Source organism: Aotus nancymaae, unplaced genomic scaffold (assembly GCF_030222135.1).
Source record: "Aotus nancymaae isolate 86718 unplaced genomic scaffold, 86718_ANA_hifiasm-v0.15.2.pri h1tg000089l, whole genome shotgun sequence".
Classification (NCBI taxonomy): domain Eukaryota; kingdom Metazoa; phylum Chordata; class Mammalia; order Primates; family Aotidae; genus Aotus; species Aotus nancymaae.
This window is the reverse complement of record NW_026988504.1, coordinates 21,897,559-22,127,632: the sequence shown is the minus strand read 5'-3', so window position 1 is coordinate 22,127,632 and position 230,074 is coordinate 21,897,559. Positions and strand designations below refer to the sequence as shown.

Genomic DNA, 230,074 nt, shown 5'->3' with positions numbered 1-230,074 from the left:
GCAGTGCTGGGAGCCCCTCCCCCGGCTGGAGGCTGGGTCTGAGCCAGGAGCCCGCGCTGGTTATTCCTGTCTTCCCCTGCAGTGTAGGGGCCTGGCGATGTTCACAGAGTGGGGGCCGGGAGGAAGGACTAGGGGAGGATCCATCGGGCTCTGGAAGTCCTGCTCGGTCAGGGAAAAGATAAAAAGGAGGAGGTAGGGGCAGGGAAACAAAAAAATGAAAAGCTAGAAGAAATTGAGAAAGAAATAGCAGCACCAAGCGGGGGCCTGGGGAGAACTGGCAGCTAGAAGCTCTGGGATCATAGCCCCGTTCCCAAACAGGTAGGGTTCCCAAGGCCACCTTGGATCAGGTGCCGAGAGAGGAGGACCCAGGGCCACATTTAGCTTAGATTCCTTGTCCCCATCCTACTCTGGCATCTGGTCCCCCCAGGACACAGGGTAACATCCAACTCCGGTCTCTCCCGCGGCAGAAGGTCAGCCTCTTCCTATTCAGTGTGCAGGGGGAAAAATCGAGAATCATTCTCAAACCGATCAGTCATGAACTGAAGTCTAGCTGTGCCCTTGTCTTCCTTGCTCTCGGCCGAATAACACTATTTTTAACTTTCTCCATTGCTTCTGCCTCTCAGCTCCTCCGTGCCCATGTTTAACCCTTTCTCAGTTCCCAGTCTATCCAGGTCTGATGTGTGCTTCAGCTGACCCTCCAGACAGGAAAAGGGTGGCTTCTGGCAGGTGAACGGCAGGAAGGCAGAGAGGGCACAGGTGAGGCTCAGCCTTTGTGAATTTCAAAGGTCAGTGCTGGCCGAGCATGGTTGCTCATGCCTCTAATCCCAACACTTTGGGACGCCAAGGCAGGTGGATCACTTGAGGTCAGGAGTTTGAGACCAGCCTGGCCAACATGGTGAAACCCTGTCTCTACTAAAGATAAAAAAAATTAGCTGGGTATAGTGGCACTCACATGTAGTCACAATTACTTGGGAGGCTGAAGCAGAGAATCACTTGAGCTCCAGAGGCAGAGGTTACAGTGAGCTAAGGTCACACCACTGCACTCCAGCCGGGGTGATAGAGCAAGACTCTGTCTCAAGAAAAATTTAAAAGAGGTCATTGCAGAGTCACGGGAAGGCTTTCAGCCTTGCTCACACCAAACCCTGGAGCCCTAAGTGTTACCTGCATGGGTAGGCAAGGGGATGCCAGGGAGGCACTGAGCCCTCTGCTCCCTGTCTTGCCTGCCTAGGGATGCCAGCTTGCCTTCCCTCAACTGGCCAGGAGGAAATAAATCTCCACAGGTTGGAGTGGAGAATCAGATCTTGCCCAAATGGAACATCTGAAAAGACTGACTTTGGCCTGGGTGCAGTGGCTCATGCCTTTAATCCCTGCACTTTGGGAGGCAGAGGCGGGTAGATCATGAGGTCAGGAGATTGCGACCATCCTGGCCAATATGGTGAAACCCAGTCTGTATTAAAAATACAAAAATCAGCTGGGCATGGTGGCTCGTGCCTGTAGTCCCAGCTACTCGGGAGGCTGAGGCAGGAGGATCACTTGAACCCAGCAGGGGGAGGTTGCGGTGAGCCGTGTTACTGTACTCCAGCCTGGGCAACAGAGTGAGACTCCATCTCAAAAAAAAAAAAGACTGACTTTGGTTTCAGAACTGGTTACTGGCAACGCTGGTGGAGTGATTCCTAAATAACATGGAGTGGAACAAGAAATTTGAAATTTTCAGTGAAGGCCACCTATTGCAAGGAATTCCCAGGAACCCTTATTTTTCAAAAGTAGAAATTCCTTTGGCCAGGCATGGTGGCTCACACCTATATTTTAGCACTTTAGGAGGCTGAGTGGGGAGGATCACTTCAGCCCAGAAGTTCAAGACCTGCCTGAGCAATATACTGAGACCTTGTCCCTACAAAAAAAACTTTTTAAAAATTAGCCAGCTCGGGCCGGGCGTGGTGGCTCATACCTGTAATCCCAGCACTTTGGGAGGCTGAGGTGGGCAGATCATGAGGTCAGGAGTTCAAGACCAGCCTGGCCAACTTGGTGAAACCCCATCTCTACTAAAGATACAAAAAAATTAGCCAGGCATGGTAGTGTGAGGCCGCAATCCCAGCCACTTGGGAGGCTGAGGCAGAAGAATCGCTCAAATCCGGGAGGCGGAGGTTGCAGTGAGCTGAGATGGTGCCATTGCACTCCAGCCTGGGTGACAGGGCAAGACTCCGTGTCAAAAAAAAAAAAAATTAGCCAGCTGGGTGAGGTGTCTCGTGCCTGTAATCCCAGCACTTTGGGAGGCTGAGGCGGGCAGATCACGAGGTCAGGAGTTGAAGACCAGCCTGGCCAACATGGTGAAACCCTGTCTCTACTAAAAATACAAAAATTAGCTGGACGTGATGATGCTCGCCTGTGGTCCCAGCTACTTGGGAGGCTGAGGCAGGAGAGTCACTGGACTCCGGGAGACAAAGCTTGGAGTGAGCCAAGACCATGCCACTGCACTCCAGCCTGAGTGACAGAGCAAGACCCCATCTCAAAAAAAAAAAAAAAAAATTAGCAGCTACTCGGGAGGCTAAGACGGCAAGACTCTGTCTCAAAAAAAAAAAGAGAATCCTTTGATAAAATCACCATCCCAGGTTGCCTCTGAATCATCCCCCCTCACCCCTCACTTTTTTTTTCTTTTTTGAGTCTGTCACCCAGTCTAGAGTGTAGTGACGCCAGCACAGCTCACTGCAGCATCGAATACTGGGGCTCAATCTTCCCACATCAGCCTCCCGAGTAACTGGGATCACAGGTGCTGGCCATCATGCCTGGCTAATTTTTTTTTTTTTTTTTGAGACTGAGTCTTGCTCTGTCACCCTAGTGGAGTGGCAGCATCTTGGCTTACTGCAGCCTCCACCTCCAAGGTTCCAGCCATCCTCCCACCTCAGCCTCCAAGTAGCTGGGATTATACCACCATGTCCGGCTAATTCCTGGCTATTTTTTGGGGGGTCTGGGTACAGTAGCTCACGCCTGTAATCCCAGCACTTTGGGAGACTGAGGCTGGTGGACCATCTAATGTCAGGAGTTTGAGACCATCCTGACCAACAGGGTGAAACCCTATCTCTACTAAAAATACAAAAATTAGCCGTGCGTGGTGGTGTGCATCCAAAGCTACTCCAAAGGCTGAAGCAGGAGGTTGGCTTGAACCTGGGAGGGGGAGGTTGCAGTGAGCCAAGACCATGCCACTGCACTCCAGCCTGGGCAACAGAGCAAGACTCCATGTCAAATAAATAAATCTAATACAGCCAAAATAGTCTCATACCAACATATAATCAACATAAAATAATTATTGAGATGGTACATCGTTTTTTTTTCTGTGTACAAAGTCTTCGAAATCAAGGATGCATTTTGCCCTTTTTTTTTTTTTTTTTTGAAATGGAGTTTCGCTCTTGTTACCCAGGCTGGAGTGCAATGGCGCGATCTCAGCTCACCGCAACCTCCGCCTCCTGGGTTCAGGCAATTCTCCTGCCTCAGCCTCCTGAGTAGCTGGGATTACAGGCACGTGCCACCACGCTCAGCTAATTTTTTGTATTTTTAGTAGAGACAGGGTTTCACCGTGTTGACCAGGATGGTCTCGATCTCTTGACCTCGTGATCCACCCCCCTCGGCCTCCCAAAGTGCTGGGATTACAGGCTTGAGCCACCGCACCCGGCCGCGTTTTGCCCTTAAAGCACATCTTGGTTTGCCCAGTTTCACACTCAGCAGCTACATGTGGCTATTACTGATGCTGTTAAGTAGCAATATTTAAACCCAGGAAGCTTTGAAAGAAGGCAAGGACAGAAGAGGAAACAGACAACTATGCGTGAAAGACAGGTCAGGAGCAGCAGACACTGCCTCCTTAAAGGTCAGGGGGAACCTGTGTCTACAGTCCTTTCTAGAAGGCAAGAGACCAGTCAAGCTGATGTTGGCAGAATCAAGGAATTTTAACTTAAAGTGAGAGACCTAGATTTCTGCTGCCCCGAAAGGGGCTCTGGCCCCCAGGAACTTACTGTAGGCAAAAACAAGATTTCTGTCAATCTTTCCAGAAGATCAGCAGGAGAGAGAAGCAGCCCCAGCCCAAGGCTTGGTGCCGAGGAAGATTCCTGAAGACTTCCAGCTGCGCCCAGAAACCCAGCACCTGCGGCCTGGGCTCTTCAAGCCTTTGGTGTTGAAAGTAAAGATGGGAAGTAAACGCTGGTCAGTGGATCGTGTCCTCTAAGAGGCCAAAGCTGTTACAACCTGGAGACCATCCCTTGAGACAGCACCTGAACCGTGCCCTGACAGTCTCGCCATGCGCAAGAGTCCCTGAGGGCCTGTTTACCACCGAGCCCTCGGCAGAGCCCCCTGTGGTTCATTAAGCCGTGAAGCCCGGGTTTCTGACCCAGTCACAGGCCACATTCCAGATCAGCTTTTGGAACTAAGTGCCACTTGGCTCCCAAGAATGCTGACAGAACACCCCAATGTGGCCGGGCGCAGTGGCTCATGCCTGTAATTCCAGCACTTTGGGAGGCTGAGGCAGGTGGATCACCTGGGGTCAGGGGTTCGAGACCAGCCTGGCCAACATGGTGAAACTAAAAATACAAGAATTAGCTGAGCGTGGTGGCAGGTGCCTGTAATTCTAGCTACTTGAGAGGCTGAGGGAGGGGAATTGCTTAAACCTGGGAGGGAGAGGTTGCAGTGAGCCAAGATCATGCCACTGCACTCCAGCCTGGGCAACAGAGGGAGACTCTATCTCAAAAAAAAAGTACAGAACACCCCAATGCAAGGGGCCTAGGGGCCTTCAGAGCATGGAGAGTGGCAAGGGGCCCCCGACAAGTCATTGGCTTTGCACAAGGTTATCCACGTGGTCCATCTGACTACAGATGGAGACCGAGCCTGGGCCACCGCGGATGCGGGGACTAGGACAGTTATCACTTACCCTGGCTCCATGTGGTCCCAGGGGTAGCCCACCCTGAGGTCCCCACCTGCTGTTCTCAGTCCTCCAGGCCCGGCTGCCTCCTTAGGCCATGCTGGCGTTGGGCCCTGAAGGGTTGATTGCTGCTCCCTTCACCCCCACAGACCCCTCTGTTCAGCCCTGGCCCTCTGCCACCTGAACCCCTGCCCACTTGGCAGCCTTGGGCTTCCTGACAAGTGTCTGACTGGCTGCCAATCTCCACTCTCCCCAAGAGCCGTCTGCTTCTCTCTGGCAGCCGCGGTGCCCACTTGGGTTTAAAAATAAACTTGCTATCTGCCTTTCCCCCAGCCGAATCCCAGGCACTTCCATGTGGTGCTGGATCCCAGCCGCCTCCATCTGAAAGCACCGTGTCACCTCCTCTCAGCGGCCACTGTGAGGAACTCATTCTGCGACTCCCCTGCAGGGACTTGGCTGCAGAAAACTCCATTTTATCGTAGAGCACCTGTCACTTCTCCCATCTGAGGGTCATTTGTGGAGGATTTAAGTGCAGGAGCAGAGTGGAGGTGGAGGGTTGCTCTAAGGAGTGTGGGGGTCCCAGGATGGCTCAGACAGGGGCCCCATAAAACCAGCATCTCCAGCCTCAGCGGGGCACCGGGCGGCCTTCACACCTGCGGTGCCTGGGGTTCCCTGCCCTTTTCCCCGCCAATTAATTTGCCCTCCTCTGCTCTCTTCAGAACTCACCCTGTCCCACCCCGTCTCTCCCAGATGGCCTCTCCCCTCATGCCCCCAGGAGAAAGGCCAGTTCCAGGCTCCGGTGTGCTTCTCCCCAGAGCCCCAGGCCCTTTCCCAAGGGAAGGGGCCCTCCCACTTCACTTGGAGCCCCAGCCCCTCCTACACGTCAGGCCATGGTTCTGCCATTTACCAATCCTCTCCCACAGGCCTCCTGCTCCTTCCCATAACCCAGGACTTTTCTTTTTCTTTCTTTCTTTCTTTTTTATTTTTTATTTTTGAGACAGAGTCTCACTCTATTGCCCAGGCTGGAGTGCAGTGGCACGATCTTGGCTCACTGCAACCTCCGCCCCCTGGGTTCAAGCGATTCTCCTGCCTCAGCCTCCTGAGTAGCTGGGATTACAGGCACCTGCCATCATGCCTGGCTAATTTTTGTATTTTTAGTAGAGATGGGGTTTCACCATATTAGCCAGACTGGTCTCAAACTGCTGACCTTGTGATCCACCCGCCTCAGCCTCCCAAAGTGCTGGGATTACAGGTGTGAGCCACCCGTGCCAGCTAGCCCAGGCCTTTTCATCCTTAAACACAAATCACAACCACCCCCACCCCTAGCCCCAGCCCCAGCGCCTTCGCAGCCCCAGCCCCAGCCCCAGCCCCAGCCCCAGCCCCAGCCCCAGCCCCAGCACCTTCGCAGCCCCAGCCCCAGCCCCACCCCCAGCCCCAGCGCCTTCGCAGCCCCAGCCCCACCCCCAGCCCCAGCCCCAGCCCCACCCCCAGCCCCAGCGCCTTCGCAGCCCCAGCCCCAGCCCCAGCCCCAGCCCCAGCCCCAGCCCCTTCGCAGCCCCAGCCCCACCCCCAGCCCCAGCGCCTTCGCAGCTTGCTGCCTGTGGCCTTGCCACTCTCACTGCCACAGTTCCCACTGCCATCCAGTCCTTGGAGCAAACAATGGGGGCTGCCAACTCCAAACCGGCCTCCTGCTCATCCCACCACCTGCTCCTGTCTTACAGGCTGAGCATCACAGACCCTCCTCCCGGCGTGGCTGTGGCCAGAGCTCTGGCTCACCTGTCCCTTCCCTGCTGGCCTCTCTAGCCCGTTTCAGTCCATCTTCCCTTCTAGGCTCCTGCCTTGGGAATTTCTCTGTCCCTATTCCTTGAAAGCTGTCACCCTCAGACCTTGCCCCGCATTTATGACTTCCTCCCATTTTATTTATTTTTGAGACAGAGTCTTTGTCTGTCACCCAGGCTGGAGTGTATTGGCATACTCTCATCTCACTGCAGCCTTTGCCCTCCAGCCTCGAGGGATTCTCCCACCTCATGCCCACTGAGTAGTTGAGACCACAGGCGTGTGCCACCAACACCTGGCTAATTTTTGTATTTTTTGTAGAGATGGGGTTTTGCCATGTTGCCCAGGCTGGTCTTGAACTCCTAGACTAAAGCCATTCAGCCTCCCAGAGTGCTGGATTACAGGTGTGAGTCACCACTCCCAGCCTCCAGCCTACTTTATATGACTAACTCCTACTCATTCGTTAGGTCACAATTTATCCAGATAGCCAACCTGGGTGAGGCGCCTGTGCCCGTGCTCCTGGAGCACTTCCTGGTCGGCTCCCCGCGTCGAAGCACGCAGCACCCTGAACCCTGACAGCCTGTCTACTCCCGTCGGCAGCCGGTGTCGGCCTGTTACAGAGTCATGGTCCCTGCGTGGAATCTGGTGACTGCAACATTGGCAGTGCTTAATAAATGTTTGTGGAGTGAGCTACTCCGTGCTACACAAGAATAGAACAAATGGGCAAATGTAAAATGGGACCTGAAAATCCAGACTGGCTCACAATTGTTTTTACTTTTTTCTTTTTTTTTTTGAGACTGAGTCTTGCTCTGTCGCCAGGCACCAGGCTGGAGTGCAGTGGCACGATCTCAGCTCACTGCAACCTCCGCCTCCCAGGTTCAAGCAATTCTCCTGCCTCAGCCTCCTGAGTAGCTGGGACTACAGGTGCACGCCACCACGCCCAGCTAATTTTTATATTTTTAGTAGAGACGGGGTTTCACCATGTTGGCCAGGATGGTCTCGATTTCTTGACCTCGTGATCCGCCCGCCTCAGCCTCCCAAAGTGCTGGGATTACAGGTGTGAGCCACTGCGCCCTGCTGTTTTTACTTTTATTGGTTCTTTTGTTTTTATTTTCATTTATTTTTTTTGAGATGGGGTCTTGCTCTGTTGGCCAGGCTGGAGTGCAGTGGTGCCATCATGGCTCACTGCAGCCTCAACCTCCCAGGCTCAAGTGATCCTTCTACCTCAACTTGCTGCGTAGCTAGGACTTACAGGCGTGTGACACCATACCCGATTAATTTTAGTGATTTTTAAAATCTATTTTATTTATTTATTTGAGACAGAGTTGTGCTCATCACCCAGGCTGGAGTGCAATGGTGTGATCTCGGCTCACTGCAACCTCCGCCTCCCGGGTTCAAGCAACTCTTCTGCCTCAGTCTCCCTAGTAGCTGGGATTACAGGCATAAGCCACCACCCCCAGCTTATTTTATTTTATTTTTATTCCTTTTTTTGAGACAAGAGTCTTGCACTGTCGCCCAGGCTGGAGTGCAGTGGTGCAATCTTGGCTCACTGCAACCTCCACCTCCTGGGTTCAAGCGATTCTCCTGCCTCAGCCTCCCAAGTAGCTGGGATTACAGGCACCTGCCACCACGCCTGGCTAATTTTTGTATTTTTAGTAGAGACAGGGTTTCACCATGTTGGCCAGGCTGGTCTCAAACTCCTGACCTCGTGATTCACCTGCCTTGGCCTCCCAAAGTGTTGGGATTACAGGCGTGAGCCACTTCGCCTGGCCTATTTTTTTTTTTTTTTTTTTTTTTTTTGAGACGGAGTCTAGACGGAGTCTTGCTCTGTTGCCCCCAGGCTGGAGTGCAGTGGGATAATCTTGGTTCACTGCAACCTCCATCTCTCAGGTTTAAGCGATTCTCCTGCCTCAGCCTCCTGAATAGCTGGGATTACAGGTGTGTGCCACCATACCCGCCTAATTTTTATATTTTTAGTAGAGATGGGGTTTCTGGAGCTCCTAATCTTAGGTGATCCGCCTGCCTCAGCCTCCCAAAGTGTTGGGGTTACAGGCATGAACCACCATGCCCAGCCCCAGTTAATTTTAATTTGCTCAGGCTGGTCTTGAACGCCTGGCTTAAGCAATCCTCCCTCCTCACCCTTGCAAAATGCTGGGATTACAGGTATGAGCCACTGCATTCGGCTGACAACATTCTGTCTAACTAGAGTTTAATGTGAAATGTCAATGATCGTTGGGATGTGGAGGCTAAACAGTTTCATTTGAGACATACCTCATGGCACGTGCACACTGTAGAAATGTCTTTTCCATCGCACAATAGAAATGAAAGAATAACTGATCTGTTGCTGCAAAGAAAGAATTGGGATTCTATTCCCAATCCCTCCTCCCGCCCCCTCAACTGTCTTCCCTCCTAGCCTTCCTAGAGTCATCAGTGGAAACCATTCTTCTGCACCAGGAAGCTTCAGAAGTCCCAGCCCCTGGGTGTCAGGTGTTTACTATGGACCAGGTCCCACACAGCATCACAGGCGACCCACACCATCGCCGACCATGGCAGGTCCCCACGCCGCAGATCATGACCCTGGCCTTAGAGGACACACCCGCTCGAGCTCACCCTTTACACTGCCTGTTACTTTTGTGTAAAGGTCCTATTTTTTGCAACTCTGTAAAGGCACCGAGCGAGTCTCATTTTACCTCTCCACATCTTCCCGGAGCCTTCACATAGGACCACCTGACACATCCTTGTTGGCGAGGACACGGATGTGGCCCAGAGCAGAAACGAGCAGAAGCAACAGAACTCAGAGGTAGAAGAGGCCTGCTGCCCCCACACACGAGCCAACCGCTCCCTTGCAGGGACTTGTACATGCTCTTCCCTTTCTTATTTTATAAGTGTCAAAGATTTTATCATGTTTACTAACTGAAATACTTGCCCAGCAACTACAGGCACAGGGAAAGGATGAAAATGTAAATTTAAAAAATCCTGGCTGGTCATGGTGGCTCACGCCTGTAATCCCAGCACTTTGGGAGGCTGAGGCAGGTGAATCACCTGAGGTCAGGAGTTCAAGACCAGCCTGGCCAACATGGCGAAACTCCATCTCTACTGAAAATACAAAAAAAAATTAGCTGGGTGTGGTGGCGTGTGCCTGTATTCCCAGCTACTCCAAAGAATGAGGCAGGAGAATTGCTTGAACCCTGGAGGTGGAGATTGCAGTGAGCTGAGTACTGTGCCATTGCACTCCAGCCCTGGTGACAAGAGTGAAACACCATCTAAAAAAACAATCCCAATAATCAGTGTTGTTGAAAAGGGGATGGAGAGTAAAATTCTGTTTCTTCAGACAGCATTGCATAATCTGGAGATGAGAATGACGTAAGAAAGAATTCTACAACTTAAGGGCTTTATGCAAATCCTTACCATAAAGGGAAACACAGCCCCCCCTCAAAAGTAACGGATTCTTTCTCAGAAAACTCAAATGGTGTCCAAGTTTGGCCTCCCTGCAATTTCTACGCACAGGGCCCGCTCCCTAGGCCAGTCCTTTAAGTATGTAAAGATGCTGTTTCCCCAGTGCACGTCTTCTCTTTCTCAGGCTAAGAATCCTTTCAGGTTCCCTAACTGCTCCTCGCAGTTCCGCTGCTCTGCCCTCCCCATCCCTGCCCTGCCCTCCCCATCCCTACCCAACCCTGCCCTGCCCTCTGGACAGGCTCCAACCCACTCACTTCCTCCTAAAGTACCTTGCACAGAAACAAAGAGCCCCTTACCCTCCTCGATGAGGGTATCTTATTTCTTTAAAAGGACAAAGCTAATAACTGTGCTCTGATTAGACCACATTAAGAATGTGTATTTGGTAACCAGCCTGGCCAACATGGCAAAACCCTATCTCTATTAAAAATACAGAAATTAGCCCAGCGTGGTGGCAGGTGCCTGTAATCTCAGCTACTCGGGAGGCTGAGGCAGGAGAATCACTTGAACCTGGGAGGTGGTGGTTGCAGCTAGCCAAGATTGAGTCATTGCACTCCAGCCTGGGAGACAGAGCCGGACTCTGCCTCAAAAAAAAAAAAAAAAAAAAGAATGTGTATTTGGGCTGGGTGCAGTGCTTCAGACCTGTAATCCCAACGCTTTGGAGGCCAAGGTGGGAAGATTGCTTGAGCAAAGTTCGAGATGAGTATGGGTCACGTAGCAAAACCCCATCTCTACGTAAAATATAAAAAATTAGCTGGCTGTGGTGGTTTGCACCTGTGGTCCCAGCTACTTGGGATGCTGAAGTGGGAGGATCACTTGAGCCCAGGAGGTCGAGCCTGCAGTGAGCTGAGATTGTGTCACTGCACTCCAGCCTGGGCAACAGAGCAAGACCCTGATTTGAGCTAATCTGATAGTTATTTGGGCTAAATTTAACATGGCTTTTAGTTTTTCTGAAACTAAAAACTGTATCAGTCCTTGTTCAGAGAATTTACTATATGAGGACACTTGAAATTATTATCCTCATTTACAGATGAATAAGTGCATGTATGCATTTATATTTTGTTTTTATTTTTTAGACACAGGATCCCACTCTGTTGCCCAGGCTGGAGTGCATTGGCATGATCATAGCTCATTGCAGCCTAGACTTCCTGGGCTCAAGCACTCCTCCCACCTCAGTCTCCCGAGTAGCTGGAACTGCAGGTGCCCACCAGTAAACCCAGCTGAATTTTTTTTTTTTTTTTTTTTGAGACTGTCTTGCTTTATCACCCAGGCTGGAGTGCAGTGGTGCAATCTTGGCTCACTGCAACCTCTGCCTCCCGGGTTCAAGCGATTCTCCTGCCTCAGCCTCCCAAGTAGCTGGGATGACAGGTGCGCACCACCATGCCCAGTTAATTGTTGTATTTTTAGTAGAGATGGCATTTCGCCATGTTGGTCAGGCTGGTCTTGAATTCCTGAACTCAGGTGATTCACCACCTTTGGCCTCTCACGATGCTGGGATTATAGACATGAGCCAATGTGCCCAGCCTAAATTTTTATTTTATTTTTATTTTTTGTGGAAACAGGGGTATAGCTCTGTTGCCCAGGCTAGTCTTGAACTCCTGGACTTAATCTATCCTCCTGCTTCAGCCTCCCAACATATTGGGATTACAGGCATTAGCCACCGTGCCTGGCCACACGTATGCTTTTAAAAAGACAATGCTAATAATGCCAAAATATTTTTTTGTGGGATGGGGCAATTATTGATCTTTTGTTTTCTCTATTTTCTGAATTGTCTATTTTTAAAATAAAGAGCTTGTTGCTATAACAGGATGTTTTAGACTGGATTAAAAATAAATAAATAAAGTACTTGTAATATCTTCATAACTATAAAACAGTAAGTCATTAAAACTGACAATAACCCCCCAAAAGGAGGCAATGGTATTTATAGTAAAAAAAAAAATGCTGGGCACAGTGGCTCGTGCCTGTAATCCCAGCAGTTTGGGAGGCCGAGGTGGGCAGATCACGAGGTCAAGAGATCGAGACCATCCTGGCCAACACAGTGAAACCCCGTCTCTACTAAACTACAAAAATTAGCTGGGTGTGGTGGCATACGCCTGTAGTCCCAGCTACTCGGGAGGTTGAGGCAGGAGAATTGCTTGAAGCTGGGAGGCGGAGGTTACAGTGAGCCAAGATTGTGCCACTGCACTCCAGCCTTGTGCCTGGCAAAAGATTGAGATTCTGTCTCAAAAAAAAAAAAAAAGTCAGCTGGGTTCAGTGGCTCACACTTGTAATGTCAACACATTGGGGGCCGAGTGAGGTGGTTGACGCCTGTAATCCCAGCACTTTGAGAGGCTGAGGCAGGTGGATCACCTGCGGTCGGGAGTTTGAGACCAGCCTAACCGATATGGAGAAACCCTGTCTCTACTAAAAATACAAAATTAGCTGGGTGTGGTGGCACATGCCTGTAATCCCATACTCAGGAGGCTGAGGCAGGAGGATCGCTTGAATCTGGGAGGCGGAGGTTGCAGTGAGCCGAGATTGGGCCATTGCACTCCAGCCTGCGCAACAAGAGCAAAATTCTGTCTCAAAAAACACACACACACACACATTGGGAGGCTGAGGTAAGAGAATCACTTGAACCCAGGAGTTCAAGACCAGCCTGGGCAACATAGTAAGACCCCTGAATCCACAATTTTTTTTTTTTTTTTTTTTTTGAGACAAAGTCTCGTTCTGTTGCCCAGGCTGAAGTGCAGTGATGCAATCTCAGCTCACTACAACCTCTGCCTCCCAGGTTCAAGTGATTCTTCTGCCTCAGCCTCCCAAGTAGCTGAGATTACAGGTATTCGACACTGCATCCAGCTACTTTTTTATATTTTTGGTAGAGTTGGAGTTTTACCATGTTGGCCAAGCTGGTCTTGCACTCCCAACTTCAGGTGATACACCTGCCTCAGCTTCCCAAAGTCCTAAGATTACAGGTGTGAGCCACTGTGCCAAGCCAGGTGTTTTTCGAGACAAAGTCTTGCTCTGTTGCCAGGCTAGAGTACAGTGGCACAATCTTGGCTCACTGCAACCTCTGTCTCCCAGGTTCAAGCGATTCTCCTGCCTCAGCCTCCCAAGTAGCTGGGACTACAGGCACATGCCACCATGTCCAACTTATTTTTGTATTTTTAGTAGAGATGGGGTTTCACCATGTTGGCCAGGATGGTCTCGATCTCCTGACTTTGTGATCTGCCTGCCTCAGCCTCCCAAAGTGCTGGGATTACAGGCATGAGTCACCTCGCCCAGCCCAAGCCATGTTTTTAAAATTTTTAAATTGTGGTTAAAAAAACACATAGTAGAAAACTTACCCTCTCAATGTTTAAGAGTACAGTTTAGGCTGGGCAAGGTGGCTCGGCCTGTCATCCTAGCACTTTGGGAGGCCAAGGCGGGTGGATCACCTGAGATCAGGAGTTCGAGGCCAGCCTGGCCAACATGGTGAAACCCCAACTCTACTAAAAATACAAAAATTAGCTGGGAATTGTGGCAGGTGCCTCTTATCCCAGCTACTTGGGAGGCTAAGGACTGAAGAATCGCTTGAACCCGGGAGGTGGAGGTTGCAGTGAGCCAAGATCGCGCCACTGCACTCCAGCCTGGGTGAAAGAGCGAGACTCTGTCTCAAAAACAAACAAAAATAGTGCAATTCAGTGGCGTAACTATATGCAATGGTTGTGTAGCAGATCCCTAGAAATTTTTAATCTTACAAAACTAAAACTCCACACCCATCGAAAGCTGCCTATTCCTCACGCCCTCCAGTCCCTGGCAACCACCACTCTGCATTGTATGATTTTGACTGTCCTTAAGCAGAGTCACACAGTATCTGTCTTTTTGTGGCTGGCTTAATCCACTCGGCATAATGTCCTCAAGTCTCATTCATGTTGTAGCAGATGTCAGGATTTCCTTCTTTCAAGGCTGAATAACTTTCTATTGTACGGATGGACCACATTTTCTTTTCTTTTTTGTTTGAGATGGAATCTTGCTCTGACGCCTAGGCTGGAGTAAAGTGGGGACGTCTTGGCTCACTGCAACTTCTGCCTCCCAGGTTCAAGTGATTCTTGTGCCTCGGTCTCCTGAGTAGCCGGGATTACAGGCGCCTGCCACCACGCCGGGCTAATTTTTGAATTTTTTTTCAAGAGGGGGATTTGCCATGTTACCCAGGCTGGTCTCGGAGTCCTGGAATCAAGTGCTCTTCCTGCCTTGGGCGTCCCAAAGTGCTGGGATTACAGGAGTGTGCCACCATGCCCAGTGTTTTAAAAAAATCTTTTATACTGGCTGGGCGCACTGGCTCATGCCTATAATCCCAACACTTTGGGAGGCTAAGGTGGGTGGATCATGAGATTAGGAGTTCAAGACCAGCCTGGCCAAGATGGTGAAACCCCATCTTTACTAAAAATATAAAAATTAGCCAGGAATGGTGGCAGGTGCCTGTAATCCCAGCTACTCGGGAGGCTGAGGCAGGAGAATCGCTTGAACCCAGGAGGCAGAGGCTGCGATGAGTCGAGATCAGGCCACTGTACTCCAGCCCGGGCAATAGTGCAAGACTCCATCTCAAAAAAAAAAAAAAAATCTTTTATACTGTATGTATTTTATCTTTTACTGCAGCTTTTGTTTAGATACGTCTGATGTACAAATACCACTGTGTTACTGTTGTCTACAGCATTCAGTATAGAAATGCGCTGTATGGGTCTGTAGTCTAGGCGCAATCGGTTATACCACAGAGCCTACGTGTGTAGCAGGCTGTGCTGTCTCGGTTTATGTGAGTTCGCTCTGTGATATTTGCACAATGACAGAATCGCCTGATGTGAAGTGTTGCATGATTATAACAGTCCCCACCCTATACCATGTCTCTTCTAGGCCAAAGCCCCCTCCACAGAGCAGACCCCTAGCACTCCATAGCATGAGCACTAGCTGGTCTCTGATCCGACTGGCCCAGACCCTGTGATCCTTGTTGAGGCTTCCGGTCTTGATCGCTTCCCGGTTGTTTGAATGTGAAGTCAACAGTCCATGGACAATTTGCACTTAGTGTTTCTAGGGCTTTTGCAGTTAAAAGTGTCTTCAGGTTCCCCAATCTTCCTGCAAACCCCCTGCAGTCAGGGGACGAGGCTGTCCCTTCTCCCAGCAGCAGCTGGGTACAGGATCTAACATCAGCCTCTGCCTGCTGGGCAGAAGCCACAGCTGCAACACGCTTTCGGAAAAATGGGCCAGGCCAAAGGAGCTCCCTGTCAGTGTTTTTCAGTGTTCCCAGCACAAAGATAAAATTACACTTCCACAGGAGTACACAAACTAAAAATAAAATTTAGAGAAAGCTATCTAGTTCTGTATCATTTTCCCCACGGTCAGGTCCCATTCGGGTCACTGGACATGCACGGAAATCGCTTGTGAACAGCTGCTTGGTTCTGCCTTGCCTGGAATTTAAGGCTGTCAGCATCCCCGGCCCTCTGTGATGGCCCCAGGAGAGCCAGGCAGACAAGGATACTTGTGGCAGTTTGGCTGAGGGTAAAGACCAAGTCGTCAGTTCTTTCCTCCAGGCACAAGCAGGGGGCTTCCTTAGGTTTTTCTCTCACAAGCCCCTAATCTAGCTTAGAGTAGGCATAGCGTGTCAAGGGCAGGGCAAGGAAATGCTGTGCCATTTCCTCAGGATCGAGGGGGCGGGAGGAAAAGTCAATTGACAAAGAATCCTTGTCACCGTGTCATGTCAGCAGCCCTTTTCCTGGTGCTTCCCAATCCTGAGTCGCTTCCTGTTTCTAAGTTCCTCCAAGATGTCATTAACTGTAGGGAGGAGAAATTTCTAAGTAATGACACCAACTCTCGGTTACATACAAGGTGAGACGGTTCTTTTCATATAGGTCTAGTCAGTCATGATCCAGAAGTTCTAAATCCGTATTTCTTTTTTTTTCTTTTTGAGACGGAGTTTTGCTCTTGTTGCCCAGGCTAGAATGCCATGGCACAATCTTGGCTCACTGCAACCTCCGCCTCCCAGGTTCAAGCGATTCTCCTGCCTCAGCCTCCTGAGTAGCTGGGATTACAGGCATGCGCCACCATGCCCGGCTAATTTTGTAGTTTTAGTAGAGACAGAGTTTCTCCATGTTAGTCAGGCCCGACCTCAGGTGATCTTCCTGCCTCAGCCTCCCAAAGTGCTAGGATTATAGGCGTAAGCCACTGCGCCCAGTTGCTAAATCCATATTTCATGATGAAACAGGAAAAGTTCCCTTGTCCCCCTTGCAGGGTGTGTGATGGGGGAGTTGCTTGCTTCTTAGTGCCCCACTGCTTAAATCTCAGACTTCTAGGGAAGCGTACAGATGGGCAGGCTGTAAGAATCTGACCCCAAGGCAGTGTCTAGGGGTGGATGTTTACAGCTGAAGCCCCAGTGGGTGTATGTTACAGAGTGTGCTTTTAGTTTTGCTCTTTTAGTTGAGCCATCTATAGGCGGCTTGTGTTAGTCAGCTCAATGAGACCTCTGACTTACTGTAAGGACAGAGGGCTTTCTGTATCCTGAGGTTCTTGCCTTAGTGTACTGGAAGAATCAGATCACATGTGGGCTTGGAGAATGAGTGCAAGGTTTTATTAAGTAGAAGTAGCTCTCAGGCTGGGCATGGTGGCTCACGCCTGTAATCCAAGCACTTTGGAGGCCAAGGCGGGCGGATCACCTGAGGTCGGGAGTTCAAGACCAGCCTGACCAACATGGTGAAACCCCGTCTTAAAAAAAAAAAAAAAAAAGTAGCTCTCAGCAGATGGGGGAGCCAGAAGGGAGATGGTCGTCCTCTGGAGTTGGCCACTTGGCAGCCCAGGCTCTCCTCTGACTGTCCCGGCCACATGGTTCTGTTTCTGCAGGTCCATGGCCTGCCAGCGTGCTGGTGTCTGTCAGTTCCTCTCAACATCCAGCCGCCTGTCTGTCTACTAGGGTCTAGGGGATGAGTGGTGGGTGAGTTATAGGCACAGGATGGAGGTGTGGCATTTGAGCAGGAAATGCCTGTCCTCACCTAGTTCTGTGGGGGTGGAGCCCCAGCCAGGGACCATGCCCTCCTCTATCCAGCACTTCCTTTCCCCACTTCCATATAATTTAAAGGGACCACCTCTTCCCTTCCCAGCACTTCCGTATCAGTGATATTTTGAAACATATGCTTAACATCTAGTCAGGGATGGCACACTTTTCCAGCAACCCTGCCCCAACCTCAAAATCACTGATAGATTATTTGGCTGAACCCAGAGGAGTCTCTGGATCCTCTATGTAGGCCTCCCCTCCAGGCAGCCAGCAGTCATTCTGAGCCGACTGATGAGATGAAACTCACATGCTATGTCAGGTCTAAACCTTCCTGAACGGAGGAAATAATTCAAAACAATTCTCTTTCCCATTTTTTAGCTACTTCAATTTTTTTTTTTCTTAAGATGAGTGGTTTTCAAACTATAATGTACTTAAGAATTACCAGATACTTTGGGGGTAATTAAACTATTCTGCATCTTTCTGGTGTGGTTACTTAACTGTATGCATTCCAGTTTCACTCCATGTAAATTATACCTTAATAAAAGATTTTTTAAAAATGAATCACCCAGAGAATTTGTTAGTTCTGATTATGTAGGTCTGCCATGGAGCTAAGGAACCTCCAGGCTGGCGTGCAGTGGTGCAACCTCGGCTCACTGTAGCCACCACCCCAGCAGTCAAGTGATCTTCCTGCCTCAGCCTCCCAAGGGGCTCAGACTGCAGGTGAGTACTACCATGCCTGGCTAATTTTTTTATTTTTTTGTAGAGACAGGGTCTCACTATGTTGCCCAGGCTAGGAACCTATATTTTAATAGAATTCCTGTTACTTCTAACAAGTAGTCCAATGGTTACCTTTTGAAAAAGTGTAATAGACACAAGGTCCACCCAGCAAAGATGCCCCTAAGCCCTTGTGAGCTCCCGCTAACAGCTGCTTCTGGACCCTCTGCTTGCAAGAACAAAAGATACTGGATTATACAGGCCTGGATTCTGTTTCCAACTTTGCCTCCACTTCCATATTCTTCATGCCTCTGTGTAACCTGCTTCCAATGGGAGATATCTAAAGGAAACAAACCCTTAAAGTATCGTATAAGCTCTTAAAACCTTAAAAATAGTTTTCAAACTCTATGTAGCAAAGAAAACAGATTTGATGCCAATATTTCTTTCAGGTATTAGGCTCTGTTCTCATGGCAAATCTGCCAAAGAATCCACTTTCAAAACTAACAGATCCAGAGTGATTTAACTGCTCCAATAGCTTTCAAATAGCTCACAAGTTCATTACCAAATATGGTTGGCTGACCAGTTTACAATCTGTGCTGCTGAGGGTGAGCTGTTCGTGTCTGAGGGAACAAGAGGGCATTGCTGTGATACACGCTCTCTTCTCAGGAGGTGGATTAGGCTTTCCAACAATACTGCTGAGTCCGCCACAGCAAAGCGTCCTTTGCAGAAGGCACTCCAGGAAAGGCCTCCAGAACTGGAAGAAGTCAAGGGTGCATTCCCAACTTTTGAGCTTAGATTCTACCGCCTCCCACCAGGCTACCCATATTCCCAGATCGTGACACTACAAATATGCTGACCCATTTAGCCACAGTAGTCCCAGAAGTGCTTCAAATCAGCTATGAAAAAGGACATCTTTTAAGCCCAAACATCTAGTTGGAAATTTCTCTGCTCAAGTATTCCCACCAAGATCAACTTACAGGTGAATGTGTCAGGAAGAGATTTTTGTATTAGGTTTTCTGTGTATATCACTAAACTCTTGGGAATTATACAAAGAATAGGGTAAAATCCTCGATATGACATTTCCTGGCAGCCGATTTTCAGCTGGTTTCGAATTTTGAGAAAGGAAGCACAGACCACAAATGAATCTTCTAAACTGTATTTGGAACTGACAAAGTCTTCCTAGAGACAAGGCCCTGAGCACACAGAGTCTGTCTCCACCATGAAAGTTTTACATAAACTGTACAGAACAAAATCAGCAATGAGTGATCTTTGGCACTAGAACAGGTGATTCCTTTGCTGTTCATGCAATATCCAAACTGCACACCACATGACATTAGATTGCTGGTTAACAGTTGAATTTTACATTTAAATTATCTTAAAGGCTGAGAGTCCTAGCTTAAGTTTTCGATATCAATATGCTACCCATGTCATAACACTTAGTGCCTGAGGTAGAGATTTCTGTAAGAGATTTTTAAAAACACAATTGAGAGTATAATACAGAAAAATATTTTCAATCTTGGAAGCATACAGCCTGGTTCAACAAGCCAACTCTGAAATGCAGAACTAGTACTTTTTCAGTCTCACTCTGTCGCCCAGGCTGGAGTGCAGTGGTGCAATCTCAGCTCACTGCAACCTCTGCCTTCTGGGTTCAAGAGATTCTCATCTCATGCCTCAGCCTCCCAAGTAGTTGGAATTACAGGCGTGTGCCACCACGCCCAGCTAATTTTTATATGTTTAGTGGAGACAGTTTTGCCACATTGGCCAGGCCTCTTGAACTCCTGACCTCATGTGATACACCTGCCTCAGGCTCCCAATATGCTGGGATTATAGGCATGAGCCACCACGCCCAGCCAGAACTATTACTTTTCTGCACTGGGGAACTTTTCTTTTTTCTTGGAGACAGAGTCTTACTCTGTCGCCCAGGCTGGAGTGCAGTGCTGCGATCTCAGCTCACAGCAACCTTTGCCTTCTAAGTTCAAGTAATTCTCATGCCTCAACATCCCAAGTAACTGGGATTACAGGTGTGCACCACCACGCCCAGCTAATTTTTGTATTTTTAGTAGAGACAGGGTTTCACCATGTTGGCCAGGCTTGTCTCAAACTCCTGGCCTCAAGTGATCAACCCACCTCAGCCTCTTAAAGTGCTAGGGGGATTACAGGCGTGAGCCACCATGCCCAGCTGAGAACTTTTTTATTTGGACTCCGGGATTTTAGAATACCATGGTTTAAAAAAAAAGTACAATTATTAATGTTGATTAAAAATGCAGGAACCAAACCCACTTAATGTGATTATTAAAAACAGGCTGGGTATAGTGGCTTAAGCCTGTAATCCCAGCACTTTAGGAGCCTATGACAGGAGGATTGCTTGGGCCCAGGAGTCTGAGACAAGTCTAGGCAACATAGTGAAATCCCTGTCTCTACAAAAAATACACAACTTAGCCAGGTGTGGTGGTGAGCACTTGTAGCCAAGCTATTTGGGAGGCTGAAGTGGGAGGCCTGCTTGAACCCAAGTCCAGGCTGTAGTGAGCTGAGATTGTGCCACTGTACTCCAGCCTGGGCAACATACCCTGTCTCAAAACAAACCAAACCCCCAAAAACGAAATCAAACATCAACAGAACTGCATAGGGACAACAGCAAATAAAAATCTTTTTTTTTTGAGACGGAGTTTCGCTCTTGTTGCCCAGGCTTGAGTGCAATGGTGCAATCTCGGCTCACTGCAACCTCTGCCTCCTGGGTTAAAGCGATTCTCCTGCCTTAGCCTCCCGAGTAGCTGGGGTTACAGGCATGTGCCACCATGCCCAGCTAATTTTGAATTTTTAGTAGGGATGGGGTTTCTCCATGTTGGCCAGGCTTATCTCAAAACTCATGACGTCAGGTGATCCACCTGCCTCGGTCTCCAAAAGTGCTGGGAGATTACAGGCTTGAGCCACTGTGTTATTTTCTTACCTATATTATTACTTTTTAAAAATAAAATTTTTAAATATTAAAAAAAATTTTTTTAATAAAAATCTTTAAACTCTTCATGATGTGGCCGGAATGAGTGCAAGTATGCAATTCAATGATCCCAACATTTGATGGTGACTGTCAATTATTACATATTTATTATATATAGGCAAGTTTAAATTTTGTTTCCAAACTGCATGCAGGGACTTTATTTTCAAGTAGAGAGACTGTTTAGGAGATTGCATAATTTTATAATCTAAAATCTGAAACATCCCAATCAAAATAATGAGCAACTGTATATCTATAATTGACTTCAGGTATTTTCTTCACAGCCAGGAAAGATTTTTTTTCCTTTTTTTTTTTTTTGGAGACAGAAGTCTCACTCTATCACCTGGGCTGGAGTGCAGTGGCACAATCTTGGCTTACTGCAACCTCCACCTCCTGGGTTCAAGTGATTCTTCTGCCTCAGCCTCCTTAAGTAGCTGGGATTATGGGCACCCGCCACCACACCTGGTTAATTTTTGTATTTTCAGTAGCGAGGGGGTTTCACCATGTTGGTCAGGCTTGTCTCGAACTCCTAACCTTGTGATCCACCCACCTCAGCATCCCAAAGTTCTGGGATTACAGGCATGAGCCACTGTGCCCAGCCAAAACCTTTGGTTTTTAAAAAGGTATTTCTTGAAGTATCTTATTAAACATTTAATTTGAAGGAAACCGTGCATGTCTAACATACTTGCCTTTTACAGAAAGCTGGCCGGCCAAAACTATCATCAACTACAGATGTTATTTTTAGAAGTGGGCTGTCTCTTAAATGAAACAGAAAGCATAAAGCATGGACTTGTAGAAGCTGAATGAGTAGGCCGGGCGTGGTGGCTCACGCCTGTAATCCAAGCACTTTGGAGGCCAAGGCGGGTGGATCATCTGAGGTCAGGAGATCAAGACCAGCCTGACCAACATGGTGAAACCCCATCTTTAAAAAAAAAAAAAAAAAAAGTTTAATGAGTAAATCATGGGTGTGACTGATAACATGTAAATCCATTCTTGGTATAAACTGTTTAAGAGTGTTTCAGACTATCACTGATGTCTATGATAAAGAGCACCGAAGTATGCACTATCATCACAGTCCAACTTTTAAGCTCCAAGTTTAAACAAGTGACCAATAATAATGGTTGGTCCTTGAACACCTTTCTTTCTAACCACTTCCTAACACTTCTGGGAAGCATGTGGCTCCTGAAACTTGGAAAAGTAAAGCAATCTGCCTAATTTCATGTAATGAATGAGTTAATAAAGTTCCTAGTACTGATTTTTTCCCCCTTTAAAAATACAGATGTCCTTCCCAAAAAAACACATGTGGAAGTCCTAAACTGTGAGAATCATTCTGGATGGTAAAGTTCTTTTTTTCCTTTTTGAGACAGAGTCTCACTCTGTAGCCCAGGCTGGAGTGCAGTGGCATGATCCTGGCTCACTGCAACCTCCACTTCCCGGGTCCTGGTTCAAGCAGTTCTCCTGCCTTAGCCTCCCGAGTAGCTGGGATTACAGGCACACGCCACCATGCCCAGCTAATTTTTGTATTTTTAGTAGAGACAGGGTTTCACCATGTTGGCGAGGCTGGTCTTGAACTCCTGACCTCATGATCCACCTGCCTCAGCTTCCCAAAGTGCTGGGATTACAGGTGTGAGCCACTGCGGTTGGCCACAAAGTTCATTTTTATCAAGAATAAATTCTACAGACATTAGTCAAGGAAAATCCCCCCAGGAAAACTGACTTCAAATGATGTAACATACTTGTGGCTTTAAAGGAACAAATATAGAAACAGGCAAAACTAAATCATAAGCAAAACCAAAGCCACAAAATGAACATTAACATTTCTTTAGGGGAAAATGTTATCTAATTTTCCCCTCAAATTTGAATTAAACAAACAAACAAAAAAAAAAGCAAAAGCCTATTTCTTTTACAAATCTCTTCTGAATAACAGGTTTTAAGAGCAAAGGACACACCACATCTGTATAAACTCAAGTGTGTTAAGAAACATAAGCATGTTGATTGTATCCTGATTCTAGCAGGTGAGAACTAAGCACTTGACTTCTGATTGGAGGAGAAGCAAGTGTCATGATGGAGCATGTCTTACATGACAATTCAAAACAATATGATTCTGACCGAGGGAAACCAAGTGTTGGCCAGGCTTTTTATACAAAACCCACCCGCATGTTCTAGAACAATATCCTTACAGATTCAATGCAGATCCCACTAATGGGTTAGCCAGACATCAATAGGGTCATTTTCTTTTTCTTTTGAGACAGTCTCACTCTGTCTTCCAGGCTGGAGTGCAACGGCACAATCTTGGCTCACTGCACCCTCTGTCTCCTGGGTTCAAGTGATTCTCCTGCCTCAGCCTCCCGAGTAGCTGAGATTATAGGCATTCACCTACCATGCCCAGCTAATTTTTGTGTTTTTAGTAAAGATGGGGTTTCACCATGTTGACCAGGCTGGTCTTGAACTCCTGGCCTCAGGTAATCCACCCACCTAGGCCTCCCACAGTGCTGAGATTACAGGCGTGAGCCACTGCGCCCGGCCCATTTTCTTAATTTAAGTCCATAATATGTCATTAGGGGAAAATGACTTTGACAAACTCACATGCTTCAAAGGCAGTAAGACATGTACTAAGAAGACAGAGCTGGAAAATTCTTGACATAATTACACAGCAAGAGAATAAAAATAGATTTTAAGTGTGCATGTGGGGAGGTGACAGAATATCTTATGTGTACTTTAAGAAGTTGACGAGTTATCCAGACACAAAAGATAACATTCTCATCAGAATAAGCCAAGATGAAACACCAGGGGCACTCTTCATAGAAACTAAGTGGATGCTTCTGGCGCCAAATGTCTTTGGCCTGGTTCTTCCAGGCCTTTCTGCTTGACTTCTTCCCTCTGTATCATTCTCAAATCCCCAACCTTTCCACTGGCAAAGCCACTCTCTTCTCCCTCAGGCTCTGAATAGATAACGTGAATGTATGCAGACTTTTTGTCCTTCAATTAAAAAACCCGCTTGAGGCTCCAGTGACTTAAGAATTAACCGGTAGTTCTTTATCTTAGTTAGGCTTGTGTTCAAAATTTTGCCTGTTTTCTTGGAATTATACAAATTTCCTTATTAAATGTTTGATTTGAAGGAAACTGTGCATGTCTATTAATTATCCATGATAAATATCCATGTGTATTACTTTCTGAAATTTCTCCTTCAGTCTCACCTGAGTTTAATTTTTGCTTAAGATGTTTAGAGTTCCTGAGGCGCTTCTTCTCTAGGCTAAAATTTGAATTTTTTAATTTTAAAGCAAATAAAAGTAAACGAATGGCTAAAAGATAAGGTTAAATTTTGTAGGCTGGGCATAGCGGCTCACGCCTGTAATACTAACACTTTGGAAGGCTGAGGCAGGAGGATCACTTGAACCCGAAAGTTTGAGACCAGCCTGGGCAACATAGTGAGACCTCATCTCTACAAAAATTTTTTTTAAGAAAAGAATTAGCCGAGTATGGTAGCACATGTTTGTAGTCCCAGCTAATCGGGAGGCTGAGGTGGAATGATCGCTTGAGCCTGGGAGACAGAGGCTGCAGTGAGCTGAGATCATGCTGCTGCATTCCAGCCTGGGTGACAGAGGGAGACCTTGTCTCAAAAAAAATTTCCTTAAGTTTCTTTTTTTGGTGGGGGAAGGAATGCAATGGAGAAACAAAGAAAAACACTGCACAAAGGGTGTTGTTCTACGATTCATCTAAACAATGGAGAACTGGCATTTTACAATTAAGATATAAAAACTATTAATACTTTTAGAATTTCCAAGTCAGAGGTGGCTTACAATAGCTTTCATTTGAAAAGAGTGAGACCCCCAAATAAAATGCTCCCTGGTGGAACAAAGGCCCCTTTAAACCTTTACCAAGCTTTTTGTTAGAAGCTCACAAAATTTAAGACAATGCAAACATGAAAAGAAAGCAAAGTTATCCAACATAAGGTTGAAAATGGCAATAAAAGACTAGTGGGTGAACATTAATGCTTGTCAGTGACAAACACATTATGCCTACAAGGAATAAACAGTGCACTTCTCTTTGGGTCTATTTACAGACAGAACCTCATAACCTTTCAGGCGTAAACCTCCACTGGCTGAAGATGTTTAATCACAAAAGTTCTATGGTAAATTATAAAAAATGAGGAATTTGGATTTAGGCCTTCTGCCATTTCCAATACAAGTAGCTTTGAGTATTCTTGGTCGACAAGGGAATTTTTGCATTTCTAATGTTAACAAAGAAAATATCCACCACTGGCTTCTTAACCAGAGGGAGGCAGGCAGGTTGCTAGATAGAGGCTTAAGGCAAATCCAACAGGTTCACAACTAAGCATCCTATTAGGGCCCATTTTCCAGGCATGGTTTCCTTTCTGAGAGACAGCTCCACATCATCTCTAGCCAGGTTTTCCACATTGCTACCAAACTGGGGACACGTTTCTGTATCAGGCTTTTGAAAGAACTTTTAAGTTATATACACACACCATCAAAGCATATACTGGTGATGCTTGATATTTAAAGGAATCCTACAGTGAATCATTTATTTCCTTGGAAAATAAGAATAGAGCTGGGTGCGGTGGCTCACGCCTGTAATCCCAGCACTTTGGGAGGCCGAGGCGGGTGGATCACGAGGTCAAGAGATCAAGACCATCCTGGTCAGCATGGTGAAACCCCGTCTCTACTAAAAATACAAAAAATTAGCTGGGCATGGTGGCACGTGCCCGTAGTCCCAGCTACTCAGGAGGCTGAGGCAGGAGAATTGCCTGAACCCAGGAGGCAGAGGTTGCGGTGAGCCGAGATCACGCCATTGCACTCCAGCCTGGGTAACAAGAGCGAAACTCCGTCTCAAAAACAAAAAAAAGGAAAGTAAGAATAGGTTTTCAAAAATTGGCCACAACTCTGATCACATGAATGAGATTCAAAAATTTCTCATGTAAAAGAAAGATGTCAACCTCCTTTCTACTGTGAACTTACTTTCTAAGACTAAAAACTGCTATCTCCTCTTCAGTCTCTTTATACATCTGAAATCTTTTCCTGCAATGAGAGGCACTTTTATTAGGTGTAGCATCTATTAAAAACTCTATAGCCAGGGTAGAATTTGCTGAACAAAGCAATAACACTAGCCTAATAGGCATTACTTATGAGGACATTTTCCCCTTTAATATAAAAGTATAACTACACCAGTTCAATGTACAAATACAAAAAAAGTTTTCATACTGAAAAAAAGTACCATAATACTGTACATACAAAAACTGTTCAACAAGGATGATTTAAATATGTCTGTTTCTCTCCAGATCTGGAAGACACGAATGTAAAGTTCTGCAACTGTATTATTGCTGAGAACATGTGCCCGGGAACACTGTGTTTCCCTTTCTCCCCCTCAGCTCAGCCCCGCCTTTGGAGTCCCCTGAGCTTGGATCATGAGCCAACAGCATCCCTGAAGATAACCAGAGCCAAATGTTTACTCAATGGAAGTCATTATTCATTGAGCTGCTGCTTACCATAAACTATGAAAAGCACAGGTTTTAAGCCCGCCAGGATTAAATCCAGACGGAGGTCTTCCCATCCCCTGATTTGCTACTGGCAGTGCTTTTGTTGGACCCAGCTTTGGACCCCACTTTGGCCTTCTTCTCCCGGGGACCGTGAGGGTTGTTTTGGTGACTGTAAGCCTGAATTGCCAGGTCCAAGCGTTCCTGAGCCATCCTGATCTCCCGCTGCAGAGCCTCCAGGTCAGCTGGGAGGTTCTCCTCATGGCTGCCATACTGCTGTTCCTGGGCTGTGTTGGCCTTGTTTTGCTTGTAGGCGATCTTAGCATTGGACAGTTCAGTGTACTGGATTTGATCTGGTTTGACAGCAATGTTATAGCCAGGGGGAGCAGATGGTGTATTCCAAGTGAAAGGATAATTATAAGCACCCGGATCCTCAAGTTCCCTCCTTTTACTGTTTAGTGAGTCTCGAATGGTCCCAAACCCTAAGTGAAGCATCTCCCAAATGTTAAGCAAGAGGCAAAGGCCTGTAACACCATACATTATCAGAAGGAAGATGGTCTTTTCAGTGGGTCTAGAAATAAAGCAGTCTATCTTATGAGGGCAAGGAAGTCTGCTGCACACATAAAACGGGTGGACTTGGAAGCCATACAGAAAATACTGCCCTATCAGAAAACCCACCTCAAACACGGTCCTTGCCAGCAACTGTAGCACATAGATTTTCATGAGCCCATCTTCCCGAATCCGTCGTCGGCCATCATGCTTGGGTTTGGGTTGGCTCTGCTCTTTATTTTCCTTATCACTTTCTAACTCCATCTCTGGATACATCATAGGATCCTCTTCGTTGTCCTCCTCCGTTTCTTCCAGAGCCCGGTGTTGTTTCCAACGCATGGCATAGGGCTTGCTCCGAGCTGCCTTCTTGTCTGCTTCACCGTGCTCCATTTTGGCAATCTTGTGAATAGCGTAGCCCAGATACATCACAGAGGGAGTTGCCACCAGGATGATCTGGAACACCCAGAAGCGTACATGGGAGAGGGGTGCAAATGCATCATAGCAGACATTCTCACAGCCCGGCTGTTCTGTGTTGCACACAAATTTGCTTTGTTCATCGTAATAGATGGATTCTCCTCCTACAGCTGTAAGGACAATCCGGAAGACAATCAGAACAGTGAGCCAGATCTTCCCCACAAATGTGGAATGGTTGTGAATCTCCTCTAGCAGGCGAGTCAGGAAGCTCCAACTCATGGTGATTGAATTGGTATGCCCTGATAAAAGTGGAAAAATACCAAAAGAAAATCAACAAATATTAAATCTTAAGTTAATTATTCATTTACGTATCTCTAGGAACTACTACTTTGAATACTTGAAATCTAACTTTAAGGTTCATAGTGGAACAAATGTTAGAATAAACAGCATCTCCATCAGGTGCGATGGCTCACACCTGTAATCCCAGGACTTTGGGAGGCCAAGGTGGGTGGATTACTTGAAGTCAGGAGTTCAAGACCAGCCTAGTGAACATGGTGAAACTCCGTCTCTACAAAAACACAAAAATTAGCCAGGTACGGTGGTGTGTGCCTGTAATCCCAGCTGCTCAGGAGGCTGAGGCAGGAGAATTGCTTAAACAGAGAAAGACTTTGTCTCAAAAAAAAAAAAATAAACAGCATCTCACTCTCTACTACATTTAGACAGGTCAGTTCACCTCAGTCAACACCTGTTGGCCCTACAAGGTCCTAAAATGTATGGATTGCTGTCATGTCTTCTCGGGTTTAAAAGGTGAACTTGTTGCTACTATTTATTGAGATGTATTTCTCAGACCTTATTATTTTTTTTTTGAGACAGTTTCCCTCTTTTGCCCAGGCTGTAGTGCAGTGGCGTGATCTTGGCTCACTGCAACCTCTGCCTCCTGGGCTCAAGTGATTCTTGTGCCTCAGCCTCCCAAGTAGCTGACATTACAGGCATGTGCCACCATTTTTAATTTTTTTAGTAGAGATGGAGTTTCACCATGTTGGCCAGGCTGGTCTCGAACTCCTGACCTCAGGTGATCCTCACACCTTGGCCTCCCAAAGTGCTGGGATTACAGGCGTGAGCCACCACTCCCCGCCAGACCCAGGTTCTTTACACATACTATTATTTCATGAGACCTTCAGAATTTTGTGAGATAGAGATTTAAAAAAAAACGGCTGGGTATGGTGGCTCATGCCTGTAATCCTAGCACTTTGGGAGGCCAAGGTGGGTGGATCACAGGGTTAGGAGTTCAAGACCAGCCTAGCCAAGATGGTAAAACCCCGTCTCTACTAAAAATATAAAAATTAGTCAGGCATGGTGGCGGGCGCCTGTAATCCCAGTTATTCGGGAGGCTGAGGCAGAGACTTGCTTAAGCCCAGGAGGCGGAGGTTGCAGTGAGCTGAGATGGTGCCAATGCACTCCAGCCTGGGCAATAGAGCGAGATTCTGTCTAAAAACAAACAAACAAAGAAACAAAAAAACCCACAGGGTAGTTATTTGGCAAAGACCACCACTGAGAAGAAAAACAGGGACACCTACGCTGGACTCCACTGTGAAGGGGTGACTTACTAGGACACTTAAATTTTTGACCAAGTGCTAAAAGGGATTAAGGAGATAATACAGCTACAAACTGCTGGCAATCATTAAGAAATAAAACAAAAGACAGAAGGGAACTAGGAAGACATTCCCTAGCTAGGCTGCACAGCATAGTAGATTCTGGGTTTACTTAGAAGCCCACAGTGAATGGTCTTGCAACAAGTATTATACCTCTTTACTATAAAACAGAATCTACAAAATATACTTCTGTATCTTATTTATAGTAGACATTAAAAAATGATTGCTAGCCGGGCGCGGTGGCTCACTCCTGTAATCGCAGCACCGTGGGAGGCCAAGGCAGGTGGATCATCTGAGGTTGGGAGTTCGAGACCAACCTGACTAACATGGAGAAAGCCTGTCTCTACTAAAAATACAAAAAATTAGCCAGACATGGTGGCGCATGCCTGTAATTCCAGCTACTTGGGAGGCTGAGGCAGGAGAATCTCTTGAATCCCAGAGGTGGAAGTTGCAGTGAGCCGAGATCGTGCCACTGCACTCCAGCCTGTGCAACAAGAGACTCCATCTCAAAAAAAAAAAAGATTGCTAAACTGCACTTTGAGGACATTAAATCCAATCAACAGCAAATCCACTTAAAACAGCACTTTAAAGGATAGTTTGATTCTGAGATTCCCAGATCTACAGCCGGGATCCAGGTAAAAATCACCTAAATTGTATGTAAAATCCCCAACACAGCCCCAACTTTCCAAAGTAGACTGAACTTTTAACTTGTCCTCCCTCCTCCCTCTCTCAGTTTACTACGGAAGGTTACAGATGATTCGTCAGTACCACCAAAGTTTAATATACTTTACCTGTTGTCCAGAATTTCTGTTACCCAAAATTTTCTTAGAGAAATGATGTTTTCCTTGCAATTTTTCCAGATCCCCTCTGGAAAGGAAAAAGAAAAGAGCAGGTCATAAGCTTCCTTCCACAGAAATCAATGAATCACTAAAATGCCATTTTCAGAAAGTAAGTTTTCTATGTACCATAAAAATCAATGAAAATTAAATGGAAACAGGCTTGAGTTTGAATACCAGTTTTCTCCTCCCCATACAGGTGGTAGAAGAAACTATGTAACCATGACCCAAAGATTCTTAAGTCACCAGTCTAAGAAAATACAACAGGAAGATGAGTCATTAGTAAAAATATGAAGCAGATGAACTCTGGCACTTACAGGAAAAAGCCAAAGTAGGAGAATCTCAGCAAATTGAAACCAACTGGGTCACTAAAGGCCTTGCAAGAACCTTCACCCTGTCTGCTCTATTCCCTGAAGCAGCCAATACACCTCTCAGGGGGATCTGAGCAGCTAACTAGGAGCAAGCTGTTTAGCTGAAACACCCAACAGCTGGCTCTCAGTCACAGGAACACCCGTCTCCATAGGAGGTGATTTACAGATACAACTGCTCACAAAAAGTCACAGAAAGAAAACACCTGCATCTGTACTGGATTAAACAGCAAAACAGAAAAATTTTCAAGATGAATTACTACTCATTATCAAGTTCTGGCAACTCTGCATAGCTATGACCAAATGTCATCCATAAGGCACCAACATTTAGCAAATAAAACAATTCCTGAATGTTGTGTGTTTACAGTAACTTAATAAAAAAGGTGCTTTGTTTTGTTTAAAGATACAGAAAAAAAAAACTGAACAATTTCCAAAGGACCAATGGGGAAAAAAAAAGTGCAGGCATCTACAAAACATGTAGGCTTCGTGAAGCCACATAAAGATTTACACATAAGCCTGGCAATATAGTGAGATCTTATCTTTCCAAATTTAAAAAAATTAGCCAGGTGTGGTAGCAGTGGTAGCCACTATAGTCCAACCTGGTAGAGAGCAACATCTGTACACACACACACACACACACACACACACACACACACACACAGCCTGGGAGTTGGGAGGTTGCAGTGAGCTGAGATCACGCCAATGTACTTCAGCCTTGGTGACAGAGTGAGACTCTGTCTCGAAAAAAAAAAAGAATCCAGCTGGGCATGGTGGCTCACACCTGTAATCTCAGCACTTTGGGAGGCCAAGGCAGGAGGATAACTTGAACCTGGGAGCTTGAGGCTGCAGTGAGCTATGATCATACCACTGCATTCCAGCCTGGGCAAGAGAGGGAGACCCTGTCTCTAACATAATAGGATTTCAAGTGCTGCTTCCTTATCTAGCCCTGTTTTCCAACTGAGCTCACCATACTACTACTTTTCTCATTGAATACACAAGTATAAAATCTCAAAACAAGAAGTAAATAATATAAAATCTTTGTTTTGTTTTTTTTTGAGACAGAAACTCACGCTGTCGCCCAGGCTGGAGTGTAGTGATGTGATCTCGGCTCTGTCTCCCTGGTTCAAGTGATTCTCTTGTCTCAGCCTCCCAAGTAGCTGGGATTACAGGCACCTGCCACCACACCCGGCTAATTTTTGTAGTTTTCATAGAGACAGGGTTTCACCATGTTGGCCAGGCTGATCACGAACTCCTGACCTCAAGTGATCTGCCTGCCTTGGCCTCCCAAAGTGCTGGGATTACAGGCATGAGCCACTGTGCCCAACCAATAATATAAAATATTTAAATGGTGATATAAGCCAGGTTTCCAACACAGAACTCCATGATTCTCATTCATAAATTCTCAGCAGGTTCAGATTTTCCCCAAAGCCTGAAATTTCTATCTGTTCCAATAAGCCAAAATTATGAAAATACAATTAGTTAGAAAACTCATCTGCTATATCTCTATCCACAAAGATAAATGTGTATATTTTAAATAATTATTGTTATGCAAGAATTCCTCCACAGTTGAGCTTTTCAATATAGTAACATTTTCTTGGTGGGAAGAACTGGTGATAAATCCTTCAGAGCTTATATAAGTTCTAAAGCAGCCATTTTAACACATCCACTAGTAAGTATTGTATACTGGTTAAGCTGAAGACGTAAAAAATGCTGAACCATTACAGCCTGGTTTTCCATGAACATTCATAAGGGCCACAGAGTATGGATACCCTATACTCACACTCTGAAGTCTTTGGAATGAGTACTGCTACAGTCTACGCTCTCGACCACAAAATGTTGGGGAGATCCACAACAACCAGGGGTTTTCTTCACAAAACTCCCTGGAGATCTGCAGAGGAACTCCCTCCAACCCCAGGTCTTCTGCACTGATCAGTGCATGTGTAGGGAGGAGGGGGAATCTGGATACCTGATCCTCTCTATACTGGATGTACATCAATTAATTCATTTTCTTTTTTTTTTTTTTTTTTTTTTTTTTTTGAGACAGGGTCTCTCGCTCTGTTGCCCACACTGGAGTACAGTGGTGCAGACACGGCTCACTGCAGCCTTGACCTCCTGTGCTCAAGTGATTCTTCCACCTTGGCCCCCTGCAGTAGCCAGGACTACAGGTGTACACCACCATGTCCGGCTAATTTTTGTAGAGATGAGGTTTCGCCATGTTGCCCAGGCTGGTCTTAAACCTCAGAGCTCAATTAATCTGTCCGCCTCCGCCTCCCAAAGTGTTGGGATAACAGGTGTGAGCCACTATACTCAGCCAATATAATTCCTTTTTTTTTTTTTGAGACAAGGTCTTGCTTTGTTATCCAGATTGGAGTGCAGTGGCATGATCTCGGCTCACTGTAGGCTCAACCTCCCCAGGTTCAGGTGATCCTCTGACCTCAGCCTCCCGAACAGCTGAGACTACAGTTGCATGCCACCATGCTTGGCTAACTTTTGTATTTTTTGTAGAGGGGAGGTTTTGCCAGGTTGCCCAGGCTGGTCCTGAACGCCTAGGCTCAAGTGATCTGCCTGGCTCAGCCTCCCAAACTACTAGGATTACGAGCATGAGCCACTGTGCCCAGCCTTTTTCTCTTAATATAATACTGTGGAAAAAAAAATAAACCCAGCTGGGCACAGTGGCTCATGTCTGTAATCCCAGAATTTTGGGAGGCCAAGGTGGGCAGATCACGAGGTCAGGAAATTGAGACCATCCTGGCCTACATGGTGAAACCCTGTCTCTACTAAAAATACAAAAAAAAAAAAAAAAAAAAAAAATTGCCGGGTGTAGTGGCACACACCTGTACTCCCAGCTACTCAGGAGGCTGAGGCAAAGGCTGCAGTGAACCGAGACCCCACCACTTCACTCCAGCCTGGCGACAGAGCAAGACTCTATCTCAAAAACAAAAAAGAATACCAAAAAAAAGGCCAGGTATGGTGGCTCACACCTGTAAGCTCAGTACTTTGGGAGGCCAAGGCAGGCAGATCACGAGTTCAGGAGTTCAAGCCTAGTCTGGCCAACATGGTGAAACCCTGTCTCTAGTAAAAATACAAAAATTAGCTGGACATGGGGGCGTGTGCCTGTAATCCCAGCTACTCTGCCAAGGTAGGTAGATCACGAGGTGAGGAGTTCAAGACCAGCCTGGCCAACATGGTGAAACCCCGTCTCTACTAAAAACACAAAAATTAGTTGTAGTTGGGCATGGTGGTGCATGCCTGTAATCCCACCTACTGAGGAGAATTGCTTGAACTGGGACCTGGGAGGCAAAGGCTGCAGTGAGCCGAGATTGCACCACTGCACTCCAAACTGGGCTACAGAGTGAGACTCCATCTCAAAAACCAACCAACCAACCAACCAACCAACCAACCACTGGGCGCGGTGGCTCACACTTATAATCCCAGCACTTTGGGAGGCCAAGGCAGGTGCATCACAAGGTCAAGAGATCGAGACCATCCTGGCCAACATAGTGAAACCCTGTCTCCACTAAAATACAAAAATTAGCTGGGCATGGTGGCACATGCCTGTAGTCCCATCTACTCAGGAGGCTGAGGCAGGAGAATTGCTTGAACCCAGGAGGCAGAGGTTGCAGTGAGCCGAAATCACACCACTGCACTCCAGCCTGGCGCCTGGCGACAAAGTGAGACTCTATCTCCAAAAAAAAAAACAACCAAAAAACACACAAAACATCCTGTAATATTAAACCCATTTATGCCTAGTGTTCCATTATTGGAACACTAAGCATGTGGGAGTTATTTATATCCTACTGCTCGAGATCATCACTAAGGTCTAATTTTTTCAAATTCAAAAAATTGCAACCTCAGGCATAAATGGGTTAAAAGAAACATACAAAAAACCCACAATCATAGCTACTTTTCCATATTTCCTTCTAGTCATTGCCTAAATGAGTACTCTTTCCAAGTGTAAAATAACACTAATTTACAAAGGGATCTAGCAGTAAAAATGAACTTCTCTTATACTTGTTTGCTATTTGTATTTCTTTTTGCATAAATGTGTTTACCAACTTAACTCCAACATCTCACAAAATGGGTGATGAGCAATTTTCTTTCTAAAATAACCATGGGCTTCCTAAAATGAAAGGCAGTATCACCATTGTTTTACCTATCAAGTCAGTAAGTTTTTCTTTGATACTCTTCCCGTTCTTCTCCTTCCAAGTTACTTTTTTTTTTTTCTTTTTGAGACAGAGTCTCTGTCACCCAGGATGGAGTGCAGTGCCGAGATGTCGGCTCACTGCAGCCTCCACCTCCTGAGTTCAAGCAATTCTCCTGCCTCAGTCTCCCGCAAACCACCATGGCCAGCTAATTTTTGTATTTTTAGGAGAGACAAGGTTTCACCATGTTGGCCAGGCTGGTCTCCAACTCCTGATCTCAGGGGATCTGCCCACCTTGGCTTCCCAAAGTGCTAAGATTACAGGCATGAGCCACTATGCCTGGCCACAAGTTATGCATTCTTACTCTCAGCGAAATGTCAAATAATTCTTGGGTGATGAGTGTGGTCTGGGAAACATTTTGAAAACATTAGTCTCATTTCTGTAATGGTCACTCATTCTCTAGGCAAGCCCACTCCCAGTAGCTATGCATTAGCAAAGCACTAAGGATTGGCTTACAATGCTACAGAGTACAATACTCCACCAGAGAAATTAAGATCATTTCAAGAAGTAGAATGAGTAGAAGGCAGGTTCTGGAATTAACATTTCTAAGCAGAATATGTCACTGCCAATTGTGGTCTCACTGTGGAGAAAAGTGTGTTCTTGCTCCAGTTTCCTTTCTCCTGAACCATTATTTATATCTATTTTTTCTTGAATGGCATCTTAAAATTTTTTCTAAAAGAATACTTCAGGCTGGCGTGGTGGCTCATGCTTGTAATCCCAACACTTTGGGAGGTCAAGGTGAGGGAATTACGAGGTCAGGGGTTCGAGATCAGTCTGGCCAACAAAGTGAAACCCCGTCTCTACTAAAAATACAAAAATTAGCCAGGCGTGGTGGCAGGCGCCTGTAGTCCCAGCTACCCAGGAGGCTGAGGCAGGAGACTCGTTTGAACCCAAGAGGCGGAGGTTGCAGTGAGCTGAGATTGCACCACTGCACTCCAGCCTAGGCGACAGAACAAGACTCCGTCTCAAAAAAAAAAAAAAAAAAAAAGGGAGGCCAGGCATGGTGGCTCACATCTGTAATCCCAGCACTTTGGAAGGCTGAGGCGGGCAGATCACCAGGTCAAGAGATTGAGACCATCCTGGCCAACATGGTGAAACCCTGTCCCTAATAAAAATACAAAAATTAGCTGGGCATGGTGGCACGCCCCTGTAGTCCCACCTACTTGGGAGGCTGAGGCAGAAGAATCACTTGAACCTGGGAGGCGAAGGTTGCAATGAGCTGAGATCATGCCATTGCACTCCAGCCTGGTGACAGAGACTCTGTCTCAAACAAACAAACAACAATAACAACAACAACAAAAACTCCAATTCATAGAGGCTCATAATTCAAAAAGATTCATTCACTCACACACAAAAAAAAACCCAGGATATCTGCAGAGGGGCCCCTCAGTCTTCAACACTGATCAGTGCACGTGTGAGGAAATCGGTCTATACAAGAGACCTGAATAGGTGCCTAAAATTCAGGACATAGGGCTGGGCACAGTGGCTCACGCCTGTAATCTCAGCACTTTAGGAGGCCGAGGCAGGTGGATCACCTGAGATCAGGAGTTCAAGACCAGCCTGGCCAATATGGCGAAATCCTGTCTCTACTAAAAACACAAAAATTAGCCAGGCATGATGGTCTGTGCCTGTAATCCCAGCTTTTTGCAAGGCTGAGGCAGGAGAATCGCTTGAACCTGGGGTGGAGGTTGCAGTGAGCTGAGATCGCCCTACTTCACTCCATCCTGGGAGAAAGAGAGACTCCATCTCAAAAAAAAAAAAAAAAAAAATTCAGGACATAGTTTTCTCTGACTTCCTTGCTTCTACAAACGGGCTCAGCTATAGCGTAAGGGCTAAGAGTGTGCGATTCAGCTGCGAACGACTCTCATGAATAAAAAATCATTTCTATACTCCATCTACAAATAGAAAATGACATGGAAGCACATGTCAAGTGGTAGAGATGGGTGGAGGCCAAATATCTCAAAGTCTTTTGCTAATTAGGAAAGCCCCAATTTATTATTATATTATTTTGAGACTGGATCTCACTGTCACCCAGGCTGGAGTGCAATGTCGTGATCTTAGCTCACTGCAACCTCCACCTCTTGGGTTCAAGTGATTCTCATGCCTCAGCCTCCTGAGTAGCTGGGATCCAACTGATTTACTGTTTCATTCATTCATTCAAGATAGAGTTTTCCTCTTGTTGCCCAGGCTGGAATGTAATGGTGTGATCTTGGCTCACCAGAACCTCAGCCCCCTGGGCTCAAGCGACACTTCTGTCTCAGCCTCCCAAGTAGCTGGGATCACAGGCATGTGAAACCACACCCGGCTCATTTTTCTGTATTTCTAGTAGAGACGGGGTTTCTCCATGTTGGTCAGGCTGGTCTTGAACTCCCGACCTCAGGTGATCCGCCTGTCTCAGCCTCCCAAAGTGCTGGGATTACAGGCATGAGCCACTGCGCCCAGCCAATTTATATGTACTTTTACACTTACTGTCTTTTTGAATATATCCTAAATGCCTCAAGTTGAGTTTATAAATTATAGGAGGTGGTATTATCAGGCCACGGGCAAGTGGTAAATCTGCATGGGTTTTGCTTTGTACTGTCATTTGTATGTTTCTAAGATGATAGGATACATTCCCCCTCATATATCCAACCCCTTTGAGGGCTATTTCCATCCTTTTCCCTATTTGTCTACAGAAGGTACTCTTGATATAGTACAGGCATTGATTATGTGCCATTTAATATAAATACATGTTTATTTTATTGTCTTTCTTCACATTTTATCTTTTTGGTTTTTTTGTTTGTTTTGAGATGGAGTCTTGCTCTGTCGCCCAGGCTAGAGTGCAGTGGTCCAATCTCAGCTCACTGCAACCTGCACCTCCTGGGTTCAAGCGTTTCTCCTGCCCTAGCCTCCTGAGTAGCTGAGATTACAGGCACCCATCACCACACCCAGCTAATTTTTATATTTTTAGTAGAGACAGGGTTTCACCATGTTGGCCAGACTGGTCTCAACTGCTCTCAAACTCCTGACCTCGGGATCTGCTGCCTTGGCCTCCCAAAGTGTTGGGATTACAGGTGAGTCACCTTGCCCAGGCGAATTCATAGGATTTTTGAAGATCAAATGTAATGTACATTATTTGAATTATTTCAGCAGGTAGATTTTAATATTAAACCTGTAAGGCCAGTTGCCTCGCCGGGAGCTTGGACGCACACACCCTCTCTCACCCCATCTTTTTTTCCGAAAGCTCGGACAAGCCCGGACAAGCTCGGGCAAGCTCGGACATGCTCGGGCATATTCCCTTCTCCCTTCTCGCACAGCCTGGTCTTCAAACAAAGGCTTGTAACCATGCCCAACAGTAGTCCTGCTTTGCCCACACCCTGCTCTCCCAAACCAATCGAGCTATTTCACTCCCTATAAAAACCCATGTCTGAGAGGACTCCGTGCGACTTCTCCGGCCCCTCCTGTTGGACCGCAGAACCTCACCCGGGAACCTGAATAAACCCTTTGCATTGGATTTTCTTGTGCTGGCCTCAGTTTCTTCCTTTTAAACTCGGCAAGAACAAACCTTACAAAACCCATTTTAAAGACGAAGAAATTAGGTCTAAAACTTTATAATTTGCCTAAAATCATCTACTAACTAGTGCAGCACTGAAGTCAGTCAGTCCTGCACTAGAGTTTGGGCTCTTGATCACTCACTAGTAAAGAATTACATTGCTAGGTGTGGTGGCTCACTCCTGTAATCCCAGCACTTTGGGAAGCCAAGGCAGGCAGATCACGAGGTGAGGAGTTCAAGACCAGCCTGGCTAACATGGTGAAAACCCATCTCTACTAAAAATACAAAAATCAGCCAGACATGGTGGCACACGCCTGTAATCCCAGCTACTGGTGGGGGCTGAGGCAAAAAAAACTGCTTGAACCCAGGAGGTAGAGGTTGCAGTAAGCCAAGATCACACCAGTGCACTCCAGTCTGGGCAACAGAGCAAGATTCTATCTCAAAAAAAAAAAACTCTTGGTAGCTTGCATCTGGCCTGTAATCCTAGCACTTTGGGAGGCTGAGCTGGGCGGATCACTTTAGCTCAGGAGTTCAAGACCAGTCTGGGCAACATGATGAGACCCCATCTCTATTTAAAAGAAGAGGCTGGTTGCAGTGCCTCACACCTGTAATCCCAGCACTTTGGGTGGCTGAGGTGGGTGGATCATGAGGTCAAAGGATGGAGACCATCCTGGCTAACATGATGAAACCCCATCTCTACTAAACATACAAAAATTAGCTGGGCATGGTAGCCTGTAATCCCAACTACTCGGGAGGCTGAGGCAGGAGAATCGCTTGAACTCGGGAGGCAGAAGTTCCAGTGAGCTGAGATCACGCCACTGCACTCCAGCCTACCACAGAACGAGACTCTGTCTCAAAAAAAATCCAGAAGTGGAACTGCTCCATCATATGGTAATTTTATTTTTAATTGGTTGAGGAACGTTATCCTGTTTTCCACAGTGGCTAACCCATTTTACATTTCCACCAATACTGCACAAAGGTTACAACTTCTCTCCACCCTTGATAACATTAGTTATTTTCTTTTGGTTTGAGAGTAGTATCCTAATGGATGTTATGTGGTACCTTACTGTAGTTTTAACTTCCATTTCTCTAATAATTAGTGATGTTAAGCATCTTTTCATGTGCTTACTGGCCATTTGTTGTCTATGAAAAAAAAAAACTCTATTCAAATTTTGGCCTATTTTTTGAAGATTGTTTTGGCTACTGCAGGTCCCCTACAATTCCACATGAATTTTAAGATAGGTTTTTCTATTTCTGCAAAAAATGTCACTGGGGGCTGGGCATGGTGGCTCACACCTGTAACCCCAGCACTTTGGGAGGCCAAGCGGGGTGGATCACAAGGTCAGGAGATCAAGACTATCCTGGTTAACACGGTGAAATCCCGTCTTTACTAAAAATACAAAAAATTGTCAGGTACAGTGGCTCAGGCCTGTAATCCCAGCACTTTGGGAGGCCAAGGCAGGCAGATTACCTGAAGTTGGGAGTTTTGAGACCAGTCTGGCAAGCATGGTGAAACCCCATCTCTACTAAAAACACAAAAATTAACTGGGCATGGTGGCAGGCACCTGTAATCCCAGCTACTCAGGAAGCTGAAGCAGGAGAATTGCTTGAACCCGGGAGGCGGAGGTTGAAGTAAGCTGAGATCACGCCACTGCACTCCACCTTGGGTGACAGAGTAAGACTCCATCTCAGAAAAAAAAAAAAAAAAAAAATTAGCTGGGCATGGTGGCATGAGCCTGTAGTCTCAGCTAGTCAGGAGGCTGAGGCAGGAGACTCGCTTGAACCCAGAAGGCAGAGTTTGCAGTGAGCCAAGATCACACCACTGCACTCCAGCCTTGGCGACAGAGCAAGACTCTGGCTCAAAAAAAGAAAAAAAAAATAGTCACAGGGATTTTCAGAGGGATTGCACTGAAACTGTAGATCACTTTGGGTAGTATTAACATCTTAATAGTACTGTCTAATCCATTATCACGGGATGTTATTTCCATTTATTCCTGTTATCTTTAATTTCCTTCAGCAATATTTTATAGTTTTCACAACACAAATCTTTTACTTCCTTGGTTAATTCCAAAGTATTTCATTCTTTTTGATGCTATCATAATAGAATTGTTTCTGTAATTTCCTTGTAAGGCTACTGTTAGTATGTAGAACTACAACTAATATTTGTGTGTTGACTTTGTATCCTGCTACTTTGCTGAATTTTTTTTTTTTTTTTTTTGAGATGGAGTCTCACTCTGTTACCTAGGGTGGAGTGCAGTGGTGTGATCTTGGCTCACTGCAACCTCTGCCTCCAGGATTCAACCGATTCTCCTGCCTCAGTCTCCTGAGTAGCTGAGACTACAGGCGCATGCCACCATGCCCAGCTAAATTTTGTGTTTTGTTTTTTTTTGTTTTTTTTTTTGAGACAGAGTTTCACTCGTTACCCAGGCTGTAGTGCAAAGGCGCGATCTCGGCTCACCGCAACCTCCGCCTCCTGGGTTCAAGCAATTCTCCTGCCTCAGCCTCCCAAATAGCTGGGACTACAGGCACATGCCACCATGCCCAGCTAATTTTTGTATTTTTAGTAGAGCTAGGGTTTTACTATGTTGGCCAGGATGGTCTTGATCTCTTGACCTCATTATCTGCCCACTTCGACCCCCTAAAGTGCTGGGATTACAGTGTGAGCCACCACACCCAACTGCTGAATTATTTTTTTATGCTAACAGGTTCGTTTGGTGGAATCATTAAGGTTTTCTATATAAGATCATATCATCTATGAACAAAGACAATTTTACTTAGTCCTTTCAAATTTGGATGCTTTTCATTTCTTTTTCTTGCCTAACTGCTCTAGTTAGAACCACCAGGACTATGTCGAGAAGATGTGGAGAAAGCAAGCATCCTTGTCTTGCTCCTCATCTTACAGGAAAAACTTTTGTTTTTTTACCACTGAGTATGATCTCTGCTCTTGGTTTTTAATATATGGCTTTTATTATATTGAGGCAGTTACCTTCTATTCCTAGTTTCTTGAGTGTTTTATCATGAAAGCGTGTTGTTTTGTCAAATGGTTCTTCTGCATTAGTTGAGATAACAATGTCATTTGTTTCCCCTTCATCTTGTTAATGTGTTATGTTACATTAATTTAGTATGTTGAACCATCCTTGCATTCCAGAAATAAATTTCACTTGGTCATAATGTATACTCTCTTTAATATGCTGCTGAATTTGGTTTGCTGTATTTTGGGAATTTTTACATCCATGTTCATAAAAGCTACTGGTCTGTCATTTTCTTTCCTTGTAATGTCTTTGTCCTTCCTTGGTATCAGGGTAACACCGGCCTCACTGAATGAGTTAAGAAGTTCAGTTTTGTTTTGTTTTGTTTTGTTTTTGCAAAGCTTGATGATTGGTATTAGTTATTTTGTTTACTTATTTATTGAGACAGAGTCTCACTCTGTTGCCTGGGCTGGAGTGCAGTGGCACAATCTCAGCTCACTGCAACCTCCACCTCCCAGGTTCAAGTGATTCTCTTGCCTCAGCCTCCTGAGCAGCTGGGATTACAGGTGCACGTCACCATGCCTGGCTAATTTTTGTATTTTTAGTAGAGATGGGGTTTCACCATGTTGGTCAGGCTGGTCTCGAACTCCTGACCATGTGCTCTACCCACCCCAGCCTCCCAAAGCTCTGGGATTACAGGCGTGAGCCACTGCGCCCAGCCAGGTATTAGTTATTTTAAATGTCTGGCAGAAAATCACATCAATGTGATGACATACAATTGCTGATAGTACACTCACTCTCTCTTTTTTTTTTAGGCAGAGTCTCACTCCGTTACCCAGGCTAGAGTGCAGTGGTGCAACCTCAGCTCACTGCAACCTCTGCCTCCCAGGTTTAAGAAAGTCTCCCAAGTAGCTGGGACTACAGGTTCACGCCACCACACGCAGCTCTTTTTTTGTATTTTTAGTAGAGATGAGGTTTCACCATGTTGGGCAGGTTGGTCTCAAACTCCTGACCTCAGGTGATTTGCCAGCCTAGGCCTTCCAAAGTGCTTGGGGATTGTAGGTGTGAGCCACTGTGACTGGCCAATAGTACTCTTTTATAATCCTTTTTATTTCTGTAGAATTGGTAGTAATGACCCCACTATATTTCTAATTTTAGTAATTTGAGTGTTTTTCCTTAGTCCATCTAGGTTAAGGTTTGATAATTTTGTCGATCTTTACAAAGAACCAATTTTGGATCTTATTAATTTTCTTTATCTTTCTTTGTGAGACAGGCTTCTTGTTATGTTGCTGGTCTGCTGGTCTCAAACTCCTGGACTCAAGCAATTCTCTCACCTCAGCCTCCTGAGAAGATGGGACTATAGGCACACACTACCACACATGGCAATTTCTTTCTTTCTTTCTTTTTTTTTTTGAGGCAGGGTCTCACTCTGCCACCCATGGGCTGAAGTGCAATGCAGTGGTGCAATCATGGCTCATTGCAGTCTTGACCTCCTGAGCTCAAGCAAGTCTCTTATGTAGCTGGGACCACAAGCATGCACCACCACAGCTGGCTATTTTTTTTAGCCATTGCGATAATCTTTATCTTTTGGTTGGAGAGTTTACTCCATTACATCTAAAGGAATTATTCATAAAGGAAGAGTAACTTCTGTCATTTTGCTATTTGTTTTCTATATGCCTTATAACTTTTGTGGTCTCTCACTTCCTACGTTACTGTCTTGTCAAATTTGGGGGAGGATGGGGCCATGAAATGGTTCTGAATGCCTGTTAACCTTTTTATTTTTGTTGAGACAGGGTCTCACTGTGTTAGCCAGAGTACACTGGTGTAAGCACAACTTACTGCAGCTTTGACCTTCCGGTCTGGGCCTCCTGAATAACAGGAACATGTATCACTAGACCTGGCTAATTTAAAAAAAATTTTTTTTGTAGGGACAGGGTCTCACTATGTTGCCCAGGCTGGTCTGGAACTCCAGAGCTCAAATGATCTGCCTCAGCCTACCAAAGTGCTGGGATTACAGGTTTGACCATGGCACACTTGGCTCCTGTCAACTTTTTATTTTTTAATTTTTTAAAAGATAAGGGCTCACTGTCTCTCAGGATGGAGTGCAGTGTTCTAATCTAGGCCCACTGCAACCTCTGCATCCAGAACTCAAGCCATCCTCCCACCTCAGTCCCCCAAGTCTCTGGGTCCTGTCAACTTTTAATGCTCACAAAATTATAAAAATCAGAAAATTTAAAAAATTAAAATAAGTAGTGCTGTTTTACACGTTTCACAAATGAAACAAGTAGACTGGGCACAGTGGCTCATGCCTGTAATCCTAGCACTTTGGGAGGCCAAGGTGGGCAGATCACTTGAGGCAAGGAGTTTGAGACCGGCCTGGCTAACACGGTGGAACCCTGACTCTACAAAAAGTACAAAATTAGCCAGGCATGGTGGTGCATGCCTGTAATCCCAGCTACTCCAGAGGCTGGGGCAAGAGAATTGCTTGAACCCAGGAGGTAGAGGTTGCAGTGAGCTGGGATGGTGCCACTGCACTCTAGCCTAGGCAACGAAGTGAGACACTATCTCAAGACAAAACAAAACAAAAGCAACAACTAAATGCAAATGAATTAGAGCAAAGTTTTAATCTCCTAATAATAAAAAAAAAACCTCACAAGTAGTCCATATTTTAAAATCTTAATTTCTTTCCTAAACAAAAAACAAAATCCAGATGAACTAAATAAAATTAACATTCTACAAAAGTGACTCTTCTTTTTTTTTTTTTTTTTAAGACGGAGTCTCGTCTGTCACCCAGGCTGAAGTGCAGTGGTGCATTCTTGGCTCACTGCAACCTCCGCCTCCCAGGTTCAACTGATTCTCCTGTCTCAACCTCTGGAATAGCTGGGATTACAGGTGTGCACCACCATGCCTGACTAAGTTTTGTATTTTTACAACAGGGTTTCACCATGTTGGCCAGGATGGTCTTGAACTCCTGACCTCAGGTGGTCTACTGGCCTCAGCCTCCCAAAACACTGAGATCACAGGCATGAGTCACCATGCCTGGTGAAAAGTTATTCTTAACCTTGAATTTTGTGAAACTAAGCAAGCAATGGCCTAGGAAGCAAGAGATTCTAATCCCAGAATGGAATCCACGCACTTCAGGAATAAGTTTTTACCATATCCTAATTTCTGAAATAACTGAACAATATCAAGTGAGATGATTTCTAAAATTGCTTCCATTAACATTTGATGAAAACTATCTCAGAGTAAAATTCACCAAACTGACAAATTATGTGGAATTCAAAACTCTAGGGACAGGAAAAAAGCAAAGTAATAGCAGTGAAATTAAACAATATAACAAGATGTCAAAATTTGCATTTCCCAAACAATCATTTCAGAGAATTTGTGATTGGATTAAACTAAAAATTTCAACATTGACTCACTATAATTCCAAAGTTGGTATTAACTACCTAGGCATCCCAGATCATGAGCTGAGCAATCCACTAAGAATCATGCTAATGACTCATATCCCTGAATGAGATTGCTTTATGTGCAGAGACAAGGAATCAATTAAAGGGTTTAAAATGAAGTGTTGTTTAACTGGAACGTTTTAAGTGGAACTTAATTCCACATGAGTGATAATAGATGTTTAATAACTAGCTAGTGACAATTTCTAAGCAAAAGCATTATGGCAGCTAAGAAGCAAATAGTAATCTATGTGTTACAAACATGAAAACAACTTGTTTTCAAAAGAGCTCTTGGCTATGAACAATATTTGAAAAACCTAAAATATAATTTGTGCTGAATCAAATTATAAAGCCTCATGGAAAGTAGTTTGAGATCTTGGCTGTATCAACCAATGAGGAAACAAAAGGCACCACTGTGGGTTGAAGTGCCAATTTTCACTGGCAAAAAGCCATTCTATTTGAATGTAAGAACCTTCGGGAACCAGCTGGAGAAGTATGGGAAACCTGAGATAGGGATAATACATTCATTCACAACACATCCTAAGTGGAACTGTCTTCATGCAAAAAGTACAATATTGGAACATTTGTCCAAAACAGCCTAAGATTAGGTCAAACCAACTGTTGTGAACAATGCTCAGTCTAGAAAAATGAACATGCCTAAGACAAAATAAAAATAAATGTATGATTTTCCAATATGACTACGTTTACAATACAAAATTTCTTTTAAAAAAAAAAACCCATAATCTCTGATGGTAAGTGTCATCTGGTACAACTTTTCTAGAAGGCATCTTGGCAATAGTTATCAAGAACTTTAAAGTGCTTATATCCTTTGATCAATAATTCCACATTTAGTAATCTACCCTAAACAAATGGAGAGCATTTATTATAAAAAAAAGTATATAACTTATGGTATAACCTCCATAATGGAATACTGGACAACCATTATGGGGGGAATAAGGAGTAACTGCTAATGGGTATCATTGATGGAATAAAAATATTCTAAAATTAGGCCAGGTGCGGTGGCTCACCTGAGGTTAGGAGTTTGGGACCAGCCTGGCCAACATTGTGAAACCCCATCTCTACTAAAAATATAAAAAAATTAGCTGGGCGTGGTGGCGGGCACTTGTAATCCCAGCTACCTGAGAGGCTGAGGCAGGAGAATCGCTTAAACCTGGGAGGTGGAGGTTGCAGTGAGGTTGCACTCCAGCCTGGGCAACAAGAGCAAAACACTGTCCCCCAAAAAAAAGTCTAGCCTCAGTAAATTGTGTGATAGAGCCACTTAATAAAACAGAGTACACTCAACAAAGTCTAGATATGGGGTCAAGATCAAGAGTTCACTTTGGACAAAGCAATTCAAATTGTCTCCTCTGAAATCTCTGTAGAGATGTTGAACAAGCAGCCAAGATAAAAAAAGAGGTCTGGCTACAGATAAAAATGTGGCAGTATTCAAAATATATATGGTAACTGAAGCCACAGAATGGATAATTTCGGGAAGGAAAATTTTGAATTCAAATAAACACCTACTCTGGATGGGCAATTAAGAATTCCAGGTCCTAGTCGGGCGCGGTGGCTCACGCCTGTAATCCCAGCACTTTGGGAGGCCAAGGCGGGTGGATCACAAGGTCAAGAGATCGAGACTATCCTGGTCAACATGGTGAAACCCCGTCTCTACTAAAAATATAAAAAAATTAGCTGGGCACGGTGGTGCGTGCCTGTAATCTCAGCTACTCAGGAGGCTGAGGCAGGAGAATTGCCTGAACTCAGGAGGCGGAGGTTGCGGTGAGCCGAGATCGCGCCATTGCACTCCAGCCTGGGTAACAAGAGCGAAACTCCGTCTCCAAAAAAAAAGAATTCCAGGTCCAAGAATGACTCAAGGGGAATTCCTAAAAATAGAGTCCAGCTCCAATTTACTCTGAACATTCCCAAAAGGAATGTTATAACTCATTAGTTAAGTAATAATAAATTCAGCCAAAACTGATAAATACTACAAAGATGTGGATGAAAATAATCTCTATAACTATTTGGGAGTTGAATATAGTTTAGAGATTAGAGGATAAGAACAGGGGTGTGTGAAGTTTACCCCATTTATATAGAGGAAAAACATCAAAACTTACTCTGAAACCCTATGTATTCCTTTCCTCTTTTTAAAAAAAGTTCTTATTTTGTAGAGACAAAGTCTCATCATGTTGCTCAGGTTGGTCTTGAACTCCTGGGATCAAACAATCCTCCTGCCTCGACCTTCCAAAGTGCTGTGATTACTGTTGTGAGGCACCATGCCTGGACTTTCTTTTTTTTTTAAAGACGGGGTTTCACCATGTTGGTCAGGATGGTCTCAAACTCCTGACCTCGTGATCCGCCTGCCTCAGCCTCCCAAAGTGCTGGGATTACAAGTGTGAGCCACCGCACCGGGCCTCTTCTCTTTTTTCAAATAGAGACTGCCCCACTCTGTCAACCAGGCTGGAGTACAGTGGTGTGATCACAACTTACTGTAGCTGCCAACTCCCGTGCTCAAAAGATCCTCCTGCCTCATCCTCCCGAGCAGCTGAAACCACAGGTGTGCGCCACCACATCCAGCTAATTTTTAAATTAGTTTTTGCAGAGACGGCCCTCACTATGTTGCCCAGGCTGGTCTCAAACTCCTGGGCTCAAGCTAACCTCCAGCCTCAGTCTCCAAAAGTACTGGGATTACATGTGTGCCACTGCACTCCAGACTGGGTGACAGAGGGAGACTCAAAAAAAAAAAAATTAGTGCAGTAGTGAGAAGGAGGAAAGAAAGAGTCCAACTATTATTTTATTTTTTTTTGAGATGGAGTCGCACTCTGTTGCTCTTCTTTGCCCAGGCTGAAGTGCAATAGTGTGGTCTGAGCTCAGTGCAACCTGTGCCTCTTGGGTTGAAGAGATTCTCCTGCCTCAGTCTCCCAAGTAGCTGGGATTACAGGCACCAGCCACCACGCCCAGCTAATTTTTGTATTTTTTTTTAGTAGAGACGGGGTTTCACCATGTTGGCCAGACTGCTCTTGAACTCCTGACCTTGTGATCTGCCCACCTTGGCCTCCCAACCAACTATTTTTTTTAAAACCAAGTGCTTACATGTCTTGAAAAAAACAAAAGTTGGGAGCCAGGTGCCTTGGCCTGTAATCCCAGTATTTGAGAGGCCAAGAGGACTGCTTGAAGTTCAAGATCAGCCTGGGCAACAAAGCAAGACCCTGTTTCTACAAAAAAAAATTTTTTTAATTAACTGGGTGTAGTGGCAGCATGGGCCTGTGGTCCCAGCTGCTAGAAATGCTGAGATGGAAGGATCGTTTGAGAGCACCACTGTACTTCAGCCTGGGCTACAAAATAAGACCCTGTCTCAATTAAAAAAAAAAAAAAAAAAAAAGGCCAGGTGCAATGGCTCACGCCTGTAATCCCAGCACCTTGGGAGGACAAGGCAGGCAAATCATCTGAGGTTGGGAGTTTGAGACCAGCCTGACCAACATGGAGAAACCCTGTCCCTACTAAAAATACAAAATTAGCCAGGTGAGGTAGTGCATGCCTGTAATCCCAGCTACTCAGGAGGCGGAGGCAGGAGAATCAGTTGAACCCAAGGGGCGGAGTTTGCCACTGGTGAGCTGAGATGGTGCCATTGCACTTCAGCCTGGGCAACAAGAGTGAAACTGTCTCAGGAAAAAAAAAAAAAAAAAAAAAGGCTGGGCACAGTGGCTCACGCCTATAATCCCAGCACTTTTGTGAGGCTGAGATGAGAGGATCACCTGAGGTCAGGAGTTCGAGACCAGTCTAGCCAACATGGTGAAACCCCTTCTCTACTAAAAATACAAAAAGTAGCCAGGTGTGGTGGTGCATGCCTGTAATTCCAGCTTCTCAGGAGGCTGAGGCAGGAGAATGGCTTGAACCCAGGAGGCGGAGGTTGCACTGAGCCAAGATCGAGCCACTGCACTCCAGCCTGGGTGACAGAGTAAGATTCCATCTAAAAAAAAAAAAAAAAAAAAAAAAAGTTGAATGACTTAATGGGCACCAGAATGCTTTTGTCCAAATAGTGCTGGTGTTACAAGCAATATAGCCTCAAAAACAATGCTTCAACTGAGAGCTGGAGAAGAATTCATTTCCCAGAATACTTCATTTTTTTTTTTCTTTAGATGGAGTCTCACTGCAACCTCCATATCCCAGCTTCAAGCCATTCTCCTGCCTCAGCCTCCTGAGTAGCTGGGATTACAGGCATGTGCCACCATGCCTAGCTAAATTTTTGTATTTTTAGTAGAGACAGGATTTTACCATGTTGGCCAGGCTGGTCTTAAACTCCTGACCTCAGGTGATTCGCCTGCCTCCGCCTCCCAAAGTACTGGGATTACAGGCTTGAGCCACCACTTCTGGCCCCATTTCTATAGAAGTAAAATGCTATCTGGAATGAGATCATCTCACCCTTGTTTTAGGGAAACCCTTTGGGCAACACATTCCACAGGTCTGAAAGACTAACTTTTATTGCCAAGGAGTGCTGTCAGCCAACTACAGTACTTGCAAAATTTAAGTATGTATGACTGTATGCCAGCCAGTATTGACTAACAGGTCATTCATTCTTTTGAGATGTAGAAAACAGCAATGCTCAGACTTAAGAGAATAAGATTTTTAAAAATACATTTTAATAGGTCCTTATTTCAACACAAGCTGAACTGATCAGCTGTAGTAGGATGTTTGAAAAACAACTGTTGCCACTCAGTTGATATTAATAGCTCAGAACTGTGTTTTGTTTTTTGTCTTTTTAGATGGTGTCTCACTCTGTCTCCCAGGCTGGAGTGCAATGGAGAGATCTCGGCTCACTGCAACCTCTGCCTCCCAGGTTCAAGTGATTCTCCTGCCTCGGCCTCCTGAGTAGCTGGGATTACAAACATGTGCCACCACGCCCAGCTAATTTTCGTATTTTTAGTAGAGATGGGGTTTCACCATGTTGGAAACTTGAACTCCTGAGCTCATGATCCGCCCACCTCAGCCTCCTAAAGTGCTGGGACTACAGGCGTAAGCCACCGAGCTCAGCCTGGGAACTGCTTTCTATGTGTTTTTTTTTTTTTTTTCAGGTTAATGATATCAGCCAAAATCTACGTTCTCCTATCTATTCTCAAAGAAATGGTTTTACAGAAAGAATAACCCAGCTGAGCGCAGGTTTACGCCTGTAATCCCAGCACTCTGGGAGGCAGAGGTGGGCGGATCACCTAAAGTCAAGAGTTTGAGACCAGCCTGACCAACATGGTGAAACCCCACCTCTATTAAAAATACAAAATTAGCCGGGCATGGTGGTACACGCCTGTGATCCCAGCTACTCAGGAGGCTGAGGCACGAGAATTGCTTGAACCCAGGAGGCAGAGGTTGCAGTGAGCCAAGACGGCGCCACTGCACTCCAGCCTGGGCAACAAGAGCTAAACTCCATCTCAAAATAATAATAACCCTACTTTTACTTTTCTTTGCCTAAATTTTTATCAAATATTTTGAACAGGAGCCACATGTGTTTCTATGCTAGAAGAAAAGCATAGAAATAAGTAATCATACCCCCTAGTCAAATTTAATTATCCTGATTGGTAAGAAGGGAGGGAGGGAGAGAGGGAGGGAGGGAAAATAAATTAGCTGGATGTGGTGGCACCTGTCTACAGTCCCAGCTACTCGAGAGGCTGAGGCAGGAGGACTGCTTGAGCCCAAGAGTTTCAGACTGCAGTGAACTATGACAGCCTGGGCAACAGAGCGAGGTCTAGTCTCTAAAAAAAAAAAAGAAAGAAAGAAAGAAAGAAAAAAGAGCCACCACTGGGCGTGGTGGCTCACGCCTGTAATCCTAGCACTTTGGAAGGCCGAGGTGGGTGGATCACCTGAGGTCAGGAGTTCAAAACCAGCCTGGCCATCATGGTGAAACCCCATCTTTAAAAAGAAGAGAGAAAAAAGAACACACCTCACCAATTCCGAAATGAGAACAAACTGCAAATAAAGCAACAGTTCTTTGGAAGTCATCACTTTGCACTGAATTAAGCATGAAAGAAACACTATGCATTTCTTAAGATGATGATGCTCTGGATTTAAGTTATATATCCTATATTCTAAGATCCTAGTTACTGAATTGATAGGTAAGCCTGGACCTGGGGGGAAGGGGACTAATCAGAAAACAACCCTGCATTCCTTCCCTTTGGCTGACTTATGCAAATACAAGAATAAAATTTAACTGATAAAGGATAACAGCACTTATAAGTAAGACTGTTATGTTGGAGATATGTTAACTTAAGTCCTTTGGATTAAAGGCTAAAACGCAATTTTACCTTCATGAATTGATTAGAGAGAAAATTACTGGGTCCTCTGGTCTTCTTTAAGAGAACTGTGGTGGCTACCTGGTACAAAACAATTCTTTTTTTTTTTTTTTTTTTGGAGTTTATGACAAGTTTAATAAAGATAAATTTCAAAGATGAACACAAGATATTGGGAATTTACAAAGACATTAAAATAGAGGGTTCAAGGGAGCTTTAAACAGGTTGTTGCTTTTTTTTTTTTTATCAATAACTGACAAATTTGAACATTTTTACTGAAAGATGCTAAAACATTTTGAGACACTGGGAAGGGTCTCGAGCAGATAGCAATGTTGTATCACGTGCTTCCATTCTGACTCACAGAGGGGTGGCTTAGAGCTTCTTGAGTGCTAGGGGCTGGAGATTGCTGAGCTACATAGATCTGTAGCCCAGGGCAGGTGCCTCCTCACCTCTGCTTCTTTTGATGGACGATGGACTTCCAGTGTTCATGTGGGCAGGGTCAGGGGCATGGTTGACTGGCCAATCAGTCATGAAGTTCAGTTGGGTAATTGGAAGTGTGTCTGTGCTGGAGCAGTTGATGTAGAGTCCAGTTAGCTTGTTTTCAGGAGCAGGGATGTAGAGAGCCACTCCTGGTCATTTGAGGCCATCCTTTCAGGAATCTGTGCTTTCATAGATTGAAGATTGAAGATTGGAGACTGCCATGGAGCCCTGCACAAGTGGAATCTGTAGTTTCAGTTACTCAGTAAGTTGAGGTGGGAAGATTGCTGGAGGTCGCGAGTTTAAGACTGCAGTGAGCTATAATCATGCCACTACATTCCGGCCCTGGGTGACAGAGTGAGGCCTTCCCAGACTTGGTGCATTTCTTATTCCAGTTCTTTACCAAAACAGACATGACTTGTTCCTATGTGTCCTCTTTGTTTAAGGAGCAGAGGCCACTGCTCTCCAGGGACTGGTGGTAGCCCTGGATATCAACCTTGTGATCCACCAGAAGGGGATCCTGGACAGGCAGGAAGCGCTGGACTCTGGGCAAGGATTCTAGAGGTAAGGGCGGCGGAGCACTTCACCAGTTGCAGAGGGCCCGGTGCTCGGGATCCCTCTTCTCCTTCCGCTCCTTCTTCCGCTCCATGTGGTTGGCGTAGATGGAGAGCAGGATCCCGAAGGTGCACACGGCTACCAGGCCACCCGCTCCTACTGCAACACCGACACTATCAGCAGGAAGGGCGCCACCGCCTCCTTCCGCCTCCACCTCAGCCTCTGCCTGTCGAGGCCGACCCAGAAGCGCCCCATTGGCGCGGTCGCTTGCTCTCGTCGCTTGCTTCCGCGCCGAAAAGCGCGCGGCCCAACCGCCCGGAAAGGAGTCCAAAACAATTCTTAAGTCACACAACCTCAAAATAAATTAAAAGTGCTGACCCGTGAAAAGGATGTTTGAAATGCTTTGGGGAAATGCACAACAGTTTAAGTAGTAAATAATATTAAGCCATTATAAATCAGGACAAATATTAACAGACCTTCCATATAACTTCTATGTATCTCTTCAACTTCAAAACGCCCTTTGCCTACAGCACTCTAGGCACACGACCTGGGGAAAACTAAGATCTGTTTTGTCGGAGCTTTTTACCTTCTACCCAGAAGAGCTAGTGTTTCTTTAATTCTGCCATTACACAGTAAAGACATCCAAAGCAAGTGCAATAATACAACTCTATGCTACGTTTAAAAAAAAAAAAATCAGTAAACTTAACTCACAACTCACAATATTTTTAGTCAGGAGCTCTGGAAGTAAGGGTATTTTTGTTTTTTCCATATCCTCTGAGATTGAAATGTGTTCACACTCTTACTCTGAATACCTAAACCCTCTCTAGGAAGAGAGAGATTTTATTCCAAATTACATTAACGCATTTTTCTACAGATATTAACGTACTGGAGATATGCTGTTTCCTGCTCATCAGGAAATTAAAATCCCTTTCGTTTACATAGTTTTTTATACCGCTTTCATCTATATTCACTTGAACGTGTACACGACACAAACATATAACAAATTTAGACTTATCAGGCATACAAGATGACCCTCAGCCAGAACTTACTCAAACTTAACTTACTCGATTCCACATCATCTTGATGCTAACAAAATTAGGCAGGAGCACAATGAAATCGGTACCACTGCCAGTTCTCAATGAACAACAAGGAAACCAAACTCGCCCATTTCGCAAAGGAAAAGTACTCACAATCATATAATCGCAAAAAAAGAAAAAACAAATCTAAACCATACATTCACCCAAATCTTTTCAACTCAGAGCTCCAAACGCAGCCGCCAACCACACAACTGCCCACAATCACAATCACAGCGGTAGCGCCTACTCTTAATTTTGAAGCTAGAGACTTAAGAAAAACACACACACACACACACAAACAGTTCTCCAAAGTTTGACAAAGTGGGGGAAAAGTCATTTTAAGTAAACACAACGATTTAATCAAGAGACGACGAGCCCAGTCCTTCTGCCCCGCTTTCCCGCTTCCAGCCCTCGAACGAACCCTCCTCCAACCCCCGGGAGGCAGGAGTTCTGGCGGGGAGATGCGCAAAGCCTCAGACCAGCCCGCACGCCGCCAGAGACTCAGGGGCCGAGGTCGGGGAGACAAAGAGCAGCCCGCGAAGCGGCCGGGCGGCGACGGGCGGCCCAGCTCCGCCCTGCGCCCCTAACCGCCCGGGTAGTGGTCCGCGCCGCCTCTGCCCGGGCTCCCCGACCGTCCCCAGACACCGCCGCGGCCCGGCTCCGCCCTGCGCCCCTAACCGCCCGGGTAGTGGTCCGCGCTGCCTCTGCCCGGGCTCCCCGACCGTCCCCAGCCACCCCCGAGCTGTTTCCCTCTCGATTTGGGAGCCGCGCGCCCGGGGACAAAGAGGGAGGGTGCGCCGGGGGCAGCAGCAGGACGCGGGCCGGCGACGCCCCTCCAGACTCGGCGGGAACCCCTTGGCGGCGCCCCCCTGCTCCTCCGCGCTCCGGCCGCGCTCCTCCCCGGACCCCCGGGGGTTCTCCTCGACCCCTCTCCAGGCTCCCCACGAGTTCTCCCGCCTCCCCCTGGGACCCCGCCCCTGGCCCGCTTCTCCTCAGCCGGCCCTGCGGCCGCCCCTCACCCGGCGGCGGGTTCCCCCGGAGCCGCCTCCTCCGCCGGGCCTCGGCCCGTCCCGCCGGCCGCCGCCTCATGTGCTCTGCGTCGCCATCGCCTTCGCCTTCACCCTCGCCTCTCCTCCACCTCCTCCGCCACTGCCGCCTTCGCCTCAGTCTCCAGCCGAGGCAGAAGCCGCTCCCGCCGCCGCCGCCGCCGCCTCCTCCCGCTCCCGCCGCCGGGACCCGCGGGAAGGCGCCTGCGCACTGCGCGCTGCGGTGGGGGCAGGGGCGTCCCACCGCGGCCGGGGAGCAGGGGGCGCGCGGCACGTGGCGCTCGGGTGGGAGGGGGCGCCCCGGAACGCGCGGGAAGCAGCGCTAGCGCCAACTTTCCGCGGACGAGTTCGCACGCGCTCCCAGATAGTCCTGGACGTGGCGGAGGCGCGGCGCGTGTGGGAGTCACCCGCGTGGAGTCTGGAACCCGGGTGGGCTCAGACTTCGCTCTGGGCAGTTCATTCCTCCAGGCTGATTCTCGGGCGGGAGTCCCCCGCCAGCCGCGCCTCAGTTAGAGCGGGCCGCTAACGGTGTCGTGGGCTCTCGTCTTACCTGGGTGTCTTGGGTTGGTTCAATGGGCCCAGAGTTGTCTTCTGCGCGCTCCGCCGAGGCCTTGGTCCAGTGTAGCACGGGATGCTGATGTCTCCTCGTAGGTTCTGCTCTGCGGTTCCTCGAGGATTTCGCGGGCGCTGGGTGGATAAGCCACCCTAGCGTCTTTGAGTCAGGCCTCTTAGAAGCGCTCTAGATACTTTTGAGGTCCTGAACTTCTCAGATTAGCTAGACCCTAATTGGCTATTTCCTCTTAACTCTTTGCATCCCAGCAGGATCCCATTCAGAGAACTTGGGAAAATTTTTCATGGATAGGAACCCCCAGTTTTAAAATGTCCAGTAGGAAATCGAAAATTCTCCAAATGCTTTAAGTAGAGTGGGACCTTGGGTAGTAAGGGAAGGCTTAGTAAAGAGACGGGCGAACTCTAGAATTATCTCAAACGAGCATCAGAATGTGGAAGGATAGTCTTTAATTTAGCCCTTTTGACCAGAGGGGAAATTAAGCGCTAACAAGTGAGGTTACCTGCTGCAGGTCAAACTCCCCCACCCAAAGCCAAACCTTAAGAGGTAGCCCCAGAGTGGAAAACTTGAACGCTAGGCATCTGATGCACTGACCAGTTTTGTTTGGTCAGTATGGTGTTTTCCAAAAATATGGATTAATTGCCAAAATATTAAAATCCAGATTTCTGGCCTCCCTAAAGAGTCAAAACGTACGTACTTTGAGCTTCTCTTTTCACATGGCAGCTCCTCCAGAGTCACCTTGTCCGGGTAGGCAATGTCCCCACTCAGCTGCTTAAATCATTTCATGACCTGCTTGGCCTCAGAGCATCTAAGTACTTCTCCCAGTGATTGCTGCAGTCTGTCCCCACCCCTTATCACATTGCCTCTCTTCAGATGTATTTAAAATGCCTCTCTAGGGATGTATTTAAAATGACAAGCGTGGAGTGGGCACGGTTGTTCACGCCTGTAATTCCAGCACTTTGGGAGGACTAGACAGGCGGATTGCTTGAGCCCAGAGGTTCCAGACCAGACTGGGCAATACGGCGAAACCCCCATCTCTACAAAAAGTACAAAAAGCCGGGTGTGGTAACGCGCACCTATGATCCTAGCTACTGGGAGCATGAGGTGGGAGGATCGCTTGACCCCAGGAGGTCAAGGCTGCAGTAAGCTGAGATCGCACCACTGCACTCCAGCCTGAGTGACAGTGAGACCCTGTATCAAAAAAATAAAATGTGAAAAAAATAAAATGACAAGTGTGAAAACTCTGAAAATACATGGAAATAAGAACATGTAACTAAACACAGGAAACATCATTGTACCTGTTGACTAAAATATGAAAACCCTCAGCCTGCAACTGCAAACTGGTACAAATCACTTTGTTCTTGTTTTTTCATACGGAGTTTCTGTTGCCCAGGTGTGAGTGCAGTGGCATGATCTTGGCTTACTGCAACCTCCGCCTCCCAGGTTCAAACGATTCTCCTACCTCAGCCTCCAGAGTAGCTGGAGTTACAGGTGTGAGCCACCGCGCCTGACTAATTTTTGTATTTTTAGTATAAATGGGGTTTCACCATATTGGCCAGGCTGGTCTCTAACTCCTGACCTCAAGTGTTTATCTGCCCACCTTGGCCTCCCAAAGCGCTGGGATTACAGGCGTGAGCTACCGTGCCCAACTGACTTTGGAAAACTCTCTGGCAGTATCTACTGTTGGGGTTCAGAAAATGATATCCCAAGGCGTGGTGGCTATAGTCCCAGCTGCTCAGGAGACTGCAGTGAGCTATGATTACGCCACTACACTCCAGCCTGGAAGACAGAGCGAGACCCCATCTCTTTAAAAAAGAAAAAAAGAAAACAATATTCCAAAGTATGGAGCTTTGGCATACTGAGTGCTTTGAACTAAAGGAGATTGGAAGGCCTCAGAAGCAGTCTTTCTCTGACCTTCTCCTGCCCTCCTGTCTCCCGCCCCTTTCTCCCCTGAAGCAAGTCATAGAAATAAAAATTTCTCTTCCCCAAGGCAGGTCATAGAAACCAGAACCCCTCTCCCCCAAAGCAAGCCATAAAACCAGAAAGGTCACTCTTCCCCTCTCTCTTCCCCCTTAAAGACCCTCATTCTGGAGGAACTAGGAAGGAATACCCTGGAGGAAGGAATGTTACACTGGGAGGCCAAGAAGAATCTGAACAGACAAGCCTTGTTGGGTTCCCTGGTCAGTCTGTTACATTAGATCATTCCCCTTTTGTCTGGTCACATTTCTACATGGCTTGTCAATTCTGCATTGAACCTAAGCATAAAAACAGACAATTGTCCTTGGGTCTTGAGGTTTATTTTTTATTTATTTTATTTATTTATTTTTTTTGAGGCAGGATCTCTCTCCATAGCCCAGGCTGGAGTGCAGTGGCGTGATCTCGGCTTACTGCAACCTCCGCCTCCCAGGTTCAAGTGATTCTTGTGCCTCAGCCTCCCAAGCAGCTGGGACTACAGGCTTGCACCACCACACCTGGATAATTTCTTGTATTTCTTGTATTTTTAGTAGGGACAGGGTTTCCCCCTGCTGGCCAGGCTGGTCTTAAACTCCTGACCTCAGGTGATCTGCCTTGCCTCCGCCTCCCAAAGTGTTGAGATTACAGGCGTGAGCCACCGAGATTGGCCCTTTGAGGTCTTCATTTCATTTCTTTTCTTTTCTTTTTCTTTTTTTTTTTTTGAGACAGAGTCTCACTGTGACACCCAGGCTGGAGTGCAGTGGTGCCATCTCGGCTCACTGTAACCTCCACCTCCTGGATTCAAGCAATTCTCCTGCCTCAGCCTCCCAAGTAGCTGGGACTACAAGCGCCCACACCATACCCGGCTAATTTTTTTGTATTTTTAGCAGAGATGGGGTTTCACTATTTCACTATGTTGGCCAGGCTGGTCTGGAACTCCTGACCTTGTGATTCATCTGTCTCGGCCTCACAAAGTGCTGGGATTACAGGTATGAGCCACTGAGCCCAGCCCTTTGAGGTCTTCAGTTCTGAAGGCTCTTGTGTTACATAAAACTTTGGTTAAATAACTTGGTTATGCCCTTCTCTTGTTAATCTGGCTTTTGTTATAGGAGTGTCAGCTGTGACCCTTATGATGGATGAGGAAAGGTATCACACCTTTCCACCACTACACTACTAAAGCTGAATACGCTGACTTTAGAATTCCATGGAAATTCCATAATGTGTACAAATGTTCACCAAAATACTTGTACTAGAGTATTCAAAGCAGCACTATTTACAATAGGCCAAAAAACTAGAAACTACCCAAAATGCCTGTCAACCATAGAATGGCTAAATTGTGTTATGTTTACATAATAGTACATTACGCAGCAATGAAAATGAACAATCTACATTTACATACAAGATGGATCTCACAAAAGTTTCCATTTACAAAAAGTCCAAAATCAGGCAAAACTGGCCAGGTGCAGTGGCTCACACCTGTTATCCCAGCACTTAGGAAAGCCAAAGTGGGCGGATCATTGAGCTCAGGAGTTCAGGACCAGCCTTGGCAACATGACAAGACCTTATCTCTACAAAAAATACAAAAATTAGCCAGGTATGGTGGTGCATACTTGTAGTCTCAGCTACTCCAGAGGCTGAGGTGATGAGGTGGGAGGATCACTTGACTCGGGGAAGTTGAGGCTGCAGTGAGCTGTGATCGTACCACTGCATTCCAACCTGGGTGACAGGGCAAGACCCTGTCTAAAAACAAACAAAAAAAACAAACAGGCGGCTCACGCCTGTAAATCCCAGCAATTTGGGAAGCCAAGGTGGGCAGATCACCTGAGTTGGGAGTTCCAGATCATCCTGACCAACACGGAGAAAAAACCCTGTCTCTACTAAAAATACAACATTAGCTGGGCATGGTGGCTACTATAATCCCAGCTACTCAGGAGGCTGAGGCAGGAGAATTGCTTGAACCTGGGAGGCAGAGTTTGTGGTGAGCCAAGATCACTCCATTGCACTCCAGCCAGGGCAACAAGAGCAAAACTCCGTTTCAAAAAAAAAGAAACAGAAAAAGAAAAAATGAACAAAAAACAGGCAAAACTAAGCCATGCTGTTAGAAGTAAGGATAGTTGGCCAGGGGCGGTGATGCCTGTAATCCTAGCACTTTTGGAGGCTGAGGCGGGCAGATCAGCTGAGGTCAGGAGTTCGAGACCAGCCTGGCTAACATGGTTAAACCCTGTTTCTACTAAAAAGACAAAAAATTAGCCAGGCATGGTGGTGCGAGCCTGTAATCCCAGCTAGTCGGGAGGTTGAGGCAGAAGAATAGCTTGAACCCGGGAGGGGAAGTTTGCAGTGAACTGAGATCATGCCATTGTACTCCACCTTGGGCAACAAGAGCAAAACTTAAAAAAAAAAAGAGAAAGAAAGAAGTAAGGATAGTGGGCTGGGCGAGGTGGCTCACACCTGTAATCACAACACTTTGGGAGCTGAGGCAGGTGGATTACCTGAGGTCAGGAGTTCGTGACCAGCGTGATCAATATGGTAAAACCCATTTCTACTAAAAATACAAAAATTAGCTGGGTGTGGTGGCGGGCACCTGTAGTCCCAGCTACTTGGGAGGCTGAGACAGGAGAACTGCTTGAACCCAGGAGCTGGAAGTTGCAGTGAGCCAAGATTGTGCCACTGCACTCCAGCCTGGGTGACAGAGCAAGACTCCATCTCAAAAAAAAAAAAAGAAAGAAAGAAAAAAAGAAGGATAGTAGTTACCTGGCAGGCAGGATAGTTTACTGGAGGGGAGTATGAGGGGGCTTTTGAGGGGCTGCCCCTACTCTGTTGAAACTGCATTTGCAAAAATCATGACAGTGAGAAAAATCTGACACCGTCTGCGCACAGTGGCTCACACCTATAATTCCAAACATTTTGAGAGGCTGAGGCGAGTGGATTACCTGAGGTCAGGAGTTGGAGACCAGCCTGGCCAACGTGGTAAAACCCTGTCTCTACTAAAAACACAAAAAAAAGTAGCTGGAAGTGGTTGCACATGCCTGTAGTCCCAGCTACTTGGGAGGCTGAGGCACGAGAATCACTTGAACCCAGGAGGTGGAGGTTGCAGTGAGCAAATTTCTTGCCAGTGCACTCTAGCCTGGGCAACAGAGACCATCTCAAAAAGCAAAACAAAACAACAACAAAAAGAAAACTCTGACACAGGAAAATTACAACAGTGAAAGAGATCTGATTTCATCGACTCCATCTTATTTTTAACCTTCAAGCTGCCCTATTCATTCCTGGGAATAGGCTGAGTTCTCCATGGGAGGAATTTACTTTATAGTTTAATTTGGGAACAAAGATGATAACAGTCCCTTCCCAAAATAAATCCCCTCTTTGCCTGGGGACCAGATTGTCTTTCTAAAACTAGCAAATCAGCCACAAGATTAGAAATTATGGGCCAGGCGAGGTGGCTCACGCCTGTAATCTCAGCACTTTGGGAGGCTGAGGCCGGTGGATCACTGGAGGTCAGGAGTTCAAGACTAGCCTGACCAACATGATGAAACCCCGTCTCCACTAAAAAGTACAAACTTAGCTGGGCATGGTGTCGGGTGACTGTAATTCCAGCTACTTGGGAGACTGGGGCAGGAGAATCACTTAAACCTGGGAGGCAGAGGTTGCAGTGAGTCAAGATCATGCCATTGCACTCCAGCCTGGGCAACAGAACAATACTCCATCTCAAAAAAAAAGAAATTATGGCTCAGGAGTCATACAGCCAGAGACCATAAGATTCCTAACCTCGGGGGCCAGGCGCGGTGGCTCACGCCTGTAATCCCAGCACTTTGGGAGGCCGAGGCGGGTGGATCATGAGGTCAAGAGATCAAGACCATCCTGGTCAACATAGTGAAACCCCGTCTCTACTAAAAATACAAAAAATTAGCTGGGCATGATGGCACGTGCCTGTAATCCCAGCTACTCAGGAGGCTGAGGCAGGAGAATTGCCTGAACCCAGGAGGTGGAGGTTGCGGTGAGCCAAGATCACGCCATTGCACTCCAGCCTGGGTAACAAGAGTGAAACTCTGTCTCAAAAAAAAAAAAAAAAAAAATTCCTAACCTCCCCAATTGCTCCTATTGATGACATTACTATTATAAAACCCGAGATTGGCCAGCACAGTGGCTCACACCTATAATCCCAACACTTTGAGAGGCCAGGGTTAATGGATCACATGGGCCCAGGAATTCGAGACAAGCTTGGGCAATATGGTGAAACCCTGTTTTTACAAAAAAAAAACACCACAAAAATTAGCCAGGTGTCATGGTGTAAATCTGCAGTCTCAGCTACTTGGGAGGCTGAGCAGGGAGAATCTCCTAAGTCCAGGGAGGTTGAGGCTGCAGTGAGCCGTGATAGCATCACTGTACTCCAGCCTGGGTGGCAGAGTGACAGCCTGTCTCAAAAAAGAAAAAAAATCCCGAGATTGATATATTTTTTCAGATCCTGCATTCTGAGGCACCAGCTGGTGCCACCCAGATCAGTAAACTGGCTTAACTAGTTCTGGATCCTGCCCAGGAATGGAAGACAGCAAGAAGACAGATTTGACCCACTACGATTTAATCCCCAACCCAACCATCAGCATTCGCCACTCCCTAGCCCCCTGCCCACCAAGTTATCCATAAAAAACCCTAGTCTCTGAATTTTTGCGGGGACTGATTTGAGTAATAAACTCCAGTCTCTTGTGTAGCCACCTCTACATTCATCAAACTCTTTCTCTACTGGGAAAACCTGCTGTTTGCAGTGTCTCAGCTTTTCTGGGTAATGGCCAAATGAACTCTTCTTGAGCTGGGTGCTGGATACACAGGTGTGTTCAGTTAGTACACTGAGCTGCATACTTTCTTTTTTTGTTTGTTTCTTTGTTTTCCTTCTTTTTTGAGAAGGAGTCTCACTCTATCGCCCAGGCTGAAGTGCAGTGTCACAACCTCGGCTCACTGCAACCTCTACCTCCTGGGTTCAAGCAATTCTCCTGCCTCGGCTTCCTGAGTAGCTGGGGACTATAGGTGCACACCATCACACCCAGCTAATTTTTGTATTTTTAGTAGAGATCGGTTTTTACCATGTTGGCCTGGCTGGTCTCAAACTCCTGACCTCAGGTGATCCACCCTACTCAGCCTCCCAAAGTCATGGATTACAGGTGTGAGTTACTGTGCTTGGCCTGTTTGTTTTCTTGAGGCAGAGTCTCACTCTGTCACCCAGGCTGGAGTGCAGTGGCACCATCTCGGATTACTGCAACCTCCACTTCCTGGGTTCAAGTTATTCTCCTGTCTTAGCCTCCCATGTGCACCACCATGCCCGGTCAATTTTTGTATTTTTAGTAGAGACAGGGTTTCACCACGTTGGCCAGAAGTGATCTCTCCCCTGCCCCACCACTGCCATCCTCGCTCCCAAAGTGCTTGGATGACATGCATAAGCCACCACGCCTGGCTGAGCTGCATACTTAGTGGACTTTTCTATGGCATTTTAAGACCAATGAAAACCTTTAAGGCCTGGTGCAGTAACTCATGCATGTAATCCCAGCACTTTGGGAGGGCCAAGGCAGGCGAATCACATGAGCTTAGGAGTTCCAGACCAGCCTGGCCAACATGGCAAAAACCTGTCTCTCCTAAAAATACTTCAAAAATTAGCCAGGCATGGTGGCACATGCCTGTACTCCCAGCTACTCGGGAGGCTGAGGCAGGAGAATGGCTTGAACCTGGGAGACATAGGTTGCAGTGAGCTGAGATCATACCACTGCACTCTAGCCTGGGCAACAGAGTGAGACTCTGTCTCAAAAAAAAAAAAAACCAAAAACCTGACCAGGCACAGTGGCTCATGCCTGTAATCCCAGCACTTTGGGAGGCCGAGGCAGGCGGATCACAAGATCAAGAGATCGAGACCATCCTGGCCAACACGGTGAAACTGCGTCTCTACTGAAAATACAAAAATTAGCCGGGCACGGTGGCATACACCTGTAGTCCCAGCTACTCGGGAGGCTGAGGTGGAAGAATCGCTTGGACCTGGGAGGCGGAGGTTGCAGTGAGCTTAGGTTGTACCACTGCGCTCCAGCCTGGCAACAGAGCAAGACTCCATCTCAAAAAAAAAACAACCCTTTGATTATATATGTATAAAACATTTGATTATATATGTATATAATCATAAGTATATAAATGTACTTTTATATGTGCAAATGTTCATTAGGTATTATTTTCCTATAAATTAATGAATGAATCTGGAAGGGAAAACTCCCCATCTTTTATCACTGCCTATTCTGCCTATTCCTTTTTTTTCTTTTTCTTTCTTTTTTTTTTTTTTTTAGAGACGGGGTTTCACCATGTTGGCCAGGCTGGTCTCAAACTTCTGACCTCAAGCAATCCACCCGCCTCAGTCTCCTAAAGTGCTGGGATTACAGGTGTGAGCCACCTTGCCCAGCCTTTCTTTTTCTTTTTGTCTTCTTTGAGACACGGTCTCACTCTGTCACCCAGGCTGGAGTGCACTGGTGTGATCATGGCTCACCGCAGCCTCGACCTCCCAGGCTCAAGCAATCCTGTCACCTCAGCCTTCTGAGTAGCTGGGACTACAAGCATGTACCAGCATGCCCAGCTAATTTTTTCGATTTTTAATAGAGATGAGGTCTCCCTATGTTGCCCAGGCTGGTCTCCAGCTCCTGAGCTCAATCCATCCTCCTGCCTCTCCCTCCCAAAATGCATTGCCTATTCTTTCTTTCTGGAGATTGGGGACAATACATTTACTGTCTAATTTGTTACCTTATTACCAAGCCTGCAGCCCTGTCTTCTCCTGGTAGAGCAACCTTTTAAAGTTGGTAAAAATAAGACCTAAGGAAGCTGAGTTGTTTTAGCTGTAGACAGTTGTTTTAGTTTTTGGTTTTTTTTTTTTTTAGAGACAGGGTCTTTCTCTGTCGCCCAAGCTGGAGTGCAGTAGTGCCATCATAGTTCACAGAAGCCTCTAACTCCTGGCCTCAAGCAATCCTTCCATCTTGGCTTCCTGAGTAGCTGGGATTAGAGGCATGAGTCACCATGCCTGGATACCTGTAGATAGTTTTTTGTTTTTGTTTTTGTTTTTGAGGTGGAGTCTCACACTGTTGCCCAGACTGGAGTGCAGTGGCGCAATCTTGGCTCACTATAAACTCCATCTCCCAGGTTCAAGTGATTCTCCTGCTTCAACCTCCTAAGCAGCGAGGACTATAGGTGTATGCCACCACACCCAGCTAATTTTCGTATTTTTAGTAAAGACAGGGTTTCACCATGTTGGCCAGGCTGGTTTCGAACTCCTGACTTTACGTGATCCACCTGCCTCGACCTCCCAAAGTGCTGGGATTCCAGGCATGACCCATGGTGCCCAGCCACCTGTAGATACTTTAAAAAACAAAAATAGGCTGGGCATGGTGGCTCATGCTTATAATTTCAGCACTTTGGGAGGCCAAGTGGGAGGATTGCTTAAACCCAGGAGTCTGAGACCAGCCTGGGTAATAGTGAGACCCTGTCTCTACAAAAAATGTAAAAATGAACATGCGTGGTGGTCTGCACCTGTAGTCCCAGCTACTTGGAAGGATCGCTTGAGCCCAGGAAGTTGAGGCTGCACTCTAGTCCAGGCAACACAGCAAGGCTCTGTCTCAAAATAAAACCACCCCAAAAAAAAAACAAAAACAAAAAACAAAACAAACAATAAACCCCAAAACCCCAAAACAAAAAATATAACCCAAGGCTCTTGTCTTCTAGACAAGACTTTTTTTTTTTACATGGAGTCTCACTCTGTCACCCAGGCCAGGCTGGAGTGCAATGGCGTGGTCTCGGCTCACGGCAGCCTCCGCCTCAGCCTCCCCGTAGCTGGGCCTACAGGCGCATGCCACCACATCTGAAGAATTTTTGTATTTTTAGTAGAGATGGGATTTCACTGTTGGCCAGGCTGTTCTTGAACTCCTGACCTCATAATTTGCCTGCCTTGGCCTCCCAAAGCTGTGAGATTACAGGCGTGAGCCACTGTACCCGGCCTAGTCAAGACTTCTTTCTCTCCTCTATCACCTTGCCAGCTAGTGATTTCCTTTATTCCCATTATGGTGGGGAAACTGAGGTCAGAATTCCACGCTAGAGACTCTTGGGCCCAGGCATTCGCCAGGATATGGAGCAAACCAGAGTGTCTGCTACAATGTGAGCTCCCCGAGGGTGGGGCACTGTGTCCCAGCTCCTAGAACAGAGCCCAGCAAATAGTAGGTACTTAGGAAGCATATGCTGAGTGAATAAGTGAATGAAGGCTCACCATTCCTACAACAAGAAAGACTGGCTACTGGAGGAAGGGGAAAAAAGTCTCCTAAGTTTCAAACAGGGAAATGGGTCTCATTTCCAGTCTTTGGCAGGGAGTGGAACAGCCGGGTGCTGTGAGAACCACATCACTTTTAATTCACATGGGGCTCAGGCAGGAAAGGATCAAAACCCAATTTGAGAACTTGAGAGTCATCCTGGGGCTCTGTGGTCTGGGAATAGTAGGGTCAATCTGAAGGCTGCATTGTGTCACTATTTCCATTACACACTTTCCAGGGTCCCCACTTGGCCAGTAAACTCAGAGCAGATTCTTCTGTCTTGAAAGATGGAAACAGAGGCCCAGAGAGGTAAGTTTTGAGAATGCTGCCTGTTGGGAACAGGGAGTCTGGGCGCAGTGGCTCATGCCTGTAATCCCAGCACTTTGGGAGGCCCAGGTGGGTGGCCCACAAGGTCAAGAAATCAAGACCATTCTGGCCAACATGGTGAAACCCCGTCTCTACTAAAAATACAAAAATTAGCTGGACATGGTGACGCGCACCTATAATCCCAGCTACTCAGGAGGCTAAGGTGGGAGAATTGCTTGAACTCAGGAGGTGGAGTTGTAGTGAGCCGAGATCACGCCACTGCAATCCAGCCTGGGCGACAGAGCGAGACTCTGTCTCAAAAAAAAAAGAAAAATGTGAAGTCTTCTCAGCAAGATAAGTGGACACCAAAGGCACTTTCTGGCTTCAGGCCTATGGCCCTTGGGGCTGTCCTTGGACAAATGCTAGGATGTCCTTGGCAATGTCTGTTTTTAAAAGGGTGGGGCGATGGGGGGATGTTACAGCCTGCTTCCACCAGGAAGCAGCCTCAGCCTAGCCGTATTATCTGCAAACTTTCACTGCCTGTTCCTGTTACTCCACTCCTTACACCTCAAGTCCCCCAGACACAACTACATAGCCTGATGTGTTCTCCCCTTTGATTCTCCCGGCCCTTCAACCCCATTTCTTCCCTTTCCAACCCCAACTGCAAGCATCCTCTGTCCCTAGTCTAGTTCATTCTCCATCATGCCCTCACTCACAGCTCCCATTAGCTCAAGGCAAAAGCTGCATGTCCCTCCCCTCCCAGTCACTTGCTCCCTTGGGCTATAAATAGCACAGCTGTGCCTTAGATCGTGTTGAGAGCTTCAAGACTTAGTCCCCCTTCCCCCCATCCCTTCCCGTTTAACACAACAGGGAGAACAAGCCTGAAGTTTCCAATTAGGGTGGGCAAGCCCAGGAAGGAGGGGGTCTGGGGGAAGGGAATGAGAAAAGCTGTGCTGAATTCGGAACCACATAGAATATGGTAACTTTGCCATCTGTTGTCAGGGACTATCCACTTTCCCCTCAGCCTGCTACCCATTCCCTGCCACTTGCTCGTGGAGGAAGAGAAGCAGCAGTGCACGGGGAATTCTAACAGTAATTCTCTTTTAACCCTTATGATCATCCTCTGGGCAGGTGCTACCTTGCTTTTACCGATGAAGCCATAGACTCTAAGAGACTGAGTGGCAGAACCCAATATTTAGAGTGGTTGATTTGTGGGCGAATTGATCCCACGTCTGGCTTTGGCCTACACTAAGTCTGTCTGCATCATTGATTTAGATCAGAATGTAAATCAGAATTTCTATTGATGTGACCTGATTTGGAAGAAAAAGAGGTCTACTAAACAAATTACTAATGTAGCAATGCATAAATGGAAAACATTAAAGACTCGGCATGTTCACAAAAATGATGCCATCATAATTTTATCTTATCTGTTTACTAAAGCAGGACTCTACAAAAATCTGTTCCTTCAAGTTTTTTTTAGTTACTGTATGTTCTCAGAAGTTTTTGAAATACAAAGCAATTTTGCTTCTTCTATTTCAAGACTTCTCCACTTTACATTCTCTCAAGTTAGTCCTGAGTAGTGAGTTAGAAATCTGGCCTTTTTTCTGTCCCTTACTATTGGGCAAAACGCTTAATGGAGCCCCAGTTTTTTGTCTGTGAAGTGGAGATAATAATAGCAGCTACCTCATTGCTATTGTGAGGATTAATCTACACAAAAGAGGCCAGGCATGGCAGCTCAGGAGGATAATCCCAGCACTTTGGGAGGCCAAGGTGGGTGGATCACTTTGAGGGCAGGAGTTTGACACCAGCCTAGCCAATAGGGTGAAACCCCAACTCTATTAAAAATACAAATATTAGTTAGGTGTGGTGGCACGCACCTGTAATCCCAGCTACTCGGGAGGCTGAGGCTAGAGGATGCCTTAAGCCCAGGAGTTCAAGGCTGCAGTGAGCTATGATTACCATTGCACTCCAGCCTGGGTGACAGTGAGATTCTGTCTCAAAATAAAATAAAAACAAAGCAATTAACACACAGCTTGGCCCATAGAAGGTGCTCAGTAATCACAGCAATTATTTCTCAGCTCTTGGCTGAGACGCTGTGGGAACATCACCATCATTTCAATAGGGAGAAGCTGAACCTCACTATCCATGGTTTGGCTCCTGTTCTTCAAAGGACTTCAAAGGGAATATAGTGTCCATCTCCTGAGAATTCAGGCCACTGCTGGAACCTGGAGAGGCAGCACAGGAGGGTGTATGTGAAAGACTGGGAGGAGAGTTCCCATGGACGCTGGGGACATGTGAAGGCCCTGGGGAGTTGCTGTGACCCTGGGTCTCTGCCTAGAGCAGTGAATGCTGGGGGGAGAAAAGGACATCAACTGCTGAACAAATTTCCAGTGCTGCAAAGCCCCTTTAGGATAAACACACAGGGCTGAGTAATCTAGGGAAGGAACAAAGGCCTGGGATGGAGTGGGATCTCCCTAGCACACCCTATCTTTTTCCATTTACTTAGCAAGTACTTTTTCTTCTCCTAAACAAGGATGCCAGGATTGACTAGCATTCCTAAGCTTCAGTATCCATCTGGAAAGAATTTCCGTTTAACCAGCCCCCTGGAGGTTAGCATTGCAGTTAGGAGTGCAAACACTGGAGCCAACCTGCCCTGGGTTCAGATGACAAAACTGCCATATACCAGCTGTGTATCCTCGGATAAGTCATTCAGCCTCTCTGAAGCTCCATTCCTTTGTGAACAAACTGCTACTTACCATATAGCATAGCTGAGAGTTTTGAAATATACTGAGTATAGGGCCGGGTGCAGTGGCTCACGCCTGTATTCCCAGCACTTTAGGAGGCCAAGGTGGGCATTTTACCTGAGGTCAGGAGTTCGAGACCAGCCTGGCCAACATGGCAAAAGCCCATCTCTACTGAAAATATCAAAATTAGCTGGGCGTGGTGGCAGGTACCTATAATCCCAGCTACTCGGGAGGCTGAGGCAGGAGAATCACCTGAACCCAGGAGGCAGAGGTTGCAGTGATCTGAGATCACGCCACTGCACTCCAGCCTGGGCAACAAGAGTGAAACTCGATCTCAAAAAAAGAAAAAAAAAATACACTGAGTACAGAAGAGCCCTAATCCCAGTTACTGTCATCCCTGTAACCTGAGTGAGCATCACCCCATAGGTAGTATAGAATTCTAGAAGCTGGGCCCCATAGCTCCCACCTGTAATCCCAGCACTTTGGGAGGCCAGTTCTGAGACCAGCCAGGGCAACATGGTAAAACTGTCTCTACCAAAAACACAAAAATGAGCCAAGCGTGGTAGTGGTGTGCACCTGTGGTCCCAGCTACTTAGGAGGCTGGGATGGGAGGGTTTCTTGGGCCTCTAGTTTAGTTTGAGGCTGCAGTAAGCTAAGAACATATAGCCTGGGCAACAGAGGGAGATCCTGTCTTGAGAAAAAAACAAAACACGGCCGGGTGCAGTTTCTCACACCTCTAATCCCAGTACTTTGGGAGGCCAAGGCAGGTGGATCACAAGGTCAAGAGATAGAGACCATTCTGGCCAATATGGTGAAACCTCGTCTCTACTAAAAATACAAAAATTAGCTGGGCGTGGTGGTACGTGCCTGTAGTCCCAGCTATTTGGGAGGCTAAGCCAGGAGAATCACGTGAACCCAGGAGGTGGAGGTTGCAGTGAGCCGAGATCATGTCACTGCACTCCAGCCTGGCGAAAGAGCTTCCCTCTCAAAACAAAAAACAAACAAAAAAACCCAAACCTGCAGGGTGTGGTGGCTCACGCTTGTAATCCCAGCACTTTGCAAGGCTAAGGTGGGTGGATCATGAGGTCAGGATTTTGAGACCAGCCTGACCAACATGGTGAAACCCTGTCTCTACTAAAAATACAAAAAATTAGCTGGGCATGGTGGCACGTGCCTGTAATCCCAGCTACTTGGGAGGCTGAGGCAGGAGAATCACCTGAACCTGGGAGGTGGAGGTTGCAGTGAGCCAAGGTTGTGCCACTGCACTCCAGCCTGGGCAACAGATCAAGACTCGGTCTCAGGGAAAAAAAAAACCAAAACACAACTCAAAACCAAAAGGCAGTCCAGAGAGCATGCCTCTCCCAGCTAGGGCATTTTATTTATATTCCACATTGTTCCTAAGAGAATCCGAGGCAGTGTTGCTTGGGGTACCAGGCTTTCTGCTCATCCTTGTTCCTACATCTCCATTTCCGTTCTCCACATCAAGCCTGTCTGATCCAGCCACTTAATTCCATGGGAACTAGAAAACAATCTAGTCAGGGGCTCCTCTCCATCTGGTCTTTCCTTACTTTCCAGCGCCTGGAGCTCTGGCCTGGGACTCAGCGGATGGGGGGTTAAGACCGATGCCCTGTCCTTTCCCCTCCCCTCTCCATCCCTGACTTCAAAGTCTTCATAAAGCCCAAGTCATTGCTTCCCTGACCCCATTGTGGCAGCTCCATCAACCGCTTTTGGTCAGTTCAAAACAGCAGACGCAGAGCCCTGGACTGGCCACTCGCTCTCCACATTCTAGCCATCTCCTAGGGTAAGCACCAGCATGCCAAGAACCTGGGGGGGCCATGAGTCCTTGCTCCTCCAGGAGAGGAGTTCTATCATCTAACTAGGATAGAAGCTGACTCAGGGCAGGCAGTGGCTCATGCCTGTAATGCCAACACTTTGGGAGGCTGAGGTGGGCAAATCGCCTGAGCCCAGGAGTTCAAGATTGGCTGGGTGACGTGGCAAAACTGTCTCTACAAAAAATACAAAAATTAGCTGGGTGTGGTGGCATGCACCTGTAGTCCCAGCTACTTGAGGGGCTGAGATGGAAGGATTGCTTGAGTCTGGAGGGTCAAGGTTGTGGTGATTGGCACTGCGCTCCAGCCTGAGTGACAAAGTGAGATGCTGCCTCAAAAAAAAAAAAAAAGAAAGAAAAGAAAAGAAAAGAAAAAGGCATCCTATTGGTAGAACCCCTGGTCTGAGGACCAGGACTCAGACTCTGATCACAGAAGACATTTACAGGGGTCAGCCAGTAGAGTGACAGGGTTTCCAGCCCAGAGATGAAGGTAGCCAGTTGGTAATTTTGAAGAACCTGCCTGGAGAGATGGACCTGGAAAAACAGGAGCAGCTCAGGAACCATGTCTTTGGTACTCATATGCAAAATATATGCTAAATGACATGCAAATCGATGTGTAACATTACAATCTCTGGCAATTTGGTAACCAGTGCTGTAACACTGTCTGGTCTAGGATGGTTCTGGCTCCCTGGGGCCAGATCCTGCTCTGGAACTCCCTCAGGACCAACTATTACAGACCTAAGGCCAGCGGGGCCCCGACACTCAAGAACTGTTTCTCCACCCTGATCCGTGGATTTTTCCAGCTGTTTTTCTTGGCCCAAGGATCACACCCACAGGGATGCAGATGGGGGAAGGGGAAGCTGAGAAAACAGTGAAGTTAGAATGAGCTGGGCAAGAGGCAGATGGTAGGAAACGGAGATGGAGAAATGGCACTAGTGGCCCAGCCACCTGAGATGGGATACCTGGAGAGCTTTTCAAGGAGAGGCTGTGTTGGGCATGGTGAGAGGGGTCTTAGTGGGTAACCCTCCTTTCCTCTCCAGACTGAGGAATCAGAGTTCTGATTGTGGAGTGCCTCTCTCTAGAACTGAGCTGCAGCCTAGGTGTCCCAGCTGCTTACATCCAGGTCCAGGATTATGTCTGCTAACAGACGCTGGTGGGTGTCACCTGAGGATGAAGACAGTGTGTGTAAGAAGCTCCTGAGGAAAACTCGGGAATCTCCCCTGGTGCCTATAGGTAAGTGAAGAAAGGAATGGGGTGCAAGTAGGGGGCCTTCTCTGAGCAATCATGTCTTCTGGTACCTTCCAAGAATAAAGCAGAGGTCAGAGAACCCAAGTGGTCCTACTCACAGAACAAGGGAACTAACAGCAAAGATGCCAAGGGGTAAACCCTTACAACGAAATGAGGACATGTGGATGGGCGGAGGTGGCGGCCAACCGAGTACATGGGTTATGAGGAAGCTGAGCACCAACACCCAAATAGGGTCAGAGGAGCACTTTGGTGTCCCCCAGGGCTTCCTTCCTGATGGCCCTGGTAAAGTAGGAAAACAGCTGTACCAGGAGGTGGCAGCCAGCAGTGTGGCTGGAGAAGGTCCCAAAGCAAAGCAAATTGGTGGGGAGGGGGTGTGTCGTGGTGATCAGCTATTTGTATATGGGCGAGGGGCATCACTAGAGGGAGGCAGCCACTTGGAAAATGCCATTGAAGGGCAAAACTCAATATTCTAATGATCTCCCTAGGCCTCCTGCATCCCCCGCCCCCACCAGATGCTGCATAAAAACAGCTGTTTATCCAGGTGTCCAGCCTGCCTGGTGAGGTGTCTCTCATTAGGGGAGTGCTGTGCATTGTGGCCGTGGCCCAGGGGCCGTGTTCTCTGCCCACAGGCTTAGGAGGCTGCTTGGTGGTAGCAGCATACAGGATTTACCGGCTGAGGGCTCGTGGTTCCACCAAGATGTCCATACACCTGATTCACACCCGAGTGGCAGCGCAGGCCTGTGTAGTGGGTGCAATCATGCTAGGTAAGTAGCTTCGTGGGGTCGCAGGAGAATGAGATGAAACCAATTAGGCAGAGTCTGTATATCTGTAAGTCCCAACAGTTAAAAGGACCATGACTTGGCTGGGTATGGTGGCTCATGCCTGTGATCCCGGCACTTTGGGAGGCCGAGGTGGGTGGATCACAAGGTCAGGATATCAAGACCATCCTGGAGGACCTGGTGAAACCCCATCTCTACTATAAATACAAAAATTAGCCAGGCGTGGTGGTGTGTGCCTGTAGTCCCAGCTACTCAGGAGGCTGAGGCAGGAGAATTGCTTGAACCTGGGAGGCAGAGGCTGCAGTGAGCCGAGATTGTGCCACTGCACTCCAGCCTAGGCAACAAAGTGAGACTCCATCTCAAAAAAGAAAAGAAAAAAAGGGACCTAAGTCCCTGTTCCCTATTCTGGGCTCCACATCACATCCTTGGCAAAGCCGCTGTTCCGAGCCATCTACCCTGTTTAGGCTCCTGTCCAGGCCAGTGGGGATGGTGTACAGTGTCTCATGACAGTTTGCCCTAGGATGACAAAAATCATGCAACAGAACACGTTGAATTTCTCTTCCTCTTGAGATTAAAAAGCAGCCACTTGCTGTGACAGTGGACAAATCCTTCTCACTGAGCCTCAGTTTCCTGATGTATAACAATAACCATCCCTGGCCTGCCTACCTCACAGGTTGCTATAAGGTTTCTCAGATACACAATACATGTGAAATTGCTTTGTAAACTGTCAGATGGGTGGTTTCCCCAGGCTGTGTGGTCAGATGCTTGGACCAGGTGTTGGGACCTGAGGCTGAGCAGGAAGCTGGACTCTGAAGGGAGCAGCTAGAGGTGAACCCCTGGGACACCTGAGAGACAGAGGACGGGTGAAGGGTTCAATGCCAAGGGGCATGACTTCTTTTCCCTCACACAGGGACTGTGTACACAATGTATAGCGATTATGTCAAAAGGATGGCACAGGATGCTGGAGAGAAGTAGGACTCCTACAGGAGCCGAGGCAGTCCGACTTCCCTAAATCAATCCCTGGTATGTTCCTAATAAAGCAGTTTTGAGGAAAATCAGACTCTTTTTCATTGCGGGAGAACAGAGTAAGGGGCTGGTAGTGGCTGGGGAGAGGACTTGGAGCAAATGGCTGGAAATCAAAGTGCTCTGGCCCCATACCCCAGGGCCCCATACCCCAGGGCAAGGGAGATTCTTGGGGGGCGGGGCAGCAATTTCCTGAGGTGGTGGGGTAGACCTCTGATCCCAGGAACCCAACAACTCCCAAGCCATCTTAGGTCCCACCCTGAAGCAGCACGGACTGGGAGCAAGGGGGCAATAACAGGGCCTTGATGCTCATGGGAACACTGAATTAAAAGGCAGGCTGCTTCCCTGGGGACTCAGGCAGGAAGGAGGCTGCAGCTGGAAGCAGAAGCAGTGAAGCCTCTTGGGAGATGACATATATTCAGAATGTAAGCACCAGGACCAGACGGGGCAGGGGAGACGGGGATGAAAGGAGAAGAGCAAGACAGAGGTCAAAATGTTCTGTTCACTTGCAAACCATGGCGAAGGTCAAACTTGGAGAAAATAAAATTCCATGTAAATACCAAAGATAGGGCCCCTTGGGATTCCATCCCCCCTTCTCTTTCTGTGAGCCCAAGCAAGCTCCTCTCTTTCCTTAGAAATGGAGCCTGGCAGAGGGCACAGAAGGAAGCAGGAGGCCAAATGCTCCTCTCTCACTGGCACTCTGGGTTAGAGGTTGGTGAGTTGTTCAAGATGCCAACAGCAGCTTCCAGATACTCTCTAACAACACGAAGGCCATGTCATACCAGGTCTCAGCTTCAAGTGCAGGAGTTGCAACCCACTGTAGGGAGCAGGAGCTGCCAGGAGTCCATGCACTCACATGGGGTAATTGAGCACAACATCCTGTTTGGCGAGTTCCAGCAACATAGGATCATCGAAGAATTTGCTTATGCTCACATCTTCACTGAGGCCCTGCAGAACATGGAAAAATACAAGAAAGCCCGAGGTGGTGGCAGACTGAGTGGGGAGGCCACCCAAGACCTACGCTCAGTGAGGCTAGTGGTAGCAGGAATGTAGGTGGTGGTGTTTCAGGAGCCCTGCTTTCAGGGTACTATGGGAGGATAAGGCTCTCCTTTCACAGCAAGACTGGGGCCCAGGTCTAGTTGCCTCAAGAGTATACAGATCATATGTCTACATTGGAAAAGGGTCCTTTAGGAAAAGGGGCCAAAAGACAGAGATAGAGATCCTACTTCTGAGAGTCCTGGGGGGTTGAGGGATGGCAACAGGCCCAAGGAAGACATACCTTTCTACGACGAGTTTTGATCATGAATTCCCGGGCCAGGTGAGGAGCTGGCTGTGGCTCCAAAGGGCGAATGACAATGCTCTTGTCCAGAGGATCACCAGGGACAATCTAAAAGGCAAAGGAATTTCAGATGGCCCAGGCAGACTCCCCAGAAGATTTGGGGCCAGAAGCAGGATTCTTATTTATTAAACAAAAAAAAATTTTTTTTTTTTTGAGACCGAGTTTCGCTCTTGTTGCCCAGGCTGGAGTTCAATGGCATGATCTTGGCTCACTGCAACCTCTGCCTCCTGGGTTCAAGCGATTCTCCTGCCTCAGCCTCCTGAGTAGCTGGGATTACAGGCATGCACCACCACGCCCGGCTAATTTTGTATTTTTAGCAGAGACAGAGTTTCTCTGTGTTAGTCTGGTCTCAAACTCCTGACCTCTGGTGATCCACTCGCCTCAGCCTCCCAAAGTGCTGGGATTACAGGTGTGAGCCAACGCACTCAGCCTATTTTATTTTAAAATTTATTATTTCTTTTTTTTTTTTGAGACGGACTCTTGCTCTGTCACCCAGGCTGGAGTGCAGTGGCGCGATCTTGGCTCACTGCAACCTCTGCCTCCCTGCAACCTCTGCCTCCTGGGTTCAAGTGATTCTCCTGCCTCAGCCTCCTGAGTAGCTGGGATTACAGGTGCCCACCACTGTGCCCAGTTAATTTTTTTTTTTTTTTTTTTTTTAGTAGAGACAGGGTTTTACCATGGTGGCCAGGCTAGTCTCGAACACCTGACCTCATGATCTGCCTGCCTTGGCCTCCCACAGTACTGGGATTACAGGTGTGAGCCACCATGCTGGTCCTCTATTTTTTTTTTTTTAAACTGAGAGACACAGATTCAAGTTGCCCTGAATATATGCTCCCCATAAGAGGACTCTTCTCTAGGATGCTGTACATCTCACTTAGGGCTTGGAGTGGGATCAGGACAGAAGGGGATGAGGCTTGCAGAGGTGCGAGGCCAAGCCAGCCAGCCAGCCTGCATTGTTTTCTCACCTGCCAATGGTGGAAGACAGACAGAGAAAAGGCTTGTCCCTGGGTGTGAGTCCGGAGATCGGTCTCAAAGCCAAAAGAGTCGATGGCTGGGATAAAAGCTTTGATGGTGTACAGAGGGGAGCCTGGGATGGGTGCATCCTGAGTCACGTGCCCCCTGAGACAAAAAAATAAAGGCCGAGTCTCTAGTTATACAAAGACCAAAAGACAAGAAGCAATCTGCCATTGGCTGTTCCCAAACGCATCCCAGTCCAGAGCTACCATCAAAGAAAGAGTAACCAAGAATGTTCTACAGAGCAGAAAAGGCTCAGGGCTCTCAGTATAATTCCCTGTGGTCTTGAGTTGTTTTTTATTTTTATTTTGGAGAAGGAGTTTTGCTCTTGTTGCCCAGGCTGGAGTGCAATGGCATGATCTTGGTTCACCACAACCTCTGCCTCCCAGGTTCAAGCGATTCTCCTGCCTCAGCCTCCCAAGTAGCTGGGATTACAGGCATGTGCCACCACACCCAGCTAATTTTGTATTTTTAGTAGAGATGGGGTTTCTCCATGTTGGTCAGGCTGGTCTTGAACTCCTGACCTCAGGTGATCCACCCGCCTCAGGTTCCTAAAGTGCTGGAATTAAAGGCGTGAGAGACTGCGCCTAGCCTAATTCCCTGTGGAAGTCAAAGTGGCAGCAACCTCTGGAGAGGACAGGAGTGGGATAGTGATGGGACACAGGCCCAAAAACATTCCCGTCACTGACTTGCCTCAGCACTTCCTCCAAGAGCTCTCTGAGGAGGGGACCCCAAAAGAAACATCAAATTTTAATCTGAAGAAAAGCTGGGGCTTGCCTCACCCTTTCCATACTTCCTTCTGGAAAATCAGCTCTCAGGGTTTCCAGAGTGAAGAGGGAAGGGGAGGCCAACCCCTCCTCCCTGCAGGAGCCAAGGTGCCACTTGGTCTGCTCTTGCTCTCAGCATTCTCCCTAATATACCTGCGGCTGCTCACCTGCGCCTGGCCAGGACAGTATAAACTGCAGAGACGCAATCTGCAGGCGCCTGGACCTCTACAAAGTAGTAAGGCTCCATCAGACGAGGAGTGGCCTGCAGCAGAGTGAGAAGAAAGGGCCCTCAGCTTGGGGAAGGCTGGCGGCCTGCAGTCCCAGTTGCTCCTCCTCTTAGTGCCCTGTCCAGTGAAGCAGATGGTCCCCTGTAGCCTCATTCTCTTACCATGAGGAAGGCAGAGTAGACAACTCTCCTGGCTGTGGGGATGATCTGGCCCCCGCCGCGGTGCAGGGGCTCCTGGGCAACCACTGCATCCAGAATCTTAAACTTGACGTTCCGAATCACTGTAAAGGAGGTGGGGGCAGCTGACTGGAGAGAGGTTCTGGGCCCGCCATGGGGCCATGGCGGAGTAGCAGTCTCCTGTAACACTGCAGTTGTCTTGCAGTCATGAAAGACATGGTACAGAAACCACATTGGAGGTAGGAGCTCTAACTGAATAAGCAAGGCCCATGGCAAAGAGGTCAGAAGTTAAGCAAATGCTCTTAGGGTTTGCTTCAGGCCATGCTCAAACATAGAGCTTTCCTAGAAGTTTATTTCCTTTTTCTGCAGATATTTACATTTTTGTGGATGTAGAATAAATCCCTGTACATTTGGTCCCATAAAGCCCAATCAGGGTCTATAAAACACTCCAATCTCATCATCCCCTTGATATTTCTCCTCAAATATGCCCAGGGCCAAACGCTTCTCAGAAATGAGGAGCAAATAACAGTTTAGAAATGACTTAAATTCCCAGACTATACCACACGGATGTACCAGGATAAGAAGGGAGAAGAAAAGAAGTTGGCCCAAGACATGGGACAGTCCTGTGTACCCCAAGCTGCTTCTCCTGCCCAGTCCTAAAGATGGTGAGCCCATCCTACTCATAAGACTGGCTGTAAGGACCCTTGAGGACTGGGGTCGGGGAGTGCTGGCGGACTTACACTCATCACAGAGGGGGCCCTCCCTGGTTCCCCATTGGAAACCTTGAACGATGCTGTCCTTCACTGAACCAAGAAGAGCCTTGTCAACCTACAGAGAAACATGAGGCCTCCTTAGCAGTCATCCTGACAACAGCTGAAGTATTTAGAGGAAGGAGAAGATAGATACGCCTGTAAGAGGATATTGTCCTTCACAAGAGGACACAAAATACTTTTTGGAAGTAAACACTTAGTAGTTTCTTCCACTCCAGAGGTAAGAGACCGCCACCCGGTTCCCATCAGTTCTGCTGTACCTCAGAGGGCAGAGTATCATCCACCAGAATGTTGGGGCCAGTGGCATCAGGGCCAAAAGCCCAGATGGAACGGGCAGCCAGCAGATCCCAATCATACTTGGTCTGGAAGAACTCTCCCAGCTTCTTCCTGGGGAAAGGAGGAGACAATGGAGCTGTTGGCCAGCTCTGTGATTGCTGGTCCTGGATCCACAAACCTTCCCTTCCTAGGAGACAGTCACCTCATTCTACTCACTATGCCCAGGACAAGAGCAAAGGCAAAGATATAAATGCTTCCTAGAAAGATGTGTGCTCTTAGAGACCCAGCAGGTAAGCTGTGGCATCCCTGCTTCCTTTTGACCCTGGTGTCAGAGCCCTGTTCTCACCTGTTCCATGTAATCTGGACCACCTCATTCTCTATGTCCTCTGCCAGGCCCTTCTCAAGAGGCTCAGCAATCATGGTGATCTTGTTCCTAGTCAGAATGGAAATGGGTGGTGAGGCGGGCTAACAGAACAGCAGAAGAGGCATTCCTAAAAAAAAGGGTTACAAGATGGACAGCTGAGGAAGTGACATCAGTGAAAGACATGGGTTTCAAGCATGGTGGCTCAGATCTGTAATCCCAGCACTTTGAGAGGTCAAGGCAGGAGAATCACTTAAACCTAGGAATTTGAGGCTGCAGTGAGCCATGGCTCTCACCAATGCATTCCAGCCTGGGTGACACAGCAAGATACTGCCTCTTAAAAACAAACAAACAAACAAATACTGACAGCCTGGGCAACAAAGCAACATACCCCAGCTCTAAAAAAAAATCAGTCAGGTGTGGTTGGCACAGCTGTAGTCCTAGCTACTCGGGAGGCTAAGGTGGGAGATCGCTTGAGCTGGGGAGATTGGCTGCAGTGAGCCATGATAGCACTACTGTAATCCAGCCTGGATGACAGAGTGAGTGAGACCCTATCTCAAGGAAAAAAACAAAAAAGCCACAGGATCGGGGCAAGGGAGAGCAAAAAGGGCAAAGCGCTTATCTTCTTTCTTTCATTTGAATCTCCTGGTCTTTAAAAAAAAGTTTAGGCTGGGCACAGTGGCTTATGCCTGTAATCCCAGCACTTTGGGAGGATGAGGTGGGCGGACTGCCTGAGGTCAGGGGTTCGAGATCAGCATGGGCAACATGTGAAACCCTGTCTCTACTAAAAATACAAAAACTTAGCCAGGTGTGCTGGTGTGCACCTGTAATCCCAGCTACTCGGGAGGTCAAGACATGAGAACCATTTGAATCTGGGAGGCAGAGGCTGCAGTGAGCCGAGATCATGCCACTGCACTCCAGTCTGGGCAAAAGAGTAAGACTCTGTCTCAAAAAAAAAAAAAAAAAAAAAAAAGAAAGAAAGAAAGAAGAAGTAAGGTTTAAGATGGGCATGGTGGCTCACACCTATAATCCCAACACTTTGGGAGGCCAAAGTGGGAGGAATGCTTGAGCCCAAGAGTCTACGACCAGTTTGGGCAAAAACAAAACAAAACAAACAAAAACAGGTGGCGTGGCATGTACCCATGGTCCTAGCTGCTTGGGAGGATTGCTTAAGCCCCAGCAAGTCGAGGCTGCACTCTGGCCTGTGTCAAAAAAACCAAAAACCAAAAAAAGAGCAAGGTTTGGAGTAAAGTTTCAAGATGGTCATTTTACAGAAGCTAAGTGGCACTTAGGAAACTCCTCTTGGGAATATCCAAGGCAAATAATCCCAGGGCACTGTGTTCAAAGGCAGAAGGGTGAGAGGGCTGGAGTGTAACTCGAGTATTCTAAGCACCCCTCATTCCGAGCTGTAGAGGTCTCTCTGTGCATAGTGCTCACGGTGTGGGGTGGAGGTGGCAGATAAAGGAGAGACAGTATCCTGGAGGCTGCAGTCCCGGGGACACTGTGCTCCCTGCTTACTTCTTATTAGGTGTTTCAGCAAAGCACTTGAGGGAGGATGTTTCCACCACCGTCTCACAAAACGTGACAACTGGGTCAGCCACCTGGGAAATAGAAAATAAATTACTGAATCGAGGTCTAATTTTGTTGGAAGGACAACCTTTTACCTAAGGGAATTCAGAAGCTCCCTTGACACTACCTCTGTGAAAACCCCAACTGCCTTAATCAGCACAAGTGACAAGTACAACAGCAGGTTAGAAGAGCTGTCCATAACACCACCAAAAAGCCTGAGAAAACTTTCTGTAGTAAAGAAATTAGACTGCTGAGACAAGAGCAAGTCGGGTATCACATTAGGGCCTTAATTCTAGTCTTCTAAGGTAGCTCTCAACATCCATTCAGCCACCCACCACCATTCACTGAACAACGCCCATGGGTCTGACAGAGCTGGTGCTAGAGACCCACTGGTGTGCACCCGTGCCATTCTCAACATTCTCAACCCACAACGTCTGAGTGCACAGCTCTGCCCTGAAACCTCCACATGGTCTGCTGCCTGGGAAGCCTAGGGTTCTCTACGACACCAATCCTTCCTGGGAACATCAGTAGAAGAGTCTAAGGGTATTGAGGGTACTTGTCCCCAACACCACAGGTTCTTGGAGAAAGTACATCTCAACTAGGACACAGAGGCCAAGCAACACATGGTTTGAGGGGCTACATCAAGGCTTGATAAAGAATCCAAGAGAGCCAGTCCCCACTCTCTCCTTGAAACCACCCACTCTGAGACCTAATCACCACCCATGGGTTAATCGTGCAATTATTTCCCTAGCAATGGACCAAGAATAACTTTGGCTTGGGAGCCTTTTCTTTTTTATTTATTTTTATTTATTTTTATTTTTCTACCCAGATTCTTTTTTTGAGACAGAGTCTCACCATGTCTGGTGTGCAATAGTCCGATCACAGCTCACTGCAACCTCCGCCTTCCATGTTCAGATAATTCTCCTGTCTCAGCCTCCTGACTAGCTGGGATTACAGGTGACTGCCACCATGACTGGCTAATTTTTGTGTTTTTAGTAGAGACGGGGTTTCACCATGTTGTTCAGGCTGGTCTTGAACTCCTGACCTCAAGCAATCCAACTGCCTTGGTCTCCCAAAGTGCTGGGATTACAGGCGTTGGCCACCGTGCTCGGCCTATTTTATTACTTTTCAATGTATTTATTTATTTATTTTCTCTCTTTTTTTCTAATACCTAAAAAGAAAATACACATGGGAATGTATTTATTTTTTGAGACAGGGTCTTGCTCTGTCACCCATGATCATAGCTCATTGCAGCCTCGAACTACTGGGCTCAAGCAATCCTCTTGCCTCAGCCTCTGGAGTAGCTGGGACTATAGGTGCAAGCCACCACGCCTAATTTTTATTTTTTTAGTTTTTTAAGACAGGGTATGACTCCATTTCAAAAAGGAGAGCAATGACACAATCATTGCTCACTGCAGCCATGATCTCCTAGGCTCAGGCTGGAGAGCAATGGCACAATCACAGTTCATTGCAGTCTCAACCTTTTAGGCTCAGGTGATCCTACCACTTAAGCCCCCGTAGCTGCACTACAGCTATGTGTCACTGCACTGGGCCAGTCTGTGGAGACGAGGTTTCACTATGGTACCCAGACTGGTCTCAAATTGGGCTCAAGTGATTCTCCCACCTCACCCTCCCAAAGTGCTGGGATTACAGGCATGGGCCACCATGCCTGGCCTGGCTAATTTTTTTATTTTAATTTTTGTAGAGACAGGGTCTCACTTTGTTGCTCAGGTTGCTCTTGAATTCCTGGCTTCAAGCAATCCTCCCACCTTGGCCTCCCCAAGTGCTGGGAGTGAGCCACCAAGCATGGCTGAGCCTTGATTTTAAACATATGACACAGCAGAAGGGAGCAAACCAGTTCTCAAAAACCTTCCCATATAAGAAGTAACAGATCATGGTTTTCACAAACACATGTACACTCTCTTCCCTTGGAGCTTCCTGGGAATTCAAGGATTTGGTCACTTGTGAAAGTCTAGATTGTAAACCCAGCTCCTGGCCAGACACTGCTCTACCTTGATGTCTATCTCCGAGTACATCTTCCGCAGATCATGCATCACACAGTCTAGGTAGAGCTCCCCGGTGCCCAGGATCACATGCTCGCCAGACTCCTCCACCTGCAACACAATAGTCCTGGCAGTCACAGCCTGGATTCTCTTATGCCAGCAACAGCACATGCAAACAAAATCAAGGCCAGAGCCCACAAGAAGGTGCTTATCAGAAACAGCTACTACTTAGCATCTGTTCCAGCCTCTTCAAGAAGGTTCAGTGAGGAGTATCTGCCCATGAGCGGGTCCTCAAGACACCAGACCGCTCAGCACAGTGCTACTAGGTGTGAAGTTAATGATTTAATTCCCATTTTAATGATTTAGGTCAAACTCTACCCTACATCCATGGACATAAGCTAACTCTTTAGTCCTCCTGGCCAGCTACCTGGAAAGGTCACTGGCAGGCTCATAGTGCACAAGGATCAGAGTAATAGCTCACTTTTCCTTCTCTTGAGAATCAATTCAAAGTACATTCATTAAATATATTTTTTTCTAGCTAAAGACATATGGGGAACACAAAACACACACACACACACACGACTTGTCCTGCTTTCAAATGCACACACACACACACACACACGAACACACACATATGGGGCTTGTCCTGCCTTCACATGATAGCTGCAGGCTATATCACTATATCACCCCCTCCACCACACACCACACACATACACAGGTCTTGTCCTGCCTTCATGACAGCCACAGGTTATCTCTCACACACACACACGCGTGCACGCACGTGCGCGCGCGCACACACACACACATATCTTGTCCTGCCTTCACATGACAGCCACAGGCTACACCACACACACACACACACACACACACACACGCACACGCACATGGGGCTTGTCCTGCCTTCACATGACAGCCACAGGCTATACCACCCCCACTACACACACACGCACACACACGGGTCTTGTCCTGCCTTCATGACAGCCGCAGGTTATATCTCACTCACACACACACACACACACACACACACACACACACGGGGCTTGTCTTGCCTTCACATGACAGCCACAGGCTACACCACACACACACACACACACACACACCCACACACCCACACACCCACACACACGTCTTGTCCTGCCTTCATATGACTGCCACAGGCTACACCATACACACACACACACACACACTCACACACACACGTCTTGTCCTGCCTTCACATGACAGCCACAGGCTGAGATTGCTCCTGACATAGGTTGCCGGAAGCAGCAGGTCACAGGCACGAAGCGGCGTGTTGCTCCGCCCACTCAGCTGGGGATAGCGGGGCTCAGCAGTTGTTGCAGACCATGGGCATACCTTGGTGGTGAGGGATGGATAGCTCTTGTTGACCTTGCGCAGGCCATCAAGCATCTTGGGCAGCTCTGAGGGGTTGACTGGCTCCACAGCAATCTTGATAACAGATGTGGTATTGAACTTCAAGGGCCGGAAAATCTGAGCCTGAGATCCAAAGCACAAAGGATTGAGGGCAACTGGCATGAGCAGGCACAGAAAGTGCAGAGGTATGAGAGGAGCAGAGGACTTGCTTAGGATCAGACTATGTATTCCCCAACCAGGAGCCTGGGGCTGCATGGGGGTAACCTGAAGGACCATTTCTTCCCAGGTATTCTGGCAGAACAAAGGGAGGAGGAAAAGAATAAAAGGCACCTGTCCTAATTCCTAGCACCTGAGCCGAGTACAGGGAGACTCCAGCAGGGTCACATCAAGAAAGCTAAGCCTAGAACCCGGACATGGCAATGACTCTGAATCAGTCCCCTGTTTGTTGCTCATGTGTGTCCATGGGACCATCTAGCGTAAGCCAACCCAGTTGGTCTCTTCAGAAACTCTACCTCCTCATTGCCTCGGGGTTCAGTTATGGTTGCTGTCTTCACAATTGGTTGATCCACACCTTCAATCAGAACCCAGTTGCCAGCAGGAACACGGTTCACCTCAATGTGGTACCTGTGGTCCAATAAGCAGCAGTGAAACTTAGGCGGAGCATGCATTCCTTTTTTTTTTTTTTGAGACAGGACCTCACTTTGTTACCAGCCTGGAGTGCAGTTGCACAATCTTGGCTCACTGCAGCCTCGAACTTCTAAAGTTCCAGTGATCCTTCTGCCTCAGCCCTCCAAGTAGCTGGCACTACAGGCACAGGCTACAATGCCCAACTAATTTTTGTATTTATTGTAAAGACAGGGTTTTGCCATGTTATCTAGGCTGGTCTTGAACTCCTTAGCTCAAGCAATCCTCCTGCCTCAGCCTCCCAAAGTGCTAGGATTACAGGTGTGAGCCACCGCACCTGACCTATTCTACAAAAATTTACTGAGTACTTGCTACATGCCAAGAACAGGGGTAAGCAAAACAGATACACTCTAGCAGGGGAGAGATACAATAAACTATCATTATCCACACATGCATGTGGTTACAAACTGATGAGTGTCATGAAAAAAAAGGACAAGGTATTTATGTGAGGACCAAACAGGAAAATCTTACTCCAACTGGAGGCTCATGGTAAAAAGCTGCTGCCCAAGGTGTCGACTGTAAGGGGCTAGCAAAAGCATCACAGAAGACTGGGAGCGGTGGCTCACGCCTGTAATCCCAGCACTTTGGGAGGCTGAGGCAGGCAGATCACCTGAGATCAGGAGTTCGAGACCAGCCTGGCCAATATGGTGAAACCCCATCTCTATCAAAAATATAAAAAATTAGCTGGACGTGGTGGTGCATGCCTATAATCCCAGCTACCTGGGAAGCTGAGGCAGGAGGATCTCTTGAACCCGGGAAGCAGAGGTTGCAGTGAGCTGAGATCATGCCACTGCACTCCAGCCTGGGCAACAGAGTGAGATTCTGTATTAAAAAAAAAAGAAAGAAAGAAAGAAAGAAAAAAAAAAGCATCACAGAAAACTTCCACTTTCCCAGCTCTTCAATATGCTGCCTTTTGGCATTTAGGGTGGATTTGGCAAAAGGGGCCATCATAGAGGCAGAGTAGCCACCTTAGGGAACACGAATGCCTGGGTCTAACTTGTCAACTGGGAAACCAAACTCATAAACTGACAAGGAGCCCAAAGGCCCAAGCTGAGTTTGACTCTGCAGACTGGGATGCCACAAGGGATCCAGTGAAGTCTTCTCTCTTGGTCAAAGAGTAGACAGTGGAGGTAGGGAAACATTTCTTTTGGGAAGCAACACAAATATTATGACTTAAGCAACACAGGAGAGGAAATGAAAAGAGGAGGATTAAGATGAGTAACAATGGAAATCATGCTACAAAAGTTCATACAAGCATCGGGCTTTCAAAAGGGCTTTAAGGCCAGGTGTGGTGGCTCATGCCTATAATCCCAACACTTTGAGAGGCCAAGGTGGGAGGATCGCTTGAGCCCAGGAGTTTGAGACCAGCCAGGGCAATATAGTGAGACTCTGTCTCTACAAAAAAATTTAAAATTAGCCAGACGTGGTGGTGTGTACTTGTAGTTCCAGCTACTTGGGAGGCTGAAGTAGAAGGATTACTTGAACCCAGGAGGCGGAGGTTACAGTGAGCTGAGATTGTACCACTGTACCACTGCACTCTGGCCTAGGAAATAGAGTGAGACCCTGTCTCAAAACAAACAAGGTTTAAAAAAAGAGTTCACCCAAGCCACCCAAAGTGCAAAGGCAAAGCTTCTGGCACTATTCCAGCAGTAGCTGTCTTTGGCCCCAGCAAATCTTGGGTAGGAAGAACTAGAAGTCAATAGACCTACGGAGGGAGGGCCACTTTACCGCCTCTTGCACAGAGCCTTGCAACTACTTCCAAGGAGGATCACCCCTTCCAGCTCCTTGGGGGCAATCCCTGGATAGACACAAAGGCATATCCCTGGGGCTCTGGTTGGCGGTACCTGGCCACAGAGATCCAAAGGCGGCCCACGGTGCATATCTGGGAGTCTTCCTCATCCTCCAGGGTGTAGTTCTCCCCGAGGACCTTCACAGGCTGCCCAGCATGAATGGTGCCACTCAGCACCCGGCCAAAGGCGTGAAACTGAACTCCATCATCTGTGCTGTACATCTTAGTAGTGTGGCACATCAGGGGGCCCTGGAAGAGAAAACAGAGTGCAGCTTCAACCACATCTACCTTCTGGGGAAGTACCACTCCCTGCCATTTCCCTTGACAGCAAGTACATGAGCTCTATGAGAAACAGAGAAAGATGAGGCAATCTCATCTTCAAACTATGTTCTATCCCATCTCTCTAACGAGGGTGAATAGGACACATGGCAGAGCAAAAATATTCTCTTCCTTTTTTTGGGAGGATAAAGGCCTTGAGGAAGAGACACAGATTTAGGATGGCAGACTGGCACTGTTAACAAGACTACTCACTAGCCCAAATTTTCTCTTAAGATGTAACTCAATTCTCTACTGCCTGCGTATTCGTGATGAGAAACTAGACGGCCTAAGAAATGGCTGGGAAGGATGTTTTTAAAAGCCAGGACTGACAAGATTAGCTACCATTTGTTGAATCTTCAGTATCTGCCAGGCAACATGCTGAATACAACCGTAACACTTCCTTAATCTTATTTAATTCTCATAACAATCACTCATATTTTATTATGCTCATGTTACAGACCAAGGGCTTGAGGCTCAGAAAATGTGAGTAACGTTCTCAAGGTCATAGCATTAGCAGCGGCAACATCAGGCTTTGTATTCAGGCCTGACTGTGCTCATGGGGATGGGGAGGCAAGAGTGGGAAAGAGGGCATTACTCCTGTGACCAGAAATCAGTATCCCCACAAAGGAAGGGAACACAAATCAGAGAACCGGGGAGCCACGTGGCCTTACATCAGGGTCACAGTCACTCATGGCCTCGCCGAGGTCGGAGTCCACACCGCCCGTGTAGGTGTGCTCGATCTTGGGCTTGGCGCCCACCTTTGGAGAAGGGATATGCTGCACACACATGTCCACAAAGCCTGTGGATGGAGACGAGAAAGCCATTACTACATCTCTCCCAGGGAGCCGCGAGTGGGAGTTACTGAACCATTCACAATGGTCAGAAAGCTAAAAGTGCGGGTACTGATTGTTAGCTCTAAAAGCTCTGGCACTATGATTCCAGGAGTGAAGTAATAGCCTGATTCCTGGGAGTGTGCTGGAGTCACTCTGATGCCGAAAAACAGCAAGAAGCAGTTATCAGTGGTACATGGTTCTTTGGAACTCAGCTGACAAAAAGTTTAAAGTACATGAATCTATGAACTTTTATTGGCTATATGCATTTACATGGAACTAAATAAGCATCCCATCTAACAGTTACTTAAAACAATTCCCAATCTGACTCCCATTGAGAAACACTGCATGCATTTCTATTCAATAAATTACCCTGTTTTCTGAACGCATTAATAAACCACACAAGAAGGAACCCCTATGAGCACATTAGGATAGGCATGTCTGCCTTCAATTAGTATCTAGTGTGTCAGATTGATGGGAAGACCAGAATAAGCTATTAAAACTATGCACCTTGGGGGTCCAGACACCTAATTCCCACCAGGCTTAGACAGAGACAGTTGAGAAGACCCCTAGCCATCACCCTTTCTACTTCCCTGATTTTACAGATTATAAATCAGAGTCATGAAGAATTAGATGGTTGGCCCAGGATCATCTCGTGGAATGGCCAGGGCAGGATCGAGACTCAGGTGGTTTTTCAACCAGTCCAGTGCTCTTTCTGCTGTATTACCTGCCTTCTCTGTTACTAACCCAAGTCTCCCAAGTCCTAGCCTAGTGCTTTTTGCACTATTTCATACCACCTAAGCGTCCACCTTCCCGATCTCCCCCTGGAAAATAACGCAGAACCACAGAGGTTGCCTCCCCATCTCATTTCCTTGAGCACTCATCCTGGCAGGAAAATGTAATTCTTTTTAGGTCCCAAGACGGAATGTGTACCACCATCCACTAAGGAAAGCAGCTAGGAAAGAACGACAGTGTTCTGCATCCCAATCTGTGGTTTGTTGAAAAGATCCTCAGATTGTGGATCACAAGGTGAGGAATTCAAGACCAGCCTAGCCAAGAAGGTAAACCCCGTCTCCACTAAAAATACAAAAATTAGCCTGCTATGGTGGCTGGTGCCTGTAATCCCAGCTACTGAGGAGGCTGAGGCAGGGAATTCCTTGAAGCCAGTAGGCGGAGGTTGTAGTGAGCTGAGATCGCACCACTGCACTCCAGCCAGGAAGACAGAGCAAGACTCTGTCTCAAAACAAAACAAAACCAAAGAAAAAAGAAAAGAAAAAGAAAAGATCCTCATATCTCTGACCACCACTACAGGGTAAGAAAAAGTTGCTGTGATACCTGTGGCAGGGCACAAGGATGACAGAGTTAAGGGGCCACGAGCACATGATTACCTGTGAACTCGCCAAAGAACTTTTTGCAGACCAGCCTGAGCAGGGGGCGGATGTTCAGCTTCAGCTCCTCCTTCGTCAGGTGGATGCCAAGCTCGTCCAGGGTTCGCGGGAGGCTGGTGTCCACATCACCTACAACCTGTGAGGATACAAAACACCATGTCAGCTGTAGCGAGAGCCTGAGTGTGGTGTTAGAAGGAGACAAAGGAAGGCCAAAGGAATATCTGAAAAACTACTGCACAAGGCTCTCTTCTATGGAGAGAAAGCTCTTGGCAAGGAAAAAAGTTTGGTTTCAGCGGCATCTCTGCTACCTACCCTTGAAACCATAGGCAAAGCCAATTTGGTTACATCCCCATCCCAGCGAATAAACCAAGCACTCAGACTGACTACATCAAGTGCTGCCCCCTGGTGTCTGAAAAGCAGCATCTCATCCCATTCAGGAACTCCCTCACCTATTAAATAGAAGTCTATCTGAGATTTTGCAGATTTAGAGGATCACTGTGCACTGGAAGGAACCAAAAAAGGTCCTCTGGCTGTGGATCCTGTCAGGGCGGGGCCAAGCTAAATCATTCTCAGCAGACTCAAGGTCTCTACTGAGGCTGGCTCTATAAATTTTTTTTATTAATCCATTCCAGTCTGACACGTGATACTACGTATTTTTCAGCACAAATAAATTTTAACTTCCATTTTATCTAGTTGCTAGGTTTTGCTGTTTTGTCCACTGGAATGGCCACACACATTTTGTGTATGTGTGTGTCCACTGTGCTTATTAAACACCTGCATATTTTATTACTGTCTTGGGAGAAAGGTCTGTATGAAAATTCCTGTAATTTTTACCCTTTTAGTCCTATCTTTTAGGTAATACAAATTCATATAAATGTCATGTTATGTTCTTCTTTTTTGAGACAGGGTCTCACTCTGTCATCCAGGCTGGAGTGCAGTGGTGTGATCATGACTCACTGCAACCTCCGCCTCCCAGGCTGAAGTGATTCTCCTGCCTTAGCCCCTCAAGTAGCTGGGACTACGGGCACACACCACCACATCGGCTAACTCTATTTTGTGTGGAGATACAGGGTTTAGCCATGTTGTCCAGGCTGGTCTTGAACTCCTGATCTCAAGTGATTTGCCCACCAGGATCTCCCAAAGTGCTGGGATTGCAGGTGTGAGTGAGCCACCACATCTGGCCACGTTAAATTCTTTGCTTCACAGTATTCTGCATGCTTAACTAAATCCTTACCATTTCCTGACAAATTATTTCAATCTGACAAACACCACATATTGTACAAACACAAGAACACAGTTTTGTTTTGTTTTTTTCTGAGAAAGGGTCTCGCTCTGTCACTCAGGCTGGAATGCAGTGGTGTGACCATGGATCACAGCAGCTTTGACCTCCAGGGTTCAAGCGATCCTCTGGCCTCAGCCTCCTGAGTAGCTGGGACCACAGGTGCACAACACCACTCCCAACTGATTTTTTTTTTTAAATTTTAGACGGAATCTTGCTGGTTCACCCAGGCTGGAGTGCCGTGGCACGATCTCAGCTCACTGTAGCCTCTGCCTCCCGAGTAGCTGGGATTACAGGCATGAGCCACCACGCCTGGCTAATTTTTCTATTTTCAGTAGAGATCGGGTCTCACCACATTGGCCAGATTGGTCTTCAACTCCTGACCTCAGGTGATCCACCTGCCTCAGACTCCCAAAGTGCTGGGACTACAGGCATGAGCCACTGAGCCTGGACTGATGTTTATTGTTAGTAGAGAAAAGGTCTCACTATGTTGCTCAGGCTGGTCTTGAGCTCCTGGGCTCAAGTGATCCTCCAGCCTCAGCCTCCCAAAATGTCTGGATTACAGGCCTGAGCCGCTGTGCCCAGTTCAAACATGCTTTTAGTGGCTGCAAAGTACTTCATTTTATGGGATGTACCATCATTCATTTAATCAGATTAATGAGCATAATTAACTGACAAACATTTAACTTATTTCCAGTTTTTTTCTTTTCCTGCTCTTACAAACAATGCTATAAAATGGGGTGGTGGGCTCCTGCCTGTAATCCCAGCACTTTGGGAGGCAGAGGCAGGAGGATAACTTGAGGCCAGAAGTTTGAGACCAGCTTAGGTATCATGGTGAGACCTATCTCTACAAAAAATTTTTAAAAAGTTAGCCAGGTATGGTAGCTTACACCTGCTGTCCTGGCTTCTCAGGAGGCTGGGGTGGGAGGATTGCTCAAACCTAGGAGTCTGAAGTGGCAGTGAGCTATGATTGTGCTATTGCACTCCAGCCTGGATGACAGAGCAGGACTCTCTCTCTAAAAGACAAAAACAAACAACAACCAAAAATGCTGTAAAAAACACTTTGATTGATATAAATAACGAGGACTTTCACAATTATAACTGAGAGTTAAATTCCCATAACTGAGGGCTGGGCGTGGTGGCTCATGCCTGCAATCCCAGCACTTTGGGAGGCAGAGGTGGGCGGATCACCTGAGGTCGGGAGTTCAAGACCAGTCTAGCCAACATGGTGAAACCCCATCTCTACTAAAAACACAAGAATTAGCTGGGTGTGGTGGCAGGTGCCTGTAATCCCAGCTACTTGGCAGGCTGAGGCAGGAGAATTGCTTGAACCCAGGAGACAGAGGTTGCAGTGGGCCGAGATCGAGTCAATGCACTCCAGCCTAGGGGAGAAGAGGAAGACTTTGTCTCAAAACAAAACAAAACAAAACAAAACCCGTAACTGAAATGATTAGTTCTAAGTGTCACATTGTTCTCAACAGTCAAGATCTGTTCACAAACCTGCCCTAGGAGAAAGCTTTTCTTTTCTTTTTTGAGATAGAGTCTCACTCTGTTGCCAGGCTGGAGCGTGGAGTGCAGTGGCATGATCTTGGCTCACTGCAACCTCCACCTCCCTGGTTCAAGAGATTCTCCTGCCTCAGCCTCCCAAATAGCTGGGACTACAGGCACGCACAACCACGCCCTGCTAAGTTTTGTATTTTTAGTAGAGATGGGGTTTCACAATGTTGGCCAGGATGGTCTCAATCTCTTGACCTCATGAGGTGCCCGCCTCGGCCTCCCAAAGTGCTGGGATTACAGGCATGAGTCACTGTGCCTGGCCTAGGAGAAGTCTTTTCTTTTATACCTCCTCCCTTTGATTTTTTTCCCTTTTTTTGGAGATGCGGGTCTCACCCTGTTGCCCAGGCTGGAGTGCAGTGGTGCAATCTCAGCTCACTGCAACCTCCACCTCCCGGGTTCAAGCAATTCTCTTCCCTCAGCCTCCTGAGTAGCTGGGACTACAGGCACCCGCCACCACGCCCAGCTAATTTTCTGTATTTCAGTGGAGATGAGGTTTCACCATGTTGCCCAGGCTGGTCTCAAACTCCTGAGCTCAGGCAATCTGCCCACCTCGGCCTCCCAAAATGCTAGGATTACAAGCATGAGCCACTGTGCCCAGCCCCTTTCCTTTTATTTTAATAGCACTTGGAGTACCGTAGTGTTCTGGATCCAGAAGATTACTTCTTGAACAATTGATAGCCAATAGCCACCCTTTATACTTAACGTAAAACTGGGCAGGTTTAGGGACAGAGTGAAGTGTGAGTTCACCAGCTCTTCCACACTGTGCTTAGAAGAGCAGATGTGAACCTAGTGTGGCCTGACACACTCACCTGGGCGAGGATCTTATAAAGGGGCTCCAAGATAAACTCCACGAAACTTCTCTGGGAGCTGCTAGTTGGGGCCTTTTTGGTGAACTTTCGCCTAAAAGGAAAAATAAGAGTTCTGAATGACCCGGCGAAGGAAAGGCACTATCACTGATCCCAAGAGGCACTGTCTAAGTGCTGAATCTGAACAGGAGCCCAGGGGAGGAATGTGTGTGTGACTGTAAAGTTTCCAAAGACAGATTCCTGGAAGGATACATGGTATGACTCTCCTGCATGCCTGAGCTGAGCTGTAAAGATTTCAGGAAAAACAGCCTCTCACCAGATCAGAGTTTAGGAAGCCAACCCATTTAGGGGAGGAAAGACGGCAGCTTACGTTTAAGAAAAAAGTAGGCATTTAATCTTTGTACTCTTTCTCTATCTGTTCTCACTTACTGGGAAAATGGATCACCCCTCTGGAAAGTCACATCCCATACTCTACTTACGTCTTAGGGTTGAAGTAGATGTCACCCCAGAGCCTTTTAGCAAATTCTTGATAATTAATGTCACCTATGGGAGAAGTCACACAATTATAATCTACCTAGCAGTGTTGTTCAAAATTCTGTTTCAGGTACCACAAATGGTTCATAGCTGAGAACTTCCAGCACCTTCCTTTCCAGGGTCCAGGCATTTCCTTCTAACCAGACAAGAAAACAGGGACACTGAAGCACAAAGGACAGAGTGGCCCAAAGTTGACAAGACTATGCTGGAGCCAAAATGAGAACCCAAGCCTCTCCATCTCCACCAAGCACTAGGACTGAACTATGGACAAGAGCATGCATTACACATTTTCCTTTAATGGAACAGGGTCACCTGTCTGCATGGCATCCCCTATTTGCATCTAAACCCTGTCCCTTCTAGAAGCGGAACTTAATGGTTCTTTCACCCTTTCCTGATCTAGACAAGTTCTACTCTGCTGTCAGTGTGGGCCACCTTCCAACTGCAGTGTCACCCCAAGGCTCTGGCTAGCCCTAGGCCTCAGGTAAGCAATTTCTCAGCCCTCTCGAGAGAAAATACCAAAGCCAACTTTTGCCTCATCTTTTACCAGTTAATATTTTTAGTCTGACTATAACTGCTAATCCTGGTCAGACTGTACCAAACAATTATGGCTTTTTAAAGTCAAGACCTTGGGTGATACTCAATTAGATAACTGATATCACCACCTACCTCCTGGATATTTCTACCCAGATGTCAGACTGTCCCCTCACCTTGTATGGCACAAAGGGAATGCCATCAGCTTTTTCCTAAAGCTACATTCCCCTTCAGACTTGTTGTCTCCATCAGTAAGGTTACCACCAGAATTTCATCTAAACTCAAAATCTTTTTCTTCCCTGCTCCATTAATTACCAAATTCTCCCCTTTTTTCCCACATTGTTAGTTACTGAAACTTTCCTTCCTCTGAACCACTGAATGTTTGTGCCCTCTGTTACTGCACTTACCATGTAGTATAATCACTGAACTTTTTGAGACAGGGTCTCGCTCTGTCATCCACGCTGGAGTGCAGTGGCATGACCTTGGCTCTCTGCAGCCTCGACCTCCCTGGCTCACGCAATCCTCCCACCTCTGTCTCCCGAGGAGCTGGAACTACAGGTATACGCCACCACGGTGAGCTAATTTTTAAAATTTTTTAGAGACAAGGTCTCACAATGTTGCCTAAGCTGATTTTGACCTCCTGGCCTCAAGTGATCCTCCTACCTTGGCCTCCCAAAGTGCTGGGATTAGAGGAATGAGCCACTGTACCTGGCCTAAACTTGACTCTTCTCCTTGGTGAAACATTCCACTGTTACCTGAACAGGCCATGACTAACACCACCTGCCTCCATGCCTCTTTTTCCAACCCTGGAAGTCTGGAAATCTTGGCTTTCTACTCTCTATTTGTCCAAGCCCCATCTCCTTCCCACAGCTCTGCCTGACTCCAAGCCACTGAGGCTGACCCTTACCCCATCCTTAAATTCCTTCAGTTCTATCTGCCTATAGCAGATACTTGGCACTCAGCTCACACTACCACCTCACGTTGCCATTCATCACTCTGTGGGATTCTGTCCGCCCATCGGATAAAGTTTCTAGAAGTCAGAAGTTGTTCATCATGCCTTCTTGTATAATATTCCTAGCAGGAGCACATGGTATCAGTTTTGGCAGTAAGGTGTAAATGGACTCTAGTTCCAACTCTATCGATAAGTTCTATGACCATGGACAGAGCTTCCCCCCATGTAAAATGAAGAGGAAGGACTCCATGATCTCCTCCATATTCCCTTCAGTGCTGACTTTCCAGAAGTCTACACATGGCTTTTCATGATAATGCTGCTGTAGCCCAGCCCACAGCTAGCTCCAGCATAAACTAACAGTGAGTTCAGAGGACGAGCAACAATCTCGCCCAAGGCTGAGGACCATTTTTGATCAGAAATGAAATCAGCTCTGCATTATAATTACAAAAGGGTCTTGGATTTTGCTTCACATGTTCACACAATGGACATTTAGAAACACATACACTTCTACTGGAACCTTGTTCGGTTTAATTTCATTTATTGTTCATCTACCCATTTTTTAAAAAGAGCCATCTGGGAACAACTGATATACACATCTAATAACAAGAAAATGGCCAATGGTCCAATGCTGTGTGAAAAACACAGATTATATATATAATATATATACATATTGTTGACCCTTGAACAACATGGGTTTGAATGTCTCAGGTCCAATTATACATAGATTTTTTCTCCTGCCTCTGCCACCTGAGACAGCAAGACCAATGCCTCCTCTTCCTCAGCCTGCTCAACATGAAGATGATGAAGATGAAGACCTTTATAAAGATCCATTCTACTTAATGAACAGTAAACATATTTTTTCTTCCTTATGCTTTTCTTGGTAATGTTTTCTCCAGCTTACTTTATTATAAGAATACAGTATATATAATACATAAACAAAATATGTGTTAATCAACTGTGTATGTTATTGGTTAAGCCTTCAGGTTAACAGTAGGCTACTAGAAGTTAAGATTTTGGGACTGGGTGGCTCATTCCTGTAATCCCAGAATTTGGGAGGCCAAGGTGGGCAGATCACTTGAGGTCAGGAGTTTAAGACCAGCCTGCCAACATGGTAAAACCCCATCTCTACTAAAAACACAAAAAAATAGCTGCGCGTAGTGGTGCACGCCTGTAATCCCAGCTACTCGGAAGTCTGAGGCAGAAGAGTGGCTTGAATCCACGACGTGGAAGTTGCAGTGAGCTGAAATTGTGTCACTGTACTCCAGCCTGGGCAAAACAGACCTTGTCTCAAAAAAAATAAAAAATAAAAAATAAAAAAACAGGCCAGGAGTGGTGGCTCACGCCTGTAATCCCAGCACTTTGGGAGGCCGAGGTGGGCAGATCACGAGTCAGGAGTTCAAGACCAGCCTGACCAACATGGTAAAACACCGTCTCTACTAAATGTACAAAAATTAGCCAGGCGTAGTGGCACGCACCTATAATCCCAGCTACTTAGGAGGCTGAGGCAGGAGAATCGCTTGAACCCAGGAGGCAGAGGTTACAGTGAGTTGAGATTGCACCACTGTGCTCCAGGCTGAGTGACAGAGAAAGACTTCATCTCAAAAACAAACAAACGACCCAAGAAATGAAGATTTGAGGAACACAAAAGTTCTATGTAAATTGTTGACATTGAGAAGAGGTCAACACCCCAACTCTCACACTGTTCAAGGATCAACTGTATGTATATAATATGATTTATTTATGTAAAATAATAAACAAAAACAGAACTATAACAAAATGTTAACAGTGATTATGGTAATGAAATTATGAATGAATTTTGGTTTCCTGACAAGATTTTGCTGAACTTCCACAATAGTCATGTATTAAATTTATACATATTATTTTAAAGAACTAAATTTTTCTTTTCTTGCTTTTTGAGACAGGGTCTTGTCCTGTTCCCTGGGCTGCAGTGCAATGGTTCGATCATGGCTCACTGCAGCCTCAATCCCCTGGGCTCAAGCCATCCTCCCGAATTGGGACTAGAGGCCAGTGGCACCATGCTCAACTAATTTTTTGTATTTTTTTGTACAGATGGGGTTTCGCCGTGTTGCCCAGGCTGGTCTCAAACTACTGGGCTCAACTGATCTGTCTGCCTCAGCTTCCCAAAGTGCTGTGATTACAGGTGTGAGCCACTGCACCTGGTCAAAAAAGACTGAATTTTAATCCTCCATTTTTTTCACAAGAGCAAAGGGCTCCATGCTGAGAGTGTGGCAGGACAACTGACTGGCGAAAACAGAAATGCTGATGCTCCACTGCCTGCCGGTCATGAGACCTCTCACAGAACCTGTCTGCTTGACTCTAAAAACAGGGGTAACAGTGACTTCCCCTAAGGAACTGTAACATTGAACACAGAAAAGACTCTCAGTGCATGATTCCTATTGGAATCTGAGGTCACTGGGGAGGTGCAAAGATGCACAGCCAGGGAGTCTCTCACAGCGGGGAATGTGGTCTCAGGGATCTGGTGTTGAGGCTCCAGAAACCCATGATATTATGCAGCTGGGCATGGCAGCAGAGGCCTGTACATGCTGGCTGCAGGGCCACCGTGAGTTCTCAATTAGACCTATCAAATTGATGTGCACCTCTATACGGCTGACTAGAAGCACTAACAGTGAGGGAGATGCCACCTGTGAGGAGGAGGTCTGAAAGTGCCTGTGGGCATGGATTATTCCTGTTTTACAAAACCTGTCTCACTCTAGGAGAGACTTTTATTCCTAAAATGAGCTCCCTCTTCTCCCATTTCCTCCTATTCACTTTTATTTTTCTATTGTTTAGAAACACTTAACCTGAAAAAAGGGTCTCAAGGCCAGGAAGACTCCCCCAAATGTGATAATAACAGGTGATAAAACGTTCCCTCAGCAGGGTGCTCTGATATGAAGCCAATTCCTGAGCCATTCAGCATGAAAGGCACACAGGACTCAGGGGAAGCTGGTGAGACAGACTGCCAGCCAGTGCTTACCAAAGGTGTCGGCGTAGATCTTGGCAAAGGAACCCAGTGTGAAGCAGATGCTGTACTGGGAGCTGGAGAAGCAGACGTTACCCAGGAGTGGGGAAAGGATCAGGTTCTCATCAGTGGAATACATGCTGAAACAGAGACAGTGGTGAGTGTAGTGCCAGGCTGCAGCAGCCCTGGACACACTGCCAAGGGGAAAGGCAGGGACTCAATAGCATAGCCGCTTCCAGCCCTCGGAAGGGACTTGCGCAAGACACTCAGTTTTGCCAACAGCCTGATCCAAGAAAGTGACATGATGGAGTTGTTCCCTAATTCCCAGTAACAAGCTGATTTCCCAGAGCTGGGAACATTCTGCACAATCTTGGAAAAGTTAACTGCAGCAGACAGACAAGGGGAAACCTGGAGGAGAGAGACAAAATCCTCAGAACACAGGAAATGAATCTAATGTGATAAGACAGAAATGCAGAAGTACATTTGAGAAAAACCTCAACTTCACAAATACAAGCAGACATAAACATCATTTAAAAAAGAGAAAAGAAAAGAAAAGAAGAAAAGCAACTCTGCTCTCTACTCTCACTGCCATACTCTTGTGTTTGGCTTTATTTTACAGTGTTAAAACTTTCAATCTTAAAAGCCATGCAGAAACCACAAGCATCCGAGTTCACTAACATTTATAAGAAAACCAGTTGTACAAGGGGATCAAATCCACAACCCTAGCCTTACTGGCACATTATCTTATGGAATTTTCCAATATAGAAATAAAAGTATGGCTTATAAAGAACAACCCTCTACCCCATTCTACTCTACCTCCAAGTTATACTCCCCAGAGACACTGCTTTCAACACTTTTTTTTTTTTTTTTTGAGACAAAGTCTCACTCTGTCACCCAGGCTGGAGTGGAGTGCAGTGGCACAATCTCGGCTCATTGCAACCTCCGCCTCCTGGGTTCAAGCAATTCTCGTGCCTCAGCCTCCTGAGTAGCTGGGATTACAGTTGTGCGCCACCACGCCTGGCTAATTTTTTTGTACTTTTAGTAGAGACAGGGTTTCACCATGTTGGTCAGCCTGGTCCCAAACTCCTGTCTTCGTGATCTGCCCACCTCAGCCTCCCAAAGTACTGGGATTATAGGCGTGAGCTACTGCGCCTGGCCTTCAACACTTTTAAAGCTGCTTTTAGAGTATTTACCTCCAGATTTCCAAGTAATATGTTTACATTGCTTTTTCTTGCCTAGAGGTTCTTTTGTTTTTGAGACAGGGTCTCGCCTTGTTGCCCAGGCTGGAGCACAGTGGCACGATCACAACTCACTGTACCCTCAATCTCTCAAGTTCACGAGATCCTTCCTCCTCAGCCTCCCAAGTAGCTGGGACTGCAGGCATGAACCACCAAGCCTGGCTAATCTTTGTAGAGATGAGATACAAAAGCCATGTTGCCCAGGCTGGTCTTGAACTCCTGGGCTCAAGCAATCTCCTGCTTTCGCCTCCCAAAGTGCTAGGATTATAGGTATAACCACTGTGCCTGGCCTCTGGTTTAGAGGTTTGAAACTCAACTTCCTATTTTAGTAAATCAGATTAAATTTAGCCCTATCCCACCTCCTATCTTTTTTTTTAACTACCTTTTTTTTTTTTTTAAAGAGACAGGATCTCACTCTGTCACCCACATCGGAGTGCAACAGCACAATCATAGCTCACTATAACCCTGAACTCCTTGGCTCAAGTGATCCTCTTGCCTCTACTTCCTGAGTATCTAGGACTTCAAACACATGCCACCATGCAAAGCAAATTAAAAAAATTTTTTTAGACACAGAGTCTAGCTATGTTGCCCAGGCTGGTCTTGAACTCCTAGCCTTAAGTAATCCTCCCTCCTCCACCTCTCAAAGTGTTGAAATTACAGGCATAAGCTATCACACCTGGTCTTTTTGTTAAAAGACATTTGTCATTTCATCCTTTGGACTCATGATGTCACGTTGGGCTCTAGTCATTCTAGCCCTTACAGAGATGGGGTGAAGATATTCCTTTTGAAAAGTAGTGCTATGCACTGGGAAGGCTCCTGAAGGTTACTGTCTCTAGCCACACAGGTACCATCCCCAATCCTCAAATGGAGAGGCATTCTTTCAGTAGGATGGCCTCCTCACAGGCCCATGTGAGAGGTCACAGAAAGTCATCCAGCGCACTCTTCAGCCTGCAGTAAGACCGTCTCTAAGATATATCTAATCTCTGTTTCAAAGGCCCTTTGATATTATAAAGTATCATAACCAGTGGCTCACACCTGTAATCCCAGCACTCTGGGAGGCCAAGGCAGGTGGATCACAAAGTCAAGAGATCGAGACTATCCTAGCCAACATGGTGAAACCCCGTCTTTCTAAAAATACAAAAATTAGCTGGGTGTAGTGGTGCGCACCTGTAGTCCCAGCTACTCAGGAGGCTGAGATAGGAGAATTGCTTGAAACTGGGAGGCAGAGGCTGCAGTGAGCCGAGATCAGGCCACTGCACTCTAGCCTGGGCGACAGAGCAAGACTCTATCTCAAAAAAAAAGTGTCATAACCATCTCATATGTATTAATGCAAACCCTAAATCTTGTTGAGAAGCAGGTATATGGTATATCCACAGAAACAAAGCAAACAGTCCCTTAATTTATTTAGACTGTGTTAATTATAAGATAATAGCAGCTAACATTATTCAGCACATCAGCTGCTATATGGCAAGCACTGTGCTAAGTGTGATCCATCAAATATCTAATTTCTTATAACATCATTTATAAGTTATTATGTTAATTTATACTGTAAATGCCTAATAATATTTGCCATTATTGCTATTAGGCAGATCTTATTCCTTTTTTACTGAAGCAGAAACTGAAGTACTTTGCCCAACTTTACACGGTTAGTACATGCTAAAGATGAGGCTGATTCTAGAGCCCAGGCTGGGTGCAGTAGCTCACATCTGTAATGCTAGCGCTTTGGAAGGCCAAGGTGGAAGAACTGCTTGAGGCCAGGAGTTCAAGACCAGTCTGGGCAACACAAGACTCCATCTCTACAAAAAAAAAATTTTTTTTAATAAAAAATAAAAATAAAACAATTAGCCAGGTATGGTGGCGCATGCCTGTGGTCCCAGCTACTCAGGAGAATGATGTGGTTGCTTTAGCCCAAAGTTCAAGGCTGCAGTGAGCTGTGACTGTGACACTGCAATCTAACTTGGGCAACAGAGATCCTATCTCTAGAAAGAGAAGAAATTCAATAGAGCCCAAGTACTGATCGTTATAGTAAACTGAAGGTGTGTTAAGCAGCACAGGTAGCTAAGGCACAGAGGTAACAGTGGAGCCAACCCCTGCAGAGATACAGAATGTGCCTCTAGTCTTGCCCAACAAACTCATCAACACATGCCAAGAAATAAATCAGAGTTGTTCTCAGAGGTATTCACGGTTAAAACCCAGAGTCTCTGAGGACAGCAAATCCACTCCTAGGGGTCTTCTACCTTATTAATCCATTGACCTCATCTACAATGTGGCGCAACTTGTAATACGCATCAGTTGGAGGCAGCTTCAGCTCCAGGATCAGCCGGTCAATCTTGTTGATGCACACAGTGACCGCCAGCCTCTCCTGTACCGCATGCTTGATCAGCCGCTCTGTGTTCAGCATCACCTGAGAAACACAAGGCTCAGAAGGTGGTAAGGAGAACAAGGAGGGCAGAAAGTTCAAAGCAGAACCAAAGAAGGCTCTATTTCAAACCATGAAGCCTGGGAAAAAAAAAAAGACCTGGAGAAATATCACTGGGTGGAAGCAGATAGCATCCCATCTGAAGACAGACACAGGAACTTTAAGAGGGCACCTTGCAGGATTGAGAAATGAATAAATCCATGAATGATGATGTTGGGAGCCAGGTTTCCTTCTTAGAGAAGGAACTAAGAAGGCTGGGAAAAGCCTGTGGTGCTGAAATGGAATTGGGGGTATTAGGATTAATGCATGATTTTTAATATATGTGTGCAGAAATAGTTATAGATGTGTACGAATGTATATAACCTAGCTGTGCTCAGTGAGGGCCTAGAAGCAATGGACCCCAGTAGCAATCAGCACACCCAAACCTTTGTTTCTAAATACTAGTCCCCACTATAAGCCAGAGCTGCTAGGCTGGGTGCAGTGGCTCACACCTGTAATCCCAGCATTTTGGGAGGCCAAGGCAGGAGGACTGCTTGAAGCCAGAAGATCGAGACCATCCTGGGCTACAGAGTGAGAACCCGTCTCTCTAAAAAATATTTTAAAATAAGCCAAGCATGGTGGCACGTACCTATGGTCCAGTTATTTGGGAGGCTGAAGTGGCAGAATCACTTGAGCCCAGTAGCTGAAGGCTGCTGTGAGGTATAATTGCACCATTGCACTCCTGCCTGGGCCAGAGAGGAAGACCCCATAGCTTTGAAGGAAAAAAAAAGCCAGAGCTCCTTGAAGAAATGGCTGATTCCAGGATTGGGTCAGGGAAGATATGTCTAGAATACTTTTTTGTGCTTGAAAGTAAGGAAGTATTCAAAAAACGATGAGACATCAAAAGGATGATGGAGCCAGCCAAAAGGAGCTCTCACTGGCCAAATCTAAGATGACAGCACTAGAGCACCAAAATGTGTAAGGAGAGCAACAGATTATAACTCACAGAATAAAATACAAACCCAAACATCCATACTGATAAGCAAATGGGGGAGAAGCAAAAGCACTTCTTCACAACAGAATTCCAAGAACGAGCCAGGCGCAGTGGCTCACGCCTGTAATCCCAGCACTTTGGGAGCCCAAGGCCGGTGGATTGCTTGAGGTCAGGAGTTCAAGACCAGCCTGACCAACATGGTGAAATCCAAAAATATAAAACAACATAAAAATGAGCTGGGAGTGGTGGTGGGTGCCTGTAGTCCCAGCTGCCCGGGAGGCTGAGGCAGGAGAATCACTTGAATCCAGGAGGCAGAAGTTGCAGTGAGCCAAGATTTGCCACTGCACTCCAGCCTGAGCAACAGAGCGAGACTCCATCTCAAAAAAATACAAAATAAAACAACAACAACAAAAAACAATGGCCTGGTGTAGTGGTTCACACCTATAACAGAAGCACTTTGGGAGGCAGAGGTGGGAGGACCATCTGAGGTCAGGAGTTCGAGACCAGCCTGGCCAACATGGAGAAACCCAATCTCTACCAAAAATACAAAAATTAGCTGGGCATGGTGGTGTGTACCTGTAATCCCAGCTATTTGGGAGGCTGAGACAAAAGAATCACTTAAACCCAGAAGGCAGAGGTTGCAGTGAAACTAGACTGCACCACTTCACTCCAGCCTGGGCAACAGAGCAAGACTCTATCTCAAAAACAAAACAAAACAGAATGAATAAGAAGAGTCAGAAGACTAATCATTTGCAACTATTGTAGGTATAAGCCAAGAATCATCAATGGATGACAAAACTGATAAAGTTTGATAAGAAGCAGAATAAGGGCCGGGTGTGGTGGCTCACGCCTGTAATCCAAGCAATTTGGAGGCCAAGGCGGGTGGATCACCTGAGGTTGGGAGTTCAAGACTAGCCTAACCAACATGGTGAAACCCCATCTTTAAAAAAAAAAAAAAAAAAAAAAGCAGAATAACCAGATTCTAATAACCAGAGCCTAATCACGAGGAAATATTAGACAAACCCAACTTGAGAGACATTCTACAAAGTGCCCTGTACTTTTCAAAAGTGTCAATGTCATAAAAGACCAAGGGAGGCTAAAGAACAGCTTCAATTCAGAGAGACTTGAAAATCATGAAAACTAAATGCTATGTATCACTCTGGATTGGGGGAAAAAAATTCTATAATGGAAATTGCTGGTATGGTTAGTAAAATTGAATAAAGTCTGTAGAAAAAGACCTACACAAGAGGATTATGTCAATGTCAAATTTTCCAGTTTTGGTAACTGTACTGTGGTTATGTAGGTGAATGTCCTCATTCTTAGAAAATACATTCTGAAATATTCAAATGGTTCAAGGGGAAAATATACACACCTGTGTGTGTGTGTGTGCATGTGCGCACACGCATGTGTGTTTCTGAACATGTACAGAGAGAGAATTACAAAGTAAATGAGGGTGGGTTCTTTGTACAGTTCTTGCAAGCTTTCACTGTGATATTATTCCAAAATGAAGTCAGTTAAAAAAAGACAATTCTGGCTCCCTCTGCTGGCTGTCTCACCAAAGACAACACGAATGAGCTTGGCCAAAGTGTTCAATCTCTCAATTCAGGAATACAGAAGACACCCTGGTCTTGTAACTCCAATCTCTTGGAAAAACTCAACTAATATTAAAAATCCACTTACAAGAACATACTCTCCTCCCTTTCTTTTATTTACATTTGTAATTTTATCTTTTGTGTTTTCTGAATAACGAGTTTTCATTTTGAGCTTCACTGAGCAGGAAGCAAGGGGACCCACATTGATAATTTTTTTTCTTCTTTTTTTGAGAGAGTGTCTCACTCTGTCACCCAGGTTGGAGTGTAGTGGCGCAATCTTAGCTCACTGCAACCTCAAACTCCCAGGTTTAAGTGATTGTCCTGCTTCAGCCTAATGAGTAGCTGGGCTTACAGGCATGGGTCACCACACCCGGCTAATTTTTGTATTTTTGTATTTTGCCATGTTGGCCAGACTGGTCTCAAACTCCTGACCTCAGGTGATCCACCCACCTCGGCCTCCCAAAGTGCTGGGATTACCGAGCCTGGTGAGAATTAATTTTGAACTTCATTTGCTGCTTTAATTTTAGAGCAAATTTGAGCCTTAATCCCATAGAGTTTCAAGTTCTCTGGCTCCCAGGTCACTCAGCGCTCTGGGTATCATGCGGGGGCAAACATAACAGGGTGGATGAGATTCTGAGAGCTAAGTCAGACTCACCCCCTCCGCGGCATCAATGAAAAGGACCACTCCATCTGAGATACGCAAGCCAGCTGTGACCTCATCAGAGAAATTCACATGTCCTGAAAAGCAAATTCTAAGTCAGTTATGACTTGGTGCAAAACAAAACACAATTAACAGGTAGGGTGAACTGAGGGGCACTGCAAAGCCCGAGAACCCCCAAATATCCCCTTTCTCTCCACGCCATAACCGCCTACAGTGTAAAAATTTCCCCCATTAGAGTCATATCCTTGCATTAAGCTTTTCTACGGGAGGCTCCCTACATAAAAAGAAGGAAGTGCCTTCCCCAGGAGAGCATGAGTCCACACTCACACACCAGCTTAGCCTAATCAGTAGTAAGCAGAATTCAGAGGGACTCAAGACAATCTGGAGGCAGGAGAAAGGGCAAAGGAGGGCCTGCCTGGAGCACAGTGTACAGTTCAAGGAAGGCAGTTCCTGGCGAGGTGCTATGGGAGCAGGGTCTGAGAGGTATCAGGGTACTGGGCATCTGATGGTACCAAGAAGGCATATCAGCCAAAACCTAAAACCTTCCAGTTTTTAAAAACTCTGCCCCAGCTGGTCCTTTCCAAAAGAGGAAGAGTCAGCCAAGGTGTGCTGCTCTCCAGGTCATCTGTACATTCACCAGTCTCCTTCAAAACACTGAGAGCACTCAAGGCCAGGGACTGGATCTGGCTCACCTTTAGCTCCCCAGCAGCTAGCATGGGGCCTGACAGGCTGAAATGAGTAAGATTCTCTAAAATGGTTAAATATTCTAAAGAGTAAAGACATGAATAGGAGGCCTGGAGTATGATGTCTGCTAAACTAACAAGTCAGAAACAAAGGAGAGTCAAAACTGAAAATGGTTTCAATGAAGGTGAGGGAATGTAAAAACAAAGATTCACTGCTCTGTTCTGCTCGGGAAAGTGAGAGGACACACACAAAACCAGGACAAGGTCCTAATAATTAAAAGCCAAAGGATGTCCTACCTGGGGTGTCCATGATATTGAAGAGATAAGATTTTCCTTTGGTGTCTGGCAAGACCACTGTCACAGGAGTGCTTTTGATGCCAACACCTCTCTGAAAGGAATAAAGAGTGGTCAAGACCTCTTCCTATGCAAGAGGGGTTTATTTCATTCTTGGGGCTCTCCAGTTGCTAGTAAATTACACTGATGCCTCTTATTGTAGGGGGTATGATTTTTCTCTAGGTCTCTAACCAGCATGACCTTGAAGATGAAATATCTTGGTATTAGATAGCATTTTTGGGGGGCTTGTTTCAAATATGAAAAGATGAAAATGAATTACTGCAAACAAAGTGCTATTAAGCCTTATCAGAGACTCCAGGGTCCTAGAATCTCATCCTCTTTACACATTAGAAACAAAAACAAGCTGAGCACCTTGATTGAAAGTAAAAAGGTACAATCTGGGGTATTTTAGCTTTTTTTTTTTAAAGGAATATAAAAGCTATAATAAACATTTTTTAAAACTCCAGTCAAACAAATACATAAATACATTATAAAACAGTAACACTAACAATTTTAAAACAATAACAGCTAACATTCACTGATTGCTGATCTATCTTAACTAATTCCAACTGCCTTTAGTCAGTCATACTTATTTATACTTAAAACTTCCATTAGGAAAAAGGGACAGAAATAAGAGGCGGGGAAAGAGAAGGGGTCAGAGAGGAGAAAGATTTGATGGAAAGACAAAAAGAAAAGCACAAAGATACAGGAATCCATTTTCAAAGAGAAGCTACTCCTAGAAAGAGGTCATCATATGGATGAAGTCATCCTGCAGATTTTTCAAGGATGATGTCATTTAAAAAAATCACACTGAGCTTCTGCATAACTATAGCACAAATGCAGGCATCATCTCTTAGCATTTGCCTGGTATTAGGCCAACTCTAATCTAGTCAAGAACAGGAGGGTCCCCCCACCCAACCTGTAGCTTGCCTACCCAGTTCTCTTTCAAATTATAACCCTGGAGTGACTGGAGGAAGGAGGAGACGGGGTGTGAGAAGTGGAAAGAGAGGAGTAGGGTAAGAACTAAAATGCTATCATAAAGGCTCCCCTACAATCCCTACAAAACTATTACTGGGTAGATCTGGTGGAGGCAACAATCGGACTCCCCAAGGCATGCTTACCTCTTGCTCTGTGAAGAGGATGTCAGTATAGCACAGCTGAAAAAAATTAACTGTTGTTACCACCTGAATTCAGACTCCTCTCCTACAAATGAACCATCAAGCACTTTCCTTTATCACCTCCCAGCTCAAGGGTTTCTTTGAGATTAGAGAGAGAGCAGAGTGTCCCCACAGCAATTCCAGACAATGAGACCAGTGCCCGCCCAGCTGGAAATCCTCCTGGGTGTATGGAGGCTTTGTTTTTTTTTTGAGACAGAGTTTTGCTCTTGTTGCCCAGGCTGGAGTGCAATGGTGCGACTTCGGCTCATTGCAACCTCCACCTCTGGGTTCAAGTGATTCTCCTGCCTCAGCCTCCCAAGTAGCTGGGATTATAGGCATGCACCACCATGCCCAGCTAATTTTGTATATTTAGTAAACATGGGGTTTCATCATGTTGGTCAGGCTGCTCTCGAACTCCTGACCTCAAGTGATCCACCCGTGTTGGCCTCCCAAAGTGCTGGGATTAAAGGCGTGAACCATTGTGCCTGGCCAGGGTTTTTTTTTTTGGTTGCGGTTTCTGTCTTTTTTTTTTTTTTTTTTTCCTTCAGATGGAGTCTTCTCTGTTGCCCAGGCTGGAGTGCAATGGTGTGATCTTGGCTCACTGCAACCTCTGCCTCCCAGGTTCAAGCGATTGTCCTGCCTCAGCCCGAGTAGCTGGAACTACAGGTGTGCACCACCGTGCCCAGCTACATTTTGCATTTTTAACAGAGATGATCTTTTGCTGTATTGGACAGGCTGATCTGAAACTCCTGACTTCAAGTGATCCTCCCACCCTGGCCTCCCAAAGTGCTGGGATTGCAGGCATGAGCCACCACACCCAGCCTGTTTTTGTCTTTTTGAGTTGGGGGAGGTCACTGAAGACCAGGTATAGCTAAGAGCTGATTTATATCAAATGCACGGAATTCTTAGTGTGGTAAAGGGAGACACATCAACCTTCATGCTAGAGTGTTAAAACAACCAATATGGCAGGGATTGAACATTTATTGCACTGAGACTTGCAGCCACAGTTGGCCTCATTCACAGGCATTTAAATTTACCATGAAAACCAGGTACAACTGTATCATATTTATAGAGCCGGCTATTAATACTATGACAGGAAAGAATAGACTATAAAAGTCAGGATATATCATAACAGAGGAGGGATCCCAAGTGCAAAATGGATCATCCAAAAATACTGCAGCTTAATGTTCTCTATGCTCCTGAGAAAGTTGAAACTGAAATTATTTTCTTACAGCCTATTAATAGAGATTACAATTATAAAGCTGCACTTTGGAGGCGTCATTATTTATAGCAAACAGGAAGGGTGAAGGAAGGAGAAGGAGAGAGACATCTCTAGCTGTTCTGAATGGTTCATCCTAAACCCTCAACAGAAGTTCTACTTACATCTTGGTCATAGCGCTTTCTGATTTCCGGGTGAGTCTGCTCAATTAAACAATCTACAAAACATGTCTAAAAGGAAAGAGACAGTTAAGACCTGCCAACCACAGAGGAAAATTTACTGTGCCCTTCCCCCAGCTCCTAATACATCACATAATTTAGGGACAAGGAGAAGAAAGGAGAGCAAGGAGGATTATGGGACAGCAAAGAATTAACACTGAAGCCACAGGATTATTGTCAAATAAAAGATGAAATCTTTCTTAGACAGGCATCTCCCAGGAAATGAAAACTTATAAAATCAGAGTAAGGTTCAATTTCCCATCTTCTGTCCAGATATAGACACAAGGCTCAGGCATGCAAGTGGCTTAGGAACAGCCTCCACTTGCTGCTTGGGAAAAGCCAGAATTTCACAGCATGGTTTCATAACAGGCATGCAGTGCTCCTAGTCAAGAGTTGAGCCTTGTGACCTGGAACCTCAACCACTGTGATTCTGAGAGCTCAAAAAATGAGGAGGCACAAAAGAGAAATCCTGTTCCAAGTAGCTGAAAGTTCTCTCGTACCTTGCCGTGGTGGAGATGTCCACAAAGGGTCACATTTCTGATGAGCTCTGAGTTATCCATCAGATCTGCCAAGAAACTGAAAGGACAAAGGAAAAGAGAAAAGAGACTTTGGCAAAAGTTTCCAAATGAGGAGTGGTGTAAAGGTGTTTCAGGTATTTTTGGCCACGAACAACTTTCAGACCAACTGGAGAGCACTCAGGCAGATAGATGTGAATGTCTATACTTATACAGCTCTGGCTTTAGGAATGCAAGAAACTTATTCATGAGGTAACACAATCTGTGAATGGACTATCATGGGAATTTTTTTTTTTTCTCGCTCTGTCACCCAGCCTGGAGTGCAATGGCATAATCTCAGCTCACTGCAACCTCCACCTCACGGGTTCAAGCGATTCTCCTGCCTCAGCCTCCCAAGTAGCTGGAACTACAGGCATGTACTACCACACTCACCTAATTTTTTTTTAGTAGAGACGGGATTTCACCATGTTGGTCAGGCTGGTCTTGAACTCCTGACCTCAAATGATCCGCCCACCTCTGCCTCCCAAAGTGCTAAGATTATAGGCGTGAGCCACCACGCCCAGCCCACAGGAATTTCAATAGTAATATAAGACTGAAAACAAAAGAAGAGGCTGGGCATATAATCCCAGCACTTTGGGAGGCCAAGACAGGCGGATCACAGGTCAAGAGATCAACATATCCTGGCCAACATGGTGAAACCCGGTCTTTACTAAAAATACAAAAATTAGCTGGGCATGGTGGTGCGTGCCCGTAGTCCCAGCTACTTGGGAGGCTGAACCAGGAGAACTGCTTGAACTCAGGAGGTGGAGATTGCATGCAGTGAGCCAAGGCTGCGTGACTGCACTCCAGCCTGGCAACAGAGCAAGACTCTGTCTAAAAAACAAATAAATAAATAATTTTAAAAAATTAAAAATGTCTGCATGATGGGAGATAATCTATTTCAGAAGGGACTCTAATGTTTTGAAAATACAAGAGGTCAGTAGGTTTTTTGTTTTTAGACAGGGTCTCACTCTCATTGCCCAGGCTGGAGTGCATTGGCACAAGCATGGCTTATCGCAGCCTCAACTTCCCCGGGCTCAGAAGATTCTCCTACCTCAGCCTCCTAAGCAGCTGGGGCTACAGGTGCATGCCACCAAGACCAGATAATTTTTTGTATTTTTAGTAGAGACAGGGTTTCACCATGTTACCTAGGCTGGTTTTGAACTCGTGGGCTCAAGTGATCTGCCTGCCTTGGCTTCCCAAATGGCTGGGATTACAGGCATGAGCCACTGTGCCCAGCTCCAGTATGTTTTAAACGCAAACAAAAAAAGAAGTTTCTTTTTTTTTTTTGAGACAGAGTCTCACTCTGTTGCCAGGCGCCAGACTGGAGTGCAGTGGCACAATCTTCTAGGCTCACTGCAACTTCCGCCTCCTGGGTTCAAGCAATTCTCCTGCCTCAGCCTCCCGAGTAGCTGGGACTACAGGCGCGCGCCACCACGCCCAGCTAGTTTTTGTGTTTTTAGTAGAGACGGTGTTTGACCATGTTGACCAGGATGGTCTCGATCTCTTGACCTCGTGATCTGCCCGCCTCGGCCTCCCAAAGTGCTGGGATTACAGGCTTGAGCCACCATGCCCGGCAAAAAAAAGTTTATCAGGCTGGATGTAGTGGCTCATGCCTGTAATCCCAGCACTTTGGGAGGTCAAGGTGGGTGGGTCACCTGAGGTCAGGAGTCTGAGACCAGCCTGGTCAACATGGCGAAACCCCATCTCTACTAAAAATACAAAAAATTATCTGGGCATGGTGGCAGGCACCTGCAATCTCAGCTCCTGGAGGGGCTGAGGCAAGATAATCATTTGAACCTGGGAGGTGAAGGTTACAGTGAGCTGAGATCAAGCCTGAGCAACAAGAAATGGAAACTCCACCTCAAAAAAAAAAGCTTTGTTATCTAATAAGTCATAAGCATTTCAATATATGAGGACCTTACAAGTATATTTTGCTAGTGAAAATGTTTTCCATAATAGTTTAGAGTATAAAGAGCCTAAATGGCTGGGCGTAGTGGCTTACACCTGCAATCCCAGCACTTTGGGGACCAAAGTGGAAGAACTGCTTGAGGCCAGAAGTTCAAGACCAGCTTGGGCAACCTAGCAAGACTCCATTGCTACAACAAATTTAAAAATTAGCCAGGCACAGTGGCACACACTGGTAATCCCAGCTACTCAAAAGGCTGAGGTGGGAGAACCGCCTAAGCCCAAGGCTGCAGAGACTAGACTGCACCACTGCACACCAGCCTGGGTGACAGAGTAAGATTCTGTTTCTTAAAAAAAAAAAAAAGAAGCCAGGCGCAGCAACTCATGCCTGTAATCTCCGCACTTTGGGAGGCTGAGGCGGGCGGATCACCTGAGGTCAGGAGTTCGAGACCAGCCTGGCTAACATGATATAACCCCATCTCTACTAGGAATATAAGCCAGGAGAGGTGGCATGTGCCTGTAATCCTAGCTATTGGGGAGGCTGAGGCAGGAGAATCATCTGAACCTGGGAAGTGCAGGTTGTAGTGAGTCAAGATCACACTACTGCACTCCAGCCTGGGCAACAGAATGAGACTCTGTCTCAACAACAACAACAACAACAACAAAAGAGAGACAGAGAGAGACAGAGAGCACCTAAATGATCCTACACATATATCCACCTGCTTCTGCTCTCCTTTTCAAAATAAAGAGTGGAGGGCTGGGCACAGTCGACTCACGCCTGTAATCTCAGCACTTTGGGAAGCTAAGGCAGGAGAATCATTTGAGCCCAGAAGTTTGAGACCAGCCTGGGCAACACAGTGAAGCCCTATAAAAAACATAAAAATTAGCCAGGCGTGGCGGTGTGTTCCTGTAGTCCCAGCTACTTAGGAGCCTGCGGCTGACACATCTATTGAGCCTAAGAAGTCAAGGCTGCAATGAGCCGTGATCGTGCCACTGCACTCCAGCCTGGGCAACAAAATGAGACATTGTCTTAACAACAAAAATGAAATAAAGAGCTAATACGTTCCTAAAATATTCATCAGTCTTACTGAGTCAAAACAGGCTGTTTTGACTCTGGTGGACCCAACTATTGACTCTGGTGGACCCAACAGTGTTAACTACAATACCCAGGTCTGTCCTAAAGGCTGGTTTTCAATATCAAACTAAAGATCTGGAAGAAGAGGAAACAGCTAACATCTGGATGAGCACCAAGAGAAAAGACTAAGCCCAAATATCCCAGCAGCCACATTAGCAGAAGAAGAATTTGAAATACATGGAGATACGTGCTGCCATAATTTACTGGCGATTCCAGCCACAAACCACCTCCTATCTCTATAAAAACATGAACCCAGTCGGCCAGGTGTGGTGGCTCACGCCTGTAATCCCAGCACTTTGGGAGGCCAAGGTGGGCAGACGAGGACGAGGTCAAGCCCTCCAAGGAGGACGAGGTCAAGCGATCGAGACCATCCTGGCCAACATGGTGAAACCTGTCTCTACTAAAAAATATAAAAATTAGCTGGGCATGGTGGTGTGTGCCTGTAGTCCCAGCTACTCGGGAGGCTGAGGCAGGAGAATTGCTTGAACCCAGGAGGTGGAGGTTGCAGTGAGCTGAGATCGTGCCACTGCACTCCAGCCTGGCGCCTGGCAACAGAACAAGACTCTGTCTCAAAAAACAAAACAAAACAAAACAAAGCGTGACCCCACAGCATTCCTGCAGAGAAGGTGAGCAACCTTATAACTTACTCCATCTCATACACCGTAACTGGTAATGTCTGCTCCATCAGAGTGAATTTCTTGGTTTTTACTGGCTTAATAATGGGTTCTAGAGGAAAAAAAAAAAGGTAGTAATGAGTAGGTAGGCATAAAACATAAAAATACAAAGCATTATTCCATTAGACTGACCTTTCAGAATGTATGACGTATGACATCCATTTATTTTACTCTCAAGGATCACTCATATGTTGAGAAAGTTTTGGAAATGGTGTTTGGCATGAAACAGTGAAGGGCTTTGAATTGTGGAAAGAGGAGTCTGGACTTCATTTTGAGGGAGAGCGGGAAGAAGGGAGAGGGAATGGATGTAGGCTGAGGTCAATGTCAGTTCCAGAAGATCAATAAAAACTTTTTTTTTTTCTGAGACAGGGTTTTGCTCTGTTACCCAGGCTGAAGTGTTACACGTGGCACGATCAAGCGATCCTCCTGCCTTAGTCTCCTGAGTTGCTGAGAAGCATCCACAACTATGCCCGGCTAATTTTTGTAATTTTTATAGAGATGGCGTTTTGCCATGTTGCCCAGGTTGGTCTTGAACTGCTGGGCTCAAGCGATCCTCCTGCTCCAACCTCCCAAAGTGTTGGGATTACAGGCGTGAGCCACCACTTCCAGCCTATGAAAACTATTAAGAAACGGACAATAGGGCTGGTTGCAGTGGCTCCCTGTAAGATTTCGTCTCAAAAAAAGAAAAAGAAATGGACAATACACATTATGAGAACTGGTTAAAAGGGTTGGGGTTATTCGGATGGAAAAACATATCAGGCCACAGGGTAAATAAACTAAATGACAGTCTTCATGCACCTAAACTGACAGCAGATAAGAAATAACTCTTATTTGCTTAGTAACTAGTTAAGAGCTTTACTGAATATTAAAAGAGGATTAACTGACTCTTAATCCAGAAATAGTTCCTGAAGGTAGTAAAGAAAAACTGATCAATTCATTTGCTGACAGCTATGAAATGAAGTTTCCAGGTTTCAATTTCACCTCCTCACAGCCCAGCTCCTCCTGGCGTACCTGTGAGAGGCTGAGTGTCTTCCTCTTGAACTATGGTCTCCACCTCAGGGCCATATACCTCCTCGGCTGTTGGGTAGTACTTCTTGTCCTCATGCAGCACCACCTCCATCCCAGGGTGGTCATCGTCATGATCCCCTATGTCATCATCGTCATCATCATCATCCATCTGAAAGCAAGAGGGAGAAGAATTGAAGAGGCACATGCTTTTCCTGTTTGATGTCTGACCACCTTCTATGAGTAAGAGCAGTGACTATACATGCTGGACAGCTTCTTATTTTGCGTTCTATGCCAATGGGGCAGGTTCCCCTCCTATGAGACCCTTCACAAAGAGAAGACTCTAAGCCAAGGCCAGCTGTTTGGGAAGACAGGGCCGGTGGATCACTTGAGGTCAGGAGTTCGAGACCAGCCTGGCCAACATGGTGAAACTCCGTCTCTATTAAAAATACAAAAACTAGCCAGGCATGGTGGCGGATGCCTATAATCCCAGCTACTAGGGAGGCGGAGGCAGAAGAATTGCCTCAGAAGAGCATTCTAGTTGGCCCCTTTCTGAATGTGGGCCACTAGTCACAAGTAGGTTGAGACGAGAAAACAAATCACAACACAGCCTTTTAGGGGGAAGAAAAGTAACTTTCTCCAAGGGCAGAAACCAGAAGCCAGAGGTAAAAACTGGGGATAAGCCTATACCTTTAAATTTTTCACTGATATCCACAGAATTATTTTTGGAAAATAACTTTGTGATATATAATAACAGGTGCTAGTAAGGATGTGGAGAAACTGAAACCTTACACAATGCTGATGGGGAAAAGGTGCAGCTGCTTCGGAAAATAGTTTGGTAGTTCCTCGAGATGTTCAACACAGAGTTACATATGACCCGGCAAGTCCACTCCTAAGTATATACCCAAGACAAATGAAAACTTAACGGCCACACAAAAACTTAGAAATCAATGTTCATAGTGGCATTATTTATAATAGCCAAAAAGTGGGAAGAACCCAATGTCAATCCACTGATGACTGGATAAATGACATGTGGTACGTCCATACCACAGATTATTGGCAACAAAAACAAACAAAAAATATATACTTGCTATAGGTATAACATGCTGCAATATAGATGAGTCTTGAAAACATGATGCTGAGTAAAGATGCCAGACTGAAAAAGCTGCATATTATATGATTCCATTTATATGAAAGTATCCAGAATAGGAAATCTACATAGACAGAAATCAGACTGCCCAGGGCTGGCAGGGTAGGTGTGGGTGGGAGGGAAATGGTTAAGGAGTGTGGAGTTTTTTTCTGAGGTAATGAAAATGTTCTAAAATTCACCGTGATGACAGTTGCATGACTGTGAATACCTGAAAAGCCAATAAATTTTACACTTTACAATTAAATAACTTCAAATCTACCTCCTTACAAATTAATCCATGGTCACATGTAACATTAATGAAGATGTTCTCACTTCTGCTAAAAAGTCTTCCAAATAATCTAAGGTGGCTACCAGGTCACCCTTTATGCCCTAAAACATCCTGGTTTATTCATTCATTCAGTAAACACTTACTGAGCACTTAATATGTGCCAAGCACTGTTCTAGGTGTTAGTAATAAAACAATGAAGGAAAAGGAGGTGCTTTTGGAGAGAAAAATCTGCAGAGAGAATAAGCTCTACTGGTACCTGAGGAAGAGCATTCTAATCGGCTAAGTAAAGAGCGAATGAAAAGGCCCAGAGCCAAGAGCATGTGGCAACTTTGAGGTTTAGCAAGGAAGTCGATATGGTGAAAATGGAGTGAAGGATGGGGAACAGCAAGCTGCCATCACATGGGAGGCAAGTATGCAGGATCTTCTGGAGTGCTCTAAGAAATTGGACTCTACTTTTACTCTAGAGCAAAAGTCGGGGGATAGGTGCCATTAGCATCCAGTGGGTAGAGGCCATGGATGCTGCTAAACATCCTACAACACACGGAATCCTCACAGAAAGAATTATCTGGCCCCAGTGTCAATGGTGCTGAGATGTAGAAACTCTGCACCAGAGGTTTGGAGCAGAGAAGTGATATGATCAGACTTCTGTTTTAAAAGAACCACTCTGGCTCCAATGCTGAGAATACACCAGAAGCAAGGAGATTAGTTAGGAGGCTACTGCAGTAATCCAGGAAAGAAGTAACAGAGGTGGTGGCTTGGACTAGACAGAGTAGGAACTGGGAAGGTGGTGAGGAGAGGCTGAATTCTGGATACATTACAAAGGCAGAGTCAAAAATGTTTTCTAATGAATTGGAAGGAGGTATGAGAAAAAAGAGAACCAGCAAGGTTTTTGATCTAAGCACTGGAAAACGGCATTGCCTTTATTGAGATGAGGAAGAAAGACTGTAAGAGCAGGTTGGAGGAGCGGGGCGGGGAAAGCTCAGTCCTTACGTGTGAGATATGCCAGGCTTGAGATTCCCTGTGAGACATCAAGTAGAGATGCCATGTAGGAAGTTGGACATACAAACATGACATTCAAGAGGAAAGTCCAGCTTGGAGATACAAATCTGCGTCGTAGTGAGTAAGTTATTTGATAGGCTAGATGAGATTACCATGGGAGTGAGTGTAGACAGAAGAGGTTTGAGGAATGGAGCCCTGGGCCTGCTGACATTTGGAGGTCAGGGAGATGATGAGGAAGCAGCAGCAAAGGCTAAGAAGGGATGGTCAGTGAGGAGGAAAACCAGGCATTCTCTGAAAGCCAAAGGAAGAGAGTATTTTAGAGGAGGGAATGATCAGCTGCGTCAGACAATGCTGGCAGGTCATGCAGGATGAGGGCTGGGAACTGACTCTGGAATTTAGCAAGGCAGAGGTCACTGTGACCTTGACAAGAGCAGTCTGTGGAATGGGAGAGGCAAAAGGATGGAAGTGGGTTTGAAGGAAAATGGGAATAGAGGATCTGGAGACAGCAAATATGAACAACTAATTTGAGATGTGCTACATTGGAAAGCAGGGAAAATCTGGAGGTAAATAAACGGGAATATGGAGGTCAAGACAGAGTTTTAGGATAAAATGACAACATTTTGGCTGGGCACCGTGGCTCACGCCTGTAATCCCAGCACTTTGGGAGGCTGAGGTAGGTGGATCGCCTGAGGTCAGGAGTTTGAGACCAGCCTGGCCAACATGTCGAAACCCCACCTCTACTAAAAATACAAAAAATTAGCTGGGCGTGGTGGTGGGCGCTGGTAATCCCAGCTACTCAGGAGGCTGAGGCAGGAGAATCACTTGAACTTGGGAGGTGGAGGTTGTGGTGAGCCAAGATCCCGCCATTGCACTCTAGCCTGGGCAACAAGAGCGAGACTCCATTGCAAAAAAAAAAAAGAAATGAAAACATTCATCTGTGTATGCTGACAGGGATGATCCAGTAGACAGGGAAAACTGGTGGTGGCACAGGAGAGGGGGGAGAATTGCCAGACAAAGGTCTTCAGTGGTGAGAAAGGTCTTCAGTGGTGAGAAGGGATGGGATTAGTTTGTAGCAGACAGAAACATGAACAAATCATTCATAAGAACAGAAGGGAAGGCATCATATATGAGTACAGATGTAGGCAGGTGGGTAGAGGGACTGGTGGGTGCTTGTTTTCCTTCACACAAATTCCAGCATGCCAACCTCTTTCTTAAGAACACAAAACCCTCCAATGGTGAGACTGGCTACCTCCTACCATCTTACACTCTACTTCTACTAAAGTGGCCTAAGATTATATTAGCTCTTTTGGCAGCCACATATATCCTACTGGTGGTGGCTCCAAAATAGCTATCAAGTCAGTTTTCTTCTGCCCTGTACTGCTGAATAGATTATGAATCTAACTGCAGGATTTTATATAATGATATCTGACTGCCTGCAATTATCTCTACCTGAGTCTACAGTAGCTCAATTCAACAAGTCTAAAATAAAATTAAACAAATATTCTTTTATCATTGCCTTTTTAAAAAAAAATTTTGGGGCTGGGCGTGGTGGCTTACGTCTGTAATCCCAGCACTTTGGGAGGCCAAGGCAGGCGGATCACAAGGTCAGAAGATCAAGACCATCCTGGCCAACATGGTGAAACTTGTCTCTAATAAAAATACAAAAAATTACCTGGGCATGGTGGTACAAACCTGTAGTCCCAGCTACTCGCGAGGCTGAGGCAGGAGAATTGCTTGGACCCAGGAGGCGGAGACTGCAGTGAGTTGAGATCTCACTACTGCACTATAGCCTGGGTAACAGTGCGAGACTGTTAATCTTTTTTTTTTTTTTTTGAGATGGAGTATTACTCTTGTTGCCCAAATTGGAGTATACTGGCACGATCTCGGCTCACTGCAACCTTCGCCTCCCAGGTTTCAAGAGATTCTCCTGTCTTAGCCTCCCGAATAGCTGGGACTACAGGCACGTGCCACCATGCCCAGCTAATTTTTGTATTTTTAGTAGAGATGGGGTTTCATCATGTTTACCAGGCTGGTCTCGAACTCTTGACCTCAGGTCATCCCCTAACCTCAGCTTCCCAAAGTGCTGGGATTATAGGCGTGAAGCCACTGTGTTTATTTAGCCTATCGTTCTTTCTTTATTTATTTCTTTTTGAGATGCAGTCTTGCTCTGTCACCCAGGCTGGAGTGTAGTGGCTCCATCTTGGCTCACTGCAACCTCTGCCTCCTGGGTTCAAGCGGTTCTCCTGCCTCAGTCTCCCGAATAGCTGGGACTATAGGAGCACGCACCACGCCGGGCTAATTTTTGTATTTTTAGTACAGACGGGGTTTCATCATGTTGGCCAGGCTGGTCTCAAACTCGTGACCTTGTGATCCACCCACACTGGCCTCCCAAAGTGCTGGGATTACAGGCATGAGCCACCCCGCCCAGCCTGTCATTCTTTATTTTAAGAAGTTTTTTGTTATTAGCTTTATAAAGACATAATTCACATTCCATACAATCTATCCATTTTAAGTGCATAATTCAATAGTTTTTAGTATATTTGCAGGACTGTGCAACCATCACCACAATTAATTTTAGATCATTTTCATCATCCTAAAAAGAAACTCTGTAACTTGCCAATTCCACCTGCCCTCACCCCGCACCCCCCCCCCAGCAAAAAATCCTGCCTCAGCCTCCTGAGTAGCTGGGATTACAGGCACGCACCACCACACCCAGCTAATTTTTGTATTTTTAGTACAGACAGGGTTTAACCATGTTGGCCAGGCTCGTCTCGAACTCCTCAACTCAAGTGATCTGCCCACCTTGGCCTTCCAAAGTGCTGAGATTACAGGTGTGAGCCACAACGCCTGGTCTATTATTGGGTTTTTAGTCCAGAATTCAGGTTTGTTGGGATCACTTTGAATTTAGATTCTGTTATCCAATATATTAGCTTTATGTCATGTGCAAATCAGATAAACCTCTGTTCTCTATCTTCACCCAAATCACTGATAAAAAGGTTGAATGACGGGGCACAGTGGTTCACACCTGTAATATCAGCATTTTGGGAGGCTAAGGTGGGATTTGGGAGGCTAAGGATTGCTTGAGCCCAGGAGTTCAAGATCAGCCTGGGCAACACAGTGAAACCCTGTCTCTATTTAAATAAAATTTTTTTAAGTTGAAAAGGACAAGACCGGCTGGGCGCGGTGGCTCACGCCTGTAATCCTAGCACTTTGGGAGGCCGAGGCGGGTGGATTACGAGGTCAAGAGATCGAGACCATTCTGGTCAACATGGTGAAACCCCGTCTCTGCTAAAAATACAAAAAATTATCTGGGCATGGTGGCGCGTGCCTGTAATCCCAGCTACTCAGGAGGCTGAGGCAGGAGAATTGCCTGAACCCAGGAGGCAGAGGTTGCGGTGAGCCGAGATCGCGCCATTGCACTCCAGCCTGGGTAACAAGAGCGAAACTCCGTCTCAAAAAAAAAGAAAAGGACAAGACCAAACACAGATGCCTAGGACACATCACAAGAGCTCTGCTGGTGACCTATTAATAAAAAATCTTTGCGTCCCACTGTTCAATCAACTGTGACCTCCCCTAATTGTATTACGATCCAGCCCATGTTCTTTTCACTAGGGCATCATGAGTTATAGAGGTTAACTAGGGAAGGAGAGTGAATGGAACAAAACCTTTCTATCAACACAGTTTGAATGAGAATGTATTTGTGAAATATTCATATTAAAAAAAAAAAACACCATAAAACCATTTTGTTGTTGTTGTTGTTGTTGTTGTTTGAGATGAAGCCTTGCTCTGTCACCAGGCTGGAGTACAGTGGCACAATCTCGGTTCACTGCAACCTCTGCCTCCTGGGTTCAAGTGATTCTCCTGCCTCAGCCTTCCGAGTAGTTGGGATTACAGGCACACGCCACCATGCCTGGCTCAGTTTTTGTATTTCAGTAGAGACAGGATTTCACCACATTGGCCAGGATGGTCTTGATCTCCTGACCTAGTGATCCGCCCACCTCAGCCTCCTAAAGTGCTGGGATTACAGGCGTGAGCCACCGTGCTTGGCCAAAACATTTTTTTTTTTTGAGGAGCTTCACTGTGTCTCCCAGGGTAGAGTGCAGTGGTGTGATGTCAGCTCACTGCAACCTCCACCTCCTGGGTTGAAGCAATGCTCCTGCCTTAGCCTCCTGAGTAGCTGGGATTACTGGCACGGGCGACTATGCCCAGCTAACTTTTGTATTTTAGTAGAGACAGGGTTTCACCATGTTGGCCAGACTGGTCTCAAACTCCTGACCTCAGGTGATCTACCTGCCTCAGCCTCCCAAAGTGCTGGGATTACAGGCATGAGCCACCATGCCAGGCCATAAAACTTTATTTTTAAAAAGAAAATTAAAAAGCTAGTTTATGGGCCGGGCGCGGTGGCTCAAGCCTGTAATCCCAGCACTTTGGGAGGCCGAGGCGGGTGGATCACGAGGTCAAGAGATCGAGACCATCTGGTCAACATGGTGAAACCCCGTCTCTACTAATACAAAAAATTAGCTGGGCACGGTGGCGCGTGTCTGTAATCCCAGCTACTCAGGAGGCTGAGTCAGGAGAATTGCCTGAACCCAGGAGGCGGAGGTTGCGGTGAGCCGAGATCGCGCCATTGCACTCCAGCCTGGGTATCAAGAGCGAAACTCCGTCTCAAAAAAAAAAAAAAAAAGCTAGTTTATAAGACATCAATAAAAAACTTTAAATGTCTTGTCCACATCAAGATACATCATGTCCACAGCATGCCCCGACCTGTGTTGCAACCTAGTAATCCTATCAAGAGAAAATCATTTTTATAAAACTCATGCTAGCTTCCAAGTATTCAACAGTCATCTGCTTTGTTGTTGTTGTTGTTGTTTGTTTTTTGAGATGGAATCTCACTCTGTCACTCAGGCTGGAGTGCAGTGGCTCGATCTCAGCTCACTGCAACCTCCGCCTCCTGGATTCAAGTGATCCTCCTGTCTCAGCCTCCCAAGTAGCAAGAATACAGGTGTGTGCCACCATGCCTGGCTAATTTTTGTATTTTTAGTAGAGATGGGGTTTCACCATGTTGGCCAGGCTGGTCTCGAACTCCTGATCTCAAGTGATCCCTCTGCCTCAGCCTCCCAAAGTGCTGGGATTACAGGTGTGAGCCACCGCACCTGGCCCCTTTCTATTGTTTTTATGCATCTCTGAAAACCTGAGCTTGTGGGGGAGCTCCTAGTGCATGTAGCTGGAAGAGCTGAATATCTTTTCCAAGTGGGAATTATTCATGACTGTTAAAAGACACTTCAGGGAAATGGAAGAACTACTACCAGATGAGCTAGAGCTCAGATTACAAAACCATCTCATCAATGAAACTACATATTCTCTTTTGGAACCTTAGTAGCTAAGCTTTGCTGGGGCAGTATAGGACCCCACCTAATCATGTTACTAAAGGGGCAATACCAAGAGACGCACACGGGGTATTACAGGAACATAGAGGATTCAGAATTTCACTGCTTTTTTTTTAAAAAATTGGGGGTTGGGCATAGAGGGCAGTGGCTCACGCCGTAATCCCACCACTTTGGGAGGCCGAGGCAGGTGGATCACTTTAAGTCAGGAGTTCAAGACTCTCCAGGAGTTAGAGAACATAGTGAAGCCCTGTCTCTACTAAAAGTACAAAAAACATTAGCCAGGCATGGTGGCACACGCCTATAATCCCAGGTACTCGGGAGGCTGAGGCATGAGAATCGCCTGGACCCAGGAGGCGGGGGCTGCAGTGAGCCGAGATGGTGCCACCGTGCTCCTGCCTGGGAAACAGGGTGAGACTCTGAAAGAAAGGAGGAAAAAAAAAAAAAAAAAAAAAAAAGAGGGGGTTGGGCATGGTGGCTCCTGCCTGTAATCCTAGCACTTTGGGAGGCCAAGGCAAGTGGACTGCTTGAGCTCAGGAGTTCAAGATCAGCCTGGGCAACATTTTGTCTCTACAAAAAAAATAAAAAAAATTAGGTGGTGTGTGCCTGTAGTCTAAGCTACTTGGGAGGTTGAGGTGGGAGGATCACTTAAGCCCAGGTGGTGGGAGGGTGTAGTGAGCTGAGACTGCTACACTACACTCCAGCCTGGCAACAGAGACCTTGTTTTAAATAAACAAATAAATAGTGAGTGAGATGAAAAGAGCAATATATTTGTTTTACCTCATCAAGATCTTTGGTCTCTCTACCCAATTCATCATCATCTTCATCAGAATCAAGCTCTGGTCCAATATAATTCCCAAACTCATCATATAAGTCAGTATCCATGATTCTAAAATTCAAGGAGAGAAGAGTTAGATTCTGGCAAGGTAATCAAGACATCCATGTGATGGCCCCACCAGTCTAGTCTTATGGTTGGCCGCACCCCTTTCGCACACCTCCTTCCAGTGACGTCAACCTACTGAATGTTCCTCCCAAAGCCCAGTACTTCAGTCCTTTCCTCAAGTCTCTGCCCTACTTGTCTCTACTTATGTAGTCTTCCCTCTACTTTTTTTTTCTTTTTCCGTTTTTTAGGTTTAAGGAGCGGAGAGTTTAATAGGCAAGAAGGAAAGGAGAAAACAGAAGGAAGAAGTTCCCCCGTACAGAGACAGAGGGAGGGTGGGCTCCAAAGCTGAAAGGGGAGGTCCCCTTTCCTCCACTTTTTTAATACTAAATTTAATTTTAAAATAACTGATGATCAAAAAGTGGCAAGAATAGTACAAATACCTTACATTTTCCTAAATTATTTAAGAGCTGCTGACACAATGTCTCATCACCTCCTAATACTTCAGTGTAAGAGTGGATAAACTTCGGCCTGTGGCCGAATCTGGCCCTCCACCTGTTTTTGCATGGCCCTCAAGCTAAGAATCAAAGAAAATCAAAGAAAAATATTTCAAAGAAAAAATCTCTCAAAGAAAAAAACAAAGAAAAAGTTTCATGATACATGAAAATTAATTATAAAGAATTCCAATGTCAGTGTCTATTAAAAAAGTTGCATTGGGAGGCCAGACACAGCGGCTGACACCTGTAATCCCAGCACTTTGGGAGGCCGAGGTGGGCGGATCACCTGAGGAGTTGGAGACCAGCCTGGCCAACATGGTGACACCCTGTCTCTACTAAAAATACAAAAATTAGCTGGGTATGGTGGCTCATGCCTGTAATCCCAGCTACTCTGGAAGCTGATGTAGAACCCCTTGAACCCGGGAGGCGGAGGCTGCAGTGAGCCGAGATTGTGCTGCTGCACTCCAGCCTGGGAAACGGAAAGAGACTCCATCTCAAAAAAAAAAAAAATTTCATTGGAAAACAGCCATGCATATTTATTTACATCATCTACAGTTGCCTTCACACTGTAACAGCAGAGTTGAGTAGTTGGGACTGAAACCATATGGCTCACAAAGCCTAAAATATCCAGTTCTTAATAGAAAAAGTTTGCCAACCTCTCCCTCAACATGTGTGATTGCTACAAACAAGAATATTCTCCTACATAACCACAAGACAACCATCCAAATCAGAAAATTAATATTCACACGTTACTACCGCCTAATTTACAGATCCCATTCAAGTTTTACAAATTGTTCCAATACCTTACATGCCCAAGAATCCAATCCAGGATCATCAGGTTTGCATTTGGTTGTCATGTGGTTTTTTTTTTTTTTTTTTTTGAGATGGAGTTTTGTTCTTGTTGCCCAGGCTGGAGCGCAATGGCGTGATCTCGGCTCACTGCAACCTCTGCCTCCCAGTTCAAGTGATTCTCCAGCCTCAGCCTCTGGATTAGCTAGGATTACAGGCATGCACCACCACATCCAGCTAATTTTTGTATTATTAGTAGAAATAGGGTTTTACCATGTTAGCCAGTCTGGTCTCGAACTCCTAACCTCAGGTGATCCACTTGCCTTGGCCTCCCAAAGTGCTGGGATTACAGGCATGAGCCACCGCACCCTGCCCATGTCTTTAGTCTCTTTCAATCTCCAACAGTTCTTCAGTCTTTCCTTCAAGGACTGTCATGACTTGACATCCTTAAGGATGTCCCTTGATTTGGGGTTGTCTGATGTTACCTTATGATGATGTTCAGGTTACGTGTTTTGGATAGGAATATAATACAAGTGATGCTGTGTTCATCTCAGTGCATTTCCTATCAGGTGATACATGATTTCAATTTGCCCCATTAGTGGTAATGGTAACTTTGATCACTTCATTAAGGTAAAGTTTGCCAAGTGCCACATTGTAAAGTTACTCATTTTCCCTTTGTAATGAAGAAGTGTTTTGTGGGTTTTCTCAACCTGAAGTATTGAAATTCTATTCAAAGAAACAGTTCAAATGCCACCTCCTTCAAGCTTTCCTAGTTCTTCAATTTCTCATTCCCCTATCCTACTAGAGCCTTTTCCACTTTTATCAGTATTTAATTTTGTCTTAAATAGTAGTTAACTGTACTAATTACCATCACCAACTATAGTTTACAAGCAATAAATAACAGACTAGAGCTTAGGGATCTGGAGTCAGAAGACTTAGATTCAAATTCTAACTTTGTCACTAACAACTATGTGACTTCAGATAAGTTACTGCATCTCTCCGAACATGATCCCTCAACTGGAAAATAGAATGAACAATCCTCACTGCATAAATGGTTGAGAATTAAATAAATCACACTGTGTAAAGAATATGGCAGAGTCCCAGGCTCAACAAACGTTAGCTAGCATCATTTTTTGCCAATCTTGAACATGAGAACCCTGTGTTCCATGTACCCACTTCTTCCCTTCACTTCTGATACTAAATTTAATTTTAAAATAATACCAAAAGGTGGCAAAAACAGTACAAATAACTTTCTTTTTCCCAAATTATTTGACAGTAAGCTGCTGACACAATGCCTTTTCACTTCCTAATACTTTAGTGCAAGAGTTGGCAAACTCTGACCTGTGGTCAAATCTGGCCCCTCCACCTGTTTTTGCAGCTAAGAATGCATTTTACATTTTTATTTTTTTGAGACAGAGTCCCACTCTGTTGCCCAGGCTGGAGTGCAGTGGCACGATCTCAGCTCACTGCAACCTCCACTTCCCAGGTTCAAGCAATTCTCCTGCCTCAGCCTCCCAAGTAGTTGGGATTACAAGTGTGTGCCACCACACCTGGCTAATTTTTGTTTTTAGTAGAGATGGGGTTTCACTATGTTGGCCAGGCTGGTCTCAAACTCCTGACCTCAGGTGATCCATCTGCCTTGGCCTCTCAAAGTGCTTGGATTACAGGCGTGAGCCACCGCACCTGGCTGCATTTTACATTTTTAAATAGTTGAGCAAAAAGTACCAATGTTAACACAGACATGGCCAAGACGGCACCTTGTGTAAGTAGGAACTGGATAAATGTTAACTGAATGGGATGTTTAATTTTAAGATGCTGGGCCGGGCTCGGTGGCTCACGACTGTAATCCCAGCACTTTGGGAGGCTGAGGTGGGCAGATCACCTGAAGTCAGGAGTTTGAGACCAGCCTGGCCAACATGGAGAGATCCCACATTTAAATTAAAAAAAAAAAAAAAAAAAAAATTTAAGATGCTGATATTTCTTGCATTAGACTGATACCTCCATCTCCCTCGATGCCACCTGCTGGGTGCTCAATGTGATAGAGAATTAAAGCTCCAAGGACCAGTAATTAAATGTAAATTATTATGGAAACTTGCACCTGTATAGTGATTCTTTTTACTTCCAAAAAGCTATTGTTGCATATTTATGCTTATCTCATTCTCCCAAGACCCCAATCAAGTGACTGAAGAAATTATTTATTGATTGATTGATTGAGACAGAGTTTCCCACTCGTTGCCCAGGCTGGAGTACAACGGCACGATCTCGGTTTATTGCAACCTCTGCCTTCTGGGTTCAAGCGATTCTCCTGCCTCAGCTTCCAGAGTAGCTGCGACTACAGGCGTGTACCACTCACTACACCAGACTAATTTTTTTTGTATTTTTAGTAGAGAGGGGGTTTCACCGTTTTGGTCAGGCTGGTCTCGAACTCCTAACCTCAGGTTATCTGCCTGCATCGGCCTCCCAAAGTGCTGGGATTACAGGCGTGAGCCACCGTGCCTGACCGATTGAAGACATTTTTGTAGAAAGCTGTTCATGGAACAAGCCAAGCTCATTTCTGCCTCAGGGCCGTTGCACTGGCCATTCTCTTTGTCCAAAACACTCTTCCCTTTGATATTTCCACCTTGTTCCTTTATTTCAATCAAGTCTCCAATAACATGTTACCTTCTCTGTCACTCTAAGTCCCTCATACATACTCTTCAACCCTCCACTTTCACTGTTTTATTATATTCATAAGTTATACATTTATCACTAGCTGACACATATCTAGTTATTTGTTTACTGTTCGTTTTCCCAACTACAATTTAAGTAAGAACTTTGTTTTGCTCACTTAGAACAGTGCCTAGCATAGAACAAGCCCTCAATAAGCATTTGTTGAACGAATGAATGATTCTAACAAAGTACAAAAAATGCAGCTGATTTGCCCAGTTACACAAAACTAGCGACTCATGGAAACAAACCTCACTGCGGCTTCCCGCTACGATACAGGCGCTCAAAGGGAACGTAGGAGGCAATCTGGCATAGAAGGGCTGAAGGCGGCACAAATGGAAGGAGGAGTGAGCGAGGGGACTGGACAGTTAGAGCACCGCTCCTTCCTAGGGATGCGATTTTACGGACGGAGGCTATAGAGGCAGCCCCGGAATTGAGGTGTGTGGGGCTGTGCCCGCTTCGGAAGCCTAGGGGAGGCACGCGGAGGAGAGGGTCTTCCATTCTTTTTCCCGCTCCAGACCTCAATTTACCCATCCGTAAAGCGAAAGGGGCAGAGAGCATATAAGGCCTCTTCCAGATCTGACGCTCTTTAATTTCCTATCCCACCCGGAGCAACCCTTCCGTGCCGCAGACCTGCTTCAACTTACCTCCCGCCTGCTCAGCTAAGAGTTCCTAAGCCGCCGCCGAAGACGCGCTTCCGTCCCACGCCAAGGAAACGTCTGCGCCCGCCGCCAGGAAGGACCCCGGAGACGCCGCGGTCGCCTTTCTGCCCGGGAGGACAACCCTCTGCCTGAGGACCAGTTTCGAGGTATGCCCGCCGCGCAGACAGGAACCGGCACGGCGGAGCAGCGGGTCCCCAAGACGAGTAGCCTAAGACGTGGGCTGCTCTAAAGAGGGTGAGACCTGAGGACACACGAATTTGATCAGGCGCCTCGGGACCACCCGGAAAGGGGGGCCTTCAGGCAGATCACGTGGTTAGGCTGTTAGAGCAGTTGCTGGGCAACCACAGCTGCGAGGCGTGGTCTGTGCTGGGCTGCCCTCCTGTTCTGGCTTATCAGAGGATCCCCAAAGAAAGCAAGGGGACCAAGGCCGGGGTTGTTGGGGTGAAGGTCCGGGAGGCTGAGTAAGGGGGCGCAAGGGTTAGTTTTACTTATTAAATGTCTGGGGAGGGCTGAGAACTGGACACCTGAGTTCGGTTACTGACCAGCCCAGCCCCTTCTTGGCGTTCAGATTCCCCACTTTGGGGTAGGGTGGGTATGGGATTAGTTGAGGACTTCCTGCTTCCTTGCGCTAGGGCTGTTCGTGATGACTCTGCCACAAAATCTAGCTCAACTCACCAGGAATCTGCAGTTCAGAGAGGTCCCACAAGTAAATGCCAGAGCCCTGACTAGAAGCCACTTAGAGAATCTCTCTGCAGGCCGGGCGCGGTGGCTCACGCCTGTAATTCCAGCACTTTGGGAGGCCAAAGCGCGCAGATCACTTGAGGTCAGGAGTTCGAGACCAGCCTGGGCAACATGGTGAAACCCCGTCTCTACTAAAAATACAAAAATTGGCTGGGCGTGGTGGCGCATGCCTGTAGTCCCAGCTAGTCGGGAGGCTGAAGCACGAAAATTGCTTGAACCCGGGAGGCAGAGGTTGCAGTGAGCCGAGATCGTGCCACTGCACTTTATCCTAGGCAACACAGCGACCCTGGGCTGGACAGAGGGATTTGGGGATTGGGTCACTGAGCTCCTTCCTCTGCCCCTTCTACTTGATTTCCTGCTCAGTTATTGCATTTGGTTTGGGTGAAAGTCTCCTTCCCCATTAAAGAGATTTAATGAGAATGAAACGTTATCTTCAGCTCCAGAGTAACTAACAAGAGTTCTGCTTTTGTGTGAGGTCCCCTGTCTAAACGACTTGCTGCAGAACAAGCCTATGTGGAAGAGTGACGAACTGAATCCTGAGATCCAAATGCCTCCTCGGCTGAAGCACCAAAATTAAAAGTATTTTTAGAGGCAGAGAGCAAAATCAAGACAGAGCTCCAAATTCAAAGTCAGGACTCTATTCTGTTTTAAGGGGCAAGTCTTGTGTAAGTCCTCACTGTGAAATTCAGCTTGTCTTTGTAAAGTAGAAAACCAGAGTTTTGTAGCACCTCCCAATATGACTGACATGATGTCCAGAGTGCTTTGAGGTCATTTTGTGTTCTGGTGAATAATCCAGAGACACCCTCTTTCCCCTGATATTGACCCTCCACTGACGTGCATTCCCTTTGCCTTCCCAGGCACAGGCCATGGAAAGGAATGACACCATCAACTTCAAGGCTCTGGAGAAAGAGCTGCAGGCTGCACTCACTGCCGATGAGAAGTACAAACGGGAGAATGCTGCCAAGTTACGGGCAGTGGAACAGAGGGTGGCTTCCTATAAGGAGTTCAGGTTGGCTCCCCGCCATTTTTCTCAGGCCCTCCCGTTATAGTGGACTGTAGTAGTTAACTCTGAAATCAAACCATTCTGTTTGATCAGTCCTACTTCAGTCCTGGCCCCACCCTCTACTGTTTGATCTTATGTAATTTCCTTAACCTCTCTGAACCTCAATTATTTATCTGTAAAACAGTAAGTGTTATTATAGTTAAATGAGTTCTTGCACATAAGACTGAGCAAGTGTCTGACACGTGTGAAGTGCCTGAGAGCAGTCAGCTATCACTGCTGTTGTTACTGTTATTATCATTATGGTCATACTGGTCTGTCAACAAGTTCATCCTATACCATGCAAAGTCTAGCTGCCTTATGCCCACAGACACATCATTAAGTCCATTACCTAATTTCTGTCCTTTGCCCCCAGGGGTATTGTCCTTGCATCACATCTGAAGCCACTGGAGCAGAAGGATAAGATGGGAGGAAGGAGAACTGTGCCCTGGAACTGTCACACTATTCAGGGAAGGACTTTCCAGGATGTGGCCACTGAAATCTCCCTGGTAGGTGAGGCCCTGCCTCTTTACTCCAGCAGGATTCTCTGCCCTAAAGCTTCAATCCTGTTTGTTTATTTTTTTGAGACGGAGTCTCGCCGTCTCCAGGCTGGAGTGCAGTGGTGCGATTGTGGCTCACTGCAACCTCCACCTCCCGGGTTCAAGCGATTCTCCTGCCTCAGCCTCCTGAGTAGCTGGGACTACAGGGGTGCACTACCACGCCCAGCTAATTTTTGTATTTTTAGTAGAGGTGGGGTTTTACCATGTTGGCCAGGATGGTCTCGATCTCTTTACCTCGTGATTCACCTGCCTCGGCCTCCCAAAGTGCTGGGATTACAGGCATGAGCCACCGCGTCCAGCCCCTGTTTTTTGTTTGTTTGTTTGTTTTTTAACCACACATACCTCTTCTTTATTTATCATGTTAAACCAACAGAGACAGGTTTCTGCCTCCAATCCCTGAAAGAAAAACAAACAGCAGATAGTGAAGCTGAGTTGAACTGAACAGAATGAGTCAGAAAGGTGGGCTAAGGAAGGGGACCTTCCCTTAGTTCTTTGACTTTCACTCTCAGATCACATTTGGGTTGCTCTGCCTCTGAGTTGCATGGTGTCTAGTGTAATGATCCTGTGCAGTGTTGAGAGAGAGATCCCGACATTCAGATCCTTCACACTTGAGTTGCTTTCTCTCTTCCTGAGATTACCAATCAACCCATCCATATGGCTTACAGTAAACCCTGACTTACTCTTGAAGGCTAGAGCTATGTCTCCATTCATGAGTAGGAAATTCCAGTATAAATGAGAATCTCAACTCAGGACGTGGATTCCTTGCCCCCCCGAACCCCGTCTCATCCCCAGTTCCCTCAGCTGAAAATGAGTCCCCCAAGGACCAAAATCTTCCCAGTGCAGAGAGAGAAACTGAACTAAGATGGAGACCTACAGGCTCCCCTCAGTCTCACTGTTGCAGAGCAGCTGGAAGAGCTCCTGACTCCCTTTCCTTCCCTTGTGATGCAGGAGAAAACCCCCCTCCAGCCCGAGACCTCTGCTGACTTCTACCGTGATTGGCGACGACACTTGCGGAGTGGGCCAGAGCGCTACCAGGCTCTGCTGCAGCTCGGGGGTCCAAAGCTGGGCTGCCTCTTCCAGACAGATGTGGGGTTTGGGCTTCTCGGGGAGCTGCTGGTGGCACTGGCTGATCATGTGGGGCCAGCTGACCGGGCAGCAGTGCTGGGGATCCTACGCAGCCTGGCAACCACCGGGCGCTTCACCCTGAACCTGAGCCTGCTGAGCCACGTGGAGAGAGAGAGATGCAAGGGCTTGTTTCAGAAGCTGCAAACCATGGGCACCCCCAGACCCATGAAGGAGGGGCTCAGCTGGGAGGAGCAGGGTCTGGAGGAGCAGTCTGGTAGGCTCCAGGAGGAGGAGAGGCTCCTGCAGGAACTGCTGGGGCTGTACCAGGTTGACTGATGTGACCAGGTACCCTCAGAGGTCCCGGTGGTCACGGGAGGCAGTTTTTTGGTTGTTGTCTCGGGGTTCTGCAGGACCGTAATAAGAAACCCACACTTAGTTCCTGTCTCAACTTGGAATTTTCAGAGCAAAAACAGGAATCAAGTTTCCCACTTCTCTAGCCCCTCACTGTCTCGATATTTTGAACTGTGTGTATCCATGGGACAATCAAGAGTTCAGGAAGTTGAAAGCAATTTTGTTTCCCATCCATAGAGTCTGCCAAGCCCCTAGCCTACTGGCCCTGAGAGATGAATGTGTACCCAACCAAATGCTGGCTGTACCTGTTACAGCCTCCACTCAGAAAAAGAAAAAAGCAAAATCTTTATGGTAAACAAACACTGATCACCACAGCTCTTAACAAGAATGTTTATAGCCCCAAACCAATAAATGAACATTTAATCAACAAATGATCAAATGCTACCTCATTTGAGGTGTTGAATTTTCCCCTAAAGGCTCAGTTCTTGTGCAGGTTGAGCCTGGGAAGGCCCTAAGCCATCAGCTCAGGTCCAGTCAGCCTCTCCGATGGCCAGATATGCAGGAGGGTGGGTTTCCTTCATCCTCCAGTTTGATGAAAGGGAAGACTTTTCCACCAGGCCCACAGGGCAGGGCCTGGAGCACAGAGGCAGAGATTTCCCTGCCGTGCACTTAGGCCTGCCTTTCTCATTCCGGTTTCCTTTGACCCATTCTTGGGTGAGTGCCAGTGTTCTAGAAAGCGGAGTGAAGGCCAAGTTCTAGAATGCCCCCCCCATTCCGATCTGGAATGTTAGAAGGGCATATTATATATCCACTGGGCATAAATTGCCTTGTACTTGGCTGCTTCCTCTGCAGATTGTTGCTTCTTTTCCTGGCTGCATAATCCTTTCCTCATCCAGAGGCCTCGGCTCAGCAGTGCTTTCTAGGAGCCCCATGAGCCTTTAATGCATTGGTTTTGCCCTGCACCTCTGACCCCTCCCTCCTTCAGGCATGCACCTGGCCCTCACCACTGTGCTCCTGTGGGCATGGGGGAGTCTCCAGGCCTTTGAAATTGTGGAGAAGGAAAACATTTTTCAGAAGACCCCCTGCCCCGCTTTCCTGATGTTTGAAAATGCAGCCTACCTGGCCGATATGAGCTTTGAGCTTCCCTGCCACTGCAAGCCTGAGGAGGTGCTGGCTGTAGTCTGGTTCTATCAAAAGCACCTAGGTAGCAGCCACACCAAAGTGCTGACGGACTTCGATGGGCGGGTGCTGACGGAGGCGGCCCAGGTGCATGTGGGCAGCGACATGCTGACCCGCTTCAGCATCCGCATGTTCAGTCTATTGGTTTTCAGGGCCCAGCCTGAGGACTCAGGCCTGTACTTCTGTGGCACCCGCAAGGGGGACTACTTTTACGCCTACGATGTGGACATCCAGAGCAGCGAGGGAATGGTGGCCACCTTCCAGGACGAGGGCCAGGAGCCCTTCGCAGACAAGTACTATGGGCGCCTCCATGTCTTCACCACCTTCTGGGAGTGGACCCCCTGTGACCGCTGCAGAGTGCGTGGGGAGCAGTGGCGCATCGGCCTCTGCTACCTGCAGAGCCCAGACCTCTCCCCACGCTACCTCAAGGCGGTGCCCGACGTGGTGTCCTGTGGCTCAAGGGCTGTGCCGAGGAAGCTGCAGACCAAGGCCAGGGACCACACGCCTGAGCTGCTGGTTCGGAGCTGCATAGTCCCCTGTGAGAAGACGAAGACCATCTCGGGGGGCGTCCTGGCCATCGTTAACTATGTGTCCAAGGTGGGCAGCCGGCCCTGGGTGCCCCAGGTGCCCATTCAGTTCCACCAGCAGAGACTGGGCCACGGGCTCATCATCTCCTGTCCCGGGGCCCGGCCAGAGCATGCGGTGGCCTGGGACAAAGACCGCCAGCACCTCTACCGCACACAGTACCTGAAGGGCGTCAACAGGTCCATGAGGGTGTTCATTGACCACGGCAACCAGCTCCACATCCGCTTCACCCAGCTGGGTGACCGGGGCATCTACTATTGCTGGAGGCAGGGTGTGCGGGTTGCTGGCTTCCGGCTGGGCGTGACATCTCGTGGGCGCTACCCAGCCTCGTTCTCGGATCCCGAGACTCGCTCGGCCGTGGAACTCACCCTGATAGGCTACTTGCTCATCACAGCAGTCTTTGTCACCGTTCACCTCTGTCATTGCTGCTGTTACTTATTTAGCTGTTGTCCCAACTTCTCCCCCTAGGATTTCTCTTTCCCCAGTTCTGAAGACCCGTTGTCCTTGAATGAGTTTGTTAAATGATACCAGATGTCTCTGGTGGGTACCCCAGGCTGGGACTTGTAATAGGGACATGTGGACAAATCTGTTAGTTACAGCCTGCTCCCCATTTTCATGGGCAGGTCTGGGGCCTGAGCTGAGAAGTGGAGGGGCCTGAGGCTGATGGGAGATTGGGGACTGAGGTCAGGATGGAAGTAGCCAGGGTGTGCGTGTTTTCTGACTTCACACTTAGGTCAGAGAAAGAAGGAGTGAACTCATATTTGTCCAGTGGTAAACACTGATCAGTGCTGAATCGTCTTTGAGCTGTTTTACTTTCTTGCTTCTGAGGATTGTGCTGGTTGAGTTGCTGGTAGCAGGGAGAGGAAGGAAGAAAAGAGTGGAGGGAGCTAGTGTAAGTCCTCTTTGGCTGGGTGTGGGGTTTGGTGAGGGTGTGTGCTCCAGACATGATCACTAATAAGAAGTGAGTTGGACTTGTCGAAGGCTAAGTCTCGGCCCCAGTCCCGCCCCCTCATGAACAGATCGGAGTCCACTCCGGGGAAGGGCGCAGCATTTGTTTTTATTTTTCCTCAGTGACTAAAGGCAGCAGCAGTGCCCTGAAGATTAGCAGCAGCAGCAGGTGGCAGGAAGGAGTAGAGGGAAAGGACATCAAGTCTTGGGGAGAGAGAAAGACCCTTCTTCGGCCTTAGAGGGGAGAGGAGAACCCTGAAGTGGGCCCTCTCAGTTCCATTTCTGGGCACAGATCCCACCAGTCTGCCCACCAGTCTGCCCCGTTAAAGCAGAGTGGGTGCACTGGGGTGGGGACGTGTCAGTCCTGAGCACCTGGCCTCCAGGCTGCAGGAATATGAGCCAGTATCTTCACTTTGCTTGTGCCTCAGTTTTACAAATTGTAAAATAGGGCGCTATCTGAAATACTGGATACATTTTGCATGGGAGTAAGAAGGGACCACAAGAGGCCATTGGCTTAGGGAAAAGCAGCCGGTCACTCTGGGGTGGAGACGGTCAGGCGTGTGGCAGTGGCTTACTGGGGTAAAGAAGCAGCAGTCCCAGGGGCTCAGAGGCTGGGGCGGCCTGGGATGACACAGCAAGGAAGAGGCCTTTAGAACTGGGACAAAGTCATGCCCTGCCCCCATGGATACATCCCCTTTCTCTCCTGTTTCAGCATCTTCAAGAGGATGAGTCACTTTCTTAATTCCCACAACTCAGAGGCCAAGTGCAACTGGTCACCCACAACCCCCACTTGGATGTCTAGCGCCCACCTAATTGCCTCCTCCACCATCTCTACCAGCGTCCCCTCCAGTCTGCACGGGGCAGTCCTCCTGGGCTTGACCTCTCTGTACCCACACCTGGGGGCCAGGCAGCCCCCCTCTATCCCTCCCAGCACCCCATCCCTCTCCACATACACTACAGATCCCCCAAGTGCTGAGAATCAAGCTCCCACCTGCACACAGTGTGCCCACAGATGGGGTCCCTGGATGGCAGCTCAGGGGGACTGAGACACTTGAGTCATGGTTCAGGAGGTTCCTCTGGGATCTGGGCAGGTGCCTGCCCCAGGTGGCAGGACGTCCCCACCCATCTTAGACTGATCAGGGTCAGTCTAGAAGAATAACCCTCTGAGCTGGGCATGGTGGCTTGAGGCTGTAATCCCAGCTACACAGGAGGCTGAGGTGGGAAGATTGCTTGAGCCCAGGAGTTCAAGGTCAGCCTGGGCAGCATAGGGAGACCCCGCCTCAAAAACAACAAAAAACAAAACAAGCCTCTGGCCAGGGCCACCTTGTCTGTGGGGACTTCCCTTTCCTGTCTGAGTCTCAGTTTTCCTCCAGCAGTCTGAGGAAACTCAAAGGCACAGTTCCCAGATACCCAGAGAGAACCTCCAACTCTGGCAACAGTTGCCATAACAACAGGGATCAGGGATGTGGAGGGCTATGTATTTGGTCCCCCTGCCCTCCTCCCCTTCTCTCCTTCCTCCTCATTCTAACCCAAGCTGCTGGCTATGCCCTTCCAGACTGCCCCTTGAGGGTGAGTGCCTTGTTAGTTGGAGTTGCTGGGTGCTGGGTGGGTGCTGTCTGGCAGGTCTAATGCAGACGGAGCCTAGGGCAGCTAGCTGGCCTAGAGACAAGGAGGGAGGGGAGTGGCTGGGGCGGCGGGAGCTCAGGTCTGGGGAAAGGCGCCAGCAGCAGGAGGAGCAACTATCCTGCTCCTGCTTGAGCCCCTCATGTGATGGGGCAGAGGCCACCAGCTGGGTCCCACCTCACATCACATCCTTGTGCTCCTGCTTGGACTCCTTAATGACCTGCAGGGGCAGGGAACATGCACAGTGTGACAATTAGAAGTGTACACAGACCCCAGGTCCACCAATGCAAGGCTGTGTAACCTTGGGCAAGTCCCCACGCTTCCCAGGTCTTTCTTTTCTTGACAGTAACCACAACTGCCTCGCACAGTGGTCAGAGAGGGTGGAGAGATAACGCTGGGAAAGCATTTAGCGTCGTGCCTGGTGCGGGGCAAGCTGCTGGAGTAAGATGAGCTTCCGCTGTAGCTGGAGTGGTGTGGGGGATACACTAAATCCCCTCTTCCCATCCCCTGGTAGTTTCCTTTTACTAAGCTGGAAATTGAAAGCCCTCCCCATCCCCGACTGTCTCTGCTAGAGTTGGGAGTGAAAGCTACTAACTTTAACTCTCTTTCTGTCCCTGGCAAGCCAGGCCCCTGAGTGTGAGGGTGAGAAAAAGATAGTGTTTGAGTTAGGAACCCATTTAGTGGCTTTGGTACCAAGGCTTCTCTTAGAACAGCCTATGGAGGGGCTAGGGAAATGGAAATCCAGGTTCCTCGCTGTCCTCCAGAATTCACTGGGGAGCTCCTGGGAGTTACTGTGCCAGCCCCAGGCTCTCATCCACAGCCTGGCCTTGAGAATCCTGGGGGCCAGGCAGCGCCTGATGGCCCAGATCCCTCCTTACCTCTCCATCCCGCATCTCCACAGTCTTCACCACGATGTTCCTCTTGAGGTGGCCTTCTGACACAGACTTGGTGTCCAGGCTGGTTTCTGCAGGTGTGAGGAGAAGAGGCCTCCCATGGACTCTCGGGGTGTGAGTCATCCTCTCCCACCCCTGGCTTCCCCATCGCACCCCCAGATCATAATATGAGAACCTATGCAACCAGGCAGAGAGAGCCTAGGCTCTTCCAGACGGGCTGGAGAGCCCCCAAATCCCAATGGTGCTGCTGCCCAAGTCCTGGCTACTCTGTCTTCTGGTCTGGCTTCATTTCAGCCCCTTTGCAAGCCCTGGCCTGGCACCTGGCTTTCTGACAACCCAGCAGGGCATCGAGGAAGGACATGCAGGCTTTGAAATCAGGAGACCAGGTGGGGCACGGTGGCTCGCTCACACCTGTAATCCCAGCACTTTCGGAGGCCGAGGCAGGTGGATCACCTGAGGTCAGGAGTTCAAGACCAGCCTGACCAATATGGTGAAACGCTGTCTCTACTAAAAATACAAAAATGGCCGGGCACAGTGGCTCACGCCTATAATCCCAGCACTTTGGGAGGCCGAGGCAGGTGGATCACGAGGTCAAGAGATAGAGACCATACTGGTCGACATGGTGAAACCCCGTCTCTACTAAAAAAAAAATACAAAAAAAAAATTAGCTGGGCGTGGTGGCGCGTGCCTGTAGTCCCAGCTACTTGGGAAGCTGAGGCAGGAGAATTGCTTGAACCCAGGATGCGGAGGTTGTGGTGAGCCGAGATCGTGCCATTGCACTCCAGCCTGGGTAACAAGAGTGAAAACCCGTCTCAAAAAAAAAAAAAGAAATACAAAAATTAGCCGGACATGGTGACAGGCACCTGTAGTCCCAGCTACTCAGGAGGCTGAGACAGGAGAATCACTTGAACCTGGGAGGTGGAGGTTGCAGTGAGCTGAGATTGCACCACTGCACTCCAACCTAGGTGACAGAAGGATGCTCTGCCTCAAAAAAAAAAAAAAAAAAAGACAGCTGGGTGCAGTGGCTCACGCCTATAATCCCAGCACTTTGGGAGACCAAGGCAGGTAGATTACCTGAGGTTAGGAGTGTTTTGAGACCAGCCTGGCCAACTTGGTGAAATCCCATCTCTACTAAAAATACAAAAAATTAGCCAGGCATGGTGGCAGTGCCTGTAATCCCAGTTACTTGGGAGGCTGAGGCAGGAGAATTGCCTGAAACCGGCAGGCGGAGGTTGCAGTGAGCCGAGATCATGCCAGCCTGGGCAACAAGAGCGAGACTCCGTCGAAAGAAAGAAAGAAGGAAAAGAGAGAAAGAAAGAGAGAAAGGAGGAAAGAAATCAAGAGACCAGAGCTAAAGAAGTCCCAACTTAGCCATGCAACTCTGGGCAAGTTAATTGATCTCTCCCAGCCTCAGTTTCCTCATCTGTAAAATGAGGACGATGGGGGGCACATGTTAGCGCTTAATCCATGTAGGTCCCTTTCCCATCCCCTTTCTCCTTTCCTACTTCTCTCTGCCACTTATCTGTACCCTAGTGACCTGCGACTATCTAGGATTTGGCGGTATTACCTCTACTAGTCAGCCTGGTTAAGCTTTCTGATGCTGAATTAAGCCCTAGGACATGCATATCTAGTGGTCCTAAATATTCTAGCCCAGAAGAGGAATTTTGTTCCTTAGCCAGGAATCATTTAAGGGCCATATGCAAGTAAAAAGTAATTTAGCTTCACCCCCTAGAGAAAAATATAACATGTCATATTCACTAATATTTAACATTAAGAGCAGGGAACATAAAACTTTATTCACTGCAAGAGCAGCGGTCCTGAGGGCAGAATCCTCTGGACTGAGCCAGCACTGAGCTGAGCAATGGAGCCTCAGGGGTGAAAGAATAAAGCAGAGAGCCTGGCCTCTAGGCTCAGCGAGACCCAAGGGGCCCTCCCAGTGACGGGAAGAGGTGAGACAGAAGCTGCTCCTTGCTCAGAGGCCCCGGAGTAGCTCAGCTACGCACCCAAGGACCCACTACCTTTACCACTAACCAGCTCTGCCGCTTTAATCTACAATTATCCTGGGCTGGGCACTGCGGTTCCTGGGAAAATGACGCAGTCCCCGCCCTTTAGGGGAAGCCTGGGAGGAGGGAGCCCAGGAAGACTGGGAGAATGGGATGGGTGAGGCTCACTCCCTGTCAAGCTGGGCAAAGCGCTGTGTCTGAGAGGCAGGCAGCTAACCGCGAGCTGGCGGTGCTCCATTTACAATCTGGTGAGCCTGTATTGGTATAACTCGTATTGTGAGGCTTTTGAGATGTCTTGTGACCTTGTGATTTTCCCCGTCTTTGGTGCTTTTGCCCCCTGTAGTGACAAGCAGTTAAAAAAACAAAAACAAAAAACACTCAGAAGGGCAGTGCTTGCTCAGGGATCTGCACACAGGGCAGACGTTGAGATCTCACCCAGTTCGGCTGTGGAACGGGGTGCAGGGAGGGGAAGAGGGACCCAGGGCCCAGCAGGACAGGGGCGGCTGCCAGCCCCGCCTGGAAGTGCCCTGGGATGGTAGGCTCTGGCAAGAGCGCTGCAGTGGGTCATGAAGGGCCCCAGGGAGAACCTGGATCCCTTTGCCCTGGTCCTCCATCCCAGGCTGAAGTAACCTACAGGCCCTGGAGGAGGGGGCAGGACTCCAGTGCCCTTACCATGAGACCCTGCTCTACTGACCTCGGATCTGCAGGTTGGAGAAGGTCTGCACAGGAATGGTGATGCTGAAAGAAAGCAGAGGGAAAGGGATGCCCAGGCTGGCCGGGACAACCCTAGGCTGGGTCCTGGTCCAGGGCCATCATGACAACTTCAACGCCCTTTTCCTTGCCAGGGAAGTCTGACTCTATCTCCTAGCTTTTCCCAGCAGCCAACATGCTGTCTGGAGCTCCAAAAGTCTGCAAGGGGCTTGAGTGTTATCTGTGAGGGTTTCATGTTCATCTGAAGGAATATGGAAGAGGGAGGGAGAGTGGTGAAGAAAGTTCCAAGGAGGCAGAAGAGACGGGTGAGATGAGGAGTCCAGTCTTTGCTGGGAGGGTGGGGAGTGAGCCCTTTAGTTTGGAGGGTGACCTTGGCCTCGAGGCCTAATTAATACTGGTTGAATCCATCCATCCATTCATTCATCAGACATCTAGTGACTGGCTACTGTGTGTGAGGCAGGCGCTGAGCTGGGCATTGAGGTGGGAAGGGAGCTGGACACAAGGCTGAAAAAGCCTCAGGCCCTGAAGGGGGCGAGGTGGGCTCTACGGAGAGGCGGCAAGGAGACTTCCCCAGGGCTGTGATGGGGCTCACCGGTTCTCCTCGCCCTCCAGCAGCTTCCTGTAGGTGGCGATCTCGATGTCCAGGGCCAGCTTGACGTTGAGCAGGTCCTGGTACTCCTGCAAGTGGCGGGCCATCTCGTCCTTGAGGCTCTGCCCCTCTTCCTCCAGCCGCGCCAGCGCCTCCTGGTAACTGGCCGCCTCCCGCGTGTGGCGCTCCTCCTGCTCGCGCATCTGCCTCTCCAGGGACTCGTTCTGTGGGATGGAGCCGGCGGGTCCCGCGGGACCCCGACTTGACTCGGTGAGGCTTCGAGGCCCCGCCCCCGGCCCCAGGCTCCGCCTCTAGCCCGGGGGTGACGTTCGAGCCTCGTCCTCGCCCCAGGTCCGCGTCCCTGGCCCTTCTACCCTAGCATCTCCTGGGGTGGCCGTCCCCTCTCCCCCACCCCCGTCCTGTCCTGGCCGCGCTCACTGTGCCGCGCAGAGACTCCAGGTCGCAGGTCAAGGACTGCAACTGGCGCCGGTAGTCGTTAGCCTCGTGCTTGGCCTGGCGGAGCAGCTCCGCGTTGCGGGCAGCAGCGTCTGTCAGGTCTGCAAACTAGATGGGGATAGGAGCCACAGGCTGAGGGCGGCAGGCGGACACATACAGCGGAGCTGTGTGGGCCCATGGGCAGGCACGGGCTCTGGGAAATCAGGGAGGTGACCAGGACCCCAGTCAACCCCAGGACGTTGGCCCTGGCTGGGACTGTTCCCAGCAACTGTGACCCATGGACGCGGGCAGGGTAGTGGCTGCCGGACCTCAGCACCTAGCACAACACCTGGTCAGCAAACGCATGAACAGTGCCACAGAATCCAGAACCTTCCACACTGACAGCTGCATCTGCGGGACTGAATGTCTGTCATCTGCTACAGTGGACAGTGGGTTCCAGCAAGCGGAGCCCTGGGTTTTTGGTTTTTTTTCTTTAAATGGAGTGTCTCTCTTGTCGCCCAGGCTGGAGTGCAGTGGGGCTATCTCAGCTCACTGTAACCTCTGCCTCCCAGGTTCAAGCAATTCTCCTACCTCAGTCTCCCAAGTAGCTGGGATTACACATGCCTGTCACCATGCCAGACCAAATTTGTATTTTTAGTAGAGATGGGGTTTCGCCATGTTGGCCAGGCTGGTCGTGAACTCCTGACCTCAGGTGATCTGCCTGCCACGGGCTCCCAAAGTGTTAGGATTACAGGCGTGAGCCACCGCGCCCGGCCTCACCCTGGGCTCTAATAGCCCTTTCTCCCTGACCTGCAGGGAGATCCTCCCAGCTCCATCGGACCTTCACCCTGCTCAGATGCCTGTGGCCTCTGCTTCTCACTCTCCTCAGCTAGGTGCCCTGGTTGTGCCAGCATCTTGGGGCCTTGCCTTCTGTGCTTTTCTGCCTCCAGGCTCTGTCCACCACCAGGAATGGTCCTCTTTTCTTCTCTTCCTGGCCACAGCCTGCCTGTCCTGCCTAGCCCAAATGCCACATTGCATAGAAGCTCCGAGCTGTGGTGTTCTCTACAGCCTCTGTGTTAGGGTGCAAGTCAACATCACAACTTCCAGTTCAGACACCTCTCTGTGTCCTGGGAGGTGCCTGGCATGCAGTAGAGGTTCAATCACCCAAAACAGACTGGCAGAGGCATGGAATGCAGGCTCCCAAGTGAGGTGGGCTAGAGTTGGAAATCCAACTGTACTACTTAGGAGCTGTGTGGCTTTGAGCAAATTAGTTAACCTCTCTGGACTTCAGTTTTCTCATCTGTCAAAGAACTGCACATACTTCATAGTGAGGTAATCCATGAAAAGCACAGGACTTGGCATGGAACAATATCAGCTACTAATAATATAACAGCAATAGTGGCGGTAATAGTAATGGGTACTTTTGGAAGCCATAGTGCCTGTGTGACCCTGGGCAAGCCATCTCACTTTTCTGGTGAAGGTCAGTCACCCAGAGAGAATATTCTTCCAGCTTCCTCCACCCTGCTTCTCCCACTCTCTCATATGGATCAAGGAGAGCTGCCTGGAGGAGGCAGGCTGGCCCACACAGCCTACCTTGGAGCGGTACCACTCCTCGGCTTCATGCATGTTGCTGGACGCCATTGCCTCGTACTGCGTGCGGATCTCTTTCAGGGCTGCGGTAAGGTCTGGCTTGGCCACGTCCAACTCCACGTGGACCTGCTGTCGGGCCAGCTGCTCCTGGAGTTCCCGAACCTCCTGGCCGGGGTGAGAGAAGGGGAACCAGGGCTCAGGGTACAGGCCACAGCTGGGGCTCCCCACAGCATCGTGTCCTCTTCTGCCTGCCCCTCAGCCAGGGGTTAGAACGCTCTCTTGTCCTTTCTGTTTCCCTTAGTGCCTTTCTCTCTCTCATGTTCTGTCTCTACCTGCCAGTCTCTGTTTCTCTCCTCTCTCTGAGTGTCTCTCTCACTCTCAGCCTCTGTCTCTGCCTCTCCCTCTCTCAGTTGCAATCTCTGTGTTGAGCTTTCCTCCCTCTGCCCTGGCCTCACCTCCTCATGGATCTTCCTCAAGAACCGGATCTCCTCCTCCAGCGACTCAATCTTTCTCTCCAGATCCAGACGGGCCAGGGTGGCTTCATCTGCTTCCTGGAGTGGCGGGAGGGGTGAGGAGCAGAGGGCCACTTGGGCCCCAGACTCTTCCTCCCCATGCCTCAGCCTTGCCTTACCCCTCCTTCTGGGGCAGTGGGGAGCAGCACATTGCTCTGGAGGGCTGAGCTTGGGCGCTGTGTTTGGGTGAGTTGCCATCAACCCCTTTCCTCCCTCCCCTGCCCCTCCCTCCACCTCCCTGACCTGTCTATAGGCAGCCAGGTTGTTCTCCGCTTCCAGCCTCAGGTTGGTTTCATCCTGGAGCCTGGAGTGGGGGAACACATTCCTGGGTCCAGGCTCTTCTGAGGACACTCTGGAGGCAGCTGTCATAGAGACCACCCGCACCCAGGACCAGCAGAGCAGCAGGAGGAGTAAGGGTTGGGGGGCCTTAGACAGAGGCCTCGTCTGGAGGATGAGCAGATGCGCTCTTTTGCCTTAACTCATTACTAAGGTGCCTTATCAGGGTTGGTGCACCTGTTACTGCTCACAGAGGCGCATCCACTGACATATACTCACTGCTACACACACACACACACACACACACACACACACACACACCGCCCCTCCTGCCCTTGAAGGCACACAGGCATGCCCTGCCAGCTCAGTGAAGCACCATGCCCCTGGGGATTCCTTTGATCCCAGGTAACCACCTTTTGAAATGAATTTTATTATGAGCTTTGCTTCATAGCTGTGCAAGTCAGAGTGACTTGAACGGGGGGTCACAAGCTGGTGGCAGGCTGTCACCTGTGCTCTATGCCCAGGCCTGCCTGCCCTTTCCCCCACTTCCTTTACCCCAGAATCTAATATCCCTCATGGACGCCAACCTTCTCCACTTCCAACTCCTTTATACAGACCCAGGCTCAGAATAGGCGAGCTCGCTGCCCACGGTCACAAGGCCCAGCCATGAGTGAAAACGCAAGGACCCAGCTGCTGGGGGCCCGGCTGCTCCTGCACTGCTTTCCCCAGTGAGGAGGTGCTGAGGGGACCCTGGCTCCCTGGCAGAAGGTGTTTGGGAATCAGATCCCCAGGGCCCTGGGCCTCTTTCTGGTCCCTCCCATCATGCTGTGGGGGCAAGGATAATGCCCCATCAAGAGGTAGGGAGACCCAGGGAGCAGGGAGGCTCAGCCCCTGCCTGAGACTTCTCGGGGACTCCCTCTTGGGGGTTCAGCCCCCTCTGCTCACAAGGCCCTCTTTCCCCATCCCCTTCTCACTTCTGCCTCACAGTGCCCAGGTCCTGTGCCAGATTGTCCCTCTCGACCTCCAGCCGGGCGCTGTTGGCGGTGAGTTGATCGAGCCGCAGCCGCAGCTCTCGCAGCTCAGCCTGGTAGACGTCGGCCAGCTTGGTGGGCTCCTTGGCCCGCAGCTGGTTCAGCTCAGCAGCCAGCGCCTTGTTTTGCTGTTCCAGGAAGCGAACCTTCTCGATGTAGCTGGCAAAGCGGTCATTGAGCTCCATCATCTCTGCCCGCTCACTGGCCCGGGTCTCCTTGAAGCCAGCATTGAGTGCCCCGGCCAGGGAGAAGTCCACTCGAGTCGGGAGTGGAGGGGGCATTCGAGCCAGGGAGAGGCGGGTGCCAGGGCCCAGACGACGGGAAGCCAGGCCCCCCACCATCATCTCCCCCTGGGAGACGTAGGAGCGGCGAGCAGAGGAGGTGATGCGTCTTCTCTCCATCCTGCCCTGGCTCTGCTCGCTCCAGGGACGTGAGGGCTTTATGAAGGAGTGGGCTGGGCTGGCAATGCCCGCTGTGCCTAGCAACGCCCCCGGCATAGCCTGAGGGGGTGGGGTTGGGCCGCAGCCCAGCTATGGGGAGAGCTCCTCTCACCCCATTGAGGTCACTGTGCCCAGAGGCAGGGCTTCCTGGGCATGCCAACTCCTACATGAGGCAGGTGGTGCCTGGAGCCAGACCATGGGTCCGGGGCCCTGACCACTGAGGCAAGAGGACCCTCTCTCTAGGAAGGTGGGTCAAGAAGGGTTGGCTGGACCACAATGAATACTTACAATTATTATGCATCAATTAAAAAGGAAGGGAAGGGCAGGGTGGGGTGGGTCATACTTGTAATCCCAGCACTTTGGGAAGCTGAGGTGGGAGGATTACTTGAGCCCAGTAGGTTGAGGCTGCAGTGAGCTGTGTTTGCACCACTCCAGCCTGGGCAACAGAGAGAGACCCTGTCTCAAAAAAAAAAAAAAAAAAAAGGAAGGGCTGTACCAGATGACCTCTGACCTGCCTTCCAGCTTTTTGATTTCATAACCCAGGCTGTCTGTCACTCAGTTGTAAGTGCCTGCAAGGTACTGGGAATTTGGTGAAGAACAAACCTGTTCCATATCCTCAAGGGGCGCCTATATCATAGTTTCCGACTAGGCCGCATTCCCAGCAGACCCCTGGACTCCTCCCCTCGAACACAGATGTCCCACATTCCTGCTCTCTGCCCATTCATTCCCTGGAGTTCTGGGGCTGGGGGCTGGGATTGGACACCAGCCCTTTGTCTGAGGTCAGTCAGTCATGGTCTCTGTATGACAGTGGAGGTCCTGATAGGGCAAGAAGGGGCCGGTGCTCTCTGGCCCAGTCCCTGGGCTGCACTTCAGCCCCTGGGTCTGTCCCTCCGGGTCACCCCTTCCTTGCCTGGCCTCCCTGCATCCCCCTCCCAGAGCCTGAGCCTTGACAGCTCCACAAAGCAGTAACATATGAGCTGGCTGTGCCGTCTCGAATCTTTGCTTCTTTGCTTCTGTTTCCCCAGCCACTCCTCCATCTCCCATTGGAGATTTATCTCCTCGAGTTCCCACACATCAGGCTGTGGAGATGGGAAGGACCTCTGGGGATGGATGGGTTTGGGAACGCAGGAGCCACTGGGTCCAACTGGGATCCTGAGACCTGGGCCCTGTTGTCCCTGGAGACTTCAGGTCCATCTTTGCTTTCCACTCTGGTCCCACAGGGTCAGAACCCTGCCCAGGCTCCTCACCCGTTTGTGTCCTTGGACTTCTGGGAAGCAGACAGCCCTCCTCTCCCCCCCTGCCACCCACTGTCCATGCCTGGACCTCCTCTGGTCCCCTTTCCCGGGCACTTGCTGAATAGAGCCTTGTTCTCTACCGCCGGTGGCGCCACACAGCAAGGGCAGCCCCTAGGGGGCTGTGCTGCCTTTATCCCAAGATGCCAGGCTGTCAGGCCGGGGTGCAATGTAAGCCCCCTGCTCAATGGGCTTCTCGGAAAGCATCTGAGGGGGGCTGGGGTGCGGCGGGAAGCAGGCAGTGTGCCCACCCCTGACCATTGTGTCTGTGCCAAGGTGAGTCATTCAGTGGGCACGAAGAGGAGGCCCTGGGGGGCGGCCAACCCAGCGCTGCCAGGTCTCCTGCCTGCAGACAAGGCCTGGCTGTCCGCCTCTTCCCCAGCTCACAGAGCCAGCTCAGGCCCCCGCGCCTCTGTCAGAGCAACGTCCCCTACTCCGCATCAGGATATGTTCTTTTTTGTTGTTGTTGTTCTTTTGAGACAGGATCTCACTGTCGCCCAGGCTGGAGTGCAGTGGCGAAACCACGACTCACTGTAGCCTCAACCTCCAGGGCTCAATGGATCCTCCCGCCTCAGCATCCCAAGTAGCTGGGACTGCAGGCATGCATCACCGCACCTGGCTAATTTTTAAACTTTTTTGTAGAGATAGGGTCTTGCCATGTTGCTCAGGCTGGTCTAGAATTTCTGGGCTCAAGTGATCTTCCCACATCAGTCTCACAAATTACTGGGATTACAGGTGTGTACCACTGCGTCCAGCCCACGGTATGCTCTTTGTTTGCCCATGTGATGGACAGACGGCTTGCTGAGATCTCCCTCTGTGAGTCCCAGTACAGAGAGGGAGGTGACAGCCCCTTAGGCTCTAGTCACATCTGACCCTGGGCCTAAGCACTGACACAGGGAGGGGAATCTTGAAGATCGGGCGGGCGCCCAATGACCTTTGATCCTGCTATGAACTGGGGACCTGGGGAAGGACAAGAGGCTTTAAAGGAAGAGCAAGGCTGGGCACGGTGGCTCACGACTGTAATCCAAGCACTTTGGGCGGCCGAGGTGGGCGGATTGCTGGAGTCCAGGAGTTTGAGACCAGCCTAGGTAATGTGGTGAAAACTCATCTGTACAAAAAAAAATAAAGAAGTCAGCCAGGTGCGGTGGTGCACTCCTGTTGTCCCAGCTGTTCGGGAGGCTGAGGTGGGAGGATCACCTGAGCCCAGGAAGTGGAGACTGCAGTGAGCCAAGATCACATCACTGCACCCCCGGCCTGGGCGACAGAGTGAGGCTCTGTCTCAATAAACAAACAAACAAATAAACAAACAAAATAGAAAAAGAAGAGCAAGACTGGGGATGAGCTCCTACCTCAACTCTCATCTCTGTGGCTGGGAGTGGCCCGCCTTCCCAGGCTGCCTAGTGAGTCACAGTGTGCAGCCTTCCCTTTTGGTTCAAGGGAAGTCTTGTTAAAATGAGTGCAAAGCTGTCCTGGAGAGAAAAGATGTGACGAGCAGGAGGTGCTCACGAATTGTCCCTGTGTATGTGAGACACGAGCTTGTTTCAGCATCAGCAGTTGGAGTCCCCTAGCCTTCGCTGTCAGCCACCTCCGTGGGCCCCTGTCACAGGCCCAGGTGCATCTTCCACACTCTCTCAACCCTCAGAACCGTCCTCACACTGAGCCCTTAACTATCTTGTTTTTGTTTTTTGAGACAGGGTCTTGGCCTGTTGCCCAGGCCAGAGTGCAGTGGTGGCATCACAGCTCACTGCAGCCTTGACTTCTCTGGCCCAAGCGATCACCCACCTCAGCCTTCCGAGTAGCTGGGACCACAGGCATGTACCGCTGTGGCCAGCTCATTTTTGTATTTTAGTCAAGACGAAGTTTCACCATGTTGCCCGGGTTGGTCTCGAACTCCTGGGCTCAAGCAGCCCTCCCACCTCTTCCTCTTGAAGTGCTATGATTACAGGCATGACCTGTACAACTGGTACACATCAATCACGCCTGACCAACCCTTAACTATCTAAAGGTGCCTGCACAGAGAACCAAGGAGAAGACAGATTTGGTCACGGTGGTTTTCTAAACTTTCATTGTCTCTTTTTATTAAATATTCATTGTAGAAAAGTCAGAAACTGTAGATAAGCAACACACAAAAAATGTGATTAGCCCTCATTTTGCCACCTGGAGATAAACACTATCAGATTTTTTCCACACAGATAAACTCATTTTTTTGAAAATGGGCTCATGCTATACAAATTAATTTGTAATTTGCTTTTCTCACCCAACAATATGTTGTGAACATCTTTCTATATCAATAAAGACTTGTCTGCATCATCATTTAACAGCTGCATGATTTTCCACTATATGCATTTATGTACTAAGTCTTAGTGCTGGACAGTATGACAGTATGTTCTCTCTCTCTCTTTCTCTCTCTCTTTTTTCTTTTTTAATGGAGTCTTGCTCCGTTGCCAGGCTGGAGTGCAGTGGTGCCATCTCTGCTCACTGCAACCTCCACCTCCTGGATTCAAGAGATTCTCCTGTCTCAGCTTCCCGAGTAGCTGGGACTACAGGTGTGTGCCACCACGCCCGGCTAATTTTTGTATTTTTATTAGAGATGGGGTTTCACCATGTTGGCCGGAATAGTCTCCATCTCTTGACCTAGTGATCCACCCACCTCAGCCTCCCAAAGTGCTGGGATTACAGGCATGAGCCACCGTGCCCAGCCCTCTCTCTCTTTTTTTTAGAGACATGGTCTCACTCTGCCACCCAGGGCCAGAGTGTACTGGCACCATCATAGCTCACTGCAGCCTCAGACTCGAGCTCAAGCAGTCCTCTTGCCTCAGACACCCAAGTAGCTGGGACTACAGGCACATGCACTGCACCCAAATTTTTTTTTTTAAAGAGACCAAGTCTTGTTATGTTGCCCAGGCTGATCTTGAACTCCTGGCCTCAAGTGATCCTCCAGCCTCAGCCTTCCAAAGTGCTAGGATTACAGGTGTGAGCCGCTGTGCCTGTCCTTTCTCTGTTCTAAACCACACTCTGATTTGCATCTGCCCCAGGCAAACACAGAAAACAGAAAAGGGTAAGCCCTCAGCCCTTCCAGCCTCCACCCAAACCCCATCCTCCTGGACTGGCTCAGGCTCCATTCTCTGGGGTGCCTCCTCTCCTGCTTCCCCAAATGGAAGGCCCCAACATCTAAAACCTCAAGCCAAACCCTAGATTGACTTCTAGATTGCATAGCAGAATAGTACCAGCTGTGGAGAGAGATGCCTGGGTGCCCTTTCAAGGAGCCTACAGCCAAGCTGTGCCTGCTTCAAGCTGAGGTGGGGAAAAGACGACCTCCTCATGCCCCTCCCTCACATCAGAATCTGCTAGATGAGCTTCTGCCTACAGGGTAAAGCCCAGATGCCTCCTGGGACAGACCAACCCCACATGTGGCCTCAACCCACACACAAGGTGCCTGGTGTTTGCCAAATAGGCCAGCCTCTAATTCAAGAGGCAGTTTTGCCTCGTGACTGCTGCCCACTGGCTCTAATTGGGCCCCTGGCCCTGGTCCAGTGCCTGCCACAGCATGGTGGTCAGCAAGCTGGGCGAATAGAACAGTCTCTCTGGCTGAGCCTTGCTGACCAGCAAGTTTGTTCATCCGTGGCCGGTCCCAGAGGAAGGGAACTGAGCCTGGTGGCCACTAGATGGCGGTGCTCAGCTGGCCACAGCCACAACAGTTTAAAGGGATTCCAAGCCGGTCCTGTAGGGGTTTTCTAAAACCCAAATTTGTTTCACCCAGAGGCATCACCCCCTTTATTCTCTAGACTTGACTGTGACTGGGAGAGCACTGTTCTTAAAGAGAGAGAGCAAAGCCTTGGCCATTCAGTAGCTGTGCAGTCTTCAATGGCTTTGAGAACCTTCCCTGAGTCTCCATTTCCACGTCTGTAAAATAGGGATTCAACCATGCCTGCTCCCCAGGTAGTTGTAAGAATGAAATCGGTGAAAGCTGGACACAGCAGGTGCTTGATAAATTGCAGCTTCTGTTACGTAACACCTACCAGGGGCTTCACCTATTGACATGTTAGTGGATCTGGATGTGGTTGGTGGAGGGGCGGGAGCTGGGTCCTCTGAAGGGGCCCCTATGTCCTATTAACTTCATTGGGAGTATGTGGACACCCCTCCCCCAAGGGCAGTTACTTGGCAGTGTGGATGGGACAGAGGGCAGCAGCTGGTGAAGCATAGGTGAGAGCCAGCACTGTCTGCCTCCAGACCACAAGCTGTTGGTGGCTTCATCTCCCAGGGGACACAGGCAAGTTATCTCCTCCAGGCCTGGAGACTCAGAGTAGAGACTGCTTTCCACCTGCTTTCTTGCCTCCCTGGCTCCCCCAGTGGGTGCTGTTTTCTCCATCCTCACCCCTCCCTATCCCTAGACTTGAGCCCCACAAACCCGTCCAGTTTGAAAAGCTCTTGGCCAGGTGCGGTGGCTCACACCTGTAATCCCAGGATTTTGGGAGGCTGAGGAGGGCGGATCACTTGAGTTTGAGAGTTTGAGACTAGCCTGGCTAACATGGTGAAAACCCGTTTCTACTAAAAATACAAAAAAGCAGCCAGGCATGGCAGTGCGTGCCTGTAATTCCAGCTACTCGGGAGGCTGAGGCAGGAGAATCACTTGAACCCGGGAGGCAGAGGTTGCAGTGAGCCGAGATAGTGCCATTGCACTCCAGCCTGGGCAACAAGAGCTAAATTCCATCTCAAAAAAAAAACAAAAACAAAAAAACCTGTGTGTCACCCCCTCTCAGGTGTGGGTCTCATCTGCATCTGAGCCTGAAGCTTTACAAGGAGAAGGGCCATGCCTTTCCCCCAACAGATGGGGACTGCTAGGACCTATGTCTTCCCAGCAAACTGGAGTCTCTCCAAGGAGAGTATTTCTTCCAACTCCAGGCTAAAGCATCCACAGGACAGGAGTCTCCTCTTCCCTTGGATGGTAGGCTCCCCAGTGCTAGAACCCAGTTCATTGTCAGAAGGGAGCTCCTTGAGGGCTGTCTCCTGTTCCTTGGAGAGGGGGCTGCCTCAGGGTAGGGCCCATTCCTTCCCCCCATCCTCAGCCTGTACCCAGCCAGGCTCTGCTGTCTAGAACTGATTCCTGTGGCTGCAGAATGGTTCCTGGCTGAACCCTGGGCCCCTTCCCTTTGCTTTTCGCTGGCTTTATCAGCATCAGTTCACTCACCTTCACAGACCCCAGGCTGCTGCGCTGGGGTTAATAAGCTCTGGCGTTCTCCCTTGCTTCTCCCCACCCCAACCAGGACCTGCTGCAGCCTGCCCCCTACCTTCCAGCCTCTAACCCTGGGAGCAGCTTTTTAATTGCTTTCCCTGATCTGCTCTGCTCCCTGCTCCCCTCTGTCACCCTGATTGGCTGCCTCTGGAGGGTGAAAGGCAGGGAGCAGATGTGGCCCTGGTGGGAGGAGAGGGCTGGCGGGTGGCCTGTTATTTCCAACCCAGCAGTCTTCCAAATGGACAGGATGAGCCGGAGAATGTGAGCTTGGGAAGTAGGGCTGCATGTGAGCTTGGGAAGCCCTCGGGATGAGCTGGAAAACACAGCTGCCATCTCTGGCCCCTGGGGTGATTCCCCTGCCCCACATTCTTTATCTCAAGCCCTCCTGAATCCTTCTTCACAAAAGAACCATGGAGGAAAGGAATATGACCATGAACCAAATTCTGGCTGGGAGCCGGGATCCCCCAGACATGACCAAGAGCCAAGGGGTCATTCCTGGGGGAATCTGGGGCTCTGGGAGGCAGGACTCCTGAGTTAGTAGCCACCAAGGAGGCTCCCCAGGTGGTGAGAAAATCTCCTTTGTGGGCCAAGCTGATGGCCTTGTGTAAGGGGAACCCAGAGAGAAAACCCAATCCCTTCTCCTTGGCAGATACCAACACCGACGGAGATTTTGGCTTAGACCCAGGTGATAGGGACAGGTGCCATCCTGATTCCCTGCGTGGAGGGACCATATCTTGTTCTGTTTCAGCCTTTGGCACTGAGCCTGGTTCTCTGAACTGAGCGGGATTTATACCCCAGGCTGGGGGCCCAGGCACGAGCTATGGGGACTGAATCAAGCAAGGAGGTGGGCGTAGAAGGCCTGGGGCACAAGGATTTCTCAACTCATAGAGGTGGAGTGAGAGGCTCTGCCAGGCCTTCAGGGTTGAAGAGGCAGGCTGAGGCAGGGAGTGGGGGCGTGAGACCAGGCTGGGCCCTCAGTGGATGGGGAGCCATCGATCGCCGCATCTCATGGATGACTCTCTTTATATAAGAACAATCCAATCTGAGTCTCATCGCCACCCACAGAGGTCAGCTGAGAGCTGGCTGTCAGCTCGCTGCCCCCTGGAGCCCCTGCCAGCTCCCCACGAAGCTCAAAGCTCAGACCGGCCAGGCTGCCTCCCGGCGTGGAGACGCCAAACCAAGAGCAAGCACTCTCAGCCCGACCTCCTGTGATTGAGGGCAGGAGCCTCATGTGCTTGACTCCATCGGCACAGAGTCTTTGTGCATTTAATGGGTCACCTGGGAGCACATTTTGCACCACAGAACCACAAATGTTTGCGGAGTGAATGACCGGCTGTAGAACATGCTTATGAAGAGTGACCTCTTCCACTTGAGCCACCCTTGGCCCAGGCAAAATTCCGCCTCGTGCAACGGGCCCTGTTGGGTGAAGGCTGCCCTCCTGGCCCTCGTTATCAGCTGCCTTGCCCTGTGCCTGCTACCTCTGCACTTGCAGGGGTGATGGTGATGATCAAATAAGATAATATATGTGAAGACCCCAGGAAATGGGGGATGTTATTCAATTTGAATCCAACCAACACTCAGAGAGGCCTCCTGAGGTCGAGGCACCATGCCAGGCCGCTGGGGGCTAGGATTATGTGAATCTGTGACTGCTTCTTCGGAAATCATGGTACACAATAGGGGAAAATCTCATTAAGAGTAATTGGAAAGGAGGGAACCTGAAGCACATGAAATGTCTGTCCTCTTTACTTCCAGAGGGAAGTGAACAGACATGGTTCACTTCCAGAGGGAAGCAGCTTGGTGTGATGCAGAGCAGCAGACCTCAGATCCAGAACACTTGTCTAACCCTGGACAAGTTTTGTGACCCTTTGGGAGCCTGTCATCATCTCCCTTATGAGGTGGTGCAGCTCAGTGAAGGGCCTGGCAGCCAGTGGGTGCTCGATGCTCCTGGCTGTGTTCTCTCCTCTGCTCCAAAAAGGGCTCAGGGGCCGGGCCCGGTGGCTCATGCCTGTACTCCCAGCACTTTGGGAGGCTGAGGCGGGTGGATCACTTGAGGTCAGGAGTTCGAGACCAGCCTGGCCAACATGGTGAAACCCTCGTCGCTACTAAAAATACAAAAATTAGCTGGGTGTGGTGGCCTGCACCTGTAATCCCAGCTACTCAGGAGGCTGAGGCAGAATTGCTTGAACCTGGGAAGCAGAGCTTGCAGTGAGCCAAGATCGTGCTATTGCACTACAGCCTGGGTATCGCAGTGAGACTTCATCTCAAAACCAAACCAAACAAAAACCAAAAGGGCTCAGAGCTGAGGGGCTGACCCGGTAGAGGAGGCTGCTCCCCGCGAACAGCCAGTACTCACTTGAAATTAGCAGCATTATTTACATGCTACTCACAATGCGCTAAATACCTTTAACATGTTTGTTTTCAGAATCAGGTTAAACACAGACTCCTGTAATTTTGTTTACACTATTAATTCATTCAGCCAACCATGTCTTCATGGGGAGAGTGGAGGGAAACTTATGTGGCACTGTCAGACAATCCAAGGGAGTGGAGATGGAAGCCACCGACCAGGTGGAGGGGTGGCGGCAGAGCCGCCTACACCGGACTCAGCCTCTGGGGGCTTAGCTTGGAGCCTCACCTAAGACCTGGGGAACACTAGCACCCCACCCCCAAGGCTGCAGAAGCTGGAACAGACCTCCAGGTGCAATTACTCCCAAACCTTGGAGAAGAGGAAGCCCTTCAGGGCAGATTGGGCTGTGGAGTGAAGAGCGGGGCTCAGGCCTAGGCCCAGCCCTCGGCTCCAGGAGAAAGCAGAGTGGGAACTGCTTTCTCTACACACTCAGAAGTTTCCTGAGGTTTTAAGAGTAGGGAAGTGAGAAAGGAAAGGTGCTGCTATCCTATCTAGGTGCACAGAGAGACACACACACCAAGGATGGAGACAGTTTATTGTTATACCAAAAATATATGTGTGTGTGTGTATATATATATATATGCAGAAATAAAGGATCAGAAGGCCATAAACCTGAGTATCATTAGCATTTATATCTAGGTGCAGCATTAAGGCTAAATTCCCCTTTCTTTACACTTTATTTTACACTGAATGTATATCCTATTTACAATAGAGGGAAACAATAAAGCTGTCTTCATTTGGAAATCAAGGCACCATTATCATCCACATCTTCACCAGGATTGTAGTTGGAGACTCAGGGGAGTAGGAATGAAGATGTCCCTCTCTCAGAAACCAGGAAGCGCCAAGCTGCGACTCCCCACTCCCCAACTCATCCTTATTCCTCCTCCACTGCCCGTGGCCATCAGTGTGGGGTCTGTGTTAGAGACAGGTGGGGAAGAGAGCCCAAAAGCCATCTGCCTGCATGGAGGCATCATAAAGAAGGGGGAGGCTGGGTGCGTTGGCTCACACCTGTAATCCCAGCACTTTGGGAGGCCAAGGCAGAAGGATCACGAGGTCAGGAGATCCAGACCATCCTTGCTAACACAATGAAAATCTATTTCTACTAAAAATACAAAAAAAAAAAAAAAAATAGCCAGATGTGGTGGCACACACCTTTAATCCCAACTACTCAGGAGGCTGAGGCAGGAGAATTGCTTGAACCTGGTAGGTGGAGGTTACAGTGAGCTGAGATCATGCCACTGCACTCATGCCTGGGCGACAGAGTGAGACTCCATCTCAAAAAATTAAATTAAATTAAATTTTAAAATGAGGGGGGAACATGGCAGCACCTTTAAAACAGCAACACGGGCTGGGCACGGTGGCTCACAACTGTAATCTCAGCACTTTGGGCAGATCACCTGAGGTCAGGAGTTCAAGACCAGCCTGGCCAACATGGTGAAACTGCTGTTTCTACTAAAAATTTGAAAATTAGCTGGGTGTGGTGGCAGGCACCTGTAATCCCAGCTACTTGGGAGGCTGAGGCAGGAGAATTACTTGAACCCAGGAGACGGAGGTTGCAGTGAGCCGAGATTGCACCACTATACGCTAGCCTAGGCGACAGAGTGAAACACAATCTCAAAACAAAAACAAAAACCCAAAAAAACAGCAACATGTTAACACTCACAAATGAATATGTACATGGCAAGAAGCTGAGTATAACAGGGGATTAACAGGGGGTGAGTAGCAGGATGGGTGGCTGGGGAGGGATGGTAATACAGCGAAGGTGCGTTGGCACTAATTGCTCCCAGGTAAGGAAAGCAGGTCTGGGCTCCTAGTGCAGGTGGTTCCAGGTCCAAGAGGGGTGTCCAGCATAGTGGGGCTGGGGGTGGTCAGGACACCTTGGTGACACCGTTCCCCGCTGACAACACTCTCCCCACCCTGACGAGGTCCTTTCCACTCCTCTGGTTGCTAGGGCACCGGGGACTCAAGGGCAGCTCTGCAGGCTGGTGGGATGGGTAGTGGGGAGTGCAGGGAGGAAGGAAAGTGAGGCTCTGTCCCACTGTCCGCCAGCCTACCTTCCACCTCTCAGCAGCAGCGTCCCTGAGATGCTTGGCAATAACCAGGCCCTCCTTTCTTCTGGGTCCCAGCCCACCCTGTCTCCTCCTGCTTCCTGTCTTCATTGGCCTCCATGGCCCAGGCTATCCCTGTCCTCAGTGTCAGTCACTTGGGAGTGCAAGAGGTCCAGCTGGCCTCTTCAAGGTGCTGCTGGGGAGGCGGGCGATGCGGCTATGGCTGTGGCTGCGGCCACGGGAGACGGAGGAACTGAGGAAAGAAAGGAAGGAAGGTGGAAGGTTATAGCCGTCTCTGGTCTATGGGTGTGCATTGAGTTGGGGGTGTAAGTACTTGACACTAAGCCCTGAGATCAAAGGATGCTGGGCACCAGTGGGAGCTTCCAGGACAGGATCTGAGGGCGGAAGAGGCAGTCCGTGGGGCTGGGACCATGGGAGGGAAGTAGTGGGGAGGGTGGAGAGTCCCTTCACTGGATGAATGGTGTGCACTGCCTCCCTCATGGTTCAATGGATCAATGGGTGCTGAGTGCCTCCCTCATGAATCAGCTCTGGAGTGATCCTGGGATAGCAAGGGCCAAGGAAACCTCAGTTGGAGAACTAGATGCTGGCCCTGCTCACAGGACCTCAGATGCTTGCTCCGGGGATCCAGAGACAGAGACACTGGGGGCCCAGAGTCAACCCAGGTGTCCACTGCCCTGGTGAGAGCTCCTTCCCCTCAACAGCCGACACCTCCCAAACCTCACCTCACAACACGCCTCTTCTTGCAGGCAGAGGTCCCAGGGAGGGAAGATGTTGGTTTGGGGCCCTTCGTGGTGAACAGGAGCATGGGTCCCCTGGGGAGGAAGGAAGGGGAAGGAGGCTGATCAGTTGGGAACCAGAAGCGGGGCCAGCCGCTTCCTCCCTCCAGCCCCCAGCTCAGGTGTGGGGGAGGGTGGTTGGACAAGATGACCTCTGAGGTTTCTTCTACAAAGAGGTGGATTCTTCTCCCTGCCTCACTCGGCCTGGCTGACAGTTGAGTGACAGGCCTGCTCTGGGAGGACATCCAGATGTCAGTTTCTGGTGCACCCAGGGAACTGGAGTTCAAACAATTTCACCCTTCCACCTGCCCGGCTCCGCGGTTGTTACTGAGAGCTGCTTCTCGGGCTATGCAAGGGGAGGGAGGCGCAGGCAGGCAGCCTGCCGGCCTCTGCCCCACAGGCGCAGATGAGTCTGCCACTGGTTCTTGGCCTTGGACTGTCCCAAGCTGGCTGCCGTTCCCCTACCCTGCCATGTGTGTGGGAAGGGGAAGTGAGAGCTTCATCTTCTCACTAGAAAATACTGAACTAAGTTTTCTGAGGACCCTCTTTCCTTTTCTGAGGACCCTCTTTCCTGTTCCAGATGCTGAGTCGGAGGCCAAAATCTGTAGTAGAAGTGGCAGAAAGAGGTATTTCCCAGTGGAACACAGAATGCAGCCCAGGTCAAAGAGCCCAAGTAAAGAGAGGAACAGTAGGGGCGGGCTCCCCTCTTTCATTCTTGTTCCTTGCTGACTCTTTCCAAGTTGGGGTCCCGTTAGCTACTCATGAGCATGCCACAAACCAGCACAGAGCAGGTGGCTTTGCAGCATGGATAGACCACGCAGGAGCCCCAAGAGAAGTCATGCCTCCTGGCAACTGTACGTCCTGCTCTCCTGGGCCTGGGGAGCAAAGTGGATCACAACCGAAGGGGAACAGAGGAACCGTCCCAGCTCCAAGAGTCAGGCTGCCCTCCATACTTCTTGGCAGCACCAGGAAGTCCGTTGCTGACCACTGACCCCTGACAGGAGGGATGGAAATGAGTCTGGGAGACCCACCTGGGGATGAAGGGCTGGTCTAGCCTGTTCAGCTCCTGGGGGACTCTGTCCCAGCCGATGCACTCATGGAAACTGGGCTTTGAGGGAGGCTCCTCAGAGAGATCGAAGGTGGCATTGAGGTCTCGAGTGGGTAGGGCCAGAGGGGTGGAACAGTTCTGCATGGCCGAAGGACCCAGGGGCACCCGGCTTTTGATGACTGTGGCTGGGCAGAAGCGAGGGGAAGGGCAGGGGGAGGAGGCCCTTTCTCCTTTGGGGGTGCTGGGCCCCAGTGAAGGCTGGGCATCAGGCAGAGACCCTCTCCTCAGGCAGGGCAGAAAGGACTGGCGCTGGCGCTTGGTGCCCCGCTTTAGGGCCGTGGGACTGTCTGGTTCCAAGGGGCGTGGTCTCCTCCTCTTCTTCTCCATGGGCCATCGGGATCCCTGGGCTGGGGAGCAGTTAGGTCCAGGTGGAATCCCCAACGTGTGTAGGGGGCCACTCAGCTGCCTCGCCATGGTCCGGGTCACAGGGCCAGTATATCCCAAAGGCTCTGGGCAAAGAGGAGGAGGGTGCTGAGGGAAGATCAGGGACTGCACAGAAGGACGGAGAATTTGTAGAACTTGGGGAGCCAGACACTGGAGACATGAAGGAGCCCACAACCCCTCAGGTTCTCCTGGCGCCTCTCTGTGGGCACAAGTCTAGATCCCAGGGGCCAGCCTCCTACGGCAGCAAAACACAGCAACTGAGGCCCCTGGATACCCCTTGGCCCCAGTGGGGCCTTGGAGATAGCACCCATAGGCAGGGCAGAGCAGGGTGGGACTCACTTGACTCTGAACACAGCTCTTGAGCCAGAGGTGACCCCCCGGCCAGGCCGGAAGTCCTAGAGGCCTCTGCCCCAGGCTCAATGTTTTCTTCTTGCACCAGCTGCTGTAGGGTCTCAAACTCTGTGATCATGTCGGGGGTCAGGAGGTCGGCTGCTTGGAGCAGGGAGTATTGCCGCTGGGCCAGGCACAGCATCTTTAGGGCCAACCTGGAACAGAAGGAAGGGGATTCCTACCCCTACACAGACCCAGCCCGACCAGGAGCCTCTATGCCATGCACCTGTCCCCATCACTCCAACTGTGGTTGAGGAGCCTGAACTGGTCCTGACTCGCCTCAGAAGGGCTGGCCAGACTCAACACTCTCCCAGCCACGGCTCCAGCTCTGCTATACCTTTGCTGAAGGCCAAGGCCAGCCAGGATGGCCACAGGTAATGGTGGGAGGTGTCTCCCACTAAACACACCCCATGACAAAGACAGTGATCTGAGAAGTAGGGAGAGGCCGCTAGGTGGCCTTGGACTCGGAAGGTCTGAGTCTCCTCTTGGCTCTGCCACTTACTAAGGCTGTGATCATGAATTCAACTATCCTAAGGGCAGTGCAAGTGGGCAGTTAAGAACCTGGCTCAAGTCAGACTGACAGCTTCCCACTCACATCCTGGCTCCAACATCTCCCAGCTGTGTGATCTTGTATGCACTGGTTAACCTCAGTTTCCACAACCCTTAGAATGGGGATAACAAATGCACCCACCTCATAGAGTTATCTGAAAGACTGAATGAGTTATTTTACATACAAAATGTTTACGGAATACCAGGCATGTAATAAGCATTGTAAGTCTAGCTAACTATTGTTTCCTGTAAATCGGAAGTAATACCTTCTTGCTGGTTAGGATAAGAGGAGATTACGTAAGATAGGCTGTGTTCATTGTGGTTCTAAGAAGGCCCTCAAAAACAATTCAGTCTATGCTTTCTATTTAATGATTGGGATCCTGAAAAAGTCTGTGTGAATCAAGGCATATTTCACTGGCACTGGGGGGCTATTTAAAGGAAATTATGAGGGTAATGCAATTATTGGTATTGTAAATTTAGATTCTAATAAAGCACATTCTCTTTCTGTAAGGCACACCTATGATAAAAGAATAAACACAATTATCTCAGTGGGAATTATCCGTGGAAAATGATTTATCCTCAGGTAGTTCTTTCTACCAGCCTGGACATCTCTGAACCCCCTCCACTGCCCTCAGTCAGGGTGTGCTCAGGGAACACAAAATCATTTTATAAAGCAGCCTTGGATATAAATTAAAATGGACACAGCAGAAACTCATTCCATATCTGCACGAGCCACACATCACAGGGAAGATTAAACAATTGTGAAGAGTGTGCGTTTGGGGGAAATGCTCAGGCCTGGATGTCAGACCCGGGCTCTGGCCCCACCCCTCTGGCCCCGTCCCTCTTGCTATGTAAGCCTGGGCAAAGGCCTCCGGGCCCCATGGGACAAATGGGGAGCTGCTCTACATCAGGAACTTTCCAATTAGGTTTCAAAAACCCATCATAACTCTGTTTTGTCTGTTCTACGCATTAGACTTCAGCATAAGATTTCATTTGAAGAAAGAATTTTGTAGCTAAAAACAATAAAAAAAAATCTGAAAAAACTACTGAACCGGAAAATCTAAGATCTACTCAGTGCCCTAGTGGTCTAACATACTAAATTCTAAAATCAAAGGGAAATAAATTATTTTCAACTATCTGGTAGTTAGGACGTTTCCAAACACGGAGATTTGTCACATTTTATTAGTACTTCATCCCCAAGAAGTAGGGAGACTGGGGGCTACGATCCCCAAGTCAAGGCCAAGGTTGAAGCAATTTGTTGGAGACCACAAAGCCAGAGCAGAAATAAGGACCCTGGTATCCTCTCTCCTCATATCAGGGGACCGCTAGCAGAGGGACCCTGGATCATGGGTAGGAGCTCATGGTTGTTCCCTGGGAGATCAGGGGGATGTCCCACCAGCACATCCTCGCCTCTCCAGGGCCCCAGGCAGGCCCTGATAGCAGGAGACAGATAATGAGCTGCCGATTATTCAGACTGCAGCATTTTTGCTGAGTCGGGAACAGATACTCCCCAACAAGAAATAAAATTAAACAGGCCCTTCTGTCCGGAAGCTTTAAATACACTGCCTAGCGTGAAGCCTGTTGGGGCGGGAAGAGCAGGATGGCAGTAGCAGAGCTAAGTGGCAGGGGATTTAGGAACTGGGGGCCAAGGAGAAAAATATTAGCAGCATCTTTCTATGAAGCATAAAGAATGGTCCAAAATCCATTTTTCTTTCGCTTTGAGTCGTGATTTGTATTTACTTCTGAGAAAAAATAGCCACAGTCAATCCGTTGATGAAGACACACGATAAACATTGGCTCAGGAAGGCTGTCCCTGCCCCAGCCTGACGTTCAGCTTCCCTTGGCGGCCCCCTTCTCACTGTGGACAGGCAGCCTGGCCTCAGACTGGAAAGCAAAACACTACCCAGCCACCCTGCCCTGACCTGGGGCCCGCTGGCTGCCTGGATGGACTCTGGCGTTTTGCTTCCCTCTCCTGCTGGGCGGCCAGCTATGTAGAGGAGTAAGCAGAGGTGATGATGAGTTAATTGAGTAGGTGATAATAACGTCAAGGAGGTGAAACCAGGTAAAGGACAGTGCTGATGAAGAGACAGAGCTTTTGTGATGTGCTTAACACCAATTCCCACCCCCAGGGAGGCTGAACCCATCGCTTCCCACCTGGATTCCAGAGTACAGCAAGAAGATACCTACTGCTTAGAACGGTCCTTGTCCAGTTCCTGTGCTGAGAGGTGGCCCATGACTGGCTTGGGCTGCAGGGTCAGGCCAGAGGACTCTGGCAGTGCATGTGTGGGGTTCTGCTCTGGCATCTGGGTTGGAACCTAAAGAGGAAGGAGAAGGCACAGGTAGAGGGGCCAGGATGGCCTCCCCACCTTTCTAAACAGCTTCTAAAATCCTTCCCTCCTCCAAGAGTGGAAATGACAGCTCCTAGAATGACCAGGTCCTGGTCACTTCCAAACACACAAGGATCCCATAGACTATTTCTCTTTCCTGCACAGGATCTGAAAGCCTCCTAATGACTAAGATGCAAGACATCCACGTAGAGAGGCGGGACTGAAGGGACTCTGAGTCTGGGAGAGGCATTTCTTCCAATATCCCACCAGCTCCAAGCCCTGCCGATACCCAGGCCTCACACCCACAAGCCCTACCTCCTCAGCTGGGCCCCCATCCTGGTCCTTTGGGCACTGCTCCTGGTCTGAAGAGGTCCCTTCCATGGCCCTCTCCACCTGGGCCTCTGTCCCCAGACTCTCCTCTTGAAGGGCTCTAGGCCTTGCAGGGAGCTCTGGCGTGCAGGGCTGGCTGGGAGGGTGGGGTGGCAAGGGGGAGCTGGGAAGGCTAAGCGAGAAACGAGGGATTGAGAGGCAGGATGTGGGGCAGGTGAGAGAGCAGGTGGGATCTCTGTGGCACTCAGGTCATATAGAGTCCATAAGGGACAGACGCTTAGGTGACAAATGGGCAGTAGCTGAGGGTAGGAAAAGTCAGGATTTTCTGGTTTGAGAGACAATGACACACACCCCTAAGTTCACCTTCTCTCGAACAGTAGGTCCCACTCATAGGGGCTGGGGTGCCATTTACTCATCTGACACAGAGGATTCTAGGTGACAATCAGTTGCTGGGCAGGCACTGGGTACAAACCCTTAGCCCTAGGGACTGGAGCAGAAGCAAGGAGCCCTAGCCCTCCAGAAACTGGAGAAGGGGGACTGGCTCCCTGTCCTGGCTGAGCTGCAGGGTGGGGAAGGAATGGGTAGTAGAACTCACTGTTGTGGTGGTGGTTCCGACTCGGGGGCTCCTGGGAGGTCCTGTGGGGGCCAGCCTCCCCCTTCATATACTTTGAGCTTCTTCCTTAGAGCGGCTACCTAGAACAGAAGCAGCCCAGCCCCTGAAAGACCCAGCTAAGCACAGGAGGGGAGGGGCAGACAGAGCCCAGGCTGCACCCTCAAGCTCCTGCCTCTGGCTCTCTGCCTCCCCAGCCAGCCCCGAAGGCGGGCACCTCACCTCGACCTGGAGCTGTTGGCAGATGGTAGCATACTGGCTGATGTGACAGTCCAGGCTGGTCACGTTGCTCTTCAGCTGAGATGGGGCACAGGAGAGAGATTTATTTGTTCATTCAAAGCAGCTTTTATCAGCCACCTCCAACGGACAGGCACTGCACTAGGTCTCACCCACGTCCCCATGACCCACCCTCGCAAGTAGAAAGACACGGCAGAGAAGGTCAGTATTGTGCCTGAGACCACAGCAAGGGGCAGAAGACCCCTGACTCCATGACTAAGACCGTCTTGCCACAGTTAGTGTGTTCTTGCAGTGGTCCTAGGAGAGCCAGGGCTCACTGTGGGGGAGGGCCAGAGGGAGGGGTCAAGCAGATGTGGCAGAAGCACATATTGGTGTTTATGTTTTGCTGAAAATATGCTCCTGCTGCTAAAAACAAGTCTGAACTAGATCACTGGCTAATGAGAGGCCACCCTCCTGCCGTCGCCCTTGGTTTTGGAGACCATATTGCCTCTCTCAGCTGATGGCTTCCCACTCAGGGATGGGGACTGTGTCACTTCTGTCACAAAGACTCTGAAGACAGAGAAACTTCTGTTCTTTTTGAGACAGAGTCTAGTTCTGTCACCCAGACTGGAGTGCAGTGGCGGTATCTCAGATCTCAGCTCATTGCAACCTCCAACTCCTGGGTTCAAGTGATTCTTCTGCCTCAGCCTCTGGAATAGCTGGGATTATAGGCACCCACCATCATGCCCGGCTAATTTTTGTATTTTTAGTAGAGGGAGGGTTTCACCATGTTGCCCAGCCGGGTCACGAACTCCTGACCTAGGAGATCCGCCCTCTTTAGCCTCCCAAAGTACTGGGATTAAGGCGTGAGCTACCACGCCTGGCCCAGAACTTTCTTTCTGCCTTGGGGACACTTGGCCCAGGGATCTGTGCGAGCTGCCTGGGTCCCACCCCTTCCCGCTCCAGGGCTGAAGCTGCCCCACACCCGAGCCGGCCCTGCCTGGCACGCACCGAGAGCCTGATCTCCTTGGCCCGGTCGGCATACTTGAGGGTGTTGTACGTGTCCTCGTAGGCCAGGCTGGAGGGGCTGATGGCAGCGATCATCACTGTGCGGCAGTTGCCCCCAAGGGAGTCTTTGAGCAGGCGGGTTAGTTTGCTGTCCCTGTAGGGCACATGGGTCTTGCGGCCCTGGGGATCGGTGAGGGGTGTGGGGTCAGGCGGCTGATGGCACTGACCCAGGATGGGGCCCTGTGGCCTTTGGCCCTGGGTTCAGGAGCTTGGTTGCTATCCTGGGGAAAACACTGGTCTGCGTTGCTTTACCTTTGCGTCGGCCAGGGCGTTGAGGACATTGATGAGCGCCAGCAGAGAGCGGTTGATGTTGGCGCCCTCCCGCAGCCGCTCCCCCTTCGCATGGGTGCTGGATGCCCGCTCTGAGCCAGCCAGGTCAATCAGGCTCATCTTGGCCACCTGGACGGCCTGGGTTAGTCCTGGAACCCGGTCCTGCTGCTTCACGAAGATCTGAAGGCAGATGGCAGGGGTAAGGGGGAGCTGGGCATCAGGAGCCCTGGCTTCAGGCTCTGACCCGTGGCTCCTCACCTGGAAGATGGCATGGGAGCGGGAGGAAGTTGCGTTGGCATCGGTGGGGTGCTGCGTGCGGTTACAGTTCCCCCTGGTCAGCATCTCCAGCAGCTGCTCGGCTGAGGCTGGCTACAGAGGAGAGGCCCAGGAACGGGGCTATGGGTTCTCCGACCAGGACCTTTCCCCTAACAGGAAGGGCTGTTCTTCAGAACCTACGTCACCCACTTGCTACCACCACCACTGCCCCCACCACCACAGGACCCCGGGCATCCCCAAACGGTTTTGTGAGGGAACCCCAAGGACCCATGGGGCCAATCATCCTACCCCAGCCCAATCCCACACCTGGTGGAAAGAAAGTCCTTGCACCACCACCCCCTTGTCGGGGTCCTCGCGGATGGCAAGGGGCCCCTTGGGCTCCAGGAGGTCGTGGATCTGCTCATTGTACACCTGGGAAAGGAAGCAAGGAAGAGGCCTGAGGGGGAGCGGCCCATCAGGAAACCTCTCCCTAGCAGCTGGACTGGGGCTGAGGCCGGGGCGTGTCTGAGACACCCATAGGAATGGCGCTTCCCAGGACTGCGTTACATGACCACAGCAGGGTGAGCAGGCGGGTGTCTCTAGTGCAACATCTCACTGAGCTGTATCTATTCCCTTGAGGGGCCCCAGCTCTCCATTTCCTGCCACTCTGTCCCACACCAGCTCACTCCTCCCCACGGGCTCACTTCCCCGCAGGTAGTTGTGAGAACAAGGCCTAGGGCAAGTGCAGCTGACCTCCTGGTAGCTGATGAGCACCTCGAAGTGCTTCTCCTGCTGGCAGGCCTCCAGGCGCCTGTACAGTTCCACAGTGGTCAGGTACATGATGCCGGGGTCCTCCTCCCTTCCAAGCATGGTGTGTGTCTTCCCAGCCCCGGTGGCCCCGTAGGCAAACACTGCAGAGGACAGAGTTGGGAGAAGGACTCCAGTGCTTGGCCACCCAGCTCAGCCCTTCCCTCCTCCCTCAGGCGCCGTTCCTTTGCCTCCTGTGTTCCCTGCTCCGCTGCTCCCATTAATCCAACCTTCCATGTTCCTGCTGCAGGGTTGGCATTCTCTGTGTGTTTGTTCTGCTCCCAGCTAGGCCAGTGGATTTGGGAGGACCGGATCTCTGCTATGAGTGCGGGCTATGCCTTCCTTCTGCAGGCAAGGCTGCTTTCGGTGTTGAAGGCCCATTGTCATCTCCCTCTCACCACTTACCCTGGTTTATCCCCAGACACTGTGGGTGTGATCTGAGTGGTGTCTTCTCCCCTCCAGGGACCATCCTGTCTGATTTACTGTTGCAGCCCTGGGCCTAGTAGAGTGCCTCCCACATATAATGATTGAATGAATGAATGGGGGGCCCACAGAGCATGATGGGACATCGTACAAAACTCCTCAGTAAATCGTGCTCAGCTGGGGGGAGGTGGGCACATGCCAGAAGACACATGAAACCCTTCCCTTAGGAGGAGGCAGGGAGGCCAGGCTGCTGCCAGGCAGGGCTGAGGTTCTCACCTGAGCAGTTGTAGCCTTGGAGGAAGCTGTCCAGGATGCTGTGTGTGGTGTGCTGGAACACGTCCTGTTGGCTGGCCGCCTCACCAAAGACCCGGTCAAAGACAAACGTCAGGTGTTTGCTCTTCTTCTTGGGGCCATCATGGGTGCTGCCCCATTTCAGGCCAGGGAACCCTCTGTCGGGCTCCTCAGGGTTAAACACCAGCACCCGTTCATCCACCACCTGCACCACCGGCCACCGCTGACTGTCCAGCTCCCGAGGGGTGGGGGGCCGCACCCGCACCACCACCTGCAGTGTACTGTCCTCCACTGCCATCACCGTGACAACACCTGGGCAAGACACGGAGGAGCTGAGGACCAATCCCACCCCAGGCCTGACCAAGTGCCCCCCCAGCACTCCAAGGCCCCCTCCACCCACTCCCAATGGTTGGTTTCTGTTTTATCCCTCAAGAGTAAAAATATTTGTGCCATGACCAATTATATCTCTTTCTCATTTGAAAAACTAACTTTGTCATACTCAAACAACTATATTTTTAGAGGTCTCTTACTGGGCTTTCTAGTATGTTCCATGAATCCATTTGTTTATTCTTTTTTTTCTTACCATTCAAAGCCTGCAAGTGTCTTTGTCTATTCTTGGGCCAGTGCCACACTGTTTCCATGATATTACTTTACAGTATGCTTTCCAGAGAGTAAGGCAACAACTTCTTCATTACACTTTCTTTTCTATAGCTTTCTTGGCTATTTTCAGGTATTTATTATGCTACTTTACCCAGAACCCCCTCTTCCCACAAAAATCCTATTGGGACTCCAGTTTGAATTGCATTACATTTGCATATTTATTATACTGAGCCTATTATTTTATTTTTTATTTTACATAAGCTTTTAGCAGCCAAGTGTATTAAACCCTTTCAGGCAAGATTGTGACTACTGCCTTTCTTTTTGTTTAGATATTTTTTATGTCCCTCAATAAGATTTTATAGTTTTCTATCTCTTCAGTTATTTCTGTTAATTGTCCTTTTAATATAATTCTCAGGTATTTTATGTACTTAATTGCTCTTGTGGATGGAACACTTTTCCCCATTTACATTTCCAGCTGATAATTGCTAGTATGGAGTAACACAACCAATTTTATATATTCGCCCCGTATCTACCACCCCCAGCGCTCGCTTCGGCAGCACATATACTAAAATTGGAACGATACAGAGAAGATTAGCATGGCCCCTGTGCAAGGAGGATATGCAAATTCGTGAAGCGTTCCATTATATAATTAAAGATTTTAAATTTAAAATAATAAAAAAAATCTACCACCCCCAAACTCTCTTATTAATTTCATTTATTTTTATTAGAACTTACTGGGTTTTCTAAGTATGCAATTATGTATTAGAAGAGGAAAAGTCTTTTACCTTTTATTCTTCATACTCATACCAAATATTTCATTTATCTATTGCAGTCTAGAACTTTTTTTTTTTTTCCAAGACAGAGTTTCGCTCTTGTTATCCAGGCTAGAGTGCAATGGTGTGATCTCGGCTCACTGCAACCTCTGTCTCTTGGGTTCAAGTAATTCTCCTGCCTCAGCCTCCCGAGTAGCTGGGATTACAGGCATCTGCCACCATGACCGGCTAATTTTTTGTATTTTTAGTAGAGATGGGGTTTCACCATGTTGGTCAGGCTGGTCTTGAACTCCCAATCAGGTGATCCACCCACCTCAGCCTCCCAAAGTGCTGGGATTATAGGCATGAGCCACCATGCCTGGCCTGCAGTCTAGAACTTCTAAAACAATGTTGAATAATAATGATGATAATGTGCATTCCTGTTTTGTTTCTGATTCTAAAGGAAATGGCTTTAGTGCTTCACTATTTAGACATTAGTTTTATATAAGTAGTCTTTATCATATTAGCAATTTCTTCTATTCTTGTTTTACTTGGGGTTATTATTGGGAAAGTCTAGAATTTTATCAACGCTCTTTCAGCAACTCCTAATATATTTATGCCCTTTTTTTCTCCCTTATTTTGTTGCCATGGTAATTTATTTAATATTATTCCTGGTATCAAACCAACCATGCATTCCCGGAAAAAAAATCCTACCCTGGCCATGATGAAGTTTTCAATACTTAAATGGTCAGACATGTCAATCTTTTCTTTTATAGCTTTTACATCATACTTAAGAAGATACTTCTTCTCCTAGGTAATAAACACTCTTATTTCTGTCTAATACTTTTTATTTCTTACATTTAGGTCATCATGGAGATGGAATTTTTGTGTGTGTGAACTGGGTGAGGAGGTTTAATATCTTTTCTTTCTAATTGGTAAGCAATTATCCTCATGGTCATTTATTGAATACTACATTCTTCCTTCCCCAATTTGAAATGCCAAATGTAACATAACTAAAGTCTCACAGAAACAAGAATTTGTGCCTGGCATGGTGGCTCAAGCCTGTAATCCCAGCACTTTGGAAGGCTGAGGTGGGCAGGTCACCTGAGGTCAGGGGTTTGAGACCAGCCTGGCCAACATGGTGAAACCCCAACTCTATTAAAAATACAAAAATTAGCCAGGCATGGTGGTGGGCGCCTGTAATCCCAGCTACTCAGGAGGCTGAGGCAGAAGAATCACTTGAACTTGGGAGGTGGAGGTTACAGAGAGCCAAGATGGCACCATTGTACTCCAGCCTGGGTGACAGAGAGTCTGTCTGGGAAAAAAAAAAAAAGGAACATGAATTCGTTTCTGGACTCTCCCTTCTGTTTCATTATGTCCATTCCTTTTCCAGTACCTCACTGTTATAATTACTGTGGTTTTATCATATATCACCCCATTGCTCTTTTTCTTGGCTATTTTTAGGCACCCTATCTTACATATGATTTTAGAATCAGCTTATGAAGTTCTATGAAAAATCCTCCTAAGATTTTAATTTGGATTATTTTGAATTTATAGATCAATATGAGGAAAGCTGGCATCTTTACAATATCACGTTCCCACCTAGGAACTGATACCTCTTTCCATTTATTCACACTTTTACAGTCTTTAGTAAAATTTTACAATTTTCTCACATGGCTATTATACATTTCTTGATAAGTTTATTACTAGTTATTACATGATCTTTGCTATATTGTGAATAGGCTCCTTTTTTATTTTTATTTTTTTGAGACTGAATCTTGCTGTTGACCAGGCTGGAGTGCAGTGGCGCAATCTTGGCTCACTACAACCTCCGCCTCCCAGGGTCTCTTGCCTCAGCCTCCTTAGAAGCTAGCATTACAGGCAAGCGCCACCATACCCAGCTAATTTTTGCATTTTTAGTAGAGACAGGGTCTCGAACTCCTGACCTCAAGCAATCCACCCGCCTTGGCCTCCCAAAGTGCTGGGATTACAGGCGTGAGCCATTGCGCACACCTGTTCCTTTTAAAATTACATTTTCAAACTCCTTTTTTCCAGAATATAGGAAAGCTGCTGATTTCTGCATGCAGATCTTGTATTTGGCTACATTGCTGAACTCCCTTATTGGTTCTAATAGATTGTCATCGATTCTCTTAAGTCTTTCAATTAAATGATAATATCATTTGCAAATAATGACAGTTACTTTCTATTTTTAGCTCCTCTATATTTAGTTCCCCACCTCCACTGCCCATTAGGAAGGTAGGAGTGGGTGTTGAATTTTATCAAATGCTTTTTGGCACTTGCTGAAATGATCACACATAGTTCTCCTTTAATCTATTAATGTAGAGGGTGACACGACAGATTTCCTAATGTTGACCTGGTAATAATTCCAAACACATATTTACTCATTCTCTCTTATATCTGCCCCAGACCTCTCTCCCTGGTTTTTCATTTCTCTTTTGAAACAGTGTACCAAGGGCAGGGACAGAATTTTTGGAAGGCAGAAGACATGCTGGAAAAGTTCAGCCCAACTCTAGGGACATATTGACAGGGGTGAGGATCAGGGGCTGTTCCTGGGCATTATGAATAGATGGATGCCTTCCAGGTAAAGACAAGATTCCACTTATGGGTCACAAAGACCAAGGTCATTCAGCAAAGAAAAGCGGGGTTTCTACCTGACACTCTAGTGAATAACTAAGGTTTTCCTTGGGGAATGAGACAGAATTGAACTGATTTGAAACTCCTATCCCCTCATCCCTAAACTTCTTCCCCATACAAAACAAGAAAAAAGATCAACCAACCATAATCCTTTTACATGTATGTAATTCTATTCCTGTCCCAGCAATCAGATTGCCATAGTAAGCATATTAGCTAAGTGCTCACTATGTCAGAAACTGTTCAAAGCGCCTTACACATATCATCTCCTTTTATCCCCATTGCGATCTCACAAGATGGATACTATTATTATACTCATTTTTCAGTGAAGAAATTGAGACAGAGAGGGTTAAGCAATTTGCCCAAGGTCTCAATGCTAGTGAGTGATGGAGCCCCATTCCAAACCAGGCAGTCTGACTACACAGCCGGCTATACTGCCTTATAGTGATATTACATATTATGCTACAATGATCGCATTGTTGTAATAGTCCCTTATGTTTATATAATTATAATCCCTTTTATGGAATCTGCATTCTGTATTCTGAAAACACTTTCAAATACATGGACTGTACCTAATTTTCTTTTTTCTTTTTTTGAGATGGAATCTTGCTCTGTCACTGAGGCTGGAGTGCAGTGGTGTGACCTCGGCTCACTGCAACCTCCTCTTCCCGGGTTCAAGCAATTCTCCTGCCTTAGCCTCCCCAGTAGCTGGGATTACAGGCACTCACCTACCATGGCTGGCTAATTTTTGTACTTTTAGTAGACCACATTGGCCAGGCTGGTTGTGAACTCCTGACCTCAGGTGATCCACCTGCCTTGGCCTCCCAAAGTGCTGGGATTACAGGGGTGAGCAACTGCACCCGGTTGTACCTAATTTTCAACAGAGAAGGTTCCTGTCTCCTACTCTTGCAGGCCCACCCCCAGGAATCCCCACTTTGGGACCTGGGGAAGTGAAGGCAGAGGGTGCTTGGGTCCACATTTCCCAGCAGTCCCAGCTCCCCATGGGGAGTGCTTTAGCTGAGGAGGAGCCACGGAGCAGTCTAACATTCTAAGCAGGAAATTAAAAAGGGTACTGGCAAAGGAGTGAGCGTAACCTTTACAGTTCTTTCCTCCTGCCTCCTGAGGGCCAGTGTGGCTGAGACTGTTTGCCTAATGAGATATTTTCCTTCTTCCTGAGATGGTGCTGGGGGCATGGGGCACAAGTGTGGGTGACATTTGGCACAGCTGCTGCTAGGATGCCTGGGTCCTGGTCCCTGTTCAGCATCTAACTGAAGAGGAGGTCTTTCCACAAGCCACACCAGGTCGATGTCGCATCAGCTTCCCCCTTTGAGATCCAGAGAAAACAGCTACCGATCTGCTCCCGCCCCAAGGGACGGGGAGATTAATGAGAGAACGTGTGTCAAGTTTGCTTTGATCCTTGGTTGGAAAGAGCATTTCAGCCCAAAGTACAAGGGAGATGATTCTTTAATAAGATCTTCAGGATTCTCAGCCAGCCACAGTCACGTCCTGTTTCTAACCCAGGGCAGCTCATTAAAACCCAGAGGCTAGTGCTCTGCCAGGCTGGGGCTGGGAAGCCAAGACTGTTGTTTAGGGGATGGCCTGCTCTGCCCACCTAGTTGAGACAGGCCCAGTGAGCCCAAGCTCCTCAGAAACCCCTGGAGAAGAATTTCAGAGGACCTTGAGGAACTCTCCCTGCAGACACCGGGAGCTGAAGAAGGTAGTGGAGGTAAGGGTGTCGGGGAAGAAGCCCAGCCCCTGGATGTCCTAGTTTTACAAGTGATGCTGTAGCCCCCTTCATCTCTCCTTCACAACCCTCATACACTTGTTTTTTTGTCCTTAAGCTCCAAGAGCAAGACCTTCTGACATAGTCTGTGTACCCCAGGTGCCTGGGCACCCAGCCCAGCATGCAGCAGATGCTGAATTTGTCCTATGAATAAATAAGGGCCAGAGAAGAGCAGAGTCTGGATCCAAAAGTCTAAAAATAATTATTATTACAGCTAACATTTACTCAGTGCTTACTATGTATTAGACACTATGCTAAGTGCTTTACAAATGGTGTTTAACTTTCACAACAATTGTTATATCCCTGCACTACAAAAGGAACAGGAAGCACAGGAACTTGTATCCCAAATGTGAAATAGAAAGGCCAGAACTTGACCTTCTGTCACTGGGAGCACTACTCTATCCTTAGGCCACTCTGCCCTGCAGCTGGGCTTGGGCAGCTCCCATCTCCCCCTCACCTTGGTACCTACAAAAGAGCACCCCAGGTCCACTGGTTCTTCCTACATGTGGTCATGCAGAAGAAGAAATTCAGTTCTTTTGTTTTTTAAATAGACAATCATAAGGCTGTAATTGATGATAGTGATGTCAGTTTTTTCCTAATCTTATTTTTATTTATGTTTCTTGTCTTACATTTCCGGTTAGGCCCTCCAGCACAATATTGAATAAAATCAGTAATAGTGAGTTTCCTCGTCTCTTTGCTGATTTTATAAAGGATGCTTCTACTATTTCACACATTATTGGTTTAAGAAAATGTATCTCCATTTCTAGTTTACCTACATATATTTTGAAATCATGAATGGATATTGAATTTTATTGAATTCTATTTCTTTTCTTTTTTTTTTTTAGATAGGGTCTCGAATTATTGCCCAGGCTGGAGTGGGGTGGCATGATCACCACTCACAGCAGCCTCGAACTCCTGGGCTCGAGTCATCCTTCCACTTCAGCACGTCACCCACCTCCCCAGTAGCTGGGATCACAGGTGTACCACCATGCCTTGCTATTTTTTTTTTGAGACTGGAGTGCAGTGATATGATATCGTCTCACTGCAACCTCTGCCTTCTGGGTTCAAGCAATTCTCCTGCCTCAGCCTCCTGTGTAGCTGAGATTACAGGTATGTGCCACCACAGCCAGCATTTTGTATTTTTAATAGAGACAGGTTTCACCATGGTGGCCAGGCTGGTCTTGAACTCCTGACCTTGTGATCTGCCCGTCTTGGCCTCCCAAAGTTCTGGGATTACAGGTGTGAGCCACTGCACCTGGCCCTAATTCTTAAATTTTTTATAGAAATGATGTCTCACTATGCTACTCAGGCAGATCTCTATCTAACCTCTGGGCTCACGCAATCCTCCCACCTCAGCCTCCCAAAGTGCTGAGATTATAAGTGTGAACCACCACATCCACTCCTATTGAATTTTCTGTGCCTAATGGGATATGTTTGCTCTTTAAATCTGTAAATGTGTAAATTGTATTAATAGATTTTCCAGTGTTAAACCATTCTTGCATTCTTGGGATAAATTCAATTTGGTCATAATCTACTTATTAAATACATAACTGATTTCTGATTGCTAATATTTTATTAAGATGTTTACAATTACATTAATAAAACAGATTGACTTGTAACTTTTTTTTTCTTTCTTCCTTTTTTTTCTGAGATGGAGTTTCTCTCTTGTTGCCCAGGCTGGAGTGCAATGGCACGGTCTCAGCTCACTGCAACCTCCGCCTCCTGGGTTCAAGCAATTCGGCCTGTCTCCTGAGTAGCTGGTATTACAGGTGCCTGCCACCACACCTGGCTATTTTTTGTATTTTTAGTAGAGACAGGGTTTCACCACGTTGATCAGGCTGGTCTCAAACTTCTGACCTCAGGTGATCTACCTGCCTCGGCCTCCCAAAGTGCTGGGATTACAAGCATGAGCCACCGTGCCTGCCCTGGCTTGTAATTTTCTTTGTGTCATTTTTGATATCAGAAAATAAACTGAACATATCTTCTCTTTTTTATAGGGAGAGTTTGTATAAGATTAGAATCATCTTTTTCAATTGTCTGTAAGTTTCTGGTGGAATTTGGTATAGGTTTTTCATGCCTGTGAAGATACATTTTAAACTAATTCAATTTCCTCTGTGGAAAATTGAATTCCTCAATGGAATAGTCCTAAATCTAGTCAAAATTTCCATAACTTCTTAAGTCAGTTTTGGCAAGTTGTTTTTTACTAGAAAATTTTCCAAAAGCATTGTCAAAAAGAATGTTCCATTGCTGTTTCTCTCTTTTAATCTCTGTAACTTAAGTATGTCCCTATTTTTGCTCCTAAGATCTTTTTTGTGTGTTTTATTTCTTTATTTCTCTATCAGTATTGCCAGATGTTTGGTTTTTTTAAATTAGTCTTTTATAAGATACAGCTTTTGACTAAAATAATCATCTCTATTATATGATAGAACTCTATTCCATTGATTCTGCTTTTAACTTATTTATTTATTGAGCAAGTGTCACTCTGATGCCTAGGCTGGAGTGCAGTGGCGCAATCATGGCTCACTGCAGCCTCAACCTCCTAAGGCTCAAAGGATCCTCCCACCTCGGCCTCCTGAGTAGCTGGGATCACAGGCACACACCACCACACCCCTCTAATTTTAAATTTTTTTGTAGAGATGGGGTTTCACCATGTTGTCCAGACTAGTCTTGAACTCCTGGGCTCAAGCTGTCCACTAGCCTTGGTCTCCTAACATGCTAGTATTATAGATGTGAGCCTCCATGCCCAATCTTATCTTCTTTTATAGTCTACATATGTTCTCTGCTGTTCTATCTTATTAAAGTTTGATATTTGCCTCATTAACTTTCAGCTTCTTAAACAAAATGTTCTGATATAAGCATTTAAGACTATAAATTGCCCTCTAAGTATTCCTTTAACTGCATCTCAGAAGTTTTATAAATAGTATTTTTTAAATTGTTCCATGCTAATTATCTTTTAATTACAATTATGATTTCCTATTTGACTGACTTAAGTGTATTTTTACAAAATTTCAGGCCCAGCGTGGTGGCTCACACCTGTAATCCCAGCACTTTGGGAGGCCGAGGTGGGTGGATCACCTGACATTAGGAGTGTGAGACCAGCCTCGCCAACATGGTGAAACACTGTCTGTACTAAAAATACAAAAAATGAGCCAGGCATGGTGGCAGGTGCCTGTAATCCTGGTTACTCCAGAGGCTGAGGCAGGAGAATCACTTGAACCTGGAAGGCAGAGGTTGCAGTGAGCTGAGGAGCAAAACTCTGTCTCAAACCAAAAAAAATCCTAACATGGGCTGAACACAGTGGTTCATGCCTGTAATCTCAGCACTGTCGGAGGCTGAGGTGGGAGGATCGCTTGAGGTCAGGAGTTAAAGACCAGCCTGGGCAACATAGGGAGAACTTGTCTCTAATACCAAAAAAAAAAATGGTAAACATGGTATTTATAACTTAATTGCTTTTGTAAAAGAATATGTTTTATACAATACTCTGATATTGTTTAGATTTGTTTTGTGGCCAAGTAGAAAAGCAATTTATAAATGTCTAAAAATATGCTACATGTATACTTTTTTTTAACTTCTACTTTTTTTTTTTCGACAGTATATATGTATACTTTTTAAAAAAGGTATAATTGGGGCCAGCCGTGATGGCTCATGCCTGTAATCCCAGCACTGTGGGAGGCCAAGGTGGGGGATCACGAGGTCAAGAGCCCATCATGGCCAACATGGTGAAACCCCATCTCTACTATAAAAAAAATACAAAAATTAGCTGGGCGTGGTGGTGGGTACCTGTAGACCCAGCTACTCGGGAGGATAAGGCTGGAGAATGGCTTGAACCCAGGAGGTGGAGGTGGCAGTGAGCCAAGATCACGCCACTGCACTCCAGTCCGGCGACAGAGCAAGACTCCATCTCAAAAAAAACAAAAAGTATAATTGGATTAAATAATATAAAGACCAACACCTTAAAATAACTGAAATAGGCAGAGGATGACTGGATACCTTTGTCCTTGTTGAAGCATGAGATACAGTGATTGGGGAAGAAATAGAATAGGGAGAAGATTGGAGAAAGCAATATAACATTGAGCTGTTCTCCTCTAAAATAGGCTTAACTTCTCTGAGCCTGTTTTCCAACCTGTAAATTGTAAATAATACTAGTGTCTACCCCATATATTTGTGAAGATTAAATGAGTTCATTCAAACATGATAAGTGCTCAATAAATATTAGCATTACTGTTAGAATTATATGACACATGGCATTTTCCCATAATGCTGGAGGAACCAATGTGTTCAATAAAATCCCCTAAGTTTGTTGCACAGACCAGGCTTAATCTTTTCCATGTCACTTCAGTTCCCTAAAAGGTCAAAGCTAAGGGGAGATGCATCCTAGGAGCAGTAACAGAGGCCTGGTCTTCTGTCATACAAACGTTCTTTCACTTGTTCCTTCGTTCAATCAAATATTCAGCCAGGCGCGGTGGCTCACGCCTGTAATCCCAGCACTTTGGGAGGCAGAGGCGGACGGAGGATCTGAGATCGGGAGTTCCGGACCATCCTGGCCAACCCTGTCTCTACTAAAAATACAAAAATTAGCCGCGTGTGGTGGCGGGTGCCTGTAATCCCAGCTACTCAGGAGGCTGAGGTAGGAGAATTGCTTGAACTCAGGAGGCGGCCGTTGCAGTGAACCAAGATTGTGCCACTGCACTCCAGCCTGGAAGACAGAGCGAGACTCCATCTCAAAAAAAAATTTACTGCGTGCCCCAGTAACTAAGTCACAGCCACCGGTATGTGAAGCTCTACAATCGGTTCGGTAAAGATGGGTAGAGAGGGGCTTAGCTACTCCACACTGACATGCAAGGGGTCCCAGGTCTTTAGTTCTGGTGCGCAGAAGAACCCCATTCTTCCTCACATGCGAGCAGGAGGACCTTTCACGGGGCCGATGTACAGAGGGCCAGGCCCCAGTGGCAGATGTGCGGGCAGATGTACGGGCCCAGTCTAGGTTCAGTATAGATGAGCAGAGGGGTCCCGACCACCCGTACGGGTGTGTAAGGAAGCGCCCAGCTCCCTGCCCTGTTTAAAGGGGTCCACGCAGAGCCTGCCGGGGCGGCAGCAGAGCTCGGTAGCTCGGTCTCCGAGCCGCACCTTCACGTCCAGCACAAGAGGCCTGGCTCAGGTCCCCATCCGGAGCCGTTGGGTCCGCGCGTCGGAGACTAAGAGCAGGCGCCGCGAAGTCGGCTCCGCTGTGGGCCAGGGCTTACCCTTCGTCGGTTCTCCGCCGGTGGCGTCGCTGCTCGCTCGCAGGTCCCACAGCCACAACACAGACAGGAGCACCCACCCAACGACAGCGCGCCCCACACCCTTCCCTCCCCGCGCCAACCTCCACCCGGCGCCTAGCGTTCAAATTAGCAGGGCCGGCCAGGCCGTGCTTCCCATTGGTCAGCGTCCGGATCCCTGATTGGCTGTTTCCTAAGTAACAAACTATGGCGGGAGCTGCTCATAGTGCGCTTGCGCACTTCATCTTCCGGTCGGCTGGAGGTTCCCAGGCGGTGTCTCCAGGGCTGGATACACAAGAGTGACGGGCAGAGCCAGCCCAGGGTTGGGATACGTGGGGCCACAGCCAGTCTCTGTGGTCCCGGGGCTGGGCTTAACACCAGTTGCAGCAACCAGACATCCAACAGGTGTTTAAACCTGCTTTTTCTGTAGGCCAAATTCACATCCGTTTGTCAGGAGGGGATTGTCAACCGCTGTCCAGCGTCTCTTTCTTCTTCGGGACTATCCCAAGAATGAACGTCAAGAACAGCCTTGATGTGGCAAAGCCAGCAGACGCCAAGAATGGCAAGTCCAATCGCTTGGCTTTGACAGTGTCAAAGGCATGATGACTGATGACTGTGTGTGAGGGTCGGCAGCGGTGGGGGCACTGCCTCCATCGTCCACGGCTGCCTGCTGCTTGCATCCTGGTGGGCCCACCTCATGCTGATCTCCAACACCGGAGGTTGTGGGAGTCGAAGAGTTTGCAGTTGTGGCTCAGTCACTAACTAGTGCTGAGACTGCGAGGCACTTCAGGTCTCTGTCAGTTTTCTCATCTATAAAATGGGGCCCATATCCTGCCCTTCCTATTCACCTAGGAGAGCGTGGGTATGAAGGCCCTCCAACGTCCCCAGCATATTTAGGGGATAGCTTTTACACATTTGATTAGAACCAAATAGGCGAAGACTGCAAAGAGCCAGGTGCTCATTACTTTCAGTAAACCTTCAGTACATCTGTCCCCACACTGGGACCGTGAGCAGGTTTGAGGCATGTAATACAAGGGGGAGGCAAAACTCCCTCATCAGACTTGCCATCAGGCTGATAGTCACTATTCAACACCTGGATGACTTGGCCCAAACTCATTCACCTCCTTGGACCCCAACTGACCCCTATACAATAGAATAGCATCGCTGGTTTGGTGAGATTAAAACCAGAAAATTATGCAGAGGTGCTGTCATTGTAAAGCTACAAGAAATTTGGAGTAATCTTACCATCTCCATTACCCATGATAAGTAAAAACAAAAAGTAAAGGAGGACTCACAGCATAAGGGTCTCCTGTCTTAATGAGATGTGTATTTTAACAGGTTTTGGGTCCCCAGGAGTCATCAGAGGAGCCTCTTGTGTCCTATAAGCCAGGGCTTGTCCTGGTCCTCTTCTGGTTCAGATAATTAGCTGGAGGTTAGGTGAGCCAGGATAAGGCAAGGGGCAGAGTCCGGCCCTGTTGCAGGCAGTGGACAGGGGGCACTTACTTGCTGGATAATCCTGGATAACTCACCAAGTCTATCAGAGCCTCAGTTTCTGAAGTTATAAAATAGGGAACAAAAGAATACTTAGCTTGTTACAGAGATTAGGAAAAAAATGTAGGTAAAGCACCTTGCTGACATTCAATAAAATGGTAATGGGTGTTCTCATATTCATTTATTCAATAACTACTTGCTAATATGAGACAGTGGGCTCAGAGAATAGGGTGGACAGTGATCAACACCCTCCCCCTACCCTTGTGGAGCTTCCAGCGTATGGGAGAAATTAGACAATTAAGTATGAACAATAATGTGAGATGCAGACTATAATGAGAACATGCAGGGGGAAGTGAGACTGGGGAGTGGCATGCTAGCTGAGGGCTGAAGGGACATTGGGAGCTTGTCTTGCAGGGGAGTTTCTCCTTGGATCTCAGAAGACAATCCCACAGGTCAGAGGGTCAACCTTGCTGAACAGTGCTGAGAGGTCATGGTAGGGTCTGGGCAGGCCCACCTTAATGAACACAAATGGGAAATATCTGGGGCACAGTTTCCTCATCTATAAAATCAGCACAGATGCTGGTAAGGGGAGATTGGTTTGGAATTGGCCCAACAAGAATTTCAAGGCCTAGAACCCTAACTTGAGCACTGGGTGCAGAATTTTTTTCTTGTGTGGAGGCAGAAAGTGATTCTAGGCTGATGTGATTGGAGTTGTGAAAATCAACAGGCTCTGTGTTCTTATGAGGTGTGTGAACATCTCACTATCTGATTTCTGAGACCACCGACCCCAGGTGCTCAAAAGGAAGCAGAGGGAATGTACATTCTCCCACCTGTACTCTTATCACTGCATAGCCTTTGCACCGAGGTGTGGCATTAGCTACTTTGTGACTTTTTGTTTCGTTTTGTTTTGAAATGGAGTCTTGCTCTTTTGCCCAGGCTAGAGTGCGATGGCACAATTTTGGCTCACTGCAACCTCCACCTCCTGGGTTCAAGTGATTCTCCTGCCTCAGCCTCCCAAGTAGCTGAGACTACACGTGCAAACCACCACATCCAGCTAATTTTTGTATTTTTAGTAGAGGCGAGGTTTCACCATATTGGCCAGGGTGGTATTGAACTCCTCATCTCAGGTGATCCACCTGCCTCAGCCTCCCAAAATGCTGGGATTATAGGTGTGAACCACCATGCCCAGCCTACTTTGGATATAGATCAATTTTAAAAGGTTTTTGAATCAAGCATCCACTTGGTTTAACAACAAGAGGTCATGGGTGGCCTTTTTTTTTTTTTTTTTTTTTTTAAGACAAGGTCTCACTCTGTTACCCAGGCTGGAGTGTAGTGGCGTGATCTCAGCTCACTGAAATCTCCACCTCCTGGACTCAAAGTGATTCTCCCACTTGAGCCTCCCAAGTAGCTGGGACCATAGGTGCACACCGCCATGCCTGGCTAATTTTTTTTTTTCCCGGAGATGAGGGTTTTGCCGTGTTGCCCAGGCTGGTCTTGAACTCCTAAGTGTAAGCCATCCACCCACCTCTGCTTCCGAAAGTGCTGGGATTACAGACATGAGCCACTATGCCTGGCCTAGGGTGGCCTTGACAGGAGCAGCTTCAGAGGAGTGGCAACAGCCAGATGACAGTGGGATATGAGGAAGTTGTAACAACTTTTAAGGTAATTTGGTTGTCAAAGGAAGCAAAGAAATGAAGTAGCAGCTGTAGGGGGGTAGATGGTTAAGAGAGGATTTTTAAGGATAGGAGAGTTTTAAATGATGATGGGAAGGAGCCAATATAGAATGAGCAGCTGGGCTGAGTGTGGTGGTTCATGCCTATAATTCTAGCACTTTGGGAGGCCAAGGTCGGAGGCTTGCTTGAGGCCAGGAGACAGAGACCAGCCTGGGCAATATAGTGAGACCCCATCACTAAGGAAAAACAAATATTGTATGTTATGCCTTGGTTGAGGAAGAAAAAATTTTTTTAAAAGAAAAATTAGCCTGGTGTGGTGACATATGCCCTGCAGTCCCAGCTACGTGGGAGGCTGAGGCAGGAGGATCACTTGAGCCCAGGAATTGGAGGCTTCAGTAAGCTATAATCATGCCACTGCACTCCAGCCTGGGCAACAGAGCAAGACCCTGTCTCATATATATATATATAGGGCCAGGCACGGTGGCTCACACCTGTAATCCCAGCACTTTGGGATGCCGAGGTGGGTGGATCATGAGGTCAGGAAATCGAGACCATCCTGGCTAACATGGTGAAACCCCGTCTCTACTAAAATACAAAAAATTAGCCAGATGTGATGGTGGGTGCCTGTAATCCCAGCTACTTGGGAGGCTGAGGCAGGAGAATCACTTGAACCCGGGAGGCGGAAGTTGCAGTGAACCAAGATTGCGCCACTGCACTCCAGCCTGGCAACAGAGTGAGACTCTGTCTCAAAACAAACAAACAAACAAACAAAACTGGGACAGTCCTGGACAAACAAGGACAGGTTGGTCGCCCTGGCAGGAGGGCATAGGATGCAGACAGAGCATCTTCCATGAAAGCAAGAAAGGAGAAGAGGAGGGGCACAGGTGCAGGGAAGTTTGTGATTTTATGGCGGAAAGTTGATGGAGTGAGGCTCCCTCTTGTGACTTCTGGCTCCTCTGTGGGGTAGTACACGTGATCACCCATTGGGTAGTTACCTTTACAATCTATCTCCTGCCCTTGCTGCTGGGGCTGCAGATCTATCTGCAGGTACTCAATAGATATTGGCTGAAGGAATCAGTGACTGAATGAGACTGGGGTAGATCTCACAGGTTGAGTCCTCTATAGAGAGACCCTGGAACAGAGATCAGTATGCAGGAAGTTTATTATTGAGTGCTCTTGGAATTAACACCTGTGTTTTGTTTTGTGGCAGGGTCTCGCTCTGTTGCCCAGGCTGGAGTGCAGTGGTGATTGCTCACTGTAGCCTTGAACCCCAGGGTCAAGTTCAACTTATCCTCCGACCTCAGTCTCCTGAATAGCTGGGAGCACAGGCACACACTATCATGCCTTGCTAGTTTTTTTTTTTTTTTTTTTAAGAGATAGAGGCTCACTATGTCACCGAGGCTGGTCTCAAACTCCTGGGTTCAAGCAATCCTCCCACCTTGGCCTCCCAAAGTGTTGAGATTACAGGCATAGAAGAGAAGGAAACAGGGTTAGGCAGAGGGAGAAGTCGAACTGAGAACTTTGAATCGGAAAAGGTGCTTCAGAGTTACCCTGTGTAGGGGATGGAGGGCAGGCAGGTAAAACCCCATGCTGGTCAGTTAAGGGAAGCAGGCTTCTCTGAGAAGGGTGCAGGACATTGAGGAAGGCAGTTCACATCAGCAGGGGAAATCCTGAAAGGGGGCTGCTAGCTGACAGCCAGCTGCTGGCAGCAATCTCTGGAGCTGGGGGACTAGATCCTTCAGTCCTGAAGGAGACCTGGGAAGTGCACTGCAGCATCCATCCAGCAGAGAAAGGTGAAAGTTTAAGGAGAGTGAGAGATGGTGAAACAACTGCTATTATGGTAGAATGGCCATTATGTGGCAGGCACAGTGTTACCATCCTGAGTGAGACAGCCCTGCTTGGAATATGCTCTCAGTCCAGCCTTGGAGGCTTTGGAACCTTTGGAGAGAGACCTGCTGGGGGAGTCCAGGAAGGCTTCATGAAAGAGCAGGCAATGGGCCTGGGCTTTAAGAATGAGCAAGCGTGGCCAGGTGCAGTGGCTCACACCTGTAATCCCAACATATTTGGAGGCCGAGGTGGGCAGATCACCTGAGGTTGGGAGTTTGAAACCAGCCTGACCAACATGGAGAAACCTCTACTAAAAATACAAAATTAGCCAGGTGTGGTGGCACAAGCCTGTAATCCCAGCTACTCGGAAGGCTGAGGCAGGAGAATCACTTGAACCTGGGAGGCGGAGGTTGCGGTGAGCCGAGATTGTGCCATTGCACTCCAGCCTGGGCAGGAAGAGCAGCGAAACTCTGTCTAAAAAAAAAGAATGAGCAGGTGTTCTGTAGGCATCAGAGTAGCCAAGGGCCTAGCACTCTGGTCAGGCAGGGAGAGGTCTGTAACTATTCTAGCCCAGGCAGTTTTCCTAGTCCAGGCCAATGCTTAAACACTCAGGGAGCAAGGCCTGAGATGGATAAGAAACCATCTAGAGTGAGGCGCGGTGGCTCACGCCTGTAATCCCAGCACTTTGGGAGACAGAGGCAGGGGAATCTCTTAAGCCTGGAGTTCAAAACCGGCCTGAGCAACATGGTGAAACCTCATTTCTACAAAAAACACAAAAACAACAAATCTTTTCTTTTTCTGTTTTTTGAAGAGCCCTCAAGGCCTGGGAAGGAGCCCTCAAATTTTCCTTTCATCATCTGGGAAAAGGCAGGAGCCCCATCCCCTGAAGAAGTTGTTTTCTGGGTGGTTTCTTTCTTTCTTTACTATTTTTATTTTTTTAAATGGAGTATAGCTGTCACCCAGGTTGGGGTGCAGTGGCACTATCATAGCTCACTGCAGCCTCAAACTCCTGGATTTAAGTGATCCTCCCACTCAGACTCCTGAGGAGCTGAGACTACAGGCTTGCGCTACCATGCCTGGCTAATTTAAACAATTTTTTTTTGTAGAGACAAGGTCTTTCTTTGCTACCCAGGCTAGTCTCAAATTCCTGGCTTCAAGTGATCCTCCCGCCTTAGCCTCATGAAGTGCTGGGATTACAGGCGTGAGCCACCATACTTAGCTTTCTTTCTTTTTAAAATCCCACATACAACCATTCCCAATCTGGGTGGTTTCTTTTTTCTTTTCTTTCTTTTTTTTTTTTGAGACACAGTCTCCCTCTGTTCCCCAGGCTGGAGTGCAGTGGTATGATCTCCACTCACTGCAACCTCTGCCTCCTAGGTTTAAGCAATTCTTCTGCCTCAGCCTCCCGAGTAGCTGGGATTACAGGTGTGCAGCACTACGCCTGGTTAATTTTGTATTTTTAGTAGAGATGGGATTTCACCATGTTGGCCAGGCTGGTCACAAACTCTTGAGCTCAGGTGATCCACCCACCTCAGCCTCCCAAAGTGCTGGGATTACAGGTGTGAGTCACAATGCCCAGCCTTTTTTTTCTTTCCTTTTCTTTTTATGTGTTTTAAAGATAAGATCTCACTCTGGCTAGGTGTGGTGACTCACACCTGTAATTCCAGCACTTTGGTAGGCCGAGGCAGGTGGATCACCTAAGGTCAGGAGTTCAAGATCAGACTGGCCAACATGATAAAACCCCATCTCTCCTAAAAACAAAAAAATTAGCTGGGCATGGTGGTGGGCACCTGTAATCCTAGCTACTTGGGAGGCTGAAATGGGAGAATCACTTGAACCCAGGAGGCAGAGGTTGTAGTGAGCCAAGATTACACCATTGCACTCCAGCCTGGGTGACAAGAACAAAACTCTGTTTTTTTTTTTGTTTGTTTGTTTTTTTTAAAGATCTCACTCTGTTGCCCAGGCTGGAGCATAGTGCTGCAATCATGGCTCACTACATCTCAACCTCCCAGGCTCAAGTGATCCTCCCACCTCAGCCTCCTGAGTAGCTGGGACTACAGGTGTGCACCACCACACCTGGCTAATTTATTGTTTTTGTATTTTTTATAGAAATGGAGTTTCACCATCTTTCCCAGGCTGGTTTTGAACTCCTGGGCTCCAGAGATCCACCCGCCTCGGCCTCCCAAAGTGCTGGGATTACAGAGCCACTGTGCCTCACTCTAGATGGTTTCTTATTCATCTCTGGATCCTTAGCCGAGCTAGAGCCTTACCCATAGGAGATGTTCAGTAACATGTGTTGAAACGAGATGAGCTGAGATAGGAACAGATGGGTGGGCCAGGGCCTCAGGGCTCTCCCTGTACTCTCACCCCAAATTGGAGGCCACAGAGCAGAAGAGTGAGCAGATCCACACTGGAGAGAAGAGGACTCAGAGCTCTCCATTCTCAGTACTTAGCTCCATCTCCTGGGTACCCCAATCCAAACCTCCCCTAGTGCCCTACACTCACTTTGGGATGAGATTCAGGGTAGGAGAACAACCTAGGTGTCTTCTATGATCATCATCTCCGTCCCAGCACTGAAGTGCAGTCAAAAGAACTTTAAATCCTGGGGCTCAGGAAACTTAGGTTGTACTAATAAAATGCAGTTGCATTGTGCTTGGTTACTTCCAAAACAGGTTCTCATCTGCTGCCCCATAGTAGTCCTTCAAGTAGAAAATTTAATTATCCAGCCCCATTTTGTAGAAGGGGAAACTGAGGCTCACAGAGATTAAAGTGTCTTTTCCTGAAACACTGAGCATGATCAGGGCTTGAACCCAATTCTTTTTTTTTTTTTTTTTGAGGTGGAGTCTCGCTCTGTTGTCCAGTCTGGAGGGCAGTGGTACGATCTTGGCTCACTGTAACCTCCGCCTCCCAGGTTCAAGTGATTCTCCTGCCTCAGCCTCCCGAGTAGCTGGAATTATAGGCATGCACCACCATGTCTGGCTAATTTTTGTCTTTTTAGTAGAGACGGGAGTTTCACCATGTTGGCCAGGCTGGTCTCAAACTCCTGACCTCAAGTGATCCACCCACCTTGGCCTCCCAAAGTTCTGGGATTACAGATGTGAGCCACTGTGCCCGGCTGAACCCAGTTCTTCTGTCTTCACTTCCTGTGTGTCCACTGGGTCCTGCTATCTCCTTTTCTAGCTCTGCCCTGAGCCAACCCAGTCAACTTTGGCTTCCTCTCTGGGTCTTAGTGTTTCTAGCTGCGTAATGAGAGTGGCCATTCTGTGGTGTTGATTCGCAATTTTGGCAGATGGCACAAATGAATGGAGAGCATGGGGTAGGTAGCCCTCTGGCTCCTTTGTCCCCCAGTCCCAGCTGCCCCCTCTCAGTATCCCTTCCAACCCCTTCCAGTTCTAAACGTGTAGACTTTTCACTTCCACTTTATTATCACCTCATTTGTAGGATTCTAAGATTTATTATCTGGAAGGGAGTGAGGAACTCACACCTCCAGTTCCGCTTTTCAAATATACCATCATCACGTGTGAAAATAACCTTATTAACAGCATCTAACCTTCTACAGTTTTGTCTGGGGGGCACCCACATAAATAATTGCAGAAGGAACCAGGGCATGGGCAACAACACAGCTAGCTGGGGTGGTGTGGCCTCTGGACCCCTGGAACTTTCTCCTAGCCCTTAGGGGTCCTGGAGCTGCTGTCAGGGTCAGCAGAACTCAGACGAGGCCTAGAGCAGCTTTCAGCAATTGACTGCCTTCTCTGGGTCTCCGCCTCCTGCCTCCTCCTCTGGTGCTCAGAGCTTCTCCAGAAAACAGCTCCTGGGTCTCCCCAGCTCCCCTGTCTCCTGGATGCTTGTCCACGATTGATTCTCTGGGCAGCTCCCCCTCTAAGCAGTAAATGAAATATTGGTTACCAAGAGTGAGGCGGGAGGCAATTAACCCTTAGACCTCACCGTGGCAGATGTGTCCGTAGCAAGCTGAAGTGGAGAGCCGGGCACACCTGCCTGGCCTTCCTGCAAAGTCATCCAATTAGGGCAGCCCCCAGCAGTGGGTCTGCTGCCCCCTCTGGTCCCATAACCCCAGAAACCAGGGCAGCACCAGCTCCTAGGGCTGGTAGCTGCCTGGGCACAGGATGACCTGCCATTTCTCGTGTGGGAGAACTCCAGGGGCACCTCCGTCCTCACACTCCTCCTGGCAGGGATATTATTCATTAATTAATCACACATCTTCCTAAAGGGGAGGCAGCCGGGGGCGGTTTGTTGCTTCTCCTCCAAAGTGGACACGCCATTCTGACTGTCCAGCTCCTTCCCACCACCCACACAGCCCTGCTTCCTGGAATGTTCCTGTGCCAGAAAAAACCCTGACTGAAGAAGAGGGAGACACATGCCCTGCTTTCAGGGAACCCCACTAGAAAAGACAGACACAGCCTCTGCTCTCAGAGAGCCTACAGTTAGATAAGAAGACAGTCTCTCCTTCAGGCAACCCCAGTCTGGGGGTGGAGACTGCCCTTTCTCAGAAAGTTCTAGTTTAATAGAAGAAGAGGGGGCCGGGCGCGGTGGCTCACGCCTGTAATCCCAGCAGTTTGGGAGGCCATGGTGGGCAGATCAAAAGGGCAGGAGATCGAGACCATCCTGGCCAACATGGTGAATCCCCGACTCTACTAAAAATACAAAAATTAGCTGGGTGCGGTGGTGTGTGCCTGTAGTCCCAGCTACTTGGGAGGCTGAGGCAGGAGAATCACTTGAACCCAGGAGGCGGAGGTTGCAGTGAGCTGAGATCTTGCCACTGCACTCAAGCCTGGCAACAGAGTAAGACTCTGTCTCAAAAAAACAAAAAAGAAAGAAAGAAAAGAAAAAGCAAAAGCACAGTGTCTACCCCTCAGAACCGCACGTGGAAGCCAATCTTTGCATCTAGAAATCCCCAAATCCCTGGTCTTGATGGAGATACACACCCCAGGCTCAAGGAGCTGACAATTTGAAGAGAAAACACAATCTTTGTCTTTGAGGCCCTCTAGTCTGATGCAGGAGATATTCGCCTTACCTTTAGGACACTTCCCAAATTGATGGTGGAGACACAGTCCTTGCCCTCAGGTGTCCCAAGTCTGAGGAAAAAAGACAGACTTTGCCCTTGAGGAGCCCCAGTTTGATGGGAAGCATTTCCCTAGAAGGTTCCCCTGCAGCTGGGATGTGGGCTGAGTGACAAGCAGCTGGCAAGCTGGCACTGCAGGACACTTCTGGTGCCCTTCAAAGGTCAAAAAAGTCCTTGGCTTCAGTCCAGCCCCAGCTGTGCCACCACCTTACTGCATGACCGTGGGCAAGTCACGAATCTTCTTCAGACTATGGTTTCCTCACCTACAAAATGGAGATGTTAGCCCCATCTCTCAAAATAACATGAGGATTGTCAAGTCGCCAGAAAGGAAAGAAAGCAGGCTGGCCAGCCAGCAGGCCGGCACGCACTACAGAAAAGATTAACATGCCTTTTCTTGTAACAGAGGTCATGGATCAGTCTGGTGGCCTCTGGGAAGGGTGGGGAGCCCTTCAGGTGTGGTGGCTGGGTAATTCCAGGCCCGAATGGTCATTAGAGAACCCGGGGCTGTGGGCAGCACTGGGGGGCCAAAGGAGTGCCTTCTAATCTAATCACTCTCCCTACTGAGACTCTCATTCCAGCCAGACCTGCTAGGGATTTTATTGGGTTTGTGGGGACCCGCAGATTTTAATCTCCAGACCCCACAGGGAAGGAACAAGCATTAAGCTAATTTTATTCAATGGCCACAGCTGGCAGTAGGGGAAGTAGGGAAAAGAAGGGAGGATAAAGAAAGTCATTCAAGTCTGCCAGCCATGACAAGGGTCTATACATGAGGCCTGGCTGGGAGGGAGGCCACTCCTCCTTCCTGTCTCTCCAGCTGAGCTAGACTGGGGAGGGGAGGCCAGATGGGACCTTTCCTCAATGTAGAGCCTTGGGATTCTCCAAGAGGCTCAGCCCATGGCTGCTGCCCAGGGCAGATGCTTGTAAATCCATCAGGCCCCTGCAGGGCTGGGGTGGGAGTGGAAGGCCTGGGCTCAGGCTGCCCCGGTGCCATCCTTAGATCTGCTTTCGAGATCCTAACACTATGAAATATGGCATACCCGGTAAGAGTATGGTCTTTGGTTTAAAACTGGCATTTAGCTGTTTTTAGCTCTGTGATCTTGGCAAGCTGCTTAGCCTCTCTGAGCCTCAGTTTCCCCACCTAAAATGGATAAAATAACAGCATAATTTTAAAGGGCATGAGATCATTTCCTATAGATCTACTGCCCACCCCCGCACACATTATCCACGAGATAATATTTATAAAGTTCCTACATAGAACCTGACATATAGTGGGCACTCTCTCAATATTAGCTGTTGTTATCTAGAAATGCCCTGTGTGACATCGCCCCCAGTTACAGGAAGTGAGGATGGCAGTGGTGGGGTAAGGGGACTTGGTTATGTCTTGGATTTTCTTTCTCTCTCTCCTTCCTTCCTTCCTCTCTTCTTCCTTCCTTCCTTTCTCTCTTTTCTTTCTTCCTTCCTTCCTCTTTCTTTCTCTCTTTCTTTCTCTTTCATTCTTCTTTCTTTCTTTCTCTTTCTTTCTTTCTCCTTGCTTGCTGGCTGGAGTCTTGTTCTGTCACCCAGGCTGGAGTGCAATGGTGAGATCTTGGCTCATTGCAACCTCCACCTCCTGGGTTCCAAGGATTCTCCTGCCTCAGCCTCCCAAGTAGCTGGGATTACAGGTATCTGCCACCATGCCCAGCTAATTTTTGTATTTTTAGTACAGACAGGGTTTCACCATGTTGGCTAAGCTGTTTTCAAACTCCTAACCTCGAGTGATCCTCCTGCCTCAGCCTCTCAAAGTGCTGGAATTACAAGTGTGAGCCACTGTGCCTGGTCATGTCTTGGATTTTCGAGTGCAATCACAGAACTTAGAAACTGTGTAAGCAAGATATTTAATCTCCCTGCAAAAATAAAATCTATGTCCAACCTCTCAGGGCTGTTTGGAAAACTTGAGATAACATACTTGAAAGCCTTTTGCAAGTTAAAGTTATATATAAATAATAAAAGCTATGTTTATTGAGCACATAAAAATGTACCTCTAATCCTCAGTCAAGTGAGGTAGGTCTCCTTACCTATGTTTATTGATGAGAAAACTGAGGCACAGAGGTCAAGTGCATAGACCAAGATCAACCAGCCTTTAGTCCAAAGCATGTTCCTTTCTATGGCTGTCACTAATCCCAACTTGAGTTGAGAGAAGTGACTTGCCCAGGATCATACACCGTGGCCCAGGGCAGGACCCAGGTCTCCTAGTTTAAAGATCACCTGTGCTTGTGGAATGCCGATGCCACTTTCAGCAAGGCAAAAATGGTACTTGTCCACCATGGAAGATGATGAAGTAACTGGGCTGCTTCCCCTCCCAGCTGCCCAGACCCACTTGGGCTGTGGTGGGCATCGAGCCCTTTGGCAACGTCCTCCTGGAGCAACTCTGGCTCTGGCACCTGGTTTCCCCTAGAAACTTCCACCAGACCCCTTCCTAATCTGGAAGAGGGCACGGTCCTCGGCCCCTCCTGTAGCCCACCCCAGGGCACAGAGTGAAACCCCCGCGGGGTGGAAATGTTTTTATTATAGCTTTGGTCAGACGGGGCACAGCCGGGCGGGGGCTCTGAGGGTGCTGGGAAGCTATCCAGCCCCCAACTCCCCCCTCCCCCAGGCGCGCCACCCCGGAGGGGGCCGAGGGCAGCTCATCTCAGAGCGCAGGAAGCAACCCGCCGCCGCGAACTCTCCCCAGGCAGGGGCAGGCTGGCAGGCGGGGTGGGCAGTAAACAGTCCTATTGTACAAATATACAGTGAGGGCCGGGCGGGTGCGGTCAACCCCGGCTCCCGGAAACCGGGACCAGGACCGGGTGCTTTATGTGCTGGGCCCGGCTCTGCAGCGAGCCGGCGGGAGGGCCTAGCTGTGGCCCAGGCGGTGGTGAGCGCGGGCCAGGGGCGTCATAGCCGGGGAGGGCCAGGCTGCGAGCGGGTGGGGGGGCGCGGGGGCAGGTCACCGCCTGCCCCACCCGGAGGGGACCCCAGGGGGTGAGGGACGTGGGTGGAGGGAGACGTGGGGGGCTCAGTCGGAGTAGATGATGAAGCCGGAGAACGTGCTGTATTTGTTGCTGTTGCCGCCGTGTGCTTTGCCTCCGTCGAGCTTGATAAAGACCTCGTCGCCGGCGTCCAGGTGCAGAATCACGCTGTTGCTAGCATAGTCGTAGTTCTGGTCCGCGTCCTGGGCAATAGCACTGGCCCGCACCTGCCGGTGGGGGACACAGGAGGGAGGGCGAGAGGGGAAGGAGGACGAGAAGGGAGGGAGGTGAGGTAGTCCCGTGGGGAGGATCAGTGGACCCTGAAACCTGGCCTCCAGCCTCACCTCATCCCATCTGGCCCCCTTCCAATCATACATAGCTTGTCTCAGGAGAGGAGCAGAGGGGAGCCCTGGATTTCTAGGGCAGGTCTGATCTGGGCCTGAATGGGAGTCAAGGCAGAGTCTTCCTCCTTAACTCCTGTGGGGCTTTCCATCCCGCCGGCAAGAACCTCAATACCTCCAGGAAGCCTGGAAGCCCTTCCTTGAAAAGAGGAATTCTCTGGACCTCCAGGGGATGGAGGGCCTTCCCTTCTCTCATCATTCCTTTCTCTCTGTTTTCATAATGATGCCACTGCTTCAGCCACACCCACTGGATCTTATGTCAGTGGATGGACACAAGGGTACACCTTGGCCCCACAGGTGAGGTGGCTGGACCAATGCCAGGCTGCCAGTCAGCAACCACCCTGGAACTAGGGCCAGGTCTTTGGTCTGAGGTGTGTCTTAGAGTCTCTCATGCTGTAGCAGTGCCAGACGGAAAAGCATGGCCAGATGGAAGGCCTCCCAGCGTTTAGAAGGGGCCTGGGTGCCAGCCTCCGTGGAGCTGTAGCTAGATACTGTCACTACCTACCCAAAGAGGACTTGTAGCCCCTCCTGCCTCACCCCAGGGTGGTAGAAAGGAAGTGGGTGGGAAGAAGGGAATCCAGGCCTTAACTTCTCTCTGGGATTCTCAGTCTGATGTGACATCCTTGCTGGTCCCTGCCTTGATGGGAGATGGGGAGGGACAGGCAGGATAATGAGTCAAGGGAGCACCAGTATTTGGGCTTGGAGCCTGCTGTCACTTTTGGGGGCTCTGACTGTAATCATAAGAGATTGTGTGGTGGCTCACGCCTGTAATCCCAGCACTTTGGGAGGGTGGATCATTTGAGGTCAGGAGTTCGAGACCAGCCTGGCCAACTTGTACTAAAAATACAAAAATTAGCCAGGTGTAGTGGCACACACCTGTAATCCCAGCTACTTGGGAGGCTGAGGCAGGAGAATCACTTGAACCCAGGAGACAGAGGCTGCAGCGAGCCAAGACTGCACCACTGCACTCCAGCCTGGGAGACAGACTCAGTCTCAAAAAAAAAAAAAAAAGAGAGAGAGAGAGAGATTGTATGGTGGTGAACAAATGATCTACAGACATTCTTCTAACAGCTATGGAAACACAAGGCCTGAGTGTGAAGATGGGGCCTCTCCAGGGTATCCTGGGTAGAGACCTGGAAGAGAATGGCCCTCTCCAGGACCGTGGGTTGTGGTAAGGGGAGGCTGCACTGAGTGGGGTCCTCTCAGCCAGGTTTCTCCATGGCCCCTCTCTATCCTGTCCCTTCTCTGAAGGCAGCTTACCATCCCACCCCCCAGGGCTGAAGTCTGGGTAGAACCAAGCCACATTAGGGGAGGAGCCCATCCTCTCTCCTGGGCTGGAGGCAACACTGCAGGTCAGCTGTGCCAGAGCTGCTGACTCAGCCACGATGCTGTGATGAAGAGGACTGGACATATTTGCATGTGGGCCTCTGTTTAAAACCCATCTCCAGCCCCTTCTCTTCCCTCAACCTCTTCTTCCCCAGCTTGAGAAGAAACTTTGTGTGTGCTTAGCTGGGAACACTGGTCTAGTTAAAGGTTGGGGGGGATAAGTGAGGGGGGAGGTGCTGTCTGCAAAAGAGCTCAGTTTCTCTGTCTAGAAAATGGATGAGAAGATGTTGCCTCACCACTGCCACCTCTGTAAAAGTCTTTTGATGATGTAGAAAAAAAAATTTTGCTCTTGATGGGGCTTTGAGCTATTAGGGAAGAGCTGAAAGCAAGCAGCCAACTTCTGTATTGTTCCCTGAGCCCTAATCCTGGTAGTATTTATTATTACACATGCATTTCATTATCTTTGCTAATAAATTACTACTAATAACAATTATTTTTATTGCCCAGATTAATTTAGCCTTAACTCATTAAAACAGTGTGCTCCTTAATAGCCAAATCCACTGGAACAGAGTCATCTGTCATCAGGAATCTCCTGGTGATGTGACTGCATCAGAACTGTTATGCTTATGTTTATTATTTATTCATCACCATGATTGTTGCCGTAATTATCCTAATTATCCATGGAGGCAGAGAGAATTTATGCCCTTCCATCCTCAGACGGTAGGGGATCCAGGAATGGAACCCAGGGGTCCCAATTCTCTGCCTGACTGGAGATAGTTGAGGCCTGCAGCTCCTCCTGGGGTCCAAGGGGAAGTGTGGGGAATTGAGGTTGCCAAGGAAGCAGGAAAGCAGGTCTGGGCCTTGTCACGAGGGAGCGCTATAGAATGAGTTCCTTAATGGCTGCCAAGAGAGGAAACTGAGGCAATGGTCTGACCAAGGGAACTGGGTGAGGGGGTATCCAGGAAACATGTCCCTGCCCTCAGATCAATGCTGGGGTCTTAGGTGTGCAGATGTGGCTCCCACAGGGAAGCCAGCCTGGCCCATGGGGGACACTTTTACAGTGGCACATTTACAGTGCACATTACTTTTACAGAGCACATTTACAGTGCTCCCACTGTGCCAGGCACTCGGCTCTGTGTTGTGAAAGGCATTAGGGGGCCAGAGAGGATAGCCAGGGGGCCATCTGCCACCACCAGGGGTTTTTCTTTTTTGAGATAGAGTCTCGCTCTGTTGCTCAGGATAGAGTACAGTGGCACGATCTTGGCTTACTGCAACCTCCGCTTCCCAGAGGTTTACCTCAGCCTCCTGAATAGCTGAAATTATAGGCACCCACCATCACATCTGGCTTTTTTTTTTTTTTTTTGTATTTTTAGTAGAGACAGGGTTTCACCATATTGGACAGGCTGGTCTCGAACTCCTGACCTCCAGTGATCTGCCTGCCTTGGCCTCCCAAAGTGCTGGGATTATAGGCGTGAGGCACCGTGTCTCCTTAGGTCTTTATACCACCACCTTCAATTTACATACGCCAACTCTTCTCGCTGCAGTCAGACTCTGTTGTCAAACCCCTTGCACATTGGGGATACTCACACCCTCCTCCCTTGGATAAGCAGCACCCTGACCACAAGCCCTGGCACCTCCTCATAAAGCCCCCTGCCCAGTTTATTAATTTTGTGTCCTCTAACCCACCTGAACTGTGGATCTTGCAGGCAGTTGCAGGCAACTCACCACACCCAGGGCTCCACCGCCAACCCAGAACCCTTTCCCAGGCTCCTTGTATCCTAATAGCCAGGGCTTGGTGCCATCAGGGGTGTTGACTCAAGGCTACCCCTAAGGACAGGGGTCAGTGGACCTCAGATAAGGACCGAGGGAGCCTCAGTGCCAGGCTTGAAGATGGTGATCTCCATCCTGAACTTGCCTGGAGTAGAGGCAGAGCCCAGATTCTGCTCTGCCTCCCCAGAGAAATTCTGGAAGCCTCTCTGCAGGCAGGAAGCCAGGAAGGAAAAGCGCAGTGCTCAGGGTGGCCCCCGGTTCTGAAGTCATGGGAAGTACAAGCTTCTCTCTTCTGTTCCCATCCATTGGCTGGTCTTGCCATTTTTTTCTCTGCTTATTTAAATGTCCTTATCCACCTCTCAGCCACCTTTTCCCTATACTTGACATTTTATTTTCTCCCTAGCGGTATCTCCTCACCTTGGGGACCAAGGTTCACCATCTTCTCCCCCATATCAGGTTGGTCTGCGGCAGGGTAGGCCCTACTGATGCACTCCCTCCCAGCCAACACATTTGGGGACCGAAGTCATCAGTTGGGCTCCCAGCCCACCTTTAACACAGTATTCGTTGGGGTGTGTGGTTGTATGTTGCAACTGTTCCCCCTGCACAGGCCATGAGGTCTTGGACAGCAAGTGGATTGAACTACAAAGCCTCAAACCTGGCTCGTAGTAGAGGCTCAAACTAACAAGTGGGATGGCTAGTGAGATCAAATGAGTCTCTTGGGTAATTTGGAAGAAGTCATAAAGGACATGGGAGAGGGGGCTATAGGCCCCACTATTTCTCCTGGTTTTCTTTCCTTTTTTTTTTTTTTGAGACAGAGTCTCACTCTGTTGCCCAGGCTGGAGTGCAGTGCTGAGATCTCAGCTCATGGCAACCTCCACCTCCTGGGTTCAAGTGATTCTCTTGCCTCAGCCTCCCGAATAGCTGAGATTACAGGCATGCGCCATCACACCCGACTAATTTTTGTATTTTTAGTAGAGTCGGGGTTTTACCATGTTGGCCAGGCTGGTCTCGAACACCTGACCTCAGTTATCTGCCCATTTTGGCCTCCCAAAGTACTGGGATTACAAACGTGAGCCATTGCACCTGGCCTCTCCTGGTTTTCTTTAGAGGGGGCTGGTCTGAGTAACTATTAAAGTGCTGAGCCTTTGAAACCCGTAGTTAAAGCCACCTCCTTTTTTCCTACTAGCCTGTGGTCCCATCTCCAGTGAGCACCCCTTCATCAGATTCTGTCAACATCCTGCCCCTGCTGGAGGGAAAAGGACCTTTTGAGATGGTTTTACCTCCCAGCGACTGAAGCAAGTTCCCCACTTTAAGCACACAGCATCTCTGGGGCCTCCTTTTGCCTCATCTCTGGGGACCTGCTGGGACCTCCTGAGGTGGTGCAGGATCTAGGGCCAACCTGTAGCCCAGTGACTGCCTCCCTATCCAGGCAAGTCCCCAACCCCCTGAAACCTCAGCTCTGTGTCAGCCCAAACTTCTTTGGGGAAGGAAGACATTCCATTGATGAAGGTGACATTGCTGCATCCCTTATTGGTGATTAATAGGGGGAATCATGGGACTGTCTGCAGAATAAGCCTTTGCTGGATACTGAGGCCTCCCATTTGATCAGGAACCAAGGACAAAGAGGAAAGACATGGGGATGCCTGATAGACACAAGTGGGAGAGAGAGACATACAAGGAATAGGGGAGTGGGGTTAGACCCAGGGAGGAAAGGCCAGAAACCCAGGGAGAGATGGACAAGAAACAGAAAAATAGAAGAAAGAGGCAGGGGAGAGGCAGAAACCAGAGGAAAGGTGTTGGGGGGTCGGGGGGCAGCCAGGCAGAGGAAAGAGAAGAAGGGCTGCCTTATAAGCACCTGGCAGGCTTTCTGCTCACTTTCCCTGCTTGTCCCTGCCCCCAAGACTTGCAGACACACAGGCTGGCAGAGTCTCAGGGCAGTGCTGCCTTGGGAAGGGTTCCAACAAGGTCTTGCGTCTCAATCGTGGGAGATCCCTTCTCAACTTCCACTGGCTCAGCTTTAGTTCTGACCAGGGGTCCCCTTCTTCCAAGAGAATGCTCAGCCTGACCACATCTCCAGGCACCAGGCCACTACTGGGAAGGGAGGTGTATCAAGAGAGCTGCCTAAAGTTGTCACCCCGGGGCAGGGCTGGGTGGAGGTTAGTCCTGGGGTTGGCCATTCCAAGGAGAGCACATGCAAGTCCTGGTACCAGAGTCCCTGTACTAAAGTCCCCGGCACACTCTGTGCTTTCCAGCTCCAGCGTCTGGGATGGGGACAGGGAATGGAGAGGATCTCATGGACTCCAGAGTCAGGAGGGGCTGAAACTGGGAGACCAAGAGGAGGGTGAGTTTCCATCTCTTCCCTCGGCCTCAGAGGGAAAAACTCCCCCGCGCCCCAAAGGCTGCCTTCTTGTTCTGGGTAGCTCTGCCACAGAGGGAAAGAGCTCCCCAACTCCCGGATTTTGCCAAGGATGTCAGATCCCCCCAGTGGTTCCTTCTCGAGGGCAAGGGACAGGGGACGCACTACAGCCAAGGCTCTAAGCACCGGGCTCCCTTTGCCTTTGTGCCCTAGACATTTCCTGCAGCCGGCCTCCTTCGCGTGCACGCAAGGCCACGCGCCTAGGCTCCCGCGGGCGCGGGCGCGGATGCTGCTTCTCCCTATTCCATGCGCCGGAGCCCATCCTTGCCCTCCTCCCCTTATCGCCAGTTGGTGTCGGCCTGAATCTACTTCCCAAGGGGCAAGCTCCCAAGGGCAAGTCGGTGCACCTGGGAGCCCTGAGCTCTGACTAGTTGGGTTTATTTCCTGAATTTCTAGCAACGTTCCAGAAGGTGCCCAGCAGCGTCTGTCTTGGAGCGGGGACCCAGGAACTGAGGATCGGAGGTGTCCGCTGGCTCCGATCATTCCTACATGTGACGCCTAAGCCGGACGCTGTTGGGTGGGGTCTCCACCTGCATCCGCCTGGCGCCCCCGCCAACTCCGATCAGGTACCTATTTGCCCCGGGCTCCCTGGGTGCCCTGCCCCCAGGCCAGCCCCATGCCCCGCCTGGCCCACCTGGCCGTTCTTGCAGAGGTCCGCCCACATACTGGTGCCGTCGCCGCCGCGCATGAGGACATGGTAGGTGAAAAAGTAGGTGCCGGGAATGTTGCACGTAAACTTGCCGCTGGCCGCGTCGTAGTTGTTGCCTAGGTTGGTGACCACGTCGTCAAACTTGAGCACCTCGTAACCCTCGTGGGGGTTCTTGAGGCCGGCGTAGAAGGCCACGCGCGGCACCGTGGTGTAGGTGGCTGTGCTGATGGCGCCGCTGCCCCCTGCTCCCGGCAGCCCCGGAGGGCCCGGCTTGCCTGGCTCACCCTTCTCCCCCGGTGGCCCCACAGGGCCAGGAGGACCTGGGTCCCCGGGAGGCCCCGGAGGGCCGGGCTTGCCGGTGCGGCCCGGCTTCCCCTGGGGGCCCTGCACCAGCGTGGAAGGCGGGGGCGCGCCGCTCTGCTCGCTCAGGGCGTCGCCGCCGTCGGGCCGCGCGCCGGCGCCGGGGCCCCGCGCGGGGTAGGGGTCGCACACCATGCGGCAGGTGCCCAGCATCTCATAGTGGCCGTCCGGGCCGCCCGAGCTCACCAGCACCGGGATGAGCACCACCAGCACCAGCAGCATCACCACGCCCGCAGCGGCCGCTAGCAGCGTCTTCCGGCCCGCGCGGAGCCTGGGGAGCGCCGGGCCGCCCGGCCGCGCCGTCGGGGCAATGGTGCCGGCGGGCAGGGGGCGCGGGCTACGCGCCCGCGCTCAAGGGCGGTCCCGCGGGGCTGCAGGCATGGGGCCGGGCCCGGGGCGCCGCGCTGCGCTGACTGCGCTGCGGAGCCCAGCCGCCGGCTCCGGCCTCGCGCCTCCCTCCTGCTGCGCTGCTGGACTGAGCGCCGCGGCCGCCGCCTCCTGCCTCCCGCCTCCCGCCTCCCGCCTGGCTCCTCCCGCCTCCTCGCGCGCGGGCCACCGCCCCCTCGGCCGGGCCCCGCCCCGACCGCTCCGCGAGGCTCCGGGCGCACGAGGGGTGGGGCTGCGGGCGGGGCCGGCTCCTAATTGGGCCGCGGGCTCCTCGAGGTGGGCGGGGCATAAGGGGGCGGGGCCGCGGGGACACCCGCGGGAGCTGGGAGAGGAAAGGGGAGACTGAGGACGCGGAGACAGAGACTTGGAAATGGGGTTGGGGCTGAAGTCCGAGAGACCCGAGAGGCGTTCCGAGGGAAGGGGAGAGTGGGGACCAAAGAGCGAACGAGAGAGAGGGCCACGGGGAGAGCTAGAGAGCGCCGAGGGGGATCGGGAGAGGAGAGGCCTCGAGGGTCGGTCACTAGGAAAACTGTGAGGGACGGGGGTCGCCACAGGCCAAGACTCGCAGGGGGCGGAAGCGAAAGGGTAGCTCCCGGGTCTGCAGGGCACAAAGAGAGCGATTGAGGGGAGGACGGAGCGGGGAGCGGGAAGGTAGGATGAGAAAGGGGGTTATGACGGGAAGAGGATACGGAGGGGACCCTTTGGCACTCAGGCCTCGCAGACCACCCGTCTGGGTGATCGGGGATCGGATGAATGCCTGTCCAGGGGCCCAGCGGAGCCCGAGTCCTGAGGGCAGCCTCTTCCTTTCTGGCTCTGGCTGTTCTGGGTCCCGCCTTCCCCGGGAAGTGGTAGGAGCTTCAACCGCCTCCTCGCCTCTGCCCCTTCCTCACCGAACTGTCGCCAGGCTGCTTTTTCCTAGGCCCTTTTCTTCCATCTCCCTCTGTTCAATTCCTTTATCTCTCTGCCTCTAGACCAGGGAGAAAAAGGGGATCCTAAAAAAGTGGGCACCCCATGTTATTTCTCCATGCTGACAGATGCAAATACGTCCCTGGGAGGTGACCCCCTTTTCCAGCCTCCAGGAGGAGGGATGGATCTCATCCAGCCCCTCCGATCCTCCCTCACCCCTTGGCCTCCTCTGCCGTCCCCTAACTCTTCTCCCCGTCAGGCTGTGGAGGCTCTCCTCTTCCTCAAGTGCAGCAAAGTGTTTAGGTTGCATAAACCGAAACATGTCTGCTTCCATCAAAATATTTGTCACATTATCTGAGGCCCAGCTCAGACCGCACCACTGCTCCTCCACCCTCCTTTATCCGGCCCACCGGGGAGGATTCTGCCATTCGGAGGCGCCTGGCCCGCTGCTAAAGAATGACACCCCATCTTCTCCTCTCCTGAGAGGCCCCTCTCAGCTCACACTCTTCCTGTTGATCCGTCACCATGGGCAAAATGATTCCCTGGCCTTCCCTAGCCAAGGTTGAGGTCGCTAACCTCATCCAGGCTGGGAGGAGAGGGGGACACGGGGACATCCAGTGGGGGGGCTGTGAGAGAGAATCCTCCAAGCACTGATGGCCGAGGCCAGGTTAGAGTGACCCCACCACCACCAAGGAGGGAGCTAAAAAAATTCAGTAAGTAGCATTTATTTAGGGTTTACTCTGCGAGGCCCCCTTGATCTTCACATCAATCCAAAGATATAAAGTCCAACATTATTTTAATTTTACAGATGGAGAACTGAGGCTCTGGGACGTTAAGGGATTTGCTCAAAGTCACACAACTATTAAGTGCGAGAGCCGGGATTCAAACTCGTAGCCTGGCTCTAGGCTCTTCCAACCTCAGCACGATGTCTCTAGGTACCGTTTACTGCCCAAAGCGCAGTGGTAGGGGGCTCGGGGCAGCCAGACCTCCCTAGACTCGGGAAGAGTAGTCTTCAGCGCTCGGCTGTCAGGCAGTCCGGTCTCCCGGTTCCCCACGGCGGTCTCCTCGGTGTGCCCCACAGAGAGCGACAGGGCTGGTGACCCGAGGGCCGCGCGCGTGCGGTCGTCGGCCTAGTATTTGCACGGACACTCTTCTCCCTAGTAGGCTCGCACGCGCCCCGCCCCCTCCGCTACGCCGCTGAGGCTCGCCCGCCACCCGCAGCCCTGCAGAGCCCTCCCGGGACACCGCGGCTGGCCGCCCGGGGCCGAGGAAGGGGCGGGAGCGCCCACCCATCCCCGCGCCGGCCGGGGGCATCCGAGAGGCGCGCTCGCAGCCGCACGGCGCCCCGCCTCCCGCTCTGAAAGAGCGCCTGTTCCCCTGGCGCGGTGTGGCGTCTCCGTCAGCCCAGCCGGATTCTCCCCGCTTCGCTGGAGTGGAAAATAACGGCTTCAAACTTTGCAGAGGAGCTGGTGCCAGCACTTTAATTAACAGCCATCTTGGCCTGTGAGCCGGGGCCACCGGCTCGGCGCCTCCCCTGGGCTCGCCAAGCCCCGCCCCGGCTCCGCCCAGGCCCCCCGAAAGAGGCACCCCCTACCTGCCACCCGCCCCTCCACCCCCATCCTCTGCTCTCAGCGCCCTTCTTTCCTGGAGATGAGGGCTTGGCTGATGGGGAGCGAGTGCTGCCCTGAGGGACATCTCCCAGCCTAACCCTGAAGACAGTCACACCTCCCATCCGCCATGCTGCCCCCACATTCTTTAAAGCCGGACTGTTGAAGATTCTGAAATTAAAGACCTGGCTGCGGGCCAGGCGCGGTGACTCATGCCTGTAATCCCAGCACTTTGGGAGGCTGAGGCCCGAGGATCGCTTGAGCTCAGGAGTTCGGAAGGACCCTGGACAACTTAGGCTCTACACAAAATTAGCCGGGCGTGGTGGCGTGTACCTGTAGTCCCAGCTACACAAGAGGCTGAGGCGGGAGGATCGCTTGAGCCCGGGAGGTCAAGGCTGCAATAAGCCGAGATCACGCCACTGCACTCCAACCAGGTGACAGAGCAAGACCCTGTCTCATGCCTGTAATCCCAGCACTTTGGGAGGCCGAGGCGGGTGGATTGCTTGAGGTCAAGAGTTCGAGACCAGCCTGGCCAACATGGTGAAACCCTGTCTCTATAAAAAACAAAAAACAACTAAAAAGGCTTGTGTGACAATCCCACCCGGTGATTTTAGGTAAATCGCCTACCCAGCAACGCCTGGTGTCCTCTGGAATAAAAGGGTGGTTGTGAGGATTAAATGAGATATTATGCTGTAAAGTCCTGGGCTCAGTATCTGACCCTTATTATGCACCTCGTAAATGGTGGCTAATATGACTATTTCACCTCAAGGTCAAGAAGGCCCTCTCATCATCCCAGGCCTCCGTGGTCCTGCCACCTTCCTATCGATTGCTGTGCTTGGCACTAGGAGAGGGGGACAATGGATCTAGGCTCCCAGGTTCAGAGATGGAACTGGATGAGTGAGGAAAGAACCCTGAAGTTCCGGCTCCCAGGCCTCTTCTTCAACCACCTGCTAAGAACAGGGACTCAGGTTTTCTGAATTTTTCTTTTTTCTTTTTGAGACAGAGTTTCACTCTTGTCACCCAGGCTGGAGTGCAATGGTGCAATCTCTGCTCACTGTGACCTCTGCCTCCCAGGTTTGAGCGATTGTCCTGCCTCAGCCTCCCAACTAGCTATTACAGGCACGTGCTATCACGTCCCACTAATTTTTGTATTTTGGGTACAGACAGGGTTTCACCATGTTGGCCAAGCTGGTCTCAAACTCCTGACCTCAGGTGATCCTCCCACCTCGGCCTCCCAAAGTGCTGGGATTACAGGCGTGAGCCACCATGGGACTCACCGGGGGACTCAGGTTTTCAGAAGTGGAAAGGGAGGGAGGGTTTCCAGGTAAAGAGGGCAGGCAGCACTCTCTGTAGCTGTGATGCTGCCAGCTGGGGGCTGAAGGTCAGGCTTTGCTTCCCCTTCTGTGAGTGTGAGGGTCACTCCCACAGCCCCCATTTGAAATGACCCTACTGTAGGAACTCCTGCAGTAAGAGGGGTCGCTCTGACAGCAGCAGTCATTCCAGCCATTGAGGTAGATTGTGCAGGGTGCAGGGAAGGGCATAAGTAAGGCTCTTTACCCAGGTGTGGCTGATGCTGACTTTAGGAACTGGGTGACTGTTTTGTGGCATTTTGGGGTTCTTTGAATGAATGTGAGTGGGTGTGAATGTGTAAGAGGCTGTTGGTGTTGCTGTGTGTCTGGGTTTAAGAATGAAGAAGGGGGGTGCCATGCCCTGACTCATCAGCTGCCGGATCTGCATTGACTTGTTTTTACATTTACTGAAAATGCCTAGCTAGGCCCTGCCTGGGTGAAAACACCTAGCGAGGCGGTGATGGTGTGTCCCAAGATGAAAAGGACTGGCAGGCTGAGCGGTGCCCCTGAGGAATTCACTGTATGGTGGGGGACATGTGCAGAAAGAAATGATACATTGTCACAATAATTACTGTAACTAACAGTTTTTGGGCACTTACTAAGTGCAAGATCCTGTTCTTAAGCACTTTTGTGGATTATCTAATTTACAGTTAACCTATTATCATGGATTTAAACTATTACACGGCTATGTCATGTAATAGTATTAACCTCCTAAGGTAGGTACTATCATCTTCCCCATTTTATGGCTGAGGAATCTAAGGCTTCCTCAGGGTAGAGGGTTTGTAGGAGGTGTTATGAAGTCCAAATGAAGCATAGATATAGAATGCCTTGTCCAGATTGGACACAGTGGCTCACTCCTATAATCCTAGCACTTTGGGAGGCCAAAAGGTGGGAGGATGGCTTGAGTCCAGGAGTTTGAGACCAGCCTGGGCAACATAGTGAGACCCCCATCTCTACAAAAAATAAAAAATTAGTCGGGCCTGTAGTCCCAGCAACTTGGGAGGCTGAGGTGGGAGGATCGCTTGAGCTCGGGAGTTTGAGGCTGCAGTGAGCCATGTTTGGTGCCACCACACTTCAGCCTAGGCAACAGAGCGAGACCCTGTCTCAAAAATAAAAAATAAAAATAATGCCCTGCTGGGCATGGTGCCTCACACCTGTAATCCCAGCACTTTGGGAGGCCGAGGCAGGTAGACCACTTGAGGCCAGGAGTTCAAGACCAGCCTGGCCAACATGGCAAAACCCTGACTGACTAAAAATACAAAAATTAGCCAAGCGGGGTGGCATGCACCCGTAGTCCCAGCTACTCTGGAGGCTGAGGCAGGAGAATCACTTGAACCAAGGAGGTGGAGGTTGCAATGAGCTGAGATCACGCATGCAACTGTACTCTGGGTGATAGAGAAAAGCTCCATCTCAATAATAATAATAATAATAATAATAATCATGCCTTGCCCAGAGGAGTCCAAGAAGACTTTACAGAGGAGGTGTCATTTTTTCCATTTATCCATCCATTCGTCCATTCTCCATCCGTTCTGTAAACCATATTAGCTGACTGCCCACCACATCTCTTGTTATCAGAGGACACAAAGATGAGCAAGAAAGGCTTCTGTTCGGCTGGTAAAGGTTGGGGGAAAAAGAGAAAAGGCTTCTGACCTCATGTAGCTTACAGTGTATTGCCGAAACCTGGACAATTAAGCAATTGCTATCTAGCCTGACAAGCTCATTTACTGAGAATGTGTGGAGTATTTTGGGAACACTTGGCAGTGTCATCTAAATTCATCTGGGAGCAGGAAATAATGGGAAACTTTCTAGAGGAGGTGACATTTAAGGTAAGCCCTGAAAGGAACCATCAAGGTGAAGAATATGGCCACTGGAGATGGAGGAGGGAGAGAAGGAAAAGAATTCTGGGTAGAGGGAACAGCATGTGCTAAGGACCAAGCTTGCAGAGCCTCGTGGGCTGTGACAAGGAGTTTATAATTTGTCCTAAGGGCAATTAGAAATTACTGGAGGGGCCAGACATGGTGGTTCACACCTGTAATCACCAGTGCTTTGGGAGGCCAAGGAGGGCGGATCACCTGAGGTCAGGAGTTTGAGACTAGCCTGGCCAACATGGTGAAACCGTCTCTACCAAAAATACAAAAATTAGCTGGGTGTGGTGGCGTGTGCCTGCAATCCCAGCTACTTGGGAGGCTGAGGCAAGAGAATCGCTTGAACCCAGGAGGTGGAGGTTGTATTGAACCGAGATCGCACCACTGCACTCCAGCCTGGGGTGATAGAGCGAGACTCTGTCTCAAAAAAAAAAAAGAAAGAAAGAAAAGAAAAGAAAATTACTGGAGGGTGTTAAGTGATGAGTAATATAATCAGGTTTTTCAGATTAGAATGATCACTCTGGCTACTGTGAGGAGGAAGGATTAAAGTAGAGTAAGAGTGCTGGTAGGGAGACTTAGTACCAGGCAGCTGCAGTGGTTCAGGTGAGAGCTGATGGTGGCCTGACTTGGGAAGGTAGGAGGTGGAATTGGCTGACTTACTGACAGATTGGATGGGGATGGGGTTGGGGATGGGGTAGGGGCAGGAGACTTCCAGGCTTCTGGAAGGATCTTGCGATGTTTATTGAATGAAGGATGGATGGGTGCTGTTGCTGTTGCCTGGGTACTGATATGTGCCAGGTGCTTTACATACTCTCTTTCACTTACCCCTCACCAGAAGTCTAAGGAATAAGCGTAATCTCCACATGGCAGATAAGGATGCTGAGGCTGAGAGGGTTTCAGTGACTTGCCCAAGATCAAACACCTGGTAAGAGGGAGAGCAGAATTAGAACTGAGGTCAGTTTGACCGCAGGTGGGGGCTCTTCACACCTCCACTCTACCCAGCCCAGCAGGCACACACCTGGTGGGGAAGACAAGAAAAGGGACTTTAGGGTCAAGGCCCAGGAGTATAAAAGGCACATTTTTGTTTTCTAGTTGAAGTCACCCTGCTACAGCCCTGGCATGGGCAGGATGAGGAGCTGGGCACTAGGAGGCAGAGACTAGCTCTCAAGGCCCAGTGAGGCTACCAGTTTGCCATGTGTGTTCAGGGATGTCTCATCACGCTCAATTTCTTTCTCTGGGCTGGGTAATTTTCTGGAGCAGCTCTGAGAGGCTGTGTTTCTTACATAAGACAGCTCACCACTGGCATTCATTAATTTTTTTTTTTTTAGACAGAGTCTCGCTCTGTTGCCCAGGCTGGAGTGCCGTGGCACAAGCTCAGCTCACTGCAACCTCCGCCTCTTGGGTTCAAGTGATTCTCCTGTCTCAGTCTCCTGAAAAGCTGGGACTACAGAAGCCGGCCACCACACCCGGCTAATTTTTGGTATTTTAGTAGAGACGGGGTTTCACCATGTTGGCCAGGATGGTCTCAATCTCCCACCTCGACCTCCCAAAGTGCTGGGATTACAGGCGTGAGCCACCGCGCCCGGCCCATTAAAATATTTCAAACCCCAACATGACTTTTGAATTCAGACATTTCCCGATGCTTCTTGTGAAAACCCTCCATCATTTCAGCATCCTTTTGGAGAGGGGGCCTTTGGTCAGAAAGCATGGGAGAATGGAAGTTGAGTTGCATTTGGGGTGGGGGTCAGGTTATACCTCAATGGGGTGAACTAGGCTGGGTCTCAGAACTCCTGAGTCTGGACCAAGTCTCAGAAGTTGACGAGGGGACCTTGTTCAGGGGCCTCTCTTCCCAGCCCCATCTCCTGAGGAGGACAGAGTGGGGTTCAGGTGGCAGAGCCCAAGTACCCAGGTCACAGACAGGTTTTCTTATGCCTCTCTCACCAGAGAAATCTGAACTTTATGTCTGGGGGTTTTGAGGACCTGCCCGGTCCTAGGGGTCCTCCCTACCCATTCTGATCGGCGGCTCCCTGCTGCCCATTCCAAATTCAGTTCCAGGGACACAGCTCTGAAAAGGTCCCATGGGAGGGAGGCAGAGACCTAACGGGAGGGGCCATCTCCCCTCAGCCTAGCCTGAGGTTCCCAGCTGCATGTATAAGTGATGAGGCTCAGCAGCTCCAACAGGAACCAATATAATGGCAGGTGTGCCGGGTCAGCTGGAGAGACAGATAGCAGGACGCAGGAGTGACAGGCGGTGCAATTATGCTAAGCCTCCTGCAAAGGAGGCAGAGAAAGCCCCTCCCGGCCAGCATGACCCTCAGCCTCCTTGCCCCCTCCCACAGGCCTGGACTCTTCCACACCCACCAGCCCCCAGCCCCGCTCCAAGGTAAGGTGCAGGGAGGCAGAGGATCCAGGGCTAGTTGGGAGCAGCTGGTCTTCCTGATTTCTGAGTCTGAGGAGCGGGGGCAGCAGGGAAGAAAGCTTCCTACTCCCCAGAAAGCTTCCTCTTTGGAAGTCCTGTCCCTTCTAGGAAAAATGTCCCTTCTTCCCACCTCAGGAGATCATAGGACTTAAGGTCTAGAGAGGTCTTAGAGACACCTCCCTTGACAGACAGGGAAACTGAGGCCCTGAGAGGGGAAATAGCTTGCCTAAGGTGATAGAGGCAACTGAGGCAGAGCCAGATGGAAATCCCAAGGACTCTTTCCAGGATGGGTGAGAGACCCCAGGGTGAGAGGAGGAGGGCTGATTGCTGGCCTCTGTGCTTGGGGCGGGATCCCCACAGAGCCTCTGAGAGTGGGCATGGAGGGTGAGGCTCAGGGGGTCTAACAGCTGGGTGTGTGGTTGGAACTATGGCTGCAGCAGTACCCTTGCAGAGCCCCAATCAGCCAGGGTTGGGGGTGACCCAGCCCTCTTCCATGTTCAGAGAGGGATCTTTGAATACCTCATTTCCATACATTTGGGGACAGGGTCAGAGAGGGGGGTCTCTGGTGCAACAGAGCCAGAAGAGCTGAGCAGTTGGTGCTTAGTAAATGTTCATTAAATCAAACTCCTGCACAGGGCCAGCTTCATAGATGTGCCCCCTGCTGGTGGCAAGGGCCCCACATACAAAAGGGGCCTGAACTTGGTTTAATGCTCCGCCCTCACCGCCTTGAGATTCTTAATGCTTTCTGAACAACGGACTCCACATTTTCAGTTCCCTCAAGTTATGTAGCTGGTCCTGCCCCTGAAACAGAGATGTGGTTTGTTCTTTAGAGGGGCTCCCCTGCCCCATCCCTGCCCCAACCTCATCCCAAGGTGCCCCAAGCAGAGGGGACACAGCTAGGAGAAGCTGATGTTTGATGAGCTTCTTGGAGGTCCCCCCAGTCAGGGCTGACCAAGCATGTGTGGGGGCAGGAGAACTTGGCTGCTCTGTCCTGGCAGCCTTGCTCCCATGCACAGGCCTGCAGCTTGCCTGTCTGTCCATCTGTGTACCCCCATCCCTGACCCTGGCCAGGGGCGTGGATGGAGGGCTGCTGGGCCACAGGGCTCCTGGTCCCAGGGGGAATTCCCTGTCATTTGGAGAGACTTGGCCCCTCTGCTCACTCCTACCCTGCCCCCACTAGGACGGGAGGGGTTGGTGGAGGTGGTGGGGTGGGAGGCTTAATTAGCAACCCGAGCCAGGCAGTAGGCAGGGGGGGGGGCACGCAAATTGGGCTGACTTTTCCCGCTATAGATCTGCTCTCCGGGAGAGGCACTAGCCGGCTGGCTTAGGCTCTGGCTTGGCTATTTTAGGAATATTCTTAACCCTTCCCATGCCACTGCCATCATCAGACTTCTCTTCCAGAGCACAGAACATCAGGCTGTCCCCTCTCCCTGTTCCCTCCTCCCGAGTCCCTGCTCTTCCTCCCTGGCAGCTGAGACGGTCAGAGTTTTCTCAGTGGTGGGGCCAGTTGACTTGTGCCAAGGAAAACGCCCAGCCCCTGAGCCCCCTTCTTTGTCCCACCCGGCGCCTTCTCCCTCTCCACCTCATCATAGCTCTGGACTCAAAAGTGGCAGACTGAGCGTGGCCTCAACTCTTCTCATTTTATAAAATTGGAAGGGTTAGACTCCCCCACCCGAGGGAAAACAGCTGACCTGGATCCCGAGAGTAAGATAGGAAGCACAGTCCCGGCTTCCAGCCTCTGGCAGAGCAGCAGCCCCTGTCTGCCTGACTTTGATGCCCCATTAGGGGTGAGTTTCCAGGGGGTGTCCCACACAGCAGCCAGAGCCCCTTTGTCATGGGGTTCCCTTTGCCTGATTTCTCTCCCACTCTAGGTCCTTCCCACGGTCTCTCTCACTTCTTGGGAAAATCTAGACCAGGATATAGGCACCACCTGGGCAAGGCAAAGGGGTGTCCCACTGGGTACCAGGAGGGCTCAACATTAATAACTGAAATTCCAGCCAAGGCAGGGAAAGAGATCTCGGCTCTCACCATCAGGAGTTTCTGCATCCAGGCTGGGCTTGCCTGAGCTGGGAGGCCCAGGACATCTGGGCGTTGTGGTGCCATCCCTCAGGCACATGCCTTCTAGGACTAGAAGTTGGAGTTTGCCACCAAGTGCTATTGGGAAAGCTCAATTTGGAAATCCAGGCATATGGCTGATGATGCCACATAAATGCCCAAGGGCCTGTGGTGTGCCTGGCACCTTCCTGGGCACTGGGGATAGAGGACCAATAATCAAGAATCATTCTCTGCCTGAGAAAGGAAGCTCTCTGGGGCTGGTTCTCCAGGTGTCTGACCACCAGCCTGGGCCAAGCGTTGACGGGTTGGGGCGAGTGAGTCCTCCCCACAGGTCCCATCTCACTCTCCCTCTTCCAGATTCTCACAACCAGCCCAGCTCCAGAAGTGTCAGGGCTGGCTGGGGGTGGGGGTGAGGCCAGAAATAAATGTGTTAGTTCCCATCAGGGGCTACAGAGGGGGCTCTTGTGATGGGGGTCATTGAGCTGCAGGTTCTCCAGCTTCTAATCTAGAAAAAGCCTGATGGATTGATCATGGGTCCAGGGAAAGATTTTGAGTTCAAAGAGGTAACACCCTCCAGGGACTCCAGGAAAATTTTCTGTGTCATGTTAAAAGTAAGAAGAGGCCGGGTGCGGTGGCTCACGCCTGTAATCCTAGCACTTTGGGAGGCCGAGGTGGGTGGATCACCTGAGGTCAGGAGCTCAAACCAGCCTGGCCATCATGGTGAAACCCCATCTTAAAAAAAAAAAAAAAGTAAGAAGAGGCCAGGCGTGGTGGCTCATCCCTGTAATCCCAGTGCTTTGGGAGGTAGAGGCAGGAGGATTGCTTGAAGCCAGGAGTTTGAGATCACAGCCTGGGCAACATGGCAAGACCTTGTCTCAACAAAACAAAACAAAATGAGAAGATCCCTCTCTTTGCCCCTCATTGAAGACATGATTAGAAGGCAGGAGGTTGGCCGTCCGTGGTGGTGGGGCAGGTTTCGGACATTATCTCGGAAGGTATTTCTGGCTCTACGTTTCCTGATGAAGACATACTCAGGCACCCAGGCCAACCTTTGGCAAAACTAGGAGCAGAACTCAGGAATCCTGGATGCCTGCCTCTCCAGTCTCCAGTGCGGGCCCAGCTCTCCTCCCCACCGCCCCCCCCACCCCGCCGTGCTCCTCGCTTGCGAGCTCCCTCCCCGCCAGTTTCCAGTCTGGGAGCCCCAGCTGGCGGAGGATGTCTTGCTCCTCAGCAGCTGGGATTTGTAAATATTTATAGGAACATGGAACAGATCAGTGGCTGACAGGCCCAGGGAGCAGGCAGGGCCCTGCCCGGAGCTCAGCAGCTTCACTCCTGCTTCCACCACCCTGGCCTGATTTGAGGGAGCCCAGGATGACAAAGAGTGGGTGATCAAGCAGGGTATGGGGCCCGCAGCCACTATATCCAGGAACACGAGCTTGGAGGATGCGTGTGTCCATCTGCCCTGGACTCCGCTTCCACACTCCGTCACTCACATCCTTCCACCCTCGCCACAGCTCACCTGTGTGCTCACATGACCAAGGCCACACTGACCCCCACCCCCACTCTTTCAACACTTCACTGTCACACTCACACATGTACACACACGCTCTCCAACTCCCACGTCCAGTTGATGCTCACTCTCATAGGCTCACACCTTTGCACACATACACCAGCTCATGCTCACAGACCCACTGGGGGCCAAGATCCCAGCCACTCCGCATACATCTTAACACACATCCTGAGAGGGCAAGTCCTGTTTCCTGTCTGAGGTAGGGTATGAGCATGTGTATGTGTGTGTGTGTGTGTGTATGTGTGTGTGTGTTGGTGTACTTGTAGGGAGCAGGAGGGAATAGGTCCTGAAGTCAGGGAGTGAGGAAGAGGGAGGAGAGAGGGAGAGAGGCACGGACCAAGGGCCATTCAGAGCTGATAGAAGCCTGGAATGGAAGCAAGGCAGAGACAAGGGCAAGGCAAAGAAATAGAGACAGACAAGGGACGAGCCAGAGGGGGTGGGGGTGGGGATCGAGGCCCCTCCACCCAGATGAGAAGCTGTCACATTGCTGCTCTAGTGGCCATGAGACCAGCACCACCCCCAGCTGGAGCCTTTCCCCTCTGGATCTTGTCACTGTGGCTTTGCTCTGCTGCTTGGGCAGCCGGGAGTGGTGACAAGCAGGAAAGACAGTGCCCAGGGCAGCTGGCCATGCCACTCCAGCCTGGCTGCCAGCTCACCCATCACCGCCCATCTCATCACCCACAGGGGCCCAGATGAAACTAGGGATCTGCCTGGCTGCTCTTGCCTCCCAGTGTCGCAGTAGAGAGCAGGGGAGCCATTGCCCCCCTCCCGAAAAGGCGAGCAGTGTTAACCAGATCTTGCCCAGGTCCCTGGACCTTGATGTTGGGCTTGGGGAGAATGGGCCAACTCTCTGCTCCCAGGCATCCAGGACCTGCTAGACAGGGACAGGAACTGGTGAATGAGACAGGGGCTTGAGGAGGGAGTTGGGGAAAGAAGCCACTATGAGGAGCCCAGCGTGTTTTGGGCATAAACTTTTATTTCATCTGCTTTACCATGCACCAGAATAATGACCTCACATCCCATGCCCCTGGGTGCTGTGTTAAATAATCATCCTTCTCGCCTTGGGTCAGTCTCAGGGTATTCGTTTTGGGGCATCAATCAGCCAGTTTGTGCTCTGCAATCTGAGAACAACCATTTCTATAAAATCAGTAAGGCAAAGAAAGAATCATAATACAAAGCAGGGAAAATTGCCTCGACTGCTGTTTTCCTGTTTTTTTAGTCAGCAGTGCAGCTTTCCGTCCAGGTTTTGACATCCTGATTGATTCATGCTTTCACAGGTTCATTCATGTATTTACTCAACAACCATTGCTCATCCGAGTGCCAGGTTCTGAGCTGTGTCCTGGGAGCCGGTAAAAAAGCCAGGCAAGGTTCTTGTGTACATAGTGTTTAGAGTTGATCAAAACCAAATGAATGCACAACAAAATGTGATTCCCCCAAGCGGCCAGAGAGCAGCGTCAGAGTGCCCAGCCTGGGGATCCAGACATGGGGCTCTTCCAGTGGAACACTTGGAAATCACCCAGAAGCCTTCTCATGTTCCAGGATCAACATCTTCCCATCCCTCCCCTGCCTCTGCAGGTTCGTTTTCCCTAAAAATCAGGCCATCTGGTAATGGGGGAAGTATGAATGTGAAACTGAATCTCAGCTTGGACACTCGCTGGCTGGTGACCTTAGGCAAATTGCTTCATCTCTCTGAGTCACAATTTACTTTTCTGTGAAATGCAGTAAATAATACCCATCACCAGGGTACCATTGGCTTTGTAAGTATATATATCACCAAAGAAGGTGCCTGGTACACAGTAGGGCCTCGACCAGTGCTGGCACCTTTCCCTACCCCTTTGCCAGTGATATATGCTGTGTTTCTCCTCACAGGCAGGAAGAGGAAGCTTAGGGAGTGTGGAGGGTGCAGGAGGACCCAGCATTCCATGCGCCATTAATCTATGTTTTATGCAGGCTTCCCTGCTCTATGGAAAGCCTCTTATTTGAGGGGTAGAGGGTTAAGCTGGCTTTGCCACCTGAACCACCTGAACACTGCAGAGAAACAGCTCCTTTCTTTACTCTGTATCTTCTTTCTCTGGCATTCAAGTTTGTAAAAGCGTATTGTGAGTCTGGTGGTTATGGAATGGTGGTGGTAATGGTGGTGGTGATGGAAGTGGTGGTGGTGATAATGATGATATTGGTGGTGGTGATGGAGGAGGTGGTGGTGGCAATGATGGTATCGGTAGTGTTGATGGTGGTGATGGAGGTGGTGGTAATAATGATGGTGATGGTGATGGAGGTGATGGTGGGGGTGGTGATGGTGGGGTTAGTGATGGTGGTGGTGATAATGATATTGGTAGTACTGATGGAGGTGATGGTGGTGGTAGAGATGGTGGAGGTGGTGATGGTGGTGGTAGTGATAGTGGTGGTGATGGAGGTGCTGGTGATGAAGGTGGTGGTAATGGAGGTGGTGGTGGTAATGAGTGTACTGGTGGTGGTGATGGAAGTGATGGAAGTAATGGTGGTAGAGATGGTGAAGGTGGTAATGGTGGAGGTGGTAATGGTGGTGATGGAGGTGGTGGTGGTGGTAGTGATGGAGGTGATGGTAGTAGAGATGGTGGTGGTGATGGAGTGGTGTTGGTAATGATGGCATTGGTGGTGATGATGGAGGTGATGGTGGAGGTAGAGATCATGGAGGTGGTAATTGTGGTGGTGGTGGTGGTGCTGGTGATGGAGGTGGTAGTGCTGGTGATAATGATGGTAGCCATGGAGGTGATAGTAGTGGTAGAGATGGTGGAGGTGGTGATGGTGCTGGGAGTTCATTTCAAAATCCCATGCTCAGATTTTGAGAGCTAGAAGAGGGCTCCGTTTCAGTGAATCCCTGAGGGCCAGCTATGCGCCAGGGCCATGATGCTCACCTCCTTTTCACAGCAATGCCCTGAGGTTACTACTTCCTTTTGCAGATAAGGACACTGAGACCAAATATCAAATGGCCTGGTCAGAGGCAAGGAGAGTTTTTCTTTTTTTATTTTTTTTGAGAGGGAATCTTACTCTGTCACCCAGGCTAGAGTGCAGTGGTGCGATCTCAGCTCAGCTCATTGCAACCTCTGCCTCCTGAGTTCAAGTGATTCTCCTACCTCAGCCTCCCAAGTAGCTGGGATTACAGGCACCCACCACCACGCCCGGCTAATTTTTGTACTTTTAGTAGAGATGAGGTTTTGCCATGTTGGTCTTGAACTCCTAACCTCAAGTGATCTGCCTGTCTCAGCCTCCCAAAGTGCTGGGATTACAGGCATGAGCCACCACACCTGGCCTATGGAGAGATATTTAAAACCTGGGTCCTTTAACTTCTAGTCCACCTTTCTTCTCTATGCCATCATGCTGCCACCCAGATTTTATGGTAGGAGAAATGGAGATCCAGAGAGGTCAGGTAATTTGCCGAAGGTCATGCAGCAGTTAGAAGCAGAGCCTGGACATTTCATCTGCACCGGGAGGTCTCAGCAGCCTTCTCATCACCAAGGGCTAGAGTCTCACTGAGAAGGCTGCAAAGACCGCAGTACATTGCAGAGGCTCACAGCCGTGACAGAGGCCCAGAGCCAGACCTCCTCAGGTCCCTAGGGTAGGCTCCGGATCTGCTGTCCTCTGGCCCCTGCACACTGTCAACTCCAATCTCCCCTCCAGCCTCAGAGTGAGAGTGACAGACAGCCCAGCCCCGGCCAGCCCATTAAACCTGACACCTCCTCTCCCAGATCTGGCTGTGGGTCTCCCCTGGCCTGAGCACCTTGCTGCGGCAGCTCTGACTGGCACCGAGGTGGGGTGATGGGGGCTGGCATTCCTCCACTGTCTCCTCTCTGGCTGAGCTCTGAGGTGGTGAGCTCTGACTGGCACTGAGGTGGTGAGGTGCTACATGGGGATCCAGGCATCTTGCTCTCCTGTTCCTTTTCTGGTCTCAGACCTTAGTTTCCTGCTTAAAAAAAAAAAAAATGGGTAGCTCTACCTTGACCCACTAGCAGTTAGTGAAAAAGGGAAGAGAGAGTAAGAATTGTGCCCAGGCTCCGCATTGTCCACAACTCCCTCCCTCAGGAAGCCTTCTGGGACTCATCTCATCTAGTTTCACTCCCTCTGAGCCCTCTGCACCATTTCTCCTATCTCAAAGCTGTGTGTCTGGCTCGAATCTATGGAGTGGTGATGGAGGTGGTGGTTGTGGTGATGGAGGTGGTGGTATTGGTAGTGGTGATGGTGGTGGTGATATTGGTAGTGGTGATGGAGGTGGTGGTTGTGGTGATGGAGGTGGTGGTATTGGTTGTGGTGATGGAGGTGGTGATGTTGGTAGTAGTGATGGAGGTGGTAGTATTGGTTGTGATGGAGGTGGTGGTATTGGTTGTGGTGATGGAGGTGGTGATGTTGGTAGTAGTGATGGAGGTGGTAGTATTGGTTGTGGTGATGGTGGTGGTGGTAATGATGATGGAGGTGGTGGTATTGGTTAGGGAAATTGTGGTGATATTGCTTGTGGTGATGGTGATATTGGTAGTGGTGATGGTGGTGGTGGTGATAGTAGAAATGGTAGAGGGGTAGTGATACTGATACAGAAGGAAAATGCTGGGAAGGGAAGAGCATGGTCCCTTAAAATGATACAGAAATGGGTAAGGGAAATGCTGGATAGAGGAAGGCATGGTTCCTGGCTAGGGCTCCACCCCCATGGATCTAGGTGAGGATAGGCATTTCCTGCCCAAATGTTGCATTTCCCAAGACCACCCTAGCCTGTCACACCCCCATCCTGTGCCTATGAAAACCCCCAAATCCTAGCAGGCACACACACATGTGGCTGGATATTGAGAGGAGCATGTCAGGGGAGGAGCACATGGGTCGCTGGACTTCAAAAGGAGTGTGCTGACAGGCCCTGGCACGATGGCAGCCCATTGAGCATTGACCAGTGGAACGGGGCAGAGTTTGGCTGAGGCAGAGTTTGTCTGGGGCAGTCAGAGGGAAGCAGACTAACTCCAGGAGAAAACCATCTCCCTTCTGGCTCCCCCGTCTGCTGAGAACTACTTCCACTCAATAAAACCTTGCACTCACTCTCCAAGCCCATGGGTGATCTGATTCCTCTGGTACATCAGGGCAAGAACCCAGGGATACAGAAAGCCCTCTGTCCTTTTGACAAGGTAGAGGGTCTAATTGAGCTGGTAACACAAGCTGCCTTAAATGGCAAAACTAAAAGAGCACATGGTAGCACACACCCACTGGGGCTTCAGGAGCTGAAAGCACTCACCCCTAGACACTGCCATGGGGTCGAAGCCCATCTGTGTGTTTCCCTAGAGGTTTGAGTAGTGGGCAGGGCACTGAAGAAGCCAGCCAATCCCCCTGTTGCTCGCCCTGTGAGAGGGACAAGGGAGCTTTTCCCATTTCGGTACTCTGGGATGGTCAGAGTTGGATAGGAACTCCTGGATGGAGGGGAGGTTGACTGGTTACTACCTTCCTTTGTGTCTCCCCACCAACTCTTTAGGTTTTTTCTTTTCTTTCTTTTTTTTTTTTTAAGAGACAGGATCTCACGCTGTCACCCAGGCTAGAGTGGAGGGGCATGATGACAGCCCACTATAGTCTTAAACTCCTGGGCTCAGGTGATTGTCCCACCTCAACATCCCAAGTAGCTAGGACTATAGGCACATGCCACCATGTCTGGCTAATGTTTTAATTTTTTGTAGAGATGGGGTCTTGCTGGTTACTCAGGCTGGTATCAAACTCCTGGGCTCAAGTGATCTTCCCACCTCAGCCTCTCAAATTGCTGGGATTACAGGTGTGAGTCACCATGCCTGTCTCCTGCCCCCAACTCTTTAATAAAAGCTATTTATTGAGCATCACCCATAAAATGGGTACATGCTAAGCACCTTCTATGTAATAACTCATTTAATCCTTCCAACAATATTTTAGAGATAGCAGAGTCACAGAGAGGTTGAGTAATGTGCCCAAGGTCACACAGCTCACAAAATAGCAGAGCCTTGGCCAGACACGGTGGCTCACACCTGTAATCCCAGTACTTTGGGAGGCTGAGGTGGGGAGATCGCTTGAGCCCAGGAGTTCAAGACCAGCCTGGGCAACATAGCAAGAACCCATCTCTATTTTATTTTTATTGCCCCACCCCCTTCTACCCATCTCTATTTTAAAAACTTAAAAATGAGGAGAGCCTAGGTTCAGCCACAGCCCCACATCAGAGTCTTAGTTCCATCCTTGCTCTCTCTTCCTGTCTCCTGAGCAGAGCTCTCTCCATGGGGCACAGCTGGTAAGTTGGGCAGGAGGCTTCCGGAGGCTCCACTGTCCTGGGGTTTCCAGGGATTGGCAGAGCCATTCTATCTTCCTGCCTCTTCCACACAGGCCCCCATCTCTTAAGAGTTCCGACAGCAGAGGTGGGATGGTGGATTGGGGGAGGATGTTAGGCTCCTGGTGGCGCTGGTAGCAGTGGGGCGGGGCTCTGCCTGGCCCGGTGGGCCAGCTCACTCCAGCTCCTGGCTGGGGCTCCCGCCCTTGGGAGCTCCATCCTGCCGGCCTCCCTCCCTCCCAGGATCTCATTATATCCCTAAGAGAAACTGACAGCCTCAATATCTTACTTTGCAAATATAGTTTATTCCTTCAATAAAACCGCCTGCGCAGGGGAATGTTTAAGCCCCGCTTTCCCCCGAGAGCCTCATTTGAATTTCTAAAGTCTTCAGTCGGCTCCTCCAATGGGGCAGCTGGGTGAGGAGAACGCAGCAGCCGCTTAGAGGGGATTCATTTCCTGTCTGAGTGAGTCTCCGCCACCGCCGCCGATGAGGGAGCTGAAGTGACGGCAGGGGCTGCTGGTTGCCTGGATGCTCGGGGGCAGGGGACAGGGAGGCCTTGGCCTGGGTCTGTTCTCTGGTTGGGGTGGGGGGGCGATGCGTGCCTGGCTCATGCTCACGTGGGTGGGTCTGTGCATTCACTCGGGGGCCTCCAGCCTCGACTTTGTAGCCAGGTTTTTCCTCGAGGGCTCAGCTCAGGGGCCCCTCCAAGGGGCCTCTCAGCCCAGGAGCTACTCTATGGGGTCCCCCTGCCCAGCGGTCTCCACGGGGTCTCTATGCCCAGGGGCCCCAGACAGCATCTCTCAGAGGCCCAGGCCACCGATCCCTGGGGGCGAGTCCTCCTCCCTGGCTCACTCCGGGGCAGCCCCCATCCCAGGTCCCCGTGGGAGTCTCTAATTAAAGGGCCGGCACGCCCCTTGGGGACTCATTAGGCCCGCTGTGCAGAGAACATTTAATCATTGCTCAGAGCATCGATTGGAAAATCAATTTCTTTGTCTCTCCGCACGCGGCGCTGGAGAAGTGGGGGGGAGCGCTGACCTCCTTCTGCTGCCATGTAAAGTGCTGCACATTTAATCAGGGAACAGAAATCAATTAGCCACTTACGAGACTGGCTTTAGTTACCGAGTCGGCAGGGCCTGCGCCACAGTTCGACGCTGACAGAAGCGAATCTCAACGCGCTGGGCAGGCCAGCGCCGGCCCGTCCCCACAGCTCTCCAGGGCCCTCGCCGTCTCTTTCTCACACACCAGTACCTGCCATCCAGACAGGCCCCCTAGACCCGCGCCACAGAACCCCTGGGAAGGCTCCCAACCCCCCAGCCTCCTCCCTTCCTGTGCTCAATTCTGCTAGCCCTGAGAAGCCACCTGGAGACTCAGATGCAAATCTCAGCTGGGCTGCAGAACGCGGAGACTGTTGCCTGTAATCTTAGCACTTTGGGAGGCCAAATCTGGCAGATTGCTTGAAGTCGGAAGTTCGAGACCAGCTTGGCCAACATGGTGAACCACCCCCCACCCCCGCTACCCCCTGCCCCTCCCCACAAAAAATAAATACAAAAATTAGCCGGGTGTAGTGATGCACGCCTGTAATCCCAGCTACTTGGGAGGCTGAGGCACGAGAATTGCTTGAAACCAGGAGGTGAGTTTGCAGTGAGCCGAGATCAGACCATTGCACTCCAGTCTGGGTGACAGAGCAAGACTCTGTCTCAAAAAAAAAAAAAAAAAAAAAAATTATATGGCCCTGGTGTTGCACACCTGTAGTCCCAGACACTGGGGGAGGGGGTGAGCGCTAGGGGAGGAGGGATTGCTGAGCCCAGAAGGTCCAGGCCACGTGAGCCATCATCGAGTCACTGCGCTCCAGTCTAGGCAACAAAGCAAAACCCTTTCTCAAAAATAAATAAATAACATAAAATTATACAAAATAAACACCTCAGCTTTGCTTCCTACTGGCTTCCGTGATATCAGTGAAGTTTTGAACTTGACTCTCAGGCACACTTTGCTCATCAAATGGGAATAATAATAGTTACCTACCTCACCAGGGTGTTCTGGAAATTCAGTGCCATCATCTTTATGAAGCTCCTACCAAATCAAGCTCAATTGAAGAGAACTTTGAACTTACATCAGTGGGGCCGTGCCCTTCCCACCCCACAGTCAGCCAGGGCAGACGAGGGGACAGTGTGCATGGGAGTGGGAAGAGGGTCCTCTGGCCACTGCTTCCCTTCAGGACAAGGACAGGTGGGCCCGGTGTCCCCCTTTGCCCTCTCTCTGTTTCCTTACTGCCTCCTGGGGGTTGACCCAGAATCCCCCCTGCACCTACTCTCCACCTCCTATTTGTGCTCTCCCTACAGCCACGCATGCTGGCTGCTCCCTCACCTGTGACTGTGCCCCCCCGCCCCGCCCCACAGCTCCGGGGATACAGGCGTTCCAGTGATGTCTCACGCACCCAGAGTTACATACACCCAATTAGACAGAGTTGAACGCGGTCTACACGGCCCATTACACACAGTTTCGCACTTTCTCCCACAGTCGCAGTCCTGGCCTCCTGGTGCTCACACGCAGCTGCGCACACAAGCACCCTCACCCAGTGCCACCCCCACGGGCTCCGGGTGAGTCCCGCCCCACAGAGTTGCACACGGGTGGCACACACATACAGGCACACACGTGTACACACTCACGCTGGTTCCATAATAATATTAGACATGCCATTTCTTTTGCATGACAGTTCCAGTGGAGATGCTCAGAGCTGTCACTTGGATGAAAAATAATGCATAATTCTCATCTTCCTTCCTTCCCTTCCTTTTCTTTCTTCCCTATTTAATGAGCTCCTAAAAATATTCCTTGCCGTCTTGCCGAGGCTGTGGGCTAAGTGTGAGTCGGGCCTCCCCCGCCCACAACCGTCTCCATCCCTGTTGCCTCCGTCACCCCCCTGAGTGGGATGGGGGATGAAGGGGCACAGTGAGTCCTGGTGGTTGGCCCAGAGGAGGTCAGGCTGAGGGACTCTCATCCAGGCCTCCTGAAGATCTGGGAGTCCCGCTTGTCCCTGCCTTGGCTAGCCCACATGAGCTGGGGATGAGAGAAACAGAGACATCGGGGAAGAAAGGTAGGCGTGAACCTCCTTTCGGTATCTGGCCACTCCTGGTCACCCCCTCTGCAGCGCCTGACCAACTGCACAGGACCAACCTTACCTATCACCCCTTCCACCTCAAGGAAAAGGTTCCTCTCCACCCTCGTGCACACCTGCTTCATCCTCCCTCCCAGAACTCAAAGAGAAGGGGAGTAGGAGAGACAGTCAGAGCCCCTCTGAACCCTCAGCTTCTCCCAGTACCTTAGCTTGGCTATGCTGGGAAAATTGTAATGCTCACGTCCCACCAGTTCATCCTTTAAGTCCCAAATCAAAGTCACCTCCTCCCCAAAGCCTTCCTGATTCACACAGAAGGAGATATTTGTTCACTGCAGATATCAACACACTGTAATAATAATAAATTAACCGGCCAGGAGCGGTGGCTCACGCCTGTAATCCCAGCAGTTTGGGAGGCCGAGGAGAGCAGTTGCCTGAGGTCAGGAGTTCGAGACCAGTGTGACAAACATGGTGAAACCCCATCTCTACTAAAAATACAAAAATTAGTTGGGCTTGGTGGTGTCTGCCTGTAGTCTCAGCTTCTCGGGAGGCTGAGGTAGGAGAATCACTTAAACTGGGGTGGTAGAGGTTGCAGTGAGCCAAGATAGTGCCACTGCACTCCAGCCTGGGCAACAGAGCAAGATTCCATCTAAATAAATAAATAAATAAATGTACCTAGGAGAGGCAATCATGTGATACCTGGTGGGAACTCTCCTTGTGGGACTCTTGCCCCTGTGTGTCATTTCCTTATTTATGTGGGTCACTCTCACTAGATCTGAGTCCCTCCAGGCTGGGGACCTCACTGGCCCACCCAGCTCTGGCTGAGTGACAGCTTGTGTGCCCCAAGCAGTTGGAGGGACAGATGGATGGATTCGTGGATAGACAGATGGGAGGTGGTATAGGTGGAGGAGCTCAGGGTCCCAAGTCAGGGCCCTGAATGTTCACCCAGTTCCTGCCAACATTGACTGGGACTTGGGAAAAGCAAAGCTCTCTCTAGGCCTTGGTTTCTCCATCTGTAAAGTGGGAGAGCTGGACCAGGTGGTGTCTGAGAGCTGAGATTTCTCGCAGCTCAGGTAATCTTCAGTCTATAATTCTCTACAGTGTCAGGCAGAGTACGCCTTTCTAATGCTTTTCACGTCCCATCCCACTGGGTGCGAGGGGCTGGGTGGTGTGAGGAACAGGACAAGGAGCTCTCTGCACCGCTGTCTGGAGCTTTGTTTTCCCAACCTTTCCTCGTCTCCCACATCTTCCATGCCTACTTTTTTGTTCTAGTCTCCTTAATTCCATTTTTATGACTTCCTTTCATTCTGTTCCTTTTCTTGCTTTTTCTGGGCCTGCATCCTACCCATTAGTGGCTCATAGGGAGCAGCCCCCTCCACCTCCTTTCCTCTGCCTCCCTCCCCCAGCTCCACCTGCTTCAGGAGCCCCCTCCCCATGGCCTCCCCATCTCATCCCAGCAGCTCCAGTCCCGAAAGGTTAAGCTAATAGCAACTCCTTCCCCATCAGCTGCTCTTGTTTACTCTACATAATTGCAGGAGACGGGGGGCTGAGATGGGAGGGCACTCTCAGTGCTTACAAGACATAGGGAGGGGGTTCTGCAGCCTTGTCCCTGGGAAGCGGGGCTGGGGGAAGGTGGTACTTACAGAAATGGGTGGTAGGCTGTGTGGGAGCTGATCCAACGGGACAAGAATTGGGCAGAAGGCCAGCTGCGGCATAGCTGCCTGGAGAAGGGGGACTGGGGTCCAGAGAGGGGCTATGAAGGGAGGAAAATAACCATAATAGTGGCCATAAGTGGCATTTATCAGGCACGTACTATTTGTATCAATCACTTTACTGGCTTTGTCTCACTGAATCTTCCCAACAGTCCCAGGAGGCAGGTTCAGCTCTTGTGAACGTTATTTTTCTCTTGTGCCCATTTTACAGGAAACTGAGGCTCCAGGAGGCTAAATCATTGCTTGAAGTCAAGTGTTGCCAAACAGTAGAGCCTTAAGCAGAGACTGCTCTTCATCACCCCTGCTCAGAGAGGTTCAGTGCTTGCAGGGACCTGAGAGGCCATTGGGTCCAACCCATTCATTGTCCAGAGGGACAGAGGGAAAGGGATTTGTCTATTTTCACACAGCAAGTTGTTGACACAGCTGCACAGAAGACCCAGGCCTGATACAGAGGGAGTTGTCCATCTTCTGAGCCTAAGTCCCCTGGAGACTTCCTGTGGACGGGTGCTGGGGTGGAGGGTGGCGATGTAGACAAGGCCAGTCCCACCTGGAGGAGGTCATGGTGTATGTGGTGTGCACACGTGCACAGTAGAGGGGAGGCCCATCTGGAGACTCCACCTCTCGGCCAGGCAGCAGCAGCCTGGCCTCCTGCTGGGCTGAGTATCTTCAGTAATTCATCAGGAACCTAGTGGAGCCCAGAGTGGCACACACAGAAGGTGGGGCAGGCTATGTCATCACCAGTGGGAGTGAATTTAGGTCAGCCTTGGGCAGCTGGATCAGGAAGTCAGCATGCCTGGGTCTCAGTCCATCTCAACTGCAGACTTGGGGCAACGCTGGCTCCACATTCCTGCCTCACATTTCAGGCCCATCTCCCTGGCACATCTGCTCCATTCAGGACAGCCTGCCTCTTGTCCTCCAAGCGATGGACACGCTCAAGGCAGGTACTACCTCCCACTTTAGATTTGAGGGTTTCCCAAAGCAAGTACTCTTATCACACTGGAGCGTCCAGGACAGGGATTGAGTCTCCTCCATCAGAGTGGACATTCACCTAAGGCTGAGATTGTGTCTCCCCCATCAGATTGTCCCCCTCCAGCCTCTACCCCTAGGATCAGATGACCACAGCAGCCCTAGCATTGGCTCCATCCTGAAACATCCCCCCTACTCCAACCCCATCCCCATCTCTCAGCAATGAGTTACCCCGTCCCTTCCTGGCTCCTGCCTGGGGACCCATGAGACTACCCTTGCAGTGATGTGATATCAGATGGGTTCAGCTCTGTCCAAGCGGCCCCCTTCCCTCTGCCTGGCCCCTTAGCAATCTGGTCATCAGAGCAGCTACCCTCTGTATCTTTGTGGTGAGCATCCATAAGCCCCTGGCTGGATATGGCCCTTTCCCACCACTCACACCACCAGCGGGACCCTCACAACAAAATAGTGTCAGGGCTGTGGGAGAGGGTTACCTCAAAGGCCATCTTCCTTGAGAAGGGGGTCTTCTAGACTCTGCTGAGACGCACTGCCTCTTGAAGTAGGGAAACTCTCTCTCATGGAGAATGACCTGCTTTTGGAGAAACCATCCTCAGAGGAAGCCAACATTCACTTCCCTGTGACTGTGCCATGGAAACCCAACGCTCCCACTCATCTGCCTGCAACTCTGCTGCTTGCCCAGTGCTAGGGTACTCCCACATCTGCAGCTCACCGCATGCCCGGGTGCAGGCCCCCAGCTCCTACCAGCACTGCAGGGGCAGCTGTGAAGGGCCTGGCAGACGAGCAGGCGGTCTCATTTGTATTCTGAGTGGCCAAGCCGTGCCATGGCTTTCTCCAGGAGCACCGTATCCTCTCCCTCAGCTCCGTCTTTCAAAACTTCTCCAAGCAGCATCAATAATGGGAATCGATTCATCAATAAGCATCCTGGCCTCACAGGCCCCATCCCCTCTGCGGAGCTTTGCTGCATCCCTAAGCACTTCAGCTTCTTGCCCAGTCCATCGCCCATGTCCCATGCAGCACTTCTAGGGACCTGGCCCTGCCTTCCAGCCTTCCAGGATTCCAGGAGACCAAGCCTCCACCTCTGCCTCCAGACAGCTTTACTTTGGCTGAGCCAGGAGGACAGCCTGGGGCTGGAGGAAGACATGGGGGCAGGGAACTGAGCACAGAGCTGCTTAGGCCCTTCAGGCCCCATTCAGAGTGGGAGAGGGGGTGTCATGCCTTAGGGATGCGGGACTGACCCCCTTATCCCAGCCTCCAAATACTGATGACCCAACATCAACCTCTTACCACTGCCTAGCCAAGACTGATCATCCTTCAAAGTACTGACCACCCACTGACCCAATCCAACCTCCTAACACTGATGGTTCAGGCCCAGCCAAGTGTCTAATGTCTCCTCAACCGTCCACTGATCAGCTTGATGGCCCAACAGTAATATGGAAGCACAACCAGCACCAACTGCCTGACACGACCACCCACCACTGACATCGCTATAACCAACATCCAGTGATGACCTTCACTACAGACGTCCCCCCATGGACCACCCCAAATCACCTGTCCCTAACCACTCTCCCGGCCCATCTATCCAACAAGGATCCCCTAATCACTGACCATCATCATCTGTCACTTCCTGCTGGACCCCTGTGTGTTGCCAGCAACTCTTCAGATGGCTGCTGGCTACAGCTGGATTTCCCTGGCACTGGCTGGAGCTAATCTGAACCTCCTCCAGCTCCTGGGACTTGTCCAGTTGGCTAGTGGTGGAGCTGTCCGGTGTCTAGATCTGTCCCTCTCCTTCTCACCAGGCTCTATCAACTCCTACCAGCCAGTACTGCACAGCTGCACCTGAGTTGGGGTGGGAAGAATTTTCTTCACTGCGGAGAATGGGGCAGGCTGGAGGAGAAAGGGGAGGCAGAGGAGGCCTGGAAGGGCAAAGAGGAAGCAGAGCCCGGGAGCAAGGGGAGGAGGGAACAAGGAGTTAAGAAATGGCCAGGGCAGGCCAAGTGTGGTGGCTCACGCCTGTAATCCCAGCATTTTGGGAGGCCAAGGCGGGTGGATCACCTGAGGTCAGGAGTTCAAGACCAATCTGGCCAGCATGGTGAAACCCTGTCTCTACTAAAAATACAAAAATTAGCTGGGCGTGGTGGCGCACGCCTGTAACCCCAGCTACTCAGGAAGCTGAGGCAGGAGAATTGCTTGAACCCAGGAGGTGGAGGTTGCAGTGACCCAAGATCTCGCCATTGCATTGCAGCCTGGGTGACAAAGAGCCAAACTCCATCTCAAAAATAAAAAAAAGGAAAAAAAAGAAAGAAAGAAGAGGAAAGAAATGGCTAAGGCAGAAAGGAGGCTGAGAGGTGGGAAGGGGGTACAGTTCTCAGCACATAGGCCCTGTGTGCTGCCTCGGCCCCTCCTGAACCCTCCTGGCTGCCCCTGCTTAATGGAGAGCTCCACAGAGACTTGGAGGCTCAAGCAGAGCAGTTCCCAATCCCCCTTCAACAAGGACGGCGGACCAGAGCCATTCATTAGATGAGGGAGCAGCTGCTCTGGGCCCAGGGGCCGAGTGGCAGGAAATCACTCTGTCTCTGGAAGCTATGGCCTGGCCCCGGCCTCAGGGTTGGGAGACTGTCTGTCCACCCTTGTCCTCTGTGGGGCCAACCTGGGGATCTGCATGTGCTAACCGTAATCCCTGCCTGCTGCCGACCTTGGAGCCAGACCCAGGAGACTCCATTATGTTCAGGGAGAAACTGGCTGCTGGATTGACACTGACATGCCATGGCCAAGTCATGTCCCTTCCCCAGGCCTCTGTTTCCCCATCATTCAATAAGGAGGCTCAGTTCTTCCTCTGAGGAATGGTGCTGCCACTAGCTGCCCTTCGGGGTGATCTCTGGGCTCCCTTTGTCCTCTCGAGGGCACCACCACAGGCCCCCTGGGCTTGTCTGGAGCTGAAACAAGGCTGAGCCCAGTGGCAATGACTTCTGGATTCTGGGTCCTTTTTCTGCTCTCTAACCATGCCTTGGAGACCCAGGGAGAGTCACCGTCTGCTCGGGTTCTGGACTCACATCATGGCCTGAAGCCAGCAGGGCTCAGGACCTGGAAGGCTGCTCAGGGCCACTGGCTCAGGACAGAGGGCAGATGGGAGAAGCACAAAGAGCTTGGGGAGATGAGTAAACTGGAAACGGGGGAGATGGAAGGCAGGCCAGACGTCAAGATGCCCATCCCCCTTCCAATAGCTACTTCCAGATGATAGGGCAGAAACTCCTAGAGTGATGCAAGGACCATCCTCTATCATAAGAACGTTCTGAGTTGGTGGGAAGGAGACAAGATGCCCCAGTGGTTCCTTTGGCTTTCGGAGTCTCCGAGGCTCAGAGTCTAACGCCGACCAGGCAGCAGCTGCCTGCTCTGCTGTCTCTTGTAGGGGTGGGGGCGAGGGGGATGGGTAAGATATGGCTCCTGATGGCCAGGTCCTTTCTATCCAGTGGAGGAGATGGGACCATTGTCCGAGAAATCACAGGAGTACAGTATTCATTGAACCTCTATGTGTAGACACACACACACACACACACACACACACACACACACACTCAAAGACAGCAGGAGTGAGATTGCATGGTATAGACCACGGAGTTTAAGGGAGGAAGAACTCGGGAGGCTTCAGACAGCTCAGAAGGCTTCAGCAAGTGGCAGGAGTTACTTTGGGTCTTCAGGACTCCCCAGGACATGGCTTCATGGAGAGGAGGGAAGGCATTCCAGGCAGAGAGAACAGCAAAGGCAGAGCGGGGATGGTGGGAACATGGGCAACAGAACCAACTCCCAGGAGCCAAAGTACAGGGAGGATATGGAAGAAGCTCAAGAGGAGTGGTGGCTAAGGGACCTCTCACATGCCCTTTTGTGTTATTTTTATATTTTATTTTTTTGAGATGGAGTCTCCCTTTGTTGCCCAGGCTGGAGTGCAATGGCAGGATCTTGGCTCACTGCAGCCTCCTCCTCACAGGTTCAAGGGATTCTCCTGCATCAGCCTCCTGGGTATCTGGGACTACTGATGCGCACCACCACGCCTGGCTGATTTTTGTGTTTTTAGTAGAGACAGGATTTCACCATCTTAGTCAGGCTGGTCTCGAATTCCTGACCTCAAATGGTCCACTTGCTTCTGCCTCCCAAAGTGCTGGGATTACAGGCACGAGTCACTGCACCTGGCCTCAAATGCCCTTTTAAGGAATGAAGATTCTTTCTGATCCCCACATATGAGCATATGGTATGTGGCTGTGTGTGCTTCAGGGAGAGATGGGGCAAGAGGTTTGAAATATGGACCATTTGGGAAAAGCAGGTAATTTTGGCAGTGAAACCTTTTTCTTTTGCATTTTCCCAGACCTTCCTAACTTGCAGGTCAACCAGGTGATGAAGCTGGGGGCCACTATCTTCCAGGAACCTGCATCCCCAGAGGTGGATAGAGGAGGGGTACCATTTCCACAGGACACAGCCAAGGCCCTCATACCTACATGAGGCACATGGTCCTGGGTGTCCTGCTTCCTAATTTTGCCTATCTGCCCTAAACTAAGCTGCCCTTCCTACTTTAGTTCAAAACCAATCCTGTTCCTGCTGGTCCCAGGCCTCCTCGGAACAGGATGGAAATCAGTGAACAATTTGCTGCTAATTGTAGATCTCGTTTCCCTGCTGGTCCCCTAACCCTAACTGGTGCTGACTAAGTTCAGCCCTGTCCACCCTTTTCAGTCAGATGCACTGGCACTGTGCCCAGCCACTCAGAGCCCAGTGCTCAGTACAGGGGCTGGTCCAGGGGAGCTGCAGCCCAGAGGCCCCTGCAGGGGGAAGGCTTATCCTCTAGCTGGGAATAGAGGGTATGGACCCCTGAGAGCCTAGAGGAGATAAGGACAAAGCACAGACTCAGGAATCTGAATTTTTTTTTTTCTGAGATGAGTTTCGTTCTTGTTGCCCAGGCTGGAGTGCAATGGCGCAATCTCAGCTCACTGCAACCTCCACCTCCTGGGTTCAAGCGATTCTCCTGCCTCAGCCTACTGAGTAGCTGGGATTACATGCATGCACCACCATGCCCAGCTAATTTTGTATTTTTAGTAGAGATGGGGTTTCTCCATGTTGGTTAGGAATCTGAATTGTTAAAAAACCCTCCAAGGGATTCAAGGGAAGCTGGTACAAGAATTGCTAGGAAATGAACAGCACTGGCTACTGTCAACTTCCCTTCCACCTGCTGTGTGACTTTACTTACCTTCTCTGTGCCACAGCATCCTCATCTGTGAAGTGAGGGCAGTAAGAGCTCTGGCCTCATTGGGCCTCTGCCTCAAAGCTGAGCACTTAACAGGCATTCATCAATGATTGATAACACAAGTAAGACCAAGGGCCAGGAGCACCAGCACGCTGGCCTTCCACCTGGCCAGCCAGCCCCTCCTGGACATGCCTGGGGTCCCTGGGTGGGTAAGCCTGGTACGTGTCCCAGAGCAGTGTGCCCATGCTGCACTGGAGGCCCACATTAGTCCCCTGGGTGATGAGTGGGAGAGGCTCCCAGAAGGATGAGCAGGGGTAGGCTTGGCCCAGTGGAGGGAAACAAATCTTTGACTCCCTTTGAGTTCCTGATCTGCCAGCCAGGATGCTGTTTGAGGAAGCTGCAAGATGTCGCCTTTAGGAGGGGTTAGGGAGGGGTCCCAGCAGAAGGCTAGACACTTCCAGGGGTGGTCAGTCCCTCAGGTTACAGGGAAAGTCATAGACAGCCTGGGGCAGTGTGGGCCAGTAAGGCACTGGGGAGCTGGATGCTTCCTTCCCACTGGGGGTGGGTAGTTAATTCCAAATAACCACAACGATTTCTCTTCTTTCATCTCATTCTCTCTCTCTCTTTGTTTCCTTGCCTATATGTATGGTAAAGCTTTCTGTTCTTCAAAGGGGCCCTAGATGCCCAAGACTCCCTTCCCACTACCTTGAGACACACAGGGTGTAAGTTACAGATGTGGAGTTCAGCTCAGCTTGCTTGGTTTCTTTTTTCAACGTTATTGAAGTATAATTTACATAGAATAAAATGTACACATTTTAAGTGTTCAATTTGATGAGTTTTGACAAATTTATAGACACACATAACTACCACTACGATGAAGATATAGAGCAACTGCATCATCCCAAAAAGCTCCCCTGTGCCTCTTCCCAGCAGTTCCCCATCCTCCCCAGCTCCCGGCAACCATTGATCTGCTTTCTGTCACTACGGATTAGATTTGTCTTTTCTGGAGTTTCATACAAATGGAATTATGTAATATGTACTCCTGGTTTCTGGCTGCTTTAACGGAGCAGAATGTTGTTGAGATTCATACTTGTTTTTATGGCGATAGTTTACTCTTTTTTGTTGCTCAGAAGTATCCCATTGTTTGCACATATAACAATCTGGCCACTAGTTGATGCACATTTGTCTTATTTCCAGGGTTTCAGTTGTTGTGAATAAAGCTACCATGAGCATGTGTCATACAAGTCTTTGAGTGAACATATATTTTCATTTTTCTTGATTAAACACCTAAGAGTGGGATAACTGAATCTTGTGGTTATTGTATGCTTAACTTTTCAAGAAACTGACAAACTGCTTTCTGAAGTAGTTGTACCATTGTATATTTCCATTATCATCATGTGAGAGTTCCAGTTGCTCCACAACCTCATCAACACTTACCACGGTCAGTCTTCCAATGGCTGTGCAATGTATCTCATTGTGGATCTAATTTGCATTTCCCTGATAACGAATAATATTGAATATTTTTTATGGCACATACTGGCCATTATATCTCTTCTTCTGACCCTTTTACAATGGGATTGTTTGTCTTGTTCCTATTGAATTGTTAGAGTTTGCTGGATACAATTTCTTTGTCAGATATATGTATTGTAAATAGTTTCCCCCAGGATAGGGCTTACCTTATTTTCTTAGCTGTTTAAATCTTGATTCTAGGCCAGGCACAGTGGCTCATGTCTATAATCTCAGCATTTTGGGAGGCCTGAGGTCAGGAGTTCAAGACCAGCCTGGACAACATGATGAAACCCCATCTCTACCAAAAACACAAAAATTAGCTGGGCTTGGTGGCAGGCACCTGTAATTCCAGCTACTTGGGAGGCTGAGGAGGAGAATTGCTTGAGCCTGGGAGGTGGGGTTTGCAGTGAGCCAAGATTGCACCACTGCACTCCAGCCTGGGCAATAAGAGCAAGATTCTGTCTCAAAAAAAAAGAAAAAATATCTGCATTCTATTAGTTCCATGTTGTGCACTCTTGAACAAGTTACTTAGTCTTTCTGACCCTTAGCTTCCTTATCAATAAAATGGGTGTAAAAGCACCTAGCATGTAGAGGCATTGTGACATTTAACTCAATTAATATATCTAAAATGCCTAGACCCAGAGGAGGTCCTTAACTCATAGTGGTCATTACTGCTATTATTAGGCTGGTGCAAAAGTAATTTGTTATTAGTTTCAATGAAAAAAAAACTGCAATAACTTTTGCACCAACCTAATATTTTCAGGCAGTTAATGGCCTCCCTTTCACCTCTCCTGGATCTGGCCCTAACGGGGTGATATCTCTTTTCTGTCCCTCTAGCTCCTGAGGATCCCATGGGCAGCCAAGGCAGGGGCAGGATGGGAACAGGATGATGCCCCAAGTCATCCTGTTCCCATCCTGCCCAGACACACAAGTTTGGGAACCACAGGGTACTGAGCCCAGGGACCGACCAGCCTAGAGCCTCTGAGAGAAGGAAGATGTCTCTGGGACCCCACAGTTCCTTCCTGTGGACCCATGCGCATTCACAGTCCCTTAGTCACAAAATCTACACACACATATGTATGCTACCCCATCACACTCGGCCTGGCACCTGCACAAACTCAGACACTTACACGGAAAGTGAAATGCAGTGATCGCACTACTCCCCAGCCCCCACTGCCACTGGTCAGGAAGAGCCAGCCTACTGGCCAGACCATGCATAATTCAGAGGTTTGGCCCAAAATAGTTCTATTCAGGCCCAGCTTCTCAAATCAGGGTTGGGGGAGGAGAAGGAGCAGCAAAGGGAGTGGGGAGAGATATCTCAACTCGGAGAAGATCCTAGAATCTGCCTCCCACCCTGGTGCCTGGGCAGAGCCTGGCAAATTCCCTTCCCAAATTCCCTCTCCTCCATGCACATCCTTCCTCCCACCCTGGGGAGACAGGTCACCTGCAGGCAGCGGGGAGTGTTGATACCTGGCCATTCACACTGCTGGGACCTGGAGTCCCCACCTATGTGTGTCAGACTCCCCAACACCTCCCCAGGGCCCAGGCTGAGAGGGGGACACTGCTTAGTTCTCAGGCATCTTTGTCCCAGGTCTCCTGTCTTCACTTCACCAATCAATCAGTTGATAAGTCCACAAATATTTACTGAGCACACACCCGGGCAAAGCTGGGTCCTAGGACATCAGAAGGCACCTCGCTGTGCATGGAGAGGCTCAGAACTTGCTGAGGAGGCAGGAAATTCACAGAAAGGACAAAGACTGGGTCAGGGAGGGACAGGCCATGGAGCTAGGGATTCGGGCAGGGGAAGGCTTCCAGCTGAAAGCCTGACTTGAGCTGGGCCTGCCCAGGTGAAGGCCTGGATTCAGGGAGATGGAAAGGCAGGTGGACGGACAGGTAGGCTGGACGGGGGCAGAGGGTCTGAGGCTACTTGGATGTTAGTAAGAAGACTAGCTGATGGAAGTGGAGTCATGTGAAGAAGTCATAGGGCAGGCCTGGCATGCCCTTCAGCCTTTGGTAGTTCAACAAGGATGAGGACTGCACCTACACCACTCACTGGGGTTCTCCAAGATTCTCCAATGTGGTGTTAAGTGCTTTACTTTGGAGTCACCCTACTGGGATTCAAATCCCAAAGTCACTATGTCATTGCTCAATGACTTTGGGTAAGTGACTTAAGGCGTGTTTCCGCATGCATTAAATGGGGGTAATAATAGTCTGTACTGGCCAGGTGCAGTGGCTCACACCTGTAATCCTAGCACTTTGGGAGGCCGAGGTGGGTGAATCACTTGAGATTAGGAGTTCGAGACCAGCCTGGCCAATATGGTAAGACTCCGTCTCTACCAAAAATATAAAAATTAGCCGCGTGGTGGCGGATGCCTGTAATCCCAGCTACTCGGGAGCCTGAGGCAGGAGAATTGCTTGAACCCAGGAGGCAGACGGAGGTTGCAGTGAGCCAAGATCGTGCCACTGCACTCCAGCCTGGGTGACAGAGTGAGACTCTGTCTCAGAAAAAAAAAGTGCACATACAGTGCTCAGCCTAGCCTCGTCTCCCACATTCTTCCCACCTGCATGGAGAGAGAAGCACAGAGTGTCTTCAGGACCAGGAGAGAGTGTTACTGCCCAACAGTGAAGAGATGGCGCCAGTGGGCTGAGGCCGGAGGATCATTTGAGGCCAGGAGTTCGAGACCAGCCTGGCCAACATGGCAAAACCTCCCTCTACCTAAAAATACAAAAATTAACCGGATGTTCTGGCATGCGCCTGTAATCCCAGCTATTCAGGAGGCTGAGGCACAAGAATCGCTTGATCCTGGCAGGTGGAGGTTGTAGTGAACTGAGATCTCGCCACTGCACTCCAGTCTGGGCGACAGAATGAGACTCCAACTCAAAAAATATTAGTGCTGGTGGACAGAAAGCAAGAAGTCTTCCTGGCAGAGGAGGTGTTTGAGCTGTGATTTGAGACAAGGTGCCTGATCCAGAACTCCTAGAGGCAGTGTGGACTGGTGGGCCAGTGGTATGGGGGCCATGTTATCCATGGAACACCACACTTCCCATGACACCCCGAAAGTCCCATAGCGTTTTGGTTTTGCTTCACTGTGTTTTCTCCCTGCACAGAGTCTGCATGAGGGTTGCTTTGACTCTAGGTTCTGAAGGGCTCCTTCCCTCTTCTCCAGCTCGGGCTCCATCCATCTCTGTGGACCTCTGGCTCAGTCTCTCCATCATTCTGCCTCCACCTCTTTTGGTCTCACTAATTTTGTCTTTCCCCAAGCCTCTCCCTCCCTCTCTTCCTTGTTCCAAACCTCTCACAGGCTCTGATTCCTTCTTCCCCACCTCTCCTTTGCTCTCTCTCTTTCTGTCTCTCCAGGGACCTTTGTAAAACTCCGAACTCTCTTCCTGAAGACTGGGGGCAGCTGGGGAGTGGGGACGGGGTCCCTGCCTCTAGGGGGCCCATGCCCCAGGCCCAGGCCTGTTGATTAGGACTTTTTTCAGAGGACTGGAGACATCAATGACTGTTATAAGCCTCACCAATGCTGCTAATATTAGCCCAGGAAGGCAGCTCACTGATGGATTATGAGAAATTAAGAATTCAAATTCTGTAATTTGAATTGGAGGGCTGCTGCTTGCTGACAGCTAATGCTTCCCCAGAAATTAATGAGCGAAGGAGGGATGGCAGCACTGGTTTTCTTCTTTGACAATACAATTTTCCCGTGATCCACGCCTTTGAGACCCCTGTCCTTCAGGCAGGCGCTCGCCTGAAGGGCTGGGGTCCTGTCTGTCTCAGATCTTATTCGTGGATCCCAGAAATTCTCGGGAACTGGTCTTCTCATCCCCAGCTGAGCCCTCTGCTTCTGCCTGCTGGTGCCTCAGCATGAGGCCGGCTGGCTCTGGGGAGGGGTGAGGTGAAGCTGGAGAAAGGACAGGGTCAGGGCACCAGCAGAGCTTGCTTTCAGTCCCCTCCTGGCTGCATGTGATCCTGACAAAAGTCTGAACCTGTCTGTAAAAAGGAAATTATAATTCCCCGTGTTAGGGGATGTCAGAGGCACAGAGGCAAGCATCTCACAGCTACCTTCTCTCCTCCTCTCCTCTCTCCCCGCTCCCCTTTCTCCCTGGGCATCTCTGCTGTTTGGTTCTTCAGAATGCCCACCAACCTCCCCTCAGCCAAACCACATTGAGACTTCCTTGAAACCGCCTCCTTCGGGAAGTCTGCCCGGGCTTCATTCTATTGAGAATGAGAGCTCCGTTTCTGAGCCATCTCTACTGCTGTCTCAGGGTTTTAGATGATTTCTAAGAAGAGGGTGCCCTGTCTCCCAAATCAGATTGGAGAGGCACTGGCCCTGTGCCTCAAACCCAATAAATGCTCAATGAGCAAGCGAATTTAACCAACACCTTCTGTCCTCTTTGCGGCTGCCTTGCTGTCCCTTCACCCGTGCCCAGTGATGCCTGTTGATGGTGGGTGGGTGCTGAGGCTGGGGTCTGCCCAGTCTTCCCTGCAGTCTCAGTGCCCATGTCTTGGTGGTTGGGGGGTGGTGAGGGAGACACATTCCTGCTATGAGTAGCACATTTTCCAAAATGGCGCCTTTTAAGGCATTAAAACATACATATATATATGTTCTCAGTCCGTTGCCCAGGCTGGAGTGTAGTGGTACCATCACGGCTCACTGCAGCCTTGACCTCCCAGGCTCAAGTGATCCTCCTACTTTAGCCTCCTGAGTAGCTGGGACTACAGGCATGCACCACCATGCCCAGCTAAATTTTTTTTTTTAACCTCTCTGTGTCACCGAGGCTGGAGTGCAGTGGCACAATCTCGGCTCACTGCAACTTCTGTCTCTCAGGTTCAAGCGATTCCTCTGCTCCAGTCCCCTGAGTAGCTAGGACTACAAGCACACACAACCATGCCAGGCTAATTTTTTTTTTTTTGTATTTTTAGTAGAGATGGGGTTTCATTGTGTTAGCCAGGCTGATCTCAATCTCCTGACCTCGGGATCTGCCTGCCTCTGCCTCCCAAAGTTCTGGGATTACAGGCATGAACCACCATGCCTGGCCACCCAGCTACATTTTTAAATTTTTTAACTTTTTTAGAGACTAGGTCTCCTAACCTTGCCCAGGCTGGTCTCAAACTCCTGCGCTCAAGTGATCCATCAGCCTCAGCCTCCCAAAGTCCTGAGATTACAGACATGAGCCACTTAAGCGATTTTTTAAAAAAGTGTTGACTGAGGCAAGTGGATCACTTAAGCCCAGGAGTTCGAAGTCACAGTGAGCCATGACTGGGCTACTGCACTCCAGCTGAGTAACAGAGCAAAAACCTATCTCTCAAGAAATAAATACTTAAAAAGTGTCAGTTGGGCACCGTGGCATATACTTGTAATTCCAGCATTTTATAAGGCCAAGGTGGGAGGATCACTTGAGCTCAGGAGGTCGAGACAAGCCTGGGCAACATAGTAAGACCCCATTTCTACAAAAAATTAAAAATATTAGCCAGGCATGGTGGTGTGTACCTGTAGTCTCAGCTTCTCAGGAGGCTGAGGCAGGAGGTAGAGGCTGTGGTGAGTGATGACCGAGCCAATGCACTCCAGCCTGGGTAAGA

At 49.1% G+C, this 230,074-nt stretch overlaps 8 protein-coding genes and 1 non-coding gene across 15 annotated transcripts; 4 read left to right on the top strand and 5 right to left on the bottom strand.

Moving 5' to 3' along the window:
* Positions 1–18,983: 18,983 nt before the first annotated feature.
* On the bottom strand, positions 18,984–55,004 carry GJC1 (gap junction protein gamma 1). Of its 3 annotated transcripts, none has more exons than XM_064369748.1 (3): positions 54,989–55,004; positions 29,733–29,808; positions 18,984–27,588 (listed from the first exon to the last, which is right to left on the bottom strand). In XM_064369748.1, exon 3 carries the CDS (start codon positions 27,566–27,568, stop codon positions 26,378–26,380), a length of 1,191 nt encoding a protein of 396 aa, XP_064225818.1. In that variant the 5' UTR covers positions 27,569–27,588; positions 29,733–29,808; positions 54,989–55,004; the 3' UTR covers positions 18,984–26,377. The 3 variants fall into 3 exon arrangements, with proteins under 3 accessions (XP_064225818.1, XP_012299227.3, XP_064225817.1); XM_012443804.3 differs by lacking the exon at positions 54,989–55,004 and adding an exon at positions 54,274–54,564; XM_064369747.1 differs by lacking the exon at positions 54,989–55,004 and adding an exon at positions 53,697–53,754.
* Positions 55,005–69,016: 14,012 nt separating this feature from the next.
* On the top strand, positions 69,017–72,519 carry HIGD1B (HIG1 hypoxia inducible domain family member 1B). Of its 4 annotated transcripts, none has more exons than XM_012444072.3 (4): positions 69,017–69,407; positions 70,517–70,667; positions 71,312–71,446; positions 72,372–72,519. In XM_012444072.3, exons 2-4 carry the CDS (start codon positions 70,568–70,570, stop codon positions 72,434–72,436), a joined length of 300 nt encoding a protein of 99 aa, XP_012299495.1. In that variant the 5' UTR covers positions 69,017–69,407; positions 70,517–70,567; the 3' UTR covers positions 72,437–72,519. The 4 variants fall into 4 exon arrangements, with proteins under 4 accessions (XP_012299495.1, XP_012299493.1, XP_012299494.1 ...); XM_012444070.3 differs by having other exon boundaries at positions 70,475–70,667; XM_012444071.3 differs by lacking the exon at positions 69,017–69,407 and adding an exon at positions 70,271–70,433.
* Positions 72,520–72,879: 360 nt separating this feature from the next.
* On the bottom strand, positions 72,880–125,170 carry EFTUD2 (elongation factor Tu GTP binding domain containing 2). The gene is made up of 28 exons (XM_021673697.2): positions 125,095–125,170; positions 120,356–120,464; positions 111,781–111,946; positions 110,743–110,821; positions 106,999–107,074; positions 106,445–106,510; positions 105,026–105,061; positions 103,869–103,959; positions 102,883–102,965; positions 99,481–99,647; positions 96,021–96,145; positions 91,488–91,551; positions 91,012–91,102; positions 87,367–87,502; positions 85,820–85,947; positions 84,886–85,079; positions 82,870–82,981; positions 82,340–82,480; positions 80,996–81,097; positions 78,933–79,015; positions 77,400–77,486; positions 77,038–77,164; positions 76,748–76,835; positions 75,993–76,111; positions 75,772–75,866; positions 74,789–74,942; positions 73,764–73,871; positions 72,880–73,432 (listed from the first exon to the last, which is right to left on the bottom strand). Exons 2-28 carry the CDS (start codon positions 120,458–120,460, stop codon positions 73,337–73,339), a joined length of 2,919 nt encoding a protein of 972 aa, XP_021529372.1. The 5' UTR covers positions 120,461–120,464; positions 125,095–125,170; the 3' UTR covers positions 72,880–73,336.
* Positions 125,171–126,439: 1,269 nt separating this feature from the next.
* Positions 126,440–131,424, top strand: CCDC103 (coiled-coil domain containing 103). Its single transcript, XM_064369158.1, has 4 exons — positions 126,440–126,515; positions 126,708–126,859; positions 127,266–127,398; positions 128,398–131,424. Exons 2-4 carry the CDS (start codon positions 126,717–126,719, stop codon positions 128,848–128,850), a joined length of 729 nt encoding a protein of 242 aa, XP_064225228.1. The 5' UTR covers positions 126,440–126,515; positions 126,708–126,716; the 3' UTR covers positions 128,851–131,424.
* On the top strand, positions 129,469–131,424 carry FAM187A (family with sequence similarity 187 member A). Its single transcript, XM_021673708.2, has one exon. The coding sequence runs from the start codon at positions 129,853–129,855 to the stop codon at positions 131,095–131,097; it is 1,245 nt and encodes a 414-aa protein (XP_021529383.2). The 5' UTR covers positions 129,469–129,852; the 3' UTR covers positions 131,098–131,424.
* A 243-nt stretch (positions 131,425–131,667) lies between these two features.
* Positions 131,668–141,655, bottom strand: GFAP (glial fibrillary acidic protein). Of its 2 annotated transcripts, XM_012444041.3 has the most exons (10): positions 141,184–141,655; positions 140,177–140,237; positions 139,877–139,972; positions 139,425–139,586; positions 137,835–137,960; positions 137,400–137,620; positions 136,791–136,834; positions 136,314–136,433; positions 134,079–134,164; positions 131,668–133,420 (listed from the first exon to the last, which is right to left on the bottom strand). In XM_012444041.3, the coding sequence occupies exons 1-10, from the start codon at positions 141,639–141,641 to the stop codon at positions 133,379–133,381; spliced, it is 1,416 nt and encodes a 471-aa protein (XP_012299464.2). In that variant the 5' UTR covers positions 141,642–141,655; the 3' UTR covers positions 131,668–133,378. The 2 variants fall into 2 exon arrangements, with proteins under 2 accessions (XP_012299464.2, XP_012299465.2); XM_012444042.3 differs by lacking the exon at positions 136,314–136,433.
* A 9,567-nt stretch (positions 141,656–151,222) lies between these two features.
* On the bottom strand, positions 151,223–173,595 carry KIF18B (kinesin family member 18B). The gene is given in 17 exon segments (XM_012444015.3): positions 151,223–151,522; positions 152,664–152,824; positions 152,826–152,910; positions 153,401–153,490; positions 154,486–155,011; positions 155,286–155,491; positions 158,073–158,200; positions 158,528–158,678; positions 159,138–159,235; positions 159,375–159,449; positions 160,380–160,556; positions 160,689–160,886; positions 160,965–161,075; positions 161,289–161,393; positions 161,715–161,872; positions 162,468–162,794; positions 173,513–173,595. Coding segments are annotated over 15 exon segments (2,481 nt in total). The 5' UTR covers positions 162,781–162,794; positions 173,513–173,595; the 3' UTR covers positions 151,223–151,522; positions 152,664–152,764.
* LOC135271771 (U6 spliceosomal RNA) lies at positions 163,624–163,730 on the top strand. Its single transcript, XR_010339899.1, has one exon. It is a non-coding gene; the product is annotated as a U6 spliceosomal RNA (small nuclear RNA).
* Positions 173,596–186,122: 12,527 nt separating the features above from the next.
* Positions 186,123–193,984, bottom strand: C1QL1 (complement C1q like 1). The gene is made up of 2 exons (XM_021673711.2): positions 193,133–193,984; positions 186,123–186,812 (listed from the first exon to the last, which is right to left on the bottom strand). Exons 1-2 carry the CDS (start codon positions 193,727–193,729, stop codon positions 186,633–186,635), a joined length of 777 nt encoding a protein of 258 aa, XP_021529386.2. The 5' UTR covers positions 193,730–193,984; the 3' UTR covers positions 186,123–186,632.
* Positions 193,985–230,074: the final 36,090 nt, after the last annotated feature.

Coding starts and splice junctions, on each gene's coding strand:
- EFTUD2 (XM_021673697.2), bottom strand. CDS start 120,460: ATGGATACTGACTTATATGATGAGTTTGGGAATTATATTGGACCAGAG. Junction 82,481..82,869: donor AACCCCGAGGCAATGAGGAG/GTAGAGTTTCTG, acceptor TTTGGATCTCAG/GCTCAGATTTTCCGGCCCTT. Junction 77,165..77,399: donor GTCCAGATTACATGGAACAG/GTGAGAACAGGG, acceptor TCCTTTCCCCAG/GAAGAAGCTGGGAGAGTTCT.
- FAM187A (XM_021673708.2), top strand. CDS start 129,853: ATGCACCTGGCCCTCACCACTGTGCTCCTGTGGGCATGGGGGAGTCTC.
- CCDC103 (XM_064369158.1), top strand. CDS start 126,717: ATGGAAAGGAATGACACCATCAACTTCAAGGCTCTGGAGAAAGAGCTG. Junction 126,860..127,265: donor GCTTCCTATAAGGAGTTCAG/GTTGGCTCCCCG, acceptor CTTTGCCCCCAG/GGGTATTGTCCTTGCATCAC. Junction 127,399..128,397: donor TGGCCACTGAAATCTCCCTG/GTAGGTGAGGCC, acceptor CTTGTGATGCAG/GAGAAAACCCCCCTCCAGCC.
- GJC1 (XM_064369748.1), bottom strand. CDS start 27,568: ATGAGTTGGAGCTTCCTGACTCGCCTGCTAGAGGAGATTCACAACCAT.
- C1QL1 (XM_021673711.2), bottom strand. CDS start 193,729: ATGCTGCTGGTGCTGGTGGTGCTCATCCCGGTGCTGGTGAGCTCGGGC. Junction 186,813..193,132: donor ACCTCTGCAAGAACGGCCAG/GTGGGCCAGGCG, acceptor CCCCACCGGCAG/GTGCGGGCCAGTGCTATTGC.
- HIGD1B (XM_012444072.3), top strand. CDS start 70,568: ATGTCTGCTAACAGACGCTGGTGGGTGTCACCTGAGGATGAAGACAGT. Junction 70,668..71,311: donor ATCTCCCCTGGTGCCTATAG/GTAAGTGAAGAA, acceptor CTCTGCCCACAG/GCTTAGGAGGCTGCTTGGTG. Junction 71,447..72,371: donor AGTGGGTGCAATCATGCTAG/GTAAGTAGCTTC, acceptor TCCCTCACACAG/GGACTGTGTACACAATGTAT.
- GFAP (XM_012444041.3), bottom strand. CDS start 141,641: ATGGAGAGAAGACGCATCACCTCCTCTGCTCGCCGCTCCTACGTCTCC. Junction 140,238..141,183: donor CTGGGCACTGTGAGGCAGAA/GTGAGAAGGGGA, acceptor CCCCCACTCCAG/GCTCCAGGATGAAACCAACC. Junction 134,165..136,313: donor TGGAGCACCGCCAGCTCGCG/GTTAGCTGCCTG, acceptor TCACACCTGCAG/AAACCAGCCTGGACACCAAG.